This window comes from Carassius auratus, unplaced genomic scaffold (assembly GCF_003368295.1).
Source record: "Carassius auratus strain Wakin unplaced genomic scaffold, ASM336829v1 scaf_tig00216437, whole genome shotgun sequence".
Classification (NCBI taxonomy): domain Eukaryota; kingdom Metazoa; phylum Chordata; class Actinopteri; order Cypriniformes; family Cyprinidae; genus Carassius; species Carassius auratus.
Genome location: NW_020528572.1, coordinates 250,932 through 539,289, shown reverse-complemented (window position 1 = coordinate 539,289; position 288,358 = coordinate 250,932). Strand labels below are relative to the sequence as shown.

Genomic DNA, 288,358 nt, shown 5'->3' with positions numbered 1-288,358 from the left:
ATAGCTGCATCATTTGGAATTCGACCTCTGTTATTAAGATATGGACTGTAAATGATGTCAAATGAGAGCCGTTAGGAGATGAAAGTGATGGTAGACTGAGCGAGAGAGGGAGGGGAAGAGAGAGAGAGAGTATCCAGGGCAGTTGGACGTTTGTGCAGTCAGCAGTGTCAGTAACATCAAAGGATTACGCACTTCACACTCTTCATGTGCTGGTAATTTGGGTAATTCTATTGCAGGGTTTGTCGATCCTGAAATTATGGGCGCTACTGTCCTCGTGTGCCATATAATTTAGTTGTTTCCTACTTGTTTGACTGAAACGAATGGGAAGCGGCAACCAGGCTCGATATACTCCGAGGAGAATTGCTGCTATTGTTCCCCTATATTTTGGTCTTATGTAAAAGTGACATAGCCAGAGAGAGAAGCCTTCCCCTTTATTTCAACAGCAATTTATGCGCTGCTCATTCCAGAAGCCACAACTTTGCTTTTCTTTCATTCTCGCATTTTAATTGATCAATTCAAGCTGTTTTTAGTATGTTTTTTTTTTTTTTAAATGCTGCATGAAGAAAACAAAATGCATTTCTATAGTGTTCAGTGGTTTTGGTGAGTTTGGTATCATTGTTGCTGTTGATAACTTTACACATTTTAAACAGTGAATAAATGATCCATGATTTCAACGTTTATAAAAAACCTCTGAAAACATAAGCGTTCGGTCATGTGTTGTCTTTTCCATGTTTACTAAAACTGTAAAAGTCTGTTATGGGTTGTAAAGAGGTTGCACTCATCTTCCCTGTTTTTCCATGGTGTGTTTTTGGTGTCTTCAGGAACCAAAACAAGGCTTCTTCTGTATCGTAACAGCTATTGAGCTTCCTTCAGTGTTGTAGGGTTTACTTTAAAGTAACTGGCACTCAGAAATTGCTGGTACATTTCTGGGCGAACTTTTTAACACCCCAAATTTGCCTGAATAATGTACATTTTAATGCCTTCCTGAACAAGCGTTTTCATCAGTAGGCAAAACTCCACATGGACCTGGAGCTTACCTTGTCTGTTTGTGCCACTGGGGGGCAGAACTCCTCTTGGAAGAAAAGGCTGGAGGATTTCACTTCACACTAATTTAAGTCTTATTTAATTTATTTAAATGTATGGATATTTTTAACAGTAGTTTATTACAGGTAATGCCATCTCAGTGACACAGACACAGATCCATGTGAAACTGACATGTTAAATGACTAATTTAGACTCGCTCACTTTGCAGGTGACGGTGGTATTTTACAGTATTTTGAGATATTTAGATTTTTTTTGGTCAGAAATTTACTGTAGAAAAAACCCTATGTGGTTTATTTATTAACATATGGACAGACCCTACTGTTTTGTCCATGATGAAAATTTATTTGAATCAAAATTAAGCTTTATAAGAATTTTATTTGATTGTTTTTTTTTTTATTGGTTTGACAAAATAGAAAATAACTTCACTATATGATTTGAATATACCGTGACAGTATCAAATGTTTTGGAACTGAAGTGTGAAATGGCTGCTTTTATTGTTGGAAACAGGTAAAAAAAAAAAAGTCAGGTTCAAACTCGGTGAGGATTGATCCACGAGCCATTACAATTATACTTGCATATTGGCTTTTATCAAATCAAATTTATCCCCACATGTGACCAGATATGTGTATGTGTGTAAGTGTGTGTTCTAAGGTCTAAGTATATGAAAGGTGTGAACATGAACTTTTGTACAATTTGTATTTTATTTATTTTTTTGGCAAGTGTAAATCTTATTGCTCATGTATGTTTATATATTGTAGCTTAACATCAGCCTGCCCATGGACTAGGGGTGAAAATTAGCTCTTGAGCTAAAACCTGGTACTATGCATCTCTCCCTTTGATGTTAATGTTTATTGTACCCTGTTTCTTTAAATAAATAAATAAAATAAAAAATCAGTTCTATGACGAGTTGCTCAAATAGTAAGTATAAATTTGAGCATGGTATTTAACAATGAATGTATTTAATTACATATACATATAGATAACTGATGAAAAATATATGAAAACTAGAGTATTAATCCTTTTAATACAGAAGTTCACATGATCAAAGGCACCTTCATTGACGCATTCCAAGAGTGTCAGACGAAAAGAAAAGTTCATGTGAAAAATGTAGTCTAGAACAATGTATGTATGAATTCTGTGCTTTTAATTATGCTGATTAAATTCTATGGCATTTAATCGTAAAAATTGAAATTCTGTGTCATAAAAGAATGTTTTTACTTTCTTAATGATTATGTAATGTGAGATGTCTCCTTGGAATCAAGAAATTCTGTGCATAAACTCACTTTCATGTTTCCTCCACACACACACACACACACACACACGGGCAATCACTCTCCTTACCTCTATGAGCACATGTAGATTGTCCCCTCTCATGTAGGTGCATTTACGTCTCGCAAATCAGGTTTTTTTCCAGGGTAAATTGAGACACACTGCAACAACCATTCAAGTGAGTGATGTGAAATAAATGAAAGAAGCAGGACACACACAAACACACATACTTTATAAATCAGCCCTGACAGCAGCAATAGAGCAGAAGTGACAGTGGCCAGTTATCCCAACCACATCCACCACCGTTATTGATCCATAATCCGCCTTCACATAAAACACCCAATTTCATATAATGCCTATAATAACAGTGCATTCAGACTCAAGTAGCCGTCAAAAAAGAGGGCCGTCGGGCCTGATGCCGAGGGAGAGAGAAAGAATACCTCACATCTCAGAAAAGGGAAAATGGCACATGCATTTCATTATATTTCATATGTATATATATTTTTTATTTACTTTTTTAAAATTAGATTTCATTTTCTGGAGCACTAAGGAGTCAAGAAGACTGGACATTTTTGTTTTATGCTTAAGATGAAAGCATATTTTCTCAGTAATTGCACAATAACCACCCATAGTGTACCTGTATCTCCAGACTGACCACTTATGGAAAAATGTTCTCAATTATATGTATTATTATTGTTTTTGAAGTAAGCCAAAGTTGCATTAATTTAAGCAAAAATTCAATAAATAAAAAATGCTGTATTCATTAAAAGAAACAGAACAAGCTGAGACTAAATCCAGAAGAACTGAGGCAACGTCTCCAAGAAGCTTGAAGAAACCTCACTGCAAAGCCTCCTGAAAACTATGTGCAAGTGCAACAAGAGCAAATGCTGATTTAAACACAAAGGATGGTCACACAAAATGTTGATTTCATGTAGTTAATAGAATTTAATTTTTTGCAGCATCCTCATCTTACAGCATTTTTCAACAAGTGCCTACATCTTTTAACAGTACTGAGGCTTTGCAGGTGGGTTTCTTCAAGCGTTTTGGAGACGTTGCCACAGTTCTTCTGGATTGAGTCTGTCTCAGTTTCTTCATGTTATTCCAGACAGACTGTATGATGATTAGATCAGGTCTCTGTGTGTAGCACTGGCTATTGTCCGACAAAAACCTCAGTTGATTATTACAATTAATGGCTAAATTAATCTTTGGAAATTTAAACAGATATTTCCTACAGACATACTAGTATAGCAAAAGATAACTAGTTTTTAACTGACTTAAAAACATTTTAGCTGCTGAAAATACTAGTGTTTTAATCATTATGGCCACCACTGTATATACATACATACATGTAACCCTAGAAAATACTTGGAACATAGTCTCTGCTTAGGGGTATTTTGGGATATCTTCATTTTGAAAAAAATGACTGATAAAATATTTTTCCTGAATTCTATAAATATCTAATGGTTTTCTATTAAGTTTTTTTTAATGGTAGTCTATAGTCATTACAATTAGCTACCTAGATGAGGACATAGATTTGTAATGTTTTTATATAAAGATCCATAAGTCTTTTTGTGTGTGCATCTGTGTATATTTAATAGGAATAACATGCAGTTTGCTTTACCTTGCATGGGAGGCATGAGCTCATGTTCCTTTGACACACACAGATACAAACATACACTGCTGATCCCACTAGATCACAGCCTGCTCTTATCATAGCCAAGCAAGTGTGCTCATTAACAGGGAGTCCTGACTGCAAGTGGATAATACATATTAGCTAGAAGGAAGGCTTATTACTCAAGCACTGTGAAAGCCAAAGCACGCCATACACATCAAAGAGTTACAGTATGTGATATTGGATGGGGTTAAATTCTGTTGACAATTGCCATACAGGGGACTCAGCTATAATCTAGATAAAGATGGATCGGTGACTGTTGTGATGGAGATATCCTCTCGAGATACATCTGATTACAGCATCTGACTGTCATCTTGAGAACCAAAATTAATATTCCTATAATCTTAATTATTGAATTTGGCTGTCAATTGCTAAAATGTCCTGAAATTAATGACAAAACTTTCTGGCATGTCTTGACTGGTAATGTATTGCCTTTTAATTGTTGCATACAAAATTCCAGGAAAGAATTAGCACAAAAAACATGAGTAGTATCTGCAGGTGCAGATGTCAGCGCAAACACCGCTGATTTATACTAAATACTATGATCTATCAGAAAACTCCATTTTGACTGGCTGGAAGGTGTACTTTAAAACTGTTTAATGCACAGGTAGTTCCAGTCAGTTTAATCACTGATATTAAAGGGGTCCTTTCATGCTCTTTTACAAAGTCTTGATTTTGTTTTGGGGGTGTACTAGAACAGGCTTTCTACTAGGTTGTTCGAAAAACACATTATTTTGCACATATTTTACATTATAACAACACCTCTCTCTCCAGTCTGGCATTAACGGCTCAAATAGTTCCTGTATCAAATGAAGGCCCGCCTTCTGGAATATGAAACGTGCTGTGATTGGTTAGCTGGGCCATGTCATGTCCCTTCCCATAGCTCCCTGCAGATGATCGTAACCACTCTAAGTTTGTCTGCTTTGGGAAAGCTAGCATGTCTCTTGCCTTCTCTAGTGCAGCTCAACCAGGTCTCGTCCCATTCCTCCATATTTGTGATATCACAAATCCCAGAAAATATCGACATACAGTATTGTTCAAAATAATAGCAGTACAATGTGACTAACCAGAATAATCAAGGTTTTTCGTATATTTTTTTATTGCTACGTGGCAAACAAGTTACCAGTAGGTTCAGTAGATTCTCAGAAAACAAATGAGACCCAGCATTCATGATATGCATGCTCTTAAGGCTGTGCAATTGGGCAATTAGTTGAATTAGTTGAAAGGGGTGTGTTCAAAAAAATAGCAGTGTGGCATTCAATCACTGAGGTCATCAATTTTGTGAAGAAACAGGTGTGAATCAGGTGGCCCCTATTTAAGGATGAAGCCAACACTTGTTGAACATGCATTTGAAAGCTGAGGAAAATGGGTCGTTCAAGACATTGTTCAGAAGAACAGCGTACTTTGATTAAAAAGTTGATTAGAGAGGGGAAAACCTATAAAGAGGTGCAAAAATGATAGGCTGTTCAGCTAAAATGATCTCCAATGCCTTAAAATGGAGAGCAAAACCAGAGAGACGTGGAAGAAAACGGAAGACAACCATCAAAATGGATAGAAGAATAACCAGAATGGTAAAGGCTCAGCCAATGATCACCTCCAGGATGATCAAAGACAGTCTGGAGTTACCTGTAAGTACTGTGACAGTTAGAAGACGTCTGTGTGAAGCTAATCTATTTTCAAGAATCCCCCGCAAAGTCCCTCTGTTAAAAAAAAGGCATGTGCAGAAGAGGTTACAATTTGCCAAAGAACACATCAACTGGCCTAAAGAGAAATGGAGGAACATTTTGTGGACTGATGAGAGTAAAATTGTTCTTTTTGGGTCCAAGGGCCACAGGCAGTTTGTGAGACGACCCCCAAACTCTGAATTCAAGCCACAGTACACAGTGAAGACAGTGAAGCATGGAGGTGCAAGCATCATGATATGGGCATGTTTCTCCTACTATGGTGTTGGGCCTATTTATCGCATACCAGGGATCATGGATCAGTTTGCATATGTTAAAATACTTGAAGAGGTCATGTTGCCCTATGCTGAAGAGGACATGCCCTTGAAATTGTTGTTTCAACAAGACCATGACCCAAAACACACTAGTAAACGGGCAAAGTCTTGGTTCCAAACCAACAAAATTAATGTTATGGAGTGGCCAGCCCAATCTCCAGACCTTAATCCAATTGAGAACTTGTGGGGTGATATCAAAAATGCTGTTTCTGAAGCAAAACCAAGAAATGTGAATGAATTGTGGAATGTTGTTAAAGAACCATGGAGTGGAATAACAGCTGAGAGGTGCCACAAGTTGGTTGACTCCATGCCACACAGATGTCAAGCAGTTTTAAAAAACTGTGGTCATACAACTAAATATTAGTTTAGTGATTCACAGGATTGCTAAATCCCAGAAAAAAAAAATGTTTGTACAAAATAGTTTTGAGTTTGTACAGTCAAAGGTAGACACTGCTATTTTTTTGAACACACCCCTTTCAACTAATTGCCCAATTGCACAGCCTTAAGAGCGTGCATATCATGAATGCTGGGTCTCATTTGTTTTCTGACAATCTACTGAACCTACTGGTAACTTGTTTGCCACGTAGCAATAAAAAATATACAAAAAACCTTGATTATTCTGGTTAGTCACATTGTACTGCTATTATTTTGAACAATACTGTATGCATATGCCGTTTTTTAAAAAGTGATTTTTGTTCAATAAAATATCTCATTTTGAAGTGGACTTTGAGCTTTGTAACTTTGCAGAACTTTTTTATGCTTAAACAGCAACATTACAGACTAACTAAAGTTGAAAAAGTGAAAAAAGCATAATAGGACCCCTTTAATGTGCTGCTTTAATTGAAGCACACACACATACAAAGAAAAATATTCAGGAGCACAGAAACATTGTATTTCTCTGCAACGAGGGGAAATGTCACTGTTTTCGAGGTAATTAAACTCACAGCTTCACTGGGAGAGAGACACTGCACAGGTCATTCACACACGCACAATCTCTCTTTCTCTCTCTATATTACTTCAAATGCATCCATCCGTCCATCCAATTAGCTGTGGATTATCCCTTACATATGACTCATTATTCATTATTTTTATATTATATATATACAGTGGGGATCGAAAGTTTGGGCACCCCTTGCAGAATCTGTGAAAATATGAGTAATTTTCAAAAAATAAGAGAGATCATACTAAATGCATGTTATTTTTTATTTAGTACTGTCCTGAGTAGGATATTGTACATAAAAGATATTAACATTTAATCCACAAGACAAAAAATTGCTGAAATTATTAAAATAACCCCACTCAAAAGTTTGGGAACCCTTGGTTCTTAATACTGTGTTCTGTTACCTGATAATCCACGACTGTCTTTCTGTTTTGTGATGGTTGTGCATGAGTCCCTTGTTTGTTCTGAACAGTTAAACTGAGCAGCGTTCTTCAGAAAAATCTTTAAGGTCCTGCAGATTCTTCTGTTTTCCAGCATCTTTGCATATTTGAACCCTTTCCAGCAGTGACTGTATGATTTTGAGATACATCTTTTCAGACTGAGGACATTTGAGGGACTCAAACACAACTATTTAAAAAGATTCAAACATTTACTGATGCTCCAGAAGGAAACAAGATGCATTAAGAGCTGGGGGGTGAAAACTTTTGGAATTGATACTTAATTTGTGTACCGGGAAACATACAAGTATCTTCTGTTGCTTACGAAGGGCAGAACTAAATGGAAAAAAAAAATATTTCAACAAAATAAGACAAATTTGGCCATCTTCATCGTGTTCAAAAGTTTTCACCCCCCAGCTCTTAATGCATCTTGTTTCCTTCTGGAGCATCAGTAAATGTTTGAATCTTTTTAAATAGTTGTGTTTGAGTCCCTCAAATGTCCTCAGTGTGATAAGGTGCATCTCAAAATCATACAGTCACTGCTGGAAAGGGTTCAAATATGCAAAGATGCTGGAAAACTGAAGAATCTGCAGGAGCTTAAAGATTTTTCTGAAGAACGCTGCTCAGTTTAACTGTTCAGAATTTTCACAGAACCTGCAAAGGGTGCCCAAACTTTCGATCCCCACTGTATACTAACATTTTAAAGTTTAGAGTGTTAGAGTTTCTAAAAGAAGTTTCTTGTGCATCATTTATTTGAGCAAAAATACAGTTAAAAAACTGAACAATTATTTACAATTTAATAACCGTTTTCTGAAGCTTAATTTTCAGCATCATTACCCCAGTCTTCAGTGTTGCATGATCCTTCAGACATCATTATAATATGCTGATTCACTGCTCAGGAAACATTTCTTATTATTATAACTAAAGTTGATCTGCTTAATATTTTCTTTGATTACAGTTCAAAAGAACAGCATTTATATGAAATTGTGATCCTTTGTAACATAATTTAATGCCACTTTTGATCAATTTAATGCATCCTTGCAGAAAGAATTAAAAAAAAGTTACTCAATCCAATTGTATATTTAGAATAGTGCAAATATGTGTTAATATAGTGTGTGTGTATATGTATACATATATATATATATATATATATATATTCTCTCAAGGTTTTTTCCACAAGTCTGAATATTCATTGGCCAAAAATTTAGCTAAAAGCTGTCAATGAGGCGTTATCTTTGCAAATGGTGTACCTTTGTACCCTTAAAAGGTACACATCAGTGTCTTAAGAGTACATATTAGTATCAGAATGCTACATATTCTAATCTTTTGAAAGGTTACGGCCCAGCGATCACATTTGTATTTTTTCTGAGGGTGTACTAAACAAAGGCTAGTTTTACAAAAGGCAAAGAAACAGAGAGTTAGTGCATGTTCTTGGCATTGATGTTTGAGGTGTCAGCGTGTTGTCATAAGGAAGTCTCTGTCTCAATCCCTTTTTTAAAAACACAGAATGCCAGAGAGGCTGTCTTCCGCACTGCTGCTTGCTCGGCTTACTGCGCCTGACGCCAGCCTCCGGTGTCCTAACACAGCACTGGCAGAATCATCCAAGACAGCGCTCATTATTCTTTAAAAGTGGGTATTACATGCAAAATTAGTTGGTAGTACAGTGGAGTTTTATTTTTCAAGAAACATTTAATGACACTTATGTAGTAAAAATGTAAAAGGGTGTTTTAAAGACGCTTAAAACTCTAGATTTGTAATAAACATGATTTTAGTTTAGATGAATGGATTCTGTGAGGTGTTAAGTCAGAGTTTAGTGTAAGTAGTTCACCCAGATATTGAAAATTCAGTCCTCATTTACTCACCGAATAATACGATTCGTAGAAAGGTTTTGAGCAAACATTTACGCCTCTGTAGGGATTTTAACTTACATTTCAGTTGTTTTTTTCTTGTAATAAATAACCATGTGGTTTCAGAATATGTGGAACAAATCTCTTTTTTAGTCATTTTTTTGTCTCCTGTAGAAGAAAGGAACATACTATTGTTCATTATATGCCTTTACTTTCATCTGGCTTTTTCCCCCTCCATCTTTATAACATTTGTGAGTTTTGTGACTCAAGTGTGAGCTGGCATAATATAATCATAGTGCAGATAGTTTGTTCAGAAGAACTGTCTGATAACATGGGACATGCCTTCCCCATGTAATCATCCTCTCAGAAAGAGAAAAACCAGCACTCAGAGAAATACAGCTACTGCCTGCCATACAATTACTGGATTAATCATGTTATTCTATCGCTGAACCCCCTGAGAGAGATGGGGGGAGAGATATTTTGTTAAAGATCTGCTTTTTCAGAGCATTTTCCAAATGGCTTGTTAAAACCAGGAGGTCACGGGGTCAGGACTCTTAATTACACTCCAACAGGGTAGAAATGGCCAGAAGAGAAGCGGTGGAAAAAGACTAGAAAAGAGGACGAATGTGAAATGATATTGCAGGAAATTACAGCTTTGGTAATATTGCAGAATCCCCCCTATTTCTCTATACAATGCAGATGAGCCCCACAATCAGGCCTGGCGAAGGTGTCAGTGCAGGTCCTTATTAATAACAATACGAGAGAAATGGCCTCTCATACAAAATCACTCCGGTTCCTCTCTCCCAATGTGAGGGGGCAGAGGATTAGTAGCAGAATTTATCTTTTTTTTTTCCTTCTCGAATATTAAAAGCATATAGCTTGCAGTTCAGATTTGGGAACACACACAGACACACACACACACACACACACAAACAAACATATATTGTTTAATGTTATTTAAATGAAATACTGCACAATTTGTGCTAACAGAAAAGCTCAAATTTGGAATTTTGCAATACCTCAAACATTGTGTATGAACAGCATTTGTATTTCTTTGACTGAAAGAATCAATATTGACCCTTATTGCATATCACAAAAAAAATAAAATAAATTCTCCATGCTTAGGCAGATCTGTTTATTGTGGTCCAACGTGTTTATAGAAAAGTGAAGGGGCGTTTAAGTTACCATGTTGATTCATAGAAAAACTATAAAACTGCATAACATGCTGAAAGGTCTAAGTAATGGCCTTTATTGGTCAATTTTAGTAAATGTTATTGTAATAAAACATGTTGGTAACACTTAACAAAGGTCCATTTGTTAATATTGGTTAACTAGATTTGTTAACATTAAGTAACAATGAAAAACATTTGAAGCATTTATTAATCTCAGTTCATGTTAATTTGAACATTTTCTAATAGATTTTTTAAATCAAAAGTTGTCTATTAATATTATCCAATGAACCTTAATCTAGCATAAACCTATATTTTTAATGCTAACAAAGTTAATGCATTACTTATGTTAACTAACGGCTCTTTATTCTAAAGTGTTACCAACTTAAAGTTTGGTTTTACTGTGTTTGTTTAGATTTTTACACAATGTCACAAAGCCTGGTTCCAAACACCAAAACTGTGGTATTAAGAGCTCGGGTCGAAACTGACCTGAAGACAATAGAGGGGTTAAATCATCTCACCATGACCCCCGTCATCTTAAAACAAGCAAACAAGGCTCTTTTAATCACCCCCCGTGTGCCCTTTTAAAAGGCAATATTTTAGCTTCTTCATCTAAATCAGCATGTGAGTGCGGCCATAGTGGTGACATTTTAATGCTCCCACCACCCCCCAACAACATGAGACATGCTGTCTCATTTCGTATTCATACCGCGCATATTAATCAAGTCGCCCTGGCGTTGGCCAGTTTCGTCCCTCCATTCCGCCTGCCAATCTGCATATCCGCATATTACAGACGGAGGGCCCCGTATTTAATTTCCTACAGGAGCAGATAATGATCGGCTTGTTCATGCAGAGGGGGGCCTTTGTCAGGAGAGGTCTGATATTTCACATGGAGTAGGAAAGCTCTGATTAATGCCGTGCTGAGCGGATTCCATCAGCCCGTCGTTTCATTACAGGCGAGGTGATGAAACGACTCGTGGTGTCGGCAGGATCGAGGGTGGCCGTTCGGCAGATTTACTGATGCTGTTTTAATATGTCTGAAAACATCTGCGAGGATGAGGAGAGCGAGCAACAGTGGGAATGCATGGAGAGGCGTATTAGAGGGCCAAGAGGACACCCGCCCCGCTGGCCCTGTCAGACACTGATACGACTCATTTATCATTTGTTTTGTTTTTTACATCAAACATCAGCCGAATGTCTCATTGATTAACCCTTGATGTGTTAGAGCCAGAAGTAAAAGAGTTTTCGACTGGGTCTCTTCTGAAATGAAGCAACCTGAAGATTTGCATGACTTACACTCTAAAGAAAAAAGGTTATTTTATTGACATCGATGCTTCCATTAAGAAGCTTTAACTTCCATTGAAACTTTCCATTCTACAAAAGGTTCTTTATAGTGGAGAAAGATTCTTTAGATTCTTCTTCTGTGGCATTGCTGTGTACTCAACCAGTGGCATAAATCCTAGCAAACTGAACGAAACAGTATTTTATATGTTAAAGTTGCTGTTTTTTCATTATTATTATTATTTTTTTTTTTTTTTATAAAACTGAGAGGAGAGCAATTATTTTCTGCAGTTCAAGTTGAGATGCTTTAGGACTGCATGTGATTGCATTTGGCCCTCCGAGGCCACAGTGTTTTTTCAGTCCCGCACAGTGGTAGATCAGGCAGGACCGCAGAGGTACCGCTGCTGTGCCACTGTTTAATGAAATGAAATTGATTTAAAAGCATTGCCGTCGTTCTGGATTTACATAACCCTCTCTTTACATCCAGAGAGCCCTTGTCTAATTAAAATGTTCTGCAAAATCAGAGAGTTGTTTGTCAGCAGATTGCACTCCGGGGAGGCAAAGTTGTGATGTTTCTCGGGCAGCCGAAATATTTGTTTACCCGTGTTTTTTTACCAGCATCTTATATTTCTGCATTTAATGAAGGTCAAATCAGAGGTGGAGTTTTTGGGTGAAAGTGTATGTTTTTAATATTTAATATAGCTATAATATACACATCTTTTAAAATATTATTTAATATCAATATTTAGTATAGTGATATTTTATTATATATACAATATAGTTCAAAAGGTTGAGATCAGTAAAAAAAAAAATTCCCCAAAAAGAATACTGCAATGCTCACCAAGGTTGATCATTTGATAAAATTGTAATATTGTGAAATATTATTACAATTCAATATAAAGATGAATTTGATAATTACTCCAGTCTTAAGTGTCACACGATTCCTCAGAAATCATTCTGATATTCTTATTTGCTGCTCAAGAAACATTTCTTATTATCGGTGTTAAAATTTTAACTCTGCTTAATGTTTTTGTGGAAACTGTGATACTTTGTTTTCAGGATTCTTATATGAATAAATGATTCAAATGAACAGCATTTATGTAAAAATAGGAATCTTTAGTAATCTTTAGGTACTCACTTTTGATTGATTCAGTGTATCCTCACTTAATAAAAGTGTTAATTTCTTTATATATGTATATTTAAGGACAATGAAAAATATGATTAAAGTCATATAGCTACATTATAAAACACATTGAAACCATACAAACAAATGTTAGTTCATTGTCAAATCTTGTCTACCATGGCTTAAACATAGTCATAGAAGTGAACTAAACAACTGTCTAACTGAATTTTACAGAGAACAGCTGTTATTGGGGCAGCTCTATTGAATTTACGTGAATGCATTACTGGCTCTTGCTATAAAACGGAGTTATGGCCTCAGCAGCTGACAAAAATATTGTTAACAGCAGCCTTAAAAAGACTGAAATATACAACACAGTATTCTGAAAAGCCGTTTTCCCAAATTAAATAATTTGTAATATAGGTGACCACATAGCACTCAACTACTTTTGTCTCTGGATAAGAGTGTTCAGCTGGAGGAGGGTTAACTGAATCAGTTTCACACAGATTAGCCCGTAGGGAGCAAGACATAACTTGGTTGGCCCATCAATCCTCCATCTGTCATAGTTTAGGTCACAACTGTCATCCAGCTGGTAATGCCATTGTCAAAGCTGGTCCCATTTAGGAGTGTGATGTGCGTGTGTGCTATCTCTCCTCACAAAAGGAAGCCCAATTTTTCCTTCTGCGTTGCTTATCTGATGGTCCCAGAAATTTCATTTGATTGTCATTTTGATATGTGGAGTGCTTTTTCATGGCTTTTTGCAGAATTTGGAGACAGACCAAGACTGGTGGGCCTACACTAGCATACTTGGCAAGCCTGCTTGACCAGGTTACCAAATCCCTTTTACATCAAATTCCGCATAAATCAAAGCTCATTAACTTCGAATGGCTTGAACGGATAATATGGGATAATGCACTGGCTCAAAAGCGGTTAGCCGCAAGGCCAGGACTTTATCAAAGGTGAATGACATTCATGCTGCGACTAGCATTGGCGTGCTAATTGTGAAGACTATAATTAGCCTTGCATAGCAAGGTTAGTGGCCTAGAGAAGCGCCGCTCATTCTCTCGCACAATGTCAAACGCACGTCGGGGAGAAAATGCTAATCTGTTGTTTGGCTATTGTGCTTGCAGACCTTGGAAAAGATGAGAGTGAACCTGGAGTGGCAGAGGGGCTAAGAGAGAAAGAATACTGGAGAGACTGAACTGTGTAAGACACAGCGGAGGGAGGAGAAGGTGAGCGTGGCAGATAAAAGAGGATGAAAGAAGAGATGGTGGAGTTTATGACACGAATTCAGAGAACTGAATGTCAATGAAAATTTCCTGGAAGTCCTGTATTTTCTTGATTGAACTTATGGGAAAAGAGGGGTTTTTTTGGAACACAACTGCTAAAAAAGATTTTTTTAAACAACATGTTACAGTAACCACACCTGTCAGCACCAAAAAGAACCAAAAAACACTTAAAAAATATTAGGGGTGGAACAGTACATGAAGCGCACTCATCCCTTCCACTTTACTACTAGTTTCAATAAGAAATAAACATTAATAAACATCTAAAGCCTCTTGTAATCACTCAACCAGTGTTTCATCCATGCAAAGACATTAAAACAAAAATGTCATGTAGCATTTCATTGACCTTAGGCAAGCAAGTCATCAATGTCCACAGCTCGTGGACAAATAAAAAATGAAATTTAGAGAAGAGCATTTCACTTAATAATAATAAAAAAATATATATTTTACCTATTAGTTGTTTCTTAATTATTTAATGTATGTTAAAATAAATCTGTTATGAAACAGGTTATAACAGAAACTGTTTAATTTAAAAACTTTATAATGTGCAATCGGTCTGTTGTTAACTGTAACTTTATAACAATGTAAAATGCCTCTCTTTCGTTTTGAGCATACGCTGAGGTATGATTTAATTTATTTTAAGAAAGCAATTTGTTCAGTAAACCACTGTTTAATAAAAATAAAGCAATTTTATTTGTAGTTTCTTCCTCTGCTGTACCAAACCATAATGTGTATATGGAAAAGTTATTCATTTTTTTGTAATTTAATTCAAAAAAGCATACTTTCTTATATTCTAGATTCATTTTACACTAACAGAAATATTTCAAGAGTTTTTTGTTTTAATTCTGATGGCTATGACTTACAGTTTAGGAAATTTTAAAATTCAGTATCTTACATTTTTTTTTATATTTTCTCAAAGATCAATCAAAAAAAGATTTACAAAACAGAAATGTTCAAGATCTCCAAAGCAGGTTTAATTATGCACTCAATACTTGGTTTGGGCTCCTTTTACATAAATTACTGCTTCAATGCGGCATGACTTTGAGGCGATCAGCCTGTGGCACTGCTGAAGCGTTACTGAAGCCCAGGTTGCTTTGATAGTTGACTTCAGCTCCACTGTATTGTTTGCCAGATGTTACTTATCTCCCTCTTCACAATACTCCTTAGATTCTTTGTGAGGTTCAGGTCAGGCATGTTGGCTGGCCAATCAAGCTCAGTAATATCATGGTCATCAAACCACTTGGAAGTGGTTTTGGCACTGTGGGCAGGTGCTAAAGTCCTGCTGAAAAAGGAAATCAGCATCTCCATAACACTTGTCAGCAGATGGAAGAATAAAGTGTTCCAAAATCTTCTGGTAGATGGCTGCATTGACATTGGACTTGATAAAACACAATGGACCAACACCAGCAGACGTCACGGCACCCGTGACATTGGGTGAAATCATCACTGACTTCAGAAACTTCACACTGGGCTTCAAGGGAAGGCTCTTAAGCCTAAGGTTGTGATTTGGATCTTGGGCCTGCAATACCACGACTGAGGTGCACTGAACCCCCAACTGCTCCCCAGGCACTGTTCACTACTGTGTGTGTGCACTTTGGATGGGTTAAATGCAGAGCATGGATTCTGAGTATGGGTCACCATACTTGGCTGAATGTCACTTTCACTCTCAAGCAGCCTGGATTTTGTGCCTCTCAAGTCTTCCTCCAGACCTTGATTTCCAAATGAAATGCTAAATTTACTTTCATCTGAAAAGAGGACTGTGGACCACTGAGCAACAGTCCAGTTCTTTTTCTCCTTACCCCAGACGTTTTTTTTTCTTGATACACTGACTCCGGCTTCAGTCCACTCCTTGTGAACCTCTCCCAAGTTCTTGAATCAAATTTTACAGACAATCTTCCCAAGGTTGTGGTCATCCTTGTTGCTTGTGCAACTTTTCCTACCACACTTTTACCTTCCAGTCAACTTTCTATAAATATATTTTGATACAGCACTCTGTGAACAGCCAGCCCTTTCATCAATGACCTTATGTGACTTATCCTCCTTGTGGAGGGTGCTGATGATTGTCTACTGTCAAGTCAGTAATCTTTCCCATAATTGTGGTTGCATGCTCTAAACTAGCCCAAAAGTGAACCCAGTATTTATACTCCAAATTAATCAAACTAATCAAGCTCAAAATGTAATATTCAAATTTTTTGAGATACTGAATTTTTTATTTTCCTAAGCTGTAAATCGTAATCATCAGAATTAAAACAAAAAACTCTTTAAATATTTCAGTTTGTGTGCAATGAATCTTTTTTAATTAAATTAAAAAAATAAAGACCTTTTCCATGACATTAAATTTTTTTAGATGCACCTATATATAGTACATATAAATCATGTGCAATATTTTAAGTCTTCTGCACTGTACGATAGCTTTATATTATTGAACAAATATTAATTATTGACTCATAGTCGTCCTGTCCCCTTGCGTCTAACCTACGTTAGATAATTCAAAAACAGTTTAAAAACATCAAGATCATTATAGATTTTCCCTAAAATACAGTAAAATGTAAGAATATGAACAAAAACACACACAATGTGTGTTGAATGTGAATGTGATTAAGTGCTGGATGCGGCACAATGAAATACATCTCCTTCCAATGTCACAGACTGTGAAAGAATGCTCTGTTTCCTGTGTTCCCTCTTCAACAGATTATAACAGGGTTTTATGAGATATTATATTGTGAGAGATACTATGCCTTTTTCTGTGTCCCATGTTTTCCTTGACAGTACTGTAGATGAAAAAAAAGTGTATGAAACTGCACCCAAGTGTTAAGAAAAACAGCATATGATTTATATTTACTGTAGAAGTACTAAATTGTGTGTAATTGTGTGTAATTTATGCATTTAGCAGATGCTTTTATCCAAAGCGACTTACATTGCATTCAGGCTAACAATTTTCTCCTAACATGTGTTCCATGGGATTCAAACCCCAAACATGGCGCTTGCTATCGCAATGCTCTACCACTTGAGCTACAAAAATGTAAATTGCCAACAAGTTAAAGATTAAGGGGGACATGTTTGACTGTATTAGTAATTAGAAATAATTTGCGTACCTTAATTGAAATATTAATTCCAAAATATGTTTACTTTGTTTAACACAATAGAACACCTTCTATTGCTCCTGTAGAACTTCACCAGAGCTCATGTGATACAGTCATTTCTATACTGCACACAACCACCCCCATGAAAACATGTCAAACTCAATCCAAACCTCATCTGTCATTTACCCATCAAACTGTCTGCTTTCCCTCCAGATGCGATGAAATCTTCCAGAAATACCAGTAGACTGAAGATCGATGCTACTGTCTGCTCAAGTCATCACCGTCTGTGTGTTTTCAGATTGTAACTCTCCTTCTGTGTCTGCATGTGTCTGCTTCATCAGATGAAGAATAAAAGCTTATCTATTTGATGTAACTCTATAATTTAAATGTAATTTAAATGTATGAGTTCCCATTCTAGCCTCATTCTTTACCTGATTCCTGTCCCATATTTACTTAAAGAGTTGGAGTGTAAATAAACTGTTTTTTATAGGCGTATAATTGAAATTGGCTGTGAGTGAAACTGTTGTTACCTTCCTGGACCTTCAAGGACGCATTTACTGATCCACAGGTTCAGTATGGTTAGAGGCACAGTGTTATGGATAAGGTTCCAATATGACAGCATTCATTTACGGTATGATTTTGATAATTATTATCATCTACACTGAGTATTATTGCTGTTGTATATATGTATATATATATATTTTTGCAGTTAACTCTTAGTTTTCAATAGCATCTCACACTGTGTGTTACATCTGTCTTTTTTGAGACACGGCTTCCAGAGAGATGTTATGGTGCAGCAAGTCTTTTTTTTTTCTATATCAGCTCCCTATTATCAATTTCTGCCGGTCGTTTTAAGCGAGACAACCTCGCTTTTGCTAAATGCCAGTTTCACAAGATTTGAACTAGCGAAACTGGTACCTTTTAATTCAAAATTGTGAGTAAAGAGTGTTTTAGAATGACGAGACAGACAGGGTGAGTGAGTGACTGTATTTAAGAGAGAGCTGAGGAGTGCTGGTCTGGGTGAGAGCGATGGGTAATTGTAGTGATTATAGTCTTTGCTTCCTCTTCACCCTCTGATGCCATAACAGCACAGTTTTACCTTCAAAGACTGCGAATAGAGAGCCCATTACAACCCTATTCTCTCAGCATTATCTCTCTTACACACAAACAGTGTCTGTCTCACACATACTCTATATCCCTGCGCTGCAAGTTGAACATACAGTATATGTTTATACCAATAAAACTACTTGCCATTTGTTAGACAGAAAAATATACGGATATGCTACTCTTTCACATACTGTTTTTTTCCACCTACAAGTATGCATATTCAGATACGGGACTGTCAGTGGGACTTAAACAGGTCATACAAATTAGCCACCAATTCGCCAATGCATGAAATAGTTACAAGTGTGTCATACAAGTTTGAGTGAAACATTTTCATGTCTTGTGTGATAGTGTCACAAGTTTATTGTGGCAAATTCTGTTATTGTCCTCTATCACATGAGTCTGATTGTACATCTCGCGCTGTAGTCTGTCACACGTGAGGCTCGCATGCTGCTCTCACGAGGAGTTTAATCGGAGGGACAGCGCGTGAATCACTCAGCGTCTCCAGCTAATTACTCGCGCCTTCAAGTTAATTAACTGCGAGCAAGGAGCAGCAGGGAGGGAGGACTAATTAAGCAGTGCTTAAAAACTCACAAATTGAAACAGCATTATTCTGACCCAACTTAAAAAAAAAAGAAATTGTTTTGTTGCAGGCGAGGCACTGAGAATCGTAGAAATTCAATGGCGACGGACAATATTTGTGGCAGTCGCCAGATATGAATGCAGGATTCTGTTTGGTAATACAAATAATTTTTGTGAAGAAAAAAAAGAAAGAAAAGTAGACACATCCTTGGCAGGGTTGCGGTTGTAAGCCTAATGTCTGTGACATTTTTTGTTGACTTACAATAATCTATAAAACTGAACAAACATCTTTGGCTTGACAGTTGTCTAGTATAATCCAGCATGTACGTATGTATGAGAGAGAGAGACTTGACCCACAGGTTTTTTGTTTGTAACTCACCAGTATTTCAGTAATTCTCTATTCTGATGAGTGGCAAAGAACTTTCTCTGTGTCTGTTTGTCTTTCTGTCTGCTGCGGCAGCACTGTGACACACGCTATGTTTTGTTCTCTTTATTAGAGAGCAGGCTCTGGTTCTAATGCCTGCTGGAAACCTGTATAGAACTGCCTGCGTAATCCATTCTGCAGCAGGAAAACATCCTGGCTATTCTCTGGCTCTGTTCAGTCCTTTTTCAGCAGAATGAGTACCTATTTGTTAGCAATGCATAGAAACAAGATTAGTTAACGAGCTCTCTGTTCAAATATGTTATTATTTATAAGTTATTATATACACTATACTGCTGTTCAAACGTTTGTGGCATATGTAAGATTTTTGAATATTTCTTTAGCTCACCTAGACTGCATTTATTTGATCAAAAATACAGTAAAACAGTGATATTATGAAATATAATTACAAATAAAAAAATAACTTTTCTATTTAAATATATTTAAAATTAGTATTTATTCCTGTGATGGCAAAGCTGAATTGTCAGCATCATTACTCTTCAGTGTCACATGATCCTTCAGAAATCATTTTAATATACTGGTTTGATGCTCAAGAAACACATAAAAACATCACTAATATAACAAACAGTTGTGGTGCTAATAGTTGTGTGGAAACCAATCTTCTTTTTAGGATTCTCTGATGAATATGAAGTTACAAAAGATTTATTTAAAATAGAATTCTTATCTATATTATGAATATTTAATTAAATTTACTGATTAGTTGTTGCATAAAAGTATTCAAGTATTTATTTATTTTTTATTGCTACAAAAATATTTTGAATGGCAGTGTATCAGAGTTTTCACCAAAAACATTAAGCAGCAAAAACTGTATTTTCAACAATGATATTAATAGGAAATAATTCGTGAGTACCAAATAAGCTAATTAGAATATAGAAGTGAAAGTCCAGATAATTTCCTCTATAATTTGTCTTATATTTCACTATGTTTTGAAAATGCAGAAATGTTCTTGACACTAGTATTTATTATTGCACTTAATTTAGCAATTTCTTAAAAACTTTTTTCTTTGTGGTCAGCATTTGAACCTTTTTATGTATAATTCCTTATATAAATCTAATATGTATTTAGATATAAATATGTGTATTTAGACATATACTTGCCTCTCTCTTAACAGAAGCTTACAAGAGTGCCTGTAAACCTTCAGCTCTCGTGTAAATAGTTTTGATTGACATCCCAGACTCATGAAACAGACAGACTTCTGATATTCAAGGCCCATCTCTATTATGTGGCATGATGATATGTCTGCTCCTCTATGTGCATTGGGGCTGTTTGTTTAGCCCTCGAATTGGCTGCCGTGTGTGTGTGTGTGTTTGTATATGTGTTGAGCATGGGGAATATAATCTTGTGTAAACACAGAGCGTGTCTCTCAGGTGGAGTCGTATGAATGAGACACACAGTCTCAGTGAGGTCTCCGAGAGCCGTGTGTGTCAGTCCACGTGAATGGGAGAAGAGTCTATCTGTGGAAACAGGCTGTAATCAGGAGCTCCAGCCTTTCAGGCTGCACAAAAAAAGCAACAGTCTGTAACAATTATGAATCTTCCTTTGACTTCTTTTGAACTTTAGTCAATCCTCTGCATTTGATTTAGGTTGGTAACACTTCATAATAAAGCCCCATTAGTTATTGTTAATTAATCCACCAACTAAAATCAAGCAATGTATTTGTTACGTTTATTAATATTTGTTATTAAAGGTTCCATGACTCAGAAAATACTGTCGAAAGTCCAAACCAGGAGGATGATGTAAGAACAAACTCCTTCAGAATATAGTTAGGAATACAACTGGAAAGTTAAGTACTGTATGTAACTGCTACTGAAGTAGAGATTTCTGGCTCAGTACATGAGGAAAAAAAAGTACTTTCTTTACTTTAAAAAAAACATTTCTTTACATTCTTGTTATTAACAAACCATTACTTTTGCCTTCTTAAACTCCATATTTGCTGGTTATTAATAGTTGGTAGTTATTAAGTTTAGTTATTGTGTAGGGATATAGAATTTGGTCATGCAAAATATGTGCTTTATAAGTACTAATAAAACCAATGTGTTAATAATAGGCATGCTAATAAGCAACTGTTTAATAGAGAGACTTGGTCTCTAAGATGAACATTTTCATTTCTTGAGGGGTGAAATATCTCTTTAAATGTATTTTTTCCGACGTTTATTCTAAAAACAATTTATAATAATGTTAATAAGGTCAGCTCTATGAAATATTATTAATAGACACCACTTGTGATTCAAAAAATGTATCAGTAATTGTTATAATTAACATGAACTAAGATTAATAAATAAATCATAAATATTTTCACCCTTAGTTTATTATGTTAGCAAATGGATCCTATCTGTTACAGGTTGTTTTCCTTTAAATGTTTCATAAATCCATTTATCTGTTCAGATTTCACCATGAACAGATGTGGAGTTGAGAAGCCCAAACCCTCTGAAGGTTTTCCCTCCTGTGACTCAGTTTAAATACTCTTGCAGTCCGATGCTGCTGTGACTGCAAGGGGTCGGACCTACACTAGACAAAACCAACACGTTCTAACCCCATAATAATGCAGGACCTCTGGGGAATAAAGCTGCTCTCTTTTTCCCACATCCCACCGTGCTCTGGGGCGCCTTTTTGTTTACACTGCCCTCACAAAGAGCGCTATAGTGCCCGCCGAACGAGCTTGTATGGGAGTGTTCTGGGCCTGAATGTACAGCCAGCCACCGGCCCTGCACTGAATAAGCCCCTTTGAATATTGCCAAGACCCCCGCTTGCATTGTTCCGCATTATTCCCCGTACAATAGATATCACACTTTGGAAGTAATTTTTTAAAAAAAAGGGATGGGTGAATCAAAATAGTGGTAGCTTTCAGCTTTTGTTTTCTCTCTCTCTCTCTCTCTTTCTCTTCTTTCACTCGTCTAGATCTCTTTCTTTCTTTTTTTCTTTTGCTTCGCGCCCGCCCCGCATTCTCTCTTCTCTCTCGCCGGTTTTTCCCCAGCCGCTCATTCAGAGTCCTCCATTATAGCGGCAAATTAAATAAACCACTCCATTGCCTAAAGAGGCTGGGGCCCGGACTGAAGCAGCCTAGTTTGCGTGGACCAGGGGAGCGAGGCAGGCGTGCACGCTGGGAGAGAGCACACCTCGCCGGGCTTTAGTCCACCCCGCTTGAGGCTCTTCAGGCTGAAATGGTTTGAGACGAAGCGGAGGATGAGGAGTGGATGGGGGGGAGCAAAGGGTCCCCACCCACCCCTCTGTCTCTAGTGGAGATGGGGAGAAGGACAAAGGAGCGCTCTCCTTCCTCCGGTCCCCCTCCTCAAAAGGGCAGCAGGTACGGGGCATGGATTTCTTTCCCCCGAGGTGGGTCATGGGATGCTGGGGTGGTTGTAGAGGGGACAAAAGGGGTTTATCTGAAGACCTTTCTGGGGATAGGTTAATTGTGAACCAGCTTCTCAGAAGGAAGGAGAAATGTCAGGAGAAAAGTGCACGGCAGCCATGACAGAGGAAGAAGGAGAGTTACTGTCAAACTCGTTTTTATGCAAATGTTATGAAATACAGGAAGTGTTTAGTCTATGGTGATGTTTTTGTGAGAGATATGCTGGAAATTTCTTTGTGTTTGTTAAGATTTCAGTCTTCAAGGTGTATGTGATTTTGTTTCTAGGAGCTGTTCACCAGTTTATAGCGGGATCAAACTTTTTTATTTTAATACTTCTATGGTTTCTCTTTTTTGAATACAGGTGTAGAAGCAACAGGTGCAAGTGGAGCTTAGACGTGACCCTTTACACACGACCTTCTGAATTATGAATGAATGTTTGCTTTTTGATGTCATGTAACTTGAGCTGTACAGATACAGAGTATCATGTGGTTTTAGCTGTTGCTGTACTCTCTTAAATATGAAAGTTTGATGCCACTGAAGAACCATTTTTGGTTCCCTTTCAGTGACGATTAAAAAAAAACTTTTACTACAGACTTTCAGAAAAAGGGCTTTGAGGCAGTACCTTTTCATAAGATAGACCTGTTTTTTTATTATCTCCAAAGGGTACCTATTAGTACCTTTTGTCCCAGTGACAACTTATTTCTGACAGTGTATGGAACTTTTTTTTTTTTTAAATGGAAAGGTTCCATGGATTATCCATTGAACCTTTGATAATGAAGAATCTTTATTTTCAAATGTGCATTCAGCATTCAGTTATTTTCTGTAATTAGACTGGAACTGTATTTACAGTTTTAAATATTATTACATTTAGTAATTTGATATGATCAAAGCCTATTTTTTTTATATCTCTTGTTATTCAAATGCAAGTGGACTGTTAAAATCTACTGGTCGTTTCCTACATTTGATTCTACACCTTGTTGTGGTAAAATAGGAAATAATTTATGAAGAGAGAGAGAGAGAGAGAGAGAGACTAATGGACGGCCTCTGAGAGAGTCAAAACAAAGGGAAGGAAAGGCCAGGTAGTGAGAGGTTGGCTTTGAGCACCGTTGGGCTTCAGCCTGGATGGACCAGTCCAGGAGAGATGACCTCATTTACGATGTCTGGAGACTAAAAAGAGGAAAAGGAAGAGGTGGAGAGTTTGAAGAGGGGACGTCCTGCTGAGTGCCTCACACTTAGCCCCGCTGGGATCTTATCAGGGCCCAAACTAGCATCAGACGGGGGGTCTAGTTGTCTCCTCCCTGCCCTTTCTGCCAACAGAGAAAAGAAAGAGGTCCACTGAAAGTTCCACTCCTGCCAATAGAGATGTAGGAAGAGGTGGTTGAGATTTTGAGCGAGAGAGACTTTGGGGAAAAAAAAGTGTATGAAGTGCTTGAAAGATCCAGAGAATGAGCAGAAGAGAAAATAAGTAAGAGAGAGTAACAGAGAGAGACAGAGCTGAGGTCAGGGGCTCCCTCTGAGGTCTGACATTTGAGGTTAAGGATTGTTTCACGAGTGTTGTTAGCGTGTCAGGTCCAATTTGCAGGGCTTACAAGCCAGAGTTAAATAAGATTAGCAGCTTTACACATGTTTACCAGATTCCACTGCCGCTGCCGCCCGCGTTTCATCATAGTTTAATAGTCCAGCTGCGTTTTCTTCTCAGCAGGATTCTCTCAAAAAACAAGTTTAGCTTTGATTGTTTTTTTGTTTTGTTTTTTGCTTTCATTGTGTCTAATGATTTTATATGCATTGCTTATTTTTAAGAGAGCTTTTAATTTATGGGATGGTTTTGGTTAAAACTGAAATTAAGAATATATTAATATGAAGATGAAATTGTAAGATTTTTTGGTCTTGTTTTATTGTCACTTTAGCATTTGACAAATAATTCACCTACAAAATATAATAATAATAATGATAGAAATACACAGCCGCTAAAAAGTTTGGGGTTTTGCAAGTCTCTTATGTTCATCAAGGCTGCATTTATGTGAACAAAAATACAAATAATAATATTGTGAAATATTACTATTTCAAATAATCTAGAGTGTAATTTATTCCTGTAATGCAAAGCTAAATTTTCAGCATTATTATTCCTGTCTTCAGAAATTATTCAAGAAAAATGTATCATCAATATAAATGTTAAAAACATTCGTGCTGCTTAATATTTCTACAGTGATCCTTTTTTAGGTTTCTTTGATGAATAGAAAGTAAAAAAATATACATTCATTTGAAAAAGAAATGTATAAATATCATTTTATAAATTAATTTATAAAAGAAAGAAAGAAAAAACTTAATTCCCCCAAACTTCTGAGCTTTGTTAGTGAATATTATATTAAATTATATTAAAGTAATAATATATCATTGTAGTATTTGTTAAACTGCTATTAATTTTTGCAGACTGAAATAAAAAGTTACTCTTTCATAGTAATGAAAATCCAATAGGTGTCACCATTAAGACAAATGGGAATTGGATAATGGCAGGAAATCTCTCTCTCTCTCTCTCTCTGTATATATAGACATGCACTATGCATATTACTAAGGTACTTTACCCAGCACATCTCAAAATCACTGCAAGTGTCCGGTCTCCAGTACAATATCTCCCTCCTCCCTGCTCGGCTACAGTACTCATTATTGCTCTGGCTCATTTCTCTCTCACTGAGCAGCGCAGTGGCAAGGCAGCATCACATTTAATTTAATTAGTCCAGCTGCACTGGCACTTGTGCCATTGGCTGGTATTGTCAGCACGTTTCGTACCGTGGCACACACAATCACTGATTGCTTTCAGATAGGGAGAAATATAATTAGGGTTTTGGAATGGCAGAGAGAGAGGAGAGAGAAGGAGGGGGTGTGAGGGGTATATTAGAGCCTTATTAGTTTCATTTGAAATCTGTAGATAAATAGGAAAGTTTTATTTGAGGCTTAATGAGATTGTAGCTATTTGGACAAGGATGGGTGACCCTTGTACATGGATTACAGAGGGATTATGGGTAATAACACACTATGGCTGTGAGGAGTGGGGTATTGATCTGAGGCGTCTTTGATGTTTGCTACTGAAGAAACACTGCTACTTCTCACCTCCAGATACATTTCAATTCAAATGCGTGTATATTCAGACCACTGTAAGAAAGAAAGCTGTAAAAAAAAACTGAAGGTAATTTTATTTTCTGACAGGACATTATCTGTTAAGTTAACAGACGTTTAAGACAATGCAGTTCTTATTTCATTTCTAATCCACCTTTGGAACCGCATCCAGTGGCAAAAACGTACAAAAGTGCATCAGCTAACAAGGCCCAGCTGCAAAGTGGTTAACCAGAGATACCTTTCTTTCTCTTTTACTGGTGCATGGCAACCACTGTGCAGAGCAAAAAGCCTGATCTTTTCTTTATTTTACTACGTGAGCCACAAAACTCCTGTATGAAGACACTTGTGCTTTGTCAAACACCCATCGGAATGACACCATCATAACCCTCTAATGACCCGTGTGTGGCCTGAGCATAATTGGGTGCCAGCTGACATTGTTGAAAATTGTAAGCGGAGACATTAACACGGTAACCTGAGTGAAACCTGCTGACTGCTCATTATGCTCATTGGCTATCAATAATAGTGGTGAGTGAAGAAGAATAGAAAACTGTTTAAACAGATTTACAAATTTGATTTCTTGGTGGATATTGAATGGCTTTTTGTGCTGGATTATTGTAGAAATTTGGTCCCAGAAAAGTTAGAATCTTTCCAATTAATAATGACATGACCAATTAAAAAAAATTGTTCTTAGGTTACTGAACATAGATGTGATATAACAACAGATAAAAACTGTCTATTGTACATATTTCAGTTATTGTAGATTTTGAAATGCTTCTAATGGGTCAACTCAAGGCCTACAAACTAATGTTACACAATGTAAAGCAAAAACTATATATGTCGTTCTACACTCTTAGATTTATGTATGTATTGATATTATACATTTTACTGTTAACATACTGTAGCTAGTATGAGATGTTATTTTAACTATGCACAATTTATCCAAATCTATTCTGATGAAGAAAAGAACTCATCTAACATCTCTTCAGTTTTCATTTTTGGGCGAATTATTCCTTTAATGCTCTATTCATCACATTCATCATACTGAATGATTCCTTTTACCAGATCAGTCTTAAAACACACCTGATTTTACTCAAACAACATATCTTAAGGATTCAAAGGAGTGCTGCTACTGAATATGAACCTATTCTTTCCATGTGTACACATTATATTCTCATAGAGGCCACTGAAAATTATCTTACGATGTTATATTATTTTTCTTTATGGTTTTCAAAGATCCTTAAAGTGCTCATGCAGCTATACCATGGCATGTATCCAACACCATGCAGAGAACTATTAACTATAGTAGAGGCGTTGGATTTTACCTTCCGCCCATACAGTAGAGCTGACAGCAGCTGTGACGGGTAGCTTAAGCAAGCCATCTGCTGTAAAAAGAATGCCTTTGATACCATTAGCCCCCGTGGCGCGCTAACATGTTGTTTCTAGAAGCTTCAGCTGATCCTGTGAAGCTGGCTGTGGTGGGAGACGACTGTGGGCTTAGAGATTCCTGTGCTAACAGCAGGGAGATATGCGCATGCAAGCAGAAAACCATACAGTGATCATAGTCGGTGTGTGTGTGTGTTCATCTGCACAACCTTTGATCTTCTGATGAGCTGCTAATTTGGTCTCAAGGCCAGTCCATAAGCAACACTGACTATGTGTGTGTGTGTGTGTGTTAGCGTGTTTCCATCTTTTCCCTTGATTTGTTTATCCTGTTGTACCTCCTGAGAGTCACTCTCTATGACACATTTAGCATATGTATGTCTTATGATAACTAATTAATTACATTTTTTAAATGGACAGTTCACCCAATATGAAAATTCTGTCATCATTTAATAACACTCATGTTTGTACCAAAACTGTATGCGTTTATTTACTCTGTTTTGGACCCCACTGACTATCATTTTATCGACAAAAATGGTTAAAACATTCTTTTTTTTTTTTCACCAGATGAAGTCATGATATGAATAAGTCATATGTCATGAATGTGTATGAAGGATGAAAGAACTTTCATTTTAAGTGTTTAGTTTTTTTGTGAGAATCAAATAGTAAGAATATGAAAAAGTATGCAGTTTCTGATAGTCATACAGCCTAAAAGCACAATTAAATTCTGATAGTTTGTAATATAAATAAATTAAATCTGTATTTATTTATAACAGTAGCAGATTACTTTCAGTAGAGTGAGTGATATAAGAACACAAAAAGTGCAAGTAAGCTGAAATAAAGAATAATGGAAATCATATTTTAAGTTGAGTAAACTATAAGTTGTGAGCAGGTATCCTTATACCTGGTGCAATGTTGAAACTATTAAAGTAGCATAGAGGAGAATCTCACAGTATATGCAAGAATGAAACCTAACTTTCAAGGCATTAATTTGGCACATTTAAGCTCATGTACTATTGCTGAAAACACAAAATTAGCCATTAGCACTAATTTGCTCCAGTCCTATTTCCTCTATATGAAATAATCTTATAAACATGGAGTATTCCAGTGTCTACCTCAAGAGTATTTGGCTTCTTTCACTGCAGTTTTTAGATATACAAGAGATTACTACACATTTACTTAATGCTTTATTATGGACTCCGGTAGTTTTGTACTAGGATAGTGCCTCATGCATTTAAGAAATCTTCATAAACTGAGATTATACTGAGATATTGTGTAAAATAGATGTCACATACTTGTGTGATTGTTGATTCAGTGAAGGTCATAGATGTGCAAATTTGCTTCTTTTCCGGAGCACAACCCTATCATCCCCCCATACCTTTATCCTTCTCTTCCACTCAGAGTGTCAGTGTCAACATGGAAATCATACGGAAATAAGTCTGAAAATTGAAAATGAAGCTGGAAATATGTGCATGAGACAGCCCCTTCTCCCCCCATGAGCCCTTACTTGAGTTCCCCCTCCCTTCCTGTCCAATTATGTTTAAAGCGCGGTGGAGAGCAAGAACAGGCGCACCTGACAGATGTTGACCATTTTTAAACCCTGCTCGCTCTCACAAGTTCAAGAGACTCTCTAATTCACTTTGCAGTCGGGACATAACGGAGCAACGCCACTTACTGAGTTTTTGGAGCACAGACCAACACACAAGGATTTTAGTTATGTGAAGCTCAGATCAGGGTAGAGGCATCTTGCAGTTCACTAAGCTTATAGTGTGATTTACATTATATATATATATATATTTTTAGCATTGATCTATTTTTACATAGGTTTTCTCTTCACACGTTTTGTTCTTCCTATATCAGTTATGCTTTATCCTGATTCCAAATAAATCATTACCCAGGAACTCTGATGTGCATTGCTATTATCATTATTAAATTAATAATCAATAATAATAATAATAATTTATGTTGTTAAACTGTTTTCCTTTATCTATCAATCTATCTACTACTACTACTACTACTACTATTACACACACATACACACACACACACACACACACACATATGTATATATATATATATATATATATATATATATATATATATATATATATATATATATGAGCCTACATAGAATTGTTCTATGTTAGATCGATATTTTTTATTATATTGTGACTGCTGGATGAAAAATACACACACACAAAAAAAGAGTATTTTTCCGAAGTCTAATTTATGTTTTCATTTTATCTGGACCAGAGTCACACGTTTTTTTTCTTCGATGGACACTTATAGTTAGTTCTTCATTTATTGATGTAAATGGTCAGTATCCGGAGACCATCATTAAACCTGCCGTGTAATCCTACAAATATTGCATAATTGACTAATGGCAATGCCTTTTGCCCTTTCTGTGATGGGTATGATGATTAACACTTTAAGTCCGCGATATTTATTTTTCGCCTCAGTTCACAATTAATGGAGATATTCTGAGCAACTCTTCTGTGAAATCTGAGCGAAGCGCCTGCAACTCCCTCAACGCCTCGCTTCAACACCATGCACCTTTTCATGTTCTTCGGGGGTTTCCGAAGAACCTCACTACATTTTCCAAGTTTCTCTGTGATCCTTTGATTTTTCAGAACTACTGTATAAATTATCTATGAAAACACGCACATATAAATATGTGATTAAACTGTAAAATCAGTACAAAGAAAAGAGAACTTGTTGGGGGTTTCGTATGTTTGCGTCCAGTAGACGGCGATCACAGTCTGTAAATTAATGTAGAGAACGATGTGAATATATTTTGCCTTTTTATCTGCACCTTTTGTTTGTCAAAATTAAAGACAGTCAAGTCCAAACGAGCACAGTTCACGTATTAGTACGTGTTATGATCATATAATGGCCTTCATAAATGTAGGCGATCTTGTCACCTTGTTTTCCAGTGATGTCGAATTGAATAGAGGATTTGTGTATTGTTTAATTAATTGGGATGCATTTAGACTTCGTACTTGTGATATTGCATTAAGTCAACGTTTTAGAGACCAATGAAAAAAAAAAGCATTTTAGGAAATGACTCCAGTGTTAGAAAAGAATATGGCAGGATACACCAATTACCTGTTTGTTTGTTTTTTTTTTGCACACTAATAATTTTTTCGCACTTGATGACAAAAGGGCACACATGGTACATGCACTGGGTGTGAGGCACCTGTTTCTTAGCAACCGTCACAACAGGAAAACACATGGCATCAATTTATTCTAAGGGACTTGTGATAAATACTGGAAAACTGTGATAAATACTGGAATAGACAGCCTACATAGAAACTGTGCGTGAGGACAAATTTATATAGGCCCATATATTTATATAAATATTTATTTATAAAAGACGTCTGTTTACGGAGGCATTTATCTCTTTCCTATTTGGGACTCTAATGAATAAAAAAACGTTTATGTATCGTTATGGTTAAAATGACTGAACATTTTAAGGTTAATCAATATAATTATTCTGGCTTAACGAGATTTTTTTTTCTGATAAAAAAAAACAAAACAAAACAAAAAAACATATAGGCTAGGCTATGCTACTTGACAATAAAAATAATTGATATTTAAAGTTCATACTCCGGCGTTTCAAAAGGGCAAACTTATAATTTGGAGATCATTTACCCCAAATAACATTTGTCAGCAGTGGTTTGTAGCCAACTGTTTACCTTCCGCGCGCCGCAGAAAGACCCTTCAGCTGCGCCTGTGGCGCGCGCGCTGCGTCACCCACCTGACCGCGAGCCATATGCAAATCTGCCTCGTCCTCGAACGCCATTGGCTCTCTCTCACTCATTTATTCCCTGTCAACGCGCATCACATGGCCGCTCTCCCACTAACTTTTCAAGCCCACCGCCTAAAGTAGCTCAAAGACAATTCTGCACTGGATGTGAAAATCACCCCGAGAGGAAGTTAGAAAAAAACAAAGGGAGACGAGAAGCCGCAAAGTTACTCTCTGTCCTCAGTCTGGATTGTACCGATCCTGTTCCAGTGACCTCTTTTGTTATTAAGAGGTTCTGCACGTGTGTGCCTGCCAGGGAACGGGGACGCGTGAATGTTTCTGTGTGTGTGTTGAGTTAGTTAAAGCCAGGTGAATGTATAGCATGATGATGGAAACGGACTTGCATTCCCCAGGACCCCAGACTAACACAAACACGGGCCACACGGGCCCCAACGGAGGCAGCAAAGTTAACCAAGACCGCGTCAAGAGACCCATGAACGCGTTTATGGTGTGGTCTCGGGGTCAGCGCAGAAAAATGGCTCAGGAGAACCCAAAGATGCACAACTCGGAGATCAGCAAGCGCCTCGGAGCGGAGTGGAAAGTCATGTCCGAGGCGGAAAAACGACCCTTCATTGACGAGGCGAAAAGACTGCGCGCCATGCACATGAAGGAGCATCCGGATTACAAGTACCGGCCCCGGAGGAAGACTAAGACGCTGCTCAAGAAGGACAAGTATTCTTTGGCCGGTGGCCTGCTCGCCGGATCCGGTGGCGGAGGCGGCGTGGGTCTGGGAATGGGTGCGTCGGGGGTCGGCCAAAGGTTGGAGAGTCCGGTGGGTCACGGCGGAGGCACCGCGGCGAGCTACGCGCACATGAACGGCTGGACCAACGGTGCGTACTCGGCCGCGGCTGCAGCCGCGATGATGCAGGAGGCTCAGCTCGCCTACAGCCAGCACCCAGGCTCCGGAGCGCATCACCACCACAGCCACCACCACCATCCACACAATCCCCAGCCTATGCACCGCTACGAAATGACGGCTCTCCAGTACAGCCCCATCTCAAACTCTCAGAGCTACATGAGCGCCTCGCCGTCAGGCTATGGGGGAATATCCTACGCGCAACACCAAAACTCCAGCGTGGCTTCTTCTGGGGCCATCGGCGCGCTGGGCTCGCTGGTGAAATCGGAGCCGAGCGTAAGTCCTCCCGTTACAGCTCACTCTCGAGCCCCTTGTCCCGGAGACTTGCGAGAGATGATAAGCATGTATTTACCGGCGGCGGAGGCAGGGGACCCGTCAGTTCAGAGCAGACTTCACGCTGTACCGCAGCACTATCAAAGTTCCGCGACGAGCGTAAACGGAACCGTTCCACTGACACACATATGAACAGATTTCGTATTCAGACTCAAATAACCAAATATTTACCTCTTTTAGAGCATAACTACCTTTTTTTTTGTCCAGAATGTCAGTTCTTGTAATTTTTGAAGGTGATATTATTTAAATATAATACTTAAACTAAAGGGATGTTGTCTGAATAATTTGTCCGAAATGACACAATATGCGTGAGCTTTACACATTTGCGAGGGATTCATTCTTCTTTTGTGTGTGTTTGTGTGTGAGAGAGAGAAAGAGAGAGAAAGCGAGTGAGAGAGACTGTGTTTAAGACATGAAAAAGAGTGGGTGCTTCAGTGTAAAATATAGTCAAATGACAATGTTTTTAAAGTTTTCTACGATTTTTTCTCGATCCCACTTTAATTTGACAACACGTGAGTTACTGTATTTGATATATTCCTTATTTGTTTGTTGTATTTTTCCTTGTACATTGTGAATATATTACAGAGAAAGATTGATACACATTTGTAAATATAATTCGGATTTGCCGGATAAGAAGAAAACGTTTTTGTGTTGATGTGAGAAGAATAAATTTCACTGCTTTCGCTCTGATTCTGGAAAGTTAGTTTGCTGTGTTGTTGTTGTTTTTATCCCACGGGACTCACGATTAAGCAGATAGAAACAGAGTTAATGTTTCACTGTGAAAACGTTTATATAAACAACGAAACAAATGTTTAAATAGGAAACATGTTGAGCGGATGGTTATTTTAATTTTATAGGTGTATTTTAGCATGTAGGCAGTCAGAATTAAAATATAAAAATATAACCAAATACAGAAACTGAAATATCTATGTCAGATCTGCTGAAAATCCTATCAGTCGAGTTAACACTTATTGTTATATTATATATTGTTATTATTATTATTATAAATCACGTTTTATTTGTAAATAATTTCCCATTATTACGTTGCAAAAACATTTACGTTAGCAAATGATTTAGATTATACATTTAACGTTTTTAAAAAACATTTATAGTAATCGGGTAGAAAGCCTAATGTATAAAATACTTTATTTGATTGATGGTCTCTTTAAATGAGTTTTAGACACTTAAGAGCTCTCCACTCAGGCTTGAAGCTCGTGGTTGTGTCTGTCTAAATGAAACTACTTCAGATCGCTGGATAATTACTGTTTATTTGATGCCACTGTTTTTGTTAAGCATGATCAGCTGCTTTAATCGCAGTAAATCTTACAAAGCTATTTTACAGTAATGAATCCTTCTGTATTTTTCTCAAATTAGGAAACCTTCCGTGACGTTGCTGTGTCTTGATGCATATGACGGAGGTCAAAGTTCAAGACCTCTCAAAATAAAGAGTGTCCAATGAAAAACGACAAACAGCAAATAAAGAGCGAACAACATTATTCATTGTTCAATGGACCAACCCTAGTTTTTTTCCCCGTGAGCCCCGGATTGTGCAGACATATGCTTTAAATCCGCTCCACTTCAACTAAATCCGCCTGGGTATCCCGCGAGCCACTCATGACTATATTTACCGGATATAGAATAATTGCGTTCTAAACCCATTAATGGGATTAAAAATGTTTCTATTTCCACTTTTGATATGCAGTTTAAGCAGAATTATATTTCTTCGCCTTCTGGCTTATAATTTATTATTATCTTTTTTTTTACTAAAATAGACAACATAGCCTAATTTTCTTATAATTGAATCACTGGAGGGTCATAAAGCAATGTTGCTCGTATCCTCCGTGGGGTGTCAGTGGGATTAAGATGAACGCAGAGTGCGTGGCAGAGAGTGCTTTGTGTCAGAGAGAGGGGAGGATTAAACAACCCTAAAAGCTGAACCCCCGGGTCAGCGACAAGTCTCTTTCTTATTACAATGACACCCGGAAGAGTGACGTGACGCGGGAGCTTTCTCGCAACAAGTAGCAGGATTCAGGGAGGTCTTTGAGGTTTCTTTTTTTCTTTTTCTTTTTTCACTTCGCTGATGACCGTGAGAATGTCGACGAAGTTTCACATGCATGTTTTTTTTTCTTTTTTCTTTTTTAATCAAAAACAGGTTCGTTTAAGAACAAATAACGCAACTGGCTATATTTGACTATTTGCGCACTATTTGCTTGTTTTTAGCTTTTTAAGTTACGGTTAAGGCGACACATTACATAATTTTATACACATTTTCCCCTATATGCAAACAAATTGTTTTAAAATAAATGCTATCACATTATATATACTAAACCCTATTTTCGCAACACAAGGATAGGGCAATAGCCTACACAACATTGCTGTTCATAGCAACGCGGATTTGCATTCAGAAACAAAAAGAGTGAGCCCAGCATGGGCACCCGTCCAGCAGCAGACTGGCAAACCTCAACCTATTCACCTCCACCGTCTCCTGGCAGAAGAAAAAGAAAACATCCGTAAATCTCACCAATAAATCTATAACAGCCAGACAGACCTTTATCACATTTACACCACGATGTTCTAAAGTAAAATTGTCTAAATGGGCTTGTATTTTGTAATTTGTAAAACTGGCGATCCTTTGCACTCACTGTCCTAAATGTTCCTAATTAGCATCAGGTTTATCATACCCCTGCATATTTTCTTGCCTCCTCAGAAAAAAAGCTGTTTGCCGTTCTGCTACGGAAGATTACGGAGACAGATTGCAGAGGACGAATGTGCGGCGCCAGATTAGCGGGGAATAGAAAAAGCAGCTGGGCCAATAAATTCCTTGCGCGGGCCTTATCGTGCAATTACACGTTGACATGTTTAACAATCTCGTGTTTTTTTCCCTAATCCACAAACCCTCCAAGAGACACGAGACGTTATGCGCTACAGTCGTTTCAGACGTGGTTAAATGTTTACTGAATAAAACCTGAAAACTGTGCTAACACGTTCCATAAAATATTATATTTTAGCGGACCGTTTTATTTTCAACATTCTTCTCTCACGTAAAATGTATTATTTTTCGTCTGCTTTATCACAACATCTTCGTGTTTGTCAAAGCGTGTATGTGTACAGTTGAAATTGATGCTTTTTAAGATAATCTTTCGCAGATCATTGAAAAAATGAGATTGTCGTGATCTAAACCTGACATCGGGGAGAAAGATGATGATGACATTAACACACTCTCGCTCAAATGTCCTTTATGTAACATAGGCCTATCCCAATTTAGCCTATTAAGCCGGTCTACATAATACTTTCGTTTGTCATGTTTCTAAAAGCTGTTTTTACCAACTCCTAAATTGGCTTTGCAATTTGTAATGACTGAAAAATGAGCTAAATGCATAATTTATTAAGTGTGTCTTTGTTTCTGACAAATTGAACGCAAGGCGAAGGAACTCTTTAAGTACGTAATGGGTTTACGAGTGGTCCGAGGCCCTGGTCAATTTACAAACGCATTTACGTGCTATGACGCTCGTAAAGGAAACGTGCAGAAGAGATTGAGTGGGATACTATACGTCTGACTAAAGTTCTGCTCTGCGCATTTGGGAAGCCCGTGCATTGGTAGTTAACGAGTTATCTCTTTCTCTCGGTCTCTTTTCCCGCATGCACACACTCTTTCTTTCCCCTGTTACCAGTGTCCGCCTGTGCGGGGGCATGCGGCGAAGTGATTGTGAGAGACTCTGTTGGAATTTGGCAGCGTGGCGGCTTTGGAACGGCGCCCCACACTGACTGTCATTCAGCGGGCCTGCGCGACTCACTGTGCCGCTGGGAAGTGTCGCTCATCCGTGCACTCATTGGCCTTACAAAGCTGATTACAAGCATCAGCGAATTCCTGAAGGCAATGAGAGGCGATGCAGGTGCACGAGAGGGTAAGTTCCTGGTTGGAAAATTCGCAGATGAAGCTGAAAGTTGTGAATACCCAAAACAGCCTCACCCAGTAAGACTTTGATAAGTAGTCCATAAGAGGCGCTAAAATACTAAACATTTAGACTACCATTTCTGAAAAGAACTTTTTTATCTCTCTCTTTATTAGGAGACTTACAATAGCCTACTACTGGAGAAAGAGCACTGTAGCATCGACAGTCTGAGTTTTGTTATATGTTATATTGAATTAGGAATATTTAGTTCAACCTCGGTTTCAAAATGCTTTGAATAGCCTACACATCCGAATTAAAATAAGTTTTTTTTTGTATGAATAGTTTTCATGAGATAAAAATCTCAATAAAATGCTTGAAATTTTGAAATAAATAATAGTTTCAGAAATATAAAATAAACATGTTTGAAAAACGTTTGTACGTGTGGTGTACATGTAGAAAACTATTTTAATATTACTTGACAACCGAAAATAAATAAATAAATATAATCAAAAGTCTTAATTATTTTGTGAAGGTCATGTATTTTTACTTTATAAGAAAAAGCGGACTACGTTTTGATCAGATCACATCGAGTGACCCAAGAAAACCTTCGGTTATTGTGACTCAAAAATATTTGACCTTGAACAATATGTTTGGAAAGTTTGAGAAAGATAACATTTTTAGAACTTGTTACACGAGTTTTATACAACTATTTTTAATAGGCTATGTCTCTTTTTTATTATTATATCAGACATCCTTAGTTCAAAACATGGATTTCTCAAACCGCAAGCCAAGGTCTAAATAGCCTCACGTCTTTAGCAGGCTAATTATTTCCTACTTTTCAAGAGCTGACAGCAGTGTTGTACTGCTACTTATGTCCACAATTAAGTGCGTGTGGGTTAAAATATCGATTGATTTCAAAACGTTTTCAGAACAGAATTAGATAAACCGAGAGCGATCACTATGTCACTGAAATCTCTCGACGTCTCCACTACATCACGTTCCTTAAAAGGAGATCCGTCACCTGAGAGTTGTCACCCAACTGTCACTTGCTGATTAACGGACAAAAGAGGTCTCCCTGACGGTCTATGGCAGCTAGTCAACCTGAACGGACTATGCAAATAGCCCGGGGAAGGCGAGAAGATGGCGAACAGTGCTCTCAATTGTTCTTTGGATTTCACCGCTTTCCGCGCGCAGCTGCATCTCTGTAGTTACCCAGGATACTATTTTGCATTCGCGAGCTGAAGCCTCAAAGGTCTCAACTAAACAGGCATCTGAAACAGTTGAGCTTAATAAAGTGGAAAGCTTTAAATATACATAAACGTGAAAAGTGCAAGAGATTAAAGCAACACGAAACTTTACCACGTCATACCGACCAATAATCAGTAAGTGCGCCCCTGGAGCTGTCCAGGTGCTGAAATCCATCATGCTGAAAGGTGTGGCTTACAAATATGTCAACTTCAAGGCATTTCTAATATGCTTTTAGTCTAGCTGCAGAATATTACATAGAGTGACCAGAATATACATATTTCAAATATCAGCTGAAATGGTGATTTAGGACAGGCAGCCCCTGTCTCAACTCTTTCCACCTGTCAGGGTCCACCTTATTTTCAACGTTAGAGCGGGCACGGGCCATTTGTGTCATTCTCTTCTACTTATATTAAATGTACCAACCTGATCTCATGAATGCGCGTTTAAATATCACGATTTTCTGTTTTTATTTGGCTTATTATGTAAACTAAGAAGTGGACTCCGGCGTGGTAGGCTTAGGGGTCTGGGAGAGAAGCTTATAATATGCACGTCAAACACGTGCGTATCTCATGCCTAAGTCAGTTTCTGCATATTCTTACAAAATAGCTTACTTCAATGTTGTGAAATGGAAACCGGAAACAATAAGTATTTTATAGCCTATATTTTTGTTCTGAATTCAATCAATCCATTTTTTGTGTAAGGGTTAGGGCTTAAATCAAGTAATTCTGTTCACACAATATGCAATTAAAGGATGTCAGCCTTTTTCTTTGGTGCTAAACAAAGGGCAACCTGAAGTTATATTTGTTTGAAGTTTTCCATTCACCACTTATTTTTATTTTTTTCTAAGTGCTAACCTTTCCTACCTTTTACAATTGACTGCAATTTGCTGTTGGCCAGTGGCTAAAACCTCACCTCTTCTAGCTCTTTGCTTTGGTTGGTCAAAGCTGCCAAAAAATAAAAGGCTGTAAATGAGGCCAATTGTATGATGTCTAGCGTAATTCTGTGGTGCTTCTCATGAAGTGCCAGCGGGTGAGGGTACAAAAAAACAGCCAGAACATTCTGTTGCCTTGTGGGGCAGTTCATTAGCACATAACAACCTCTTAATCATCAGGTGAAGTCAAAGTCTTCCTCTTATGTAGTGCCATTTGGTGCTTTCTTGGTTGGGATGGAGTTTAGGGTGGCACACACCCCACTGTGGCCAATGGGTATTACGCCCATGAGAATTTGTGTGGGTGTAGTTGTGTGCATGTTTCTTGAATTTTTCATGGGGTTTCGACAGTATATGTAAATTTTCAGCTTGGATTTACTTAACCACATGCATGTTATTGACACTGCCAATATTGGGCAAAGTGAAATGAATCTAAACTGATGTTACAGATTCAAACCTGCAAGTTGATTAAGATTTTTGGATAAAAAAACAGATTCAAGCCAAATTAGAAATATTTAGTGAATTAGTTAACTGGTTCAATCTACCAATTCATAGTATTAAACATAATTTAAGGAAAATAAAAGAAGATGTGCTAGTTAAATCTAGATGCTGCTATAGTTCTTATCACTAATGTTTAAGCAGTGAAAAATGTTTAAGACCTACAGTAACTAAAATGAACCAACATTCATATTGTAAAACACTCAAAACATACTGACTGAACTGATGAAAAATATGTTGTTTTAAATGTGTTTCTTCATCTAATTAAAAGTTAATGTTTTTTCATCCAATTGGTAAGCATTGCTATGGTTTGTGTGGGGATTAAGCAGAACTGGAGGAGATGAGAGAAGCTTGATGAATTTTCAAGACCATCCAATTTTTTTTCAACAAAGGCAAATGGAGGAGAGAAAAAGGGAAGAGTGTTAAAAGAGTGTACATGACCTAGGAATAGTAAAGGTAAATAGCAAAAATAAATAAACACTAATTGTCAAACATGCGTAATAATAATTTTTTTTTAGGGTTTTGACAGAAGTCTCATATTCTCTCCAAGGCTGCATTTATTTAATAAAAAATGCAGTGGAAACAGTAATATTGTGAAATATTATTACAATTTAAATGATCATTTTGAATTTGAATATATCTTTGAATATATCCCATGATGGCAAAGCTACATTTTGTGGAAATCATGAAACACAAGTTTGAAGTCATTAAAAAGTTCATTATAATAATACTTTTATTTAGCAAGGACACAATAAACTGAATAAAAGACAGTAAATGCATTTATAATGCTACAAAGAATGCTTCAAATAAATGCTGTTCTTTTGAACATTGTGTTCATCAAAGAATGTCACCCTTTCTACAAAAAAATATGAAGCAGTAAAAACATTTTTTAACAGGGATGATAAAACAACCTTTGTTAATATTTGAGCACCAATAATAAGTGATAACAATTGAGCACCAAATCAGCATATTAGGATTATTTTTGAAGAGTCATGACACCGAAGACTGGATGTAAATATTTCACAATATTACTGTATAACTTCATTACTGTAAATGCATCCACCCTTGAAAAGCTTAAGAAATGTCTTTTAAAAAATTAAAAGAATTATAGTTATTCCAAAATTGTCACTGTAAGTGTATATGCATACAAAAAATGTATGATGTAAATAACGTTCTACATGCATGGCACTGACTTTCTGACCCTCATACACAGCATTTAGAGGCATTTGCAATCATGAAGCTTTAAAGGGATGTTCAGGCCACACACACATACAAGTGACAGTTTATCCCTGATCTGGGGTCAAGTCTCAATCTGGAAGCTCTTTGATTCTTTAAACCCCAAACCTGGGGTCTTGTTTCAGACTAGTGGAACCATATCTGTGCTGCTTGACACAATGAACTTGACAGACAACCAGATTTCCCTACCAAGGGTCTGGTTAGGGTTACTCTATTCTTATTATGCTGTCTGAAAGAGAACAGGTAATGGAGTCTGATGCAAGGTGGAGGACCGCAGACTGTGCCTTTTATTCAGCACTACCTTGATTACCTGAAACTCAGGTAATTGCAGCGGCTCTATTTCAGACGCTGTTTACCCCTTCAGAAATAATCATCTGATCAGTCTGCCCTCACCTGGGGCAGAAAGAGCACTGAGCCGGCACAACCCCACTCCCCTATCATTGTCACTGCTCCACTGACTGTTTCACCACACATGAACTACTGCAATACTAATATACGTCCATACACCTGCCTCAGTATAACGCCAAGTTTCCTCTTCAAAACAATGACTGACATCTCTAAAATCTGCAGCAATCTGCAATTTGCCAAAGACTAAGTGCTGTTACAGTATGTTTTATCTGATCAGGGGGCCGGGGGAGAGAGGGAAGGAGGGATGAGGAAAGCAAAAGAATACCCTCTTCTAGCCCGTGGGGATAGCAGACCTCTTGTATTCTTGATCAGTATGCCATATTTGACTGTAACTATTTCCAGACCTCCTGCCTGCTTGGTTTGCCTATAGTGCAGGCCGAGCCACAATAGCGTCCCGCCGTGCTGCTCTGGCTGCCTCCATGCTTTCAGGCAGAGCAGAGCCTCGCTGCCGTGGTGATTCATTATTCTGTTGCCCCCAGTGACCGGGAGCAGGCCAAGCCCCCTCCTGCCAAACAGCCCACTAAGTGGCAAGAAATGAAATGAGTGACATTTCCTAAAAGTTCTGACCTTTGTTTTCCCATTGAGCCAGCTGCCATGTTGGAGAAAAAGTAGTGCACTTTGAAAGTAGAGTGCGCACACACGTTTTAAAGCCGTTTGTTTTGCTACTGTTTTTTTTTTAGTTAAAACACCTGTTAGCCTGGAAAAATATATTGATATTTAAGGTAGTGAAGGCTTGAATCTAATGAAACAAATGAAAAAAAGTAATGTCATAAAATGAAAGAAATAAATATATTAAATATTTATTTAAAAAAAGTATTTCAAGACAATAATTTTTATGTGTTCTACAGTACATTATTAAATAGAAAAACATAATAATAATTAAAATAATATTTATGGCACTAATAGTCTTAATTTGTTTTCAGTATTTCAGTATTAATAAACATTATTTTTAATTTTTTTGAAGCCATGATTCCATAAAGAACCATTATTGGAACCTCTCCATTGAATAAAAGAGGTTATTTTTGTGAAAATGTGGAATGTGGAAAATGTTTCTTCAGATTATGAAATCTTCACTTTGAAAAATATATATATTTTAAGAACCGTTCAATGAAAGGTTTTGGGGGGGACCAAAAATGGCTAATTACTGCCAAAACTTCCTTTTGGAACCTTTTTGATTTTTTTTTGGAATTGGACCTGCGTGCGCGAGAGCCCACATTTGTCGCACGTTATAAGTGGCGTTGATCTCGTGTTCATCGCACCGCTGCGCTGTGTGCGTCTCGAATCTAAACCAGGTCGCCACTTAAGCTGCTGACTCCAGACCTCGATAATAACATCCTGACTGCCCACCGGAACCCCAGAAATCAAGCTGGCTACGGACGCTAGCGCTGTAACGGCTGCTCGGCGAGACCTGTCGGTCACACAGAGGCGCGCTCCCGCCGCGCTCGGACCAGCGCTAATTGGTTGACTAATTGAACCCTGCGTGCGGCTGCCCTCCGTTCTCGGTAATCAACTTGTGTTTCAGGGGGTGGAAGATTTCTCAAACTTCGGCTATTATTTTTTAAGGCCATTTCATATTCTTGACTTTTAATGTTCAGACACTAATAGGCTATTCATATTCATATTATTTAAATATATATACTTGAAAAGACTTTTACAGCCTGTTGATTGTTTTCTGCTTGATTATTGGTTTACTGGTCAGCTCTAATGCATCAAAATATACCTTATCACCTTCAGCAAATACATGCAAACAGCATTTTTTTCTTAAGCGATGTTAAGTAGAAAAAAAAGACAAAATTAAGGTCTAGATTTATTCTAACTGTAAACTCTATTAAGTGAGCCATTTAGAGACCCAAACACACACAGTCTCTGTCTCTCTTCACTCCTCACCTGTCTCTATTTTTCTCTTTCAGCTCTTTCTTTCTCTTCTTCTTGGCTTCCCTTATTCTCTCTTCTGTGGTTTGGCATCTCTCCATAGAAGAGGATTCGGGAAGTTTGGCTGGCTGCGAAACCATTTCATATGCCTGTTTTACAGGGAAAACAGTATTTGTCTTTGTGTGACAGACAGTCACCGTAGTCTCCGCACAAAATCCTCTGTCTACATACGACCCTGACCTCTCTGTCACCCATGTGATTCACAGGTGCTGTACTGCATGAGTGGAGGAATCCAACCACTGTGCTCAAACTAGAAAGATGGATGTTGTAGCAAATATCATTATTCTTGTGGTTAGACATGTTTACCATCTTCACAATGTAATTTGTCCTGTACTGTTTATGATAAGAAACTAATGGCTTTGACTTAAGGAGAAATGGGTTTTAAATCATGTGACACTGGAAAAAATCTGGAATAAAAATATATATAAATATATTAAAATAGAAATGAGTTATTTTAATCTGTATATTCCACAATACTACTGTTTTACTTTTAAAATTAATTTAAGGACACTGGTGCAGTCAAGTTGAATCTTTAACATCAAGGTCTTTTGAAAAGCACTGTTGAGAGCAAAGTACTGCTGTATTGATGTTACAAGAGGAAATTGCTCTTGGTTGTTGAAAGAATCGACATACAGTTCTCCATCTTTCAAAAACTAAATTAATAAAAAACAAAACATTCTCAGCCTACTTTCTGTCTTTTTGCTCTGACCAGTGGATATGTTGAAGCAGAAGAAGGACTTGATTTTGTACTACATGCACGTTCATCACTAACACTCAAATCAACATCTTCTCATATCAGGATTTCTGTCTGTTTAATATGTTTCATATCTGAAAAGTCCTTTTATTAGGTGTGAATGTCCATTAGTCTAATAAAGAAAGCAGGGCTTAAAATTTCCCTACACTGATTTTTTCACCTAAAAAAAAGAAGCAGGTTTGAGACATTGATGGGGTTTTTTTTCTTTAGTTGTAGCAGTCAGGTACACTGAGGGAGGCTAATTACCTCTATAACAATAGGAAATAACTAAATGGACTCATAATGACTTACATTCAGAGTAAAGACAATGACCTGAACCTAATTATCCAATCTAACCATATACTGTAGAGCAAGATGAGAGATACCACAATTCAACCATCTGCCCAATCGGATCAGAGCAATCAGCTTCCTAAACCACTCGCTCATTTGGCTGAGGCACATTTCTTACCTTTTAACCTCTCCTTGCTCCCCAGGCTTGGCTTTTAGTATGACCGACAAAGTGTGCATGGAGTATATAATGGAATGGACCCAGCGGGGTGCAGGCTGCTTTTGGGACTGAGCCGGGGCCTAATGTCAGGTGAACAGGAATATGCAGTACGGTAGAGATTGAACGACCTGGGGTACTCTGCTCTTAGTGAGGAAAAAAACATCTGAGGGAGACAAAAAAACAAATAAAATATAATTTAAAAAGTGCTACAACGTCAATTTCTTTGCAACTTCTCATGCTTTTCTTCCTTTTTTTAATCTACCATCTTCATTCCTTCCTTCCATCTGCTCTGCTCTCTCTCTCTTTATGTATCATTCAAATATTAGGGGTCAAGATTTCTTAATGCTTTTGAAAATAGTCTCTTATGTTCACAAAGGCTGCATGTATTTGATCTAGGGCTGGGATAAACGATTACTTTTTTAAACGATTAATCTAGCGATTATTTTTTCGATGCATCGATGAATCTAACGATTAATTTTTTCAGACCGATTAAATTTCGATTATCTCCCCATTAATTGACTACTAACAATTTATACTTTGATTTACATATCTGAATGAAAAAAACATGAATTCCTTAACATTGCGATATATGTTTATTGCTCTCAAAATTACAAAATAAAAGACTGACTAAGAATGCATTACTTTGCACTTGTATAGAGATAGCATTCAATAAAACCTTGAAGCCTTGAAAACGAGGGAGAGAGAGAGAGAGAGAGAGCGCAAGACAGCACTCGTGTTGTTTGAAGACTGTGAGTGCGCAAGCGTGCGTGAAACTTTGGTGTTTCTATCGTGTTTAATGATTTTGATTAATATGCACAAGGGAGAGAGAGAGCAAGAAGCGCTCGTGTTGTTTGAAGACTATGGGAGGCCATTTGAGGCGAAACCCATTGAAAACTTGTGATACACACTGAAAAACTTGTGCGTTCAAGTGAATCACTTGCGATACACACTGAAACGCTTGCGATACACACTGAAACGCTTGCGATACACACTGAAACGCTTGCGATACACACTGAAACACTTGCGATACACACTGCAACACTTGCGATACACACTGAAACACTTGCGATACACACTGAAACACTTGTGCGTACAAGTGAATCACTTGCGATACACACTGAAACACTTGCGATACACACTGAAACACTTGCGATACACACTGAAACACTTGCGATACATACTGAAACACTTGCGATACACACTGAAACACTTGCGATACACACTGAAACACTTGTGCGTACAAGTGAATCACTTGCACATAATATTTGAAACACTATATATCTTTGCAAATATGAAAGACATGTGGTTACATAGAAACTTTTGCATATACCCTGTAATCGCCCACGTACTGTTGTGCCTGCACAAAGACTGCACTTTCAAACATTCTCGCATGTGAGAGGGCATAAACATTTTCAGTGTGTCCGGAAGTCATTCATTGCAACAGGAAGTTATAGCTCAAATATTCTCCACGTATAAGGCTCCTTCAAAACTTGTTTAAAAAATGAGGTATTTGTTGTTATTCTTTACACTAGGCTTTTTCATATGTGTGTTATTGACAAATCGGATTTATTTTTTAATTTTTTATATTTTCTTTCCCGTGTCCTTCGGTTCATTTATTCAGAATATATGAGGAGAATATTTGAGCTATAACTTCCGGTTAATGGGTTTAATTGTACTTATGTAAAAAAAAAAATATATATATATATTTTTTAGATTTTTTTTTCTCATATTTTGAAAGGGTAAATGCTGGTTCACACTCCAATACAGTAGGTGGCGATAATGCACCTAACTTTGGTGCTACCTGCCATAAAACCGAAGAAGAAGAAGAATTATTATAACTTCCGGTTGCAGTGAAACGACTTCCGGACACGCTGAAAATGTTAATGCTGTCTCACATGCGAGAATGTTTCAAAGTTTTTATATATTTGCACAGATATATAGTGTTTCACTTATACGCACAAGTGTTTCAGTGTGTATCGCAAGCGTTTCAGTGTGTATCGCAAGCGTTTCAGTGTGTATCGCAAGTGTTTCAGTGAGTATCGCAAGTGTTTCAGTGAGTATCGCAAGTGATCCAGTGTGTATCGCAAGTGTTTCAGTGTGTATCACAAGTGATTCAGTCTGTATCGCAAGAGATTCAGTCTGTATCGCAAGTGTTTCAGTGTGTATCGCAATCGTTTCAGTGTGTATCGCAAGTGTTTCAGTGTTAATCACAAGTTTTCAATGGGTTTCGCCTCAAACGGCCTCCCATAGAAGACTGTCTCTCGTACGCGCCCTGTCAGACGCAGCAGTCATTCTATTCTACATCACTCACTGATCAAATAAGGCTTTGACAGCCGCCAAAAAAAGATAAATGCAGAAAAACCCCTGGACTGGTTATATAACGTTGGACAGAATGTTGATCCGGCCATCGCGTATATTCAGCGCACATAAGGTAAACGTTTTGAAAAGGTTTTTTAGAGAAATAAAAACAGGTCGACGAATCAATGAGCATATTTTGCGTCAACATATTTTTTGCATCAACGTCATCGATGACCTTGACGCGTTGTCCCAGCCCTAATTTGATCAAAATGTCATAAAAACAGTAATATTGTTAAATATTATTACAGTTTAAAATAACTTATTTGTACATATTTTAAAATGTAATTTATTCCTGTGATGTAAAGCTGAATTTTCAGCATCATTGCTCCCGTCTTGAGTGTCACATGATTCTTCAGAAATCATTCTAATATGCTGATTTGCTGCTTAAGAAACATTTCTTATTCTTATTATAAATAATGTTGAAAACAGTTGTACTGGATAATATTTTTGTGGGAACTCAACGGTGAAGTTTTATTTATCTATTTTTTATGAATATTTACAGGTGAATCTCAATAAATCTCAGTAAATCTCAATGTCATCTAAAAGTTCATTTATTCAGGCAGCCATATCACCCTGGAGCCCAAGACTGGTTGGCCAATGAAGCTAAGCAGGGCTGAGCCTCGTCAGTACCTGGATGGGAGACCTGAGAAAACTAGGTTGCTGCTGGACGAGGTGCTAGTGAGGCTCACCCTGTGGTCTGTGGGGGTCCTAGCACCCCAGTGTCGTGATGGGGACACTATACTGTCAACAAGCACCGTCCTTCAGATGAGACGTCAAACCGAGGTCCTGACTCTCTGTGGTCATTAAAAATCCCAGGATGTCTTTCGAAAAGAGTAGAGGTGTGACCTCTGCATCCTGGCTAAATTCGCCCATTGGCCTCTGACCATCTTGGCCTCCTAACCAGAGTATGTGAGCGGAGCGGAGTGGGAGCGGTGTGATTTTGAAAGGAGCGAGGAGTGGATTTTTTTAAAAGTCGGAGTGTTGTGGTTTTCACTCTCTCCAAGAGCGCTCCACCACCGCTCCATCACGAGTACAATTCATGCCAACAGCCCGTAATATAACTGCATATTTAGCAAGTATTCACGTTAAACATATTTAACTATAGCTTGATACAGATGGATCTCTCAAATCAGAAGGTTACAATGACGACAATAGCCGAGCGGGAAGTTATAGGTTAGTTCTCAAGGAGTTTGTCTGTTCCTTTTACTGAATATTTTCGGGTCGAAGCATGATTTAAACAGTTACAGCACATTCACACGCAATCGCTTTCGCAATAATGCATTCAAACAAATGTAATCTTACAGTGTTACTTCATCTGTATCTGATTTTGAATGAGCAGAAATCTGTAAGAAATGCATTGATCTGTAGATAAAATAAAAATGTACTGTTATTTTCATCACAAACAAAATTTTCACAGCAGAATACAGTAATTATATTAATGCTGACATCCATGTTATTAGTTTGGCATGTGGTAGGAAAAAAAAGTTTGCACACAATAGCCTAAGCCACTTTGAAACTCTCCTGTTATTATTATTATTTTTTTTATTTTAATATAGGCTACGTTATGAATATAACATTTCAAACATACTGAAATACTTTAGCCACGGAGTGAAGGCGGAGCGGTGTTTCTGGTATCACTGAAGGAGCGGGAAAGTGTGAACCCGGAGCGGAGCTGGAGCGGAGTGATTATTAAATGCTCTGAGCGCGGAGGGGAAATTGTTGCCACTCCACTCCGCTCACATACTCTGCTCCTAACAATCCCCATATCCGTTGATTGGATTCATCACTCGGTCTCCTCTCCACCAGTAAGCTGATGTGTGGTGGGCGTTCTGGCACACTATGGCTGCCGTCGCATCATCCAGGTGGATGCTACACACTGGTGGTGGATGAGGAGATACCCGTGGCATGGAGGTGATCAGTGTGTGGCACTGCTGAGGTGGTGGAAGCTCAGGTTTCTTTGACAGTTGCCTTCAGCTCATCTGCATTTTTTTGGTCTCTTGTTTCTCATTTTCCTCTTGACAATAGCCCACAGATTCTCTATAGGGTTCAGGTCTGGTAAGTTTGCTGGCCAGTCAAGCACACCAAAACCATGGTCATTTAACCAACTTTTGGTGCTTTTGGCAGTGTGGGCAGGTGCCAAATCCTGCTGGAAAATTAAATCAGCATCTTCAAAAAGCTGGTCAGCAGAGGAAGTGCTCCAAGATTTCTTGATAAACGGGTGCAGTGACTTTGGTTTTCAAAAAACATAGTGGACACCAGCAGATAACTGCACCCCAAATCATCACAGACAAACTTAACACTGGACTTCAAGCAACTTGGGCTATGAGGTTCTCCACCCTTCCTCCAGACTCTAGGACCTTGGTTTCCAAATGAAATACAAAACTTGCTCTCATCTGAAAAAGAGGACTTTGGACCACTGGGCAACACTCCAGTTCTTCTTCTCCTTAGCCCAGGCAAGGGCATTGTCTGTGGTTCAGCAAATTCCTAGACACTTCTGTGTGTGGTGGTTCCAGCCTCAGTTCATTCCTTGTGAAGGTCTCTCAAATTCTTGAATCAATTTTGTTTGACAATCCTCACAAGGCTGCGGTTCTCTCGGTTGGTTGTGGATCTTTTTCTTCCAGACTTCTTCCTTCCACTCAACTTTCTGTTAACATGCTTGGATACAGCACTCTGTGAACAGCCAGCTTCTTTGGTAATTAATGTCTGTGGCGTACCCTCCTTATGAAGGGGGTCAATGATTGTCTTCTGGACAATTGTCAGATCAGCAGTCTTTCCCATGATTGTGTAGCCTCGTGAACCAAACTGAGAGACCATTTTGAAGGCTCAGGAAACCTTTGCAGGTGTTTTGACTTGATTAGCATGTCACCATATTCTAATTTGTTGAGATTGTTTTTGTTAAATGTGAGCCAAAATCATCACAATTAAAAGAACAAAAGTCTTAAACTACTTCAGTCTGTGTGCACTGAATTTATTTTATACATGAGTTTCATAATTTGAGTTGAATTACTGAAATAAATGAACTATATAATTCCACATGTGTTAATTCATAGTTTTGATGCCTTAAATGTGAATCTACAATTTTCATAGTCATGAAAATAAAGAAAACTCTTTAAATGAGGTGTGTCCAAACTTTTGGTCTGTACAGTATCTATAATGTCACTTTTGATCAATTTAATTTCAATGCTTAATAAAAGTATTAATTTAATTTCAGTTCATGAAATAATCTATTTTGAATAATGTAAATTAAAATGTGATAATCATAATTTAAAAGGAAGCATTTTTTCAAGCATTTTTAAGCAATCAAGTGTAGTTCAGGCCTGTTTTCATTATACACTTTTTATTCTTTCAGATCATTATTTTCAGAACTGTCCGATCCTCCAGTTTAAAAATGAAGCTGAACATTGATTTCAAATATTCTAAAGCAATGGTTTTTTTCCTCCATGGAGTCTTTTTGTAGACTATCAATGTGCATAGCTGTTACCTGAGAAGTGCTAAATGAACGATTCCTCTCTTAAATTTTTATTCTCAGCATGACTAAAATGATAACAATCTAAAACTAGAGGATGGAACCAGCCGTTCTCATTTTGTTAACAAAATGTACTTAACAGCTGTTGTGGAATCATATTTCAATAGCTGAAGTGATTGGCCTGATATTAGAAACCATTTTATTACATGAATGTTTATACAAGTGATGTTAATTTGTAATTCAGAAAGCTCCCTGATAATTCTCTGTAATCTGGAATGCAGTAACAGTGCCCCCTTTTGAGTGGAGAGGCCCTTGATCTGTAACCTTAAAATAGACCATGAGTCTGTGGGTGAGTGTGTGTGTGTGCTCCTATAGTTTCTGTAAGGTTTTTTTTTTTATGAATATCAACCAGTGAGGAATGCTTGAACCAGCTCACTTTTCTTTCACTGTATAAACTGCTACATTCAAAATCATTACAAAATGAAAATATTATTTGAAGTGAAATGCACATCCACATCAACAGGTGATACTAACAGTGGCACTAAAAAAATAAAAACATCACATATACCTGAGATATGTGACAAGTCACTAGCCAAAGCATCCCAGAATTCTTAGGATTTTGGGAGCCTGCCAAAAGATGTCAATCATCTGTAAACCAATCCAAAACGAGAGTAGGAGGGCTCCAGGGATCATGTTCTGGTTGGTATAGGATCTATGGATCTGCACAGCACCTAGCGTCAGTGATTACTGAAGTCAAACATCAACCATCTCACGTTAACTTACCTCTGATGAAACCGATAAAACCTTTCAGGAAGGCAATAACGAGAAAATGCAACCAGGAGAGCCACTTTTTTATATAATTCCATCTGTGTTGATGGGTCTGACTAATTTAAAGTGCTGGATTGTCTTTATGAAGTCTCACAATGTTTATTTGTTTTTATAAACCCTCAGACTCACTTGAAATGTAATGGCTTCGAACATGTCTTTGACAAACTGTAATACGCATCGAATCACAATCACAGGTTTCAATTACGACAGCAATGGAAATGTTCTGTCTGGAGGTGACCTAATTGAAATCTCTTGAGTCGATGTGTATCTGATGCGATATGATGTACCTCAGGGAGGGTACTTGAAGAGAGAAGAGTATCTCATAGATCAGAGATACCACTGATCCCATAATAATCCCATGATAATCCAACTGTGAGACAGCACTTAATCATCCTGTTTGTAATGTGATATGGATTAGGCCATTAGCTATCAGCATGGACACTAGACTCACACGCCTTAGGCTTTAATACAGCCATGGCTTGAGCCACTGACACAAAACTGAGCTCAGTCAAACCACCTTTCTCAATGTACTGTACAGTAAGTCAGTACTGTACTGTTAACATGCCTCTCTAAAAACATTCTCTAAATGTTAATACAGATTAGGTTAACGAAAGTACTCAAACTGGAGGTGAGATCAAATACTGCTGATTTTATAGTTTGTTAGTATTTTATGTTCACCAAGGCTGCATTTATTTGATCAGCAATTCAGTGTAAACAGTAAGATTGCAAAATATTTTTACAACTGAAAGCAAATGGTTTTCTATTTTAATATGTTTTTTGAATATAGTGCGTTTTGAGAAAAGTAATTTATTCCTGTGATGGCAAAGCAGAATTTTCAGTATCACTGCTGTAGTTTTCAGTGTCACATGACCCTTCAGAAATATGCTGAATTTGGTTAATCATAAATGTTATGTTAATAACAGATGTGCGGTTTACATTTTCAGAACGTGATACACTTTTGAGATGCATTGAATGGAAAGTTTAAAAAGAAGCATTATTTTGTAACATAAGTGGTTTTTCTGTCTCTTTCGATCCGTTTAATGCACACTTGCTGATTTCTGTAAAAACTTGATGTTCATTTCTTTAAAACATCTTGCTGATCCTGAGCTTTTGAACAGTAGTGTAAATAATACAATGTAGCCACAGTGAATGAGCTATACAAATAAATTCTTAAATGATTACTGTTTTCACAAAATATCAATTCAAAATTTACTTAAAATGCAATTATCTATTCACACGACTTGTCAATAAACCATAACTTAAAAAAAAAAATTGAATTAAAATATTATTTAATAATTTCTACCAGTTGGTGATACTCTCAAAATAGCCAAATAGTGTCTGATTAATCAGCCTGGCCAACATATCAGTCCATCTTTATTAACTGATTCCGTAAATGATATTTTTCTGGCATGTACTACGCTTTGTCTATGAATACGCACTCCAGATATCCCTAAACAGGTTTGTGTGTGCATATCAGTGACCCTCTGCAGTAAAAGCCTTGTATTGTTTCTTTAATTCACTATACCTTCACACTAGCCTGAGCGTCCCTTTCTTCCTGTCTGTCACACAGCCAAAGGGCAACTTTCACCCCGGATCCAGTGACGGAGTAAAGCCTCATCATCATTAATGATCTCTGCAGCAGAGGAAGCCATGAGATGATCCTGCACAAACAAACACACACATTTAAACTCAATAACATACGATTCATATGTTTTTCCCCTGCACATATAGAGAAAATTGGAGAAAAAAAAAAGAAATCATGGTGCAATCACAATATAATGCAAGGACACTGGTTTCCACAGATATCGTCCCATGTTTGTGGAAATCCATTCTTCTGCTCACCTTTAAACACCTGACCCACAGCTGTATTCACTGGACTGATACAAAAGACTCCCTCAGGTTCTTCAGAATAGTTCTTATTATGAGATACAGTGAGATCAGAGAGACGTCTGTGAGAAAAGGAGAGTTTGTATCCTAATGACTTTGCACTGTGGTGATCTCTGGCAGCGGAGCTCAAATACATAAATTCAACATATTGTGTTAATGAATTGAGTTTGTCTTTAAAGAGCAAACCCGGTCGATAGTAGTCATCCGCACCATGGCCTGAATGGCTCTCAAGGCTACGTTCCCGCTCCAAATGAGAACAAGAAGTTGATAGGGTCAATGCGCAAACATATTTCTTTATGTATGTGGTGTGAAATATGTGTGTGTCGCTGTGAGACTATACTTCTTTTCACCTAAAGAGGAACCTCAGCCTTGTGCAATCTTCACTCTTTTGATTTGAGAGCAAGATATTCCCGAACAAAGAAAACTGTCACCCATTTTCTCTATTAGAAACTTGCAGTGAAAATGAGGCTTTGACTGAGAAGACATCATTCAAACTAAAAACAAACGGCAGGATTTGCAAGGTTAACAGACCTGGAGAGGAAAAGAGACGCTTTATACCGAAAGCCCAATTTACTTGGATGTGTCTCTTTTTCTGAAAGGAGCGCATGCATCGGTTTGATTTCAAGGCGATGACACTAACAATAAGCTTTGGGACTGTAAACAAAAAAAAGGTTACGTCCTGAGGAATTGTAACAGAGTATTAATTTTCCCAGTAAATGGGAATATGTTCCTCTATTTTTCAAGTCAAGACACACACACACACACACACAGCATCAGATGGTCATGTGGGATATTCAAGAAGCTCTGAGTGCTATCCTGTTTACACTTTTTTCAGATGGGACCCCGAGCACCTGGTAATTAAAATTGCTAATCATGCACAATTACCCATCCAAGCTCCCCACTCTGAAAGTGGCCTCCTCTGCAAGTGTGGGGTAAAGGGGAAGAATGTTAGTCATCTTTTGATTAGCGTTCTGTGGCAGGAGCACCTCTCACCGCAGTTTTGTCTTGCAGAGCAGCCACCGCGAAGTCATCGACAAAAGAGAGGAGAACATCTGCTAGAGGTTGTCCGATGTTGCCAAGACCACCAGGCCAGGTGCAGATTTTACTGGGAGAGCTCGTTCCAGGGGAAAGAAGCACGTGGCGGCACCCTTGCAGGGCAAACATCCCGTCGCCGTCACCTGTTTCTTTGTGCGTCACCAGCTGAGCGTGCAGGATCCACAGCTGCCTCCAGCCCAAATCCCCTTCTTGTGTTTGTTTTGCTTCCAAAACGAGTCACCTGTTTTAAGTTGGTCACCTCAGGGCCTGTTTGTTATAGAAACCATTATTTGAACACAAAACATATAAGCAAACATCACTTCTGCTCATCATTTTGTAGTTAATAAAATCAGTAAATATATTTTAATGGGGGAAATAGTTAATAAATTATCTAACTATCTGAGAAAGAGTTTTTGCAGTAATTTTCAGGGTGCACTTGTTAGCAGTTAACTAACATTAAATACATCATTTTTTTATTCAAATTATTAATTTGGGATAAATAATGACAGTTCTTATATTTTATATTTTTTATCTAAGCATCTATTTTACATCTGAGTTTTATGGTTACGCTTTTATGAATGTATACAGTCCTGTCTAGTAACTGATTACATGTAATCTGGATTAAAAAAAGTACTTGTAATTGGATTATACAACGTTTAGAAATGCACACAATCAGATTACAGTTACTTTGTATGAATTCTATGATTACATTTTATTCAGAAAATGCAAGTAAATAATTAATAAATTATTCCAAAAATCCTCATACCATTTCGTTTACTATATTTACATGCAAATGATTTTGAAATCCATGCTTCTGAATATGGATGAAAAAGCAATGGTGGATTTAAAACAAGTTAGGTAAAAAAAGAAAAAGTAATCTAAATACATTGGTTTAAATGGATAACCTACATCATGTCACTAACTGCAGTTTTCATAATGTAATCTGTATGTGTGTATATATATATATGTGTGTGTGTGTGTGTGTGTGATTTACCATATATAGCATCTATTTTGCACATTTTAGTTTTGTTGTTATGCTTTTATGAATAAATTTGTATTATTGCACAAAACATATTTCAAATAAATATTTATACACACACACACCCACACCCACACAGATATGAATGCATACTTAATGTAAAAATAAATGTATAGTTTAAAGACTCCTAACCTTTCTTGCTGACTTCCTTTTGGGGAGGTTCAAGCTTTAATTACGGGGTCAGCTGAGCCCTTCAGAATGCATCCAGGTTAGGGGCAGTCCACGGAGTAATTAGCAAGCTAGTTGGGGAGGGCAGCGGAAAACAATCGCCCCTGCTGTTTGCTCGAGCTCGCGCCCGTTGAACCGACTTAATTAACCGTGTAATAATGTCGACCTGAGGAGGGCTTTCGTGAAAGGGCTGTCCCGGTTCCCACAAACCCCGGGGCCAGCGCCAATCTTAGCCCCGTGCTGAAACACCGACGGGGAGAAGAGAAGTGAAGGCTTCCGCCGTTAATTAGGCGCGCCCTGTTGCCATGGCCACACACGGCCCAGCAGGCCCGCTGCGCGCGTTCACGCGGAGCACCGAGGGGAGTCAAACTCAGACCGGCCGCTGATTAGAGTATTGTTCCCGTGTTTATCATCGGGGATGTTAATTACTTCGATGAATGATCGTTTTTAATGAATGAATGAATTTCAATTGGACTTTGTTTCGCTCATATTAGGCTTAAATGCGTAACATCGAAGGTGCAGCCCTACAGTTCTGTCAGTAATTAGAGGACTGGTTTATATGCGCACAAGAAACACAATTAGCTCAGTTAATTTGGGTGAACAAAACCGGATACAATTAGAAGACGTTGTATTTAATTTTATGTTTAATAAATATTTTTACTGTAAATGTGTCCACTCCATCTGCTATCATGCAAGTCTGCATGATTCAAAAACACACTCAATTCAGACGTGATGTTGGCTGGATGATAAATGATCAAAAAAAAAAGAAAAAAGATTACTTTAAATTGTATATATATATAAAAAAATCATTATCTGAAATGATGACATCAGTTTCTGTCCTCGTGTGATAGCGTTATAATAGTGGCCATCAATATTGTGAGCAATCGGTATTTCTATCTTTCTTTCTTTGCTAAAATAAACATTTTACTAAGAAATCACAACAAACAAAGGTTTCCCGTCTTTCTGTTCATATGTAGCACACTGCATGTCTCTTAGGCTGGAGTGGTTGTCAGGAGCAGAGCGTCCTCCTCTGGCAATGAAGGAAAACATTTGACTGAAGAGAGAAACCGGCTGTTAGTTCAATAGTTTCACAGATCAATAACAGGTAATTATGCTTTATATAAAGCAGCCTGTAGCTCATGTAGGCCTGTGTCTCTCGCGAGTGCATATTCATTCAGAACACTGTCAACACAGATTGTTATTGACAAAGCCAGCAGATTTAAATACAGTCATCTGTCAAAAATAAAATCCATTTTATTAGGACTTTGAAAGAGTAATGTTATATCATAGTGTCTGTGTCAAGTAAAAGAGCCAGAACAACCAGTTTTAGCACACAGACTTGTTCTTTTTATTTGCAGGCCTATAATATTTATCCAGCTTGATTTAATTTTCTATATTGGTCTTTAAAAACACCTACATGTTTTGGCCCTTTAATATGATTGATATAATAAAGAATGTTTTTCTTTTGATATTAAATCTTCTGAAGTCTGCTTATGTAAATAGTGGCTTTCAAATCAAGATGGTTTCAGCTTGATCCATCCTTGCTTTTGAAAGTGATGTCTGTAATCCTGTCATTTAATTTATTGCAACATTGTCTCTCTTTTCATCAAAAGAGAACCTTGTGGACACTCTTTAGAGACACACCAAATGAACGTCTCTGATAAAGCAGTTTAAAGGTGGTTTATATAGAAAACTTTGCATAAATCAGTAGTGCATGTGCGCATGTATTTTACAGTTCTTTAGATGACCAAGTCCAGTTTTACCAGTATTCTAGATAGGCTGGATGTAATCATGAATGATTCATATGAAGAAGCCAATTAATGTGGAAAGATTATATGTGAAAAAAGTATTTTTAAATCCTAAAGTTTATTGATCCAAACCTGAGGAAATTGACATTTTGTTGATATAACATCTCATAAACATGTTACTCTTAAATGGCTCACAAGCATAAATATTTACATGAATATGAAATTTGGATAGGCCAGCAGTGGATTTGTTTTACTGGAGTTATGTGCAATATATATATATATATATATATATATATATATATATATATATATATATATATATATATATATATATATATATATAATTTTTTTTTTAATTAATTAGAGCACCTTTAACATGATCTACCAGACTGTAGCGTTGTGGTCATGAATTATCTTGAGCTTTAAGAGTATAACAAGTATCAATGAGCTCATTCAGCATCTCCATCAGCGAACTTCAAAAGTAACGAGAGAAATTTAGGAACGCTATCAAATGAAATTTCAGAGCAATTTGTTCTTTTATAATAAGGGGTTAAGAGGGGACCGTTTGACGACTCACTTGCCCTTTCTCTCTTTTTTTCTCGCTCCTTCGCTTTGCTCTCTGCTGCATTCATTGCTCAAGGTCAGTGCTGGAGGCAACTGTGAGGTTACGACTGTGACGGCAAGGTCAAAATCTTCACTGTCGTTTGACATGCTTTCCACCACGGAAATGTAGAGGTGAAGATGGGGCGAGAGGAATGAGCCTGCTGCATGTAACCTGACATTTTTAAATAGGTATGAAGAATACTTTCACAGTCCTTGACTTTCTTTGCATTCAAAGCATTCTTACCAATGGCCTCATTCTGTACCATATATGCTATGTACACACATATATACATACAGTGTATGTGTGTGTGTGTGCATACACACACACACACACACACAGTATATGGTGTTGTCCTCCGAAGGGAGATTGTAAATCAACAGAGAAAAAGCTTTGTTTAAAATCAATTCACCAATAAATTGGATGAAAGTTTTTGCAAATTGTAAACCTTTACCAAAATTCCCTTCCAGGAGCCATGGTGGTCTCCAGTCAAATCGAACAGAAGTGTCATCACATCATAGACATCCAACTCGAATCAAGTAAGAGGTCTTTAGCAGCACCTCAATGTGTTCTGGACCGTTGAAAGACATTTTAAATCAATAATGAACCAAACCATCTAGCGTTGCCAGAGAGAGAGAGAGAGCACGCAGAAAGTTAAATGACTCATAAATAATCTTTGCAAATAACAGCAATTTCAGATCTAATAGAGCGATTTCACAAGTCGATGAGCATGGCCACACACACATGTAAGAACACATAATTGTACACTCCATTAAACATTTTAAATAAGACTTAGAGGGTTGAAACTTCAAGATATCTCCAGCAGTGTCTGAGGGCCACAGTCTTTATTTATCCTGATTGATTTTAATTTAATGAAATGGTCAGTTATGCTATTTTGACACTTACCTGTTGAGTGTTGACTAGACTATATATCAGCATGATACACGAAAATATTATTATAACCTGGTTTTCAGCAATGCTTGTTAAAGTAATTACATTCTTATGTGGGTCTGTTTAAAAGCAGTATCACACGGCTCTATAAGGTAACGTTTTCAATTTTAATATTCAAGACTGCAGCATGATTGCAAGTGCTTTTACACAACAGTTAATACTTAAAATTTCATACAATTCATATAAAGAGTATAGTCTTCTCCCCCAAAGTAAATGAAGTTAAACTACCATTAGCCAAATGATCAAATTTGTGTACTGCCATGTAATGCAGTGTAAATTCTTACATTTGCTTAAAGTTTGTGCCAGAAAACGCATATACTTCTACTTTTTTTCGACATCATTATGACTTAAAGGGGGTATTGGTATATATACATTTCTTACGTTTAATTTATAATGATAATCTGAAAAGAGCTGGTTGTATTTAGAGAATGAATTGTTGAAGCAACCGTAATGCTACACTTTGCTGCCATCTTGAGGTCATATACACACTTTGTGCCATTGGGTTTTCTTCATTATTATTCCAAGGTGAGCAAACACTTTAGCACCAGAAGAATTTGCCTCTTAATGTGAGGTACAAATCTAGTTGCTGTGATATTTCATCGACAATCTCTTCTGTCACAAGGAAAGAGAAAAGTCCTAAGGCTTTCAAACATTTAAATCTCTTTCTTTATTACAAGCATGTTTACTTTTTCTTGCCGTTAATAGCTACAGAAAAAAAAAAAACGGGCAAAAATTCACATATCTACAGATACTTTATCAACCTTTTAAAAACTTTATACAAAAGGAGCCCAAACTGTACATGAATATTACTACATACGTATATGCTGTAAAGTGTACAGTAGTATACATATATACTGTTTATATAATAAATTTATGAGCAACATCACACTTTGTGCAGATAAAACAATAAAAGCTTTAGATATTTAGTTAATCTGAATAGGCTGGCACAGATGAAGCCCCACTACAGGCAATAAAGCCTTCAGTTATAGCAGTAGACATCTAATCAGATATTTGGTCACACCTGCTTTAAAACCAAGTGAGCGTATTTCCTTCAGTCAGTGTGAGCAATGACCATGCATCATTTTAAAAACTAACTCAAACATATTTAAAATCATCAAAAAAACAAACAAACAAAAAAACAGTCTGTTAAAGCAATTTTTTTTACATTTTCATCTTTACTGAAGTGGACTTCTCCCATGACCTTACATTTGGTTGTTTTAGAACTGAACAGTAACATTCTAACTCTGTAACTGTAAGTAGATCTCTTCATCCTCTAGATACAAAAGTAGCAAAAAAGATTTTTTTTTTCACAAGATATACAAAATACCTATTTCATATAGCCTTTTTAGACAGACAGAATACAGTGTTTGCCAGTGCCTGAACGCACCCCTGAGGCAGATAGCGTTCAGTTATCAAATTATTCCTACATTACAAAAACAATAGTTCTGATTTAAAACAACAGTTTGTTAGAAACAAGAAGAAAACACATTTGTGAAGGGACATTTGTTCTAGAACCACCTTATTTTAGCTATGGTAGTTTGTACTTGTCATTCACGGCTATCCAATTAACGCTATGCGATTTTTGTCTAGTGCACAATAGCGCCTTTTTTCTTTTTCGTTACATTCAGGAAGCCAGAAAGAACTGTAAAAGTTAACAAAAACAGGAAATACAGTAGAATGCAAAACAAAAATAAAAATAACAGTAAAAAAAACATGAAATGAACTAGTTTACTCCTATTATATTCATCTAGGCTACTTAAAAATCATAATTTGAGAATCTACGTATAAGCACATTCTTGTTTTGTTTCAGATTTGCCAGCATTGATTAGTACTCGTCATCGTAGATGTGAATCACTTGGGACTAGACTGAAAATGTGAACCAAAATTATTAAAGTGTTTTTCATAAATGAAAATATGACTCAAATGCTTGATAAAGCTCAGTGGTTGGTCCTACGGCATCACACGGCATGCAAAGTTCAGACCTCGATAAACAATAAAATAGACAGTATTTGACAGATTTGACATTCATACAAATAAAATAATACACTTTTGGACCAGAAACAAAGTTATTCAGTCGACATGTTAGGTAATTATGTCATTCATTCATCCACTCAGCCTTTGTAAACCTTGACATCAATATACTCATCAATATATTCTCTATATAGATATAATGTGTGCATGAAAAAGGACATTCTGTTTTTACTATTCTGTGACATTTCATCAACATTAACCCCCCAAAATCACCTTAAACCTTTTAACAAACTATCTATACCCATAAAGCCATTTTTCAATCTGACATTCTCCGTTGCAGGCCGACTGACGGGCAATGAAAACACATGTATGTGTGCGCTTCACTGAACTGAACGCATGAACATACATTGAGGTTAAAAAGCACCAGAAGGCACCTACCCACAAGAAGCTTGGATAACCATCAAAACAGTGGTCTTGATAGTCTTTGACATCACCTGCTTTCTCTCTCTGTCATGGATGATGGTTAAAATGGTGAAATGGGTGACTGGCCTCATCACGAGAACTGAATGACAGGGTGAGCGAAGGACACACATGCAAGGAAAGAAGTGGAGATGAAGAGACGATGCTACAGGAAAGCAACCCGAATGAATGTGAGAAGAAACAAAATGAGAAAAAAAAAAATGCCATGGAATGTGAAGGACAGTTGAAAAAGAGTCATGCAGACAAACGGATGTAGTTTTGATGATCAAATGGTCTGATTTTTAGTTTAGTTTAGTTCCATATCTGTTCCAATGTTATAAACTTAAATGCATTCACACTCAATTCAAATCAGTGTGAATTTGAATTCATTCCGTGGACATAGATAGAAATTAACGTATTTCTATTTGTTTATAAGAATGCTACATTAAAAAGATAAGTCATCGGGTGTTAATTTAATTTGTAATAGTTTTTTTTGGAATTTAAATTGAATTGTATTCACATTCAGTTCACTCAAAATTTGAATCAAATCGATGTGAATTTGAATTCTCTGACAGAACGGAGATGGAATTGAATGCACTTCACAATGTTTATGAGAATGACATTTTTAACAGGTGTGAGGCACATTTCCTGTGAATCATTTTTTAAAAGCTAGAAAAGAGCCATTTCTGTGAATAGTGGTCAAAATAGGACGTCTGTGATGCTGACTTTGATTGGGCTGTTGGTTTAATGAGTTGTTCGTGAACGGTATCACAGGCTAATTTAATCTGATTTATGTCAGATCATAAATTAGTAATTTGCAGCAAAGAAATGATAGCAACCCAGCACAGGGCTCCAACAGTTACATTTATACAGACAAATGGCTTTGGGAACAGTCAAATAGGACATTACAATCATGAAAGTATGCAGATGAGAAAGTTATTTGTACTTTTTGTTAACTGCACAAAGATTTTTATACCAACTGAACTGTTACATTTCATTGGTTTATCTTCAGGAACCCTGGGCTGTGTTGGTGGCACTAGACAATGTTGAATACTACTTTTATCAGCCTCCACTCTCAGCTGGTGCAATGTCAACTTAAGGCAGTGTGGTGGGGTTCTTCTAATGCCATCAAACACTTTCCCTCTATTTCTTTTTGAGCATAAGGCAACTAACACACATTAAAATACTCCGTATTTCATAACCTTTGGCTCCAAACTGTGGTGTAAAAGATGGGAAATGTTTGCATTAAGGCAGAACAGTGTAGCTAAGTTGGCTAGCTTAGCCTTTAGCATTCTGTATCTGGTTCTACACTAAAAAACTAAAGGACTGATTATACATAAGGAACTACAGAATTTTAAAGCAAACCGTCAAGCAGCTAAGAAAGAGTAACTGGTTGTCATAATGACACAAGTCAATGGTTTTACAAACTTTGGAACAAGTAGAACATGAGTGAATTCCCACCTTTTAGAAAATTAAAGGGTGAAACATAATGACAGTCCAGTTACAATTTGTCTTCTCGTAGTTGTTCTAACAAAGGCCTACTTTCACACTCGCTCGCACACACACGTGCACATACACACCGAGTTCGCTCTAGTACAGTGCAGCAACAAAAATGGCCAAATTTAGCCACTTACAATGCAATCGGACAAAGACAATTGCAGGCTATGGAGTGTTCCTCGATAACAGGTTTGCACAAAAGCAACACCAGTTTGTTCTATAATAAAGAAGCACAAGAAAAGAGAAGGAGCACAGAACAAAAAAAAGGGAAAGGGAGACAGTAGAGAACACAGAAAAGAAGAAGAAAAAAAACAGGAACTGTCAGTTTTGAGAGCATCCAAGACCATTTTAACTGTCATCCACATTTACATATAGTGGTAGGGGTTGTGTTTGAGATGGAAAGGTTTGTGCTAACTACTGCCCAGTGTAGGTTTCAACTCACTTTTCACATGAAGGATTTACAAGGGTAGGTCAGCGAACACATAAACCCACAGTGTAAAGGGAACACACTCTCACATTTAAATGTACACACAAAGAAAACAAGGTAAATAGGTCCCAAGGCCGCTAAGCACAGTACGCCACACTCGCAAATGGTGCAGCCAATTCAGTTTGGCCTTCCTCCAGCTTCTAAATTAACACACAGCATCCTCAGCCCATTAGCGTATAGCATAAGAACGCCTTTCAGTGCTTTTGTTTCAGATAAAGGGTAACAAGCCAAGATTGTGTCCCAATCTGGACTCTGGAATAATTGAGGGCTAATTTGATTGGATAAGTAGACTATTTCTTTCATACGGCCCCAGACTGTCATACGGACGTCTCGGGTCCCGGTGTGCTGTAGGCGTAAGCTGCCCCAGAAAATCTTGTGTTTTCTCGGAGGAAGGAGCTGAAGGTGCAGTAGTCAGACCTGCCCCCCCAGTAGGTACACATCAGTTTTTTGGGAGGGGAGGAGTCAGACCTGCGATGGGTGTGGTTCGGGTTTTCGTTGCCTTGTCTGTCGTGTTTCCGCACAGGTGGAGCATGGTGGGAGGACAGGGGGGTGAACTCGGACAGGTGGCCCTTATACAACTTATCGGCATTCTGGAGAAAACAATGAGGAAACAGTGAGAAAGAGAGTGAATTAGCAGACTGCATTGTATACTGGCATGTAAATGCAAGCACTGGTCACATCACAAGCTAAAACAACACAAATCCAAAGCCCCAGCAAAGCAGCAATGAAAAAAACTAAATGTTGCATACAAAATCACATATCCAGTGTTTACCACATGCACAAGTCCAGTCCCAGAAGATGCTAAATTCATTGATTGAGATAAACAGAATAAACAGAATGCAGGGTAAACAGAATGAAAGGTCATTCACCCCAAAATCAAAAGAAACAAAGTTATTGTTTAAATAAAAATTTGGGGTTGGGGAAATTTGTAATGTTTCTGAAAGAAGTCTAACGGGCTCTGCAAAGTTCATATTTATTTGACAGAAATACAGTAAAAACTGTAATATTGTGTTAAAATTTAAAAGAACTGTTCTCTTTTTTCATATATTGTCAAATGTAATTTATTAATGTGATGCAAAGCTGAATTTTCAGCAGGCGTTACAAGCAAATGTACTGTGAAAAATTTAACAAGTAAATTTTTACTTAATTTCCTTAAATAAAGCATAAATACAGTTCCTTGTTTTTGTCTTTTAAGTTTGCAGTGAAACATCAGGACAAGCTCACAAAATTTGTGAGATTCACCAATAATAAGCACATTCTAGGAATGGACATTAAAAGGTGGACACAATCATTTGTAATATATGACAATCTTTTCACTGATTTAGACACAATGTGAAAAAAAAGATTTAAGAACAGACAAAATACCCATGCATGTCAAAGTGTTAGATGTTAAACTGTATGTCAAGCCTGCTGTGTGCATTTGTGTATGTGTCAGAAGAACCCATAGCTGCATATACTGCACACCCCAAACCACAATCCATTCACGTCATTCTGAAGCTTTAAAACCAAACCAGTCTGTACAGTAGGTTCACACCAAACAACAGACCCACACAGGTGCACCAAAGGCATTTTTATCCAGTTCAGCTTTCACTGGAAAGAGCCAATTAGCAGGATTCTGGAATTCTCAGATTGATTCTAGAACTGCACACATCATCTGAGAACTCTAGAGCTCCTCTTGTGTTAAGTGTGGATTAGTTTTATTCTGGCTTTAGTCTTCAACTTCACATTCTCGTTACCATAGAGCTGCTAGGCCTCAGTGGTGTTCTGAACGCCATCTAGCAGTGAATCATGAATGTTTGTCTCAACCCTTTCAAAGATCCTGTCAGCCCTCATTCTCTGTGAAACATCACACACACAAACAGACCCGTGACTCAAATGTGGCATAACAGACCCATCTGCACAATATTTTCTAGACTTTGTCTCGACTTTGAAGTCTCTTGCTGAAACTGAAAGTATGGCAGCAGAAAATGCATTAAACAACTTCATATGGGCAACATAAAATTCACATGTACAAACATAAACATGCACACTTCATGCATGCATGCAGACATGTAAAGTGACGTAATACAAGGCTTAGAATGTAAAGAGAGACACCACAGGGTTCTGCAACACTTGTTATTGGCATGTGAGCCTCATTAATGTTCAGTAGGCCTGTCATACTCGTGACCCTGTTGTGTCCTCACTCGCTGATACACATACACACACACACACACAGACATGCAGAGAGAGTGTGTAGGTTCACCTCCGGCTCAGTTCAGAAACTGACACTGCTGGAGGTCTGGGAGAGCATAAAGATGGTGGACTGCTCAGCAGTGAGACACTGCCGCTTTGTCTGCCATTACCACAGGTCAAGGGTTAAACACACAGGGGAAGGGGAAGGTCAAGCATCAGAGAGGAAGAGAGAAAGAGGGATGGAAGAGGAATAAAAAAAGAAAGGCTTTAGAAAGGTGAACAACCTGTCTAATCCTCGGAGATTAATAAAGGAACTTCAGCAGCTTTCAAAGCATTCAAAGTTTCTGGAAGTGCAAGTGTTAAGTGTTAGATTTAGCATTTTCAAGGTTCTCTTTAAGAATTATTAGTAAAACTTAACAATAATGTTTCACTCCTTTACCATGTTATCCTGATTTGTTATTAACTAAAACACAAACTGTAAAAAATAACTGAAATATAGATGAAATTAAGATGTAAAAAGTATTAAAACCTTCCCAAAAATGAGAAATTTTTAAGTACTAAAATTACTAGAACTAAAACTCAAACACAAGTGCACAAAACAAAATGACTAAAACAAGCTAAAATTAAAATGTAAACAGAAAAATAAATGGTAATTATAAATATTAATATGTACAATAAGAGTATCTTAATAAAACTAAATTAACACTATCAATAACAATCATTGTGCTATTGACAGTTTTTACGGCATTTATTATTCTAGTTTAACGATAATTTATAAAGTAACAATTTATTAATTCATGTTCATTCATAATACATTAATATTAATTTATTCAAGATAACATTATTAAAAAATATATAGAAACATATTTGAAAAATATAGAGTTACTGTACATTAACCAAGATAAATTCTGTATTTTTTTAAATCTACATTTAATGACATTTCAGAACATCAGCATTCTAGAGTTTAATAGGGAAGATGAGTGAAAGGAAAAGCAGCACACGGGTTAAACCAGTGGTAAGGCAGTTTACACACGCACACACTCTAAATTTCCTCCTGAAATGTTTCGTAAAACATAGTATGATAACATACTATGCGTGCACACATGGTGAAATTCCTCAGTATTCATTGTGTCATATACTGTTTGACAAAGAGTCGACAGGTCAAATAAAAGCATTGCATGTCTCAAAGAGTCATCCAACGCAAAGCAAAATCTACAGACGAAGAGAATGGTGAACAGCATCCAGAATCCACTTACGTCAAGCACACTGGGAACCAGTCCGACGCAAGTGTAAATCTGAAGACCAGTTAGTAGCAATGATCAAACTGGAGCACTATTGAGCTGCTTCACCTCAACAATTATTTGATAGAAAATAACACTACTATTTCTTTTAAATTGCTCTATTCTTGCAGAAGGAATGAATCTTAGTTAGGTTAGACAACATTTTAGGTTGATTCAGAAGTTGATGAGAATTAAAAACAAGGCTGCAGTCAATTAGAAAATATCCTGAATCATAGATTGTCTTTAAATTACATGTATATTAATTTATTTTTTCAAATGGCTGTCTATTACTGCAATGAAATACAGACACATTTATATAGATATGACATGTCTACTATCTTTTCATCTCTATGCATATGTAGATAGTGAGTGCTGTGCAGACGTACCTGTATTCTCTCTGTGGTGGTTGGCCATAGAGCTCTACACAACACTTTCTTCACCACATCAGGCAGAAGACTGACTATAATCAGCAGAATGATACTGAGCCATGCAGGACCGCTGGACAACATCTGCATGAACACATAGTACATCCTCTGATAGTTCAGGAAAGGCCTGTAAAAGAACAGAAGGAATCATGTCAGATTCAAATGTATTTGGATTAGTGATATTAAGTGTGTAACGGGGCAGGCCGTACCAAATGATGCCTCCCCACAGGAGGGAGAAGATGACATAGAAAAGCAGTGACCCCCATATGACAAAGTGGTTGATCCACGTCCAGTAATGTGTGTCCAGGGCAAGCTAAAGCATGTAGACACAGTGAGAAACAGGAAGATACAGTTGGTGAAGTTTACAACACCAGTTGGCAACATAACACGCATGTGTCGGATGCATTACCTTTAGTGTGACCGTGAACACCAGGACGGTGAATACCAGTGTTCCAAAGGTCCAGTTTCCAAACATCTGGAACAGAGAAATATTGAAAAAGGCAAAAAAGAGATTGACGCTAATGTATAAACAACCACTGGAATGAGTGCACAGCTCACACTCTCATCAAGTTAATGCATGTTAAAAACTTATGTGCCTTTATTTGTACAATTCAGTAGCACTTGGTAGATTTGCTTGAATTACCTGGTAAAGGAATATAATATAATAATAACAAAACTAATTATTTTGTATTTTTTTTTCATGATACAGAAAATATTTGACAAGAAATGCAAGAAATAATCTATCTATATATATATATATATATATATAAAACATTTAGAATTTCCAGATTTCATTATTTTATGTAGGAATTTATATATATATACATGTATATGTATATACATTTATAATACATCATGACCCTGTACAATGTAATAAAAGAACCTAATAAATTATTAATATACTGTAATTATTTATAATTATATAGTATAATTATATTATATAGTCTATATATATAGACTGTTATCAGATATAATTTACATTTAACATTTTATATTTATATAATAAATCAATACACAAAACATATTTTAGTATCTGCATTTTTATACTAATGGTTGATTACCAATTTTAATTTGACATATGATAGCAGTTTTCCGTATCGGTGCATCTTATTGTATGGACTGCATGAAATAAAACTTGTTAATCATTGCAGAAGTCAAAGAAGCATGTAAAAACCCATCAAAAGTTCCTTTAAAAATATTGCGAATAATTTCCAAGAAATAGTAGCATTATATTATTTTAACGGTGCTGTAAATGAAAGCACTTTTATGTCATCCTACTTGTTTTAAAGAGATTATTAATGATGTCTGGAGCATGGTGATGTCATGTGCATTTTAGATTTTGTCCATAAAAGCCTCATAAATAAAAAGTGAGCTTAGATTGTGCCTTAAAATGTAATAATGGATTCAGTTTTGCAGATTGGCTCGATAAACCTTGGGTGCTGGAAGCTTCTCTGTGTGATAGTGTTTGTATCTTTTGGAAGGATTTGTTCCCTCATTGTTTACGGTCTTGGCAAAGGGCTGAATTTAGACACAATGGATTCTCTTCTAGAACCTTCCCCTGTCTGTGGACCGGCCACACTGTTGATGGCACAATGCAAAACAACATCAACACTATAAAAAGAGCTCTTTATTAAATCACTGCATGTTTACCTTTAAAAATGAATCACAATCAAAGTCAACAAGCCACAGCAAAACACAAGCAGGTCAAAGACTTAGTGACCAGTATAATGTTGATGAGTTGCCAGTTTAAAAAACAAGGACACACAATACAGTAAATGTCAACGAGTTTGAGGAAAATGCATTAACTTACCTTAATGAGCAATCAAAATGAAGTTTAGTGTTAAAAAACAAAAACATGTCAAGGGCAAATGATGTTTAAAGAAGCTGAAAGATTTTTCAAAATGATGAATCTGATATTTCAGCAGTTTTGCAATCGATGATTCTTCTGTTAATGATAGTTTTCCCACTTTCCACAAATAGAGAAAAAACAGTTTGAAGTTCTTTTATTTCTTTATTATTATTATTCAACAAATGGTCAGCTTAAGCCTGTTAATCGCCAATATCAGAGGCTCAAACTAAATGCTACATGCTGTTTTATTTTAAATGTATACAAGTTTGGTAATTTGACAAATCTATAGTTTTTAAAACTATGATTTGTGTGATTTTACTATTTCTCTGGAAATTAATAAATATTAAAACTAAATAGATAAAATGTATAATAATAGAATAACAATAACAATAAAATAATAATAATTTAGATTCAGTGTTTTTTTATAAAATATTTAATTTATTTTTTGTTACTTGCAATAAAGACATTATTAAATGCTATGCATTATTTGTATATAAAATGTACTACAAGAAGAAAGAGACCCTGGGCAATGCAATAAATTTACTTAATAGATAATTAATATATTTAATCAATATATTAATACAATTGTTAATAAAATATATACTCAAAACATAATTTTTTGGTATCTTTTTTAGCAGTAAATAAATAACGAACTAAGTATGATCAAAATGATAACAACCATGATATAATAATAATTTATATTAAATATAAAAACATTAGTTTATCCTTTTTTTATACAAATACTTACAATAAAAGACATTAAGGGCCAGATTTACTATCAGCTTGCATTAGTGCAAACCCTCATTTGGTGTTAAAAAAACTACTGTCAGGACTTACTAAAGACACGCAGTAGGAAATAAGCGCTGAAAAGGCCACCTCACTGAATATGCATTTGTAGGATCTTTACATTTATGATAGGAGAATATTTAAATGATAGCTATAGATAGAATATCACCAATGTGATACTAAGATTTGCTCTAGTCAAGTCACTGGTATTTGCGGCATTATTTAATGTTTCAAAAAAAGCAGGCGGAAGTAATTGCGCTGCTCTTGGTAGATTGCGCTGGTCTTTATGGAAATTAGATGTTACGTCTGTGTGCATCTTGTCATTAAATCACCTGCAAAATGTTTTCCTCCCATCTGTGCTTTAATGAAATTTACCCTGTTTAGTAAATCTGCCCCTAAATGTTAAACGCATTAAATCTTATACATCATCTTATATACTTTTCACAAATAAAGTAAAATATTGAAATGTTAATGAGCCACTAATTTATACCCTATTTGTGGAAAAAGCCTCCAGCATCCCTTCGAATTAAACGTTTCTGAATAGATTCTCTTCCATGCAACACGTACTGCACCAAACAAAGTGAACTGTTGAATCCTCTTGCTCATTCATTTGCCCTTGCAGTGAGTCATGAGAGGATGCATGTGTATCCTACAGGCCGATGAGGATGAGTATGACGACAACATCCCTCCAAATTGGGGGTTTGCAAAAAACACAGTCGCAAGGTGACACACGGGACGGACACAAACTCCTACTCGAACACAAGATGACAGACAGAGGAAGATGAACGGGGGGCTTGCTACTCTATACCTACAGTGGCTGGTCCTCGGTACAGGGGACACTGGGATGCCGTACGGTACTGTTGGAGAGCTACGATGGCAGTGAACGGTTAGTGTTAGTAGACACTATGTGAGTGGGAGTGGCTTTAGGGTGAGGGGAGGGGCTGAGGAAGGGTACAGTAAAACTAGAACTAAAAATAGGATGAGAAACAGATAGGGACAGGCTTACCATCTGTGTGTTGGTGGCCATTAGCTGAAGGAAAGGAAGAGAAGCAGAAAAGAAAAGAAAGGCAAAAGGGGGGCAGGTAAAAGGAGGAAAAGATAGAGGGAGATAGAGAAAGAGAGAAAGAGAAGAAAACGAAAGGGGACAGGGAGCAAGAAAGTAAAGAAAAAATTAGGATGTTATAACTGAAAGTAAATCAAACAGGTAAAAAAGCAATCCAAAAAGGTTACTATGATTTAACTTAATGGTACAGAGAAAGATGTCTGGTCTGACTGATTAACCAGCATGCTTTGTGTCGCATAAATGAATGGAGAAGCACCTGTAATGACTTCAAACATACGCAAAGGAGGTTGGATCAAGACCGCAGTTAAACCACAAGTACTGTATGTACATTACAAACCACTTTTAACCACAAGATAACTCACTCAACAAGCATTGGCCCCCCAATCAATCTGTATGCGACTGCTTTATTTGACTGAGAAAAACAATGAGCTCAAGAAATGAAAACGGCTGGTTAAGTTGATCAAATAAAACACACACAGAAAACTTGAAAAGGAAATCCTGGTTTAGACCGTGACTGCATTACCTGTCCGTTGCTGGTGAAGGTTGTGTTGTCGAAAAGGAAGAAAGCACCAAAGAAGAAGACCAAGGCATCAAAAACCCCCAGAAATGTCCAGTAGATGAAGGTGGGCCATCTCAGGAGGGAATTCTTGGCAATATCTCTGTAAAAAAGAGAGATATTAAAAATGAACATATAAAGATAAACCGCATATTGTTAGCAAAATCACACGGTATAATGTAACTGTTACACTTTACAGACCTTTAACAGATGTACATTTAACATTCAAGTGCATTTCAAAATCATGTATAAGGATATATCAATAATTCAACTGACTAAAACTAAAACTGTTAAAAAATATTGTTTGTTGAAATAAAGCTAAAATGAAAACTCAGTTTAGTCTCGAGCCACACTTGAGTTTGGAAAGATCATTTCAAATGACAGTGAAATTGGGGTCAAAAAAAATATATCAGATCAGCACTTTTTCTAGTGAGAATGTCCTTGATAGCTACAAGTGGCACACTGTGTCAGTAATGAACACTATATATTGAACAAGCAATGCAGAAAGAAAAAATGCAGTGTCAGGACATTTGGTGATTAAATGTAGAGCTTTTCTAACGGTATTTCTGCAAAGTGTAGTGCGTAAACTGAGTTTAGTGCAAGGGTCTGTGCAGCTATGTGTTGCCAAAGGCTGATGGAACAATTATAGCAGCTTCATATTTGGAAGCAGCATGTTCATGTGATTAAGTGAGAAAACCTGGAGGCTCACAATCAGAACGAACATTTTATTCAAGGGGAAAATATAGAGGGTTAGACTGGGCTACATGAATGGGCTTTTGTTGTTTGAATGGGCCAGTGCTGTGCTGTCACTATGACCGGCATTGGTTGAATATATATATATATGCGTTTTAGTTTAATGAAGTCGGAAAAGCAAATAAAAATAAAAACACTTTCACTTAAGTATTTCAAAAGTGCTTTATGAATATGCTATGAAGTCTCAGGGACAACAAATCTTAGGATAAGAAATAATGAGTGTTTTGAGTCTTAGCGAACCAACAGTCATGCAAAATCAAGGCCAAGGTGAGTATAAATAGCCAGTGTTGACAGGGATTTATCAGTAGGTCTCACAGAGGGACCCAGAAATAGAATAGTCAACAGCACCAAAATACCTCCCCTGTACACGTGATGACACGTACCACATATCATGTATCAGTCAATAAAACAACTCAAACCTAACTCCATTCTGGCTTTCCATTTTGGGTGAATTGTTTCTCATTGTTCAAACACATGCTTTACATGTATGCATTTAGCAGTGCATTCTGGCTATACATTTTTTTTTTACCAGTATGTGTGTTACCTGGGAATCGAACCCACAAACCTTTGCGCTGCTAATGCAATGATCTACCACTGAGTCACATGAACTCAATTAAGCTTTAAGTTTAAAGTATAATTATCGCATCACATTCAGACCATAGGTGTAGATAAAGGTGAAACCCGAACGTTCCTCGCACCTATAGAGAGTAGGGTCCCGTTTGAGGATGTCCATGTTGATGTGCTGCTCCATCAGACTGTAGAGGAGGATGGGTAATGAGGTGAAGCTGATATTGTACAGGGTCAGATATGCCGTGTCATAGAGTGGCTGCAGAGGGACAAAAACAATTACACCAGTGTGCTATAGTGGAGTCAAATCAACCATTAGGTTCAGTGTAAGCACAGAAGAGAAATCGTTTTGTCTTTTAACTACATACACTTTCATATTCCATCTCTTTCAAATGTAGTGTAATAGTGATAGACCTTTAAGACACTTAGAGGTATGCGTTTACCTGCTGAGAGAAGCCACAGAAGAACTGATAGAGAAACTGAGGGAAGATGAAGCACACATTCTGTGGAGAGAAAAATGCAACGGCATTAGAATTGCATTTTCAACACGATAGTTCAGTGGTTTAGTCAGAACTCCTGGGAAAAAGTAGCACCCACACATATTAAGCAACTTTTTTCCCTGTGTTTAAAACTGCAGGCAATGTTGTTTGTGTTGTGTCAGCCAGCATTCAGCTATTTTGCTTGAGATTATCTTTTTTATTTTGAGTGTCTGCACATTTTGTTTGTTTGAGTATACCTTATAGAAGAAGTACTGGACCAGCTCAGCGATCCTGATGTAGTAGTAGTGTCCGTGTACCAGCAGCATCTTCTTCAGGTGTTTGAATTTGGTAATTGCATAGTCGCTGTTACGGGCCGCCTGACGCCCCTCTTTACCCATGATCCCTAGCGGCAGATTAACCAGTCAACAGGCATGCAAGGGATTGCTGATAGTTGTTAAACGGAAGCCTATCAGAGATTTTGTATGCAAGCATGAAATCACCTATGCCCACGTGCGCTTCCAGAATCATGCTGACGTCATTGGCTCCGTCCCCGATGGCCAGTGTGATGGGGCGTTCTTTTGATGCTTTTATCATCTTAACAATCTGAAAGAATGGTTTATTTTCCACAGTTCTGAGAGATTAGATTTTTAATCAGGGTTTTGGGCTGCACATGTGACTGAGGCGATGGGACAATATGATCCTATCTGACACGAAATGACTATTTAATTTAGCTTTTGGTACACATGAATTGCATGTGATTTTACTGTTCGTTTCACATCGATAACTGTCTTGTAATGCTTTGACTTCTCTCACTTTCTGACTTTACAGGCTCTGGCTTTCCCAGCAGCCAAAGAGAATGAGTGACAGGTTTAGAGTGCAGTAAATGACCAGAGCCTCTTTAGATTGCGCTGTGTAACTCACAAGCTGAGAGATTACAATAAGGGAATGAGGACAACCTTTCTCTGGCAGGTAGCTGTTTTTGTGTGAGTCAGGTTTTATCATCATTGTGGGGACTAAATGTCCGCAAATAGACACGAATGCCTTTAGTCCCTCTTAGCCAATGGAAACCACAAGGAAAATGGCTTAAACTACAAAATATATAAGAAACATTTTTATTCAGCAAGGATGCATTTAAGTGATGCATCAAAAGTGACAGTAAAGCCTTTTCCATTGCAACAAAAATACATAAAAAATATATGCTGCTCTTTTAAATTCTTAAAAAAAATAAATAGAACTGTGATTATACGAAATGTTTCTTTAACACCAAATCACTGTTGTTAAGTGATTACTAATCGACTAATCGCTGCTGAAATTTCAGCTTTGCCATCACAGGAATAAATAAATGAAATTGAAAACGTCTTTAAAAACATTTAAATATAATACAATCCCAAAAACTTTTTTTTTTGAATGATTTCAAATTATATACTGTTTCACAATATTACTCTTTTTACAGTTTTTCAAAACAGTTCATTCAAAACCCTTACATCTTACCCCACTCATGTTAGTGTATACTCTTTGAGAATGAAGTGTTGTAGTACCTGTGCTTTTTGTAAGGGTGCCATGCGGCAGCAGAGAACAGCACTGCAGTTCCTGCAGATTTCCAGGAAAATCTCCTTATAGTTCCCTCCGCTGCTGGTTCCTTCCTGTGGTGGCTTCAGAACAGCTGAGAGTGTCGCCCCATCGATTATCAGACCATAGTCTTGGTAATCACCTGAGAGCCTGTGGGGATCATTGTATGTGTGAAGGTGTGTGAGAATCAATGTGTGCATGTAAATGTATTGTACTGTACCTACCCTGAGAAAGTGTCCCTGGTCATGCTGCCATGCTGTCTCAGGACCGTTCTGCTCAGATCGAACAGGACGTCATGGAGAGTCTGCTCCTCTGTCCGCTTGGTTGTCAGTTCCAGGATTTGTGTATTGCGATGGAACAACTTGCTAGCATAGCATGTGGCTGCTGCCGTCTCCATTTTGTCCCCTGTGAGGACCCAAACCTTCATACCAGCCTTGTGCAGGGACTCAATGGTGTCGGCCGCTTTATCCTGCAGCCTGAAACATCAAATGACAACCAAGATTATTTTAAAAGCAGTTCATGCACACAGTCCTGAGTCTTTGGATAGTTTTAAATGCAATTTTAAAGAAACTTACAGTTTGAAAAGTTTTTAAAACACATTTGTAATTTAATGTTTACACGATCTTTAAAAAGTCTGAAGTTAATATGTCACACTCTGACAAAACAGTAGCCAAAGAACAAGATCAAATATACAAAGTGACAATTACACAGTTGTTGCTTTGACAGCCCAATCGTCTCAATTGCATAGTAGAAGCAGAAAGATTTGGCATAGTATATAGCAATCCTGTGTACTTGATTCTTTGCGCAGTGCTGGAGTGAAAGTTAATGGACAGTGCTCTGCATGGCTCGGTGGCGGGGAGGTCTTTTACTGCAGTGTGATGTCTCAGCCCACTTAGCTCAGTAATTAAGCAGCCCAGCAGTCAGGATTCACAGTGCCACCATTGCCAGATAATTAAGACTCCACCCCCCACTGCACCTCACTCACATCCCAGCGACGCAGGAAGTGACATTCTCACAAAGACTCCCGGGAAGAAACCACAAGACGTTCTACTACACTACCTATTAAACACTCTAATAACATGAATCGCATTTCACCTAACAACATTTTATTGAAGCTAAACAAATTCCCCAAGTTAAGCAACATCCTAGTTGAGTCATAACATTCTTTCTGACTTCCCCAACATCCTATTTGGCTTTGTATTTTTTAAATTCTTGGCTTAAAGTTGACAGACAATCTGATTTTATGTTATATGCTTCCTTAAATACACTTTGCTGGGTTTCTTGGTGCACAATTAATCCACTGTCTTCATGATAACATGTGCTGTCTCTAAAATGGCTTTTCTTTGCAAATGATGTCACCTAGGCCAAGGGGGCGGGAAAACTAATGTTACCCAATAGACAAATAGCTATTTAAGGCATTGTATTAGGCTGCTGTTAGTAAATGCAGTTAACACTAGTGTAACAGTAATTTAATGCTGAATAACTTTATTGTAACATTGATTATATCCTCTCTGCATTCCACAGCAGTCAAGTCAGGCTCTATTCTGCTATAGAGCAAAAACTTTTCTCTATAAAAATCAGATTCCCAATAGATAAAAATAAAGTCTCACCCTTCTTTTTTGCTTGTTGAATAACCCTTAAGGGCGCAATAAAATTTACAGAATTTTTTCTGTATGGACAATGGACCTTTTAACCAACAAAAACTTAACTACATTTATACAAGTAAAATCTGTTGACACTGCCATGTCGACTTGAGTGTTTCAGGGATTATTAGCTTCCTGTATATTTGACTATAACACGATCTTGAGGGGCTGATGCCTGCAGGGCACTGATTGTATCTAATCAACACAGCCCGACAAAATAATTTCCCGTCCAGTAATCACTATTTGTTTGCTCTGTCATATTCATTAAGACGGCCAACATGGATTGATGTATTTATTTATAACGTTGGGTTAGATGGCATCCATAAGTGCATAAGCCAAAACAGTAGTTTATCAAAACTGTGTCTGCCAGCCCCTGATTGATTCAAGAGGGGGTCTAATTATGTTAGCTGCTCATTACCAGGACACTGGAGCCTAACGGATGGACACTATTGATTGCCTGTGCAATTAACGTTAACTCACACTGGTTCTGTCAGGGCCGGGGGTGCTCATGTGAGCTTCAAATAGACGCTGGGCCTGTAACTCTTCCATTCAGTTGTTGGGCCGATCGGAACATTGGCATTCAGCCAGTTAACAATCTAATATTGCTAATGCACATCCATCCTCCATTTCAGTTCAGGGAAATGCACCTTGTTTATTGAGGCAAATGCATAATGCACTTCATGGAACATAAGCTATTATTAACATGCTGATTTTTTTAGAGCAACATGCAACTTGGAAAGCAATATCGGACCAGCTCAGAAATGCAATGGACGTCCTGGTTCCATATTTCAACACTATGGATTTTATGATGGCATATTTGGCAGGAGCGAGAGGGAATGAGGCCCCTAGAACTGAATAGTAATCTACATAAAGATGAAAGACTTAAAGTGACACTACCATAAAAAATTAAAAAAACTGAAAAAATGAACAGTGTTTCACTGATTCTCTATAGTCACTCCTGTGTAGCCACAAACTTGTAAACTGCTGGGAATGTCCAAATGTTTTAACTGTAATAAAACATTCAAATTAAACAACTCTTTGATGTTTTAGGAACATACTCAAATCACACTGCATAACAATAGTTAAGTTATTAAATTTAAAAAAAAAAAAAAAATTATCTGGATAACAATTACATTTTCCCTATTTCCCATGTTGATCCCACTGTCTCTAGTGTACCTTTAAGCGACAGAGTTATTTGCATTTTTGAATTTGACAAAGGAATACTGAATATGAAATAGTTTGGATTCCACTCTGTTCTTCCAAGTTAAAATCAAAAGTTTGATTCATTTCAGAACAGGAGTTTTTAAACGCTTCAATCAAACCTATATGGTATTTGAAGTATTTGGTAAATGTTAATCAGGGTGACTGTGAGTCAGAAGGCAGTGATTCACCTATCTTCCACAGCCGTGGCTCCAAGCAGGATGAAATCCTTTTCAATGACATCATAAGCTTCAGCCAGTTTCTTGTCGCGATCCTGCAAAGCTAGTTTAGCTCTGTTGAGGAGATGGCACGTTTCCACATACTCCTCATGAGTCAGCTTCTTATAAGCAACACAAAGAGTCCGTAAGCCCTCCTACAGAAGAAAGATTTGAAACAAATGTGTCAGCTCCACCAACCTTCATTTACAAAGAGTCCAAATTTTTCTAAAAACAGCATTAATCTTGGACATAAATATTTTAACTAAGAATAAACATAATATAAAGGAAAGAACAATACCTTTGCTAAGAAAAATGAAAATCTTAGCATTATTTATATTTACACACCCTTGTATTGTTACAAACCAGTGACTTTATTCTGTGGTACAACAAACGGAGATATTTAAAAAAATGCTCACACTGCTCTTTTCAATAGAATGAATCATGTGGTGACCACAGGCTGCCAAGATCCTAAAAAGTATGGAAGCTTATTTCCACCGCCACAACGGAATAAAAAAATAAATAAAAATAGGTAACTGCGACTCAAAATCTCACAATTCTTAAAAAAACAAACAAAAAAAACTGAATTGTGAGAGAAAAAGTTTTTCACATTTCTTTTTATTCTGTGGTGGAAATAGGCTTCCATAAAATCCACATTAAAAATACCTTTATGACTTAAAACATCCCATGTTACGTTTTATGCACACAATGTTATTTTTATTGTGACATTTTTGTCTTATTTGATCTGATTTTGCTGTATGCAAAAGAGCAGTATGAACATTTAGCAAAACATTTAATTTTGTGTTCCATGTAAAAAACGAACACATACTGGTTTAGAACGGCATGGGGGTGAGTAAATAACAACACAATTATCATTTGTTGGTGAGCTATCCCTTTAAAATGTAGATTCTTAAATAACAAAAATGCTCTAGTGGAAATGTTCCCATTATCCCTATTAATAAAACACTACTGTCCTGCAGACAGTCTAGAAAACAAAGATTCAATTCTGTCTGGCTCTACAGAAACCATTTCACTATGGCTACCGAAATCATGAATCAGCATAGACACCAGTGCAACCAAAACCCTTCAAAAGTGAGGTCATTCATTCCTGACCTAGATCTGTGAGTAACACAATGTGTTAGGATCCATTCCTCCTGCCTGGGACCATAATTATATTATTTTTTCTGCAAATGACTCCATATATTTGTCAAGTTAAAGATCATTTTATTCATTAGATTATCAAGAGCAAAAAGTTCAAATGACTTCTGGGTGCTACAGAGACATTAAACTAAGAACTCTTATGAAAGCGATCAGAGCTGGGCCATAGAGTGAAAACACATCAATATAAAGACAACAGACACATTGTCTTCACTCGGTTTCATTTTGAGTGATGTTATGTTTTAGTGATGTAGCTACGTTCCTCTTTCAGCTCTCTTTGAGGATGAGGTTCATGCTAAACAGAAGCTGCATAAGCAAACACATTTGAGAGGAGCTTTTTCCGTCAAGATCTAGGAAGGTGCTTTTGTGGCTTATAAATAGCTCTGCTAAAATAAGAAAGAAGAGGAAGATGTTTCCGATTTCTGCTCACCACAGCGTTGTGCTCTACTCGCGCTCTGACCTGCTCCACCTTTCCAGAAACCACCCGTGGGAAAACAGAAGAATCCGCACCTTTACAGAACAAATAGTACTCTCCTAGAACAAAACAAACATCAACACAAATAACGTGTTAAAAGCTACAAGAAAGAAACTGCACAACCACCAGTATGTCATGCTTTCAATGCATTAATAATAGGTAAAGCGATATTTTTCTGTAATTCGTGGAATCAAATTAACCAAACTAATTTGTCTCTGAGATTTTTTTTTTCTCTGTTCCCCTCTGAAATGCATCATAATATTATAGTAAAATAGGCCACAAATATTGTTACATGTTGACTTTAAATTAGCACATTAGTTATGCTGCCAGGCTTTTAATGCATTTAAGAATATCCTAATTGCTTTTTATATTAGAAGATAAGTTATCAGTATGTTACTAAATGTATTCAGGAATCATACAGATGTGTAAATCTTGCTCTCATTTGTATGCTAGTAGCACATTGACCCACTTGCATTAACTGGTCCCTTCATTCGGGCACACACAGTGACTCAGAGACTTTCAGTATAATGTGTAACAGTCAAAGTGCATGTGTGTGTTTACTCAGCTATGCTTTGAGGACAAAATTATCCCCACACATTAGCTAAATCCCTTTGGGGATGTTCTCAGACGGGAAAATCATTCATAAAAAATAAAGTGAATAATTAGGGCTGCCAATCTCTATAACTGTAATCAGTTGAGTACATGACATGCAGATTAATCCAATCAAAATCACAAAATCCAGAGATCATTCAAAAACATATTATTGTGGCAAAATAAAACATTGAGCAGACTTGAAAGTTGACTTATTAGTCATATATTTGTATTATTTCTATTTCGTTAAACATAACTCAACATCACTAACCTCAATAAATGAATGAATTAATGTTAATTCAAATTAATTAATTAATTAAAAAATGTAATTATCATACTGTTCAAAAGGCATGATTAACTATAATTTTTTTAGCACATTTTAAATACTTAAATCAAACAAAATTGGACATGTTATAATGACAAAAGTTTTCTTTAGGCCAGGAATTAATTATACAGTACATAATTACACATATTAATGTAATAATTATAATCAGCTTTATATGTCCTCATTTAGATTGCTAAATAAATATATGTGTGTATGTGTATGTGTGTGTGCCTACTTAATTTTGAGGATACATTTGTACCCAGAAGTCAGCTGAATCTAACAACGTGAAGTAAAAAAAAAAAAAAAAACCTGTTAAATTATCGAATGTCTCCATTTAGAAAAAGTAGAGCAAGTAAAAATTGTGTGTGTTCATCATACCCGAGCTTGATCTTACGATAACACTCATTCTCCTCCTCACTGAATCAAAGTTCAACACTTCCAACAGCTCAAATCTGGGTAGAATAAACACAAAAAGACAATGTTTAGAAAGTGTTTAAATTCAAAAGGTTAACAGATCTACTATTACTAACTACATTTTGATATACATAAATCAGTGGAATATGTAACATTGACTGAGTCCTTTGGGATATAGCTTTATCACAGACGGACAGAGTTTTTATGTGACTGCGCTCCGTGCTGACCCTCGTGTTCTCATCTGTAGGACAGTGTGTAGCTGCACTAATTATGGCTGGTCCTTGTTCTTCAAGGACAAACACACACACACACACACTCAATCTCACAAACAGCGGCCCTTTTACAACACTTCCTAAACAGGGAAACTTTGCTTCCCACAACATACTGTATAATGGTGTTATCTTAATAAACACACAATGACATTTATATGACAACCTGCTGAGTAAATACACAGATGATTACAGATTAGGCTGCGCAAACTGTTCCTTTGCTGAGGTTTCTTTCTCACACAGCATGTGGCAAAATACATAGCATGACAAGAAAATTAAAGCTGCAGTCACCACAGGGGGTGTAAGCAGCCCTGCTCGTGGTACGGTATGAAGCTAAGTGCTTGTTTAGTGGATAAAAGTACTGTAAAATGCATAAACGTTTATATATCTTGCATAAACGTTTTTTTTACTTTTACATTATTGCTGATTTATTTTACGATTATTTAAGATTTAATTTAAAATGATTTATGGCAATAAACTGTATTTAACATATTACGTAAGATTGTGGGTAAAACCGCTTTCTCAGACTGATAGACTGTCCAGAAGCATCCAAATGCTGCTAGTTTCCTGTTGGTCACTGTGCTCATGCTGTTTTCCAGATGGCTCACCTCTCCATCTCATCCTCTCTGTTGAGGATCTCCATGTGACTGTCCTTCAGACGGAGATAGGTGAAGCCCAACCTGAACACGTGAGAGAAAAGGAAGGCAAATTTAGTGTCTTATTGTATTGTAGAGTTACGGTTAGACGTAAGCGTATGCAGAGCACATGTAGGCTTGAAGAAAAAGACAAAAAATGGTCATAAAAATGTTTGGACTGTTTAGGGTTATGCAATCATGTAGTGAGACAGTATGTCAAAACCTGGAGACTAGAGTATAAATTAGCGTGGGTCCGTGTGAGTGCATGTTTGTACAGTATGCATCTTGCCTTTTCATGCCCTCCACCAGTGCAACCTCGTCTGGAGAGGAGGAGATGTAGAAGGAGGTGGATTTGCCCTGATGGATTCCTCTCTTAATGCCATCCACCGTCTCCTCCTCCTTCACCTGGACTGTGTGACAGAGGCACAGTGCACGGAAAAACAGCTCCTCTCGCTCCTGATGAGACATACACATACACATGTTTGCATTGAAATACTGCACACCAAACTGCTGCTTCATTCTTAAACAAAAAAAAATGGTAAAACATGTCTTTTAATATTAGTGTGTAATGGCATGAGGCAATTCAGGCATCACACACACTATTTCCCTTTACTTAAGAGTGATCATCTCAGTGGAACAGAATCATTCATTTGTTTCCCCACATACTGTACCAGATGAAAGGAAGACAGAGGGACTAACAAAAAGGGATTAAGTGACAGAGAAAGAGAGATAAAAGGAGAGAGAGAGGCTATCTGTGTCTAACTCTGAACAAACTGCAGCCAATACTCATGTATCCAGTAAATATTTGGATACATTTGATACCAGACATTCAAAATCTCAACAACAGTGAACTCTGATATTTCATTTTATTATGCACATGCACACAATATCATTCTAACAGAAACTATTTTGAGTTTATCCAAACCGTTATTCATAAAAACCACATTCAAAAACACAACTGACAAGTGATGTGATGGGAAATTTAACAAGTTAACAAATTCGATGGTTTAGCTAATCTACTGAATTAATGTCACGTTGCTCTAAGCTTATTTATCAAAAATAAAATAAGAATCCATTCATCTTTCCACTCATCCACGGTTAAAATATTCATGCATTACGATAATACGGATTGATCTGTGCAATGAAACATAACTCGCCGCTCACAATAATACGTTCATTCTCTCATTTTACAGAAGTTTTTAGAGCTTCCTTATCAAATGTCTACAGCGGTCCAAAATGTATCTGCATAATTAAGTCACACTCAACAAAAATAATGAAATGTCATGGTATTAGATTAAAAAATACATAATACACTTATTTTGAGTAAAGATGGGGAAACTTGAAGTAATCTGACTTTATATGTTCACTAAGAATCACGTCAGGTTTATTAGATATGATTTGTTTTATTACTTTACTTATGTATCTACTGCAAAAATCTAAATATTAAATTTATGTTTTCTATTTCAATATATTTTAAAAAGCAATTTTTTTGCTGCTCAAGAAACATTTCTTCTTATCATAGTTGTGCTACTAAAAATTTTTTTGAAACCATGACACATTGTACATTTATTTTATTTTGTAACAGTGTTTCCTTTCACTTTTTCTTGAAAAATAAACACACACACACACACACACACACACACACACACACACACACACACACACACACATATATATATATATATATATATATATACACACTTTAAAGTTATGGAAACCCAGAAACACAGAAGACAAGCTCACCTTTCCATCTACGCCTGGAGAGGAGTCGATCATATCCATTTCGGCAGCTCCAGGTAAGATCTGCCCGTTACAGATGGCATGTGGCACATAAACATGCCCGTCCACACAACACTCCCTCAACTCCATGTTATTTTCTGTCAAAGTGCCAGTCTTGTCTGTGAAGACATATTCTACCTGTGATGAAGAGAGAACAGAAACAGTGAACCAATCATGACCCAGGGAGCAGTTTTGGAGTGCTTGGAGGGGTTTCCTACCTGTCCAAGTTCCTCATTAAGATCTGAGGTATTGACGAGCGGTCCCTCTCCGAGCTCCTCGTCAAACATGTCATCGTCCCACAGGATGAAGTACGAGCCAAGGAACTTCTGCATCTCCACAGTCACGTACATGGACACGGGAATGATGTAGTTGAACAGAACCATGAAGGCGAGGAAATCTGTGAATGCCCGGATTAACTGAAGGGACAAAATACAGGGGATTAAATAAGCGCGAGTTTGCGCAATTGTTTTGCTTTGATTGTGTTAATGACGTGAAAGCATAAAATATAGTTAGAATATAAACAACGGAGGCCATAATTTGGAATAATTAAGATTTTTAATGTTTTTGAAAGAAGAAAAAAGATAAAAAATAATAATAAACTGTAATAAATGAATAAAAATAAACATTATTTTATAGCACGTACTACATGCCGTTGCCTCTCAGTCTCAGTTTTCTGGTTGTACCAGGGCTCATCTCGGTTTGGGTTGGCCTGCCAGGCATACTTCAGGACAGTATTGATCAGAGCTTTACTGATCAGAATGCAGAGGTACACAATCAGGTAGGCGTTCATAGACCTGCAGGAAAAAAGTGATGAGATGATCCAAGACACACAGTATGAGCATAATCCGTTTTGGACCTAATGGCAAAGAAGCATATCATACATCAGGGTGACAAGATCTAACTGCAGGAACTTTCCCTGAGGGTCTCGGAGTTTAATATCACTCTTTTTTTCATAAAAATTTAATTTGAAAAAATGTCTCGTCCGAATGACATCTACAATATCAAATTAAGTCAAAAAAAAAAAAAAAAAGTACATTTATTTTATTGAAAAAGTCAATGTTATCCAAAATCTGAAAGGAGATCTCTGAAGGTACACCTGCTTATTCAATAAAAACAAATTTGATGTGTTTTCCTAATGGCTGCATCTATCTGTCTGACAAAAATTGTCAGCGAGACACATGTGAGTGCAACTTGATACAAATTGTGACATCAAATACAGAAGCCAGCAATTTGCTTTACAAACAGCTCACTAAATGCATTACCCTGTACATGCTGACAGCGAGATAAACTGATCGAAAGCCTATCACCGTGTCTTACTTTTCAACAGCGGAGCGTTTCTGAGACTTGGACTGGTAGTTGAGGGCCATCTTGGTTTCCATGCCCGTATAGATGGCCACAGCTAGAGAAACAAGAGAGGATGAAGAGCATTATGAGATCATAATTCCCCACTGTGACTGTCTCTGTACAGCCTCCTTGATGCTATGATAAAGTAAAAGCCATTGTTACATAACTGAGCTCTTTTTGTCCTACCGTATGGTGCCATTACGTCATAATGGCTCGGCTGGAACAAAGTTAAACATTTTGAGCGCTTGCCCTGCTCTTAGAATCCTCACGTGTATAATTTGACATTCATCTCCCTCTCTCGCCCTTTCTCTCTCTCTCTAGCAATTAAGAACTTCTTTCTGATCTCACAAGCCTCAGTGACTCATTTAATTACAGTGGGAATGAAGTGACAGAACGACTCAATCAGCAACTCTCCTCTCTTGTTCTCCTGCCCTTCCTATTGCCTAAAAGAAATCCCATTAGCATTGTGCCAGATTATAGTGATGGATCTTAGCATAGACATCAATACAATTAGACGGAGTGCAAACAGTGTTCCTAAGGAACACACAAACTAATGCATACAGTATATACCTTGAATGGACTGCAAATATAATAAATGTGTATGTGCACAAATTAAACAAATATGTAGTGTTGTTTTTAATACCATGTACGTATTCTGTGTTTTTCAGTGTGGCTCCACGTAGCAGCACGTTCTCAGAACCCAGGGGTCTAAAATAATTAAACAGATCAAATGCAGCATTACAAACATGATTATTCAACAAAATTATGCACACATCTTTTTACAGTGTGTATGTGTTGTACTGCAAATTCATTTGTCACATTGCAGGACTATTTTTAATGTTAAATGGAAACGGTAAATTAAAAGAAATGGTGACCAGTTTAAACAATGAAAATATGAATTGCATATACATTCATTAAAAACAGTCATGCCATGTATAAACTATCCTAATATTAGTTAATTAAATGTACAAAATATGAAAATAAATTTTTGTGAATCACCCTAAATGAACCTTGTTGATATTACTACTACTACTTATATTATATTATAAATTAACTAATTTTATCATCTTATTCATTTTAAATACTCTATTTATTCAGATTTATTAACATATTTGCATATGTGAAATTTACTAATATTTCAATATTTGCTGTATTTTATTATAAGAAATGCAGTATTTATATTACATATACTATTATATAATATTAAATAATTGTTATTTATTTAATTTCAATACTGTATGCGTTCATATTCATTTCCATAATTGTACCAAATACAACATAGAATATTCTTAATTAAACTTAGAGTGGATTGCAGGGAAAAATAAAGAGGAGCAGAATTCTTTATTAAGAATCAGGACTGTTCTATAAAAATGATAAAGTGTCCCGCTAGAATTCAATCATTCACACACTGGCCCTTTAATTAAGAGTCAATTTCCTGAGTATAGATTTACCTTGCGATGGGCTCTTCTCGATCCAAATAAATATTGATGCGTCCCACAAATCTACAGAAGCAGAAGAAGAAAAGACAGAAATAATTATAGTCTGGGCTCTGTGTCAACGTGTGTGTGTGTGTGTGTGTGTGTGTGTGTGTGTGTGTGTGTGTGTGGATATTTGCGTGGGGTATCTGGAGTGTGTGGCATGCTGTTGTGCCAGTCCAACAGTAGTTCTATGCACAGTCAGTGTCTGTAAGAGAAAGCGAGGGTTTGTTTATGTGTTTTCTGCTGATATACGTGTGTATCACTCACTTGTACAGGTCTGGCTGGGGTTGTTCACATTCTATCGTAGCGTGTAGTGTGTCCACCTCCTCCGCTGTGTTGAATGCCTTTGTGTCCTGAACTGCATAATAGGTCTTTGTATAGAGAGGAGAGCACGAGAGAAACCAGTTGGCATTCCAAGGTCAAAAACTCTCACACACATTTCTACCATCTCCCATCTGATATGAATTACTGCCAGTGTGCTTTATAGTGCAGGCAAAACATTTCAGTCACAATGTATACAATGATGTTTAAAAGAAAACCCTAATGATTAATAACAGTAACATGTTTGCCTTAAATAAAATGACCAATCACCTTATGGCTGGACTCTCCATCTAAGCTGGCTGTGGTGACGAAACATGTTCCATCTTCTCTGCTGGTGGAGAGCAGTATGAGGTCACATGGAAATGTCTCATTCTCTTTAACCTGGACAATATCACCCACCTGAAAGGTCAAAGAGCAAAAAAAAAGACAAATTCAACATTTACAGTAATGGTCTTAATCAAATAACAACCTGAAGATAAGTGAGAATATTTTACATTGTGTTGGACTTTTAGGAGTAGGAAAAAGTAATCGAAAGAGTGTAATTTTTATGCCAATGGCAACATTATAACTGACTGAAAAAATGATGTTATTCCAAACAGTCTCCAGTAACCATTATTTGGACAAAACCAGTAATCCAAGATCAAACTCACACCATTTGTTGATATATATGAAGACACCAAAACACACTGTGACTTTAAGAACAGGTCATCCAGTGTTCATTTCTTGGTCATTTTATCATCTAAATATACTTTGTGAGTGACCTAAATACTATTATAATTTTTTCAGTATGTTCCGTGACAGAATGCTTGAATAAAGTAAGATATGCTAAAGCTGTGCCACATCAATAACAACGAATCAACTATAGAAAATGAGTTGCCACTTACATAACAGTGGAATAATAAAAAATCATACTCATGGATCTACATAAATGAAAATCCTGATCCTGGTTGTTGTTCCCACTGGCCGGTCCGCATGTGTTGCGTAATGGATTACAGATGCTGACCGGATTATCAGTAGGCAACGCTGTAATGTAAGTTTTCAAGCACATTCTCTCTTTATCATCACAGCTTCCAGTGCCTGTGCCTTTCAAGTTTTATATACAATTTTATATTCTATACTGAAAGAGAGAGAGTGAGCAATAGTTTCAAAATTAAATAACAAAGGATTCCCACTGCATTGTGGGTAATGTGGGCACACTGTCATTCTGTTTGTTGACAGGCCAACATTCTGTTTCCAAACAGCAAGCTGGCTGTGAAATCAGAAAGCTGCTTAGTAGAGCGAAACTTTGTAGATTTATTTCTCTAAAGTGAAAAAAAAAACATTTTCAGAGCTGAATTGTGCAATTTTCTTTTTTTTACCTATGCCATCTTAATTTGCATACACGCTAATCCATTTACAAGTTTATTTCCCGAAAAATGCAAACACCATGGGACTTTCCAAAAACTGCTGTCCTGAGCAGCCCAAACAATGGTATGAGTTTGTTTCACCAATGGACTGTTCAGGGAAACCTGTCTGAAAACAGTCATGTTTTTCAAATCCATGTGGTGGCACTAACGGCACAATTCACTAATCTATATGTTGTCAGCTCCAGATTTTATACTCCTTCTACGTGATTACGCACCCGTAGCTTTTGACTCTGTTTGCGTACGACTTTGCCATGCTGGATGACGTGGACTGGACATTGGTTTATAGCATTGTCCGCTTTGTGCCTGATCCAGTCCTCATAGCCCTGCAGAGAGTTCGAGGGGCAAAAGAGACCAGTGAAGGAGTGACGTTACAATTATGACACCTATTTTAGAGGAAAGTTAAGGGTCTTTTCTCACCTGTTTAATGGCTGTGACAGTGATGACAAAGAAAAGAGGCAGACCGCTGGTCGTAGGACTGGTAGGTGTGTCAATGATCAGCTATAGAGAGATGGTGAGAGGGGAAATATCACACATCACGCTGTCACAGAAAGGTCAGCTCATGCTAATAGGACAATTTCCATAAGCGACACCATCACAAACCTGCACTAGAAAGATGATCAGAAAATAGAAATTGGCGATTCTTCTGAACTGCTCAAAGAGATTCTTCGGTATAAAATTCCAGAAAGTATACTGTGGAGAAAATGAGATATTTTTAACAAAACAAAAACAAAACACACAAAAAAACTAAATAAGAAACAAAACAAGAAACAAAACAGCTTTATGCTCAAAACAAGCAAAAACCAACACTGTACATTTTTTTAAATGTAATATATAGCTGTTAGGCCGTGAAGCACATCTGACCTTTGAGGATACAATTCTGTTGTCAGGAAATCTCTGTGGAATGTATGCTTCTGTTCCTGGTGGAGGCTCTTTCTGTCCAATATAAACTGTCCTGCTGTCCACCCAGCTCTCCTCCCCTGTACACTAAAACAAAGAGAAAGAGAGAGTGGATTATTCATTTATACATAGATATGCATGCATCATCCATCCAGTGAGACTGCTTCCTGCTGGAAAACACACTCTTTAAATCAGTATTGACACGGCTGGCTGGCCTGATTTGAGTGCACAGGTCAGATCCACCCATTGGAGAAAACAGCTGCACAAATGAGGAACCAACTTTGAGCTTCAACTATAGAGTTTTGCTCTGATGAGAAAGAGAACAGATACAGAACGTATGGGTCCTGTCATGCTTGATTTGACTCTCAAAGGCAGGGGAACACAGTTTCATAACAAAGAACAAGATAGAGAGAGAGAGAGAGAGAGATGAGTGGCTTCTAGTGTAAGCTATTTTATCACCCACCTGGCAAAAATTACAAAACTGCATAATTTAAGATATTATTCATCTACATTTAATGTTACACCGAAGTTGAAAGAAAATGTTGACCCAAAAATGAAATTGCAGTCATCATTTACTCATGTTGTTCCAAACCGAGGTTTTCTTTAACTAAAACTATTTAAAAACTAAAATTTTGTAATACAGCTGAAATAAAAAAATAATATAAATATTAAATGAAAAACTTAAAATCAACATGAATTAACAACTAACTGAAATGAGTTGAATCACTAAAAATTACTAAACAAAAATAAATAGAAAATCAAAAAAAAAAAAATTAACCTAAATTGTAATATGAAAAAAATTACAAAAGCACATTAATACATTTTCTAAAAGTTAAACTAAAATGAAACCTGAAAACATAAAAACAAAGGCTATTTCTACTAATAAATATTATATTTAAATAATATTATAAATAACACTTAAATAACACTATTTCAAACCTGTATGACATTTTGAAAATATATAAACAACACTGGACTGTATAACAGGTCTGAAACAACATAAGGCTGAGAAAAAGATGGCATACAAATTAACTATCCCTTTAATACATACCGTACAATAGGGGTTAATATGAGAAATACTGTAATAGTGATGAAAGTAAGCAGCAATAATAACAATATGACTGACAGAAAATAGTACAGGAGGATGCCCACTGTTACTGTCTTTTGCATTCATTTCCCATACTACGTTAAGTAAAAACAAAAAGCGTAAAACTATGTGACAATAAAACCAACAGCGTGAGATATTAATCCTAGCAGGTTTGCACACATCTTAACTTCTCTCTTCATTTTCCGTTACTCATACTTCACTCAACATGTGCTACTCTGAAGCATCTGCTCTTGCTACTGCTGCTGACTTCACGGCAGCTTTAATAGGTTTGGATTATGCAAGGAAAGCTGATCTTAGATCGGGGTGAATGGAGTCACCTAATATCGTGTGTCTTTACATTGCAGGACAACAAGTAACCAGTCTGCAACAGCATCAAGTGTCAACGACCGTGACGCCATTGGCTGCTACTATATGTGGCTCCGCCTTTCTTTCTCCGTCAGGGCGGGGTGGATTAAATCTGGCCGAGCTTCTTAAGCGCTTACGTAAATTGAGAAATATGAGCCATTACCACTTCAAAGAATGCCTTATCCAGCACTACATGCAACAGGACATGCATGAGGATTTCTGTCACATAAAAGACACTGAGAACATGCTGAATGTTCTTGTGTTTGGCTTTAAGCATTTAGGTTTTGGCAGGGATTTAAACACATATGAGGTCATGGTCAGCTGTTGACAACATCAATTATACAAATGAAATCCTTTAGCATTCTGACTGACGTCACGGTTTTACCGCAATGTCAAATTCTTCACATCACCTTGTTCATCATGGAAAATCCTAAGAGACCCACAGGAAGTCAGTCTGAAGTTTCTCTATGTGACTCATGCATCTTGATGCCTCTGTGTATTTGTGTGTGTGTGTTTGACCTTGCAGAGTAAGCTCAGACACCATCCACCCTACACAAATTACTCCAAATGTGTTTCAGCTCCACTAAAATGACAACACACACTCAAAAGAAAACAAATTCAAGGATAAATTGCACAAAAAAAAAAACAACAACAATATATTATGTTTAGATTCAAGATGAATTTGTCCATTTAGGACATGTCATTTTTGCAATAAAGACATTTTAATTGAGTGCCTCAGCTATCAGAGATTTCTTTTTCTCTACACTGCCTCTTAACAATATATTATGATTTTAACAGAAAAGGAAGCATAGCTAGAGAATAATTCATAATTCAGTGACATTATTTTATGAACAAATAAGCATTTTTCTTATAACAGTAATAATAAAATCTCTACTGTAATGTGAAGTGTTATATTATTATTATTTATATAATACTATTTAAAAGTATTTTAAAGTTCATCTATTTCTTACTTAGTGTACTTCAAATGACATCACTTAAGACTTACTAGATAAAATGAACATCATTAAACTTTATTTGGAGCATTTCTTTATTGCACAATGCACATTTCTTAATATTATGCCTAAAAAGTGTTTAAATATATTGATTAATAAGGATTGTATTGCATTATCCCTTTATATCAGTCTTTAAATGCAAGATACATAAAGAGTACTTTTTACTAGGGTACTTGCACTGGAAATATTGGGAATAACAAAAGAAAAAACTGTAAAAAAAAATATATGGTAGTTGTCATAGTTATGGTCATGCTAATTCAGAAAGTTTACTTAATTTTCAAGAAAAAATACATTGCAAAATAAAAAAAATAAAAACATTTTTAAATGCAAAACAATGTATGTCTATAAAATAATGTATTTTATTTTATTTTAATTGTAGGGTAAATGTCCCCTGGGCTTATTTTTGATTAAATTCACCCTCAAATCTGATGCTGCTTCACAGAATGTGCTAGAAGTGAGGTCAGAGAGAAAATTTCACTATAAACTGGCTTAAACATAAATAATTCTTCTGATTTTCTCTCACTCTGTATTTTCTCTGTGTTAGAGAGGTGGCTTTAAGCAGACGGCACTGAGCAGCTGGTCAAAGGCTCAGTGAACCCTGAGCCTCATAATCACACCTAATCCACTGCCCTAACACACACACACACACACACACACACACACACACACACACACACACTGAATGAGCCTGTTCTGTGTTCTTCCAGGCACCTGATGGGTCTGGGATGACCTATATAAACTCAACATCCACCAAACTAGCAGGCTAACACTAGCTAGCTAACACAAAAAACAAACAGTTTAATCAGGGATGAACTGTATTATATTTAATGTTAACAGTTTACCCTTTATCTAGTGCTCATCGTGCTGGAATTTTTTTTTTTTCATTAAAAATTTCAGGCTACTATTACATAGAAAAAATAACATAATGTAATGATGGTAAATGTTATTTTGGGGTCAACTATTAGCTTGTTCTGAATAATAAGAGAAATCCGACCAAAATCACTTCTTAAGCCCCTATGAAATCCAAGTACACAAGCCCATAACTGAGAAGCAAACAGTGACACAGGAATGAGAGGTGGCAGTAGTCTGGTCACTAGTCAAAGGGATTAGATCACGCTCGACTCGTGCTTGAGCTCCCAAGGAACAGCTCAAGTTACCCTACCGCACACACACACACACACACACACACACAAAATCACCAACTGTCCATGAAAACAATGGTTGAAATTCCTCCAGCCAATGCTGATCAGTGCTGATCCAGGAATAGCTATCCCCATTCCCCACCCATGAAAACAAATATATTTTGATGACATACTTCAGGATATACCGTAAGTGACAAAAACTGATCCTAGATCAGCACTTGCCATGCCACCACAGGTCACACCGACTGAAATGTAATGCTCTCCATGACGACATTTTCCAGTTGTGACCTTACTAGCTATTGACAGTTATAGATACTTATATAACTGTTAACATTATTTTTATATTCATTATTTTATGTGGCATATATAAAAATAAGTGAATTTATTAGTATAATCCAATTGAGGTAAACAGTGTCAAAAGTTTTCTCCAAATTCTTATTATAATAATATGAAAAATCTCAATCTTATTACAGTAACGCAAAAAAATATATATATTTATTTTATAGTGTACATCATATTATATGGCGTTCATTTATTTAAAAACATTTTATTATTTTAAAGAATTTGCACATTAAAAAAAAAATTCCAGAGTGAGTTTATCATAACAATAAGATCCATATAGTTAATGTGAGTTTGTGTAAGATAAAAAGGCAAGAAGAACTGGGTTTTCTGTCAAATATGAACTTATGACTACAACCGCTACTTTTACAACTACCAAACTGATCTCAACACACACACTCTCAAAGTGCTTCAGGGCATCACTGAAGTTACATGGCTAAAAATAGCACTGCATGATTCCTGTAACTTAATGCAGTGCTGCCTGACAGACTGTCGTATCTGAAACACGATACAAACAATTAAATAGAAGACAGGAACTCAAAACACTGATGGATCTCACAAACTGACTTAGGAAATGATTTTGTAGCAAAATGTATCTATAAACAAGTTAAGTAGTTATAATCGAATAGAGGCATATTCAGCGATAACTCAAGCTGTCATCACTTTACATCTAGGTCAGGGTTTTAATGACTCTTGTTTAGTGTGACATTAGGGTCACATGCCTGAGAAGAGGAAGATAAGAAGGGAAATGCAGGAACGCAGAAGCACATGTGAGTGTGTACTTGTTTTCTATATATCAAAATTTGTTTTATCAAAGTTATTAACTGAACACATTATTTGATCAGAACAAGAAAAGTAATGTCATTGACCACTTATTTTCAGAAGAATACATCTTATTTTAATACAAAATCATCCCGAGCAATCTATTGTAACAAAAAATAGAATGCGATTACCATGTTAATCACAGAACAGGCTTTACTAATGAAATGTGTATGACAATCGCATTCGTGAAGTGAAGTGGAGCCGAATCTGATCAGGCAGGTGTCCGTTCAGCTGACGATCTCGAAGTTCTGATCATTCGGCATTCCTTGCCTCGAAGCCTCTTTTAATTTATTTTAAATCTCACGTCAGGTTCTTTCGCAATCATTTTTTAATGTGACACATTGCGTTTACGTCACCCACAAAGTGGAAGGAGACGCAAGCGCTGCATCCGAGATACTGCAAGGAGTCAGCAGTGTTTTGATTAGAGCGCGCGGGCAAACGTGAAGAGAACGTCGTGGCGTGTGTCCATTGCAAGATAGAGCTGGCATACAACAACTAGGGCCATATGATTTCCGCGATGCAGAAAACGCGGAGGGAATCGCGGAATCCAGTCATAAAAACGGAGTTTAACAGTTTAATGCGGAATGGCACGAAATTTGACAAATTGTGAATGAATTAATCAAAAATAGGTCATTGCACTTACATCAAATCAAATATGGACTAATATCTGTAAATATTAAGCCGGAACAGTCTATTTAAATATGAATCATGCATGTTCTGCGTGTCTCTGTTAATGAATGGAGCAGAAGCGCGAGTTCCTTTATCACACACACTGAAGCGCGCGTACTGTCTCACTAAATAAGGATGTGAACACATGAACAACATCTCCAGAACTGCACTGACAGTCACTTCATGAGCATTTGACCGTTGTCACATCACAATACAAAGAACTGTAAAGGTACGCCGACCCGTCAAAATAAAAGTCCGTTTTTTTAAGGTTTAATCACACAACATTTCTTCCATGTTTTATTTTTAATAGTAAATCCCCTTTGTTTACCAAAAAGTTAAGTTTGCTTAATTTTTAATAATTAAAAGATAAATTAAATTAATGTTTTATGTGTTTAATGTTTAATGTGCATCTCAGAAAATGCTTTATTTTAAATCCCAACTGAATGGCACTTAAATGAACTTAATTCATCTGTCAACTTTATTGTCATTGTTCACATTACGAGTACAGACAGAGAAACAATGGGTAATAATTAAATGTTTATTTTTGATGTATGCAATGCATTTTATGCATTTAAAAAGTAAAAAAAAAAAATTATAAAAAAGGAAACTTATTTGTTCATTTTAAGAGCCCCAGGAGTCTTATTTTCTCTCGCATAATTAATATTGCACTTTAATTAAGCAAAAACACATTTTATCCGATTACTCGATTAATCGATGGAATTTTTGGTAGAATACTCGATTACTAAAATATTCGATAGCTACAGCCCTAGTCCGTTCACACCTCTCTGATCTGGATCTGGATTGTTTGAGCTCATTTTTCGCCCTCGTTCTCTTGCTCTCTCCGTACTAGCGTTTCCATGACCCCAGCTCAACCTGGGTAATGATGAAACCAGTAAACCCTGGCCTACTGCCCAAGTATCTCTGTCCTATTGTTTGGTCACATGGGTGTCGGCTTCCCATCCAAAAGTCCTGTTGTTTCTGTACAACTCATGAACAAAAAAAACTGAAGAAACAAAAGGAGAACAGAGAGGGGGGGAATTAAGCAAAAATAAACAACTTCTGTATATAAAAAGGAAATGTACTACCAACAGAGGAAAAACATTAAGTGTTTAAGGATGTTTTCTATTTTTCAGAAATAATTGGAGCCTTGAGAGTTTTAAAAGGAGAAACATCCACTGATTTCTCCTCCAAACAAAGTCGGACAACATTTGTTTGCATTTCAAATAATCTGTTGGAGGACTCTCATTTTGCCTCCTCCTCGCTCCCTCTTCCGGTCTTACTCATTCTACATGAAGGCAACCTGTTGTCTTAACTGAAAGCCAGAAATAAACCCACACAAATATTGTGCCTGGTAAGAAGGAAGAAAACATGTTTAACTTAGAGTGGTAAATGACTATAATTGCATGTTTAATGCTGTGCTGACTTTGAACTCAAAACAAGATCGTCAGAACCAACAAAAATCAAATATTATGCAAAGCCAGGTTAGCCTCGCAGAGACTGACTTTTGAAAATCCAGTCAATTTTGCATCTTATTTGATTTACAAACCATTTTAAAGGGATAATTCAGCCCAAAATAAAGCTTCTGTCATATTAATCCAAACTTGTATGACTTTTCTTTCTTTAGTGGAATACAAAAAAGACAGATTTCTGTTTGGGATCGGTAAGATTTATTTACGTTTATGCAAAAAAAATCCCTTATGCTCGTCATAGCGGCATTTTTTTGATCAGAAGTAAAGCAAAGTCAGTAAAAATGTCAAATAAACAGTGAAATATTATTACAAATTGAAATAACTGCTTTATATTTTAAAATATTTTAAAATGCAATTTATTCCTGTGATGCAATGCTGAATTTTCTAAAAAACTACTAAAAAAGTAGCTCATTCAAAATCGACTGAATTGTCATCCTCAGACTGAAAGGAAACACAATATTTGCATAGTTCAATATATATGTGAATGATTCATGGGGGGGGGGGGTCCATCTGGAGCCAAGAACAATACTGAAGAAAAGAATCAGAAATTAAGCATGATAAAAATGTAGACATTTCATATTCAGGATGCTTTAAGGCTTTGAGAGCAGGTGGTTCAGATAGATGTTTAATTTGAAGAGTAGCAAACAGCTGGTGAATCATCTTATCTATAACAGATTAACTGTAAGGTTAAGATGCATGCTGATGCTAAGGGTAAGCCACTTATGGAAACTAGTAGTCCAACAAAACCAAGCAGGCAGGAAGAGTGAGAGTGGGAAAATGCTTTCTCTGTGTGAAAGTGGGAGACTGAAAGAATGACAGACGGCTGAAATAGTAGCACAGTTGATTGATGCTATTCTGTTTCCACAGAGAAATCACTAGGAGAATCAGAAAGAGTAAAAAAAATAAAGAAAACAGCAGAAGAAAAAGATTTTACCAATACCAGAAGATTCTGTACAGACTGTGTGTAACCCAAAGCACATCATTGTAAACACAGAGATCTGTCATTCAAAGCATCTGCTGTGTCTTGTTTTGATGATGTAACCTGTCCTTCACATCAGCTATTTTAAAACAAAACAGAGATTAAACTGCCCCAGCACTTCATACCAAACCTCAACCTTCAGCATGGCTTCTTTTTTCCTGGATAAACTACAAATAATGCAAATTTGGGTCAGTATGTCTGTGCAAGTCTTAAAGGAACACTCCACTTTTTTGGAAAATAGGCTCATTTTCCAACTCCCCTAGAGTTAAACAGTTTTACCTTTTTCGAGCCGATCTCTGGGTCTGGCATTAGCACTTTTTGCTTACCATGGTAACATACTATGTGTGCAGCAGGCCCACATAATGAAATTACGCAGTGCCTGAAAATAGTCCCCCTGCACACATGGGCAACAAAGTTCCTTGATTATTAGGCCAGAATGAGAGTCTAATACCTATAACATACTGGCCTAGAAAATCTTTTCATTTTTCATCGGTCTTACACGATGTAACTACAGAAGATTCAAGTTTTAAATAGGACAAATATAGAAACTCTTTGGTCACTTTTGTGCGAGATGCTAACTGTCTAATCAAATTCAATGTTGTATGCTAAGCTAAGCTAAAAGTGCTACCGCCAGACCCTGAGATCAACTGAATGGATTAGAAAATGGTAAAACTCAACTGTTTAACTCTAGGGTAGTCATAAAATATTTTGTTTAGTTCAGAATTGTGAATTCTCAAAAAAAATCTGCCCTGTGGACACGGATTCTTCAACCTAATGAATTTACTCACAATTTTAAAGTGACAGTACATCAAAAAAATAAAACTTTATTTTCCCCTCCCTTTGTTCCAAAGCTGTTTGACTTAATTTTTTTTTTTGTGCAACACAAAATCAGATAAATTACCTTTCAAAAGTTTGGGGTCGGTAAGATGTTCTTGAAAGGAGTCACTTATGTTTAGCAAAGTGGCATTTATTTGATAAAAAATACAGTAAAACTAATAATTGTGTAAAATACTAGAATTTATTATTAGAATTATTACAATTTCCTCTTAGAATTTCTATTAGAAAAGACACGATGAATGCATCCTTGAATAGTAAAAGTATTAAATTCTTTCAAATAAATAAATAAATAAATTTACATTTGAACTCAGGCCGCCATAGTATAATGATTCTATATGTTAGCGTGCTACCCACAAGGCTATAGATTGCCTGCCGACTGAATTTTCTTTTTCAATTTATATCCTTTCAATAGGAAAAAGGATATTATTTGTCTCTTCAGTTTATAACAACAAAAAAAAAAAACATAAAACAAATGCAAATTCTTGATGTTAAATGATTAATCCATAAAAAGCACTGAGCTGTTGCAGTGCATTACTGGTTAAAAGTTAACTGCTTAAAAGAGAGCAGCTTCTGTCATTTTAATGTTTATGTGGCATGGCAACAATATTTTATGAGTGGAATAAAAGCAGGTATCCACAGTGCAATTTGGTGTGGATTTTAACAACTTGATTAAATATTACATGCTACTATGACCAGTGGAGCACACAGCAAATTATATAATCTGGAATATCTGTCAGATTATATTACATGATCAGTTAATCAGAAAGACACTATACCAACAGACAGTGTTTTATCAATGCATAAAACACTATTAATATAGCATAGCATACCATATAAAAAAACAAGACATGCATTAATTGAGACTAAAAGCTTAATATTCCTCAAGCATTTACAGACAGTGAAACCAATGTAGTTCATTGCAACTAAGTACTGATAAAGAGTAGACCACTGAATGTAGTTCTGCCATTTGATCAGATTTTAGCTTTTAAATATGTCTGGACTGAAGAGTGCATTACAGAGTTGTCTGTGTGTGATCACATTAAACCCATTTCTAATCCTGATCTGTTTTATAAAATCAGTTATTGGATTGTACAACAAGGATGTGATTGGTTTTTATTGTGGTAAAGCGTAGGGTTGGTTTCCAGAGGGTGTCTGGTTTGAATCCTTTGAGGACTGAACTATTAACCCCAGATTGCACCAGTAGGACTGGCACTTGGAAAGACAGCAACAATGTCTCCTAAATTAATTCTCACTGGAAAGTAATTAGATAAAGAAAATCATGTGCTTTTTTTGCATTGGGCTCATTATTATTGTCTAAACAAAGAATTATAAGCACATCATTTATGCCTGAATCATGGGAAACTATTATATTACTGTATGTGTGGACAAATGACACCTTCATAGTAACACTTGTGTATTAATGTGCCTTATCTATCCAATGGATACTGCATAAGAAATACACAATACATTTTTTATATAAATAGAGCTTGTGTGAGAGATGCCCATGTGAGTGAAAAAAAGCCAATATATCCTCTCTTATCTTTTATTATCATTGTCTTTGCCAACTGAAAGAACCAGTAATATAGTGTTTGTATCCATCTGTCCACATTTGTACATTCTCTGCATGTAAGAGTGCACAGAGAGAATCCAGATAGCTTCACCAGTTATATAAGAAAGAGATGCTTTTAGCCTCTGTAAAGTAAAGTAAAATAATATAAAGACAGAAGGATAGATGACACGATACATTATTTAATGATTGATATGAGTCGGTAGACTGCACTATGGCAGATGTTCCCATCCTCCTGGTCACCAGAGACAAAGACGGGGGGGGTCATGGAGGATTTCGATGAATTTTATGGCAGAAATTTTAATTGTGGCCTATTCAGTTAAAGTTCCTTGATTATTAGGCCAGAATGAGAGTCTAATACCTATAACATACTGGCCGGTAAAATACTTAATAAAATATGTAATAATAATACAATATAACAGCCTACAATTAAATGTCCAATATCATTTAATAATTATAAATAGTGCGTCAAATAGTAACATTTACATAAGATTAACAAAGGTCAAAGTCATTTGTTTAATTCTCAAAATCCATCTACAGAGTGAAGGGCTTTTCATCTGGAATTTCAGCATGAATACAGTAAACAAACTCAAAATGAAAGTGAAATGCTTTTTTTGTGGTTGTGTTGATGGTGTAGGGAAGGATTCAGGTATAAGAGTATGTTCTTGAATCAGCTCTTAACCGCACCACAAAAAACCAGAGCTGCACGTATTTTATCTCACCCACTGATAAGCAAAGCGAGGATGACTGAAATACAGCCGTTCTAACACAACCCACACACATCCTGGCTATTGATGCAGTGGTAGCTCTGGTAACATTTGCTAAACACTTGTGTATAATTCCTGGATTGTCCACATTGTAGCTAGCGATAAGAGCTATCACGCTTGTCCAGTCAACTTGTCCTTAAGGTTAACAACATTTTACATCACAAAAGGCGTTTTAAAAATAGTTTGTTGGGGGAGGCGGACAGGCCTGTACAGGACTGAGATTAATAGGGTTGTCAACAGGCCAAACAATCAGCCCCTAGCCAAGAAACAGGGCAACAGGGAGAGAATGTGTGCGGTAAACAACTCCAGGTTGCTGTAAGATGCTATAGAAAAATGCTAGCCAAATTGTTATAGCTTCTCAGTCTGTTGCTGAATTTTCTGCTTCTGATTACTCATAACACTTTTTAAATCATTTTTTTTCCCTGGCAACATAATGTAGTTTGTATGTAACTATTTTCTCTGACCTTTAAAATGAAGGGCTGTTTGATGTACCTTTAAGACACTCCCGCTGTATTTCTATGATTTTGCCAGTCTTTTGGATAAGCACTTTTTTATGCAAATCAGTTTGCTAATGAATCATACACCATTTTCCAAACCAATTTGACTGATTCATTGGGTGTGGGGGTATTCATAAGTATAAATGTTTCTTTAGGAAATATACAAGAAAGACTGGCAAGCCGATGTATAAAAATCTGCAAAAAACAACAACACTGGCCATCTGTGGCGATCATGCTACGTTCACTCGCTGACCGGGGTTCTTGCTGTTGCTGGTGGAGGTGTATCTATGGTAAACGCTACACTTGCTCTCAAATACGCTCCATCTGTTAGCTACTTCCGCCCCCGAAAGAGAGCAGAGAGGTCTGGAAGCTTCTAGACTCGAATGCCGTAATGTTTTTCTCTCATCAAGCTTAATCTCAACTGTCTTTGCTAGACCACCATTGCCATTTAAACATTAGGACTCCTTCGCTGGTCTATGCTATCTCAGGTGGGAACCCCAGGCCAATGTGCTACATGTGCACATAAAATATTTAGAGGCCTGGAGTTAGTATCCATTAGTGTAAAGTGTACTTGTCCTTGTGCATCACCATATTTTACAGTAAATGGAAAGCAGAAAATGACCCAAAAAAAGTATAATTGTGTTAGTCTAAGGTACTTTAATAACAACAATTATTATTGTTGTTGTTGTTGGAAACTTGCAATAGGATAATCAAATAAATACAACAATAAATAACAATAACAAAAATTGAATTAATTATATATATACAGTACATCATAATTCTAGTTGACAATGATAGTTATTATCCTGAACAAACTATTATTCGGACACAAAAAATGTATGAATAAATAAATAAAATGTTGCTGTTAGATGATGGACTGTTTAATTATTATTGGAAGAAAACTCTAATTCTAATATATATATATATATATATATATATATATATATATATATATATATATATATATAATAATAATAATAAACAATAATAATTTTCAAAAACAGTATGTCACTCCTTACATATTCCATTAGAAATATTGAACAAACACATTACGAGACCATACACAAGAGAATTAAAGACTGAAGCCCATGTCCAAGGCCTTCTATTTGACATGCATTGGTCACAACCCATGATCCATCAATGGCCAAGCATGAAAAATCACAGAGGGAGTGGGTCATCTTTGTGTCAACAGATGTTTAGAGCCCTTACAGCAGCCAGCAGCTTAGACCAGATGTGCGGCACTCACGAGGAGTCAGCAGTATAAGAACCGGTGAGAATAAACATCTAGCGCCATCCAGAATTATATAAGAATGATCACTTAAACACTCAAACCACCGCCCCTCTCTCAACCCCACACAATAACCAATCTTACTGGCATGTCACCAGCCTCAGGACGCGAGCCACGTGAACTCAAACTCACTCCAATCTGTCACGTTTGTATAATGTGACCAGGAGGTGTGGCTGCAACACACATATGATCACATGATGGTTTTTATTATTGTACCCAGGATCTATAAACTGATGTCATAGTACTTGCCAAAACAAATCAATAAACGTTAATGCATTGTCTGTCGGGCAATTTCATTTAAAACACAATGAAGCATAAAGCCATATAGATTTCAAGGATGTGTCGTGAAATAAAATGAAAATCACTCTTGTAAATATAGATAATGTAGATTGACTTATTGTATATATCATATTGTTTTGATGACCAGAAATACATTTTTCTTTCACAAATAAACTCAAGAGTGTATTATAAGGACGGGAGGGACCCTTTCTTGAGGAATTGAATGTATAGGATATACAGTCTCTCAGGGTGTTCACAAGCTCTCGGTGGTCCTGACAAGCACTTTTATCATTAACCTCACATAAAAACACATGTTTGCTCTTTTTTAGTGGGTCACTCTAATTAACCCACTTACCAAATGAGTCACATAGAAGCTCTGCTAAGCTTCACTTCTTTGCCGTATAATGACTTTATACACACTAATTCACACAATCACAAAGTTCTACAGCCAATAGAGCCTTAAAGATCATAGTGTGTATTTTCTGTGTACTGTATACTACAACTAATGGGTTCTGATGGAAGAGAGAAGATGGGAAATGAACAGAATATAACTAACTATTTTATACATTTTTTTTAATGAATTTCAGTCATCCACCTGTCATCTTCACTTATACAAGCTTCATGAGAATTCAAGCAATTCCAACTAACAAATAGACATGAATAAATGTATTTACTTATTAAATAATACATTTAAGTGAGGGTGTGTTGGACCAAAAGGTTACTTTGGCTACGTTCACACTGCAGGGCTTAATGCTCAATTCCGATTTTTTGCAAGGCCGTTCACATTTCCAATTAAATGCGACCTTTTGTGATCTCCTGTGTGAACGTGAAATGACCCAGAAGTGACCCGCATGCGCAGAAGAGTACTCAACGGTGAACGACGTCACTCGTCGTTTGCGGAAGTAGCTAACGTTAAACATGGATGTCAAAAACAGTGTAGTCAACAGCGGAGCTCTTTTTGCAATATTAATGTTATTTTCCCAACAGAGCCAGCACAATTATAATCTTCTCGTTTTAAGAAGAAAATTAAAAAGAAGGAGGAGAGCTAGGTTTTTGGCCATGGCGTTTTGTGGAGAAGTGTTAGCAACGTCGCTACGGAGAAACGTGTGGGTGCGGAGTCGCAGCCAAGAATGGTGGGATATTGATGTGAGTGGCTCTTCTCGTTCCCGCCTACTTCAACGCAGAATTATGACGTTTGTAGCATATCAATAATGACGTACGGGTCGTTCAGACGGAGGTCGCATTTCAAAAGATCGGATATGTATCGGATTCAGGACCACATCCCCAACTGGCCTGGGTCACATTTGAAAAGATCGGATCTGTGTCGTTCAGACTGTCATGAAAAAATCAGATACAGGTCGCATGGGTCAAAAAAATCGGAACTGGGCCGTTTCAGCCTGCAGTGTGAACGTAGCCTTTGTTTAACGTGTAACTAAAGCATAAAGAACATACTGATGGTTTTTTTAGATGCAAACAAGATTCAGACAAGGATCAATGTTCAGCTCATCTCAGCCGGGGATCCAGCCTTCCAGCTAATTGAAAAATGGAGCCATAGGTTTGTAATTGACAGCACACTGCAGAGGAATAATTCACTCTTGACCCCACTGTGAACCCAGTGGAAGAACAGATGAAAGGAAGGTTGAGAGAGTAAACTGGATTTGTCGATTCGCTGGTTGAGAAATCTATTCACCAGTGCATACTGAGACTTCTACACAAATCTACTTCTACACAAATCTACACAGTTACATCTGTAATAAAAAAAATATATTCTTCAACAATTAAATCACTTAACACTGCAAATAACACATATTTTAGAATATTCACTTGTTATTACTTTGTCTTATTTTTGATGCAACTAATAATTGAGGCATTAAATCCTCATTCCAAGAAGAATATTGTAGTTTCAAACTTTAAACTCTAAATTGTCAACCCTGACATTTATTTCAAGTCACATTAATTATATTCCTTGAAATGATCTTGAAATGAAATGGAAAGAGCAACTTAGTAATACTTTAAAAACAAATGATATGTCTGACAATAAAATAAATTGCTTTAAAAATCTCCTTTTCAAAAGGTGTGAGTTTCATAGAATGATCCTATTGTAAACAGGACAGAGCAGTTGACTACCATACCACCACAAATCTGATTATCAGTTCTTCCTGTTTATTCACATATTATGCACTCTAATGGTGTTTTCATGAACATTTGATGAAGATGCTCCCTTAGACCTCAGCATAAACACTTCCTGCATAAATATAAAATGAGCTGTTGCATAAAGTTATATTTTCACATCACTGCCTACAGTCAGGTAACATCACAATTGAGCTTGCTCAGCTTCATCCCATTCAATTCCCATGCAATCAGTGATATAGCTTCAGCTTTTATCTTCCTGCAAAAATGAGTGTTATATAATCTGTCTCCTTCCTCCACCTGTCAGTGACTTTCAGTGAACTCAGCATATGGCAGAAATCGACCAGTGTTTAACATGGACTGCCGCAGAATGTTCTCATGTGTCCATATGCTGATAACAGATATATAATTTACGGAATGTAAGAATGGTCAGTGCATCGGCACCAGGCCACTGAATAAAACATAAGATGTCCAATTTAAGACTCTGTGTAAAAAAAAAAAACAGTTCTGAAAGTCACAGGAAGACATTACATAAGCAGAACACGCACCTTTATAGAAGAGTAAAGGAAAAGTAAAGGAAAGCTGAGAAGACTTGAAGATATCAGTTATGCACCCTCAAGTCATCTGATTCCTAAAGTCAGAGCTCTTGTATCTGATCTGTTGTACAAACTCCTACTCGTCCTGATGGTCAGCAGTCTAGCTCGTGAGTATACCATTTTTAGCTCATAAATGTTCCAGTGGTTGTTAATGAATTTATATATGGCAAGTTACAACATTTTAAACTGTAAACAAATAAAGTCTATACTGCTTTACTTTACTTCCAACTTTAGACTTGCTTGTCAGTCACATATTAACTTATTTGAAGCAGTTTGTCTCTAAAACAGCTGCATCAATATAAATACACTCTTAAAAATAAAGGACTTGTATATAGCTCTTGACAAAGATGCCATAGAGGAACCATTTTTGGTTCCACAAAGAATCAATCAGTCATTCACTCTTCCTTACTTTTTTTTTTTTACATTGTGAAGCACCTTTATTTTTAAGATCATACTGTACAATAGGAGTAGTACTCCTCTAAGAGAATCTCTACTGTTATTATGTAGACTTTTATACTGTTATAGTTTCCCATTATTCTCATTAAACTACAGAGCCTTCGATGGAACTCACCCGTACTATGTGACACAATGAAGGGCAATTTCTACTCTCAGACTAACATTAATAAAGTGGCTTAATCCTCCACATCACAATGAAACCACTATAAATTCTCTAAACTGTTTGTCATTTCGAAAAAAATGTCTTCATTCACATGCTTTATCATCCAGAGACTCAAAGCTTGTGGGGTCTTATGAGGTCCTGGCTGTGCCTATTAATGGCTTTTCCCTGTGTGATTTTAATGTTACACAACGTTTGATTCGGCTGTCGCTTCAACCGGCCTATTTGCTCGTCTTCAGCTCACACAGTTCAGTAAATTCAGCCTAAGATGAGATACAGAGTGAAAGAGTTGAGACGTTCCTGTGCACGATACAAGAGCGCTTGATTATCCACTAGAAGATGTGCAAGCAAATATCCAACAGTGTTAACATCTCTATCTATCTTTTAGCCTTAAAAGGAACTGGTTTATTCAGCTAACTACTATAAAAGCCTTAAGATGTACAGCCTTTAGTGTTGTCTATATGTCTAGAGTCTTAATTGGGTCAGATGGGTCCAGGATAGTAAATGTGATGATCATGACCCTGTACACATGTCTACCCACCAGCATTAGTATTTAGACACAGAACAAAGCATTTTCCAAATTAAACTGGCCACAGGCACTTTCTGGTAATGGATCCCCTTAATATTCTCATCCATTAAAACTTATGATAGTCAAAACAATAAATGGCCACTCAAAACAATGGATTGTGTTCTTAAGGAACTGCAACATGGTATCAAATAATCCATGGAGGTATAAGACAGACGCCATCATCATATGCAGCACCACCAGTTAATCATGAGTAATTCTGGAGTCTAAAACAGCACATTCTCTTGGCGTCACTGAGAGTCACAGACGGCGTCGACTATTATCCCTGTATTCATTAATGTGCCATGCTGGCAAATGAAGCAGCCGAAAAAAGCCAGGTGCTCTCATGAGGTTTGGTTTAATTGGCCAACTCTTAATAAAGCAATGCTCCTGTTTCCTGTGAGCTCCTTTGAATAAATGGCCCACTGTCACAGCGTGTACTCTAATGAGGTGAATTAAAAGTAAATGGAAGGAAAGGATGGAAGCATTTTCCTTCAGACCTTCTTATCCAGCAGGCTTTATAGTTTAAGGTGCTCCTACAAGTACAAATATGTCTTTACAAGACTTGATTCATAATGAAAGATCTGGCAACAGTGGTTGCCTTTAGTAAAGTATCTCTGCTTGAGTACGAAAATATAAATCTTATTTTTCATGCCACTTTCTAAACAGCTGCTGGTCCAGCAACTGTTTGGTTTGGTTTTATGATCAACATAAGAAAGTAAGTCAGATAGAAAGTCATACAGGTTTGGAACAAGGGTGTGTAAATTATGACAGAAATGTTCATTTTTGGGTGAACTATACAGCAGGTAACCGCCCTTATTTTCAACTTCAACCGCAATCTTTATAATTCTATAATCTGATTTACTATGCAAATTGCAACAAGTGAGGCTCTGCGATCACTAAATCAACTTTTCCTGGTTGTAGAGAGCTCATAGCCAGCATGGCGCACAGCTAATTAGGCTGTGCTCATGAAGTAGCCCCCTCACAGGGAGTACTAATCTTGCGATCATCATGAGTCCTGGGCATATTAATAACATGACTTCATCTGTGACTTTGATCTCATACATAATTAAACAAACCAGCAGGAGGACAGACAAACACGTTAGTCTTCATAATCCACCCAGATAGGTAGGTAATGAAATTTACAGGGACTGTCATGTTTATATGTAACACTGCTTCTAAAACAACAAATGCAGTGGGTTGGATTGGCATAGTGGTAAAAATCTAGAACTGTTTACACTGAAAACATAAAATAGCAATGCATCCATGCATTCATGTATAAAAAACCTATCATCTATCTACAGTAACTGTCTATCTATCTGTCTGTCTGTCTGTCTATCTACTGCATCTGTAATAGGGCTGCACGATAAATCGGATGCGATATTTAATGTGCATCGTCAAAAGCCATTTCTGTAATCGGCGGCAATAACAAGCAGCTTATCATATATATATATATATATATATATATTAGAAATATATTTACATACATACAATAAATAAATATATAAATACAAACATATGATACATCTGTATAGTGATTGGGTAAATCTTTAAGTTCCCTGGTTAGCCAAACCAGAAAAGCCACTGCCTTGAATTTTTAAATCACAAGACTAAAAATTGCTCTCTGACAATATAGCACTTTAAATGTCACTCTGACGTAAAGAAAGAACATATTACTGTAGCTTACAACAGATGCAGTCCGTGAGTGTGTTGACATGTGATAGTCTTTGCATGAGTGATTGAGCACAGTTGGCCTGTTTGGCTGTGGTGTTACTGTTATCTACTTTCCTATTTTTCTTGCACCTGGCCTGCATAAAGCAGGCAGTGCATCATCAGAACATGTGGAGAGTCACTTGGGAATATTGTGTGACAAAGTGTGACGTTTTGTTTCCTTTCTCATTAACGGAAGATATAGCACAGGTCTATGGGGAACTGGAAGTCACTGGGACACACTGATATTGACCGTCCACAGGCCTGTCGCAATAATCAATATTTCGAGTTATCGCACAATATATGTACATGACGCAATATATCGTCCATTATATTCACTTAAAAATTAATGTCACCTTGTTTTTTACATTCCACTGCTGCCTGTGTCTTTTGCAGCTTCTCATACATATTGTGTAGTCATGAGGTACTAGCCTAGTTCAAATGTAAAAAAAATGGTTCTACAAAAAAAAAAAACTACAATGCCATGTTGTGGAGATGCTGTGTGTTTTGTTTGGCCTACCAAAAGAGAACACGACTAGAAATCAGTGGTAAAGTTGTATTTACAACACTGTTTCGGAACAGTTCAACCCAAATATTCAGATGTGTGCTGCACATTTTGTGGAGGACAAGGACTGTTTCCAGTGAGAGCAGCCTACAATGCCTGTGTCTGGTGCTTCTGACACACAGTCTGTAAGTATGTTTTCATACTGTATGTAAAGGATTTGCCACTGATGATTCAAACACAAGTTTTGAGAAGTGTAGAGTAACTGTTAGAGCTTGTTGTTTGTCGTTTCTCCGATTACAAATGCAGACATGGTTTTATGTTTACGCAGCACGATATGCAATACATAAAAATAACAAGTCATTATAATCAGTAATTATGCCCCCACTGGATTCAACTGGTTTTGTTTCATCGTGCCGGGACACAGCATCACAGTGTTAAGGGTTGTACCATTTCCGTCACACACTTGGTTAGCTGGCCAATCACAACACACTGGATAGCTGGCCAATTGCTTTTCAGAACGATGAGTAAAATGCTTTGTATAAATTAACACATTTCAGAAAGGCGGGGCATAGAGGAGAAACAATAATGTACAGTATGTGGAAAGTAACGTTTTTTTTTTTTTTTTTTTTTACCTTAAACCACCTAAAAACATTGCACAAAATAATGTTCTCTTTAGCAACGTCATATGACCTCATAAATATAACTATCCAAAATTCCTATTCCAATAAATAGGCCTTCCTGGCCTGGTTTTTACCACCTGGGGCCTTATGGGATCAGACAGGGATGAGGTCACATGACCAGAACTTTTGGCAGCTCACTCCACTGAACTCTCCTGTTAATCTCATTTAGAGCATTCAATGTTTTTAGTGATGGTTCCATGGGATGAAAAGAAAAAGTGAACGAGGACTGGTGAAGGTTAGAAAGTATTTGATAGATAAAGGTATGTATTAAAACACTCTTTAATGCTTTATGTTCATGAAACTTCCATCTGGGCATCTGTGAAAAGCCAAATGCCCATTATATGCAAAAAATAGCTCTTTTAATATAGGCTAAGTTCATTTCAGCAAAAAATCATTATTGTTAATTCCAGGCTATTGGTTTAAAAATGGACCTTTAAAGATTATAAATGTAAAGTCAGCCCTAAAAATAAATTATTACTATTGTCTCAAAAAAATAAAATAAAAAAATTAATAAAGCCCCAAAAACCATGGCCTATAGAAATGCTGTAATCAGTACTCTATAACCAAAATATTTCCTTTCACATTGATCTGGGAGTAGTTTGTCCATCCTCTACTTTAAACTGTTATCAGACAGACTGTTAAACTCATCTCAGGTCAGCAAAGAAACAAGTGCAACGTGAATTTCCATTCCCAGAAGGCAGGGACACCTGGATTTAAGCAGCTGAGCTCCTGTAAATGCTTCCATCGATCTGTGGGTAGTACACTGCTTAAACTCAACGACCCTTTCATACAAAGACAATCTGACTCAGCAAAGAAAATGTTTGTGGAATAACTTAAACCAAACATCATTATATTTCTACATCTTCTGATGGAGCATGCAGGATGTCTTGAGAAGCGCTGGCAGATTTCAAAACCATCCTTTCTTACCTACTCCACTCCCCCATCTTAAAGCTAAATGTAATGCCCAAAGTCCTCTTTCAAATAAATACCTGCCCATTCAATGGCATTCAGACTTCCCTATTTCTATTGAGTGTTCTTTTAACAAGCACAATTCAATTTCACAGCCATCAAAAGGCCATTATTCCAGTGGCTCTTTCCTCTGACTGTTGCATTAAGAGTGTGGTAAGCCCTCAAGAGCTACAGTACTTTATATGAAAGCAGAAGGTCTACAACATGTTCTTATCATAAAGGGCATTTGCAGTGGCTTCGAACAGCGGTACGATTAGCCTGTCCTTATCCTGATTTACAGTAGACATCGACATGCATGAAGAAAGCTTCAAGAATCTCAGTGAACATAAAAAGTACTTTGAAAATTCATCAGCAAATATTACTACATAAATCTAATATTACTTAGGAAAATCATTAAAATCCTCCCTAGAAAAAAGGAAAAATTCTTATACTAATGAATGAACAACATTATCTGCTTTTCGCAGCATGTTGGTTCTTCTAAAGGCCAGCTGAAGTGAGCCTAAACAGGGTTACACCCAAAAACTCCAAACTCAAGGCTTTCTCTCACAAATATAATTGTCTCTCCACTATAGTTTTGGGCTGAAATGTTTAACTTTTAAGACATGTCCATGGTATATTTCACCATATATATTAGGGCTGCACGATGGGTTGTGTAAGCATCGACATCACGATGTACGAATCCAAGATAGTCACATCGCAGGATGTGCGATGTAGGCTGACATAGTTGATCCGTTATTCAATAACTGTACGGGCTAGCTGCTCCCCCGGCCCTTGACAAATGTGATTCGCCGATTAATTGCAAAGCTTAACCATTATAGAGTAAAAGTTTATCATTTGCATGTGTTTTTAAATCCTGTCAATTTAACATGGCAGAGAGAGAGAGAGAGAGAGAGGGAGATACAGAGGGAGAGAGAGAGGGAGAGAGCACGTGCGAGAGAAAGAGTGTGCGAGAGAGAGAGAGAGAGAGAGCACGAGCGAACCCCGATTTGAGCGAGTCTTTCTTTCTCTCCCTCGCGCATATTAATCAATTGACACAATGGTGTCGATGTTTAAATCATTTAAAATGAGAATGTAAGTGTGCTCACCACCTTTTTGTTTGTAAAAAAAAATTAGATTAGATTTCATATCGCAATATATATCGCAGAAAATTAAAATATCGCAATGTCATTTTTTCCCAATATCGTGCAGCCCTAACTGTTACAGCTTGTTGTTTGTCGTTTGTTTTGGGCAGAATATGCTGTAGGATTTTTTTACAAAAAATTGTGAAGTTGTGCCAGACAGAGAAAAAACTAAACAAAAGTGTGTCTGTTATGTTGTGCTAAATGCATCACTGTGAATCGCACTATTTTCTGCTTGAGAGAGGAGAGATAAGTTGATATTTTATATTTTTATGGAAGGCGACAACGTTGTCAAAACATTAACCATGCCTTTCTGACCTTTAAGTTTTCTTAAAAGGGGTAAAAATTAAACTGTCACTCTCACACACAGTCATGTTTCTATCCCGAAGCTATGTCTACAATTACTTCCCCTCCCCTCAGTTTTTTTTTTTCATTTTCTTTCCCTTACTAAACCCAAATCCAGTAAAAATACACTTGGGAACAAACATCAGCATTATTACATCAGGTCTGACCAAAGCACCAGTCATTAGATCATTCTACTTAGAAAAGAAACACATGGTGCTGCTGTTTGACAGACCCTGAGGGACCAGGATTCGGCTGACAGTGTGCTGTCACTTATCAGCTGCTCAGAATGGAATGCAGCAGGCCGCTCGAATGGAAAGTCTAAATAAGTTTGTGAGAACACATTTAGCTTTGTATGGGAAAATTCTTCTAGTCTTTTCTAACACAGCTCTCAACTCTGTAAATTCAGGCGCAGACCAAACCATGAACTTCAGTTGAACTATGGTGAACATGTCAAGCGTGAGGGTAATGATTAGCATTTCATCACCCATATTGATTACCAACAAATCTTTGTAGGATATGGTTCACGGGTCAGCGTCTGCTGTCTATGGGATGAATGGTGAACATGCGTATGTGCCTGCACGAGTATGCTGCAGTCCACACAAAAATTCTGCCACTATGGAAGCAAAAAAGTAATACTGGTTCGATATAAAGGGAAGTAAGTGATGACAGAATGTTCATTTGCATGAACTGTTTCTTTAGCAACATCACCCTGATCTGCTGCTGTTAGCTTTATTAAACCAACATGATCCATCATAAGAGACACATACAGTAAATATATCCACATATGGTCTGCTCAGATTTGGTGTGGGTGTTACTATCCAGCCAAAGGCACAGACAATTACATAAGCTAAGACTATTTAAGTAAAACTGATGGTTGCCTTAATGATATAGTTTTATATCTCGTTGCTTGGTCAGCGAGTTGCTGGCACTTAATGTGTTGGATGATGTGCTCTAAAGTGTTGCATTAGGTGAGATTTATTGATAAAATATGTGTTGCTTGTACCATTAAACTCCATTAATGCTAATCATGTAAACATGTTTTAAATCAATGCAATATGTTATTATGGTTGACATAATTGGCAAGCTTACTGCATAGTTTTAAAATATTATGGGAAACGAAACATTATGCAGCAACAGTATGTTTACACTGTTGTCACATGGCCTCATTATAATTTTGATATTGTGATTTATTTACTGTCATCTTAGTAGATAAAAACTTAGGTAAACATATCTTAGTTTACACTTTAAGTAAAGTTCATTAAAGGGTTTCAAAGGTGTTCCCCATGTATTTTGAATTACAAATTGCATTGTGCTATGTTTTAGGGTTAAAGTATCATAAAGTATGATCAGCACTTTATGCATTTTCTACAGTCTTTTTTTTTTTCTTACAATGCACATCGGATCAATTTATACGTTCAGAAAGATTTTCAAAAGAAAAGAGAAAATCACAACAAATAATACCTCTGGTTTCTTTGTGCATAGAAATTACACACACATCAGAAATAAGAATTGTATGGTAGTATGTTATTCCTATTTTATAGGGATGCACCGAAATTTCGGCCACCGAAAATTTTGGGCCGAAAATGGCCCTTTCGGTTTTCGGCCGATAGACTTTTATCACCGAAACAACACGGCCGAAATGTTGTGATGACGCAAACAGAAACCGCGACCTGCACGTGCACCTGCATAGCAAAGACCACTTAACTTAACACCAGTGAGAACATTCCCTCTCTTCGTTTTCCTTTATTCGCAGCACTAAAACGTCTCCTAACAAAGAGATTAAGACGGAACACGAAGTGAAAACAAAGAAAAGTACAGTCTTATAGAGTCTGTTAGCACACATCTCACTGAGATCTTGTCGGATCCTCTGCACTTCATCGCGAATGTGCTTGATCCGCGTTATAAAGACCATTACTTGTATGCGGAAATAAGGCAGCGCGCACGAGAAATGATCCAGGCTGCGCTGTATGCGGAGAACCCGCGTGGAGACGGAAAAGCGCCAAGCGCAGGAGACGGATCAGAGCGCAGAAAAAAAGACTGGTCTCTGCACCAGATGAGTGGCATGCACCATCGTTGTCTGATATGGTCAGTGGAATTCTGCAAGAAAGTGCCTCAAATAATAAGAATACGTTGGCTATTTTGTTCTTTAGGCTACTATATATATATATATATATATATATATATATATATATATATATATATATATATATATATATATATATATATATATATATATACTTTATATATACACACACACATACATAATATCAGATTGTAGCCATATTTATGCTAGATTTTCTGCTAGATTTCTGCTTTAATTTGAAAAAAAAATGTTTATTTATGCCCTGGCCCTATTTAAATACACTCTCTCAAATATGTCTCAAATGTCAGGCAGATGACAAGCTCAACTGCTCAACAGCTAGATGGTTATCTGTCTGAAGTCCCCATCCCCAGAAGTGATAACAGTCTTACCAACTGGAGAAGTAATGCACTTTCTAGTCCTACATAGAACATTTCAAATGCACTTCACCTAAATGCACTTTGTTTTTATGAGAGAACTGTTCATTTTAAAACCTTTCTGCAGGCCAGTAGGCCTGTACATTATTATTAAATATACACATGAGTGGGATACATTTTTAGTTTGAATTTTATTTTATACTGTGCATTGTTGCAATGTGCTTAATAAATATTTGCATCATTTGTAATTATGTATTTTTATGTATTTTTTTTTAATAAGTTATGTAATTGTAATTATCTTTGAAACTTTAATATTAATGTATGCAATTGCAATGTCTTAATTTTAGTAAAGTTAGTACACGGTCATAGCAATAAATGCAATGGTACTAATAATTGGCATAATTTCTTTCGGTGTTTCGGTTTCGGTTTTCGGCCTTGGTTTTCTCTTTTTCGGTTTTCGGTTTCGGCCAAGAATTTTCATTTCGGTGCATCCCTACTATTTTATTATTACATATTCCTAATAATAGTTCTACTCCTAGACTTGACTTCATGCTAGTTAGTCTACAGCTGATTATGGTTGGACAGAGAAACATTTATGTACAGTATGAACTCGCTTGGCGTGACTTTCCATGTTGTTTTACTGTCTGACCAGCTGGATCATATTCCTGCTTATGTAGGATGATTTCCGATAAGTCTTTCCTGATACTTACCACAGACAATGAGATTACCTCTGTACACAGAACTCAAATTACCTCAGAGCCTCCTGGGACAGGAAATGGGCAGTCGTGCTACTTCCTGTCCAAATCTGGAAATTATTCAGAAGGCGGTGATGGCTGGGAATTGCGTTTTTTTTATAATTTTTCTGCATTATGAAATTTAAAAATCAGTTAAAAACTGTACATTTGCTATATTCGGATTAGTATAATATGCATACAATATACTGCAGTAATATTACAATTTTTTTTTTCAAAATCGCAGTATGATTTTTTATAATTTTTTATATTTCTTTCTTGATAACTGCCAAAATTCTATTGAAAACATATATGTGAACTTTTTTGTAGAATAATGCATAATATTAATTAAATAGTAAGACATTACTTAATTCAATGATTGTTTAAACACGATCTCTGTCTGTGATTGGTTGATCTAAAAGAAAACCCCGCCCCAAACCACTGGTTAATAATGTTGCTATGTTCTACGTATTTTATGTATGAAGTATATTAAGAATTTGAATACTGAATAACAATAACACACACCTCACCTTAAAATAAAACCTTAAATAAGAATGCGCACATTGGGATTGCAACCAATATTTTTTTACATGCTTACTATGAATTCTAAAATAATCTATTATCTATTAAACAGGAAACATTCCTCCAGACTTCAAAGCAGACAATAGTTTCCATATTTCCAACTAATTCGAGCTGAACTAAAAATGATGAGCTTTGCATATTAAAAGAGGTTTCAGATTTCCATTTCATATTTATCTTCCTGCAGTGGAAATGCCAATTCAGCAGACAGACAGACTCTGGAAGTGAGCGCTACTACAGGTGGAAGCAAATCGTTCCACTGTCACTTCCTTTGTTGCCTGAGCCAGTCAAATCCGCACAGGGACTTATTTCTCATCTCTTCCGACCCATCTCATTCTCCATCCTTCTCTCGCTCCATCTCTCTTCCTCTTTCGTCTACCCGGTACTCTCATTTGCCTTTCTTCTCTCACTCTGCCAACCTGCATTACCACGCATTAGATCAAAGAGCAGTGGGGTGGACTGTGCTTTACACACACACACACACACACACACACACACACACACACATTCATGTGACTAACACACTCACTGGTCTCATGACACAGCTCTCTCTATAATATTCAGTTAGGGTGGGATAAACAAACTGCCTGTTTCCCAGCAAAACTGACATGCATTTAACTTTCATAAAAGTTTAAACCTTTCCTCGGGATAAATTCATTTCAAAGTTTAGAAAGATTGATTTTCTTGCTTTGCATTTCAAACGAAGCATTGCTCTCAAACCTGAATGATGCAAATATGATTTTGAAGGTTTAACGTGTATGGTTGCTATAATGTGTGCAGAGCTCAACAATAAAATGTTTATTTTAATAGTCACATTATTTTTAACTGGTCAAAATATCTCTGTAAGACATGAAAACCCATAGTTATGATCAACAACTGAAATATTAGTGACACAAGCAGCCCAGTTGTTTACTAAAAATAAAATTAAAACCTTAATTTAATTTAGCTTGTTGACAAGGCAACATTTCTATTTTTTAATTTGGCCTACTTTATGTACTACAATAACCACAAGTAAAACTGTTATAAAAATGAATAATAACTACATAGACATATTTAATAAAAATTACAAAAACAACTACTACATTACTAACTCAGAACTCATTCAAATCTAAATTCAAATCTACAAACTAATTCAAAGTGATTCTAGTTTCTCAGTGATAATAAAATAACACTGAAGCAATCGTTCATCAGGGCGCCCTTATTGTTGAGCCCTTTGTGTTACATGGTTTACCGTAAAACCTGAGCAAACAAAACACAAACCTACTAACAGACAGGTGAGAGGTGTTTGCGACATGACACAACCACTACTACTCACGTCATGTTTATCACACACTTTTCATCAGGTTTTCTACAGACTGTCTAGACAGCGCAAGAGATTTTGCTCATCTGTTCGCATGTCAGCTTTAAACAGTGACAGACTACAGAATAACAGATTCATATGGCATTAAGTGATGAGAACTAAATACTCATGCAGATTTTTCAAAGGCTTTTTCAGCTACCAACCAACAAACAGAACATAAACATCTGAAATATCGTTCAAACTTTTGACTAACATATTTATTATAACATTTAGTATTGTTTTGCATCGTTTTCTCTTGTAAAATCTCCTTAACCTTACATGCCCGGCTGTTTAACCCACTAAGGAATCCTGAAGACACTATTTGATTCATTTAAGGAGTAAATCTCTTTCTCCAACCCCCAACAGCTTGGACAGTAGTTTTATCATGTACTCTTGCCTACTGTACACTGAATGCTAAGTGGCTTAAAAGCAGGTCTAATCTGTGTAGTAATGACATACAGTAACCTATCGACTGAACACGTCTATGAAAACGATTGGATTATATAATAAAACCATGTAGAGCAACAATGTTTCTTTGTTTCTAATGGAATTGGATTTTTTTTTTAAATGACACACAAAACAACATGCATTTCAGCCTTTAAGCCACTTTCAGTTAATAGAGTAGAAAATCATTTTTTTACTTTTGAATGATTTTTCCTTTAGTAAACTAATAATAAAAGAAGTCAAACTAAATTATATAATCACAGAAAACAAATAAATAAATAAAACTTTTATTCAAAAATTCTGCTCGATAAGCAAGTATGGGAGAAAACACTGGTTAGTGGTTCATGATACAGTTATATTTCCCAAAATAACAGCAAATAAGTATGAGATCGTAGTTTTACAGTAACCTAACTAGCAAGGTTATTACTACCAGCTGATCTTGACTAAAATATTATAAATTGCCAAAAAACTTGATTTTTATACAAAAATATTAATAAATAATGTCTGGTTTTATATTAAGATAATTTATCTATATTCTATAACAGTTCTTAATAACCAAAACATGGTTTTTGGGGATTCGATGGGGTGCTTCTAATGCTTAAAACGAAGAAGAAGGAAAAAAAACACTTATACTGAAGAGTGTGCAATAGCTACTAAACTATTCACATTTTTTGTATTCATTTATCCACCTGCCATCCGCGCGTGCGCATTACCTTTTAATTCATTGAGGCTTATCCCCAGTTTTGATATTAAATAACACACTCGGTGAATCTCAGTCATGAGCTCATCCGGCGTCATCATCATTAGGCATGAAAAAACACAACATCAGTGAGTTCATTTTGAGAATCAGGCCACAGTCAAACGGAACGGAAACGCTGTGATAACTTCTTTACAAACGCCTGAGATTAGTAACAGTTGGGTTGTTGTCTATGTTTCAATCTCCAAAGCCTTACAAACGGTCAAACGATTATAAAACGTGTCATTTTAGCTTTAAAGTACAAACGTGAATCGGAAACAGCGCAGCTCCTCGGAACCAGACCAACAAGTTGAGAGAGAGAGAGAGAGATCGCGTCTGTAACGTTACTCACGTATCGAGTGATGAGCTTCCTGATGCTGCTCAAATCCATCCTGCTCCAGGTGCGCTGTCTTCGCTTTCTCCTCTGATCTTGAAGAATGTGTGCACAAGACGCTAGCTGATCACTGTATCAAGTCTCTGATCCATGACGGTCTTCTACGGCTTCTGTTTCTTCAAGGCTTGACGACTGACAGTCCTACGCGACTGCTGGGGCTATGATATCTAACGTTACCGAGCAGCGCCTGTTACTGAGATGAAGAAGAAGAAGGCTTCTGTGTGAAATCCAAACGTTGTCATAGTGACATGTTTCAAATACAAACACATTCACCGACTGAGGAGAAAAACAAGCAGCTCTCGTTTTCCCAGGTTTTGTCTTAATATATTAAGGGACTGGCCACTTCTTCCTCGTCCAGCGTCCCTCTGGTGTTCTGCCGCACTCGCTCTACTTCTTCTCGGTGTGTAGTAGAGCACTCCGTCGGTCAGCACCGGGACGTCACGAGAACCGTGAGCGCACGCGCACTCCTCGGCTACACCCACCCGCCCACGGGGATCGTTCAGCCCGCCCTCCGGTGTCCGTTAACTCCCCGTCCAGTTACTGCCAATCAATCCCCAGAAATAAACCGGTGTAAGGTGATATGGCCTCTTGAGACTTGAAGAAATACTATTAGAACAAATAACTAACAACAACAGTAATAAAACAAACATTTACCTTGACATTTGGACATTCAGCAGACGCTTTTATGCAAAGAGACTTACAAATGAGGACAATAGGAAAGCAATCAAAATCAACAAAAGAGAGGAAAAAAGAAGAAAAAAGAGCAACAAAAAGCAAGTTCTGTAACAAGTCTAACGCAGTACACGTAGCAAGGTTTTAGTTTAGTTTAGTTTAACTTTTTTTTTGTTATATAATAGATAAAAAGAAAACAGATCTATAGGATAGAATAGAGAAAGCTAGTGTTAGAGGAGTCTTTTTTTAATAAAAAAGAAATAAAATAGTTGAAACAGAATTAGAATAAATAAATAAGCATAATAAGTAAATTATAATCATCATTCTAAATATTTCCTTAGTTAACAATAAATATAATGAATTGATATTAATATTAAGAAAATATAAAATAAGTTAAATTATTGAAATTGTTAACTAATTACTATTCATAAAAACTATGTTTTTGTTATTAATACACTCAAACATATGTCTCAGTGCAAATATTTCAGGAAACCTCATTCTATTTGACACTTATGTAGTAGTAAGAGTAATCATAATAATCATAATCATCATTAATACATAGAATAAAAAAAAGTAATAATATAACATAATGTATAGCCTAATTATTCAGATAACTTATTGTGCAGTTTTTTGATTCTGGTTATTTCATTATATATATATATATATATATATATATATATATATATATATATATATATATATATATAAATATAAATTATTTTCATTGATGGACTCGTTTATAATATTGTGCACAATTATACACGTTTCAAAGCTGATTAGTAACCCCTTTACAGTTTTTAGTAAAATACTATTTTTTATTAATAATAGATTTAATCAATCAATTATTATTATTATTATTATTATTATTATTATTATTATTATTATTGTTATTATTATTATTATTATTATTATTATTATTATTATTATTATTATTATTATTATTATTATTATTCAACTAATTTAATTATGCTTTGCATAACGTTTGTCAGAAGGAACGATTTCCCGGGTCTCATTTCCCAGCCGGCTGTTTTCCCGCTGCGCACCGCTGCTGTGTTTTCCATGAACAGTCCGACTTTTGAGCGCTTTTCGGCGGGTTCCGTTAAAATGGCGCTGCTGTTGCCAGGAGCTGAACCCCAGCAGACGAAGTGACAGCGGTTAAAAACACACCGTGGACCGTTTCTGCACGCACGGAAGGTACTATGTACGAGAACAATGGCGACGCTAGATCAGAAATCCCCCAACGTGCTTCTGCAGAATCTGTGCTGTAAGATCACGGGCAAGAGTGAAGGTAAACACACACATTTCATCTGCCACACAGCTGCTAAAACATGATTAGTGTTGCAGTGGTGGACTAGGCTGTGTGTTTCAATGAAAACAGACAATGTGATGTCATATGTTAATGTTTGTGACTGCTGCTGTCATACTTCAAATGATAGACAGATATTTCACTTTACTGTTGAACAAGACACTTTAGAAACAACAGACATACCAGAATATGATCCCTGCTTTCAGTTTCCTGAAAAGGAGTTAATGTCTTATGTATGTGTAATCAGATACCAATTTCACTCTATGGATTCTGACATTAATAGCAAGTAGATGGACTGAAATGTGTCTTAATTTTTTCAGCTCCAGCTCTTTAGATTGTTTATATTGTGGTATCTGCTCATGAAATCCATCTGTTGTTTGTGTATCCTCCGTCAGCTGATGTAGCTCTTCAGTTCCAGTATGCCGTGAGGGTCATCGGAAGTAATTACGCACCCACAATTGAACGGGATGAGTTTTTGGTGTCTGAGAAGATTAAAAAAGAATGTGAGTAATCTGAAACCCTGTCCTTACTTTATTCAAGTGCAATTATACATGCAGGGCTTAACACTAAGGATTTTTATTTTAAGACTGTTTGGTGGATCAGTGTAAGTGCATGTCATTTGCTGTCAGATTGTAGCAGACGTGCTGTCAGCAGGCATTTCATAATCTTGACTGACAAAAATATTCATAATTTTAATGACCTCATTTGAAATGGAATATCATGTTTATTTACTGTTTTGTTTTATTTCTGAAATGTAGAATTATTCCAGTGAACTTCTTGTCTTTACTCTTTAGCCTAATAAACAATGCTTAAAGCTTAATAAACTGTAGTTTAAAATGAATTATTAAATTTTTGTGAAGTTGGTAGACCTACTTTATCATTTATGTTTTCTATTTGAAGACATAAGAATTTGTCAGTTTATTTTGCCTGTTGTTGGTTTAGTTGCTGCTGCTATTAAATCAATTTAATAACTAGGAAATGTTTTTGATCAAATGACAGTAATGGACATGTTTTAAAACATTTTTCCTGGGAAAATTGTGAATATTGTGTTAATATTATTGTATATTTTTAAATTGTTGTATACAATTCATTTAAGTTTTGTTATTGAGACCATTTTAAATCGTATTATTCCTGAGTTTGCTGACATGGCATAAAATGGTAAATAAATAAATAGCAGTTCTATAACAAAAACAGAAATAAAACGTTGCATGTCTGTTATTGGACATATAAGCAAACAAAAAATCGAGTTTAAAAAAATGAGTACTGGTTAATCTGTATTACAATACTGGCCCAGTAGTGCTAGTGACTGTTCTATCAACAGCACCTAATCTCATTAGGCTATCCTTCAATATTTCTGGTTTATTCAAATAAGATGCAAAAATAAAAAATGTATTTCTTTTCTTATTTAATGTAGTGCTGAAACAAAGACGGGAAGCAGATGCTGCCCTTTTCTCCGAGTTGCACAGAAAGCTTCAGACCCAGGTCTGTATTCAGCTCAGTTATGCATGATGCATATAGATTAAATATAATGGATGGCACGTGATATGGTTAAATATGCTGATTGATTTGTTTCTGGTGAACAGGGTGTACTGAAACATAGATGGTCAATCTTATACCTCCTGCTCAGCCTTTGTGAGGACCCAAGGAAGCCGTCTAACCGTGTTCCTGTATGTTCCTGAGATGTTTTTCCAAGTTTTTCTACAGATACTACACAATAATGTGGTAAAAAGTATGTTACATTGTTCTTCTTTCCCCTTCACAGGTGTGTAGTTATGGAGCTCTGCTTGCCCAGGGTTTGCCTCGTGATGTCCACTCCACCACGTTTTACTACGCCCGTCCCCAGAGCCTCCCGCTCAGCTACCCAGAGCGCTCAGCCACTGCCCATAACTCCAGCATGGCTACCAGTGGCATCGGCAGTATGGGAGCATTCACGATCAATGGGCCTGGGCCGACCCCTCCGTCTCTGCTCACTGGGTGAGTGACCGTGATGGACTGACTAGTGAAGATTGTTTTCCATACAGTGACCATGGGCTCTCAAGCTCAAAAAGGACAAAATAAGAGCCATAAAAGTCACATGTTGCACCAACTTAGGTGTCAGTAATGCCAGACAACACTGATACATTTGTCATGTGATTATGTGAAAATAAACTTAAATTTTTCAGTTTTAGTGAAAAAACGTTGTGCTATGTGATAACTAAATTATTCTTCAGATTTTCCCTTTTTAAGGTTTAAGGAAGAAGGTCGGTCATACAAGTAAGAGCATTATTTAAAATGATGACAGAATTTTCATTATTGAGGTGAACTATCATCTTTTTGAACATTCTCTTTATGAAGTTTTTCTTTTTACATTGGCACAAGAACAAAACACATTCCAATACAAATTTTAACACCTTTAAACAAATCCTAATTTAACAATGGATTTTAACATGGTAATGATATATGGAAAAAGAAAAGAAGGGGGGGGGCGGTTGCATATAAAATAAAACATATTATTTTTTTGTTTTCTTTTTAAGGGAAACTGATCTTTTCAAGTTGTAGGTAGGACATAACATTTTTAATCACTGACAAGCAGTGGAGTGGATCTTTCTGTTTCCAGTTGAGGAAAAACAGTCTACGTGTTAAGAATGAGTCTAAATATTATATGCCGTTTTTTAGAATATTGTAAAAAATTACAATTTTAAATGGAAACAGTTTTCTGATTTAATGTTTTGAATATAATGTGTTCCTGTGATGGAAAATCAGAATTTTCAGCAGCCATTACTCCAATCTTCAGTGATGTGATCAGAAATCATGGTAACATTTCTGAACACAGAGAGGTTTTGCAGATGTAGCATTTTGAGGTCGATGTCTGTTTATAGGTAGTATTTTATTGCAGTCTGTTAAAAATGGTTCCATTTATTTGTTTCTCTAGTCTACTTTTTTTTTCAGTAATTGTGTTTTGTCTACAGGGAAAATAATCATGTCTCATGTAAAGAGGTTTTCACTTTGTGTGCTTACTAAACATTCGCAAAAAATGTCTTTAAAAAGTGAAGCTGTTTCTATGAATAAAATAAAATAAATCTAGCAAAATTTGTTTGCATGTGCTATTGGTTTGACATTTTGTTTTAGCACAATGTCTACACCCAACATGACTAATATTGCTCGCATTATATTCATTGAATTGCATATATGAATCACATTGAAATGCACGCGATGTTTCGTAAGTGTTATTTATTTTCGATTGCTTTGTGTTTCATATAGTGCTTTATCCCAGCAACAGCCTATGACAAATAATATGGGTTTTTTCTTCTCTCCTTCTTTTTTTTTTGTTCAGTAATGCAGCTGTTGTATTTGTAGCATGTTTAATTAAACTGCTGTACACTCATCTATTATTAAAGCAGCTGTCTAGCACCTGCAGCACTTAAGATATTTTAAATACGACAATGTACTCCAAACCCTGAATTAATTGATTAATGGATTCATTTCGCAGTAAATCTGTTGAACCAACAGCCGCAGTAAAATCTCTGATCATCAGTGTCATCATCTATTTGAAGCTCACCATTACAGTTCCCACAGGTTTTGCTAATGGGTGTACGAGTTTCAAGAAAATGGGGTTTGAGACGAAAATCCATGTAGCAAAAAGGCAATGCAAACATTTTAGTATTTTATTTATTTTTTTTATTATTATTTTTGACCCCCTGTAGTAGAGTTTGGCTATGAAATGATGAAATGCACAGGTTTTCAAATTAACTTGAGTGTATTTATAGGAAACTTCTGCCACTTTTGTAATTTTCAGACCTGGACCACAAGCTGTCGGTGAGTCTATGAGAGGGTCTCATCTAGCCTGGACTCTCCCGGTCTCCAGTTCACCCTCTGGGGCAGCTGCTGCCCCTCGTCCCCCAAGTGGACCCTCTTCCAGTCCGGCACCCAGACTCCCGCAGAGACCGAGACGGGATGGAGATGGCAGTGGTGAGTGTCTAAAGGGAATAGTCAGGATGTGTCTGTAGACAACTGGGTGATTATGTTCTAAAATAAAGATGGTATTTTAAAACTACAAATATAAATCACTGTTTAAGATATGTGCAGAACACCAGTGACGGGTGTCTGGGAGTTTTATGCTGTAAATGCCATAAATGTTTCACTCTGAATACAAACTCTAGACTAGTTAATTACATTTGATTCTTATCCTTTAGGTGAAAAGATATTCCCTCCGTAAAAGAGAGCTATTTCAGAGGTGTTAAAGATGCACTCGGCCACATGGCATCTTTCTCTGTCACAGATATATATGAGTGTGACCTTTACAGCACTTTAATTAAAATTCTCCCCTTCCACTGTATTTTTCTATCTCCTCTGGCCCAGCTGAGATCGGGGAGGCTGCTCTCGTCCGAGACATTCTTTATGTTTTCCAGGGAATAGATGGAAAGTTCATCAAGATGTGCAGCCCAGAAAACTGCTACAAAATTGATTCAAAGGTGATTCTTTATTAGCTGTATTTTCCTTTCATTCTGGTTTTGTCTTTCTCTTGATTTTTGTTCATTCGCTCACATGCAGACTATTTAACTATAGTAATTAGGCTGTATATGATTGCTGTGAAGCATAAAGGATTTTTTGAAAGGTGCTTGTCACATTTCAATATAACGGTTGGAATATAGGTATATGTACAGTTCTGTTCAAAGTAGTGAATCCTTTCAAGAGATGCATTAAATTGATAAAGTGAAAGGAAAGACCTTTTATATGTTACAAAAGGTTTCTTTTTCAAATCAATTCTATTTTAGAAAGTTGAAATTGGTTGATTAAAGAATCCTAAAAAATACTGCATTTCCCACTTTCCGCACCACAACTGTTTGTAACATTGATAACAAGAAATGAAAATCAGCATATTAATAATAATTTCTGGAGGATCATGTGACACTGAAGACTGGTTTATTGATGCTAAACATTCAGCTTTGCATCACAGGAATAAATTACATTTTAAAATCTCTTAAATTAGAAAATATGTTTGATCAAATAAAAGCATTCTTGGTGAGCTTCATAGACTTCAAAAACGTTTTTAAACAAAAAGTATACCAACTTCCAAGCTTTCAAAAGTAGTGTACATTAGCATAAAATTTTAAATGAAGCAATAATGTTTCAAGGTTATTAAATATGAATGTAGTTACAAGATTATAATCAAACATTAGCTTGCTCTGTTATAGTAAAGCAGATTTTTAATGACCACTCTTTTAAATGGGACCGCAAATAAAATGCTTCTGAAAGTTTATTTAATCGTAATGTACAGCCAGTCGAAATCACTCAGCCATTCATAATGACTGTATTGTGAAGAAAATTAACAAAGGGCTCTTTACTAGCTTTCTTTAAGTTCTTCCTTTATTTACTCCTCACTTCTGCTATGGTACAAACACTTCAGATGTCAGACTGAGATTCTGGGAAGTAATTATGAGCAGAATGTTCTAGTGTGGCACTTCTTATAAAAGTACTTGTAACATGAGTTCTTATTAAACAAACTTAAGTAGGAGCACCTGTAGACACTTATGTAAGTGCATAATGGGAAATATAGAAGCATTGATCTCAGCTGCTTCTGTCTGGCTACAACTCACGTGGCCTCTTCCTTTTTCTTTTCTTTTTTTTTTAATTCCTGGCATACGTTGACCGTGAATCAGTTAATCGATCAGGTGTCTTTTTTAAGTGACACTTTTACAATGGTGCATCTATTTGTTTGAAAAAGAACAATGTGTTTTTTATGTCCAGTGAGGTTGGCTGGGTAAATAGACACTTTGATGGGCCAGAGCTGTTTGTGTTCGTTCTGAACGTGACACACATATAGTAATCAAACCATTAGACCACAGAAAATCTCAAAATCAAACCATTTCAATGTCACTTTTTATGCATTATATGATTATATTTAGCATAGAATCGATATTAATGTGAGGGTATTTCTTGACATTTACCCAGAAGTCATTAGTTTCCAGTAATCTATGGATTACTGTTTTTGCATGTTTCCTTTTAGTTCTGTGAGAATCTGTAAGAAATGAACTCTTCCTTATGGTATTCAGTCTGAGATTTGCTGTAGCTGCTTTGTCTTCGTCTCTGTCTTGGGGGGAAAAGTAAAAGAACTGGTTGTCTGTTTGGTAACCGGTGACCTTTACAAGTGAAAACTTAATCAAAGACTTAAATGAGCCTTTTATTAAAAGTTATTAAAGAGCTTTTGTGTTGAATGGAACAGATGTTGCTCACGAAGTCTCAAAATAAGTGAAAGTCAAGAGATTAGCTAAAGCCGTTTCTTCAAACTGATGAGATGTCTTTGCTACTGTGTCCAAAGGGCAGATTACATCCTGGCCAGTTCACAGGCAGCCTACACTAAAGCTCACTTTCATTTTCCACACTTTCCCACTCCTTTTCTTACAGCAGATGTTTCAGTTTAATATTTAAAAACAAATACATTCTAGTCATTTTACCTATAGTCTGTTATTATGGGATCTGAAACTCCTGGTCTGCATGTTGTGAGACACTAAATAACTGTATGTTTTCTCTATAGGTGCCACTGTGTAAGTCTCTAAGAGACACTAGCAGCAGGCTAGCTGAGCTCGGCTGGCTCCACAATAAGATTAGAAAATATACAGATTCCCACAGCCTGGATCGAGCCTTTGGCCTAGTCGGGCAGGTAGGAAATGTGACATGACGGGAAATGAACATATCTATCATATGTAACCCTAACCCCTAATGCAAAGTTATACTTTTTAATTTATTTTTTTATTTTTTTGACGAAATTATTTACTTTTATTCAGAAAAGATGCATTAAGATGATCAAAAGTAAGAGTAAGGATGACTACATTTTAACCATATATTTCTATTTTAAATAAATTCTGTTGTTTTGATTTTTTTTTTTTGTATCAAACAATGACAATAAACAATGTCAATAAAATGTTTTGATAACACTTTCATATCTTGACATTCACTGTATCATATCTTGACATTGTTTAAGATCTGTACAGTATCTTACTATAGCTTGTTAGTGGTTAGATGTTGAGTGTTATTTTAGTGTTTCCTATGCAGCCAATGTTAATTAATGTGAGTTTAATACTCCAACTGAAAAAAATGCAATGTTTTATATGGTTACATTTGACTTTGGTCCACTTAATCAATCGACTATACGCAACTTTGCAACTACATGCCAACTAACTCTCATTAGAGTATTAGTATGCTTAAGAATGGTTGAATTTAGTATTGTAGAATTAGTCGACGTACTTGCAAATAGCTGGACTTATAGCTGGTTGATCATCATATTAAAGTGTTAGCATATATTTACAGTAGCACACATACTAATACTCCAATACCCGCTAGTTGACATGTGGTTGCACAGTTACTTTATCAACAGCTGTCTAACGGATACCATCAAAATAATCAAACTGATATTACAATAAAAATAGTTCAAAGCAAACGTGTCATATTACACCTTTATCTGATCTTATGGCTGTTTGAGAGATTATTTTTATTATTATTACTACTACTTATTACTGGTCTTTGACCGCTTTAAGTAAAGTAGCATCAGAAAAATGGCAAGATATGAGACTTATAATATATTATAACTATGAGAAATATAATCCATTCTAAAAGTGGATGCAATGTGTTCATTGTGTTATAAATCATCATACTCTTAAAAGCTATAACCACAAATAAGTAAATATTATAATATATTAGAACTGTTCTTATGAATATTCATGAGATGATACAATGTTATAAGGTTTTTTATAATGCATTATGCATTCATTATAATGTCTTAAGAATACACTTAAAATGTATTATAAATACGGGCTTCATAGAAAGTGTTACCAATTGTTTTTTTAACAGCAATTCAGCACATTAGAATGATTTCTGTAGAATCAGACACTGAAGACTGGAGTAATGGTGCTAAAAATTCAGCTTTGCATCACAAGAATAAATTATATATTTAAAATGTATTAAATTAGAAAGTAGTTATTTTAAATTTGAATAATATTTTACAATATTATTGATTTTATTGTATATTTAAATAAATAAATAAAAATATATAAAAAAAAAAACAGTTGATTGTAGTCAGGAATAATTCAGGAATTTCACACACTAATTTCAGTAACCCTTTTGCTTCCTGTTTTCATCCCTAGAGTTTTTGTGCTGCATTGCATCAAGAGCTGAAGGAGTACTACAGATTGTTGTCTGTACTTCATGCACAGGTGAGTCTGGGACACCACTTAATGCGCAGGGGAAAATGTGTGTTTGACCCCGAAACATTCGTTTGCTCATGCCTGAATTTTCCGCCGCTGGTTCCTACCTGGAACAATCTGCTGGATAATATATAATAAAGTAGAGCCTTGTCCAATTTATGTACTCTGTCTTAAATAACCCTGTCAAAACATCTTGTGAAAAGCACAATAAAACCACCAAGCATGAGAACCAGCACCATTTCAGTGGAAAGCTGTAACTGACGTGTATGTGTTTAGCTCCAGGTGGAAGACGATCAGGGTGTAAACATGAGCGTGGATAACAGTCTGACTCTAAAGAGACTGCTGGTGTGGACCTACGACCCCAAGATTCGGCTGAAAACACTAGCCGCACTGGTGGACTACTGCCAAGGTTAGTGGTGGTACATTTCATTGAAAAGATACAATCTGCAGCACAATACATTTAAAATGTAGTCAGCATTAAAAGAGTAGTTAACTTCCAGAACAAAATATCTAAGAAAGCAGCAGGGTCGATATAATTATTATTATTACTATTTTTTTATATTTAAGAAATTTGAAATAATTTGACAATCGATTACTGATACATGTGTAATATAAACATTTACTTTAGATGACAAAGTGTTTTTCACCAATAAATATTTAACAAAAAATATAATTAAAAAGTAAACACTGTAACCAACAGGGCATTCAGTATTCTGGGAAGTTTGTGTGCACTGGGAATCATATTTTTCAAATAAAGCAAGGGTACCACTCATTTTACATACAGCACACAATGAAAATGATATGAATATGACAGTGGGCAAATGCATAAAGAATTTTCATAATTTGAAATCACGAGTTTAAAGTTTAAAGCATTCACTTCACACGGACCGACTGTCACACAGAGAACACACGATAATGCTGGATAAAAATGCACAATTCACAAGATTTCACAGCTAAGTTTGCAAGGTTTTTGAAATTAAATGTTTATTAGTCATTAAAAGATTTGTTTAAATGATATAAATGCATATTTGCTTAATGCTGACGGCAAAAGAGAAAGTATTATAATCTTTACCTTTCTATTACTAATAATATAAAAGCAGTCGTTATAATACTTTTTGTATACATTATTTCCTTTGTTTAACCATTCTATCCGATTATTAGACAGACTTCTATCCATATTAGACAGAACTGTTAACGACGACAGTGAACAAGATTGAGAATGTGAGCTGTGTGTGCTCAGGCAACGTCAAAATAAAAGTCCCGCCTTAAACACATCGGTCAAGCAGAAAAGCGTATCGGCTAATGCTGATATTTGAAAAATGCCAAATATCGGCCGATATATCGGTCGATCACTAGTACTCACCCCCTTGTCATCTAAGATGTTCATGTCTTTCTTTCGAACATACCATTTCAGGAATTTTCCCCATATAGTGGACCTATATGGTGCCCACAAGTCTTAAAATGCAGTTTAAATGCAGAATCAAAGGGCTCTTAACAATCCCAGCCAAAGGAAGAAGTGTCTTATCTAGCGAAACAATCAATTATTTTCAAAAAATTTTTTTTACAATTTATGTACTTTATAACCTCAAATGCTCATCTTGTCTAGCTCTGTGTGAACTTTGTTTTTTCCGGTTCATGACAGTTGAGGGTATGTCGAAAAACTACCATTTCATTGTCTCGTCCAACTTCAAAATCGTCCTATAATTTTTTATTTTTTTTTTTTTGCTAGATAAGACACTTCTTCCTTGGCTGGGATTGGTAAGAGCCCTTTGATGCTGCATTTAAACTGCATTTTGGAAGTTTAAACTCGTGGGCACCATAGAAGTCCACTATATGGAGAAAATTCCTGAAATGTTTTGCTCAAAAACTATTTCTTTACAACTGAAGAAAGAAAGACATGAACATCTTGGTTGAAGTTTTTGTTCTGGATGTGAACTACTCCTTTAATGTCAAACTCCTGATTATATTTCACAGTAATAAGGTGCATTTAGGTCAAAGATTTGATTTCACATAACTCTCTCAGGGCGTAAAGGAGGAGAGTTGGCCTCAGCTGTACATGCTTATGAAAAGACGGGTGACCCTCACATGAGAGCGTTGATCCAGCACATCCTTGGTCTGGTGTCCAACCCCATTCTTAACTTCCTGTATCGCTGGATCTACGACGGGGAGCTGGAGGATACGTACCATGAGGTCAGGACTCATGACACACTGCTTGTTTTTGCAAATTCACTTCCAGCTATCCTTGTTAGAACTTTCTGTTTTCGTCCAGACTGTAATTCATTACTTGAGCATTTACTTTAAAGTCAGCACACTGCAAAAATATGTACTCAACTGCATGGTATGAGGGTCCATGCCAAAGTTGGTAACAGTGCCACCTATGGATCGTGAGATATGAAAAATTGCTATTTTGGCGCTTAACTTTTGAACTAGTGTTCCAGAGATATAATGACTTTTGCAAAAATGCTTATAACTTTTGAAAATATTATTTTTTTTACATCCTTTCATTCCCCGCGTAATGCCAATTCTGACAATGTCTCATTTGTCATTTTCTATCAGTGTATCTGTCCACCATATTGAAGTAAATGATAAACAGTTTTTTTGCTACTCCTCCTTCAAATTTTGCCCAGTTTTGTCCAAAATCTGGTCATATGATCTTTGGACCAAGCCGCACAGAAATTACTGGAAAATTACTTTATTATCCAGATCCGCACTGAGCAAATCTTTATTTTCGGCGTGTCTATTTCCACTAAGTGCAAATAGCCCACCTTGTTGACTAAAGCTATGTACACTAACTCTGCCCACCAACATGTGATTTTGATAGACAACACAGCAAAAGACAGCCAAAAGTCGTCCGCTCCAGTGGCGCAGATGGTAAAACGTGTGATGCATTCATTTTGACGTGATCGACCTGGGTTAGAATCCGTCTTTTGGCGAACTTTTTTTCTCCCTTTTCAAATTTCACATAACATCAGAAAAGCATTTTTTATTTATTTATTTATTTATTTTTTCAATGAAAATGAAAATGAAGAATATAATAAAAAGTTGAAAATAAAGTATCGGGTAGAGTTACGGTAGGGGTAGGGCGTGCTTTATTGTCCCAATAAGGTGGCATCCATTAATTTAAATTTAAATTTACACTCAATAAGTTAATATTGCCTACCAAAGTGCAGATAATTGCCACTATTTGCAATAAGTAGTAAAATTCTAACATAGTGTAAATATAATCTATAGCTATTTGCACTTAGTGTACATAGCATACATTGCCATTTACACTTAGTGCATATAACCGCTGCCTTAATTTGCTGACTCCATCGACTTCAAACAGCTGTAGCTCAGTCATTTTTCATTTGATTCCAGCAAATCATACATTATTTTGAATAAATAGAGAAATAAAATGTAAAAAGATTTACTCATTTTTGAAAATTTGTTCATCGGGACTCATTTTGCCAAAACAGGTCACATATATTGTTCCTTTAGTTAATTTAGTGTAAAAAACAAAAACAAAACATGCCGTTTAATATTTTTACCTTCATTTTTACACTTTTTTTTTTTTTCCTCCTCCTTGTTCTTAAATTATTTATTTGGTAACTACTTGGTTGAGTTGTAAATACCACTTAAAGGGGGGGTGAAATGCTCGTTTTCACTCAATATCCTGTTAATCTTGAGTACCTATAGAGTAGTACTGCATCCTTCATAACTCCAAAAAGTCTTTAGTTTTATTATATTCATAAGAGAAAGGTAGTCTGTACCGATTTTTCCCGGAAAAACACGACCGGCTGGAGGCGCGACGTGTGGGCGGAGCTAAAGAATCACGAGCGCCAGTAGGCTTTTGCGTTGAGAGCATGTGGAAGCTGTGACATTACCATGATGAAAAACCATCATCCAAAACAAACCATGGATTGCAGTCAGATTCAGCCGTTTATTTATGATCCAGCATCAGATCCCGAGGCTGAAACTGAACGAGAGCAGCAGCAGCAACGACTCGCTCCGAGCGGGGCTCGAACCCGGGTCTCCGGCATGGGAGGGGACGCACTAACAAGGAGGCAGAGATATTTGAAGCAGTTTTACTCACCGCCTGCGGTTCCAACACACGATCGTGACCCTTTTTCCTTGGGACTGCATCATCCTTAAGAAATAAACGATAGGAAAATCCGGCGTCAAACTGGGCCATGTTTGTAAAACAAGCATCTTCGAAATGCAGGAAACAAACAAAAACACTTGCACAACTCCGTTGAGGCTCTGTAAAAATAAACTACATCCACTGGTCCCTTAATGCTGTTTTTTTTTTTTGTGCAGGGTTGTCTTGACCTGGCAACCAAAAACACACTTCTTTTGTGACATTTCGCGACGCTCTCGCTCTGATCAGTGAATCGCTCTGATCAGTGAAATGTCTGTGCTCAGCCTCGCTGTACGGGAGCGCGCGCTCTTCCGGCAGACGTGTCCTTAGGACCCATATAAGGAAATTCCGCTCCATCTAACGTCACACAGAGCCATACTCGAAAAAAACTTTCCGAAACTTGTGATAAACCAGGAAGGAGTATTTTGGGAACAAAAATACTCCTTCAAACATACAACTTAATTTTTGAAACTTTGTCCATGTTTAGCATGGGAATCCAACTCTTTAACAGTGTAAAAAACTCAGTATGCATGAAATAGCATTTCACCCCTCCTTTAATACAAAGTTAATACATAAAAAAATATATATATATATTTGTTCCACCATATAATGGAAGCCAAGCTCGGGCCAGTGTCCTCCAATTGACTCCGTTGACTTGTGCACTGTTGTGTGTCTGAGAAAACCGCTGCACTTGAGTGTGATTTAGTGTTCCAGACACAGTGAACCACCGTCTCCTACACATAGATGAGGGTGCGCTAATGGGCTCGTCTCCTTCCACTGCCTCTATGGCCTTCTGTCTCTCTTTCCCTCCACTATCACTCTCACATCTACTTCTCCTTGTCCTCCACCATTACCAAATAGTGTCAATGAATCTTTCGCTACTTAGTCTATGCCCATTCAACTAAGTTTGAATTCATCGGGCGTAGAAGAGTTATCAACTCTCAGCTTCCCCTCTGCACGGGAACCAATCAGAGGCTCCTGCCTATAATCACAGGATTTAATCTCGCCCTCGCTGAAGTGTAACAGGCTTTTTCACAGTGTAAGCAGTGTTGAGGGTGGAGGTGATGGAGAGGGTTATATACTAATGTACCCATCGAAGCTGTACTCCTCCTGGGCCAAGGGTTTATGAGCTCCTCGTTTCGCTCGCCATCGTTATTCATGGCAATAGTCATTTTAATAGTTGCCGTGATGAAAGTACTGATGAGCTCTTCTACGTTCGTTCCTTCCATCTGTGTAATTACAACAGAAGGTCATTTGTAGTGTTACAGCAATAGATGACCTGTCCATGGAAGTCATTTATTTGTCTTTGAGCTGCAGTGATGTGTGTGTGTGTGTGTGTGTGTGTGTGTTTGTTACAGGTCATAGCATTATAACTTTCCTAAAAAAAATAAAAATAATTAAGATCTCTATCTGACTATGGAAACCTGTGTTCAGTTCTTTGTAGCCTCAGACCCAGCGGTGAAGACAGACAGACTGTGGCATGACAAGTACTCTCTGAGGAAGAGTATGATCCCCTCCTTCATCACCATGGATCAAGCCAGGAAGGTACAGCACTGACATCATGAGAGTGCGTCATGTACTTTCATTCCATATTACATCGTGTACTTTACATTGGATTACTTTGAGTTAAAATCTGTCATGGCATATTGTAGATGTTATTGATCTATGAACAAGACCTACACTAATCAGTGGCTTCATAGTTGCTTATCAGGACCAGTCAAAAGAGTCTATAAAATGTTATCTAGAAGATTCTGATCCTTAAAAATGGCTTGGGACCTCCATCAATATAGGTCTTAGGGACATACATGGAACATATAATGAGCATACACAAAAAAAAGGTGAGTGGGTGAATGAGAACACAAATAAAACAATTAATACACTAAAACTCTTTTATATGTCAAATATGATCTATATTACCTTTATTATTTATGTAAAATAGGCATTATTTTGATCTATTTTTACAGTACCTCAAGCCTGTGGTCAAAATATATTTATGAGTACAGAAAATATTATAATATAACTATATTATATAATACAATAGTGTAACCAAAAAAAAAAAATTTATAAAAAGCACAGTAAATAATACACTTATAATACAAATATACAATATGATGTATAATATTTTTTATATGTATAAATATAAATAAATATACATTATATTATATTTATCCATTGTAATTATTATACCACATTTACAAAAAACACAATGTAAAAGTGTACAAATGTACCGTATTTTTCGGCCTATAAGTCGCACCTGAGTATAAGTCGCATCAGTCCAAGTCCAAAAATATGTCATTATGAGGAAAAAAAAAACATGTAAGTCGCATTTATTTAGAACCAAGAGAAACCATTACCGTCTACAGCCACGAGAGGGCACTCTATGTTTTCAGTGTAGACTACAGGAGCAATGAGCAGCATGGAGCGCCCTCTCACTGCTGTAGATGGTAATGTTTTCTCTTGGTCTAATCTTAGTTCATTTCTCTTGGTTCATGTCAAATTAATTTTGATAAATAAGTCGCACATGACTATAAGTCGCAGGACCAGCCAAACTATGAAAAAAAGTGTGACTTATAGTCCGGAAAATAAAGTATTTATTTTTATAAATATATTATTAGTAGTAAAAGTATTATTATTATAATTCTCAGTTTGTTGCTCTTCAGGTAAAATCTGTGGAATAAATTATATAATATCACACGTATATAATATTGACCTAATTTATTATCAGCCACCCAGTACAGACTAGGAAGGATGTGTGTTTCGTGCAGCCAAGCAGTTCTCATACTTTCTTCTGATTTGATTGTTTAATGCAAGACAATAACTAATAGTGAGTCATTTTCAGACCGAAATAAGCCTATAATGATGTGTTTTCTTCCCTTCTGTCCTTCTCCAGGTTCTACTCATTGGCAAATCCATCAACTTCCTGCATCAGGTATGCCACGACAGGACGCCGCCGGGAAAGATCATGCCTGCCTCCAAATCCACCGACTCTCCCAAAGATGGTGAGCTAGCGCTAATGCAGTCACTTAAAATAGCTGCGTTTATGCTAGCTAATGCAATATCTGTGGCTATAATGCCAGCTAATAGTTAAATAACCTGCTGAAAGCGAGGGATGGAGAAAGAGGAGAGAAAAGGATTGATCTGTTGTGGTGGAAAGTGCCGTTTTTGACCGCCTGTCTGTGGTGGTATTGTCAATATCGATGCGGGCTCTATTTAACATCTTTTCTAACATGGCTAATCAATGCTCTTAGCCTCCAGCGTACATCTCTGTCCTTCAATGTGATTCCAGAAGGTTCTATATTTTCTTCTTTCTTTTGTCTGCATTGACTTTGTGATTTACTTTTTCTGGCCTTAAAGCCATATAACCTTGCAAAAACGTAATGTTTTTTGGTAATAATCTTTCATGTTTACCATCATTCTGTAATACTTTTATAACACAGTCATGGTGATTATAGTTTCTAACTTATTTTTATTGTTTTTCAAATTTACTTTAAATCTAAGCTTGGTTTTAGTTGGTTTCAGAGGTTTTAGTAGTTAAAAAAGTTTTTTCTTTCAGTTTTGAGTGTGTCAGTTAGGGGTGGGCGATATACCGGTAGACACGATTAACTAGTAGACATTTGTCAACCGTTAGAGATTTTGTACTATTTTCTCTATCGTGGTTACTCATGTGACATTGCTTTGCTACATGGTCACAAAAACGTATTATTTGCACGCATTTTTGAGCATTGCAGTTTAAAAACAAGTCATTTTAAACCACTGAAAAGCAATCGGCAGTGCAAGAGAACTCATTTTGTATTATGCACGTGCTGTCTGAGCATATAGTGATGATGGTGCTTGTAGAGCATGGAAGAATTGAACGGAGTTGTTTTTTCCACTTTATAGGCCTTGAACAGTTAAATACACACACCTGAATGGGTCAAAATGGAAGTCTTTGCAAGTATCTTCATAAACACAGTAATTAAGGTCTTAAGTGAAGGCAAAATTCACAAAAAAAAAAAAAAATGCATGTGTAACAATATTGGATCTGGGCAGCTCTTAAAGTGACAGCAGTATTAATATTCCTGTCATTCATGATAATCAAACAACAAAAGAGAGAAAATGTCTCACTGCTCTTGACTAAATCACCTTTGTAACTGTTGTAAATATATATTTAATTTACACAGTAAAGAATATGGAGACATTATTTAAAGCAAAAATAACTATATTTTGACATTGTTACCCTTGGAATAAAATTTATTTTATCTTACATACTTAATTTCTTAAATAATAAAATTTTGGTTATTATCTCCCACCCCTACTGTCAATTAAGTGATTCTTTAACTATTGTGTTATTCACACATAAAATTAGAAATCTTTTTAATTTATGTATACAAAAATCACACATATTCCTTTGAATACATTGCTGCTTGGTGGACAGAAAAACAAGATGCTGAATGCGTGTTAACTACAAAAAGATTTCAGTTTCACAATTTGTGTTGCTTATTTTATGTGTTAGTGTTTCAACCCATCTTTTTAGTTTGATTTAATTTCCCCCCATTATTTGTTTATGAGTTTTGTCTTTGTTCTACTTTTTAGTTTATCGTAACCCTGGTCACTGCTTATTTGTGTGTGAAAAGTCAGCTTGCAGTAAATTTCTGGCAATGTTTGCCATAAGGATTTACTAGGATAGTTTATTTTAATTTTTTCCTTTTTTTTTCTTCCTTTGCCTCACTTTTCCTCTTCGCTTTTTCTTCATTTACCACTTTTCTTTCCACTTGTCGTATTTTCTCTCTCTCTATCTCTCTCTCGTCTTCGTTTTTGCTTTTATTGAGCACCCTGTGTATCTTGTTTTCAGCGGCAGTGTTGTTCACTGATCTGGAAGGGGCCTTTCAGAGTAAGATTGATGCTGCATATTTTGAGACCAGTAAGTATCTGCTGGATGTGTTGAATAAAAACTACCAGCTGCTGGAGCATCTTCAGGCCATGAGGAGATACCTGCTGCTGGGCCAGGGAGACTTCATCCGACACCTCATGGACCTCCTCAAGTAAGTTTGTGTGTGTGCTCCGGGGTGATCTCTCTGTTTCAGCTTGATTCTATTGCTGATTTATAACAGAACCCTTTTCTTTCTTGGAGTCATCAGTCTCCCTTTATCTCTCGCTCTCTCTCAGGCCAGAGTTGGTGAGGGCTGCCACCACTCTTTACCAACATAATCTAACCGGTATCCTGGAGACTGCTGTCAGAGCAACCAATGCCCAGTTTGACAGTCCGGAGATACTGAAGAGGCTTGATGTCCGGCTACTAGAGGTATTTAGAAAAATAAAATGCAGGCTGATGGTAAATTTAAGTGCATAATTGTGCATCACTGAATGTGGATCTTGTGTCCTGTTTTGTCCAGGTTTCTCCTGGGGACACTGGTTGGGATGTCTTCAGTTTGGATTATCATGTAGAGGGGCCCATTGCCACGGTAAATAAACTCTTTTGGCATAAGCCTAAAGTTAACTTAGTTTATCCAAGTTCTGTCCTTTAACTCTGAAATTGTTCATGATGTATTTTTCCTCACCAGCAGAATGACGAAGTCCACACACAGTCCTGAATGCAAAATGATTTTTCTGTTCACTTAAGGTTGATCCTTACTGTTAACCCTTAACACATTTGGGTTTTTTGACCTGGGAGAGATTTAAAACATTATGCAAATACATTTTTAAAAATGCATAGTTTTTAGCGGTTTAGTCGGATGGAGTCTAAGTCTGAGACTAGATCACTTGAGACTTGGATCGAGACCAAGGAGTGTCAGAGTGTCAGTCCAAGAACCAAGCAGTAAATTTCAGTGAGCCAAGGTGCTGGATTAACTGCAGCATTCATCTTTAATGTTGAACACCTATTAATGTGAAGTTATTCATCATAAACAATTTATTTTGTTGAAAAAAATCAAGTTATAACTATTTTATAAGCTTATTTTCCACCGGGTCAAAAATGACCCAGAATGCGAAAATAGTTAGCAGTTGTTGTTTTTTTGTTGTTGTTCTTGTTTTTGTAATGTAATCTGTGAATTATGCATACATTGTTAGGTTGGGATGCCTAAATTCACTTGTAGTTTTTAAAATGACTGATTTTAGTTTTTAGTGTTTATTTCTAATTTAGGTTGCACTTTATTTTACAGTACGTGTACTAACTTGTACTTATAGTGTACTTACAGTGTATTTATCTAAGAAAGTTCTGGTAATACAAGGTATCTACATGGGGTAGGGTTGGGTTTAGGGGTAGGTTCAGGGTTAGAACCTAGTTATTACATAGTTATTGTAATTACTATAATAAGTACATAGTATGTACATGAGGAACAGGACTGTAAAATAAAGTGCTACCCTAATTTTAGTCTGTGAAAAAAAAAAAAAAAAAAAGTGACATTTAAGGTAAAATACATGCAGCTGTGGTTTGCCGGGACTTTGCCATAAAAATGGTAGCAATATGGAAGCAACATTAAGGTTTTACATACTTAACTTAAGTCACAGTAAAAAAAAAATTATTTCATTTACTGATACAATGTAAACAGTTATTTCAATGAAAAACCATCAAATATGAGGTGTCATGCAGGGAATATTTCACTGTACAGTTAATTTTAAGTCATTTTCCTGTAAATTATACAATGACTTGTTTCTTTTTCATTTTCAAAAACCCCACCTAATTTTATCTTTTTCTTACTGTATACAATCTGTATACTCTCACTGTATATAGTACTGGAACTTACTGTTAACTAATTAACAGCTTTTGCATCCCTAACCACATGTCATACCTGTGTCAGGTGTTCACCCGTGAGTGCATGAGCCACTACCTGCGAGTGTTTAACTTCCTGTGGAGGGCTAAAAGAATGGAGTACATCCTCACAGATATATGGAAAGGTCAAATGTGTAACTCCAAACTGTTGAAGAGCATGCCTGGTGAGTGCAGCATTCATTGTGTTCGATGAACATAAACCTTTGTGAGATTTAGCTTTCTCTGCAGACTGATAAGGTGTGTGATGTGTATTTGCACAGAGCTCTCCGGTGTGCTGCACCAATGTCACCTTCTCGCTTCCGAGATGGTTCACTTCATCCATCAGATGCAGTATTACGTCACATTTGAGGTACGTCCCTCTGTATGTATTGCCACCTGTTTCTCCTTCTATTATTTATCGTATTGTGTTTGTCACACTAGGTGTTGGAGTGCTCTTGGGATGAGCTGTGGAATAAGGTCCTGCAGGCTCAGGATCTGGACCACATTATAGCAGCTCATGACGTTTTCCTGGACACCATCATTTCTCGCTGCCTGCTGGATGTGAACAACAGGGTACGATGCATTTACACAGGGTAGTTGTGTACTGGTGCTGATCCCTCATGCTTGTCCTCCTGGTGTGTTTGCAGTCTCTGTTGAATCAGTTGCGTGCGGTGTTTGATCAGATCATTGAGTTCCAGAATGCTCAGGACACACTGTACCGCTCTGCTCTAGAAGAGCTGCAACTGCGCATCCAATTCGAGGACAAGAAGAGACAGAGGGAAGAAATGGTATGTATAGACAGTAAATCAAATCAGTGCTTTTCCACACATCTAGTGTAAGTATAAAATGAATAGGTAATAATATTACAGTCATTATGTTTTCATCCTGCAGTCCAAAAAATATTTTAGCATATCTGACAGGTGAAATGATTTATCAGCTATAGATATTTTATTGGCCATCTCCACATGAGAATTTGATTTATAAAAAATTGTGTGGCGAGTGGGGCGGGGCCGAGAGGCGTGGGAACGAGGAGTGAGGCCAGGTGTAGTGATTGGAGATGAGCTGCACCTGCGCCCCACCGCCAGTATCGAGTCCCACGTAGGAGATGGAAGGATATAAAACTGGAGCGACTATAGTGAAGGACGAGAGAGGACCAGGCCTGGGACATATTTTATGTTTTGGTTTTTATTTGCGCGCACCAGTCGTCCGCGAGGGGCTGGTGCGCCGTTTTGTATTTATTTTGAATATTAAAGTGTTTTGATTGTGCGCCGGTTCCCGCCTCCTCCTTCCCGATGAGTATGGAGATTTTATCGTTACAAATTGGTACTGTTTATTCCTTGCATACTTGTGCCAGACAATCACAGCATCACTTTACTTGCAGCATCATGAGATGAACTAGTCTGTCTCCAGTCCAGTATAACTGCATTATGTTAACTTTACAGCTCAAATAATGCACATCTTTAATGGAAAAATAAATTGCTTGACCAAAAATATGACCTTCATATACTTTTAAAATCTCCACAATGTCTTGGCCCATAGATTTAGAAAAATATTGCTTATAACTGTGGGAGGATTTCTTTCTTTTTTTTTTTTTTTTTTAAGAAAATTTCTAAATGCATCACTGTTTCCACAAAAAAATTAAGCAGCACAACAGTTTTTACTGATAATAATGACACTGATAAAGATTAGAAATTAGCCGCATATCAGAATGATTTCTGAAGGATCATGTGACACTAAAGACTGGAGGAATGATGCTGAAAATTCAGCTTTGCATCACAGGAATACATTACATTTTAAAATATATTAAAATAGTAAAGTTAATTTAATTGCAATAATATTAAAAATATTAATAAATGCAGCTTGGTGAGCTTAAGAGACCTAAAAAATCTCTAAAGATCTTACCAAATTAATTGCTATAACCTGAAGTTCAAAGATAGCGAGACTTCTTATAGGCCAGAACATTACTAATGGTTAAGTCACATGTTCAGAGGGTCCATCGCTGTAAAGGTGTCTGATTATCTCCACACAAAGAGAATTATGTTCCACTCCTTTATTTGACTCTGGAAAGTGGCCATTAGCAAATTTATAGGCCAAAAATGGAAGCGGCTGCTCTTTTTATGGGGATGGTATTGGTTTTCTATTGCCATCGATTTTTTTTCTCTCTCTCTTCTTCCCTCATGTCAGCTAAATTGCTGTAAACAAATGTGTGTTAGTGTGTATCTTTTTGTTTGTGTTTGTTTATAGCTCTGCTTCTGTGTTTCAGGGCGAGTGGGGTGTAACAGCAGAGCAGGAGGCCGAGGAGAACAGACGTGTGCAGGAGTTTAAAGACACAATACCAAAAATGTGCTCTCAGCTCAGATTACTCACACACTTCTATCAGGTACCCTACACACCCTTTCATACACTTTAATATGCTCACCCAATAAAACTGAATTTATTTCAGGCATGCATAAAAAAAGTGCTGAACCAAGCAGCTGAAGCTCATGTAACCCTGAGATGGTAGCATTTATCATATTTTTATGTACAATTTTCTGATTAAAGCCCATATTATCGTTAACTCTTTATTCTGGGAAGACGTTTATGTTTTAGAGCTAACTGAATATTCTTGTCATATAAATGTATTCAGTATATTTGTAAAAAGTGAAGACGTGAAAATACTGGCGATTATTAAATGCATAATTGGAATGTGTCCAAATTTCATTATGAATCAGAACTCAGTGCTAGAGTCTAGTTAGCTCAAGCAGCTGAAGCTCATCTAACCCTGAGATGGTTGTTTCTGTTTAGGGCATAGTGCAGGAGTTCCTGCGGCTGCTAATGACCTGCTCTGATGAGAGTCTTCAGTTCCTCAGTTTCCGTCTGGACTTCAACGAGCATTATAAGGCCCGTGATCCTCGCCTCCGGCCCTCGCTAGGGGCCACTAGAGGGAGACGAAGCTCCAACATCTGACCTTGCAGACTTTGGGAAAGTTGATGTTATGTGGTTGCTGTCAAGAGACTGTTTATTAATAGAGCTACTCAGAACTTTTCTGGTGTGCTGTAAGAAACTCATATAACAGGGAAACCGTATAGAAAATCCTATTCTAGTGTCATAACCCCAATAATTTCAGTCACACACAACCGACTGTCTAGTGGGTTTACTTGAGTTAATGTGTGAATATTAGTTTCAGTTTCGTTAAGATTTGTGTTTGTTTACATTTTTGGTAATATTTAAGTCTATTTGTTATTTACGATTCTTGATTTTCTTCTAATGCCCTTTCTTTTTTCACTTCAAAGTGAGTTTGCTTGTCTTAAAGTCTCCTGATGTGGGAAAACAAAATGGACAAATCTGATTGGCTGTGAAGTGGTGCTTTTGTGGCACCCTCTGGTTCTGGATCAGTTCTGAAGGAGCCTTTTTCCTCTTTCAAGTCCATTTTCATGATATATATATATATTAGGGGTGTAACGATACGCGTATTCGTATTGAACCGTTCGGTACGACGCTTTCGGTTCGGTACGCGGTACGCATTATGCATACCGAACGGTTCGTTGGACTAATTAATTATATTTGGAAAAAAAAAGAGAAATATAATGATATGCGTTCAACAAGGTAGCCCAATAACCCAAACGACGTAACAGGCAACGCCCCTGACACTCCCGAAGAAGAAAAAAACACCAACTTATGTTTATGTTATGTTATGACTCAGTCAGGCGCTCGCTCACTCAGTACGCGCTGAAGGCTCGTTGCAAAATGGCCAATGCGTTTAACAGACTAGAAAAAGAAGATGACTCTCAAACATATTGTTTGAGATGCATGATTCCATCTATGAGCTGCTCGATCAGAGTGACATGAGAGCCCCTCCTTAGAACATTATTTGTAAATCCATGTTATGGTAAGTGTGCACGTGAAGTCTTTGCACACTTTCTGAAATCCACACTGTGGTAAGTTTGCACACTACACTAGTGCTCTGCATTCTTTCTAAAATCCTATATAGTGAGGGCTTCGCGCGGTTGCTTCATTGCTTTAAAAAAAAAAAAAACACCAGCGTGAATACTTGAAACATGTCAACTCATTTACGCCGACATCACCTTATTGTGTCAGTATCTGGGAAAAGACGAAAAAAAGGAGAAACATGCACGCAACAAACTATGCCCGCAGCATTTAGACACCAGTATTATAGCTTACAGGGAATCCAAAGTGCACCCAAACACCAGACCTGTTGGTTATTTTAGGATCTTATATTTCTGGTCTGTTAAATGCATTAGACATTTTGCAATGAGCCTTCAGCGCGTGCTGAGTGAGCGAGCGCCTTAGGGTCCGTTCACATATCGCTCCTAAAAACGCATGGAAAACGCTAAGCACGTCTTTCTCCTCCTTTCCAAAGCGCTCGGGCAGAAGCGCTCATGAGGCGTCTGTCTTTGCTAAGCAACAATGACGTGCTCTCTCCATGAGATGCGGAAATTTCAGCGAAGGATAAATGGATTTGCAGCTCTAAAAATCGCTTGCAGTAGCTCTGCTACTAAATTTATTTCAAAATTGCAATCCATATACAACTATGATCAGCTGTTCCTTCATCTTGGCTGAGTTTTCAACGTTGTTATGGGAAAGGATGAAGCTGATTGGTTAGTTCTTGTCACATGACCCGCGGTGCGCTTGCGGCATTCTGAAAAGTTGAGATGTTTTTGCATTTTGCTGTATCTAAAACGTACCGAACCGAACCGAACCGAACCGTGACATCAGTGTATCGTATCGAACCGAACCGTGAATTTTGTGAACCGTTACACCCCTAATATATATATATATATATATATATATATATATATATATATATATATATATATATATATATATATATATATATATATATAAAAAATGTCAATCAGTTCTTTAATTTATATGGATGGACCTGTTAAAATGACATGCACTACAATGAACTACATGACCTCTGTAAGATCCTGTAAACTCACCTCATTTCATACATGCAAAATCAATTACCCACAATGCTGTGTGATCTTATCGAGCCTCAGGTTGATACTGTGAGGACAAAGATACTATTCTGCAGAATTGGATCATTATGGACAAGATTATAGATTACTGTTGTAGTGTTTACCCCCCCCCCCCCCCCCCTGTCTTTCCCATGTTCATGAAATGTATTGATGGAAGTGGTCTGGTAAAGCTGGTGAAAATGCATCTCGCCCTCCTCTCCTGTAGTGCGCACTTCTGTAGGGAAGATGAAAACTGACTGAAGAATTCCTTTTGCCCTTGGGTTCAGTGGAAAAGAAGTGTCTCTGTAAGTGTTTTATAGGTCTTTTAATGTGCCGCAGGGATTTGAGAGTGAAGCAAAGTAAAATGATTGTTCATTAAAACTCCATTAAATTGAAACTCTTTCTGCACTGTATAGCACATGTGTGACAAAGCAGAATTCAAAATGAGCAAACATCCTGTCATTCTTTTCTCAAACAAATAAACCTTTTTATATAAAATAAAAATGAGGTCACTTTCCTTTTTGGTTTTAAAGGCAAAGTCAAAGTGCTAGTATCAATAAAGATGTGGTTTATAATTAAACCAGATTTTATCACTTCAAAAAGTTTTTAGATTTTAATATTGAAGATCGTTAACCATTGAACAACAGAATTGTGATATTTCACTGAAAGCTTTTGTGAGGTCGCTTCTGTTTTTATTGCCTTGTAATTATAGCTACAATGAAGCGTTCTGCTACACAAACTATACAGCTGAAAAGATAATTGTAATGATAAGCTTGGTTAGTTGTAATGGATTTTAAATTTTATGTCGTATTTTGCATATATTACAGTGTGAGTGAGTGAGAACCCTGTGTTATGGGGTTACAATATCCCCACAAAGATGGTAATATCTGAAGTCCTTCTAGGGACCTATTTTGATCCCCATGAAGAAAGTTTCTAAATCATATAGAATTAAGTTTTTTGGAAAATGTAACTATATATACCTGAACACACACACACACACACACACTGCATTGTTTATGAGGACAAAAATATGTATAATGACATGGGTACTACACCGTAGTACAAAAGGCTTAAAAAACATACTAAATGGATTTATGAAAATTAAAAAACTGACAGTGGTTTTATGTAATGGGTTGTTGTAGGACGATAGAAAATACAGTTTGTACAGCATAAAAAACATTACACTCCCTGTAAATCACCAATGCACATGTGTGTGTGACCTTTATCTATCATAAAAACTGCTCCATTATGTAAAAATATTTTTGGCCAGTCCCAAATTGGCCTCATCCTTGGCATTGTCTTAACTTGCCTTTTTTTTTTTTTTGCAGGAAAATGTTTATTTTCTTTTAGCCTATTAGGCTATGTACTGCACAAAATAAACGGTGCTTAATTTATAAGGTTTTTAACCCTGCTATGCGTAGTCAGATATTTTTGGATGAATTTTGGACTTTTCATAGCAAAATCTACTCTTCAAGCTGTAACGCAAGTTAATGGGGGGGGTGAAATGCTCATTTTCACTCAATATCCTGTTAATCTTGAGTACCTATAGAGTAGTACTGCATCCTTCATAACTCCAAAAAGTCTTTATTTTTATTATATTTATAAGAGAAAGATAGTCTGTACCGATTTTTCCCGGAAAAACACGACCGGCTGGAGGCGTGACATGTGTGCGGAGCTAAAGAATCACAAGCGCCAGTAGGCTTTTGCGTTGAGAGCACATGGAAGCTGTGACATTACCATGAGGAAAAACCATCATCCAAAACAAACCATGGCTTACAGTCAGATTCAGCCGTTTATTTATGATCCAGAATCAGATCCCGAGGTTGAAACTGAACGAGAGCAGCAGCAGCAACGACTCGCTCCGAGCGGGGCTCGAACCCGGGTCTCCGGCATGGGAGGGGACGCACTAACAAGGAGGCAGAGATATTTGAAGCAGTTTTACTCACCGCCTGCGGTTCCAACACACGATCGTGACCCTTTTTCGTTGGGACTGCATCATCCTTAAGAAATAAATGATACGCAAATCCGGCGTCAAACTGGGCCTTTTTTGTAAAACAAGCATCTTCGAAATGCAGGGAACAAACACAAACACTTGCACAACTCCGTTGATGCTCTGTAAAAATAAACTCCATCCACTGGTCCCTTAATGCTGTTTTTTTTTTTTTTTTTTTTTGGTAATCTGTGCAGGGTTGTCTTGCCCTGGCAACCAAAAACACACTTCTTTTGTGACATTTCGCGACTATCTCGCTCTGATCAGTGAATGCCTCTGCTCTCTCTGTCTCTGCTCTGCTCTACGGGAGCGCGCGCTCTTCCAGCAGACCTACGTGAATGAAAACACCCGGCAAAGTTTTAAATATGAAAGTGCACACTGTATAAACTTATTCCCTCAAAAGAAAGAGTCGACTCTGAATCATTTTTAATATGAATCCCAAGCCATTTCATGTTGACTTCAATATGAAACATGCTAACGTATTGGCCATGTCGAGGAGCCTGAATGAAAATGCTAAAAAAAAAAAAAGAAAATTATTTTTTGCAACTAGATGCTGCTTTTGGAGCGGTAAAAATATATGTTTTCCCGGTAACAGCTGTAAACAAAACAGCATTTGCTGCTTTATCAGGAATTACAGGCAAAATTAAATTAAAATGAGACCACTTGGGCCAATCACCGCAGATTAGCGTCATGCAAATGAGGAGTTTGGAAAAATTTATCATTGAGCAAATTGTCTGGTAGTCATTGAGCAAGTAAGGTATAAAAAAATGCATAAAATAAGACAATGAAAATGTTTTTGGACCTTGCATGCATGTCAGCCTGTTAGGGAGTGGGACACCCAAAAACAAAATATGAACCTTTCATTACCCATAATACGGGCACCGTGTGGCGCCATCTTCATGTGTAAAGAGTTAAGATTACTGGCTTTTAGTGAAAGACAATTGTTAAGCTAAAGATATTATTTATACCACCTCTTATTAACGTGGATTGTTGATTAGTTGTACTATTTTAATCAATATTGTTGCAGCTAGTCATGATGCTAGTTAATGTTATATCTTGAAGCAGAATATTTTCTAATCGGAAACTGTTGACCTCAAGCAGTTTATATATAGAGTAAGTGGCCGCATCATAAACGGCGAATGATCTGTTGCGGTTTATTATACAATAATGGCTTTACTGTCAGTTGTTTTGTTTAGTTTTTTCTCCTCGTAACACAAAGTCATGGCATCTTGTATTTCTGCTTCCTTACCACAAGGTGTCGCCATGTTGCACAAACACAGAGGATCTCTGGGCTCGCTCCTCTCGAGAACATAATACAGGTAATGCAGCACTACACCCATCCATGGTACACGTATACAGTTATTAGCTTTAACAGTAGGGAAAACATTTAGCTATATAATATTTATGAAAACATACTCACAACATACCAGAATCAAAAATATCAGAATTTACACCTGCACGAATCTAAATGTCCTTTCTTGACCTTGATGGTAATTTCTAAACCAGTTGCAGTTGTATATCAGATGTAATTTCAGTGCAGTTATTTTCTCAGGCCCTGTTGTAGCAGTTAGAGAGGATAATAAATGGATAGGACATATCACACTCTGTTATGCATGAATGCTGATGAGTACTTGCATGTTTTTAGGTCACAGACTGTTTATGTGCAGCATGCATTGCTGTCATTGGTGAGAATACAATATAGTGTCCTTAACGTCACTCATAAGTGCATTCTTAGTGTGTGTGTGTGTGTGTGTGTGTGTGTGTGCTGACTCTGCCTGACTGATGCAGAGCATGAGAGTATGTGTGTCAATGTGTTGCTGTCTCATCCTTGCTGCTTTGCTGAGGCACCCCTCTCTCTCTCTCTCTCTCTCTCTCTCTCTCTCTCTCTCTCTCTCTCTCTCTCTCTCTCTCTCTCTCTCTCCAGCATCTCTTGCAGCAGCAGCAGCAGCAGCGCTGGTTTGAGCAGCGAGACGGCTTCCTCTCTTCCCTCAGCAGATTCCCTTTCTTCTGAGCAGCAGCACAGCGTGTCTCCGCTGCTCCTGGCTCTCTGCGTCCTGCTCATCATGATCCTGTGGGTGAAGATGGGAGAGGACTCTCTGGAAGAGCTCGTCAGACGACTTACTGTTATCATACAGAAAATCGGTAGGAGGAGCTATGACTGTGTGTGTGTGAATCAGTAGTGTTGGGAGAAATATATGGGAACTGTAGCTCAGGGTTGTTTGCAGCTTCTGTTTGTCTTTGCTATAGTAAATATTTGAGAATGTGTTGTGCTGATTTTACCTCTGAATAAATTAATCATTCCGACCCATGAAACCACAACGGATGTTACATTTAGATCTTTAAATTTAGTTGCTCAAAATTGTTGCTGTTGATGACATCACTTATAAGCCTGAAACTGAATTCCATCTGAATTAGAACTTTTTTTTTTTCAAATGATCAGTTAAAACTAAAAATTTGAATTTGAAACTGGTATTTTGGGAAAGTTTTCTAATTACATATAAAAACAAATTTCAAAACAAAAACTGAAGTTCAAATTTTAAAATACAAATTCTAATGTTGAAATTTGAACTTCAATTAGAATTTGAAATGGGTATTTTGAATGCAATTAAATATATATATATATATATATATTAATTCTAATTAAATAATTGTGATAAAAATGCCACCCTCAAAATCTAATTATATTTTGAAACTAGAATTTAACATTCCAAATGGTATTTTGAAGGTAAATTGAAGGAGAATTTTATTTGAAATGTGAAATTCACTTAAAATTTAAATAGTTTGAATGTGATTTTTTAAATTAGAAATATAATTTAATTATAGAATTGAATTTAACTTAAGAAATTCTTAAAATACCATTTTAAAATTCTAATTCTACATATAAGGAACTCCCGCACACTATCTTAACTTGCAAATTAAAATTTTAATCACACCAACGTTTCGGTCACACGACCTTCATCAGGAGTATAAAAATGTTCAAATTCATCTCTTTTAAAATAAACACATTACCAATTAACAGAGCTCCATCTGCACAGAATTAAGCTCATTCGGAATACATAATTAGCACCACATCATAAACAATTACAACAATCAAGATCCCCCATAGGTTAACAAAATCATCCAAAAAACACAATCAACACATCGTCATCAAACAGCATCAAATTGTAATTCTAAACCGGTAGTCAGGCTCCATAGTCTCTCAAACTCATCGTGAATACACAGTAAAAACAACACCTCATTCAAAACAATTGCATGACTATAACATTACATTAAATAATGCTTCATCGTTCATACCCATAGGTGATAAAGTTTGAAGGGTGTAAATCCAAAACAGTTCGCGTCTCTGTAGAAGTAATTCAATGTCTCCACCTCTAGGTGGCAAAGTTACTTTCTCAATCCAACAAAAGCGTAAAGAGGTTACATCGTGATTCAAAGTTAAAAAGTGTGCCGCAACTGGATAATTTAGATCTTTTCTTCTGATCAAACTCTTATGTTCACTAATTCTTTGTTTCAATTGACGTGACGTTTTACAGGTGTGCGATGGAGTTCGTTCACTAAAATTCCAATTCTAAATTTGAAATTTTAACTTCAATTAGAATTTAAAATTGTTATTTTGAATGTGATTTAAAAAATATAAACCAGAGTCTAAAAATCTAAGTACCAAATTCTAAATTCTAATTAAGCCTGGCCGCAAACTAGATGATTTTAATCCCGATTTGGGGGTGTGGTCCATTTCACGGCTTTTCACAAGCAATTTTTTTGTCTTAAAAATCCTCATTACATTTATTTAACTGCTTTCGGTAGAGACGGAGCGTCCCCAAACTCAACTCAACTCAACTCATGATTGGACTGCCTCTGACGTGATACTGTGCGGCCAGCCTAAAATGAAATTAAAGTAAATTAGAACTTTTGAACTAGACATTGGATTTTGAATTTGAATTAAATTTAAAATTTGAATTAAGAAGTTATTTTTGAATTGCACTTTTGATCTGTAGATCCTCTTCTCTTGCTCTTTCTCACTGTGGGTAACCCTAGCTGTGTTGTTATTCTTCCTCCTCTCATTCTCTGAGGTGTTCAGTTTGTCCTATTTCCCTACATCAGAGCAGTCTGCCACTGGCAATGAGCTAAAAACACACACCAGCACAATGAAACCGCAAACAGGCAAAGTGTAGTAACATCCTTTCTCACATTCAGTCTTTCAAAAACATTATATGTCTGTAAATGGGTCATCCTTTAGTCTGGAGGTTTTGGCCTTTAGCGTTCTGGTGTATAAAGATACATGTTACTGTTTACACTGTGGTGAACTCACGCTCAACCTGCTCATGTTCCCACACCCCCTTATTTGCTGAAGCGTTACTAAATGAGATATCATTTCAGTAGTTTATTCTCATGATATGATTTCCAGATGATCATGATTTTAAGCACAAAATCAGCACATTAAAATGATTTATAAAAGATCATGTGACACTGAAGATTGGACTAATGACAGTTTAAAATATTTGTTATATTTAAAAATATTCTTTTTTATCAAATAAATGCTACCTTTGTGAACATGAGAGACCTTAAAAGCATAAAAAAAATTATACTGACCTCAAACTTTTGAATAATAGTGTTTGAGTCTAATCAGACCCAAATATTAATGTATAAATATTAGGGGTGTAAATCGGAAGGTTAATCACGATATGATACGATATCGATTCTCATACCCAGCGATACAATATTTTCGATACCTCAAAAAAATTCTACAATACGATTACAATTCGATTTGATACAGGAGTATATTGATTAATATATCAATATTTTGATAATATATATCTATTTTAAACAACCATCTACATTTTCATTAACTCACAAAAGCAAACAAAATATAAAACAAGAACATTTAGATGAAATGTTTACAGTCTGTACCCCAGTTGGGACATTCACAACAAAAAAAAAGATGAGCCTACATATTTTTTTCCCAACGCGTTTTTTATGCTCACCTTGTGCCTTCGGGCAGTCCTTATATTGAGTCCTGATACGTGAGTTTAAGCGAGAATGCACACGTTCACGGTAATGCATCGACGGACATGTGCACAGTGCCAAATAAGATGCCTATTTATACTACTGATATCTATATTTTATGTGTGACATCGATGCATCAGACATTGTATCGATGTATCGATCCATACCGGTGAATCGTCATACTCCTAATAAATATACATTTTTATCAGCTGGAAAAGAGCATCAGAAGACCTGTTGTGTTAATAACCAGATTTTAGCCATGTTGTGGGGACTAATTGAAAACATCTAAATTGTGCATTTATGAGAATCTATAAATTCAGAAAGGTTCATGTGAAGTTCAATGTAATGTTCCCACCATCACAGAAAAAGAAGCCAGCTGGTTTGTGACGACCTTCACTGTTGAAATGTGGTTAAAATTGTAATTATGTAAGCTGTTGTTTCAGTGTCTAAAAAAAAAAAAGTTATGTACAAAATGGAAGATGTTGAAACAATGCTGCATTGTTAATGCAATGCTAATGCAATGCTAATGTTGATTAAATGCAGATTGGGAATATGTGTGTGAGTTTTAATGTGACCATGCTAGCAATTTTGTCCTCTATGTTGACCTGAGGCTGTGTCTCTCATGTAGTATGCTGCATTATGTCTCTTAAAAACTTCAAGCAGAACGTGCAGGTGTTTATTGGGTGTTAAAAACTCTGTCTAGGCAAATAGCTAATGCTGGCCTACAGCTGTCTGCTCATGTTCACAATCTCTCTCTCACACACTCACACATGACATAACGTCTGCACCTTTTGTGCAGAAGATGTCACCTTTTGTGCAAACCTGGCTTATCGCATCTCCCATATAGTTAGATGTGATAATAATAAAGATAAATCTTTGATAAATGATAAATCCTCATAAATCCTCATGACTGGTCTCATAAAAACTGCAGCGATCTGATCTTTAAAGGGATAGTTTCTCTAAAAATGAAAATTCTGAAATTGGACCAAATCAACCTTCAAATCTCAAGCGTTTAAAACTATATCAGGACAGGCTTTGTCAGGTATGTCAACTTTATCTCACTGGTTGTATGATTTTTACCAGTGACATTACTTTTGGAAAGCTCAAAAAAATCCCAAAAATCCCAGCTCAGGATATCCAGTAGCAGAAGAGTATGTACAATAGTGATACAAATAGCTAATTTGTTATGCGTTTTATGATAGTTTTATACACTTTCACCTCTGTTTCGCACCGATTATTATAATACGACTCTAAATACCGTACAGTGTCTGTGGGTTGCTGTGGTAATGAGTTCTGCGATCTTTCAAGACGAGGCTGTTGTCTTCTGTAGGGTTATTTCCACCGTGGAAATAGGATGAGAACTAGAGGGCTAAATTACATGCTGTGAAGGCCTTTGCCCAAACCCTGGCAGGCAGTTTCTCTCTTTCTCCTCTTTTATCTGTGTTCTCTGAAGACGACAGTGCCAAGGGTGAAACAGGGAGAGACTCAGAGCAAAGAGTGTGAAACAGAGAGCGACTGTGTGTGTGAGAGAACGAGAGAGACAGAACTTCTGTCAGATAGCGAATAACTGTGACCTGTCATATATGGTAGTTATGGACTGTATGTGTGTGTGTAAACTTCATTTGAAAATATAAGCACTGCTTAACTTGTGTTGTATTAGCTAGGGCATTGCAAGGTCTAACCAGGACAATTAGGTCTCTGTGGAGCCATCCATGCAAATATTTTTTTCAAGTGCATGATAAAATAGACCTAGTTAATGAAAGGGTGTATTTTATATATGGTCATTTAATTGCATACACTGTAATTATACAAACCCACTTAAAGAAGCATGCTAGTTGTAATCCCATGCATTATTTAGTGTGTGTATCTCTGCAGTCAGTGCTCTGGTGTGTTTGGGTGAATATAAGTGACTGCAAGAGGTGTGCAGGTGCTCCATACTAACCTTAAGATGGCTTATCCTGTTCTTCATCATCTCCTCATCTGACTCCTCATCACACACACGCACATACATTGTTTTAAAAGACTTTGCACGGACTTCTATTTGAGGTTGTTTATTCCCTAACTCTATTCCTTTATACATTTTTATATTTCCATTCTAAATATTAAGTATGTATTTTAATCTTTCTTAGAATGTTTTGTGTGTGTGTGTGTTGAGCATGTTTTGTTTTAGGAAATTTAATCATTTAAAAGGATATTGTAAAATTTATCATCGAATGATTCCTAAAAAAAGGTTAAAATTAATGCAAGCTTTTGTTTCGGTTTAGAGAAAGTTAGTCAGTTTGGCCCCTAAGTGGCGCACAAGAATGCTGGAGATTAGTGTCTGTGATTGTGTGTGTGTGTGTGTGTGTGTGTGTGTGTGTGTGTGTGTGTGTGTGTGTGTGTGTGTGTGTGTGTGTGTGTAATTAGCAGAGCAGAAGGGGATTTGTGCTAAAACTCTCCCTCCCCTCTCCTCCACTCTTCTTCTCCCCTCTGCAAGAATGCGTGTGTTTATAGCGACAGCATGCTTGAATGCCGGGGTTGTTTCCTTACAAACAGGAGGTTCGAGATGCGTCTGCATGCAGCCTTTCTCTGCAAGTCGCATCTGACAGCGGAAGCCCTCTGAGACCAGGACTGGGCTGCTGTAGTCTTCCCAGCGTTCTCTTGGATCAGATCATCCTGGCTTGGGATTTCATTGGTTTTGCTTGGTTCAGATTGCCCTGGTGCGGTCAGGACCGCTTTAGCATCGGACTGGACTGAATGTGGATTAATCCGGATTGGTTTTGGGCTGGTTCCGAGACATCAGGTCAAGCCGAGGCCAGTCAAGACTGGTTTAGGTACATGTGGGAACCAGTTTAAATGTCTCTGCATGAGTTTCTACAGGAGGGCCAGGACGCCCCACAGCGGATCCTGTCCCGACTGACCCAGCTCCTCTACAACCTATCAGCTACGGTCTTACAGGGAGTCCCCTTCTCTCCTTTCACAACCTTCAACCGCAAGAGCTCCTGGAGGGACTGGAACGGTGAGAGACCAGTGTGTGTGTGGTGGAGTTGCTTTGAGATGGTTTTGCTGAGGAAACAGGATGGACATTGCTGACCGCCTCTGTTAGATTCTGAGTCATTCAATTTTAGGGTACTATGTGAGCGGTTAAAGGAATAGTTCAACTAAAAATTTAACTTCTGGCAACATTTACTTACCCTCAAGTTATCCCAAACTCATATAACTTTCCTTCTTCTGAGGAACTGCAACATTTTGAAGAATGTAGTACCAGTTGATCTTGTTCATGCAGTTTCAAAGAATAAGAACTGAAACTTTCAAGCTTCAAAAAGGATGTAAAAGTACCAATAAATATACACAATTGCTTAAATTTGGTTTTTCTTGAAGGACAATAAATTTAGTCATGTAATACTTTCATGGTGACTTTGTGTATGTTTGAAGTCTAAAAACTCCAGTCTCAATCTTACATTTTTGTATTTTGTAAATGCATAGAAAAGAATGACCTACACATTCTTCAAAATATCTCCTTTTGAAGGAAAAGTATCTAGAGGTATGAAGTGACATTAGAGTAAAGCCCGTTCACACCAAGCCAGACAACTATAACTATAAAGATAAAGTTTTAATATGGTTATTATTCTGTGGAATTAAAATTGGAATCACTTGGTGTGGACGCTAATATAGTTATCTTTATAGTTATTGGCCTTAAATAAAGAATGGAATGGATGGAACTATTCCTTGAACATGCTGTGGCCCCAAAAAGTTATCTGTTGAAATTAAATTCTTACATTTTGGGTCTTCAGATAATTTTTCGGGCCAATTTAAGTAAATGTTTATGCATTTGTGTGTGTGTGTTTGTGGTTGAGAGGTGGTTTCCTCAAGGGATTTCTCTCACATCACTGAGATGCATGTGGGTGGCCCATTGCCCGGATCGCACTGACATACATCCTCTCTCTCTCTCTCTCTCTCTCTTTCTTTCTCTCTCTCAGACACTTTGTGCTAGAAGTTTGGTTTCACAGTAAACCAGTGCACCTCAGCACAGAGCTAGACTGGTATATTTAGGGAACACACATGGCATGTGAGACTGATAGACATGGGCAAGTAGCGTATCATCTCTCAAAAAAGATATTCACACACACATAGCTCGTAACAAACTGAACAATTGCTTTGCTTAGCATAGTACACAGCAGACAAACTAGGGAATAAACGCACACAAAAACAAGGCACTGCGAGGACAGCTTGTGGCAGTATCTGTACTGGAGAGCAGATGTCAGACGTCCTGAAATGTGAGTAAATCTCTGATCTTAAGCCGCTCTGTGTCTGTTTCTCGCTTGTAACAGGATGCCGCTTAAGTCAGAGTGTGCTTGTGTGTATTTGCTCTTTGATGTTTGACTTTCTGTGTTTAATTTGAGACGACTCCCAGCATCCTTGTGATGTTGTCACACTCTTTGTTCTGAATCTGCGCTATGCAGACAAGCTATTTTGGACTTCATTATCTGTCATATGCAGACTATCTTTTTAGATGATCTCGGCCCAGCTTTGGCATGAAGTCTTTAAAGTCTTTTACTATTAGAATATGATGTGTGTAAGCCACTCCTAGCCAAATTGTTCCTTGACTGCATGTAGCATTTTTTAAGACAAGCATCACTGTTACTGTTGCTCATCAGTGTTAGTTTTTAATAAATTTTATGAATTTTCTTTTAGTTGTATATTTCCTGTTTTTAGTACTGTTTTTGTTTTTGTCTTTGACTTAGCCTATTTTAGTCAAAAAATCAAGTTATACTAAATAAAATTGAGAAATATTGCCTTGGAAACTAGCTGAAATAAAATTACTTTTTATATTTGATTTTATTTTAGTTAACGTTTATTTCATTTGAGGTAAAACAAAAATGTTTTATAGTTTGAGTGAAAAATGATAACGCTGTTGCTCATGCTTAGAGTGTGATATATTCTGAGTTGAAATCTAGATTAGCTGTAAATCATGGCCACGTGGGGTTCTCCAGCCTGCTGTTTGTTGTAATGGTGTCTGGTAATGGTTAACTACACCTGCAGCGGTTTACGTGAGGTCAAAGTATAATGGACAGCGGTTAGAGTGGTGAAGCGGTGCTAGATCCATTCACGTCTGTGTTTGTGTTTGCTGTGAGAAGTAAATCCTGATAATCAGAAATGGAAACAGTGTGCCGTTTCATCCGTAAGCCTGGGAAGACACAAACCAGGTCCACGCAGACTCTGCAACAAGGTAAATGTGTTTGGATAACCTTTGAGATCTTTAACTGAGCTTTGAGACTATATGCAGAAACTCCAGTGCAACTCCATATGCAAAAAATGTTAAATATATTATGTAAAATAACTATAACAATTAACAATATAAAATTAAATTGTAAATATGACATTGGATCATTCTTTTTTTTTTATTTATAGGAAAAAAGCAGCCGTGTTTGTCAGATTCTTATCATAAAAATATACTTGCATCATTTAAAACTTTACAAATATGTTTTTAACTCTACATTTAATTTCAGTGTTTTAGGAACTTAAATAATATTAATATACAAAATTATAAAATATATATATATATTTTACACTTTATAACATACTGACAACCACCTTAAAGGGTTAATTCACCGAAAAATGAAAATTATGTCATTAATAACTCCAAACCAGTGAGACCTCCGTTTATCTTTGGGACACAGTTTAAGATATTTTAGATTTACATCAGAGGGTCAGTTTTGGTCCAAAAATAGCAAAAACTACGACTTTATTCAGCATTGTCTTCTCTTCCATGTCTGTTGTGAGAGAGTTCAAAACAGGCGAATGAATCATTCGCTGTAACCGGATCTTCTTGAAACAGTTCACCAAATCGAACTGAATCGTATGAAACTGTTCGCATCTCCAATACGCATTAATCCAAAAATGACTTAAGCTGTTAACTTTTTAAATGTCAACGAGTCAATGTTTTGTTGATTATCTGGCTCGGCTCGGTGTTCATCTTCAGTTCTCTCTTCACAGCAGTTCAGTCAGTGTACTGTTTGAGTGCATGAATTACTCCGGGATATTGGTTTGTTTGAACTCAGAGGAAGTGTCAGCAACATTGAAAAAGTTAACAACTTAAGTCATTTGTGGATTAATGCGTATTGGAGACACGAACTGTTTAAAACGATTCAGTTCAATTTGGTGAACTGGTTCAAGAAGATCCGGTTACATCTAATGATTCGTTCACGAACCGGATATTACTATAAGGTTGTGTTTTGAAATCTCTCTCACAACAGACACCGAAGAGAGGACAATGCTGAATAAAGTCTTAGTTTTTGCTATTTTTGGACCAAAATGTATTTTCGATGCTTCAACAAATTCCAACTGACCCTCTGATGTCACATGGACTACTTTGATGATGTTTTTCTTACCTTTCTGGACATGGACAGTATACCGTACACACAGTTTCAATGGAGGGACAAAAAGCTCTTGGACTAAATCTAAAATATCTTAAACTGTGTTCCAAAGATACACGCAGGTCTTACTGGTTTGGAACGACATGAGTTTTAATGACATAATTTTGACTATTGGGTGAACTAACCCTTTAAAACACAAAGAGAAAAGAGAAAGAGAAAGTCACTTAATGAATCACGAAGTTCATCAGAAGCTCAGATTAATAGATTAATTAATAAACACTAAAACAATGCAATAAATATTAATTTAACAACATAAGAAAAAAAATACGATGTCTATAATATCTTAATTGTTTAATCATTTGATTTGTTAATATTTTAATAATATTAAATTAAGAGTCTTAGTGTTTCTCAGATATTATGAATTACCCTTATAATACATTCTCAAATTTTGCAAATCTTTTCAAAGTAACAATCCACATTTTTAATTTTTGCGAAATGTTCTTTGTAGTTTATTTTTATTTTACAATTGAGAACTCCATTACGTCTACTGAAAGAATGACATAAACTATTCTTCTTTTGTGCATGTATTTGAAAATCTGATGAAAATGCATGTGAAAGTGCCTGAAATCACAGGTGAGATAAGAGACAGATGTGTAATGTGCTTGTGTTCGCGTGAGCAGCTTTGTTGTGGGGCGTTACCTGCATCTCAGATGGGTGTGACTGAGAAACAGCGTCACGTTTCTGACTGCAGCCCTCACACCTGAGAGAGAAAGATACAGCATCAGAGAGCGAGAGACAGACCGTGATCATTCAGGGAGTGAATATTTGCAATGCGAGGACAGACAGGATGTGACAGTAAAAGGGAGAATGACTGAGGAAGGTAAGAACAGCAGTGCAGATTGAGACCGAGTGAAGGAGGTGAAATGATCCTGACGGAGGAGACTGAGACGCACATCTGGCCCCCGGAGAACTGCAGGAGCTGGATGAAGATCCCTTTAGAGGAAATGGAAAGTTTCTACAGGTTCACTGTTTGCTGTGAAGGGCTAAATTGTAAGTTCCTCTTGTGTCATGTGCTGAGAAGAGGAGAAGTGTTTGTGTGGCACTTTGTTGTTTTTCCTAATACACTTGTATCAGGATGTTGTTGGCAGTGATGCATCATGGGATTGTTTTCAGGGTGATAATACATCTGATGTTTGAATACACGTTGTTAGTATCTGATTGTGTGACTCTATTGCTGTCCGATTTAAAAAGCTGAATGTATTTTAAATTCCCTGCATTTCACTAAAGTAAGTTAAAATTAAACAATTAAATGTAATTTTAAATTAAACATTTTTTAACAATATTTATTATTTACTCATCTTCATGAATTTCCACACCAGTATTCTTCTGTTTTTTTCTTTGACACAACAGTACATTTTGAATTATATTACATATCTTACCATGATGCTCCATAATAACCAGCAATTATAATTTAGTATTATATATATATATATATATATATATATATATATATATATATATACTTTTTTACTGCTTTTGTCATTATTATTATTTTGTTAATCATTTAGCTTTATCTTATTGGAGTTTTAGTTTCTGTAATTTTACTACTTTAAAATTCCAGTTAGTTGTCAAGGTTTTCATCTAATATAAAAAAAAAATAAAAAAAATCAGATTTATTTGAACTAACAAAAATGATTTTTAATAGTTTAAATTTAGTTTCAGTTAACAATAACATGGTAACCAGGGGCGGTCAGCTCCATAAAGACCAAAAACAACAAAACGGCATCATAATATATTATAAATGTAGTTAATGAAATTTAAAACATTGCATTTGTAATAAGACTGTCAAACGTATGTTGTAATTAGATGCACCTGCTGGCATGTTCCTCTGTGGGTGTGGTTCTTCAGCATGGCTTCTCTCTGTCTGTCTGTCTCTGTGCTGCTTGAGTATTTTGCATAACCTTCGCAGTGGGAACATCACAACAGATATCAAACAAGAAAAGACTAAGCTGTCCTCTAACACACATGCGCCTGTGAAGTGGTAAGAGAACACAAGAGCATGTCTTTATTTGCCTATGGGGTTGGTGAGGTTAGCTTATAGTGTTATTATGAGAACACGGTTGATCTTAAAGTGCTGTGGTTGTTTACACTGGATGAGCTCGCCTGGTTCACAGAGCCCAACCTTATGTTGATGAAACAGGCAGCCATTTTGGCTCTGAGCAGCGAGCATCCACCATGTGGCTGTAGAGATCTGCTGTTTAAGCCACTCAGATGAGCTGTATGCTTGTGCGTTCATGTGCTGATCACCAGAGACTGAAGTTATGGTGTCATCTCTCATGGGAGCAGAGGCAGCGCAGTAACAAACACCCAATGAACACACTTTGTTGAGAGCTGCAGTTATACATATACAAGGCCATACTGTTAAATAAACCCTTGTGTTGATTTTGTATATGTATATTGCATCAGCCTTCTTCTCATATTTGTTTGCTCGGAGTAAACGTCTGCTCTCAGTAGTACTTTGTATTGTAGAAACTGCCCATGTTGTAGTGTAGGTTTACTCTAGCAAATCTCTTATTGCAAGGGTTTTACTATTTGCAGAGACCTGCACTGACAGTCCAAAAGCAGACTTAACTATGAGCATTAGAGGTATTGACTATTTAGACTAGAGCTTTAAGAGGATTTTTTTTTTGAATATTGAAATTAACTTAAAAACACTCTTTGTATAAAAGATTGTCACATATTTTGAATTATATATGAGAACATGTATACACGAAAATGTATAGAAAGTGTGGCATATGCTGAATGGCAAGGTTTTTTTTATTTCTGCAGGACTCTATTCTTGCAGATTCTTCATGATCTCCTCACATCATCATTTTTCATTGACTTTATGAGCGTCTCCCCCTTTGGCTTCACTGTCAGTGTGTGTTAGAGCCACTGGCCTCCATGTCCTCATCATGGTTGCTACTCTTGCTGAGTTCGTCCTTGTTTTGGCAGCCCCTGCAGTAGTATGTATTTGCTGCTGGGGAAATCTCTTGTTTTGTGGATTATTTTTGAGGATGCAAATATTAGAGACATAAATGTCATTCTAGAGGAAATCTTGAGGGGATGTTTCCTCTCACTATTGTTGTATTGCATGGTGATTTTATGCAGAGCTGCACGTGGTCGATGAACCAACATTTTGCCATAATCAGCTGCATAATCAGCTGCCGTGATTCTGCATTTGCACTTCGTTTGTGGTTTTATAGTAAATTAATTATATTATTTTTGTGTCTCTTGTGGTTACTCTTTATCATGTGTAGTTTAAACAAAGAAGTTGATATTCTATCTCATCTGAATAGCTTTGAGTATTTTTGCACTTGTTTACACAAAATGAATAATTTGCCATGGAGCTTTGACTTTCGTTCTCGTGTATGAATTTAGGACAGTTATATAAAAAAAAAAACAACCTTTGTAATACTTTAATGCTGATTGATCTTTATATCTATATTTCCTCTGCTGTTATTTTTTTCTTCCTGTTCAGCCGTCCAATCTTAAACTTTTACCCATTTCTCACCTGTGATGTCTTATTCTTTATGAGATTTTTTTATGCAGGGACTGTTTGGAACGGCATGAGAGTAAGTTACAAATGTAATGTCTACATGACACTGAATTGTCCTTAACGGGACTTAATTTTGTTAATCAGGAATTGATCGGTTCATTGGCTCGTCATTGTTTGCTAAATTAAATCTCACGTGCCCTCGATATTTAGATTTAAAAAAAAAAAGAAGACACTTTTTCACTTTTAAATAAATATAAATATATGTGTGTGTATGTGTGTATATAAATATATATAAATATATATATATATATATATATATATATATATATATATATATATATATATATATATATATATATATATTAGGGGTGTCACGATTCTCCAAATCTTCGATTGCATTTTCGATTCTAAGGTCACGCTTCGATTCGATTCTCGATTTTTACATTTATTCTTTATTCTATTTAAAGCACAGATTGTCATTTTTCAAACTAGACTTTTATGTAATATAATATCTGACCTTTGTTTGCAATGTACCACACTACACTGTCAAATTTAAAACTTTTATTAACAACATAATGTAACAATAACTTATATCTTTAGTCAATTGAAAACTTAAAATAAACTGCCATCCAGTTTCTCTTTTGTAAGTGCAGTCTTCTTCACAAAAGATGACATTCAAGTTCATAACAAAACAAACAAAAACAATAAAAAATGACTAAACTAACCTTCAAATATTAAAATGTATCCATTTAAGAGATTAAAGATAAAACACTTGTTAAACACTTCACTGACATTCATTTAGATTTATATATATATATATATATATATATATATATATAGTATGTATGTACAGTGTGTGTGTGTGTGTACATCATTACAGTCTGTAAAATATGTGTATCTCTTATTACAAGACTGCAATCACTAGCAATCAGAAGAATTCCAGTTAATCAAGTATCTACAAAAGATCTACTCTATAAACAATGCATTAAATTACATTAAAGAAAAAAAAAATTAAACAAGCAAAAGAAATGATTACTCGCATGTATCTGGTCCACTGATGAAGTCATGGGTCAAGTCAAGTTAATTATTACTCATTTTCTAACAGGCGTCGAATACTGACTTTAGGAAAAGGGGAATAACCAATGACATTTGAGATAACAACTAAAACAGCAAACCCCGCCCCACGACTGACAAAAATAAAATTGTTCGCGCGAGCAGAGGTGAGATGATCGAGCGCGAGAATGTGGGGAATGAGCATGCGCGCGCGAGGGCTTTTATTGCGCGCAGAGTACATGTCGCCATATAGCGCGCGCGCCAGCATCAGTTGAATGCTCGGTTATTTTTGTCATTGATTTGCCGTCATACAACATGGGGGCGTGGCAGCATCGACGATTCCATTTTTTAATTCGAAGTTTGAGACTGTGACTTAATTTCGATCGATTTCGATTTAAAATCGAAATCGTGACACCCCTTATATATATATATAATATATATATATATAATATATAATATATATAATATATGCATCTAAGTGTGTGTGTGTTTTGATAGACATTTTTTGTCTGATTGTATTTTTCCAGTGTGTGGACAATTTCAGCTACTTTTTTGTTCTTCGCACCTGAGAATTAATTGGCATGCACTTCTTGTTTGATGAAAAAAAATAAAATTAATGTTGCAAAATTCCATGGAAAAATAATTCCATTTTGATGTCATGGATTCCTGAAGTTTCCCTGGTTTAGAAAACGAAGAGCACATAAACACAAGTCTAACTGTTTGGCGAAACTGCATCAATTGAAAGCGTATATTCTGCCAGCAGTAAGCGTGGATGATTAAGAGAGGGGTAAAGCTGAGGCCTAAACAGCCTGTGACTCCATAACAGTGCCCGTTCTGATTTAATCTGGATGATAAAGGGGGTGTGGGACATGAACGTCCCTCGAGAACAGCTAAGCGTTACTGCTGTCCAGACGGCCATCATCCCCCCGCAGGCCAGAGGACGTGACGACTGGCAACACTGATGTAGGTCAATGATGGGACATTCTCCCACTGGCATGACCGAATTTCTGGAGCTGGAAAGAATCAAGAAAAATGTAGACTCAAAAAGTGAGAGCACAATCTGATTGGTAAACAGTTTAGTGTGTTATTCAAAGGAAATGCCTGATCTTATGACAGTATTTCATTGCTTTTCTCCTCATCTTATGGATTTAACTTTAATTATATAAAGAGGAAGTTTCCCTCCTCTCCTTGTAGCTTCAGCGCCCGCAGAGGAAGTTCTTGCATCCTTGTTGTTGTTTGTTGTTTTGTAATAAACCAGACATGCTGTCATAGTAATATCCTGTGGATATATTCATGTCTCTGTGTGTTCCTGAGACTACTTTGCAGGTGCCTGTCTGAAAACTACCTTTTGTCTCAAGCTTTTTTCCTGTTTCATTATGAAGAGCAACCACAAAATAACTTGTTTATGAGAACTGTTCACACCATTTATGCATAATTTTTTAATTAATGTGTATTCTTTTTCATTTGCTATGCACATTTTATTTACTTGCAGTCCCTAAGCTAACATCTTAATGATGTGTATTTCTGCAAACAGGCACATGAGTCCAATGGTTATTTGGGATTTGTAATTCGTTTGTCTCATGAATCCGATCTTTGATGTATTTTTGGAGGACTGAGGGTTTAATTGGTTGCTGTGTGATCTGTGTGATTTGCTGCTGTGACCAAACCCATGCAAATACCCACCAGTGACTGCATCAGACTGATCACATGACTAGCCAGTGTGTATGTGTGTGTGTGTGTGTGTGTGTGACATTTGCCACTGGCATCATCTGAAAAGGATGTGTTGATGGGTCATATTATCATTGTTTTGAGCTGACATGAGTTGCACAATCATTCTCAAGTGATCTGAAAATCACCGCTTTCTGGTAAATTTGTGGTCATATGCTCACTTTAGCAGTTGGTTCCCTCGAATCTGCTGACTGACTGTATTCAAGGTTCTTCCCTTGAAACTGATGATGAAATACAACACAGGTTGTTTAAAAATGTAATGCTTCAGATTCAGGTTGTGTTGAGGATCTGTGAAAAAAAAAAAATTCTACAGTACAAGAATTACAGGAAAACATCTATTATGAAAGACAATTTCCTCCTGAGATACAAATAATCATGTGCTTTCCTAAAAGCGTCTCTCAGTAAAAATTCATCCTTGTGACTCCAAATGAGCACAAGACTTTGCTTGAAAGAAGTTCTTAAACGCATACACCTGAAATTACACCATATAAAGACCTAATAATAGTCCTAATAATTAGGTTACATATCTAGAAATGTATATATAAAATGTATTATTATTATTATTATTATTATATTTTGCAGAGAGATAGTTGTTGCTATTTTTTAGTTGGCCCAAACTTGACTTCAATGTTAAGTTCAACTAAAATGTTTTATTTAGAATTTATTACCCATCATCACAAAAAATTGCTGTGAAACTAGTTACTAAATTTAATACTGAGAGAAATTTATTATTATAATTATATTAATTATAATTCTTAACTATTGTCTATTAAAACACCAATGAAAATGCAGGCTTTATTGTATAATCTGCATTCATGTCACATTCATTCATGAATGCATTCATTTTACACAGAATGACCGAACAAGCCCTTGAAACTGTTAGACCTATAGTTCAAACTATTTAAATGAACATTTATAGATCAATATGTTTATATTGACAAGAACTTCAAATGTGAGTTCACTTTTGTGCATTGAATTTTCATGTTATGTTTCTAATTAATATTTACAGATATTAGCAGGGGCTTGGCCCCCAAAGCACCCCCATACACACATGCCTGATAATATTAAATATTTTTTATATATTATAATAATTATATATTATTTTTATAATTATAATAATATAATAAGGTGAAATAAACCAAAGTTTTAAATATGGATAATAATATTGTTAGCATGGCATCATGCTGATAATGTCACTTAGCTTGAAATACTTTCTTGAAATACCAGTTCACAGTATAAGGTGATTCTTGAATTTATTTTTACAATTACTGAAAAAGTCATGAGTTTCAAAGAATTCAGCATTTTTAAAATATAAACTACTAGGTAGATATCTGAGGCTGTATTTGTTTTGCTGTATGTTTATTAAAGTGGCTGGTCACCTCTACAAGAGAAAATATGATGTTAGTTATTCCATCAAATGCTTCACTTATCCTGATCACTGGATTTGTTGGATACACAGTATGTTTCATGATTTACACACAATCCTGTTACTGTTGCATATGAAGTATCAGGGAAGTATCGGAAAACTGCCAGAAACAGGATCGACCGAAGTTTCAGAAACACACTCCTGCTTTTCTCATCACAGCTGCTGCAGCGCTGTAGTATTATGAAAGACGGCCACATGTATCCTGTCCCTCTAGACTACATTTATCTGAATCAATCGGCCTGGAGTCTATTTTTACTCTCCTCTGCCGGTATATGTTCAGCAGACCGTACATATGAAATCAGCTTTACAGTTTTATCACAGTTCAGTTTGAACTGCTTCTGCATTATTTCTCATAAGGAATGATTCCCCCTGCTAATAAAGCAAGCATAGAGCTTGACTTCAGAAATTGCAGTTATTGCAAATAAAACTGATTATACTCCAGTTCATTAAGTTGATAGCTTGTACAGATTGATATCATCTTATTTTGAGATTTTGATTCTAGCCCAGCATGGAAAAGGCCTTTTAGAAATGCAGATCACAGTTCATTAAGTTAAATATATCCTACATAGAATTAACAATTTTACATAATTGCATAGTTACTATTTTGACTACACTGATGCTACTTGGGCTATGAAGTTTACAGAATGAAGTTTAATAAAATAATGGTTTATACTTGGTTATTTAACCGCATGTATGTTATGTAACGGTGTACATTAAGAGCTGTTAAACCGTTGAGCCCAGAGGATCTAGCTTAGTGGCATAGTGTTACTGATCATCAGGCACAGAAAGAGGCATTGTGTTTGTCTTTCTAAAAGTGAAGCCCTGTCTCTCTTAAATAATCTGTAGTGTGTGAGTGTCTCAGACGAGCGTGGAGTGGGTATATATAGCCGGACACAAGATCTAAGAGAAGAGAGCCAGGGGATTTCCAGCGAGGGTGTCTAGAACTTAACCTGCATTTTAAAGTCCTCCTGTTGTATGTGGCCTGTGGCCTTCAGGCTGTGAGAGAGCCTTGAGCTGAAGATTGTGTATCACTAAAGTCACAATGAACGTATAATTTCTCAGACAGCACCGGCCCAGATATACCTTTCTGTAAACTTATCTGTGATATTGTCTCAAATAGTGTGTAGTGCATTAAAATGCTTGACAATTGTATTATTTTGTAAGTAACCGTGGTGCTCTAAGAATGGAGTACTCACTCACTCACACACACACACAAAAACTTAAATTGGAGAACATATTTAGACATGTTATCTAACTTTGGCAGTCTTTGCTGCTGTTCTACTATTTTATAAGCATAAAAAGGCTGATGCGTCTAAATCTGTTTTGTTTCCATTGATATCTCTCTCTCTCTCTCTCTCTCTCTCTCTCTCTCTCTCTCTCTCTCTCTCTCTCTCTCTCTCTCTCTCTCTCTCTCTCAAGCTGAAGCGTTTTGAGTTTCATCAAAGGCTTTGCAGAACTATAGTTATATAGAGCTGTTTAATTCACAGCAGCAGACTCTCTCTCTGTGCAGACTCCAGCCACAAACAGGTGGTGTGTGTGTGTGTGTGTGTGTGTGTGTGTGTCTTTTTCCCAGGCTCTTTGTGAATACAGACGCACAGCGCCTTTCACTCTGCTCTTATGGGTTGCTTGAACTGGGTGTGTGTGGCATCCATGCAGCTCTGTATGACTTTACACAGTGCAGGGTAAAAAATATAATAAAATATATATCTGTTAAATTAACTAACAAGTACTTCAAAAGCATTTCTTAATCTTTGTAATTAATTTCAATATGTACTCACACATTATTAATTCGATATTATTCAATGGGTGTGAGCTGACAAGAACTATCAATAAACCATTATATTTCATTAATTAAAGATGACAAAGATCCATAAATACTGTAACAATTGTAATGCTCAGTGTTAGTAAATGTTGGTGCATTAACTAATGGTTTCTTATTGTAAAGTGTTACTAAAAAAGGTAAGTTATTAAAAAGTTTCATGTTAAATTGTATCAATGACCATACACTGTCACTTTTTCATATAATTTAGTTTTTATGCACATTTGCTAAATTTTAAAATAACAATAGTGAACATTAAAAAAGAGTTGTAAAAAAAAAATTTACAAAATAATTTTTTACGCTGTCTTCGTAATTTTTTTGTCATAAATATTGATGAAATTCTATTTTTTAAAAAACGAACTAAAAAGAGCTATTAAAAGCTGTGAATTTCAAGATGACAATTTTTGGAATAATTAGAACAATGAATATTATTATCGGAATTTTGTTGCATTGTTATTATAATGTATTTATTTAATTGAACTATTTGTCTTATTGGCATGGAAGGCCAAAGCTATGCATTTGTATTTTCCCAGTATAGTGTCAAACAAGGTGAAATAAAAATAGGTGAAACAAATACATCACACCATTAAAGCAATTATTAAAAGGGAAAAAGTACTGCTAAATAAATATCCCAATTATTGAAAAAATTAACATATTTTATGTGCAGTAAACTATAATATATTTGAGTATCATGATAGATGGAGTATAATGTAGTTGATGTGCTCCACCTCTCAGTCCGGCCCCAGTATTTTGATTGGCTGTCTATTATTAATCCACAGGGCCCTGGCAGAGTGACAAACAGAGAAAACTGCTGTCATCCCCCCATCCCTCCCTCTCTCTCTCTCTCTCAAACCTGTTAGAGGCAGGACGATTAGAGAGTGTGTGCGTATGTCAGAGCTTATCCACTCACTCACGCACGCACACACAGGTTGCTACAGAATTGCATTCTGGTTTGTTAAAGCGGCTGCCCCGGGGCTTTTCCTCCCTTTGACTCCACCGTCTGTTCCTTGCACCTTTATGTATGTGTGTGTGTGGCAGAGTAACCTGATGCCGGTAGAGTTTGTGTGTGTTGGAGATGAGGATATGTGAAGTGCGCTGACGGACAGTTATGCGTGGCTGCTTACGTAAGTCCTGCAGGAGGATGAAGCCCCAGAGATAGAGGCACCTGAAACAGGAGGGTGGCCGGGAAAGGTGCGCTCTGAGCAGGATGGAGCTCAACCGAGTGTCCTTGCTCTGCCAGGACATTACCAGACTATGGCTGCAACTGAAAATGGTGACAGGTAGGAGACTAAAGTAGTCTTTATAGCTTAATAAACTCAGGAAATGAACTTCACATCGATTCTCAGAAAGTAAGGTTCTTTATTGACATTGGTGGTTCCAAGAAGAACCTTTAACATCCGTGGAACCTTTCCATTCCACAAAGTTCTTCATAATGGAAAAAGCTTCTTTAGGTTTTTTTGTTCTTCACACTAAAAATATATTTTTTGAAGAACAGTTTTTTTAAAGGAAACCCAAAATGGGGGTTCTATGGCAGAAGGGCACTTTTAATTGTGTAGGAAAAAAGATTTGTAACCTTTTGGGTTAAAACATTCCTGTTCTGATTATGCTTTCTATGTGGATTTCAGCTTTTTAAATGGTATGCTTTTGTGGTCTTGATATTTCAATTCAGGAGTAGATTTCCATTCATCATACGTTTCTTATTGTAAAAGTGTGTCCTTCTCTTTCATACAGTGCTGTGATCTGAAATCTGTGTTTGGTCAGATGTTAAACTTTCCCACAGTTCATTGATTTTCAAGTTCAAATGCGACCCTGAATTTGAATGTAAACTCCCCCCTCCTTTCTGCCACTGTCTGATCGTGAGAAGCGTATTGTTTGTTGGTCAACGGTTTGTAACAGTTTCACCCATGCTCATATGGGCCACTTTTGGCACCAGTCTGGTTTTATGCCAACTTCCAAGGTGTTGTTACACATTGAAGCTTTTCTTCAAGTCTGTCAATGTGCGCAGTGATCGCGGTTCTGTCTTAGCTGTGAAAGCTCATCATGGACACAAAGTTTCACTGTGTATGCAAGTAATGGCACATCAGAAGATATTTGCTTATTAAATCTAGACAGGCGTGCTGTAACTATGACCTCGGGCTATACTGCAGAAGAGACTCTGAGTTGAATGGAAAATGTTAGGTGCTGAATCAGATGCTGAAATATGAGCTTTATTTAGCTGAGCTTTTCTTTTCTGTTGCTGAAAGAACTGAAAGCAGCTTTAATAAGGGTCGAACTACAACAGATACTGTGTACCTGAGTGCTACAAAGTGTAGGCTGCTTACTTTACTATTTGAAGAGTGGCATCCAAGAACACACTGTCTGTCTGCTGTTAAGAGTAAGTGGGGTGTCTTTCTATAATGCCTCATCTATGTGCATAAAGCTATATCTTCTGACAGAGTGTGAATAATGAGTTGATGTATGGTAAGTGTGTTCTTTTATTATTATTATTTTTAAACTATATTTTGAACTTTTTCTGGATGAAATTTGAATGGTGCTTGCCCAAGCTAATGTTGCTGTCACAATGTCAGGCTGTTGTGAATCGAAGCCAGAGCATTCCTATGCAGTTGCTATGGTGAGAGGTTTTTAGCATGTTGTTCTGCAGTTGCTAGGGTGTTCTGGCTGGTTGCCCAAATCAAAAGACCTCACCCTGGTACCTACATATGGCTTGGGTCATTCTTCCTAAATTTTTTTTTAAGTAACAGCTCACCTCTTTTAAACAAGTCGCGCAATATGAAACATCATTACAAAATTGGTGGTTACACAAATGGTTACGCCATTTTTATAACTGTTAGTGTTTGAAAATATTATAAAATGTAATTTATTCCTGTGTCACATGATCCTTCAGAAATCATTTTGATATGCTGCTTAAGAAGCATTTATCATCAATGTTGAAAACCGTTTTTGTGCTTAAGAATTTGGTGAAATTCTTTAATGGATAGGTCATTCAAAAGAACAGCATTTGCTTTATCCATGTCAGTCTTTACTATCACTTTTGATTAAATTGAATGTATCCATGCTAAATATTAATAACAACTTTTGTAGTGTATTTACAGTAGGGTTAACTATGAGCAGCTCTAATAGTTTTGCTTGCAAACACTTCTAAAATGTGTGACATCTTTGCAGTGTTTTGCCGTGTTATATTTTTTTCTCACTCTTCTGGTTGACTTCGCAGGGTTTGTCATAACAATTTTACTCACTATGATTATTTAGTAACCATCTGTCTTTAAACGTCTGGTGTGTTTTTTGTCTTGTGTGTCCAACTACTGTGGTTTTGCTGGGCACCAAGTCCAGAAACGGTTTACTCTTCAATATCACCGCTGAGAGCGAAAATAGAAGATTGTAAAATCATACCCCATAATCAGTTACGAACTGAATTTATACAATTCAGAGGCTCTGATCAGCGTGTTTTTTAAAGACTCTTTTAAAGAAAGTCTCTGAACTTTAGTGGCCTCGTTTTATTTTTGTTCCGTTTCAGAACACAATGATCTGATATACATTCAATTAAACTGTTAAAAAGATGGGCACGGAATGTAGAGAATTTGACCCACTTGTTGCCCATTTGTTGCTGTTGTGTGTGGGGCTGTGTGTGTGTGTGTGTGTGTGTGTTTCTCATTTGTATTCTTCCAGCCTAACAGATGGAGACTCTGTAAAGCGCAGATAAGATATCAAATGTAAGTGCATGAACACACACCCTAGTTTATTCTGATAGCGCGCGTGCACACTGACCTTTAAGTTAGCAGTTGGTGTGATTGTATAATTGATATGGCACTGTTCACATTTGTCCATATAGCTGGAGCCAGACCACATGTCTGAATACATCACACACACACACAGTTACAGTGCACTCATGACACTCAACCATGTGCACGGTTAATAAGCCATTTGGGACTTTATTTGTTAAGTTGTTTGTGTGTGTTGTGTGTAAATAATGAGCTGGTGCATAGTTTTGTGTAATGAAGATCAGAGAAGCAATCCACGTGTATGTGTGTAATGGTGTGTAATGTTGTGGCTTAATGCTATTATTGTGTTATGTGGAACTGCTTTATAGCTAAATTGAATGTTTTGTAACTCATTAACTTTGCAACACTGTTATCCTGGTATTGAACTAATTTAAATAACATTGAGCTAAATAATGGATAGTCATCCTTAGAGTTGCTTTATAGTTGAAATTAAAGTCATTTTATAACTGATGTATTTTGCAACATTGTTATTTGTTGAGGGTCTGTAAATAACAGAATTTTCATTTTTTGTCCAACTATCCTTTTATAATTTGGTGTATTGTATGACTTGAAGACAAATGCAAAAGTAATATGGATAATGGATGAATTGACTAATAGCATGTGGCTTAGTTCTATGTTTTTAACTGTTGTTCTGGAACATTCATTGTATATTAGCCTTGTTTAATGAATTATATGAGCTTCTTTTTGTTTAGAGTGCATAAAGGATGTAGTTATTATGGAAATCACAATGAGATAAGGGTGTGATTCCTGTGTAAAGAAAGATGTCATGCTTTACAGTGTGTAGCAGTAATGGTTTATATTGCACTCCTGTGCGTTTTAACCTGGACTGGTTCTTTGTAGTTCAGACAGGCTCGGACTTGACACAGCCGAAGAGGTCTTTAACAAAAACTGCAGCATGCGTTTAACTTGTGCTGCTTGCACAGACACGAAGAACAAAGAGGATGTTTTCCTTGCATGTTAACATTGAGTGTGTATGTGTCTGTGCATTGGTATGTATCTTGTTTTTCCATCTGAGCTGTTAGTGCAGTGCTGAGGTTTTAAGCCACTGTATCCAACACTCTCCTGTAAATAATGCAAAGAGTGGACACAACCGCAGAGACGCGGAAAACATGTTGTCCTTGTTCTCCTGCATCAGGAAACACAGTTCCAAGAGAGGTGAGATCTTCAGGCTCACAATTGCAGTTTTTATTTTAATAGCTGAAACTTACGAAATAGCGAAGAATTTGGATCCTGCTCATCATAAACTACAATATATAAGAGCATCAGGGTGTTAGTGAGATAAGACCAGTGTTGCATGTAACGTTACATAATTATTTTTTTAATTAAATAATTTGTTAAATATAAAAGATTACTTTATATGATTTATTTTTTTTATGTAAAAAAAAAATTTAATAGTTACTTAGTCTTGTTTTGAAGTTGGGCACATGGTGTGTTTTTTTTATTTTATTTCTGCAACTGTGATTCTGGTATAAATACACTTTTGCCCCATTAAAGTCATAGTACAGCTTAAATATCATTACAACAAGGCAATCTGTTATACTTTTGTGAACTAACAAAATAACTGAACAAAAGACAGCTAGCAGTTTCCTGAAATGAAGATGAGTTTTGCATTACTGGGATCTTTTAGGCTATAGTCCAAACTCAGATCTTCAATCACATTGAGGTAGCGATCACTGCTCAACCCATCCGAGTGGCATTAAAAATGTAGGCCTTGTAAAGAATACTCGTCTATCCGTTGAATGGCATTAAAATGAGAGCGTCTGCCCTTCCCCCGGTTCTTCTGTATACCAGCTCCCTGCGCTCCGATGCCGAATCACTTTGTCAATGTGTAGTTGGCATTCTTGGCGACCGTGCAGGGCCCTGGGTCGTTTCTATAGCCCTGTTATTGCTGCTTTGGTTTTGCGGATGTGTGAGAGGATGTTTTGTATTGAGTGGAGGCTCAGTGCCGTAGCTTTGTTGATTAAACACCAAGAGATGAGATGGTGAATGAAAACGTTGGACGCTGCTCAAGCCTCTTTCTCATGAGCCCAGCTGAGGCGACAGGGACAAGACTAAACGCGTCCCCCTCGATCTCAGCGGCCTGGTATTGTCTAACAGGAGTGATGGGATCAATGTAAATGAGAAACCTTCCGGTGATTGGATATAGAGGATAAAATCATAAAATTACTTCTTTATTATTTTGTTGTTTTTGTTGTAGGCTGTTTTGGGTTGTGTACAAGAACATTCTGATCTTTTAAAATCTGTAATTCTCAGAGTAGGAAGAGTCCTGGTTGTTCTAAACATCTTTCATTGTGGATAGTGGAGGCTACATGCTTCTGTGAAACTTCATTGCAGCAGAATTTTTTCTGAACTCTTCCTGACTTTACGGGCATTTTTTTTTTTTTTTTTACCTCAGGGATTGGTTTATGCTCTAATATGAATTTTAAGCTGTTAGACCTTTTATTAAGATGTCTCCCTTTCCAAATCATACCCATTTGATTGAATTTGCAACAGGTTAGCTTCCCTAAAATTTACATGCAATATGAATGGCTCTGATAGGGGTGCTCCGATCACGATCGGCCGATCGTTATGTGCATCTCGTCAGTAAAGCCGGTTCTCTAATCAGCAGTTAATTCCATCAGGTGCGTGATTTCACATAGAGCAGCCGTTACTACACAGAGCCGTTGTTAACTGAGAAGATGCGCCAAAAAATGCTGAAAATGAAGTGGATTTGCGCATCTTCTCTATTAACAATGACTCTGTGTAGTAACAGCTGATCTGTGAAATCACGCACCTGATGGAATTAACGGCTCATTAGAAAACCGGCTTTACTGACGAGATGCACATAACGATCGGCCGATCGTGATCGGAGCACCCCTAGCCTCTGAGCTAAGTTTCAAATTTGCAAAGATGTTAAAAACCTGTTATTTGCTTTTTTCATTTGGTGTATGGACTGTAGACTGATGGGAAAAAATTATTTAAAGCAGTTTAACATAAGGCTACAATATAACAAAAAGAGGAAAAAAATGAATACTTAGGCAAGGCACTGTTTGTGTGTGTGTGTGTGTGTATGTGTGTGTGTGTGTGTGTGTGTGTGTGTGTGTATATATGCATGCATGTGTACAAATCTGGGTAGTAACATAGTAACAAATTACAATTAATCTGGTTTACATAATCCAATTCCAAAAATGTAATTACATTTTAAAATATTTGTAATCTGACTACAGTTAATTTGTATTGATTACCTGATTACATATTGATTCTCCTCTTTTTTTTTAACCTTTAAGTGTTGCTTTCTGAAATGGCCTAACACTTAAAATATATGGCAATGGCTATTTGCACTAAGTTCAAATAGCAATAAATGCTATTTACACTGTGTAAATAGCAATTAGATGTTATTTACACTAAATTAATATAGCAGTATTTTTTAAGTGCAAATATCTATAGTTTCTATTTACACTTAAAATAACAGGATTTTCTGCTATTTGTGTTACTTAATTTAAATAGTGGCAATTATCTGCACCTCATTGTGATTCATTATAAAACAGTATGCAATAATAATGTATTGCGTAAAATTATAATTTTTATTCACATTATTAAATGGATGCCACCTTATTGGGACAAAGCGCTCCCTTCACCTACCCTAACCCTCCCCGATACTTTATAACTTCATTTTTATTGAAAATAAATGCCTTTCCGATGTGATATGAGATTTGTAAAGGCAGTAAAACAATTTTGACATAAGATGGTTTTGAACCCAGGTTTGTCACATCAAAAAGACTGTGAGATGCACTTTATCATCTACACCCCTGGAGCTGACGTTTGACAGCTGTCTTTTAGTGTTGACTGCCCCAATCAGTTTTGTGGACATTGACACAAAGACCAGTCTTTAGTCAGGCAGGGACACACAGCATTAGACCACTGGATTTACAAAAATCATTTCAGGTTTGAGAAGTGTTTCAACATTGCATCAACTACTGATGGACACATTCATTTTTATTTAAATTATTTAACCATATATTCTTAATTCCAGGTAATGCAAGCGCTCCAAGACTTATTGTCATCTGAATCTTTTTCACCTAATAATAGATTCACTTTAAGTACCACTGAGATTTTAAAATAAATATTTTAATAATGATCAAATTTGCATGTTCACGGCTCTCTGATGTTCTTTAATGGTTAAAAAGTAATCTAAAAGTGATCAAAGTATTCTGATTATATTACCTGAAATCTTTAATGGATTGATACTAACTATAATTCTTGTCATGTAATTTGAAATCAATAATTGACTGCAATTAGTAAGTAATCTAGCCTCTTGCTGCGTACTTGCTAGTTTTAAAACTGTAGAAAATCTGTAAGGCGTTTGAGTTTGTTCTTTACTGTGAATATTTTCCCAGATGAAGGGGTTTCTGGCATTGCTCTGTGTCTGTGTCATGTGCCCTGTAGCCGTGACTACATTCACAATGTAACAGCCTCTCATACCTAATTGCTTAAATGCATAATAGTGTTTGGAATACAATCCAATTTGGAACACAGAAGAACTTGTCATGGAATGCCTGGACATAAAATCCCTTGACCAGTTTTTTTTTAAGTCATTCTATTTTTATCATTTAACTCTTATCAAATGGTATCTTTGTGAGGTTGAAGAACTGTAGAATGAACACTTTTATAGCCTGAAGCAACAAATGATGAATATATGAGATTAACTTTAGTAGTACAAATATCCTTTTACCTGAATGTCTCTAATGCTTGTTCTAAATAACAAAGAAAAGCAAAGCATTGGTGTGTTTGTTGGTCACAACTTCTCTTCGGCATAACTGGCAATCTTTCAGTGCCAGAAACTTCTCTTAACCTCACAAGCTCAGTTTTTACCTGGGCTGTGGCAGCTGTCTCTGAAGTCACGCGACATTATTACTGAAGGTCACGGAGATCAGAAATCCTACCGTGATCTTAATCTGAATGTGGTCTGCGATCAGCTTTTACCAGCTCACTGTCTGTGTAACCAGGGTAGATAAAGGATTAACAGCTCTCGCTTTATCTGCAAGCATCTGTCTTTACTAATCATGGCCGTGGCATGGTGCTGGGAACGGTGAAAACAGGTGCTCGTCTGTGATCAGTGACGTCGGGAGTGGAGCGGTGGGAAAGGAAGAGGACTGTTTTGATCGGTTGATCGGTAGAGCTGACCTTTTGGGGGCTGAACTTTGAAGTTCATGGTAGTGTGCTTATATTGGCCAAATGAAGGCACTGAGGAATGCTGAACCTTTATTTAAAAAAAACATGCACAATGTCATTGAACTTTACAGAAACTTAATAACAGGGTGAGCAGCCAGAGTGTTTTTCTGTGATGTTGTAATGGGTCTTACGTCACTGTCCTTCTGATTTCAAAGAGGCCTTATCTTCTCCTGAAGGCTTCTCCACTGTACTCCATAGCTTTCAAAGAAGGCCATTTCCTGTGTGAGGAGATTAGATTAACAGATCACTTTGTCAGATGTGCTGTTTCTTACAGACAATGTAATATATCACATTATAATCAAAAGAAACTTGTAATAGAAATCACAGTAAAGATAAGCGTGTTGATGGGTAGAGTGCATCACAGTGTCAGATGTGAGTAAAAATGGGTTTTGGGAAGTAAATAAAACATTTGTTACTTTCATTTGGAATTGCTATGTTAGATTTAAGATGAATTATAGTAGCATTGAATCATTTAGTGAAAATTAATGCTTTAAATACTTAGTTATGCTTTTATAATGTTTTTTTAATTCATTTTATGTTTTGATACCATGATGATATTTTTTCAAAATCATTTGTTTGCCATATTTTGTTTTATTCTGTTTGTTTTGAGTTGATTTGCTTTTTAGTTATTATTTTATTTAATTTGTTTTGCTTGATATTGTTTGTTGTAATTGCATTTGTTTTGTTTTGTTCATTTTATTAGTTTTATTTGCTTTTTTTTTTTTGGTTTTGTTGTTTGTTTGTTCTGCATGTTTCATTTGTTTTGTTGCGTTGCTTTATTTGCTTTTGGTTGGGTCTTTGTTTTTAGTTGGTTTAAATAGTTTTGTTTCTTATTTCATTTCATCTGTTTTGATTTCGAATTGAATTGAATTGCAGGCATGGCGTGGCATGGCAAAAGCCACAGGTGTGACCAGAGCAGCAAAAGCTATCCTAACCTGCATGTTTTCGACCCAGATGGTCTTTTGCACAGATGAATGTGGTCTTCTGGAAGGATTTTATCAGTATTTGTCTTGAGTTAACACTTGTACATTACAAACCTACAGTCCAATGATGTTCAATAAAAGCCTCTGTAGCAAAACTAATGGAAAAAGAAATTAATAATGAAATCCGTAAGCCCACTCACAGTACTGTGAGTTGAATGTTTATCTGTGACCTACTTAAATACTCAGCCCTTGCCGAGTTCAAGAGCTGTAATTCAGATTCCTTAAAGTCTCAAGCATCTAAGTAACAGCAGCAAAGACAGATGAAAGTGTGTATGGCTGTTTCCAACTGTTGTCCAGTGACTCAGTCCTTGCTGATTGGCACGGTGCCAGAGATCATGGTTGATCATGTGTTCTTGGTTTGTTTTGGATTCATCTGTTCACAGCGGGCTGATTTCACCTTTATTCAGACCAACATGTTCAGATTCTGACCTACAACATGAGAACATATCTAAAAGTCATACAGTCTGACTCTGAGCGTGAGAAACATGTGGTGCAGTGACTCAAAGACACACTGCAGCGGCTGAAGACTCACAAAAGCTGCTTACAATAATTCCGGATGCACTGAGAAAATACTCTCTCTTCCTCTTTTCTGTGTTTTCAACTTCCCGTCTTCGTCCAACCATCCATTCATCCAACTTTTCTTCCATCTTTAAATGCATTCAAATGCTTTTCCATCCAATATCTACTATATCCATTCATCCAGCTGCTCTTCTCAGACTCTAATCAGAAATCGATTTATGGTCCTATGTGTCATCACTGTGTGTCAATGAAATTGTGTGTTATAACCATAATAATTAACATGAGAAATAACAATTTATTGCCTTATTTATGGTAAAATGTTTACTAATGAAATCTGTTTCTCACACAGATGAGATTATGCAGCAGGAGAGCAGTCTTCTGTGTGCTGCAGACATCAGCCCAGACCTCAGGAAACAATTTGCCTTCCTGTCAGGTGAGTCTCCTACACAATCAGTCCCAGAATGCTTTGCCAATAAAGACTGTGTGCTCACTATGAGAGATTCTGAAAGCTTCATCAAAAAGATCATCATTAAATAAGTATACATGTACAACAAAACATTGATAACTAAAAAAAAAAATCACATTATCATGCACGTCATTGTCACATTTACCTAAAGAACTGTATGTTTTTTTTCCTGTGTTGGAAAGAAGTCTCATATCTTTACCAAGGTTGCATTTATTTGAACAATAAACACAGTAAAAAAAAAAAAATTTGATATTGTGTAATGTTATTACAATTCAAAACGCTTGGCTTCTAATTTAATATATTTTAAAATCTAATTTATTCCTGTGATGCAAAGCTGAATTTTTTTAGCCTCATTGCTGCAGTTTTCAGTGTCACATGATTCTTTCAGAAATCAGTCTAATATACTGATCTGCTGCTTAATATCAATGTTGAAAACAGTTGTGCTGCTTTGTGTTTTTGTGGAAACTGTGCAGCTTTTGGTCAATTTATCGCATCCTTGCAGAATAAATGTATTAATTTAAAATCATACTTATCCTAAATTTTTTTAAACCGTTTGCATCTTCCATGTTAAAATGTATTCATTTCCTGTAGTTCCACGTTATTAAGCATAACTGTAAAATGTGCATGTAAAAACCCAGTGCTGACATTCTCATTCACTCGGATGTTTATAGTGCAAATGTGTCTAGGAAGTGAATACGTCACTTAATCACTGATCTAATGAGCTATATTTAGTGTTTGGACAGCATCATGAGTATGATTTGTCCTGTTTCACATGTGCCATTTCACAGAGCAGATTAATTCAGAACGTGCACAGATTCCACATAAACACACAGTCACATAACACTCCAGAAACTCTCTCCAGTCTCCCTAAATAACCCAGTAAGGCCTCTGCTCAGGTTGCCCATGATGACACCTGACTGCAGGAAGCCTCTTAATTATTTAGTTTTGCCATGACGATGTGCTTGACAAAGTTCAGAGCTGATGTGCTTTGCGAGGATGTTTGATTGACAGTTAGGCTGTGTGTGAGATCTATAGAAGAGTTTTATAGTGAATAAGAGGATTAGATTGGCATTCAGGTTTTCTATAAAAAACAACAACTCATGCCTTCATTGCATTAGAGTCTGAACTCTGAACTCATGCATTATACATGCCATGAAACATTTACAACAATACTGCTAGAAGAGTGAACAGCCAAGCTGCATCATTGAAGAAACAAGGATATTCCAATAAAAAGAAAAAAAAAGATCGGTGTTTATTGCTCTTCTGGTTTCTGTTAACTGATGACCTTGTGACTTCAGAAACGGCTTCCTATTCCCAAATTTGTATGACAGCCATTTTATTGTGCTGTCTGAATTTTAAGTGGACAGTTTGTTTCCCTCTATTGTGTGCACATTCTAAAGCATTTATAGAGTATAGCTGAAGCACTTATTGCAATATGGAAATCTGCAAATACTTTCCAAATAGCTTCCTCATTTTTGTTAACTTCATCCCAGTATAGAGCATTCACTATATAATGCCACATGAATAATTGAGCGATTGCTTATGTATTTTGTGTGTGTGTGTGTGTGTGTGTGTGTGTGTCCATGTAGCATATGCACTGATTTTATATCTGTGTTTATGTTGCTATGTTGAATATGTTTCTCTGGTCTCATGCCTCAGTTCTCCACCTAGATTTAATGACAGACCTCCACTGCTAGACGCTCCTTCTGTTTTTTCCCTGTTTTCATTTCCTTTTTAGCTCTTTTCATCTATTTTCTTTTCTGGTCCTACTTCTTCCCTCCCAGACGGTTGCAGAGGCCTGTGTCTGATATTATCATTATCATACAGGGTGTGTGTGTGTGTGTATCTGATGGAAACACCGGACACTAAAGTCACCCAGTTGGTGAGATTGGGATGAAAGCCCTTTCTGTTAATATTGTCCATGTTCTAGATTTCTTAGGTCTGTATTTGTGTTCTGATGGTACTTTTTTCTACTACAATCTTTTCTATTTTCCGTCTATTAATTTAGTTTCACCTCTATCCTTCTGTATTTAACATTGTTCTGCTTCATTCTACTATTCTTCTGCTGTTTTCACTCTTCAACTCTAAATTTCTCCATTATTCTGTGTTCTACTACATTCTGCTACATACAGCTGTTCTACCCATATACTGCTATTCTACTCTATTTTGCTATATTGGTATATTCCATTCCACTCAACTGTATTTCTGTTCTGTTTACACTCCATTGTGCTCTATTTTTCTGTTCTTCTCTTATACTACATTCTTCTCTGTTTAACTCCAATTATATTCATATTCTATCCTTTTATTATAAATTGTACTGTAATGTACTAAATTTGACTATATTCTAATTTATTTCAATTAGTTTCTTTTGTATGGTTATTGTCTGTTTGTTGAAGATGATGAATGACTCTTTGTCTTCGTCTGGGTTCCATGTTGTAGTATAATGTTGTGGAGTGACCCTCTCTCTCTCTCACCTGGTCCAGATGGACTGAAGCTCTTTGGGTTTGCTCTACTGATGGTAACAAATGCAACAGCAGTGTCCTTTTCACCTCGTGTTTGTTTGCGCACCTGTGTGTGTTAATGTGTGTGAGCTCTGCAGTGGATCCATCCTGCTCTATTAATCACAGTGTTGTAGCATCCAAATACACACACATGGTCACATGACCTCTGTCACTGCACCAAACATGTCCTTCTTCCTCTTTCTCTTTCTCACTCGCACATAGACTATATCTATAGCCCCACTAATGATTAATATGATGGTTATCTCTATTTTCGAATGGCCTCATCTGTATTTGCAAGGCAAAGCTCAATGACAGGAAAAGAGGTTGTTAGAAGGTTTTGTCCTAATGCTGTTGCATTGTGCCCTTGACAATGCTTCATGTCCTTGATGCATCTATGCAGTTCATAACAGATACAATCATTCTTCTGTTAATGTACGCAGTCGCTATCTTTCTCTGTGTGAGCTGTACATGGGAAGCTGTAGAAGTGCCCCCTTGTGGGTAGAAGACTTTTTACATGCAGAAGTGCTGCTGGATTGTTATATTTCCTGATCAGTCTGACTGTAAACTAATTGCAGCTTCAAGGTCACTGGTTATAGACATTTCTCCCTCTAAATAAGCAGGTTTCCTTAACTTATATGCATCACAGGGCAGTATAAAACAGTGATTAGTTTTCATGCTGCATCTTAAACAGAATCGCTAACAGCTGCCTTTTCCACATCTGCATTTCCAGGTGGCCGAGGACAGAATGGCAGCCCCATCATTATATTCCCAGAGTACCCGGCATTTGGTGAGCTGGAGGAACAGGAGTTTCACAACGTGCTGACATACCTGACTAGCGTTCCCAGGTGAGAAAACAGGAGGTGGAAGGACCAGTCATTACCAGCACTTAAAAAAAAAAGAGGCATTTGAAAAATATTTTCTCCCAGACCAGGAAAAGTGCTTATTTATTGGCTGGTGCTTACAAAGTAGATGTGCATGCAAACCGCTGTGATAACATCAGTCTGTCCAATGATGCTGCTATTGGAAACGTGTGGACTTCAATCTATTAATTCACAAAAAATGCATCCTGACTAGTGCTGACAAACGATTAATCAAATCCAAAATAAAAGTTTTTGTTTGCATAATTCATACAGTATGTGTACTTTGTATATTTATTATGTGTGTGTGTGTGTGTGTGTGTGTGTGTGTGTGTGTGTGTGTGTGTGTGTGTGTGTGTGTATATATATATATATATATATATATATATATATATATATATATATATATATATATATATATATATATATATATATAATAAATACACACACATTAATGTTTACATTTAGAAAAATGTTGTTTATGTGTTAAATATATTTATATATGATAAAATGCATGTAAATATTTTCAATCTATATACTGTAAGTGTGCGTAATTATATATACATAATAAATAAACACACCCATATTATGTAAACAAAAACTTTTATTTTGGATGCGATTAATTGTTTGACAGCACTAATCCTGACATATAAAAACACTCCCATCTCTGTAACATGATTTAAAATCCAGCATTGATGAATGACTGGAAATGTCAGGAAAGTTTATTGGTCAAAAAAATGTGTTATCACTTAATAAAGCCTATCTGAATCTAGTTTTGTTTAACAAAAGAAAACATTGTATGTATTCGATTTATGATGACATTATCTTGATTTTATCACTGCACTGTTGATGGTAAACTGAGTGCCAATAGAGGGCACTCTAATCCTTTCCCATTGCAGCACATCATGCTGTTATGACTGCCTGCTTGTGTGTGAGTGTGTATGACTGCTACCTCATTAATATTCATCATACATATTAAATTAGAATGTGTAATTATGTACATGATTAACAAGGTGATCCTAATGCCCCTTGTTTTACATATGCATTCTTAGTTTGTGAGTAATTTGAATATATGATTTTCTCAGGCAAGTACATTATTATTGACCTGAAAATGCCTTCATATCAATAAGTAACCTAGAGATGTTCTTTGTATCTATATATAATTTTTTTTTCTGTTAATCCCTGTGAAAGTTCACTGGTGCATTGGTGTGTTTGCTGATCCTGAGAAATCCTCTTTAATTTAACAGCCCTTGTTAATATTCTAATGAAAGCATGATTCTGGTCCTTTGCTTCCCCACCCCCCTCCCCCCACTCTCTCTCTCTCTCTCTCCACCTCTTGTTTCCCCATTATTCCCATGAGAAACACAGAGAGAGGGGGTGATTGAGTAATTAGATGGATTTCTTCATGCTGAAAATGGCTGATGGGGTTTTAATTTAGTTCTGATTCTGAGTTCAGGAGCGAATGTCATGAAACCCCCTTGTGTCCTTGTCATATTTTAACACAAAATAAATAATAATAGGAGAATAATTACTATACTACTTTGGTTAAAACCATAAACATTCTTGTAGTTCTTGTAGATAGAAGTAAATTTAGCCGTAAAGTTCTAATTCTTATAATGAAATCTAATTCAAATTTTGTTTTTTTATACTGTCTGGACACACAAAAATATTAAATAGTAATAATAACAATTAAGTAATTAATTGATTCCTAAATTAATATATTAATGCACAAATAGATATTGAGTGAAATATGACCTCGATATGTGTTTGTACATTTTGAAATTATTATTATTCAAAGATTCATATGTAAGCAAGACATGGTCCTGAATCTGTTCTGTGGTTTCTGATAAAACATGTCATGTAATATTATAACATTTAACATATTATGATAGTATACAATATTATAAAGTATTATATTTATACATATTATAAAATATTTTAAATTTACAGTCAACCCCAATTTTTTTAACATTGAAAATGCAAATGTGCTATATTTAATCTTCATCTCATTGTTTAAAGCATTCAGCTATATAGTATATGAAAAAAAAAAAAAAAAAAAAAAAAAATATATATATATATATATATATATATATATATATATATATATATATATATATATATATATATATATATATATATATATATAAAACTTTGCAGTCTTAACACAATGTGCTAACCACACAGAACAATGATTAAAAACATTATTAGGCTAAGCACCAGTATGACCATAAATCATGTGTAGTGAGCACCCGATGGCTTTCGAACCCCCAGCAGCCTTTGAATGGAAGGATATAATTGCAGTGATGATTGCAATCAGATTTTTGATCTTTATTACAGATGAACTTTCAAGGTCATTAGTCAGTGTGTTAGTGCAGATCTGCACCGGGGCTTTGTCAGCTGATAAGACCCCTGCATCTCTCTCCTTTGCTTCCTCCTCCTGCCCTCCACTGTGAAAGGAGCAGAGAACAAACGTTCCTGAGAAAAACAGCCGGAGGCTGAGAGGGGGGACTAGGAGGTGGGATTGAGGGGACAGAAAGGGGACGGGAGTGTGAAATTTGGTGGAAAAGGCGGGAGCCAGAAAAAGAGACACACAATCTGTGTCACTGTAATGGCGGCAGATTTAATACACAAGTATCTGCAGTGCCAGTTTTCTTGTAGGAGGAGCTTTCATTATCAATCAGCACGTATCTCCCGCCCACATTCCATATTAGCAATTCAATAGACTGGCTGTCCATCAGCTCTCTCCTGAGCTCTGATTGGTTGAGAGGGAGCACCTGATGCCACACGATTGGTCGCTGTAGACGGGGAGGCAAAATGTAGCTGCTCTCCCGGTCTGTGCCTACGGTGGCACTCATTCAAATGGAACCATAAACAGAGGAGCTGCAAGCAAAGGTGCACTGAAGGGAAGAAAGAAACGGAGGGGAAGCCATCCGTGTACACTGAAATCTGCTGAAGGACACCTGGAATATCAGCGTTAGGGTGGATTCTGCACATTCATGCTGTTTGTTTTTATTAATATCAGGAGTGTGTAACTGGATTTTTCTGTTGCCTCGGTCATCATAAAACAGCTTGATACTGCTGGTGCAGAGAGCTGCCGTTCTGTATGGTGATGGACATAGCAACCAGCTCAGCATCTCTGCGCTACGTTACCACGATTGCATTCTGGGCTAGTGCATTTCAACATACGTCTGTGGGTTTTCATTTGCATTCGGACACGGTATGCATTCATCTTGTTTGTCAGGGGGCAAATGCAGATGTGTACGTGTGGATAATGTAATGGTTTGCAATGCACTGAATGCTAGTTACTTTGTCAGTCTGATGTTGGTTGATTAGTACAGAACTGTATAATGATGACTTTAGGGTATGTGACATCTGCAGTATCTCAATGTTTATGATTTGTGTGTGTGTGTGCGCTTGCTGCCATAGTGATGGTGATGGTGTCTCTCTGATTTTCAGTCTCAGCTTGACGGGGGTCGGCTTCATCCTGGTCATTGACCGGCGGCAAGACAGATGGGCATCAGTGAAGGGGACGCTGCTGCGGATCGCGGTGAGCCCTCAGTGTGTGTGTGTGTGTGTTTGAAAGAGAGCGAGACAAGGAAATTCTTAGAAAATGGTTAAATGTGTATATTGTTTTGAACCTGTTTGAAATAAGTATATATTATGCAGAACAAAAAAACTTCATTCTTTGTTTGTTTTTCAATACAATGAAAGTCAAGGGGGTCTAGTGTTGTTCGGCTACCAGTTGGCAATTAATGAGGGAAAAAGTGCTTCTGATATATTGTTTTGTGTTGCACAGAAGTCATATTCTTAAGATAAAGATAAAGGATCTTTATTGGCATATATGGTGTGTGTGTGTATGTGTGTCAGAACAAAAATAGTGTGTGCATGTCCTTACCCAAAAAATGAAAATTGTCATTATTAACTATCCTTGATGTACTGCTTATTATGTGGAACAAAAACTTAAAAAGTATCTCTCCTTTTGGAACCTTGGTTTTGTTTTTGGAAAGACGTAAGAGTAGGTGAATGATATCAGAATCTTCATTTTGGGGTGAACTTTCCCTTTAAGAGAACATTTTAAGATGAAATCTCTTTATGTATTTGAATGAATGAAGAAATGTTTGCATGTGCATCTGTGTATTAGTTTTTTTCCGTGCATGCTGTAAGCAGAATAGGAGCTGACAGGCAGGTGCCTTTGGCTATATGAGTGGATTAGACCGAATTTCTGCATTGTTCCAAGTCAGTGAGCATCTAAAACAAGGCCCTCAGTTCTTTTCATAGAAACCCTTAATATTTAATCCACTTCAGAGACGTCTAGTGAACCACAGCACGTCCACATGAGTATAAACCCAGCACACTGAAAGCACAAATGTTGTTGAGGTTATGTTTAATGGACAATAGCAGCAACGACAGCTGTAATGTTTGTCCGTTCTTGTCTTCAGCTTGTTTTGAGTGTGGCTTGTAGTGATCATCAGTGCGTTTCTGCTTGTGGTAAACTCTTCAGACTGTCAACAAGTGTGGTGGCCACAGGGGGTTTGTTAAAGCTGTGAGTGTGTATGATAGTCAGTAGGGGAGAGGTCACTGGGCTAATCAGATTAAACACTGTTCAATTAGGTCAGCACTCAAAAACACCACTGGACTCAAACCAGTGATCAAGATGATGGCTAACTTGAACTTCACTGCTTTACCAATGAGGACCAAAAAAAAAAAAAAAATGTATTGAGTTTTTGATCATTTTCACATTTTTTCTCAAACTGAGCAAAGCGAGTACTGATATTGGTCTTAACTGTGTAGTTGTCTTCGCTTAGCAGAAATTATAAAAAGAACAGACGTTTGTAGTTTCATTATTGTTAGTGTCATTATTGGCACTATTTATTAACTTGTATTGTGTTTAATACAGCAGTTGGAGACAGTTGATGCCCAAAATGTGCCCAAATTTAGTGTGTGCAGTGTTGTGAGGATTGTAGGCTTTGAGGACTTCGAGGTGGACATAAGATGATATTTAATGGCTCTTTCCCTGATAATGTGTCATTTCATACTGCACTTTCATAGTGTACGTTTCACTAGTATAAATGCTGTAAATTGGGGTTGAAAAGATGTTACTTTGACTTTTGATCAATTTAATGCATCCTTGTTGGATTAAAGTATTAATTTCTTTAAGTGTTTCTAAAGTGTGTCTGACACCAGTTGTTTTATTTTTTAATAAACTTAACGTTAAATAAAATTGTTCATATGAAACTTAGTTTTGTTTGGTAAACACAGCCCACTAAACTGATAAGTTGGGTTGCAGCAGTTGGACTGCTTGTTTATTGTCTCATGTAATAACTGCTTTTATCTGTGCATGACAGTTAGACATATGAGATCTGGTCTAATGTAAAGTGGCTTTAGGGACTAAATGAATTATTCACTTAATTCAGGTCACTCTTACATTAGTGTCCATTTAATAGTGTAATAATTACTGTAAGTAATAGTAATGAGTAACATGCACTTTATATTTAATAATGTCATTGAATAGTCTGTAGATGCTCACTTTAATATGATGACTGTATGTTAAAGTGCTCTAACACGTGTCAGCCCATTATCTTTCCGAATGACAGACTTTGGTGTTTTAGTGACATCAGATCTGTTACAGACTGTACATGATTCTGTTGTACAGACTGTTTTACTGTTTTGTGTGTTGATGATGGAGAGGTTTATTCTGCTACCCCACAAACCTACTTTAGTTTCGAAAAATGACACACGCCAGGATTTTCTTGCACCTGAAGAAGAGAAGGGAATTTTTCTTTGTTTTGTAGCCATAATGAGATGGAGGTTTGACAGTAATGAAATAACAGGGTTATCATTCTTCCTTTGCCTCGTGTCTTTCTCGCTTCCTCTTCATTTTACTTTCAACCGTCCAGCCAACTGCATTTTATATTACCACAATGTTTGCAGGTAAACAGTAAGAGTACAGCATGGCAAGAATATCCACAAAAAAGATCTAGATTTGAGGAATCATGTGACACTGAAGACTGGAGCACTGAAAATTCAGCTTTGCATCACAGTAGTAAATTATATTTTAAATAGAAAAGTTATTTGAAGTTATTTTAAAAGTTATATAAATTGTAATAATATTTCACAGTGTTACTCCTTTATTGTAATGCAGCCTTGGAAACCTTTCAAAAACATTTGTAAAAAAAAAAACATTAAAATTTTGAACTGTAATGTAAATCAATAGTCAATTGTAACTGTAAATCACATGACCAGAAAAAATAAAATATTAGTTTAAGTAAACTTTTACCCTGCTGTACCTTATTGTTTTCTGTGTAGACAATAGTTTCTCTCTCACTCCTCTTTTTCCCTTTCTTCTCATTCTCTCTTTCTCTCTCTGCTCACACACACACACACACACTGGCACACACAAGCATGTAATCTACTCTTTCTTCCTCTATCCTCCGTCAGAGCACATATGGCTGATTGGTTATGGTTATCAGCAGTGCAGCTGGTGTGGAACGGCTGGAGGAGATTTTCCTACACGTGTCTGAAATCAAAACAAAAATACAAAGTCCCATTAACATACACATTAACCATTGCGTGCTGTGGTCTTTATAGGTCATATAAAAAAAAAGAAAAAAAAGTTGCTTCACAAATTTAAGATTTCTATCTCATGGAGGAAATGTTGATTTCTGTGTGTGCTTGTGCTCTGTGTTAGATTGGTTAATGATGTCTTTAATGTATTTCATTTAGGGCATAATTACAAGTGTGTTCATCAGTTTCTTCATTTCTGTTTAACATGGACATCCCTTGTGCACACACTCAATTATTGTTTTTGTTATTAGAAATGGAACTATTAATTGATTTGCATTTAGATTTGTGCGTTCTACAACATGCACCAGTGAACAAAGAAGTCTGACGGAACTAGTCTCCGCCTGGCCCAATCTAATTCACTTTAGGAAATTTTAATGTGTGCTAATGCATGCTAATGTATGATAATTGGGCACAGATAAACATCTTCCCCAATGTAGCTAAATTGAAATATTGCACTATCCTTGTAATATTTGCGATGGATGACCAGTGATCCTCCCATCACACACATACAAATAAATATTTATCTTTTTTGCATATAAGTCCATGTGAGTATCTCATGATCATTGTCATACACTTCTCAAAACTCACATTTTATGTAATTTTTATTTTATTATTATTAAATGTAAATGTGATTTGGTTTTACTCAGAAGCATATCTACAGCATAAATCATCTAATTATTGTTTCCAAAATGATTCATAAATGATGAGTCAACAGAACAGGTTTAATATGCTCCTCCCTCTCATTTCATCTCGCCCTTCAGCCTGCAGACCAGCTGTGTTTAAATGTATTTTATTACGGTGCCGTTATTTTTACTGCCGCTAAATATTTCCTTTATTTGACCTGAAAGCATTGATGGCTATCTCCCTTCTGCTCTCTGAGACGTCTCGAGGGAGGTTGTTAAGAGGCTCGTATGTTGAAAGACAGGATAGTGTCTGCCCAATGACATCTGCTGTGAAAGGATAGAAAGCATCCATAGTTTTTCATGTGTCCTTCTCCTAGACTTTATGGTGAAACTGTGTATATATGGATCAGTTTTTATGGACACTCAGAAGCATCTGAAAATAAAGGTTCCATAAAAGAACCATTTTTGGTTCCTCAAAGAACCTTTTAGTGATTAAAGAACTGCTTTATTCCACCTGTGTTTTCCCTTGGCGCTCACTCTCTCAGTGATCAGTGTCTGGGACACACTTCATTGGGTTATTAAGAGTGAAGCGTGCTGATGAGGAGGCGTTTCACCTGTGACTCTGAGCTGTACATAACGCTGATGTTCACACAGGGCATGAGGGTAGTCCTGAGGTGACAAATGAAAGGTGAAAGGTCACCAAGATGAGCATCAGGGACACTGGGATTCAAATCCCTTGCTTTTTATTAGAAATAATACGCCTTGATGAGTTAGCGTTGTGTTTCTCTGCTGTGTGGCTCATTTTACTATCCAATTTAACCCAAAAATGTATTGCATTGTGTGTATTGAATTAGAAAATGCATTGAGTGTATGGACTGGAGATGTGCGTGTGTGTGTGTATTAATTGAATTCCTCGTGCCACGTGTCTGATTAGTCTGTGGTATATCAGTGCCGTGGCAGCTGTTCCCTAGAGACACAGTCTCTCTACCTCCTTACACACACACACACACACACACGCACACACACACACACACACGGCTTTCCCAGGAGAACACAGAGTTACAACCCCCATAAATGCACATAGTAATTCCTTTCTTCGTCTCACACTTGTTCTCACTCTCCATATCTTGTAATATCCCTGTTCCATTTTTGGAAAGTGTAACGAGTTTGTTTGTCTATTACTGATGTTATTCTTGATATTTTGGCTTATATATATATATATATATATATATATTTGAGTCTACATTTGAATGTATTACAATATACATTTGTTTTACATTTATATTTTAAATATTTTAAATGAATAGAAATCATAATTGATATATTGGCAGCGGCTATTATTATAAGTGTAAATAACGATAGATGCTATTTACACTGTGAAAGCATATTTTCATAGTGATGGATGTATTGTCGGCTATTTATACTACTTAATGCAATACTACTTAATGCAAATAGTGCCAATTATCTGCACCTCAGTCTTGTAATACATTATAAAACAGTATGCATTAATTATAATGTATTGAGTGTAAATTATAATTTTAACTCCTATTAAATGGATGCCTCCTTACTGGGACAAGAAAGCCCTCCCTCGCCGGTACTTTATTTTCAACTTTTTGATTTTTCCTTCATTTTTATTGAAAGTAAATGCCTTTCCGATGTGATATGGGATTTGTAAAGGGAGGAAAAATGTTTGGCAAAAGGCAGATTTGAACCCGGGTTGATCGCATAAAAAAAAAACAGGAGAATGGTTTTAATTATATAATATATATATATATATATATATATATATATATATATATATATAATATATTATATTATTTTTTTTTTTTTTTTTTTTTTTTTTTAAAGCATAATAAATCAGAATTGATAAGTTAAATACAATTTGCAATCATAAAATATTTATCACATTTTTTTTTTATTAATTTTTTTGCCATTATGAGCCATCAGCATGCTCTCTAGATATTACCCTCATTATGAGCTACAAAAAAAAAACAATGTTTTGCAATCTGTGGGCAGACAAACCCACTGCAGTCTTTATATACACAAACACACACACACACACATAATAAAGGCGTGAGTAAGTGAGAATGGGGGAAGGGAGGATGACCACATTCACTGCAACATCAACGTCATCGTATTAATGAGCAGGACAGATTTCTGTGTAAATGTTTTTCATATTGAGGAAAACATAGGGTGTGTGTCTGCATTGTCTATATCAATGAGTACAATTCATTTCTGAACTAAAGGAGACCACTGGTATGTTATCTTATAATTGTAGTCTTTATGAGCGACCCAAGGCAATCGTGTAATACAATCACAGCCACACAGCGTTTTACTAAAGCTTCCTAAAAGAGGAGCTGTGTTGGACACATCTTCTTGAATGAGCTTTAATGGAGGACTCAATAATGGGGCGTGTTTCTCTGACTTCCTGTTGTGTGCGGAGCCGACCCCTGCGACTCTTCGGTTATTGCCTGCTTGTTGGGGACAAGCATGGCCAATCTGCATCAGAGGAACGGGATATTGTCATGGTAATATAAAGGCAGAATTCAATTTGAGGAGTCCCCTTTGTCAAATATGAGTGTGTCTGTATGGACATTATTTATGGAGAATCTTTTGCTCATTTGAATTTGACAGTTGCTTTGGACATTGAATGCAAAGAATACAAAGAAATAATATTTTTACACGTGTGATGAGTTATGTGCCAAATATTTTACATTTCAGGTCTGAGGTTAATTAATCATATCTCTTATGTGTGTTGAGGTCTTCAAACAAATGTCCAATTGGCATGCTAATTATTCTTGTTAGCCCTTGAATCTCACTTTTCGCTAATTGTTAAACGCAAATGAAAACAAACAACAGCAGAGTCCAAGAAAAAAAGGGGGGCAGGGTAACATTTTCCTAAACCCAGATCTGGAGGCGTTTCAGCATGGCAGACTGTGAGATCAGCTCACTGGAGGACTATCTCATGTTGGCAGATTCTGTAAGGACGTGATTTTGATTCTTGGGACGGCTCAAGTGTTTGTGACAAATCTCAGCACTGTAAATCTGTGGTCAGAGTGACTGGCAGCTGGCTGTGTTTGGATGCAGTGACGATGCACTTGAAACATAAATTGAATGAAATTCAGTTTAAATGAATTTTAATGCATCACATACTGGGCCTTGGATTAAAAGCACTGTTTTTGCTACACTGGCTTGTTGAGGAGAACTGTGTTATTAATGTATATAATTATGGAATAATCATTTATTTTTGTGTATGTTTGTTTTTGACAGCTCCTCTAAATGTATGTTGGTAACACTTTTAATTTTAAGGTGTCCTTGTTACATGTACTTGCTATTATAATGCAATAAAGTATGCATAATTACATGCAAGTAACCCTAAGCCAAACCCTAATAGTACCATAATATAATATTATTGAATACTTAAGACTAAATGTATCATTACATTGTAACAAGGTACCATTAAAATAAACCATATCAAATTTTCTTTAAAGAAATTAATAATTTTATTCAGCAAGGATACATTAATTTGAAAAGACTTTAATAAATACAAAATGAAATTCAAATAAATTATATAATAAATTCAATTGTTTGTTGGTTTAAACCGTTTTCAACATTAATAATAAAAAGTCGAATCAACATTTGTTTCTATAGCACATTTAAAAACAACACAGATGATGAATAAATCACATTTTAAAATATAGTTGAATAAAAAATATTTTAAATTGTAGTAATATTTCACAATATTATACTTTCTACTGTATTTTTGATCAAATAAATGTATCCTTGCTGAGCAAAAAAAAAAAAAAAAAATATTCAAAAATATGAAAGATTTGACTGAATAACCCTGACTTAAATGTGTTTCACCGGTCATTATTAATGAATAGATGAATATTAATGCAGCATCAGTGGTTTTTAAATCAGCTCTCGGTGTCACATTGTAAAGCCTCTTGTTTCTGCTTCACTGCTCGCTGACCAGCACACCGTCAGTCACGCTGAGACAGAGCTGCTGTCAGGAGAACATCACTGCTCCGGATTGATTTTCATTTTAATGAAGAGACTGTAAACATAAGAAGTCCACGAGAGGCGTGTGTGTGTGTGTGTTCATGCATTCACTTGAGAAAGAAAGGGAGCTCAGGGAGGCATATGTGAGACCATTGTTAGCCTTTCTAGTCTCTCAAGGAAGGGAGTTGTCATGGCAACAGAATCTAGATGCTGTGTGTGGATGCAGACAGGGAGAGGGAGGCTGTACCAGTCAAATGCGATGGCTCACTAACATACGCTAGATATTAACCCTATAAAGCCTGCTGCATCATATTTGATACACACATTTTTAAGGCCTCTGAATTATCAAAATTATCACAAATTGCAGGAAAACCTGTTGTGCACAATCTGCTACATGCATTCTGTCGTCTGATTGATAGTTTCTAGAAAGTAAAAGACCTTTTATTATAAATCTAAAAACATTCTATTTCAGGTTGTGGAATATGTGTCTTTTTTTGCTGTGAAATGTTTTTAGCCTGCTGGATGTGCGCACTTTGATTGTGATCTTTGTGAAATGTTTAAAAAAAATGAGGAAATGTAAGAGTGACTTCTAAATAGTTTGTAATGTTTCAAAATAAACACTTGCTGGACTGAAGCAACTCTTGTTTATTTGATTATAAAGCATAATTTTTTGAAAAATCATGTCAAAATGTGAGTATCCTATATGACACATCAGGTTTTTAAGGTACATTTATCTCAGTCTTTCAGTCATCATTGTACTGCATTGTATTATGTTTCCCCCTCAATAAAAAAACATGATGAAAAATATATTTGATCATAAAACTAACCATTCAAACAACATCTTATTATCTTACTGAGACACATTCTCGGGAGATATAGAGCGACAACTGATATTTATATATTATGTAAGTATTATGCAAGTCATTTTATGTAAGTAGTCTGCTATACTGTTATAAAGATCTCATTGATTTACATTACAAGCTATCAGAATTTCTTCTCACTTTTCTGACACATAAACAACAACATCTGCAATGAATTTCATATTTTGGTATAATTTTCTGAATAAAACGTGTTTTTCCTCCAAGTATGAGTTCCATATTCTCAGTATATCATGCTAAAGGAGCCATAAAAGCCTTATTTGTTTTATTATCGTATCGTATCATATCATATCGCATTGTATTGTATTCCATTTCACTTTCCTTTTTCCTTTTTTCTTTTTCTTTCCCCTTTTCTTTCCCTTATTCAAGAAGCAGGGTTAGATTTAATTTGGCTTGACAGTTGGATGTTTTTCTTAGTGTCCTGTGTTTGTGTGTTTTGTAGGGCTCTTTCCCAGGCAACCTGCAGCTGGTGCTGGTACTGAGACCCACAGCACTCTTTCAGCGGACAATCTCCGACATCTTTTTTAAGTTAAACAAGGATGAGTTTAAAATGAAGGTGCCGGTAAGCACTCACACAAGGCATGTGGTTAATGAAGAGCGTAATGAGATGCATAATACACTCACATAAGTGAAGTGCTCTACATTATGTACTGTGTGTGTGTGTGTAGGTGATCATGCTCAGCTCTGTGACTGAGCTCCACAGTTACATCGACCGCACACAGCTCACTCAGGAACTGGGCGGCACACAGGAGTACTGCCATGAGAAATGGATTTCACACCGCACCGTGAGTACACTCCTGTTTTAATCCTGGTAGTGATGGGTGGACCACAGTAATGAAAAGTGTGCACAGGATTGGTTTGATGTATAAAGCACGCAGCGAATGAATAAACATGCTGAGATACTGAGTGATATATGGTTACTATTTGAATTTAATGCAGCCTAAGTCTAGGCTTAGGATTAGGTTTAGTGTCAATACCCAGTAATTATAATAAATTAAATACAAATTGTACAGACCAGGAGTTTGGCATTATTTAGACTTAGTTTTTTTATGTTTTTGAAAGGTCACCAAGTTTGCATAAAAAAACAGACAGACAAAAAAAAATACAGTAATGTTGTGAGACATTAAATTTCTAATCCGTTTTAAAATGTAATTTGTTCCTGTGACGCAGCGCTGAATTTTCAGCATCATTAGTTCAGTCTTCAGTGTCACATGATCCTTCAGAAATCATTCTTGTATGCTATATTGCCTCTCAGGAAACATTTATTATTATTAAGTGTTGAAAACAGTTGTGCTGCTCAAAAGTATTTTGTAACATTCTAAAAAACATTTGGTAACACTCTCAAACAAGGTTCCATTAGTTAATATTAGTTAACTACTTTAGTTAACATGAACTGAGCAAGAACAATCCTTCTACAGCATTTATTAATCCTAGTTAATGTTAATTTCAACATTTACTAATGCATTACTCAAAACAAAAGTTGTGCTTGTTAACATTATTTAATGCAGTGTGAATTAGCATGAACTAACAATGAATAACTGTATTTTCATTAACTAACATGAACGAAGATGAATAAATACAGTAATACATTTATTGTTCATTGTTTGGTTAAGTTAATTAATACATTAACTAATGGAACCTTATTCTAAAGTGTAACCACTCATTTTAAAAGATTTTAATTGATCTAATTGATAAATTGCTTTATTCATTTTTCAAATATTATTGACCCCAAACTTTTGAATGGTAGTGCAAATATGGCTTCAATTCATTAAATATATTTTGAATGGATCATATAATTAAACGTTTTGTCCGATTCATCACTCACAGAATCGAAGGAGAAGTTGCATTATGGGATATACTTATATGCAGTATGCCACCGGTGAATTCTGTTCATTTTTAAAATGTAGTTATTTAGTGAAAGTGGAAATGTTAATAAGACTATATTCATACTGCATACTTAATATAGTATGATAGAATGCTATAACATATAAATGCCAAACATATCTTAAATGCTTCATCATTATAATGTGGTATTAAACAAGCAAGCCTTCCAGGAAGATGATAGTCTTCACCTCAAGCAAATGAATTGGCGTTCTTCTCGTTCCATTTGTGGACTTGCTTTCAAGTAATCAGTAATTGATTTGTATTGATCTGTGGCGGCTGTGTTTTAAGTACAGCACACTTGTTAGCAGTGCATGTGGATGTTTTTTATTTGTTGCACACTCGGTCATTAGTGTGATTGTGTTATTGGTGTGGTGTCTCTTGGTTTGTGTTGTGCCTGTAGGCCATTGAAGGTTTTGCTCTGATGGTGAAGAAAACGGCACAGACTCTCCAGTCTTTTGGGACTGAGCTGGCGGAGACAGAGCTGCCCAATGATGTTGAGGCCACGTCCAACCTTCTAAGCCTCCACACGGATAAGAAGGACAAAATGAAGGTCAGGGAACCATGTAAAACTTCATAAAACTGCATACTAGATTGTACATTATCCTGCTAAAATACAACTACTTCACAAATAAGTATATAAATGGACATAAAATACTGATTTAAATGATTTAAATTATTATAACTATTATTGTTGGTGTATTTATTGTTACCATGCTGAATGAATTTTCAGCAGCCATTAATTTTAAGTGTCACGTGATCCTTCAGAAATAAGTTAATGCACAATTATAAAAAAATTGTTCTTATTTTCAGTTATGAAAAGTATTTGCTGTTTAATACTATTTGTGGAAACCATAATTTAGTTTCAGAATCTTTGAAAAATAAAAAAGGCCTAAAGAGCTACTTTTTTTTATTAGAAATATTTCTTAACATTATAAATCTCTTTACTGTCACTTTTAATCAACTGAATTTAAAGGAGTGAAATATGTTTTAAAATAAGAGAAAATCTTTTAAATTGTAATATTTCACAGTATTACTGTTTTCCCTGTAAAAACAATTGCAATTATATACAATTAAAAAAAAATCAAAATAATTATATACAATATAGATACATTTTACACCATTTAGATGATAAAAAATTATATAATGTACTGTTCCAGTATAGTGCATAGTCCTTAATAAGGGATCCAGCAAGATCATAAATAATTTCACACGGATTATTCAGATGGCTGTAAGCTATAAACAAACCTAAAGTTTACATAAATAATTCATGTTCATCATTCACACTGAATAGCATGTTTATTTAATGTCACTGTGTGTGTGTGTGTGTGTGTGTTTGCGCATGCAGGAGGACTTGAGGATCGCTCTCTGTCAGGGATCACGTTTGCTGGAGAGCATCAATGAGCCGCTGTTGAAAGATCCAGATTACACCATGAACCAGGATGAACTGGAGAACCTGGCTACTGTTCAGAGGTGTGTGTGTGTGTGTGTGTGTGAGACTATCTCATCTACCGTGCTGGAATGCAAAAATGAGAGACCAGAAGGCTACAGTACATCAGCAGACTGTTGCGTGTCCTTGTTTGGTTTCTGCCCTTTATTAAGCTGTTCAAGGCAGTGTTTTTGCGTGCACAACAAGAGGACTCACCTGGTCAAGATTATACAGCAAATCTACACACACACACACACACACATAAAAAGAGCATTAACCAACAAGAACATATTGAAATCCAGTTCTACTCGCATGACCTTTCAGTGAAGCAGCGTTCTGGGGTCTGGATACGTGCCTGTGTGTTAATGTCCACAGGCGCCTGCTGTCAGCCTTTATTATGTAGATGCTGCTATATTTGTTTGAGGTTTTTATTTATGGGTACTGTCAAACACACAGCATGAGATTTCAGAGCTGTAACAGCAGCCAGGATTTTTACTTCAGAAGCCATCTTTCATTTCAGATGACTAAATAAGACATTTGTACTTCATTTGTGATATGTCATACAGTTTGCAAGCTTTCACTGTATGGTAAAGAGCAGCTTGGACATTCTTCTAAACTTCTCTTTTTTTGTGTTCCACAGAAGAAAGTAGATGAGTTGGGTGAAGTATTCCTTCACTCAAGAAGTGTTTTCATCTCTGTTTCTAGGTTGCTTGGTCAGTTAGATGAGACTGAAACAGCATTTGATGATTTTTGGGATAAGCACCAAACCAAGCTAGAGCAATGTCTAGATCTGCGGCATTTTGAGCAGAACTTCAGGGAGGTGAGACACCGACTGGTGCATCTTAAATATCTGCTAAATAATGTTTTCAGTAGTGATGTATTGATAAACCAGTGTTTTATTAGTATTATTCATGTACATTTATAGATATTATCAATATGCTGAACTGGCTTTATATTTTTATTTTTCATTTTAAAGGCAGTTTAAGTTTTTAATGATTTTGAAATGTGCTTTTTTTGTCTTATTCGTTTTTTTATATTAATGTATAATTTATATTTCTGTTTTAGTAATTTTAGTACTTTCACTTAAACTCAGTTACTGTAGTTGCCAAGATAACTTCAATTTTTTTTTGATTAATTAATGGTTAAAAGTCAATTAAAAATAATTTGTATTTCATTAATGTTTTTACTTGTAGTTAACAATATTGGATGAACAGATTATTATAAAAGTATTAAAATTATTCATTTTAATTATTCAATTAAATACCTATACAATTCAGAATAGTAAAAAATGGTTTTCATGTTCTATTTAAAACCAGGTGTAATTCTAAATTATAATTTGTTTTCCTCTATGTTGTAGGTCAGAGCTCATTTAGACATGGTGTATGACAGACTATCAGGCTTCTCAGAGGTTGGAATTAGCCCTGCCCATGTTGAACATATCTTGAAAGAGCTGACCAATCATGAAGAGAGAGCATGTGTAAGTATTAACTTGATGCCATATGAATTTATGGTTTAAATTACATTTTATCATTCAGATACAAAATGAAATAAAGAATAGTACTGCTGAAAGCCCATCAATACTTACCTCTAGAAGGGATCCAGTTTACATCCAGCAAACATTCATTTGCCCTTATAATGTTCTAGCGTGTGCAGATATAGACATATGGCTTACAAAGCATGTAAATATCACACACCGTAATTAAATTGCTGAGCACAGCAGTCTGAGGCCCTTACAGAAATCACCCTTATGTCCTCATTCTGCGGGGAGAAGTGGGTGGGGGGTTTACCCAATGTGATAAATCACCCATCCCAAGGAGTCATTCTGCTGACACCAGACTGTGGGAATTCTGGGTGGCAAACTTGAATTTTTTTCTAGAAATTTTTCATATCCAGTATGTAAATATAGAAATCTAATATAATGTGTGTGTGTGTGTGTGTGTGTGTGTGTGTGTGTGTGTGTATGCATGCATGTATATATATATATATATATATATATATATATATATATATATATATATATATATATATATATATATATATATATATATATGGGTCAGTAAGATGTTTTTATGCCTTACGAAGAAGTCTCTTAAGTTCCCCAATATGGCATTTATTTGAGCAAAAATACAGTACAAAAAAAGTAAATACTAAATAAGTACCACTGTGAAAAGTTAGAAAATTAAATGAATAGTTATAAATATATTTTAATGTGATTTATCCAGCAAATCTGAATTTTTCAATCAGTTTTCAAGTCTTCAGTGTCACCATTCTTCACAAATCGGTCTAATTTGCTGATTTGATACTTAAGAAACATTATTAGCATCAATGTTCAAAACAGTTGAGTTGCTTCATAATTGTGGAAATCATGATACATTTGTATTTATTTGAAATGGAACAGCATTTATTTGAAATAAAAAAGATTAACATTATAACTATACTGTCAATATAAATTGTATTTAGTGTAATATTTTTTTTCAATTGAATGTATCCTTGCTAAATAAAAGTTCCTAAAATGTTCTTTAAAACTTTTTGAAGTGTGCATAATAGTACTGAATGATGAAATCTTTCCCTCTCTCTCTGTCTGTAGGAGGTGTTGGACCGAGCGCTGACTCTAGCATGTGATGCTGACCAGCTGATTGAAGCGTCTCATTACGCTGTGGACTCCATCCTGCCCAAATGCTCTGAGCTGCGGGCTGTGTGCGACGAGATCAACAGCATCCTCAAGGCCAAGAAAGCCTATCTGCTCAAAGCCATGGAGCTACACCAGTGTTTAGAGAAGGTACAGCAGGCCCAGCCATTGATTCCTTCATCAGCACTGTTCAGGTTCCCTCAAAAACGCTCAACAAAAGACACTTTCTTTTCTGTGTTGACATTTTTCTGAAGTTGCACGATGTATCATCAAATGGATTGGTAACACTTTAGTACAGGGACCAATTCTAACTGTTAACTAGTTACTTATTAGCATGTAACTAGTTAAAAATAGCCAATCTCGTTTTCTTTCAGTAGCGGAAATAGAAATGTGAGATTCTGGAAACGAGATCTAAATTTAATGGAAATGGTTGGGTCGAGGAGAAATGTATTCTTAGCAGACAGTGGGTGAACAAAGAGTGAATACATAATGCAAGCGAGTGGGTGCGGGATATAACCTTGCGGGAGTAGGACTAAAAAAATAAAAATCCATGCAGACCTCTGTCACATCCTTTGCTTTCCAGGCATGGACTACAAGCCATCTTTACTGATGATCATTGACTCTTTTTCTTTTTCTTCCAGGCCACTAAATGGTGTGACGATGGGATCTACCTGCTGGCCTCTCAGCCTGTGGATAAGTGTCAGTCACAGGATGGGGCGGAGTCAGCACTGCAGGAGATTGAGAATTTCCTGGAAACACCCGACCAACACAAGCTGACAGATTTGAGTGGAATTTGGAGGGACTATGAGTCGGTGCTCACACAAGACTTCAGGGTAAAATACTGAAAAACCATTAAAAAACAAAAGCTGACATGCTGAGCCATGATATGTTTATAGATTTTTATTTATACACACATATTTACTGTTCATATGCATGGAGTTTTTGGTCATTTAAAGGGGTCATGAACTGCCTTTTTTATTGTTTTGTACTGTTCCTTTTCTGTCATTCACTGTGACATTGTTGAGTGTACAACACTAGGGTTTGCACTTGGGAGCCCGAACACCTCTGCTGACATCTTTGAGAAAAAGCCACTTGTTCACTCATTCTGTTTTTTCTGATACGAATGCTGCGTCTCTTATGGAGAAGTTGCAATCTTTCATCTATCACTTCCTCGTTGTTGAATCTAAGGCACGGTCAGCGGTCTCTCCCTACTCATACACAGATAAGTGTTGTCTAGAAGAGCTAATTTCCTCTAAAAGAGCAATTTCTCTGAAACAGTTACACGGTGTAATTGTGTGTTCATCATGCCTTTCCATCGTTGTGTTTCTGGTTGCGATTGGCATTTCTAGACCTAATGACATGAGTGCTGTATTCAGTGTTCAGGGCCATGCTCTCACTGAAGCAGCACTTGTGGTTGGTTCGTGCCTCACTTATGATGCACTTCCCATGTTGTGCTCATGGCTCGGGTTCTTCGACAAAATACCCTGAGTCACCACGGCTGACTCGGCTCTGGTCCTTCTAACTCTAGGTATGGGGCCACAGCTATGTGTGCCACGGAAGAGCATCGGGAGGAGGGATTAGTTTTGCCAGGGACACTAAGCCTATCCTTGATGCCTTTCACAAGGAATTGACAAAATCGTGGAAGGCCCCTCTTTATAGCCAGAGCACAATAAACCGGTTCCTCTGCCCTATTGGGTTTCCCAGGTAGAGAGAGCGATTGTGGTGCATCTTTGCCCTGCAAAACGCCACCCCAGACTCCCATTCAGGGCCTGTAAGTTCTCTTCGTCCCTGGTGGTGAAGGCTAATGCGGCCTCTGGACAAGCTATGTCCGCCCTACACGCTATGGTCATCCTGCAGGTCAAGCAGGTAAAGGTGTTGAAAGAACTGCACAGGTGGTCCTAACCCAGAGGTAGTGCGCAGGCTCTGTGTAGGGTGATGTCCACACTAGCAGTGCAGGAACGCCACCTGTGGCTCAACCCAGCTAAGTTGTGGGAAGCCAAGAAATTACACTTTTCTTGAAGCCCCCATTTCACATGTTGGTCTCTTTGGTAAGACTGAGGGAGGATTTTTCCAGCATTTCTCAATGGTACAGAAGCAGACGGAGGCCATCAAACACATCCTCTGGGACTGGGAGTGTGAAGGCTCATTCTACCAGGGGCATGGTTGTATCAGCAGCCCTGGTGAACAGGGACTCTCTAGCAGATATCTGTGGAGTTGCAGGTTGGGCTACACCTAATACATTTGTTAGATTTCATAATCTATGAATGAAATCAGTTTCTACTAGTGTTCTGAATGTGGTTACCTCTGCCTCAATGGTGGCTCTCCTGGATGTTGGAGAGTGAGGTCTTAAGTCTTGGACATGGAAGGTTACGAGGAGGAGAGATGCATTTGGTTGTGACACGCTGGCTTGTCAACATCTGTGCTCCCTTGGACTCATGACAGAGTTCAGCAGTTGTGGCATTTAGTATAGTATACGACACAACGTCGAAGTGAACAACAGAAAGGGAACATCTCGATTACGTATGGTAACCCTCGTTCCCTGATGGAGGGAATGGAGACATTGTGTCCTTCATGCCACAACTCAGAATTGATTCTGAGTAGATTGAGCTCCCAAGAGCGACCCCTAGTGTCATACACTCGACACAACGTCTCCGTTCCCTCCATCAGGGAACAAGGGGTTACCATACGTAACCAAGACGTTCTCTTATCTTCAAATAAAGTTTAGAATTTGATTTCTGCATAAACCTGCAGCTGTTGGCGGGGCTTAACAGGCAATGATGTAGAAGCAGGCTCTGATCATTTTCTGCAGAGGTGGTGCTTATCCACACTATTACATCATAAAGTTTCACGTTCCACAAGCTGACGTTTTGGCAGATTGGCTTCAATATAAGCTGTTTTTTATCTTTTTGAGAAAGTTTTTATAGCACAATGACCGCTTATCATAAGATCAAGGGAATTTTGTTTTCTCAGTTCATGACCCCTTTAATTAAAGTGTTATTGAGAATGTGAATATCTTATATGATGTCTTCTCCGTCCTCTAACAGGATCAGGTGGACAAAGTGTTTCAGAAGCAGCTGTCCATACAGGAAATGTTTGAGAAGAGAAGGGTCAGTCTGAAGAAGTTAGCAGCCAAACAGACACGACCCGTGCAGCCCGTCGCCCCACGTCCTGAAGCCATCATCAAATCACCCATTTGTCCTGAAGGTTAACCACCTAAATGTGACTTTTTATATGTTGTGTTGGGACTCTGGATTAGTGGTGATTCTACTGAAAACAAACATTTTGAGTCAAGTTTATTCATCTCAAATGTTCACATTTGCATATGTTTACACATGTTAAGGACTATTGTGTTCTCAGCTTGAATATCTAAATATCTAAAGTATTCAGCAGTTTAATTCTGAATTAACTCCTAATAAAATGAATATCACATGACTTGTGCGTTTTATGCAGAGGCAAACACATTTCTAAGGAGCAGTTTAGCAATGGCCTCTCTCCTCCGCAGTGCAGTAGTGTCTGTGTCCCCTCAATGTCGTCCCCTAACCCCCTTCACACTCATACACACACTAGCCATTAGCTACTTATGGTCACTCATGCACAGCAGACATGGCGGACCCTTTCACCCACTGTACTCTCCTGCCTTCTAGTGTTCACAATGGACATGACACAAAAAGCAATGTATATAACATAAAATATATATTTTTTATAAGTTTATTAATATAAGTGTGCTTTTATCCCAGCTCATAGGGAGAAGACGATAGAGGGTGATATCATCAATGGAAACTGCAGAAAAGTAGGTATCTCATTACTAAACAGTGCTTTCTTGAATGGATAAGCAATCATATTTATATGACTGCTATGATATTGATAATTAATGCAACATTGGTCACATTGTACCCTCAACATATGCATTTCTTTACACTTAAGCTTGTTAACTGATCATAACATGATGAAGGAATTTTTATTCTATTATATGGGTCTCGTGATCGGAGAGTGTGGAAATTAAACTCTTAACTCATAAACTTAAGTGGAATGTTTTTTTAATTGTTTAATTTTAATTGTACAGATTATCTTCATATTGACAACCTTAGTGGTTATTATTTAAACAGTTAATTTGAGAGAATGTTGAGCTAATAATTTTCTGCCAAACCAACTTCTCCATGGTATTTGTGATTTTATTAAAGTGACAGAGTTAATCTAAACACATTTTGAAGACACTAATGCAGGGTTGTGTATATTTGCAGGGAGAGATAAATTTACAGAATGATGGCAGCAGACACCCGTCTGTCTCTGATGAAGAGGAGAACTTTGCTGTGCTTAGACGGTCAGTCGGGAGCTTATTACAAATGGAGGAACATCAGCTCTAATTGTGTCTCTCTGTATGGATTATGTGTTTCATGTCTGTCCACTACAGGCATGTGATGAACGAGCTGTTGGAGACGGAGCGAGCGTATGTTGAGGAGCTGCTGTGTGTGCTGGAGGTGAGCTGCACTGATATTTTCAACCTCTAGAGGTCAGATTAGTTCTGATTTTTTTAATACATTAGACTTGACAGATTAATTTGTGTTTAGGGTTATGGAGCAGAAATGGACAATCCTGCTATGGCTCACCTCATCCCCAATACACTGCTTCACAAGAAGGACGTCCTGTTTGGGAATATGCCTGAGATATACCAGTTCCACAAGAAGTGAGTGAACCATCAGTGTCTGTTTTAGCTTCCGCTTGTGTGGTTTTATAACGATAAAGCACTTCTTATTCTCTCTGTTCGCTCTCTGTATATTTCAGGACTTTTCTTCGTGAACTAGAGGCGTACACAGACTATCCTGAGCTTGTGGGCCGGTGTTTCTTGGAGCGAGTGAGTTGGAAGTTACATCCTGTGCTGTTCTGAGTGAATACATTATTGAATAGATTATGCAAAGCTAATTTTCATGTTTCTTAGATGACGGATCTGCAGATCTATGAGAAGTACTGTCAGAACAAGCCTCGCTCCGAATCTCTTTGGAGACAGTGCTCTGACTGCGCTTTCTTCCAGGTCATCTCACTTTACAAAGACACTAAAGATGCTGTTAGACATTAACGCTATACATTGCACATAAGCACATATATCTTTCTGTAATTTAAACGGGTCATATTATAGAGAACCGCATGTAATATATTAGGAATACAGCATATAGGACCCAATAAACATTACTGTTCAAAAATTTGGATTCGGTATAATTGAATTTTTTTTTTTTTTTTTTTTTTGTGCACTGTATGTGTGTTTATGAAAAAAGTCTCTTTACTCACTAAGGCTGCATTTATTTGATCTAATATAGAGTTGAAACAGTAATTTGGGAAATACTGTATTATTACCATTTAAAACAACTTTTTTCTATTTTAATATATTTAATTATGTATTTTTCTCATGTGACGCAAAGCTGAAATTACATTATCATTTACTCCAGTCTTCAGCGTCATATGATCCTTCAGAAATCATTCTAATGTGCTGATTTGGTGCTTAAAATATTGAAATAGTTGTTGAAATAGACTTTGAATTTAATGTATTTACTTGAACTTTTACGTCACAATCAACACATTAATTTATTTAAAAAAATGTTTTACAGACACCAAAGTTCTGAACATTATTATTATTATTTTTATTATTAAGTATAAGTAAAATAAAAACAATTATTAGAAAATTATTAGGAAAAATTAAAAAACATTTTTATTATTATTTCATAAATATTAACAATAAAAAATTTAATTAAATTTAGAATTTAATAAATATGAATTATAATAGTTAAATAATAGTTTAATAATAATATTATTTCAATAATAATAATCATTATTATAATAAGAAAAGAATCATAGTAAAAAAATTTAATTAATAAATAGAGAATTTGTGTGTATTGTTTTCAGGAGTGTCAAAAGAAACTGGAACATAAGCTTGGTTTGGACTCGTACCTGCTCAAACCAGTGCAGAGAATAACCAAATACCAGCTCTTACTGAAGGTAAATAGACCCAGAGTACATGTGCAGATATAAAACTCATGTTTGCACCTCTCACTGATGTAAGAGCTCTGTGTTCATGTGTGTTTCTGTCAGGAACTGCTGAAGTACAGTAAAGGCTGTGAGGGTGAGGATGACCTGCAGGAGGCGCTCTCATCTATTCTGGGCATCCTGAAAGCTGTGAATGACTCCATGCACCTTATCGCCATCACTGGATATGAAGTAAGGATGTCATTTACACACATTGTGAAATTTAATGTTCACTTAATGGTTTCCAATAATGTAAGTCGCCTTTGAAGTAGCTGTTGACCTCTGACCTGTGCTTCCAGGGCAACCTCAGTGACCTGGGGCGTCTGATGATGCAGGGGTCGTTCAGCGTGTGGACGGAGCATAAGAAGGGTCACGCGAAGGTGAAAGACCTGGCTCGCTTCAAGCCCATGCAGAGACACCTGTTCCTGCACGAGAAAGCTCTGCTCTTCTGTAAGAAACGAGAGGAGAACGGAGAGGGTTATGAGAAAGCGCCTTCATACAGCTTCAAACACTCGCTCAGTGTAAGCACCAAATATTTAAAGTAGTATTTAAAATGCAGGCTGGTAACTAAAAATGTAATCCCCCAAATCACTTTATATTCTATTACAAATATTAACAAGGAATAATTGATCATTTTTAGTGTAGTATAACCCAGAAAAATGTAAATGAAATCTGAATGTTTAATTTGTGTTTTCATTTGAGTAAATTCCATTCCATTCCAGGTAAATTAGATATATTTTTGCATGACAGGGAATATCAGTTTCCTGTCTGAGTCAGATTATTTTTAATCATATTTTCCTCTGACAGATGACTGCTGTAGGTATTACTGAAAATGCAAAAGGAGACAACAAAAAGTTTGAGGTCTGGTGTAATTCTCGAGAGGAGGTGTTCATTGTACAGGTACACTTCAAAATTGTGCTTATTAAAAATATCCTATATTTAAATGGCATTGAATGTTCATAACTTAAAGCAACGCTCTGTGATCCTGTCACTTACCTTTCTGATCATTTTATTGGTTATCTTCAGGCGCCGACACCAGAGATCAAAACGTCATGGGTGAACGAGATCCGGAAGGTTCTAACGGGGCAGCTAAAGGCCTGCAGGGGTGAAATAAATAGATTTTGTTTCTTTATTGAGTGAAATCATTACTTTGATTTAGCAAGGATGCATTAAATTGATCAGTAGTAACAATAAATGCATTTCTAATTTTATTTTAAAAAATCTGTTTTTATAAATGCTGTTCTTAATCAAAGAATCCTTTGTGATAGTATCATGGTTTCCCCCCAAAAAAGCTGTTTTCAATATTGATGCATACTGATTTTCTCAATATTTTGATTTTTTTTGCACCCTCAGATTCCAGATTTTCAAATAGTTGTATCTTGGCCAAATATTGTCGGATCCTAACAAAAACATTTGTTCAGCTTTCAGATGATGTATAAATCTCAAATTCTTAAAATTGGCCCTTATGACTGGTCTTGTGGTCCAGTGTCTCATATTAGAATTACTCTTAAGGATCACGTGACTCTGAAAACTGGAGTTATGCTGATAATTCAGCTTTCCCAGGGGAAAAAAATCTAAATATATTAAAATTTAAAAAAACGTGCAGCCTTACTGAGCAAAAGACGCTTTCAAAAACAACAACGACAAAAAGATCCCTCTCAATCCTTTGAACAGTAGTGCATATAAAAAGACCCCTTCACCTCATCAGTTTTATTGTGTGTTGTTATCTCAGAAGCACGCCAGCAGAAGAGCTCAGATCAGATCTCACAGTTAACTCCCTCCAGCACCAGCCTAACCCTGAGCCCCTTCAAGACCACCCCAAGGACCCTCAAGAAAGGAGAGGAGAAGAAAACTGAACCCACAGCAGCAGATCCCAGTACAGCCATCTTACTTAAAAATAATGACAAGGTCAAAGGTCAGTCAGCCCTGCTCAACATACACATATATGGTCTCACTACACACTCGATGGTCAAAACATCTTCGAAAAGCCATCATTCCGATATTACCCAGGAAATATAAGACATCAGTCAGTCTAACGAGTCCCACAGTTCAGAATGCTGCGATCTTTCCTCTTGCTGCTTAGACTGTGAATTTCTCTGATGCTCTTTGTAACCCCTGTGTTTCTTTTTCTTGACTAAACCTGTAACGTCCTTCATTATTTCCCCTTCCTCTCTGATCTGTCTCTCTGTCTCTGTGGAGAATAGACGAGACTGTCACCAGTCCCAACACTGAGAGAGCTGCAGTGGCTAAAAAGCGCTTTACACTGCAGGGCTTCAGTAACCTCAAGAGTCAAAAAGGTACAACAGGAGGACTCCCAGCTTTATACAAGAATAATGTGTCATACTTTTAGACAGGGTGTACTCTACACTTCTATAAAGGAAAGCTTAACACAGCTTTAACAGTTGAAATGTTTAGTTAAAAATACTTGGTTAACACAAATTTCAGTGGCATTGGATAAATTGGGAATATTCACTAATATTTGGCTTGCAGAACCGATAGTGCCCCCTGGTGGCAAAAGCCTAACACTACCCATGGTCTCTGTCTGCCCTCCAGGTATACTGTAGTTTCAGAAAACACTAGACTCTAGTGTAGATCAGAAAATCTAGATTAGCAGCAGTTTAACATCATAGTGTAATCTTGGTAGTATTACAATTTAGATCAATCACCACTTAAGAGCTATTCACTGTGCCTTAACCAGATGTGATATAACTTGTTTCCAGAAACAATAATGTGTCGACACCAAAGCTGAAAATGCTAGCCATTTATTTACATTCTTGCTTACTCCCATAACCACACATTTCTTTAATATATTGTTATAAGAGTGGGGTTTTGGATCAGGTCAGTTTCTGAAAACTATTTCCACGTTTTATGGCATTGCAGATAGTTGAGGCACAGTGTAAGCCACTTTTTTCTTTCTAATATTTAAGAATCTTTCCTTTAACCCTGTTATAGACTTTCTCTTTCTTCCCTCCTGATTTTTTTTGTCCTCTTTTCCCTTTCTTTCTCGCTCCTTGCTTTGGCTGCAGGATCATCCCCCCCTAGTCCTGACCACAAAACTAAAAGACATGAGATTAAGAGTGATCCTACACCGTTTGGCTTCAGAGGTACACTGTCCCCTGAAAACTCCCTCCAACATCAGCCAGTGTTGACAGTGACAGTGTTCCCAAATATTCATTTTATCATATTGTGTGGTTGCCGAGTTTTATTTCACCATCTTTCATTCATCAGCCTAAAGTAATCAAAGCAATATTAGGTGTTAAAGGGTAGTTCACCCAAAAATATGATCATTCTGTCATTGTTTATTCATCTTATGTCGTCCCAAACCTGAGAGGAGTTTGTTTATTTCTGCTGAACACAAAAAATGATATTTCGAAGAATGTTGATAACCTCTTTTGTGTTCCACAGAAAAAAAAGAAAGTCATACAGGTTTAGAACAACATGAAGGTGAATAAATGATGATATAAAATTTTCATTTTTGGGTGGACTGTCCTTTTAAGCATTTACAATCCGAACAAAATGACTTGTGCTGTACACCCAACCAAAAACTGTGGAGTGGTTGGTAAATCGGTGGAGTCTTTGACATCTTATCAGCTGCCTCTTCCTTAGACGCAGGTCCTCACATCACTCTTACCCGAGTGAGATGGATGAGCACTTCTAGTCTGTTGCAGACTAAAAGGAGAGGTAACTAGATGCCTGGTGTGGGAATGAACTTTGTCTCTATTGCTCTCTCACAGAGAACTTCCAAACAGACTGGCAAACACTAACCACAGGGTTTGATATTATTGCACTGTAATTGGAGGTTTGCAGAATAAATCACGGCGCTAGAAGGGCATCTCTTTGACAGAAGTGCTCAATAAATGACTATTGTGGATCTGGGAGAATGTGAAACCAGCCCAGTTCATATCTTATAATTGCTACAGCAGAGAGAATGATCAGATAATCTCTTAAAGGAAAAGTTCACTAAAAAAATAAATCCTCTTTATTTACTCACACTCGTGTTGTTCCAAACCTGTATGACTTTCTTCTGTGGAACACAAAAGGAGATATTTTTCACAATTTACTGGTGGCTGTTTTCCATGCATTTGCAATAGATTGGAGACTAAAGGATTTTCCTTAAAAAAAAAAAAAAAAACAAGTAGTAGTAAAACACCATAAAGTATCACAGGAGTGTTATTATTGACTGACTGTTATGAGGTTTTAATTCGATGATCATTGCAATGAGATCCTGATTCAGTGAAATGAACTTGAGTCATGAATGAGTCAGACTGGTTCAGTCACTTCATTTGAATCGATCCAACTCAAAAGAACGATTCATTTATAAATTGGACTAATAACTGTAATATTTCTAAGAGATTTTCATTGAATATGAAGTTTCGACCTGTTAACTCACACATAACTCTTGAAGAGATTTTTGCATTTACGTTATACTTTTTCACCCCTTTTGAAATTTGAAAGCTTCACTTCCCGTTTGTATTTACTGCATGCAAAAGTATTTTGTTTCCACAAAACAAAAAGTCATACAGGTTTGGAGCAACATGAGGGCGAGTAAATACAGACAGAATTTTCATTTCCTTTAAATACAGTATATTTACAGTCAATTCATGTTAATACCTTAAATCTGTACATTTACAACCCAAAATCTGTCAAATTGTGTAAGAATTTCTACTTGCACTTCCCTTGGTGTGGAAACACTTGCGTTTAACGCTGCATGAGCGTCTGGTTTGGGTTCCTGTCTGCTGGTTTGCGGTGCTAGTTCTAGATTCACTTTTACGATTCTGAAACCACAGATCCCTTTCTACCAAACACTCTTCCAGGCTCCATAACTATCCACTGATTCAGACCTAAAAAGCTTTATGGATCTCTCCATAAACATGTTTTGTATGAGTTGAGAATGTGTCATATTCACAAAGTGTCATCAAAATCATTGGTGCCATGGCTGCCTGAACATAAAACACAAACAGCTCATCCTGTTATATCAGTGCCTGGAGCAGTTCCTCTTTTCAAATAGATACGAGAGAAAGAGACACTGGATTTGGTTCAAAACTTAGTGTGCTGCCTACATAGGCATCATGTGCACACTCCCAATGCAAAGTCTCAATGAAAACATCTTAGATGGTGATTTAGGTCGAAAGTAAGGTTGACTTAACTGTAAAAAAAAAAAATACTATTTCACTCTTTCTGCTACAAAGTTTTACATTTATTTCAGTGTAACTTCCTATTTCTTTCCATTTGATTTCAAAATCTACTAGCAATTTTTTGAGCAAAATTGTAGTGTTAGCTTAGCAACATGTTAACGCCAGACTCTTTTGAAATCCAAGAAAAACTTTATATTGAGCATGCTGCCTTAGAAGACAGATGACTTTGTAGGCTGTAGACAGCAAATTAGCTCACTAAGTTTTGAAACAGAGCCTGTCTCTTCTTCACCTTTCCATCTTTGTGGAGCACCACTTCTTTCTCTCTATCATTGTCACTCCATGAGCCACATGTCACAATTGTGTTTCACTCATCCTCTCTTCCACAAGGCTTCTCCAAGGCATCGCTGTCTGTGGACGCGTCTGAGGAGAACGACGGTTACTCGAGTGCCGAGGATCCCATGAACTCTGATCCTGAGGATGAGGGAGGGAAAAAGCTGGTGAGTCATTGTGGCTCAGCGACACGTTTTCTTGAGTCTCATCCATGTTTGTTTGCAGGTATCTTTAGTTTGGCCACTGATGGTGTTTGTGTGTGCACGCAGTCTCCAGGCAGGTACGTGGTAGTTGCCGACCATGACAAAAACGGACCACAGGAGCTGACGGTCAAGAGCGGAGACTCAGTTCAGCTGGTGAGAGAGGGAGACGATGGACGCTGGTAAGATTCACACATTCAGGTGTATGGAAATACTGTGACAATTCTGTCATTGTTTACTCATCCTGGATGTTACACATTGCAAACCACTATGACGCACAAGCTGATCATTCAATGAATCAACAATTATCTAAATCTAAACCATTATGACTGTCCTGAATCAGTGTTTTGATATTATTTATATACTATAGATTTCATTATTATTTTTAATTTGATTTATTTCTCTATTTTTTCTTTTTTTTTTCTTTTTTATATTACTATTAAGGTTTAATTTAATTATATTTCAGTCTTACCCTATTTTCTGCACTATAAGGCGCACTTAAAAGCCTTTAATTTTCTCAAAAAACAACAGTGCGCCTTATAATCCGGAGCGCCTTATATATGGATCAAGGTTTTGTTGACATTCCCTTTAGCACATATGTATGCATAACGCAAACCCAGTCAAACAATTGACTGCAGAATCTTCTATTCTATGCGCCTTATTATCCGGTGCGCCCTATATTTGAAAACAGTTCTAAAATAGGCCAATCATTGAAGGTGTGCCTTATAATCCGGTGCACCTTATAGTGCGGAAAATACGGTAGTTTTGTGTGTGTGTGTGCGCGTGCGTGTTAGAAATTTTAGTGCTTTAAGTTAAACTTATTTTAGTAAGCTGCCAAAGCTACATTTCAAATTTTATTTTAATAAAAAGGTTGATCTGATATTTATAATTATTTTTATTTTATTTTACTATAATTACTATTTTTTATTATTAAGGACAGTGCACCCCCATGCATACTAAAATATTTCTGCCTTAATTTTTGACAAAACAGCTTATTTATCTTATGTATGTATTTAACATTATAAATATTTAATTCACATGGTTGGTTTATTAATATACTGAATGAATTGAGCACGATCCATCTTGTGATTCCAGATATGTTCTGCATTCCAGAACTTCAGTTTTCTGTAACATCATTAGTTATTGAAGTTAGTTATATTACATTAGAAAAATCTTGATTTTTTTTTTTTTTTTTTTTTTAGCATTTAGCTTATATAGGTTTTTATTTTATTTTTTTATTTTTTTTTGTGGTGTTGGTGTTGTTTTTTTGCCACACATTTTACATCAATGTGTTTGTGCTGATTCAGGTTTGTACGTAATCTGCGATCCAATAAGGAGGGCTGGGTCCCTGCTGCAAACCTGCTGACTCTCATCGGAGAATCCAAATCTTCTCAATCCCTCTCCAGCTCAGGTAACACTACTTCCCGCTTTTCTTTCACCACACTACAAATCCCTGTCATGAAATCTTCATTTTACGAATGTGTGTTTTTTCCACAGAAGGCAGTGGGTCTGGAAACCTCAGCACATCCTCCAGCTGCAGTGAAACCTACACAAGCTTCTCAGACATCAAACCCTGAAGCTGCTGCTCCACCGCCTTGTGGCAGCTCAGACACAGTGCACTTTCTACTGAAGCTCCTCCAGTCTCTGTACTGTATTTAACCTCGTCACCCGAGAAAGGAATTGCCCTCTGCGGTCAATATACGCTATTCAAGATATTTTATATAGAGTGTCACACTTTCTCAACCTTCTCTCCTTCATAAGAGAGAGAAAAAAGGTCATTCAGTGTCTGCTGTTCCCCCGTGGAAATTCTTCGTCACTTTGAAAGTATCAGCGTGATGCTGTTTGTTTCACGTCTGCATGAGTTTCCTCAAAGATTAAAAAAGAAAAGGGCTCTTGGTCGAGTCGGCATTAACATCAGAGCAGCCTGCGGTTTTAAAAGTCTTTATAACAAGGACTCTCGTTGGATTTTAATGTATGACCACATGAGCTTCCACTGGTTTTATTGATCTTGCGTTGAGAATATCAGTGTCTTTTTGAAATGTCTGATTTTTTTGGCGTCTAAAGCTCCTGTCTGATTTGCTGTAGCAGCAAGACAATGAAATTATGTTTTATACGATAAAGATTCTTGAGGTTATGCCTGCTGAAAAGTCCTGTTATTCACTGTATGTATTAATCTAAAACAGCTGTATAGTTTAAATTATTTCCTGTAAAAGATTTGTACAGATATTAACTTTTATCTCATGTTTTCCATTAAAACAGTGTGTGTGTGTGTCTGTGTGTGTGTGTGTGTGTGTGTGTGTGTATATGTATTTATACATACACACACACACACACACACACACATATTTTATATTATGACCACTATTGTTGTGTGTCAATGAAATGTATTTCATTGTATTTTGTTGTATTTGTCCATCTATTTGCACCATTCATGTATAATTATTGCAATTTTTCAAATTGCGTTCACGTCATTTATTTTGTCACCACAGGTTGATTTGATTTCTTTCAAAATGTCATGTCTGGAAAGTGATAATTGGCATGTTGTAACTATCATTCAGCTTTTGTAAGACTCATTTTAATGCTGAATAAGTATTTCCCACAGCTTAAAGTTCATGAATATCTGTATTCTTCAAATCAGCTGATTCAATCAAGCCATAATGATGACCACAGCCTTACTGTGCTTAAATGTTCATGTCCCCATGTTGTCTTTTTAACATGTTCAGTGATACAAAAATCATTGTTCATTTCTATTTAAATTTTATGTGGCACATTGCTGCATGTTCGTTTTGCCTCTCAATGTTTTCATGTATCAGACGCGTATCTGTGTACATGTGTAAATATGTATCTAAGAGGATGTATGAGATGAATGAATTTAAAATGCTTAGGCTTAAATAAACTTCACTGAAACATTCTGCCCTCCTTTGTCTGCTCAGGAAATGTCTACTTTTTTTTCCATTCCTGCTTTATAGATGACCTTTGAATTAAATGTGGTAAATTCGATCTTGCATGCATCAGCTCTTTTCATTGTGCATCACAAAAAAAAAACAATAATTTCATAATATTTCTGGTTTATACATTTTTCATTACATGTGTTGATGATAAAAGACAATTAGGGGAAACTTTTGTGTAAGAATGTAATTTTGATTTTATATATATATATATATATATATATATATATATATATATATATACATAGAGCGAGAGAGAGAGAAATATTATGGGATGATATTAAAACTATACAAGACACAAAACCATAGTGCTGCCAAAAAAAAGTATTTGTTTACATAATGTGTGTGCGGTTTATTTTTATGTATATATAAATGCACGCACACGCATGCATATATTTAGCCTATTGGAAAAATGTATGTTCATATGTATATATATATATATATATATATGGACATTTTCTAAATATATAAACTGTATATTTGTGTATTTATGCATAATGTACACAGCACACACATATTATGTAAACAAACACTATTATTTTGTGTGCAATTAATCATTATTATTATTATTATTTTGACAGCACTACAAAACAATTTTCCTTAATTTACTATTTTATCATATTTTTATTAGCTATGATAATGAAAGATAAATGGGGAAACTTTTATGGCAGAATTTAATTCAAACTTGATTTGAAAAAATATATCCTAATGGTAGTGGTGACACAACACAGATAGCCTACAGTACAACCTTATAGCTAAATTTAGTCAAACGATCGGAAAAAAAGTAATATCAAACACTGTTTTGTCAACAAACACTGCAATAAGGAAATATGATTTTTTTAAATGACAGAAAATTATACAAGACGAACTGAAAATTTGAGCATAGGCTATATTTATACTGTACTCCAAGAAATATATACTGTGTATTTAAAAAAAAAAAACAAAGTAGTATATATTTTCCCCAGTTTAAGCAGATGTCGTGCAACAGAACAGCCACTGATCGGTGACTCAGTCTCAGCGCCTCCGCGACACACTGCGCACTTCGGCTCTGACAGCGGCGCTCAGTCGTTCAGGCAGGTATGTGACGCGACACTTTAAACGTCGTGATTCAAAATCATGAGTCATGCACTTATTTTAGCCCGCATCTCTTCATAATACAGTCTGAACACAACCACATCCGGGTAACACGACGCCTCGCCTCAGTGAGGGAGGAAGCGCCAGTCTGCATCTGACCTGAGATCAGCTCGCGCAGCACAGACCGACCCGCCACCGACGGACACGGGACCGATCCCAGATCATCAACCTTCAACCGCGGAGAGACACCCGACAGCGAGTTTGTGATACAAATCCATCATGTCTTTTTCAGATATACGCGTTTGAGTCAGTCAGTGTTTAATTCGCTTATGTACACATTCCGCTGACGTTCAGCCCAGCGCGAGAGCACACACACAAAGAGTCCGCTGCTCGCTAACACACACAGAGCCACAGCAGCCGCGGAAGACAATTACATCGCATCACTGTAAGTATAAAGCATTTCACACTTTACTGAAACGTTTGGTGGATCTCAAAGCTCAACATTGAGCTGCGTGTCTTTTATTTTGGTGTCGCACGCCACGAGAATAAGCTGAACGTACGCCCAGTTTTCCGCATGTCGGGCTTGTGTTTGGTAACTGGGCGGATAGGCTGAGTGTTTGAGTCGCGAGCGTCTGAACTGTTCCATTGTTCCGTTCTGCGTCGTTCTGTTCGCGTGCTACATTGAGAGCGGCTCGCGCGCTGTCACGCTGTAATTCTGCAGTTCTGCTGCTGCTGCTGTTTTGTGTTGAATTAAGTGAACAGGCCTGAAACCGATCACACCACTGCAAGGCCCCTTCTCTCAGTTCAACACAAACACACGACATGCGGTTCATGCACCGGAGGGCCTGTTCACTCTATTCAACATGCATTTCAGCACGATTCTACACAACACCAACTCTGTTAGATGGTTCCCTATAAGGCCTGATGGAACCTCGGTCACACAAAGCTGACATTATAGTGTATTACATAATTTACTGATTACATGTTTATTAAGAGATATGAAATTAATTGTAATTGTTAAGATCATTGCGCTATTAAGCGCAAGGTTGGGGGTTCGATTCCCCGGGAACCCATGATAGGTGAAAATTGATAGCCTGAATGCACTGTAAGTTACTTTGGATAAAAGCGTCTGCTAAATGCATACATTTAATTTTTATTTTAAGTAGCATGGGTATATTTGTAGCAATAGTCAAAAATACAATGCATGGGTCAAAATTGTAAAAAAAAAAAAAAAAAAAAAATTGATGATTTTGTGGTCAAGGGTCACACACACACACACACACACTATATATTATATATATATATATATATATATATATATATATATATATATATATATATATATATATATATATATACACATTACAAAAAAATATATATATATATATATCCATGAAGGGACGCACAGATCTCTGCAGACTAGACAATGGCATGCTGAATGCCATTAGGTATTGGGATGAAATCCTTGGACCCATTGTCAGACCTTACACTGGGTCCTGGGTTCCTCCTTGGGCACAACAGTCCCCAGCCTCATGTGGCGAGAGCATGCAGGCAGTTACTGGAGGAGGAAGGAATTGATAGCACTGAATGGCCCCCACGCTCGCCTGACCTAAATCCATTAGAACACCTCTTGGACATTGTTTCGGTCCATCCGATGCCGCCAGGTTGCACCTCTGACTGTCCAGGAGCTCAGTGATGCCCTGGTCGAGATCTGGGAGGAAATACCCCAGGACATATATAATATTAGTACAGTAGTAGTGTATATTAAGCATTGACCTTAGAATTAGTTTTCAATCATTCAACTCTGTCATCAAATATATTTATCAAAAAGCACAACCCTATTTCCGTCAATCAAATTCAAATAGGCTGACAGCTTACTTTTGACAAAATTTGCATCCCTGTTGTTAGTCCTCCTGCCACATTTATTATACTCTTTCATAATTGTGGCCGCTTTCTGTGTACTGTTTTAATTACCAGTAATATCACTACCTTTGTGTTGTATAGTAATTGTCTTGACAAATAGATGAATGATTGTGTATTGTTTGGAGTAATTCTCACTGGTTTCTTACAGCTGTCTCTCTGTTGAATGAATTATGTGGTCTACGTGCCACAAAGGGAATTCTTCCATGTTGAAGGTGATATTTACAGATAGTAAACACAGGTGTAGCTACTTATTTTCTTTGTCTCGAGAACTATTTGAAATTCCTAACACTGTCACACAGCAAATAGAAGACCTGTTCACTCACTGCTAAATAAATGTGGTCATGTGACATTCCTCAGAAGCGGGCCTTTTGATGGTTAAGAATAAGATGATATTGTGATGGTAAACGCGGGTGAGGTGAGGGTGGCATTTGATGCAGTTATGACTTTGTCATGATTGAGGGGGGGTCAGGTCTTGATTTTATTGCTGGCAGTGTTTGCATAGTGAATTAAAACACATCTAGATTGCAGAGTGGACCAAGTCTAGTATGATCAGTCAATTAAAAAATGTTTAGAATAGTTTCTCAAAAGCACTCTTTACAGAAGGTGCTATCAAACTAGATAGGCTATGCTTTATGTAGTCTGATCAAAGAGCAGCTAATGATAGGTGGAGGAGCAGGACATTTCCAACACGAACAGTGTACTCTAGCTCTCTCTCTGTCTCTCTCTCTCTCACACACACACACACACAAGGCTGGAACAAATGAATGAGTTGTTTCAAGTGGAAGTAAAAACTAAAAATCTTGAAACTGCATAATTTAAGCCACTTGGAGCCTGAGGTGGAATTTCAGATCATTATTGATGATATGTAATTAGTTTTAATCAGTGTTTTTATTAAGTAAACTTGAAACTATTACAGATTGTTTTCATTATTTGAAATAAAGCGTGAACTAAAATATAAATATAAATGATGACTTCACAGTTAACGGAAGTAAAAACAAGCAAAAACAAGTTACATTTCTATAATTACTACAACTAAAACTGAAATAAAGCTATATAATGGAACAGAATAGAATAGAAATATTTAGAGAAAAAAGAACTGAATAAAATAAAGGTACAATAAAATTACTGAAACTTCTAAATTTAAAATCAAAGCTGAAAAAATGTTCAATATATTATTATAATAATAGGCCTATATAAGTAATACTAAAATAACAACTAGTTTTAATGGTACATTTCTGCTATTGCTTTAAATTACTTGTTCTTTGTGACTAGAACACATTTTTAGAAAGATATTCAGGTAATAAAATAAATTCATAAGTAGGCAGTAGGCACTGTTTGTATTTGTCTAATTTAAAGTATTTAAACACTTTATTTCAAAAGGTTTTTAAGATCACTAGAAACTTATATTAAGTAACTTGTGTATTTGTGCTGTGTTTGATTCAATTAATATTTCCCAGTTAAATATTTATTTAAACTGTAGAAGATTTTGTCTTTTGTCTCAAAACTTTGCTGTCAGAATTGAAGAGGGCAGTCAAAACCAGAGACCTGTGTCCTTCTCTTTTCTTGTTTCATTTTAATTTACATTTTATTTACTACAGATTCTAAAGCGAGAAGTCTACAGCTGCAACCATGCCACTGTTTGGTAAATCTCACAAGAACCCCACAGAAATTGTGAAGACCCTGAAGGACAACCTCTCAATCCTGGTCAAGCAGGACAAGAAGACAGAGAAGGTACGAGTTTGAGAGCAGTCCCTGTGGGTATTATGATTGAATTATCCCTCCAGATAATTATTTTAGGTAACAGTGCAAACTCAGCAGAAAAAAAGTGTGCTGAGCACTATTGGTGAGGAGTTATGCCCATCTTGCAGGCAGGTTCAGATATAGCTTTTTAAAGGATGCAGCAGATTGCTGCAATCTGGCGTACTTTAGAGGACTGTACAGCATCACTCTTACGCTAATAAGCTTAATTTGCCACTAATGAGGCGTGTTTACACAGAAAAAATTGACAAGAGTTTAGCACAGGGCCATTCCAGTGCATTTAGCCCTTGCTTAAGATGGATTACAGGTGTTTTTACACTGAAATACATTGTGCAAATGTTGCACAAAAGTTTAATGAAGTTGTCCCTCTGTTTACCTTGGTCCGCTGGTCAGATTTTTTCTCCCTTATTTTTCCACTCTCATCCCAGGATTTTATTCCATTTCATTCTGGTATTAATCCCAGTTGTTACAAAAAACCCTGAGATGATTGCATAATGAATTCGACTATTGAGTGATGATGCTCAAGTTTCCTAAGTCTCTCTACAGCTTTACCCTGAGACACATTATAGCTCTTTTTTTACCACAACAACGGCATTGTTCTCTGAATTGCCCTGCTTTCCACTGCTGATATTTCCAGTGTGCTTTTGCATTTTCCATTTGCTTTTTCAGAGACGTAGGCCAGGCCAAATGCAAATAAGTGTTTTAAACCAGTGCAGCAGGTCAGATGATTGACATGATTCAACTTATCCTACAAGAAACTGTGCTTAAAATGTAGATATGCATTTTTATAAGATGGTAATTGCGCTTCACCACAATTTTTAAGTGTTCTCTTAAATCCAGTCAACTTTTTTTTTTGTATATAATCTGCTGCTAAGGGTAGAGATATGTCTGAGAGTGACCCTGGGCAGTTCTGTGAGCAGTGCACACCAGACTAACGGAGACATGCAGTCTGAAATTGATCTACATTTTATTTAATCAGAATTCCTCTTGACTTTCAGATAAATTATCACTCTGACTGATTTTTTTTTTTGTCCATGTCAGTTATTTCAGTGTCATTTATACACTATTGCTAATATAGTTTCATAACATGAGTTAGATTGTATTTAGACATTTTCTGTTTTCACATTGATTTAATTTTGTTGTAATTTTGTGTTTTTGTCTGTCCTGTAGTGAATGTATCTGCAGTTTCAATTGATTAATTTTACATTGGTTTAGATTTTTTAAACTACACGAAATTGTGAAATGTTGTATTGGCACATATTGAGATAATAATTGTAATTTATTCTGTGTGTGTGTGTGTGTATGATATATATAATTATATAATATAATTATTATAATAATAATAATATATAATTTTATTTTACAGTTTTGTATTTTATATTTAGTTAATGTTTGTTTTATTTCAAGTAAATAATTTGTGCTTTTAGTTAACTATAACCCTGGTGGAAGAAGTAACTTTTTTTTAGTTTTAGCTCACTTTAAATCTCATTGTCAATAAGTGGCTCAATTCACTGAATATGAACCCCATTTTCAGTACATCCTTACTAGACCCAAGTGAGCAGGAGTTGGGGTTTTTGGAAGTGCTCATGTCTGTGCTGAGAGTACAAAGATGTCGGAGAGGTGGGAATATCACTTCAGCGCCCTACCTCATGCTCATTTTCATCTGCCCGCTAAGGCTCTTTTCAGCAGCCCAGTGTTAAAGTCAAGCGTTAGAAGTTCCTGGGACTCTTCCAGCTTGAGGGAAATCCATATGCTTCACGATACCTCCACACTTTCAAACCGAGCTGCTTCAGCAGCTGATAAATAGCTAATGATCTTATTTGTAGAATGAGCTTACGTGTGAAATTACCCAGAATCCTTTTAACTGTTCAGAGCAATATGCAGCATTGATGCCATATGCTCTAAACACCCCTGTTAAAATGTATCGAGTTATCACCATGTTTTATAGTGATTAACTGATTTCTGTGTGTTTGTCAGGCTTCAGAGGAGGTATCGAAATGTTTAGTGGCGATGAAGGAGATCCTGTACGGCACTAATGACAAGGAGCCACACACAGAAACGGTGGCCCAACTGGCCCAAGAGCTCTACAACAGCGGCCTGCTCATCACACTGGTGGAAAACCTGCAGGTCATCGATTTTGAGGTGAGGATACTGCTAGTTCTTTTTTATCTTTTTATTTAGAATTGTAATTAGTATAATTGCATTGTCTATGGTGTGTTCACAGGGTAAAAAGGACGTTTGTCAGATCTTCAACAACATCCTGCGCAGGCAGATCGGGACCCGCAGCCCAACGGTGGAATATTTCTGCTCTCATCAGGAAGTTCTTTTCATCTTACTCAAAGGGTGAGAGACGATAGGTATTTCTGAAATGCAGCACGCAAGCATGTTACTTTGAAATGTCTACGGCGCTGTTTCCATTCCATCAGTCCATCAGAAAGCATCTGTTCATTTTAGCAAGTTTAGATCTAAAATCAAGATCAGAAGGCCAAACGCGGAATAGATCTGTTAGGTTTCTGTTAAGCAATAATGTGAACTTGACATTTCTGTTTTGGTGCTGTGGCAGGTATGAGACTCCTCAGGTAGCATTGAATTGTGGGATTATGCTGCGTGAGTGCATCCGGCATGAACCTCTCGCCAAAATTGTCCTCCACTCTGAACACTTTAAAGATTTTTTCGGCTATGTGGAGATGTCCACGTTTGACATTGCCTCTGACGCATTTGCCACCTTCAAGGCAAGTGCTGTATATATTTTTTTAACATCATCACGTTAATTGTTACATAAATGATTTGTTAAATGGTACTCATTGAACTTTTTTTTTTTTTTAGGACCTGCTCACAAGACACAAGGTTCTGGTGGCGGAATTTTTAGAACAGAACTACGACGCGGTAATATATGCATTTTTGGGGTTGTTAATTTTGATCATAGAATATAGGAAAACTAATGTTTTTAAATTGCTGTCCTTGATCTTCCAGGTTTTTGATAACTATGAGAAACTGCTTCACTCTGAGAACTACGTGACCAAGAGACAGTCGTTGAAGGTGTGTGTTGTGACATAGATTTTTGTCTTCTCTAGCCTGTCTTGTCATTTAACATCATGTGTTTGTTTGTTATGTGACAGCTGCTGGGTGAACTGCTCCTGGACAGACACAACTTCACAGTCATGACTCGGTACATCAGTAAACCAGAGAACCTGAAGCTCATGATGAACCTCCTGAGAGACAAGAGCCCCAACATTCAGTTTGAGGCTTTCCATGTCTTCAAGGTACACAAACATGCTGGCTTTTTTTCTACGTCTTTTTTTCTAATGTCGGTTGCACCACGCTCTTCCATCACTTAATCTTTTTATGTTTGTGTGTAAATCTGTTTAATTAGTTTAGGAGATCATGATCTGCATTTACCAAACACAACAGAGCTGAAAAGTGTTTTTTCCATCAATGATGAATGTAAAACAATAAAAAAAAAAAAAATTGCGTGACAAATGTCTCACTGTCAACTCCAAAATGAGGGGAAAACACCATAAAATTATCAAAATAATGGTTTATATGAGACATGCATTATGTCCAAAACTTCTAAAGGCCATGGTAGATCGGTGTGAGGAACAAATTGAATATAAGAGGAAGAATGTACAGGTGCTGGTCATATAATTAGAATATCATCAAAAAGTTTATTTATTTCCCTAATTCCATTTAAATAGTGAAACTTGTATATTATATTCATTCATTACAAACAGACTGATATATTTCAAATGTTTATTTCTTTTAATTTTGATGATTATAACTGACAACTAAGGAAAATCCCAAATTGAGTATCTCAGAATATTAGAATATTGTGAAAAGGTTCAATATTGAAGACACCTGGTGCCACACTCTAATCAGCTAATTAACTCAAAACCTTTAAATGGTCTCTCAGTCTAGTTCTGTAGGCTACACAATCACGGGGAAGACTGCTGACTTGTCAGTTGTCCAAAAGACTACCATTGACACCTTGCACAAGGAGGGCAAGACACAAAAGGCCATTCCAAAAGAGGCTGGCTGTTCACAGAGCTCTGTGTCCAAGCACATTAATATAGAGGCGAAGGGAAGGAAAAGATGTGGAAAAAAAGTGTACAAGAATTAGGGATAACCACACCCTGGAGAGGATTGTGAAACAAAACCCATTCAAAAATGTGGGGGAGATTCACAAAGAGTGGACTGCAGCTGGAGTCAGTGCTTCAAGAGCCAATACACACAGATGTATGCAAGACATGGGTTTCAGCTGTCGCATTCCAAACTCACCTGACCTTAACCCCGTAGAAAATCTATGGGGTATTGTGAAGAGGAAGATGCGATATGCCAGACCCAAGAATCCAGAAGAGCTGAAGGCCACTATCAGAGCAACCTGGGCTCTCATAACACCTGAGCAGTGCCACAGACTGATCAACTCCATGCCACGCCGCATTGCTGCAGTCATTCAGGCAAACGGAGCCCCAACTAAGTATTGAGTGCTGTACATGCTCATACTTTTCATGTTCATACTTTTCAGTTGGCCAAGATTTAAAAAAAATAATTTCTTTGCATTGGTCTTAAGTAATATTCAAATTTTCTGAGATACTGAATTTGGGATTTTCCTTAGTTGTCAGTTATAATCATCAAAATTTAAAGAAACATTTGAAATAATATATCAGTCCGTGTGTAATGAACGAATATAATATACAAGATTCACTTTTTGAATGGAATTAGTGAAAATAATCATCTTTTTGATGATATTCTAATTATATGACCAGCACCTACATTTTTATGAATTTAACAAATTTATTGAAACTTATTTTGAACTTTAATTTTTTTTTTTCTTAATCATAATTAGTTTTTTGTTTCTGTGCATTTCTTCAGGTGTTTGTGGCCAATCCAAATAAAACTCAGCCCATCGTAGACATTCTATTGAAGAACCAAACGAAACTCATCGACTTCCTTAGCAACTTTCAGAAGGACCGCACCGACGACGAGCAGTTTAACGACGAGAAGACGTACCTCGTCAAACAAATACGAGACCTAAAGAAGCCAGCCTCCTAAACTCTAGCTGTTGCAGTATTAGAAAAAAAAGAGAAAAAAACACAAAAAAATATATTAACAATAATAATTCTATTTAAAATCTTGAACAACTTGTCTTTTCTTAGTTCTGAGGCTTACAAAAGAAGGTTCCTGATCGTTGATGTTCTCTGTTCTTATTTGCTTTCCTTTTTCCTTCTTTCATGTTTTATTGCAATCTCTTGTGCCATGATAGGATGTTTTAAAAGTAGGAATCAGCTAGTTTGAGCTATGGGAAGAACCGTCTAAGAACATCAAGACACCGTGCGAATGAGGAAGCACAGGTAAACTTTCATTTTCCATTTCTGGATGTTTTTCACGAGACTGGACGCAACGTTCTCCATGACACCAACAGCACCCCAACACGGCAGTTTCGCTATGCTAGAAGAGTTTGTGTTATTTGGATATTGCTGGAAAAGAGGGAAAATTCCCAAAAGATTAATTATTGATTTTCTCTTGATGACTTGTAACTGCACTAATCTTCGTTCTTGCATTCTTCCTTTGTTGACTTTTCATGGCTTTTCTCTGGCATCAGCATCCGCTTTTATTTCATTCGCCCGAACACTACAAACCTGATGCTTTCCTCCCTGTCCTCCTTTATTTCTGTTTGTGTTTTATAAGAAATATGTCGAAGGATGAATTCATTTATCAGTATTTTAATTATTGTTTATCTGAGCTGAACCAGAAAGAGCATCTGTGGGTCTTCTTTATGTACATTTTGAGTTGCTGCCAGGCCGTTCCTCTGATCAGAAAGCATTGCTTTTTTTGTTATATATGTTTTTATTTGATGTTTACCTATGTTTAAAAGAAGACAAACGCTGATTTTACTCTTAAGGTGGTTGCCGTTTTAGAAGAATCTTGAAAAGATCAACTTTGGCACTAAGTGAGCCGGTGTATATTCCAACTGGTAGATTTCCTGTAGCTCAGTGAGGTATAGCTATAGTGCTGTGGTATTACTATTGTATGCTCTATATTATAGTAACCCTAGTGCTATAGTATTTCTTAACTTTAGTACATCATACTAAAGTACTTCTTATACTGTAGTGCAGCTGTAGTGTAATATTCATTTCTATACTATAGTATACCTTTTACTGTAGTATGTATTTCGTGCTATAACCCATGATTCATCTGTCTTTGATTTTGACAGAAGTAGATTGTTGCATAGCTGAAAAACAAGCTGAATTGAGGACACAAACAGGTGCCTTTTGTTCTTGAGTTGTTAATTTACCATTTTGCTCTTTTTTTTTTTTTTGAGAAAGATTTTTGGAAGGGGGAGCTTAATTTCTTTTTATTGTTTTTAATATGTTCTCATTGAGCATATTTAGCTTGATTAAGCAATGAACCTCTTTAACTCACTATATTTGAGTTATGCTGTTGAAGAACATTCATTAAATTTCATTCTTTTTTCCTCTGCAGTTGAGTGATTGTTTTATTACGATCGCCTTTAGGTTTACGGGATGAAATATGCTTTGGTGGTTAAGACCCATCACTCACAGTGTGAAACAAATTCATTTGTACTCTAAAGCGACTATTATCAAATTATTTGCATGAAGCCAAATTTATTAAATATAATTGTCAGCAGTTACATTGAAGATGCCAAAATATGTTCTTCCTTCTACACATACAGGTTCAGTTTCCATCTGAAATGCTAACAGTACCGTTTCAATAAAGACCAACTGAAGCATTAGCAACATTGACTCCTTTATTTTATTTTATTTTTTTTTAAGGAAAAAGGACATCGGGTACTGTATATATATTGCACTGTATATGTCACTGTAAGAACATAGTAATATATTGTGTGAACACATGATGGACAGTTCTGCCATATTCCATCTAAATATTCATGCAGCTTTTAAGAAAGTCAGACTTATTGTTTGAATGTTTAGTATATAGTTGAGTACTCAATATTTTAATATACTTTAGAAATTTCCTGTGTCATACCATGGATCCTTTAAATCCAATTATCATATAAAAATGAGCAACTGAATGAAAAATGGAGAAAACATGGTGAGCAGACACTGGACCTTACATTTTATTCTTTCACTTATACATTTGAACCAAAAATGTATTATAAAAGTATAATAAATACACACAAATCTGAACTACTCTGAACACTAATTAAACCGTTCACTAAAGAACAAAAAATAGCTGCGTTTTCCTCATCCAGTTGGTGAGAAACTTTGATAATGGTGGGAGTTTTAGATTTTATTTGTTTTCAATGGAGACAAACACTTGCTGTGGGCCGCGCAGCTTGTTCTGATATATGTCATAGCAGATGATTTCTGCTGCCACTGGGAAATAAAAAACATTTATACGTATTAAAGTTTTATTTTTTATCATAAATGTAAAGCAAAAAGAAAATATTCAAATACATCAATACAACAGTGATGTGGTATTTTTCCAAGTTCATCATTTATAATGATTTACTTTGTCCTTACAATGAGCTTCTGGATGCTGTTGAGTTTGTTGAACCTGAGGTAGGAGTTGTCATGTTTGACTGTTGCTGTCCAGGTCTGTGGTGTAGATCTGCTTTATTCTAGCACAGCTGTCATCACATGGCCGTTTGGTCACAAACATCATTGTGTTGTCCTCTTCTTTTATCTCTGTGCTCCTGCAGATTGGAGGGAAACAAACGGAGGAAGTGGGAAGCAGAATTAATTCATTTACATGAACAATCGAACTGTCTGATATTCAGTTCTTCACAAATACATTCAGTGCATATAAAACATTTCACCTGCTCACGCTGGAGATGTGCTCAGTTGTTGTCAACTGTTCTTCTGACAGCTGCAACTAAATGTAGTTTAAAACAGAAGATAATACATAAAGAGACAGCACACACACAAAATAAGAAAACATTTGAACTGCAACTCAATTTAACTTTGCACCCTTACATCATCCTACAGGAAATGATATCATTTTGGCAGGAAAACATCAACAGCATTAGCAATGGAATAGTTGGGCTGTCTCACTTTATGATATTACATGCTGTTAGATAAAGTACTCATAATGATGTTATTAGATTTCGAAATATGATTAACTCTTTCCCTACCACTGATAGAATGTGCTGTTATTTACTATATGCGTCCCCACCATTGAGAGTTTTCCGAGTTTTCACTGTTATACGGTAGGAGGAGCTATGAAGCATCTGAAGAGCACTGATCGGGGGGCCTGAAATTTTTGTGAAAATGGTCAAAGATGGCAACCAATTAAAAACAATTACTGAAAAAATTAACTGAATTTAATTTACTGTAAAGTTGCTTTGCAACAGTTTGTATCATAAAAAGCACTATACAAATAAACTTGAATTGAAACTTGAAAAATACTACTAACCATCAATTCCTTGCTGAGCATTGACAAACTTTAGCATTTATAACCAATCGGTTGGCAATTGTGTTGCTATTTTGTCATATTTAAATTTGTTTCAAAGTTTCCGTTTACATCACAAATTACAAAAGTAGAGATCAAATTAACAAAGTAGAGATCACATTCCTTCAGTCTGGGTCCGTGTTTGACCACAGCCACCTGTCTTGCATGTAACTGCACACTGGAGCAATGCAGACCCACAGCCCTGCGCTCGTGGACCACCACAAGACCACTGTCTCCAGCCTGGATCCAAATATAATACCTCTGATTATTTATACATCCATACAGCCGAGTCATAGGATGTAGCAGCCCTTCCAGTTCATACACTACAAACTCATTAGCATCTTCAGAGCACAAGAGGAGCTCTGTCATGTGGGAAACTGTTTTCTAATAATAATTCTGCTGTAGACTAATGTTTTTTTTTGTCTGTTTGTTTTTGTCCCCCACAGGAATAAATACAAATCAGGAGATTTTACATGGGAAGATACCATTTGTAACACATTTTTGTTAATAATATATCTTCATCTGCATTTTAAATGGCTTTTAATGTAAACTCTGTCCTTAAAACCTACACAATTGCTTTAGAGGAAATTCAGATATGCCCACTGCGTCAGTCTCTCACTACTGTGGTGCTTTTTTTGGGGAAAAGTTCCATCCATAGACTCAACAATGTGAAGAGGTTGGCTTTGACAGTCGAGGTCCATGACCTGAAACAAACAGACAGACCAGTGACAAAAAAAATAAATAAATAAATCATTTTTATTGTTATGAGATAATCAAACAATACAGATATACCAATAATTGATTATACCATGGTGTTCAATGTGTTGCATTTTAAATTGAGCTCATTTGCTAATTTTTTGTTACCATCATTTTTACACAATAATTACATAACACATTCATTATGTTTATTTTATTGCTGTAATATTTGTAGCTAGTTGTAGTTATATTTATATCCACTTGTTATTCTGCGTTTTTTTCTTTCTACGTTATCTGAAGGTTTTTCCCCACTATTTTAATTTTAGTATAACATTATAATACCATTCATATTTGTACTTTTATAATTTAAAGAAACTACGTGACGTGAGGCTTAATACAAACCACTAGAAGTTTTTCAGTTCAGCTTATTTTCATAAACAAATACGACATGCAGTTGCATCAAACAATGGTATAAACATCATGTATATTCATAATCGTAATTTATAATGATTAATTATTTTTTTTCATAATCGTGCAGCCCTTTTATGAAATCAGATTGCTCTTTGCTGACATAGAGATTAAATGAGAATATATATGAAATGCATGTAAATAATAATAATAATAACCTGCTAGTAAATAATTTAACGACCAAAACATCACACTGTAAAGTTGAGCTGTCCTGGGGTCTGGTCACCATGAGCAGACACTGACAAACTCACCTTGTACTTTGGCATCCGTCTGTCATTCATTAAACAGCCCCAAACAACAACATTCGCGCTGACGTCATCTGGGGGCGGGGCGTCTGTTTTTAAAGTCTCGCGTGCTTCGATTCCACAGAAATCTGATTACAGCATACAGACGAAAAGCATGCGGAGACCCAAACAAACCACACCCGGAGCTGCCCGATGGACATTTTACATTCAGTAGCATTAACAGACCACTGATCTCGTCTAGCAGCTTACAACATACTTGATATTAGATGCAGGGATTTTCTCTCATGTAGTCAGAGGAGCATCGGTGATGTTGGGAGACTGGGGTCTGGCTCACAAAAGCTTTCAGATCTGACAGACCAGTTAAATTCTTCCACTAATCTACTTCACTGATGACATAGCAGTGGCTCACTCAGTCACTGTACATTCCATTCTATCAAAAATATTTGTCTAAGAAGATTGCATGAATGTTTAATGATTTCAGTGTTTACACACCAGCTAATGGGTTTAGCTGAAAGAGCCAAACCTCAGTTAGGTGGGTCATTTCTGGACATTTACTCAAATCATAGACTTCACTCACTGCTGTCTTCTTTATCCGAAACAAGGTTTTAACAATTCCGATAATTAACGTTTGTTTCATTTAAAGATAAAATGAGTAGCTTTTATGAGAATTAATGCTAATGCTCAAAGCAATAATTTATCAAATGATTAAATAATAATGTAAAATAGATGAAATAATGAAATCATTTTAATAAATAAAGGTGTAATGAAATTTGATTCATGATTCAGGTGTGGCATTTTGGCATACATTTTACAACATTTCATTGAAAAAATACACAGTGCAACAAAGAAAAGCTTTATTTGTTTTTATAATATCTTGTTTTTTTTTTACCATACAAGACACACTGTGGCACGCATAATGTGCACAGATGAATTTAGAAAGCTAATGCAAAAACTGTACAGTATATACACATTTGAAAAACAAATACAGTTGGTTAATATGTAACAAAAAAAACTTACCATAGGCATTAGTATTACTTAATCCAAGTGTTTCACACCTATTAAAAAGGTGCAACTGTAAAAATTCATATACACTCTCTAGTGATCTTATATGAGCAGTTCATGCACAGGAAACAACTAGTGCAACTATAATACTCTTTATATTTGAGCAAACTTAAACATCAGACTGGTTAACTGCAACAGCAGATCCTGAACTAAGCAATAACAGACAGTGGTCTCCCTAATCTGTTAAAGAAAAAAAAGGCCTACATTTAAAGCCTCAAAACAACCAAAAAAAAAAAAAAAAAAAACGTAAACATCATATAGTAGAAATTATTTTGGTCAATAACATTTAGAAAACAATAACCAAACAACATAAGGGGCCACATCAATACGCTCTGCTGACTGTATCTGATATAATGCACATTAACAGATCCCAGCCAATACAATACAATGCAATAAAAAAAGAGCAACTTGTAATGCACAGCATCACTGCAAGAACAGAAATATCTAATTAGTGACCTCTATTCAATATTACCCATGCAATATATTGTAAGGGACAAACAAAAAGATACAATTAGTCTCTGTCTGCTTTTCAGTGGTGCATGTTTAAGTAATACAGGCCCAAACGCACTTCTATTTTATTGCAACACTCTTCCCATCTGCAGCACAATAATTTGTTATTAGCACTAAGCAATATGTCTACAACATGAATGGGAGTGTCCCAGCTGGCTGACTATCTCCGGCAACAGATGAGTACGAAATGGTTGTGCATGAGAGAGACATTGACCCTTCTTTATGAATGTTATCTTTTATGAAATAGTTCCTCTCCTGCTCAACAGGGGGCACTGTGTGTTAATGACTGTCTGGGGCCACAGCGCCCACTAGCTGTGAGGAGGACTGGCTGCTGTAACAGATGCGTTCCTCTGACTAATACACTGAGCGGAGCGCAGAGTCAGTTTTTGAAGGCTCCACAGTGGCTGGCCCTGCAGATAAACTCCTTCAGCATGTTGCCGTCGATCTGCCAGAACGCAGCTGTCTGTGTGACCTCAGTCAAGTGGTTCACACAGAATTTAAAACAGAACTCCTCTAGATCCTTCACATGGAAGAAAGCATGAACGTGCATTTATGAGTGACTGAACAAGTGAGCAAGAGCAATCAATATTATCATCTATGATTAACGTTACAAGCTTACGGTTTTGAGTTTGTGTATTTCCTTTCAAAACTATTTTATTAGTTGATTAATTGCAAAGAGCAAACAAACAAACTGAGACTGAAAGGAGCTAACGGGTAAACAGGTGTCTGCTTAAGTGCTCTGGTAAGCCAGGCCTCCAGGGTGGTTTAGTGTTACCTCGGCATCATATCTGATGGCAGCAGACAGAAGAGAGAAAGCGTTCTCCACCGTGATTCCTCTCTTTATGATATGCTGGCACAACTTCTTCAGCCTGTTTTCACAGTATGAGGTTGCCAGATCCAGTAAACCTGTGAGAGATATCCAAATCTAATCCATACCCATTTTTTTGATGGGTTCAACAAAAATGTTCTGAGCATCGTGAATGTTCTTTTGTTTTATAACACGCATTATTTACAATGTTTTATTGTAAATAATAGTAACAACAAATCATCAGTATTGATGTTCTATTATTGATGTTAGAGTAAATAATTATATCACTGCAAATAATAACAACAATAACTCATTATTGGTGTATTGTTGTTGTTGTAGTAATAAAGGTTACTGTTAATAATAATTAATAATTTTCAATGTTTTATTGACAACCATTATTGACTGTTTTTATTGTAAATAATAACTATTCCATTGTTACTAATAACAACAACTAATCTTTACTGTTGTATCATCATTATTGTTGCGGTTAAAAATAATGTTACAGTAAATAATTATAATAAATAACCATTAATGGTGTATTATTGTTGATAATGCAAACAATACATATTCTATTGTTAATAATAACTACAAGAAAGTATTACTAATGTATTACTTTTATTATTATTGGTGTTGTAAATAAAAAATATTATATTATTGTAAATAATAGTAATAATAATAATAATAATAATTTATAGATTGTTATTATTTATAAGAATAATACGAAAAAATAAAATTTTACTTTATATATTATTTTATAGACATGTAGTCCAAAAAAAACATAATAATGGAAAATTAACTGCAACCTGGCAACAAAAATGGACAAAAATCACATAGGAATCCATTATTAATGTCGGTAAGAGTACTTTTTTCTACTTGGTATATTTTTGGTCCATTTTAAATGGTTTCTTATTCTCATTATCTAGAAGTTTGCTGGAATATTTTTCTGTAAAACCAAGTCTCAAAATGAACCCACCAATGGCGTCTTCAGGAGGAAGATCCACACTGTCGGTGTAGAGGAACTCCAGAAAAGAGCGGTACACCGGGTACGAGAACTGGTCGATCTCAATCACTTCCTTCATATCCTCATTCCAGTGTGACTGAAACATTGATCTGAAGTGCTCACACCTGAAAAGAGGAGAGGAGAAATTAGTAATTGGCAGTAAACAACTGAGCATTAAGCACTTTAATGCACAAATTATTAATGATGAAACCGGAGGGAGGTCATCACCTGATTTTTAGAACAGCTTTATGGACATGGATGTACTTCCCATCAACGCTGAATTTGAGGTCTGAGGTCTCAGGATTGTCAAACTCTTTTTTAAGAGACTGGGCCACAGTCAGGAAGTCATCATGCTCTGATGAAAAATACAGCACAGTTATGCAAGACCCGTGACTGCATCAGTTTCTGCAGAGTTTATTTCTATTAAATGCAGATTAGTAATACAGCAACTGCATTAAAATTAAAATAAAAGAGCAGCAAACGAAAGCTCAAAACACCAGCACAAACTCACCCATGGAAAGCAGCCGCCACATCACAGACGGCGTGGCGAAGCAGGCGAAGACGTCGTCTGTGCTGCTGAAGTGTGTGAGGTGTGGCAGCACGATGGGCTGGCCGCGGCACTGCCCCCACATGTACACCTGACCGCTCTGGGTCTTCGCCGCAGAGGTGTGTGTGGAGTGACAGGCGGCGATCTCCACGATCCTGGTGAAGGCAGAGTAAAAATATCAAGAAGAGGAGGAGGAGGAGCAGGGGCATGAGGAAGGATACATGCAGGAGGAGAGGGCACAAACGAGAAAGGAACAAGAGAAGGGGAGGGATACATACTGTAAGTCAGATCCTTATGTAAATTAGTATTTTTCCATTAGAGATTACGGAGTTGTTTGTTGTAGTTGTTTTCTTAATTTTTATGCATTTCCTCATATGTAAACCAATCTAATAATAGCAGCGATAACTGTAGTGACCTATAGAGTTAGCAGAAGTGAGGTACTACCCAAAACAGGATGACTTACAGGAAGCTCCCACTGGACCAACAGGAAATCTCCCTGGGTTGCAACAATTCACACTAATAATGGAACTGACAAAATGCAAACAGCAACATCATGCATTCCTTAATTTGAGCCGCCAAAGTAGACAGGATCATTTCAAGTTGTCGAACAAAGGCTGTTTGATTTTCTATATTTCTAGTGTGGCATCTTGTTTGCAAATAATCAGTGAGAGAAAAAATAACAAAATAACACAAAATGTAAGAAGAGATATGTCGATTACAAATCTGATAAAGTATCGAAAAGTAAAAAAAGTACTCATAAAAAATTTTGCGCTTAAGGGTATCATTGTAAGCTTGATTTTAAAAGATTTCAAATTTGATTTCAGAGTTTGCATTAGCATGCTGAAGGTTAGAACACTATACAATATAACAAGGCAGTTCAGTGGCTTTTGGAACAGTGTTATTTATATACTTTTGTGGAAAATTAATATTTTTTTTATGTTCAGTTTTTTAAGTGAAATATTGTAATGTGCTTTTGACATTTTTATTAGTTAATTTATATTTAGTTTTATTTTATTTTTCAGTTTTAGTCATTTTAATACTTCAAATGAAACTTATTTCATTTGAGTTATTTGCCAAGGCAACAATTCTCAATATATTTTCCATCAGCTTCATTGCAATAAATGAATTTTTTAATACTTTTAGTTAGCAAAACAGCTGTTTTAGAACAAAGTCAGTGAGTGAATGAGTAGGCAAGTAATAAAACAGGAAAAGACATATTCTAACCCCCCCTTACCTTTCTTTCTCAGTCATGACCTGTACAGGGCTGAGCTGGTTGCTCTTGTTGCCGGTGCCCAGCTGGCCGTAAGTGTTGGCCCCCCATGCGTACAGTAGACCCTCATCGGTCAGTGCTAGAGAATGAGCGTAACCTGATGCAATCTGTGATACAGTGACATGTTTGACAATTTTTCCACCGACTTAAATTTGTTTTGTTCAATCTGCATGGTCACAGTTTGGAAAAACTCCTTGTTAATTCTTTGTCAAATCTTGTTGCTTTTTTTTTTAATACACTACTGTTCAAAGGTTTGGGGTAAGTAACATTTTTGAAGGATCTTATGTTCACAAAGACTGCATTCATTTACAATACAGCAGAAACAGTACTATTGTTAAATAATATTACAAATGAAAATCATATTCCGGTCACATGATCCTTCGGAGATCATTCTAATATGCTGATTTGGTGTTCAATAAACATTTCTTGTTATTACCTGTGTTAAAGACAGTTGTGCTGCATAATAGTTTCCAGGATTCTTTGATAAACAGTTAATTTGAAGAACAGCATTCATTTAAAAATTACAAATGTCCTGGCACTTTTGATCAAAAACTGATGCTAAATAGAAGTATTAATTTCTTTCAAATAATAATCTTACGGACCTCAAACTTTTGAATGGTAGTGTATATTAGTATGCTACATGCACAGCTAACAATCTATCTGAGAACATGTCAGATCTTGTATTTCGTACCTGCAGCACACAGAGGCCCTGAAGTGCAATCAAACGACACGGCGTCAGCTGGTTCCCATTGTTGCCTAACCCTAGCTGGCCGTTTCCATTGTAACCCCAACCATAAACCTGAAACATACACACATTTCACCACTAACAAACATGCAACACAGCTACAGTGAGAAATACAGCAAGATGACTTGCATGCTGAACAGTCAATAGTCAACAACGCATAGCACTTTTATAATGCATGTTGCATATTTCCATAAACGGGAAGGTTATAAATGATTTGTTTCATCCCTTACCTCGCCATTATCTGCCACAGCCATGGATGAAGTCTGTCCACAAGCTATACTGACCATCACTTTATTCTGCAGAGAGTTGGACACCTTGCGAGGGGTTGGCTGGTTGGCGGTGGACCCTGAACCCACCTGACCACAGTTGTTATAGCCCCATGCAAACACCTAGGGGGAAATACAATTAGCTACTAAGTTAATTAGCAGGAGCTTTAGGATAAAAAATAGTAATTTATCAAAAACAACTGACTGGAAGTCTGCAAATGTTTTTTGCGTGAGCTATGAAAACACACTTGCACTACACAGCTAGAACATTTAACAAAGCTCAATCAGACAAAGACAAACACAGAGTGTTACACCCATGCTGATCTTGCTAGTCACAGAGAACAAAAGCCCTCACAGCTTAGCAAAAAAAGGTCACATGCTCCTTATTACAGCGAGCATGATGAGGCTAAGCGGCTAACTATACTTGCTAAACAGATGAGGATAGAGAGGAGGGTTTTGTCAAAGCAAAATCCACCTAATACCTATTAAAATGTAACCTACATATTTAACCTACTACTGGAGTGTTTCTAAAGAGACTGATACAAGGGAAACTGTTATATGCAAAAGAAATAGAAAAGATTTTGCTTGGATTATGGGATTAGCATGTGGCGTGGAGCAATGTTAACATAGAAACTATCAGATTTGCAGTATCTCAGTATTTTGTCTCAAATTAATGGACATATCTGTGCATCAATAGGTTTTTTAACCAACAGGCAGTGTTTTAAATGAACCTAAATGTGAGAAACCCAGCTAAATCAGTCTGTGGTCCACTAAAGCCTAAAAGTCTCATACCCCAAATAAAAAAGGACATCTCTGAGAAATGCTTCTTTAAAAGAGAGATCATAGGATAAATAAAGTTTAATAGGGTTTCTGTGTTGTCCCTTTTTGTCTGTCTTATTGTAAAGCAAATCATTCAGCAACCATGGCATTGCTAGTCTAGCAGCTGAAGATCACATTAAATCACATATTGTTTCTTTTACCTATGATCTTTCAGCGCCTTTTATATATTCTGCTGTTTTTAATCCATTTGAACCAGTTTATGTCTCTTTTGGACTGATACTGTAGGCGGAATATTTCTAAATGTAACAATAAAATGTGACATATTAATGCAATGCAACTCATCTGCGACTTTTATATTTGTACTGTTGAGAGAAAACTAATCAATATTAGGTTAAATGTGCAATCTCTTATGTATGGAAGCCCATTTCCATCACATATGAAAATATATATATATATATATCTATTAGCATTTACCAAAGCATGATTTGGTATATGAAGTCAATAATTATTACAAACATTTACGAGATAATAACTCATGCTTATGATATAACAGGTCAAACTGATGGGATTAAAAATCTAAATTAGGAGATTTAGCATTTACTAAGGTTTTTTTTTTTCTTATGTGGTAAAAATGGTCTCTATCCTCAATTAAGTGTGACGAAAAACAGTTCCAAGCCTCACCTCACCCTCATGGGTCAGAGCCAAAGAGTGGTGAGAACCACAGGCCACCTCAGTCACCTTCTTGTTCTGCAGGTTAGTGGTCACCAAAATAGGAGACACACCTTGATTGGTCGTCCCATTGCCCAACTGACTGTATCCATTATGACCCCATGCATACAACTCCCCCTCTGGAAGAGGAAAAAGAGCTTACAAAAATACATATCCATTACTGTATTTAGGCATTTAGATACGATGTATCCAGACAGGCAAGTGATTTCACATTATGCCTTTACTTTAACTAGAGGTGAGGCCACAAAATACTTTCAATTTACATAGAATATAGAGATTTAAGCTTGTAGAGTACTTACCTTCTGTAGCCAGCAGAACATGAGGGCCACTGCCATAGCTCAAACTGACCAGCTTCTTCCCAGTCAGACAGTCCAGCTTTTTAGGAACAATTGTGCTCTGACTGTCTCCAGTGCCCAGACAATTACTGCAGTTCAGACCCAACACATACACCTGTGCCAGGACATCCAGATTAGTTTTCATATGAAGGCACAGAAGCGCGTTCGTGCAAACTACAAGATACAAACTACTAAAACAGGTCATGTAAGCTTACACCACCAAGAGCCACACAAGACCAAGCAGATACTTGATTTTCAGATACTGTACGTTTCTTGATCCGCTTACTTCGTCATCGTGGGTGATGTAGATGGCCTCATTCGCAGATGCTCCAAAGATGCATGCCTGTCGTATGGAGGCGAGCTCCTGTCCACTCAAAAGGGTGAAGAGAGGCCACTTACTCACATCCACCATGGCAACACTCCTTTATAAGATCAGGGGATGGGGTTTGGAGACGAGAAGATAACTGCTGTGCGTGCCTTTGAAACTGGACACATACACGACTACGATTTTAAAATGTGTTTAAAAGAGGTCTCTCATGCTAAATACATCAAAAACAGTAATATTCTAAAATAAGGTTACACTTTATTTTGAAAGTCTACTTTAGACATTCTACTAACTATACTAACTATGCAACTATGTCAACTGATTCTCATTAATTTGTGACTATATGTCTACTAACTCTCAGAGCAGACGGTTAGGTTAGGTTTAGGGTTACTAGAAAAAGTTGACATATACTTGCAAAGTTTCTTATAATCAGTATGTTGTATGTTGTGGACCCATCAAAATAAAGTGTTAGAAGATATTAAGCAGACAGTCTGCTAATACACTGATGACTGCTAGTTGACATGTAGTTGCACAGTTACTTACTGTTAGTAGAATGTCTTAAGTGAACCATCAAAACAAAGTGTTACCTAAAATAAAATATTACAATTTTTAAAATTACATTTTACAATATAACTTATTCCTGTGATGACAAAGCTGAATTTCCAGCATCATTACTCCAGTCTTCAGTGTAGCATGATTATTCAGAAATCATTCTGATATGCTGATTTGCTTCTCAGCTCAATTATTATTTCAAGATCAAGCTGGGATTAACTGCCCTAACAAGGGTGACAGGTTTGAGATTGAGACTGCACTTGGTTTGAGATTATACCCTATGGTACCACAGCTCACATAAATTCACACTTGAATCATATACAAAAAAAAGTTTTTTTTTTTTTTTGGAACAGCACTGAACTGATGGATGTTAAAACATATTTGTGTTATTTTATTGTTAATTCTTTATAAAGAAACAACAGCTAAAGCTCACTGGTTATAGATTGTATTGTCTCTGTATCACTTTTACAGCTGATCAGGGACCAGTCGCGACCGTGCTAAAAAATCCAAAGTAAAACCAAAGAGTAAACAAAAGCACTGTCTGCTAGAGAGTAATGTGCATGCGAAAGAAATCGCTAAATCAGCAGGGTTAGTTTAAACGTATCTTCTTGCAGGCTCGCGTTACTGTGTGTTCAGGCAAAGCTCAGTTAGCCTGACAGCTACTGCATCGCTGCATCAGGGCACGAGATAGACTGAGAATACAGAAACAACGGTTTTCACCAAGACAACGCCACAAAACCTACCTAGTGACTACAAGAGTTTGAGACCATGCAGTTAGCGAGTTATCCAGTCCCTTTAGGAGCCTGTAGCGCCAGCAGGATGACCACGGAAACGCGTTCAGGCAAGAGAGAAAGCCAACTAGCTTGTTTCCTGATCACTGTTGCTACGGCTCCATGATTGACTGCTTAACTGTCCAATCACAGGCTGCTTGTACGTCACTCCTATTTCATGGATTGGTTTTGCGCGACTTGACAAAATGAGGACGTTAAAGTAAAATTATTATTATTATTATTATTATTATTATTATTATTATTATTATTATTATTATTGTATTATTACTATTTTTGTATTATTATTATTATTGTATTATTATTATTTTTGTATTATTATTATTAAACTTTATTTTAAGTGGGTTTAACTACTATGTACTTGAGTTAAAAAATAAAAATAAAAAAAACAAGTAAATTGTAGGCCTATTTATTGTGTTTATGTTGAATTGCAAGACACTTTTGTTGCTACTGAACTATGAAATGGTTAAGGTTAGGCCAGGAGTAGTAGTTAGGGTAGGTTTAGATTAGTATAAAAAATGGGTTAAGGGTCTATTATGTAATTACAGATGTAACTGCAGAAATTCATTACGAGTAACTAGGCTACACGCCTGATTAAAAAAAAAAGTTAGTACAATGTAAAATAATGTGTAGCTGCACAAACCAATGGCGCTCAGTACAATGTAAAATAATGTGTAGCTGCACAAACCAATGGCGCTCAGTACAATGTAAAATAATGTGTAGCTACACAAACCAATGGCGCTCCAGCCCGCCAGAAAGAGTGGAGCCGACCGCAATATAAGTTGGCTCGGAGTGTCATCTCATCAGAATCATACAACTGAAGCCACAAGCATCGATTCGTGTGCAGCTATAGAATGGCCAGTAAAGCAACACTCTTTCTTATCTCAGGCAACCGAGGTTAAGTGAGTAAACGGATCATTCCCTATCGAAAGGTAACACCCATTGCGTCGTCTGATGACAACTGCTCAGAGAAGGTATCCAGTCATCCCGTGCTATAAGCAGATGCAGAACTCAGCCTGCTCCGCGAGCTCAGCCCAGGAGCACTCAGCGAGGTCTCCATAAGCCTGAGCCACAAAGAGACTCGCCCCACCCAATGAGTGGAGTAAGCATTAGGCATATAAGACCCGCGCCTTGGCCACGTCCCAATTATAGAATCTATTAAAGGTAGATGGCGATGACCAGCCAGCGGCTGAACAAATCTCCCCAATGGAGATTCTACTGGACCAGGCCCAAGAGGACGCCATTCCTCTGGTGGAATAGTTGGGAACTTGTTTGCATGCGTTCCAGGGAGGGCTAAAAGTAAAATGACCTGGGCTCTAAACGGAGTTGAGAGCACTTTCCGTACATAACAGATGTTGGATCCAAACTCAAGACAGAAAGCACTGACAGACATGGCTTGCTGGTCCATTACTCGCTTGACTGACACCAGGCCCAATAGCAGAGCAGTTTTGAGTGTCATCAAAGTGCATCTGAGAAACTTAAAGGGGGGTGAAATGCTCATTTTCACTCAATCTCCTGTTAATCTTGTAGAGTAGTACTGCATCCTTCATATCTCCAAAAAGTCTTTAGTTTTATTATATTTATAAGAGAAAAATAGTCTGTGCAGATTTTTTTTGAAAAAACACGAGCCGCTGGAGGCGAGACATGTGGGCGGAGCTAAAGAATCACGAGCGCCAGTAGGCTTTTGCGTTGAGAGCGTTTGGAAGTTGTGACATTACCGTGAGGAAAAAAAAACATCATCCAAAACAAGCCATGGCTAACAGTCAGATTCAGCCGTTTATTTATGATCCAGAATCAGATCCTGAGGCTGAAATTTAACAAGAGCAGCATCAGCAACAACGTCTCTATGTGGTATGTACTGAAACTGTATATATTTGCTTAGCGGTTTTGGAAAATGACTAAGTTCCACTTTATGTCGTCTTTTTTTTTCTTTAAAGGTGTACAAGGTTTACTTGATGTGCTTACGCGCCAATAGCTAAGTTAACAACACAGAGATATTTGAAGCAGTTTTACTCACCGCCTGCGGTTCCAACACACGATCGTGACCCTTTTTCGTTGGGATTGCGTCATCCTTAAGAAATAAATGATACGCAAATCCGGCGTCAAACTGGGCCTTGTTTGTAAAACAAGCATCTTCAAAATGCAGGGGAGCAAACACAAACACTTGCACAACTCCGTTGATGCTCTGTAAAAATAAACTCCGTCCACTGATCCCTTAATGTTTCTTTTTTTGGTAGTCTGTGCAGGGTTGTCTTGCCCTCGCAACCAAAAACACACTTCTTTTGTGACATTTCGGTCTCTTGCTCTGATCAGTGAATGTCTCTGCTCTGCTATACGGGCGTGCAAGTCCAACACGCTAACCGTTAGGCCACGACTGCCCCTCAGGACACATCACATGATACCGGATCCTGGTTCCATGCTGAACACCATTCACTGAAGACTGACCACTTGAGGGCATAGAGTCTCTAAAATGGTATTCGTGACCCTCACTGGGAGGGAAGGGAATCAGAGGGGAAGGGAATAGGAAGGGATCGGAGAGAAATCAAATGTGGACAGTTCCAGCGAAGGAACACATACAAACAAGAATATTTGCAGTGTCAGCAGTTAAGGTAGGAGAGTGCTGGACTTTCGACATCAACTTTCGGTTTCCCCTGCCGCCCACCTGAAGATGTTCAGGCAAAAGGAAACACCCATACTAGCAATCATCCTTAATTGCAGAAATGTTGCAAAACATCTCTGGAGAGAATCTCAAATTATTAAATTCAAAGGTGCTTTCCATATTTGGATCATCATAGGCTACATTTGTGAACACATATTCGCTGCAATGTTGCGCATTAAAGGGTTACTCCACCCCAAAATGATAATTTTGTCATTAATCACCCCCATGTCGTTCCAAACTCATAAAAGCTCTGTTCATCTTCAGAACACAATTTAAGATATTTTGAATGAAAACCTGGAGGCCTCCAGATGGAGTATTCTGATGACAAATTTTAATTCCTTTTATGGACCTTGACACTTATTTACTTGGCAGTCTATGGGACAGTTTAAAGCCTCCAGGTTTTCATCCAAAATATCTTAAATTGTGTTCCGAAGATGAACGGAGCTTTTACGGGTTTGAACCAACATGGGGCTAAGTAATTAATGACAAAAAAAATTATTTTATGGTGGAGTATCCCTTTAAGTCACTCTTCCGTGTGTGTCTTTAGAGTCCCACTTACAATCGCAAAATACAATATGAATTCCTTTTAAACCAAATTTCACAAAATTGGGCAGCTCCCGACAGCTTCAGGTGTTTTATTAATGGTGAGTAGAGTGATTTATTTCAGTGAATGTAATCAATTATAACTCATAATATTTAGGCCAAAGAGTATATACTCTTTGTTTAGGCAATAATATTATAAATCTGGTTGGTTTGTACTGTGACGTAAAAGGCAAATGATATACGTGCGGCACGTGAGACTTGCATTTGGACCATTGTGACCCATTAAACTTAGCAGTAAACATTCAAATATATTGAAATGTTTATTTTCATATCTTATACACATTACATATTACCAAGTCATAGCGACAGGATCGTTTGCATTATTTACAGTTCAGTTCAGTTTCTGGGATGATGGGATCCCGGAATAGGTTGGCCCACATACAAAGTTGCCAAACCTGTTTAAAAATGTGGATAAACTAGTCGAGCTGACACACCACGATCAGTGTAGTTTCAGATACACATAGCCATTCACAAAGCGTCGCTACTGCTTTGCATACGATTTCGAAAAAAGAACTCAAGTCGCTGAGTGAAATCAAGGATTCGGCCAGATGCCAGTCTAAACCTGTCGAGATATAGACAACAAGAGTCCGTGAGTTCAATCAGAAACGCGTCTATCACATCAGGATGGGTGCCTTCAAGTCTAAACAGTTTAAAAAGACTCCCCAGGTTCTCCTTATGGGCTTGGATTCGGCTGGGAAATCTACTTTGCTGTACAGACAGCAGCGTGGTGTGGTGATGGAGACCTCGCCTACTGTGGGCTTCAATGTTGCGACTGTACAGCTGGACAAGAAGACCTCACTGTCCGTGTGGGACGTTGGGGGACAAGGAACCATGAGGCCCAATTGGAAATACTACCTAGAGGGATGTAAGGTCCTGGTTTTCGTGGTGGACAGCAGTGATCGCTCCAGGATGGGAGAAGCTCAGAAAGCCCTGAAGAAGATTCTGAGTGATGAGCATTTGAAAGGAGTTCCCCTGATGGTGCTGGCGAACAAAAAAGATCTGCCAAACTCTCTGACTATTAGAGATGTGTCTATATTGCTGGAGCTGGAAAGCTGCACAGATCGGGAGTGGGAGATCCAAGCTTGCAGCGCCTTGAAGGGACTTGGTCTCCAACAAGCCTTTCTCTCTATAGCTAAACTAATGCAAAAAGCATAAGTAAGATACTATCTAGGAAACTAGACAATACATTGAATGCAGTTATAACTTGACAGTCTCCTTTTATCTAAGCATAAACTTAATAACAAGCAAAATGAAGGATTGATCATGGTACTATCATAGAAGAATGTTGGAAAATAATTGACTGATTGAACTACTGCACTTGTTTATTGTTGTTATATGTGCTGTAAATATCATGTTTATGATTTATTTGTCTTCATGTGCTGCACTTCTAGCATGGGCACTGTAATTGCTGCAAACATCTTTTACCTTGTAAATGAATGCCATGTTTCTGTGTGAAGGTTAATTTGGCAACCAAAGTGATTTTGATGAGAATCCTGTGATGCATACATTTTTGATATTGGAAACTTTATTAAAGAAAATTTATGGAAATCAGGTGCTTTTAAATGCAATTTCAGTTTTAGGTAACATTTTACAATTGGATTCAGTTTGTCAACTTTAGATAAACACATTAGTTAACACGAACTAACGTTTATAACATTTACATCAATGTTAATGCCACTTTGACAAAATCAGGTTATTCATATACATCATGTAGGCTATTGGAGTTTAAAAAAGTTATAAAATTTAGGGAGAAAATATAGCATTATCACAAATGAGTAAATTCATGAAATTAGCTGATTTTAAAATGAATAGGTAACACTTCACAGGTTTTATTAGTTAACGCTAGTTAACTACTTTAGTTAACTTTTAATGGAAATGTCTAAAACAGTTATTTTTATTAGCAAACATGGATTAATAAATACTCTTAACAAATGTATAGCTCATTGTTAATTAATGCATGCAATGCATTAACTATTATTAACTAATGTGACCTTATTGTAAAGTGTTACCCTTTTATATTATTTACACATGAAGCTGTAGTGAAATTATAATGCCTAAATTGTGCAATAAATTAATCTTTGAAATTGCAATGATAAAGTTATACCTTAAACACCTTGATCAGACCTGCATATAAAAGTGACTATGACCAAAATATTTCAGGCTAGCCTGTTATGCTGTCATAACTTGGCATGTCACTTCACTTTGAAAATAGCCTACTCAGTAGCACAGTCTGTGTAAAAAGAATCTTGATTCTTCATTATTTTAAGGATAAGCAAACAGATGTGATGAAACATGAATTGAACCAATTTTAACCAATTCGTACTGGATAAGGTAGTTTGACAAGAGGAAATAGTGAGAAACTGGTCCTAGATCAGTGTATAAAAGCTAAATAAGGATTCACTAGGATTCACTGTGTCAAAGGGCAGGAATGCAGACAGTATGTTGCTATGAGTCAGTATTTGGTGTGAACTTCCTTTGTGTCTTTACCACTCCAATTATGAAAAGATACGCCTTAACAACTGTTCCTCTAATATTCTTTGTACACAATAAATGTGTATAATACATCAACTGCAGTACATCCTCTCCAAATCTTATTCTGTTCACTTTGAAAAGGTTATTATAACACTGATAATTTTATGGTTGATTACTAGCGACCAGACATCCTTTGATTTTATTTATTCTTCTTCTTTGGATACTGATGAATTCTTCTTAAATCCCTCCATGACTGCCAGAGGAGGAGTCCAGGCACCACCACCCAGATCCCATTGAAGAACACCAGGTAGATCCACAGGTACAGCCAGTTGCTGGTGTTCAGGTTAGGGCTTCCCATTAACCAGTCTGGACAGAAGGTCATCCAACCCCCATACAACTCACACACACAGAGTGAGATCTGAACAAAGTGCCTGGTTCAGACAAAAAAGTGAGACATTCACACAAATGTACCCCTTACAACCCCTTAATAATCACTTTAATAGCAGATTGTGGGATGGAGTTTGAATGGGAAATTAAAGCTGGATTGAGTTTGGCAAAAGTGGACATAATCTAAAATGGACTGTATTTACATTAGAACAGATCTTTCTTCAGTTATTTTGAAATCTGCTGTTTGATTCACCTGTAGTGTTTGTCTTTGACGATGGCGTAGACTAGAAGCAGGGCCAAAGAACCATCTAAAACCACTGTAAGAAGCTCCAGAGATACTATTGTTGGGTCTGAGTACAACCAGCGCTCATCTGCCTTGCCATATTCTTTCCCTGTTGAGGATTTTAATATTAAATATTAAATGTACTGCATTGAAGATACACATACATTGCTTGAGAAGACAGATCCCAATCTTTTTGGAGCAAAAAAAAACATAAATAATGCAAACTTATTTCTAGCCTGAACTACTCTATTATTATTATTGTATTTTTTATTTTATTGAATACTCAAAAATTCAGTGAATGGACCTTGAACTTTGTACACCATACCAACAAACACCACTAGATGTCATCCTACACTCAGTCTTCTTTATTTTAACAAAATCATTTAATTAATGCAAAAAAATAACTTTACTGTGTTTGTTGTAACACCGTATACTCACATAGCTCAGCCAATAGACCGTCAGAAGTGGCCACATTTCCAACAAGCGACATGTAGACGAAGGGTCCCTCCTGCGCGGTCAAGCAGCCAGAGGTGAGCAGACAGTTACAAACAGGTAAAAAGTGAACGTTCCTGCATGCACCTTTGTACCTACCAGAGTAAAATGAACAATTGCGTCGTAAAACAACCACACGAGGACCCACCGATCAACAGCTGAACATTTACTCCCCCATTTTTGCGCAAAAACAAACCCGACAGCAAACTGTGCCACACACGCCAGTAGAGAATAAACAGTTACTTTAGTGAAAAGTGCAGGTTCTTCGCCTTCAGCCATTATTAAGTGCACGTTTGCATAAGTTCTTCTCTCTCTCTCTGGTTGAATGACAGCCCCAGGCCCCGCCCATCGTTCTAAAGGTGGCGCTTTGCAGCCATAGGCTCGCGCAGAACTCTCTCCACTTTCATCCGACCACGTCACAGAGCAGAGTACGTTTTGGCGGCTATTTGTTTTAAAGTCCGCGTGAACAGTAAGTTGCTGCCGACTTTAAGTGCGGTATTTTCAGAGATGGTCCTCACTGCAGAACACAAGAGCGTGGTTGGATCCAGATCGAACTTCTCCAACCGTACATACACCTAAACCTACCAGTCTCCACCCCATAGATAGATGTGATTCAACCACGTCCCCTGGATCTTGTGTTCTGCAGTGATGGGCTACTGCAGGGTTAGGCAAGTCATTCCTGGAGTGGCGATGTCCTGCAGAGTTTAGATCCAATCCTGAAAAAAAAATAACCTCACTTGTCTTTAGCCTTAGTAATCCTGAATACCTTGATTAGCTTGTTCAGGAGTGTTTGATAGTAAAGTAAATAGTCAATTTTGATTTCAGGCAGACTGAATGCAACTGAAATGTTCCCAGGCCCAGAATCGTAGTAAGGTCATCGGTAAAAAAAAAAGTTAATATGGCATCAGTGGCTCAACTTCAATTTTGCAAAGCTATGAGACTTCTTGTGCATTGAAAACAAAAATAATTTATTCAACAATTCTTCTGCCCTAGCTACCTTCTGCCATTTTGTTCAGGGGAAAGCGCAAGGCTGCGTCGTGGTACTCCAGCTCTCAAAAAAACAAAAAACTATTTGTGTTCCGAAGATGAACGAAGGTCTTACGGGATTGAAACGACATGAGGGTGAGTAGCTAATGACAGAATTTAAATTTTTTGGCTGAACTAACCCTTCACAGTACTGTTTTAACATTTTCTGCCATAATTTAATAGGGTAAGTATATTCTATGCCATAATACATGTAGGCATCACAGAACTAATAGTCAAACGTACAAATATTTATTTTAAGATTATTAAATGACATTTTGTTCTTCGATATGAATTGCTTTTTTTAAAACCACCTTTTTCTAAAAATGTTGGAGAAAGCTCATCCCTCATGCACGTAAACTCTCGTGGTAATTGTAGTCCTTATGTAGCACGTTGGGTGACTGGTGTGGTTCTGATTCAGCCTAGCACCAATCTAAGCTCACTTGAGAAACAACTTTGAGCACGGCACTTCTTAGAATGAGCAAAAAAGAGACTTCTGAATAGATAAAAGGTCAATTAAATGCCAGAACAGGAAAAAGATTAAAGGCAACAGGTCAAAGACACACCAAAAGCATTAGAAGGTCAATCATAAGAAAGCAATAAAAAGGATGGCTAACAGCAAGTTTATTTTGGTTAGGTTCATTGATACATAAAGCACGTCCTGAGGGAGTGATGAGCGAAAGATGTGTTGCCATAGAAAGGTGGAGGTGGGAAAGGGGAAGTGGATAGGTTGAGAATTGTGGGTAATTGTGATCCACATGAAAAGAATGAGAAGGGAGCAAAATGGAAGTTAAGGGGATCAATTACAAGTCAGCCAGCAGACTAGAGAAGAATTTAATAAGAATTATACTCTACTCCAGTGAACGTCTCATTGTAAAGTCCAGAGATAGGCAGACATAACACCCAAAAGACCCCATATTAGAAGCAGCTCCAATGCAACGTAGTAGGCATTATGAACCTTTTTTTAGTTACTTTGAAATGAAAAACAAAAGGCACAATGAATTTCAACTCATTCTTTATCTTTAATATGCACAAGAGTTGAAAAAAAAAATACTGATGAGCCACCTTAAAGAGAAATTCAGTTCTAAAATTTATAAAAACATACAAACAATCAGAGGCCAAAATGCGATCTGTCGCTTTTTAGATAATGTTTTTTTCTTTAGCAAGTAAAAATCTTGCAACAAGCAATAAGCTTGTATCCATTTCTGATACAAGACAAAACTTCTTTAAAGTGGCTCGTTTTCTAGTTGCCTAGATAAGTTCATGAATTTCAAACCTGTTTTTTCTTTTTGTTCAACAACTATAGCTAATTCAAAAATGATCAGGGCTGCCTTCAGCTTTCTTACTGTCTTTTTCAGCAGTTTGCTGCCCAAACATAACTACTTTAGTTCAAATGCAGTTTTGTCCCCCATACATCCCTTTACAAGTTAATGCACAGGGGGAAAAAAGAAGAAAAAAAAAAACATCCAGTCATAACAGCAAGAAAGCCCATTTTCCAAATAATGGCAATAATTTGCCATTACAAAATGAAAGTTAAACCAAAAATGAACAAAGAAAAAATAATAATAATTACCCCTATTGGCTGTAAATCAATAATCACAATGTTATTATTGTTCTGTAGCGTCCCAACAATGTCTAGTGGACCTAAGTGTGGTAGCTTCGCATTATATACCTAAACAAGAAATATACTTTCATTTTAGTACAATTAAGTTGTGTAGCAAGTGAAATAAGATTAAAAACCAAAAAAAAAAGAACCACAATGTCATGGATCTTCTTTCCCCATTGCTTGTATAGTCAAAATTAAGCGAACATCGCTCTACACTTACATTAAGCAATAAAACGGGAAAACTTAAAGTGTGCGTGTAAGACTGGAAAAACTGCAAAAGCGGAAGCTTCGCTGATCAAAACAAAAAAAGAATTCACTATCCAATCACTGTTGCAAAGTTTCTTGTGGTTTTGACTACCAAGTGATGAAATGCACTGATTTAGTGAAAATATCCTCCAAACGGTTACAACTGGACTTATCCCGATGAACTTATTACTATGCTTACAGACAAGAAGTAGAGAAGATGAATCCAGAAAATAAGAAGCGCTGCCAGAGCACCCTTGTTAAGCAGAAAGACCTGTTAAGGTTATCTCAAAGAACTTCCAAAGGCTGGGGCGGTCCTTTAAAAGTCCTGGCCAAATTGACAAATCATATAGGATCCTCCTTTGACATGTCCGACAGTCCCACTGCAAACCAAAAAAAGATCGGCACAATGAATGTCCACTACACTATCGCTGAGGAACTTCGAAAATGAGGGCGCTTGAATGTCTTAAATGAAATTTTCTCCATTCGAGTTTGTGTGATGATCTGACCAGATTCTTTTTCCTTCTTCATTATCTTCAGTGTTTCGTAAATATCCATAATTTCAGGATGAAGAAAAAGCAAAAATGGGTGGCGATAATTAAAGTTTTGTTTGCACACCACATATTTAGAGTCACTCCCTTCCCACATTTGAATAATATTCCATGGAATAACCCATTGCAGGCTAGTTCACAGATTTCGGATGAATGAGGGAGGGGGTCCAAATGGCTTAACACAGTCGAGGCTGGACGTATCGTGTTGGGTGTCTGGCTGAGACTCTAAGATCATTACCAGAAACGCAACATTTTGAGGGAAGGGATTTCTTGGAAACAAAAGAAAATCCCTGCCTTTTTATTTCAGGAATAACTCTTTCTTTCATCTTCCTTGGCTGATATGATGGCTGGTACAACAACAGAAGTTTCTATAATTGTTCATGCTCACCTATGTGTGTGAGTGAGTGAAAAAGAGCAAAATATATATCCTTGTTTTGTTTTTTTTTTTGTCTCGTTTTGTTTTTTGGCAACTGCATTATAATGATTCTTGTTCTTTTTTTTTTTCCTTCAACGTCTTGAGATTGTTGAGAACCATCTGTATTTTGAGTGGCGTTGAGACTCAGATCCTTCAGTGCTAGTTTCTTCTGTGTGAGTGAGTGTCATTTCGGAGCATGGTGATTGGTTGGTTTTTCTGGTTAGTGAGTGGTTGGTAGATGATGGGTCAGTAGGTGGGAGGGGTTGAGGAGCAGCTGGGAAACCCACCATTCCTAAGTTCAAATCTCTGGTTGTCTAGAACTTGAACTCCTTGGTTTGTAGGTTGGAGGATGGATCAAAGTTAAATGTGCCTCCCTGGGTGGCCTCAGGAATCAGGCTGGGGTCCTCATCAATCTAGAAACAGAACCAGACATTACTAACCAGGCATCTACTTATAATTCAAATCTAGAGAGAACCACCAACAAATGGGGCTTTCACACCACGTCATTATAGGAAATAGCCAGCATGGTGGTTCTTAGAGAATCAATTTCCCCCTTGGGCCATTTTTCTGGTTGCATTCGCAGTGGCAGCAGGAACTCTGAATTTGCAACTCACATTTACAAAGAAAACAACCAGTAAATGGAGAACGCCATGATCAGAATTGTTTTTGTTTTGTGTTGTGGGATTCGTGATAATGACGAATGTAAGCACACAATTTACGCTTGAAAGAGCACAAAAATCTGACCAAATCTCCTATGACAACTTGTGTTGTTACAAATCATTTAGGCTACTCTGACGTAAAATGATTTTATTTCCCCCAAACAGAGTTCCTAGAACTGAGACCATTCTTAGTTCCTGTGGTTACTTACGCCAGTACTTCTAGGAATTATGAAATGGTTCCTTGGGTGTGAAAGCCCCAATAATGTCCACAAGCAACATTAATGCATCAAGTACTATACAGAGAAACATGCCAAGAACCAAGAGATCGTGACTCACATCGTCTCCTGAAAAGTACTGATCGATGATCTCAAATGCAAGTTTATAGATGTCCTCATTTTCATGCTGCTGTAGGTTCTCGATTTTTTCCAATCCTGAAATACAGAAGCAAGATTATTACTGCTAATCTTGTTTTATTATTCTAGAAAACAAGTTGTGAAATGTGAATGTGCATTTGTGATAATTTTGACCTAATCTACGGGTCTAAATATGAAGGACTACCCATTTCTATACTTAATGCATTACCTCCACACTCTTCAATGATCTCAGCAATTGTGCTGGCTTCCTCCCCAGCCATGATGAGGATGTTTTTCAGTCCATCGAGAACCACCTGGACCACCTGAGAGTCTTTCACTGACAGCAGGTTGCAGAAGGGTGGGATCACGTTTTGCTGCACTAAGTACTCCACCTGCCAATTACATCAGGGTAACCAATGAACAAGCTTGAAAAGAAAAGTAGCTCGGAATCAGAGATTCATCTGAAATGGTTCATACCTGATCCTTTCTTCCACTTATTGTCAAGTTGCTAATGGCCCATGCTGCCTCCTTCTGTGTTCCAAAATCACCCTGTTTAGAAAAACACATTAAAGATCAAGCACTGTTTATTGGAGCATCTTATACGGACTCTTCAAAGAGTACAGATGCAAGCTCCTGAATTTTCTCCTTCTGAACAGATTATTAATATGAAAATTATTTTAAAAATTTCCAAAAGAAAATAGGAGTGTTTTATTTCAATTCTAGGGAATTTCTTTCGGAAATGCGTCACAACACTGGAGAAAAGTCGTTAGCAACTTCCGGTTCACGCAGATTTTAAATACCTATGATATTCCAATCACCAGGCATTGCTTCAATTTAATAGAATTTCAACTTGAAAATTTAAAGCAATATTTAAATAAGATTAATAACATAAATAAATTAAAACACAGCATAGGAGCATGTTCACTATTGGTCTCAGACTTTGGACATCATATTATATATACTGTGACAAGTACTGCAAATCAGTAATTAAAAACTATAATGAATGCTAATATAAAAGCGAAAAAAAATAGGAAAAGTGGATGTACAGGAGGCTACACAGGTAACATCTTACCTTGGCAAGCTGGTGAATGATCATGGGTATGAGCCCAGCATCTATTACAGCCTGTACCTGCTGCTGGTTACCTGCTGTTATATTGGACAGGAACCACACTGCCTCCTGCAGGGAACAACAGACACATCACAGATGAGTGAGATTCCTGGAGTCATTTATGAAATTAGACAAGTAAATGTTTGGGTTTCATCATCATGTCTGTCTCACCTTGTTGATCTTCTCTTTGGGGTGTGTGAGCAGGTTGGGAAAGTGAGAGAGGACATCACAGTTGAGCACCACCTGAGTCTGCTCATCCGTCCCGGTTACGATGTTCCCCACCGCTCTCAGCGCCGCAGTCTGAGCAGAGGATACACAAACACTTACAGAAAATGGCTTTGTGTTGTTTTTAATGTATAGAAATGGTATTAATTTTTACCTGAACTTTGACCTCTTGGTGGCTGAGCAGTGGAACAAGGAAGGGGACGACACCTGAGTCTATTACCATCTGAATCTGCTCGTTACCTCCATCTGTCAGATACGACAGAGCCCACACTGTGTCTACCAGAATCTAAAGGAAGGAAGAGATCTTAGTGTTTAAAATGTGAACACAGACATTTAATTTTTAGAGGATATAATTCAAAGAAAAGAAATACAAATAAAACGAATATTTTATGTTAATGCTTAAAGGTTAAGGCAATAGAATACCCTTTTGTGTGCAATAACAACTAAAGAATAATGTGAATCAGCCTAAATCCAAATTTACCACACTATGTAAATAAGAGCAAACACAAAATGTTTATATCTTGTACTTACATTTATATCTGTATGATATATGAGTACACAAAGGGCAGGAAGAATCTGTGAGCGAAAAAGAGAGTTTTAAAAATTAATATTTTAGTTTAAACCACCAGACAGAGAATAAGCAAACGGCACGTAAACATGAAATCAGCTGTAGGACAACAGAATATTCATTAGGCCTGCCATCTATCAAACAGTTGCTACACACAAACACACACACACACAAACAGAGTGAGAACACAGTCTAATGATTTCTTAGCAGCAGGAGGTACAATATGTTTCTTTCAGCTCAAAGCTACACCTCCACATTACAGACAAAACGAGAAAAGAAGAATGAGAGAAAATATTGGCATGTCGATTACACAGCATAACACCTGCACAGACTGGACAGATACTACGTTTAAAAGGAGAGACACTTCAGATAATTGAGAGAGCGAGTCTAAAGAAGAAAAATTTCTTGACACATAATATCTTGCACACTCTCAGATATTGTGACATGACTCGGCAGGGGAGCCACAGCTTCCCCAAAATTTTTAGGTGACTAAAAGCAACCAAAAAGCAATTTCAAAGAAGTTAAGGATATAATAATATTATCGGTAGGGATCCCTAGACCAATACAATTAGTGTGCCGCCTCTATTTTAAAACCTACGAGCCGCCACTGTCCTTAATAGTGATACTTTACTGGATTAAATGCCAGTTTATAAAATCCTTTATACATATACACATACAAAAATCACTCAAACAACCAGAGCAAGCATTATATTTAGGTTACTAAAAAATCCCTTAAGTTGTTCTGTGTGTTAATATTTAACTGAACAATTCCTAGATTAATTTTAGTATACGCACATACAACACACACGCACATGCTCACCTCTTGCACTGTTTCCATTGGTGGGGGTGGGTCTTTGTTTCGGCACAGGTTGACAATGACCCAGGTAACGTTTCTCAAGAAGGTTATGGGGATGGAAGGATTAATAAACGACAAGAGAGGTTTGACCACGCCGAGCGAGATAACGTAATCTCGACACTGAGGCCCATCACCTGCACAGAGCCCATAAAACAAACATGTGGGTTAAGTTCTGATGATCCTCCCAGCTATGGAACAGCATTTTGGGGACAAATGTAAAGTTTACATTTTAGAGACAAATTCTTAAAGAAGAAAATCAAATCAAATCAAGAATATGGTAATGACTATTTGTGCCAAAAGCAAAAAAAAAAAAAAAAAAAAAAAAAAAAGACCTATTCACATCAAGAGCAAACCAAAAACAGAATATACTCCAGTACTATAGGTGGCGCAATGCAAGTGCAGCAAACAGCTTGCAATGTGTAAATGTCACCAATGTATGCATGTATCAGCTGCTCAAGGCATGACATCCAAAAGTTCACCTTACTGTCAAGTGAGTTTTAGTTTTTTTGAAAAAAAAGGTCAGACTTACCCCTTCACTGGTTTCATTTTAATTTCTTGTTCTCATTTTTCTCACTTTAAGTTACAAAATTCAGAGACAGTAACAGTGTGAGGACATTTCACAGTTACTCACCAATGATGTTTCCCAGCGCCCACACGGCCTGCTCACACACATTCTGATGAGGAGAGTGGAGAAGTCTCAAAAACAATGGGACAGCATCTACACAGACAGAGAGAGAGAGGAGAACATACAGTGATCAGCTTTACACAGGATGGATGGATGAAGTCAAAACATGCTGATCCAAAATAGCAAAGCCCGTCCAAACAACGTACTGGATTTGACCACTGCCTGAGTCTGCGCAGACGTCCCTGATGCAATGTTGGTCAAAGCCCAGGCAGCTTCAAACTGCAATGAAGGACTGATGAAGAAAGAGAGAGACGAGCAAGTTTAGATGATTTTGAGCTGGTGGGTAAACAACACTTTGCTTCAGACCACTCTGAATTTAGAGTGACCTTCTGTGATGCTCTGAATTGGGCTCTGCAGGACTTTCCCACAGGATTCTGTGTTTGTAGCCAGAACTGACCTTTAAAAGCATTTTTTTTATTAAAGTACACAAGCACAGTACTTGGCTGATTTCGAATCAGACATGAGCAAAAGTAATGAGTCATACACAGAGTGTATCCACACCTATTGTCCAATGCATTATAATTACTTTTCCATTAATTTGTGAAAAGGATTAGTTTTAACATTATGTAGATGTTGAAAAGGTGGATTTTAATTTGTGTATCAGGTACCAATCTTTATTTATCCTCATAGTTATGCATTAAAAAAGATGCTGCTTGTTTAACACACACACACACACACCCTTGTGACAATGTTTTTGAAAGAAGTCCCTTTTGCTCTCCAATGCTACATTTATTTGATCAAAATACTGCAAAACATTACAATTATGTAACATTATTATAATTTAAAATATCAGATTTTTGTATTATTATTATACTTTTAAAATGTATTTTATTCCTGTGATATCAAAGCTTTTAGCATAATTCGAATATTCTGAATCGTAAAAATTTCCTATTATCAACGTTGAAAAGATTTGATAATATAATGCTTAATACTTTTGTTGAAACAACAAAATCATGTATTGCAACCTTTTACATTTTGATCAATATAATGCATCTGTATATAATTAATTTCTTTCAAAAATTAAATAAATCTCACTGAGCCCAAATTTTTGAAAGGTAGTGCATGAAGGATCACAGTCCACTCTGACCATCTCACCTGAGGAACTCTGTCCATCTAACATGCTCTACCAGATGACATTCGTACACAAACAGCACAATTAAAATGATCCATTAATTAAGTTTAGAATAATTCCACTCAGTGCCATGTAGTCACTCACTTGTCATCCCTCTCCAGGCATTTGACTAAGATTGGAAGGATTCCACATTTTATCAAGTCGTCTATGGGGGGATTTCTGTCACTTGAGAGTAATTTTCTGTAAGGACAGAAACGAGAAAAACAAGCATCTTTCAGCACTCCAAATACATGCCAGCAGTGTTAATGCAATTTATTTCAAAGAGACCAATCCAGCCAAAAATATTTAATTAGATTTAATTACAAGCATAATTAAAAGAGTATGCCAATTTTCTGTTTTGTGTTCGGCTTTTCACATTCAGCTGATTAACTATTTCAGCGCCATCTAAAATATTTTACATCAAAATGTAACATTTATTAATGACATTCAGTAAGGAATGAAATCAGTGCAGGTCTTAAAGTTTGCTTCTTTAAATTCACATTTACTGATAAATCATGTACATAAACACCAGGAATGTGTATTAAGGTATAAGCTGTTTCAAGGTTATGAAAGATGTCTTTACAAGGCATTGTGTAACATGCAAATCCTTTCATATACATAACATTTTACCTGGCTGCTTGCACTGCACTGAGCTGCACCACTGCATTGTCACTGGTGGCATTCTGTAATGAAAAAAAAAAAAAGAGAAATGGAGGATGAGAGGAGGAAGGGGCCGCTCACACCCACACACACTTTGTGAAGTGTAGAGCTGATGTGTGCTCTGACCGTCTGAATCGGTTATTTATCAGAGTCTTACCACCACCATTCAACATCAACACATGCTAGAATCTTACCTGTAAGATGGCATCAAGCGTTACATTTTGCTGAAGAGAAAATAGAGAGGAAAGTTTAGACAAACTATATGAAAATGGAAGATATGGAGTGAGATGAAATGAGAAGAAAGCCTCTTACCCCTTTGAAATCAGAGTCCACATCCGAGTCTTCCAGACTCTCTTCCTGTGGAACATTTCGTTTCTTCAGGAGATGCTCGTCTCTTTTGTTCTGTATGGGTTGAGAAATCAAATAAATGCCAGGTTCTCTGTGATAACTTGTTGCACTTAATATATGCATCATGAGATCATGCTGATCTAAAAATACAAACAATGCATTTGAGGAAATCAGAAAACACCATTTCATGTGTTGATTTATGTCATGTAGGCCTATATTTAACAAAAGTGTATTTATATTAAGTGACCATAAAATCAAACAGGCAGCTTTCAAACAGACATCAGACCTTTTCCTCAATACAGTGGATAAGAATTAAATGATTTTATATTTTAACTTTTTTTTTTTTTTTTTTTTTTTTTTAAATACAAACATCAGCTGCTCATTTTTAACACCAAAAAGAAACTGCAGAGAGGAAGGTGCAACACACATTATTATTAAAAAATTTTTTTGTTGGATTTCAAAATCTAACATTTTTAGTCACTCTAGCAGTCTAAATAACTGGTTTTTAATCACAGAGGAAATATTTCATGTTTTACTCTTTTACTTTATCTTCTATTTTCTCATGATATTGCCTCTTAATGGAATATTTTGCTGCTGATGTCAATGTAATAGAATTCAACAGCACAATAACAAACCCTTGAACAAGGCAACTGACGAAATGGAACACAAAAGTAACTTCTGGTTCTACGCAGTGTGAGAAAAATAATGTTAGTGAGCGGTCTGTGACTCCAGTGTTGGAGCAAACAGGAATGCAAAGAGGAATGTCTCGCTCACAACATACGCACACAGAGCAGTACAGCAGAAATCGGTCCAATTCCTCCGGGGTGACAGTGTAACTGCCTAATATGGACAGGACTTGCTGTTTCACCCAATCCAGCAACAAATGAATCAACTACATCAAGGCTGTAGGACTAAACTTCTGCTCCACATCAACTCTGGCTTAGTAGATCAACAACAGGGGATTTCTACCCACTCAGACGCAACACAAAGCATTCTGGTATCCATTTGTACTAATGGACTTTGTCAGAGGCTCCAGGCAACTTTGCTTCTGGTGATGACATGCTACATTTTCAAGTAGGCATCTGTTAAAGTTTTTTAATTGATGTAGAAACCCACAAAAGCACAGATAGTTCTAGAGTGGTTCTGAGTTCCTTGCCAACAGGAAGAGAGATGTGTGTGACAAGGGAAGCCCCTCATGACAACCATTCTTCTTGGGATGCAGCAAGCCAGGGGCCCCGTGACCATGGATGGCGTGACCCAAATACTGCAAGCGCAAACAGATCTCCAACAGAAACAGCTCACCAGTCAAGAGAACAAAGCCATGAGAAGGCCTCAGCAGAAAGACATTACGTTGTTGTTTTACAAATCGCATATTTATGTCTATTTCTGTTGTATAGTCAACTAGTCAATCTCTTTAATTAGTTTGAAATAAACCCTGCATGCAATCACCACCTGCTTAAGTCTACTGTAATGCATGAAGAGACCCCAGAGAGCTCCATGGCCAGGTCATATTTAAACTACAGATGCTCCTCTATTGCAGCGGTGTATCCACACAATCGCATCATCTCACCCACAACAACACTGCAACTGCAAGTCAATTCTCAGAGTGATGTCAAGAGATTATCACAAGGTGGGTCAGTTAGCAGGATTGCAAGTCACATCTTCAAAATTATACTGGGTGAATGATATTAACTGGGTGGTCGAATATGTACTGAAGAGTTCACTGGTATATAAATGTACAAACTACATTGCAAAAACACTTTATTTAGGCATTATTAGGCTAGTTCAGGAGAACTGAAACAGTAAAAAAAGAATGCTATATTTTTGTTGCTAAATCAGAGATGGAACTAGTACATCTGTGAGTCATTTTGATCAATACATTTAAAAATGATGCGTCAGTGACAGTTCACAGATCATTTCATAACAAATACATAAATAACACTAGTATATATATTGCCAAAAAAGAAGACAAATATCAAGATGTAATTGTTTTAGCTTTACAGCCCAGCCCTAAATGAGACTGAAACTATTCAGCACTATTAAGGCAGTAAACACAAATCTCAAGTACGCACTGAATCACCACAATAAACAGCTTAATGTTGTCGCTGAGAGTGCACACAGTTATTTAGGAATGAAAAAAAAGGGGGTTGAGAATCCAATGTTCTATGTCTAGTTTATTTCATCCGGCATTCTCTGATGAGTCACATGTATTGTATCAGAATGCAATGTTAAGCTGCACAGTGTAGCATTAATACCTCCATCTGGAGGAAACCTGCAAATGAACAGTGAATACATGCATATACACCTGTAACTATGACAGACCTCACATTTATTGTGAACTTACCTTTCTCAGTTCTACCGTCACTTCATTGCGATGTCTTCGCATTGTCTGAAAAAGGAAGAAAGAAACAGATGAGCTACCTACAGTACAACATATGGGTGGTTGCCAGATTAATACTTTGGTTTAGCTGTTTGCTCAAATCCACAAGTGATTCGTTCACACACTGTTATATTGAATGGGCTGTAACGACAACCAAAACAAAATGCAACATTAATGGCAACTAAATTCTGGCCACCCCAAAGGAACAAAGAGGCAACGATCTGTGGTAACCACGGTGACAGCAGAACCCAGCTGTCACTCACTCCTCCATTCAGACAATCACATTTTGTGGCCATTCTATTAGAACTGCTGCTCAAAACCCAATAGAACACACATCTGCACCAGACATGTCTGGAGCAACGAACACATCAAAGCCACCCATTTTTCTTCAAAATTGTTATATAGCTACATCCAACTGTGACTATATCACTTTTTCAAAATAGGTTATCGAAAAAGAAAAAAAAAAACTTGATTTTATAGGGCACTGATTATGCAAAATTTACTTTTACAAGTTGTTTGAACATTAATGTGTGTTGCCAGTGTGTATACACAACGACCCTATAATGATAAAAATACAGCAGTCCCTTTTTTTATCCCCAAAAAATCTTTGTGACGCCACATTTTACAAGCCCCGCCCACAACTGCTGACAAACACTGCTCTATTAGCAGAGACCCCGCCCTGAGTGAGCCACACACAATCCGCCATGTTTACCTTCACACTAGAGCATTTAAAAGAAGCACTCAAGAAAGCAATTTATTTTTTGACAGCTATAGATGTTTCAGTCAAGAGCAGTGAGTGATTTTGTTTTTTATTTATTCGATCATATTATAAGCATAGCCGGTAGTATAGGTATTGTATATAATGCTGCTGTCATTTAATACACAGATCTACTATAAACATGTGATTTCTTTCCCAGCTGTTTAACTTCACAGATATAACAGACTACATGTTTGTAACTAATGTATGTTTTTAACATAAACTAAAAGTTTGTGCAATAAAACATAATAGAGAACTTAGTTTAGTAGCTACTCCCAAAATGAATGACAGCCGCTTTCTGTTTAATGGGTTAGTTCACCCAAAAATGCAAATTAGCCCATAAATTACTCACCCTTATATTAAGGGTGACAGTTATATTAAAAATTGTCTTTGATCTTTTAAGCCGTTTAATGCCACTCAGCAGATGTTGCAGTGCATCTGTTCAAAAGAAGTTAAATAAAAAGCGCCCACCCATAAATAAATAAGTGTCTCACACGGCTCCAGGGTCTAAACAAAGTCCTCCTGTAGTGAATCGATGCGTTTTGTAAGAAAAATATCCATATTCAAAACTGCATATGTAGCATGTGCCAACAGTTGTACACAGAAAAAGCTTTAGGCTGATGACGTATGAGGTCTACGTTGTGCAATGCGCTGGTGAGTCTTGAACACCCGCTGAGTGCCAATTAACAGCTTGAAAGATCAAATAATTTACATAACTCCGACTGGATTTATCTGAAAGAAGAGAGTCATATAAATCTAGGATCACTTGAGGGCGAGTAATTTATGGGTTAATTTTCATTTTTTGGGTTAACTAACATTGCAAGATTCATATATTTTAAAGAAACAAATAGTAGTAACTAAATGATTGAAGTACTCCCTACATACATTAGAAGGCTGTTTTCACTGGAAGACCCAGTAATGACAATATGATTAAACATTACAAAATCTAACTCATAAAACAAAATGAAATATGCATGGACATGCATATTACATGCATTTAGGTGAATTTTCATTTTATGCTGACTTTATTGCAAAAACATGGACAGACCATCCATCACAAGTAGTTCTACACTATTATTTAAATAATATTTTTGAAATATAGCTTCAAAAGGACATAGAAGGAAAAAGAAAAACATCATCAGCCAACAATGTAGAGACTGCATTTGCTGTGTGGTGGGGATGGTGGGACGGATCGGATTTGATCTTGTGACTGGGCATCCTAGTTCATGTTACAGCAAACCCATACTGTGCCTTATGAAATCCAAAAGCCATGGTGGGGGGGGGGCAAGATGATGTTAAAGGGAAACCAACAAACAAGAAAGGGAAACAGAAAAGGTTTATTTCCTTATGATGTATTAAATATATAAGGACGTCAGAGTATGATTAGATATGCAAAGAGAGATTAATTTTATTTTAATTTAATCATGCACTGTCACAGAAACAAGAATGAGATGCATTCTAACATAACTGTGGCATTAAACTCAACTAGTGAGGGCTCGTTTAAAATATTGCACATATATAGGCCGTTCAGATTACTTGTTAAAGTGCAATTAAATACCTTCTATCTGCAGACGACCTTATATCTGCGCCTGTTTGTGGATGGAGACTTTTAACGGCCAAAACTATGTATTTTGCACACATCACATTATAGTGTGGTGTGCATGAAAATAATAACAAGGCAGCAGAGCTAACTTATCCATAGTGGTTCTCAAATAGTCCTAAGTCACACCACATAGGGCATTTTGAGAGCCACCTTATAAAAGGCCGCCTAATAAAAAAAAACATAATAATAGTTATTATTATTACTATTAATACATTTATAGGAGAATGAGCCTAATATCGTCTTGACTATCGACAGATAAATTTGCTTCCGTGGGTATCTCTGATTATCTTCGATACACAATACTATCATCTATCAACACAACACTACTAGGTCACAACTCAGCCCATTTCAGGAAACAAAATAAAATCAAGAAATTCTCAGCACAAAGTGGATTCCAGGAGTTTCAACATAAATGGTATTTTAGCGGCACATGCAATATGTGTGAGTCACAGCAGAATGACAGGAGGGCAGAGCTGAGAGGAAGCACTCCAGGAGTCAGCGGAGCAGTGCATCGCCGGTGACATGACAGCTTGGCACTCTAGAGACCAGCATAATGACACAGTATGTGTGCATGTGCTTGTCTGGTTGCCAGCGTGGTCTGAAGACATGCTGTCTCACTGCTGTTAGGTCCACGACATACTAATAAATAGGCTGACCGCATAATAGCCACAAACATCAGGCTTGACTCATTTTTAGAGCATGCAGCTTGCAACAACAAGTCTATGTGTTCAAATCCAAAACACATACTGATAAAATGTTTCTTGAATGCAACTAAGTTGCTTTAAGATAAATGTGTAAATATTATACAAATACCTGCTGATTTAGCTAAAGCATCTGGAAAATGCAAAACAGCAGGATGTAGGCTTCCTGAGGGAAGGACTTCAAGTAATTCAGTTAGGCTGGGTTGACAATCTTTATTTTAATGATCTCAATATTCAGTCTTTAATCCCAAGATCAATCTTTACTCTAGGCTGTTCAATGTTGATGCATGAACAAAACTTTTATTTGTAACACACCTGCAATCCTGTTATCCCAGTAAGCTTTATGTTTGTTAGTTTTGATAAGAAAAAAGTCTCAGCTTTCAAATTCTGTCACTTTCAATCACAAAAATCACCAAATTATGTAGCGGTGGATGATCATCTCTTTTCCTCTTTACTATTAGCTGTAGCATGAAATAAACATGAATAAACATCAGAAGGCATGCTGAAACAAAACAACTTACATGTAATTTCAACTGTGTAAATATGTTTAAGCAACAGCTTTAAAAAAACGTTACATAAAAAATAACTATAGAGGCTCATTTTTCTAAATATATGTACTATATTCCATATTAACCTATTAGTCATGTCTTAATGTTTGTTTGAACAATGGACTGGAGAAGAAACAATTACATCAATAAATATAAAAATTGCCTTATGTATAACTCAAATATTTGCATACAACAACTATCATTGAATTTAATAGTTTGGACTCTTTTGCAAATGTAAAACTTTAATATCACAATAATGTACCAACTGACAGGGTACTGTGTAGTTTACATCTTTAAATAAATTGACATGTACTGCATCGAAAATATATCTGAATTAATTAACAATGAATTTTTGAAGTTTGAATCCAGAGCTCATGAATGCAAATCGAATTGTGAAATCTGTCAACACTCAGCCTTTATAATCCAATCACAAAGGTTTTTGAATGTTGCAAATTTGAACATGAACTCTTTGATCTTTGTATAAAGTGAATGTGTGACATGTCAACTAATCAAACGTCGTCTTTGTTTCTTTTCCCACAGCCACTTAGCAAATACAAAAACACAGGAGCACTTGTTACTCTCTTGGTTAGCCACAATTACATCCTCGTTATGGGCTAAATCTAGCAGCCACGAGTCAAAGTATCCACAGTTCCACAATCCGTTACTGGCCATATCAAACAGGTCAGCTGAGCCACTGTGCATGAGCCCTTCGCTCTTATAGGAACACAAGATGAGAAATCTGAATCTGGTTTGCAAATTCCGGGAATAGCTGCAAAAGTGCAACAGCTTTGCCGGCCTCCAAAGCGGTGTGTGTCTTACGGCTGAGTCGCACCAGCACCCTACAGTACAGTCAATTCACACCGTAAATCTTGAAGGAGGCCTCTGGGGTTACTTGCATGAGCCCACAGCAGATGATGATAATCATGTCTAGTATCTATCAACAGGGTATGAGAGTAAATTAGTTCATTATAAATGTGATCGCAGCACTTTAATTTTTATAATACTCATTTGAAAGTGACTTTAAATGCTCATTACGGTGGTCCTTGGTTTAGAACTGGAGGCAAGCAGGCGTTTTATTCCCTCTTTTATTTTTCTTTGCCATAACTCCACAAGTTATACCTCCATCACTTCAATCCACACTACACGGCGTGTCATCATGGTTTCATTTATGGTTTCGCGCACACGCAGTGAGGGAAACGCGGAAAATCAGTTCGTAGCCCTGCTTCAATAGTGCGATACCTCACGAGAGGTGACCAAAATTTCTGACAGTTCAGAAATCCATCCGACCAACTGATTGCCAGTCGGGAGAGGTTAATCGACTCTCGTTTCCCCTTGTACACTGCATGAACACTGCACGACAAACGACGCACGAAAATGCTGAAAATCGGCCCGATACAAAAAGAGTCGCTCAAAATCGGATGAAAATCGCACAGTGTATGCCCAGCCTTAGGGGTGCTCCGATCACGATCGGCCGATCGTTATGCGCATCTCGTCAGTAAAGCCAATTCTCTAATCTATGTGAAATCATGCACCTGATGGAATTTACCGCTGATTAGAGAACCGACTTAACTGAAGAGATGTGCCTAACGATCGGCCGATCGTGATCGGAGCCCCCCCAATATGTATACAGTTAAAGTTGGATGTACTAGCCTATATATCCAACTTTATATATAGAGCTGGCTGTTAATATAGTTAAATATTCAGTAAGCAGTTGATATTTGCTATATATTTCGTCTTACGCGAGTCTACTTCATGTTTCCAGATAAAATTTGATTATTTCACTTTATCCGAGTATGTACATGGATAAATCTGGATTTAATATTTTTCATTTCACTCAACTTCAAATAGTTGGAAGATAATATAGAGATTTGCTATATAGTATATATTGCTTTCATGAGTGTATTGTTTGTATGTGGAAAAGGTCAGCATCACTTTGTTCTCTTGAAATGCATTGCTGGCGGATTATAAATGTGTTGTAGTCACAAGCCTATTTTGTGATGTCGGTTACTGCCATAGTAAGTGATGAATATAAATGACCTGGTTTAAAATTTCAATGTGACATCCCCCACCCCTGAGAAGTTAACCGAAAGGCATGTCATAAAACTTAAAGATAACAGTATAAAAATTACATTATATCTTTAGTCACCTAGTGTTCAAGTCAACACTGGCAAAAAAAAAAAAAAATCCAGAGCTGCATTATATAATCTACCATCTTACAGCACAACCTGGCGTGCTAGCATTTCTAGGTCGCCTTGTTACAGCCTACACTGGGGTATGCAGTCTGGAGGTCTCCCTTCAAGTTTGTAGGCAATAAAATAATGTTTATTTAGCTCTGCTGTTTCTACAGCTGATGCCTAGTTGCTAACTGCCACACCAAAGAGCAATCTGACTGCAGATGAAAAGATGTGAAGCATCTGTCTTTTCAAAATGATATCTTTATTAAAACACCACACACAGCTCTGACCAATGAACACATCCACTAAAATAAACTACAACAGTCTTGTCAATCTGGCGTGACTAAACGACCATTAAAAAGAGGTCAGATGTTGAGGTATGACTGGCCATTAGTTCAGTTCTGGAGAGAATGCTAAAGCCGGTGTTAACACACCTGTCTCTGTCGCATATATCTGGTTCGCAAGTTATTAATTTAATTATGTGATAATATTTAGGGTGTTTATCTTCTACACATGAATGTTAAAAGTCTGGGGTACGAAAAAACACGAATAAACGGGCTGCTAGGCGATTAATCTGCCGCCTGTTAACCAGTTAGCCGTTAGCACACATGCTAACACGATAAATCTGCGTGCTTTGGCTGTAAATTAACTTCTGAACCACTAAATCAGCCCTGTCTTTATGTCAATCGACTAAATAATGCGCTATAACAACACAAACCCATATATAACCCGCGATGAGCTGGGCAAATGTGTTTAAAGAGGCCTCTATCTAGGCCGCGCCCGCTCCGCATGATGTTGGGTCCACAAACAGCCGCTCCGATCCGACAGTATAAAACCAGAACCACGGAGACTCGGGAGGAGGAAACCGAACTAAAATAAAACCCAGAGTCCAGGGTCTCTGGTGGACTTACCTCCACATCTCGCCCCTTGTTTTTAAAGCTCTTAATGCGATGGTTTTCCAAGCCGGCGTTCTCGGCCATGGCTCTGTGTGTATGTGTGTGTCTGTAGTCCCGAGTCGACCGACGGGTGGAGCGGGGGGTGAAGTGCTGTCCGATTCGTCATTGAATCGTTCTTCCGAGTCGGATCTTTTAATGAACCGAGTCACGACTCACTGAACCTTAAAGGGTCATATGATGCGATTTCATGTTTTCCTTTCTCTCTGGTGTGTTACAAGCTGTTAGTGAATATATATACGATCCCTAATATTGCAAAGACTAAAGCCTTTAAACCAAAGAGATATTCTCTATCAAAGTTAAGACTCGTCCAAGCCAAGTATACATCTCTGCAGAAAAGTAATGGGAGTTATCAGATCAGGGTGTTTTTACACCATGATACCTCATTTGTTGACGTAATAGTGACGTTAGGTTTAGGGGTGGGGTTGGGTAAGGGGGATCATTTATATTGCATGATTTAGAAACACCCAGCAGTTTGAAAACAACCACATGGTGATAAACGCCCACTTTTGCTCTGCAGAGACCTAAGCCTCCAAGTCCAAGTCCTCCTAAAACAACTTGTTTAAACACGCCCCCACATGTCTATGTCACAACGTAGGAAGATTTGCATAACACCGAACAAATGTTCAAACAAAGAAAGAAGGTGTAACTTTATTGTTGCTGCCACAGCTGCCGCCATATTGTAAAGATGCTGTGTATTTAGTTGCGAAAGCAACAGGGGTAGCTGCAGCCTGGAGCAATGGGCATGCCAAAAGGTTTCTCATTGGTGAAAGGAGTTTTACAGTGTTGGCCAATCAGCGGTAAATATATATTTACATAACTTTCCAAGAGAAGATGGCAGCGATAAGACGTGAGGTAATTATTCAACATAAGTTTATCTATACTTTATATACCACAAATATGTATATTAAAATAAGTTTGTTACAGTACGATCATCATTTTCATTTGCGTTATATCTTCCAGCTTTAGTAATTGGTTTATTGTAGTTTATAGATGAGTGCTGGTAAACTTTTTTGTGATTCGATTCTTTTAGAAACCATGCACAGGAAGCATATGTACTTCACAGCTTTCTATTCAGACAAAGAGTTTGCTGGATTCTGTTCTATGGACTGCTACTACAGAATGAATGAATGAGTGGTTTATCTATCTATCTATCTATCTATCTATCTATCTATCTATCTATCTATCTATCTATCTATCCATCTTTTAGTGGATACAGCTGTGTCTGTTTGCTTAATTGGTTAATGTCACTTAAAATAAGGTTACTGAGAGGGGAAAATGTCCTGAATGTATGTTTTATCAACATGCATACAAACGTTTGATTATTTTTATTTTATCTGAGTGTTTTATGAAAACCCACAAAAATCAGCCAAGTGAATTTTAGTTTTGATTATTGTATATGGAAATCATACTTCTAAATCACTTTATGCACTTTTGCGCTTAATCAAACATGCAACAAAATTGAACGGGATACGTGAAATTGCTTATTAATACATTTCTGGATAAAAAAAAAACGGTGATAACACATGCATTTACATATTGGTTTATTTTAACCTTTTTATACAGGTAATTATGCCATTGGGTTTTAAGAAATTACTGGATCGTTTTTTTGGACTGGTTCATCTTGGGAAAGGTCCGAATCGCTGAAATGAGTCGGACTTCCCAGCGCTATCATGATAAAAGGTGTATTCTGCAGTGAAACATTATTGGAGTAGAGGTGTTTCATTGGATCCGTTCTGTAGATATTACGTCATTGTGCGTAGACTACAGATTGCGCAAGCTTGCTCAGCTGACAGGATCCATACGCCACTAACTTACGTAAAGATACGTCACGGCGCAGTGCGCTCTAAAGAGCTCGTGAGATGACATTCGTTAAGTAGAAATGTATTCACATTTTAATAACAACAGGAACATGTTTTAGTCTTAAATTATGGCTAGGTAAAAACAAAGTCTTTATGAACAAATAACAAAACCAAATATGTATTACTAAAGAAGACACAAATATGACTTGTCAGATTAGAACATACAAAAATAACATCACATATTCAATACTCATTGATTTATTAAAAACAGTTTTGTGATAATTTGCAATATTTCATAATTAGAGAACACAAACAGTCAGATGTTTTTCAGATCAAATTATTACATATTTAAGGTAAATAACCTCTACACTTATTTTATTGTATGGCTTACGTTTAATATATTAGTTACACTTAACTGCAGTAAGACATAATGTATATACAACCAAAAAAATACAACCAAATATAAACTCCATGAAATTTAAATATATATTTGTGTAGAGCTTGTATAAATCCAAGTCATCATGATGAATAAGGTGTGTGCAGGTGCAGCTCATACATCAGACAGACAACAATGAAATCAAAAAGCTTTGACAGTATTTTGAATCAGTATCAGCTTTTCAGGTCAGCATCACTTTGTTCTCTTGAAATGCATAAAGTATAAAGTCATGATGGTCAGCTGTAATATGTGTCTACATTATTACCCGTTTTTGTCCTCAAACCAGCCTTTAAACAAAATGTAATGTTCACAACTGCACCCTGCTAATACTGTACATCAGTAAATGCAGTGTTTGATGAAGTTTAAATTAAAGATGTATGTTCTGAATGAACCTTTTGAGATCAGTGCCTAAATCATTAATGCACAGATGATATAACAGAAAGACATAGGATGACTTTTTAAACTGAGTAGAAATGGCCAGATGTGTGTCAGTTTACACGAGTCTAAATCACAGATGACTTAATTTCAACTCCTTTCAGTAGGCTGAGCAGCATAATCATCAAGAGTTCAGTCGTCACCATAGCACTTCAATTCCTGGCCGTAAATTGAATTTTCTTTAGTGTATATACAGCACAACATGAACTTTAGAAGATCTGCTGCTCAAACATGATCTTTTGGTAGCCTTGCGGAGGAGGATGGTAGAAGTCACTGAACTGGCAATCCAATATTGCACTATCGTCAACTGTGAGGGACGAGACGAAGGCATACAAGCTCAGATGTGTATTTACCAATACATTGTAATTAAACATGCAAGAGTTATAGAAAAAAAAAAGTATTGAAATATAAAAGTAATTCTTAAGCAACTCCATTAATTCCTGCCTCAACTGCACTGGCAAACAAAGATGTTAGAGGTTAGTAATAGTTATTTTTTTTATAATACTCCAAAATACTTACCATAAACTACAGGATAAACAGTTCCTCTAATGCCTGATGCTGGACAGTTCATATTCTTCCCATTTAGGTACAAATTCAGCTCCACGTGATCATATGCAACACCCTACACACACACACACACACACAACACACACACACACACACAAACAGCGAAAACAGAAAATTACAAACATAAAGCTAGTAAACTGAAAATGAACCACTGCTTTCAAGAAAACTATCATATAGCTCCTATTAGCATACATATTAGTGCTAAGAGGTTTCCATCTTACAGATAACCCAGTAAACGCAGTATGAAATTACAGCCAGGTGGTACATCAAAAATAAAGTTCACAACAAAACCCCAGTATTTAATGAGTCTGCAGTAATACAGTTAAGAACCCTTGATATCATAGCCGGGAAATCCCACATGGAATCCTCTCAGTCCAAAATGGAATGCTTCTCCCTTTACCAAACACAAACAAACAAGATTTATTTACCATCAAATCCCGTATTAATTCAATGCCACCAAGACTCACCACAATGTCTCCTTCCTGCGGTAAGCTGTTTGCAGGTAACCGGTTCTTCTCTTCATTGTTGTGGTACACGGTGCCATCTTGCCGGAGCACAAGGCTGTGTGGGTCTCTACCCATAGGGATCTGATTCAGATTTGCTTTCTGTGTTGCCACTCCTACTCCCCAGACACCTGCAAAGGCCAAAGTTCACAGCAGTCCCACCTAATGATGACTAAAACAAATTATTGACTAATTTGACTAACTTACATGTAAAGGCTTGCACACATCAGGTCTTACCTGTGGACTGAATCTTGAACTCAAAGTAGCTCTTGTTTTGATGGAGAGGGGCGTTTGCAATGCAACCACCAGTTCCACATATGCGTCTTCCACTCTTCACAATGACAACATCAGTACCTGAAATATCATAGGGAAATAATCCATTTAACACATACTTAACTAACTGCATGACAGAGACCAAAATATTTTACTACCGTTTTTTAGTTCTGCTTCTTGTCGTTCTTAAATTGTGCTCTTCTGTTTCATTAATCCTACATCATGCTATACATTTTGTGTAATTTTACTATTGTTTAATAAGAAACCTTCCCTCATCCCATTGAATTATAATCAATTCATTACAGATGTCAAGTTAAAATAACTGTAAATACACTTGTTGTTCCAAGTCTGACCGGAGTTAAATGATCATTACTTTATTGTATGGCGACAAAGGCACTTCTTTTTGAAGGGCAGCTCTGTTTATCATATCTCTACTCTTTTGCGTGAATATAATGTGTCTGAAATGTCAGATCGCAACACTTACCCATGTGATGAGTGTCCAGCTGAACCGTGGGCATTTCCTTCAGTGTTACGTGGCCACTGTTATTGTCTCCACAACATCCAAAACAACATGAAACCAAAGCCGCCATCACGGTGTTTCTTTCACAATAATAACATCAATAATATATGATGCGGTTACGTTCTGTTTAGTTGCTATACGATGTTATTTGTGCTACAAAATCATCGGCGGTCGTTTTCATTCTCTCTACATGCTAAGCTAACAGGAAATGACGTGAAAGGTTTTATTTTTCCCCCCACATATTATTTCCAGCAAAGCTCAATGGCGATCTCTAGTGACCAAAAGACGGGTTGCTAACAAGACTGTGACTTACTGTTGTGTTACTTATGTAGAAGAAAGTCATACGAGTTTGGAATAAGAATGAATAAATTATGACGAATGATCCCTTAAAGGGAAAGTTCATCCAAAAATGAAAATTCTGTCATCATTTACTCACCTTCAAATTGTTCCAAACCTGTATGAATTTATTTCAGTTGTTAAACACAAAAGAATATATTTTGAATAACGTGTGTAACCAAGAAGTTGACGGTAGCCATTGACGTCCATAGTATGGGAGAAAAACATTCTGGAAGTCGATGGCTTCCGTCAACTTTTTGGTTACCAACATTCTTCAAAATATCTTCTTATGTGTTCAGCAGCAGAAATAAACTCCTTTAGGTTTGTCTGTAAAAGGTGAAAGAATTTTAACTTCAGGGTGAACTATCCATAAAACTGACAACCGAATTATTTCCACACTAATAATGTCACTTAATCTGCTGGTAATTTTGGCCTTGTTGTATTCGGGAGACAACAGGAACTTGTCATCTTTTATGCCGTACAATAGGAAGAAAGTCAAAAGACTACTTGATTTAACTTTATAGCATTATGTGTACAAGTTTGGATGTGTGGCGGGATCGTGCAGAATGAGCGAGGATCGATGTGACCTTAAAAGCGTTTAACCTGCTCTATGCCACTCAACTCAGTTACAGCTGTGGAGGTTTGCATAGCAACAACCGCGCCGCTCAACGTAAGGGGACATCTTTATCTGACCAACCTCTTTCAAAAACGAAAATATATATTTACTTCTGTTCATATATATTTTTGCCATCATATCAAAGACAAGTTACAATAAACATTCTATAAGACGCCTGTTTGTTACTTGTAAATACGTAACTTCAATATTAACTTTTGTTTGCCGTTTTTGAAGTTCGCTGGTGTTGAAATCTGCACAGCAACAAGCGCCATGATTGCGTTTTCTGAGTCCCCTAGTAACTGGCGCGCGCGGTTTCTGTCCAATAAAAGAGCGCGTGATGTGTTCGCACTTACGCGGTGGAACTGTTTTACCCAACATCCCTACTTTTCATAGGATTATTTAATTATTGTTTAAAAAAAAACGTTATTTTTGACTGACATCACCTTCTTGTTCTTTTGGGGTAACTAGTAAGCAGATGTCAAGGTAAATGGACCAAGAGAAGGTAAAGTAGACACAGTGTTTCATCCTGGTCTTCAAGTCGACCTTTTTTTTTATGTTTTCTGATTTAGCTTAATAATTCGTATATAGTCGTTATCTTGTAAAGGTGAGAGAGCGTTTTGGCGTACTACTTTTGTTTACATGGTAAGTTATACTAACTTCACTGGATTCGCCACGTTTTGATTTTGAGATGCAGGTGGTGTTATATGGCGACTAAGGTCTGTTTGCTCTCGCAGTAAGGCATAAACAAGTTTAGAAACAGCGATGAGATGTGATCATGAGCGCATGTATCTGCTTGTCTTTTGCCCTTTGAATGATAACAAAACCGTTATTTTCAGAACTGCCCAATCAGATTTCACAAGAAACCTGCGCGTTGCTCAGCTGTGACACGCCAAATGATGCTTCTGTAGAAATTGCTGGCTATAATCTCGCCTTACCTGCCAAGAACAAGCGTATTCAGAAAGAAAGAAAAAAAGTTATGCAGCCCTTTTGAGTGCACTGTGAATTTCCGCTTCAGAAAGTGTTCAGTGCGATCTCATAAGTACAGTGTTTAGGCTCAGTTCAGCCCAGGGAAAGAATAACCTCAGTGACATGAGAAGGGCGTGACGTAAGAGCTACAGAAAGTGACGTGGTTTCTGCCCTATTTTCTCTAGTTTTTTTGATCAGTTCGCTACTGTGTCTGTTATGCATGTCGTTCGACAATATCATTGATTTCATACGTATCTGCTTTTTATTACGTAATACAGTGTACAATAGAGGAGGATATGACATCAAAGGGCTCATAATGTGTCGAGTCAGGGCACCTCGTTTCGACTGTAGTTAAAACGAATCCATTTACATTCAGATTCTATGGAAGACAACAAATCCAGTAATACCAGTGGTACCAAACCTAATTACACCTAAGTTTCTCGATATAATATAATATATATATATATATATATATTACATAATCGTAAGTGAACAATCAAAATGACACAAAACAAAATATTTTTTTAATAGATGTACGTTTTATGTATGTTTTACCTAGAACAGTAAGGTTTAAAGTGGATAGCTCCACACCAATATTTTTATTCTTTGTACACCTTGTATTTCATCCTACCACTGAAAATCTAAATCGTGTTTTTCACATGATGCATCTTTAAAACAATCAATAACCATTCATGACAATCGGTGCCCTTTTTCTGAGCATTTTTTAAAAATAAATTATTACGTGTAGTCCGAGTACATAAATACTATGATGTCTGTTTTAACTTTCTACAGACAGATATTCACTGTGAAAGTATCAAGCGGCTATTGAGTGAATGCTCAATTTAAATAAGCTGAAGCTCAGTTGCACATACACGTGTATTTTGTTATTCTGAGGTTTAGTTCAACCATATTTACTGTCATGTTCATTTTTTGGGAGCAGGAACAACTGCCATCATACATGTGAGGTCAAGGACCTGCCTTTCGTCATGCAAGATAATCAGGGTTTCTCTTAAATTATTATTATAAGGCAAGAAAATCTGCTTTTACCGAACTACCCCAAAATACGACACGCCGCCTTTATATCCTTCCTTCATGAGTTCTGTCATTTAATGTAAGATTCAGGTATATTCAAACAAGCGCATCTTGGTGTGGATATGTGCTGGAATTCATAGTCACTTCTGAACGAAGTCCATTAAATTTGAGTAAAAATGTAGTTTAGTCCCTGTGATTTTTGGGCATTCATATCCCTTGATTGAGGTAGCAGGGTCAATTTAAGTGTTTCGGGTTTAAGTACCCTTAAAGTTATATATAGATTCGGATTTGTATAACGCATGTTCAGCTTTCATTTGCTTATTTGATACATTTTTGTACAATTGATCCAGACGAACGCAAACTTTTCTTAATATTGGCCTGAACACGATTTTGAAGACTGGTTTCCTCAGTAACCCCTTGAGGAGACAACCGAGCGTTTCAAAAGAGTAAATAGACTTGATATTAACGACCCTTGCAGAGGGAAAGAAACGTGAGAATCAAAACAAACAGCGCAAAGTACCAAAAGGGCCAGATCTACGAAGTGATTCTGTCAGCACCCCTCCCCTAAATCTGAACTTAAAAGAAACGGGGAGCGAGCTGAAAACTTCAAACCATTTAGTTTCCCAGAAGATGGCGATGCTGCGTAATTCATAATGTTAAAATAAAGATGGAAGGTGAGGTGATGATGCTTAACACTGTAATACGACACATTTTATAACACTTTTCTGTTTTTTTTTTTCTTTAATAACGATGTGCTTCGTCCATATTAGGAAACAGGAACTGCACATTATAGTCTAGATATTTTTATTAGAACTTGGTGTGAGAAATGTGGCTGATTTATGTATTTGACATAAACTGCAGAATTGGCGCGCAACGCGACTCTGCAGAATTAATTTGCCTTGATGCAATCGTTGAGATTTTAATGTTTTTTAAATTTTATTTCCCTTTATTGCATTTTGCCATGTACATAAATTGTATCAACGAGCTCAAAGCACTTTCAGAGAAGCATCCGACTCATTTAAACTGAAATTACATAAACAATTATACAGCTTATTTGATGTTCGATCAAATTCCATCTCATCTGTTCTCAGAATAAAAGCGTTCAGAAATCCGGCATGTGCACAGCATGTTATTAGTCAGTCGTTAATCTTCTTGTGCTTTCCTGATGAGTGATCCCGAGGCAGACGGTAAACGGCCCGCCTAACTCCAGCAGCACGGTCAATACTGGAGGATTCGCTAGTGCTTTGACTCCAATATTTACGTGCTGCTACAGCCAGGCAGCCAGTCAGTCACACGGCCAAGTTCAGGAGGCTCGCCGGTACATGTAGTCGTGCTGCTGCTGCTGTCTTTTCACTCGTTTGAATGTGAAGTGCGCGTCTGTCCTGTCGTTCTTGCCGCAGCACAGTACGGCCTGCACCCCCGTTATAACTCACAAACCATTCTGTGCTGCTACAGTACCGACAGGCCCCGCGCCGAGCGCACGCGCGTCCACACCGCCGCACAGACACCCTCCGCGTTTCGCAACCTGAAAACACAAGATCAATAAAAAGAAAACGAGTTATAAGTGTCAGTATGACTGCATGCTGTAATGAAATGATGTCATATTGACTTAGAGGACAAAAAATAAAAAGGCTTGCTCAGAACATTAAAATCTAAAATCAAGAACAGAGATAAAATACCAAGCGGTAGTTCTGATTATAACGTGCGACTTCCTGAGGCTTTGTGAACTTTTTTTCCTCACCGTTTGGTTTTGCTATGCAAATGCAGCAGGACATGGATCACTAACATAATCATGTATGAAAACAAGTTAAAGTTTTCTATTCTAGAAAAGTCCATCTATTTTAGGAGTAGAGGTAAAGATAATTCTTTTGTTTTAAATGGGAACCAGAAAGAAAAAAAACTGGTAGCTGCCAATATCTAGTTTCAAGGTCAAATGCATTGCTTTCCATTTTTTAAAGTCTGTTAAATCATGAAAAGCAAGTTGATGAATGCAAAAATTTCTCTGTTTTTAAAGATATAAAATGTATAAAAAATGTATAAATATTATTTTCAGAAATGTTATATAAATGCTACATTGCTGCTCCTTACACTATTTAACTATAACTTTTCTTTTTTTTACAGCACATTTCTATTCTACGGTGGATTTTCCTGGAAAAGTACACTATGCTCAAAATCTATTTGTATACTCTTAACTCTCAGGTCAGTTGTGGTAATTTGGTCCCTGTTCTGAGAAAAACATGATATATTCACACCGTACTTACTCAACCTGCCTGCCTCTCTGATGAAATCACCATTACCAGGTAAGTGATTAAAAAGTTCACTGTATCCAAACCTTCATTTAGAGAGAATTGACAAAAGCGGATAACTTCAGAAAACCAGCAACTGTGAAAACATTTGAACCGAGTGCATTCTGAGTGTATTTATGCAAGCTGTCTAATTTAATTGTATTTCTCTAAAATTATTTTCATATTCAATATACGATTTGTAAGTAGATTCATACATGTAATTCAAATCAGTCAAGATGTGAATTTTTGAAGAACCATATGAGTAAGCTGAAGCTGAAGCTTTCATGCAGTTGAGTACAAAACTATCTTTGAAATGACTCTCATAGGGGAGTGTAAGAAATAATTTACATGACGCGTGCAAAGTGCAAAATAACGGTACTAATAATAACTATTTCAGGCATGACTAACTTTCAATATTTATCCTGCTCTTATTCTGATGTTAGTTGTTTTCGTAAACCCCCAGGTTTCTGCTCGATTCAGTAAACGCACATGTGCTATTGTACCAGGTGATCCAATACTAACAATAAACTTCTGGTGTAACACAAGCAAGAGGACAGTGAAGCATCTGCTGTCTATAAGGGTAAAATTACAGGTTGTGAAAAGAGCCCCATGGACTTCTGGGAGAAAAAAAATAGTGCTCCCTGACAAAAGCCTGTAACCTCCCACATTATAATATTTACTTATGCTGTTTGCTTTGTCTGTATGCCTTTCACTTTCTTGTTTTCTCTTTGTTAGGCACTTCATGAGGATATAGGACTTTTTTTCCTATATACTGCCAGTGTTTTATGCATTTCAGAAAATAATTCCACTAAACCATGCTTCTTATAACCAGTATTTAAAATGGTTGAACCAGTGTTGTACTCACAGTTAGTTGACTATGTCACAGCTCAGTGTCATGTGCTCTACATTCCTTTCCTGGAGAAAACAAAAATAAAGGATATTTATGAAGCACAAATTCTGACTGTTATGTTTCTTAACACATAATTACAGGTACAAAAACAAAAGTATACCATCCACATAGAATGCAGTTTTTTTATTATTATTATGGGATAGGTTTAATTATCATGTGCTTGTACATTATGCAAAATATTTAAATGAATACTGCATAATCTTGTTTGAAGATGAATTCTTATGTGTCATGGCGTGTGACTGTCTCTGTGTGTGTGTGTGTGTGTGTGTGTGTGTGTAGAAAACTCATCCCCAAAAAATAACACCGGAACGGTACCAAACATATGAAGAGGTGTTTCCTAAAAATTACAAAATGTGTGATTTAAAAATATGAAGATCAATTACTTTTAAATTTAAAAAAGTATTATATTAAGTAGTTTGAAAACACACTTGTCCATACAAAAGACAAAAAAATTAAATAAAACCAAAAAGACAAACAAAACACAATACTTAACTTTAAGGGCATACTTTGAATAAACTAACTTTTACGGGAAAGCAATGTTACAAAAAAAGATGAGTCATCATTTCAGCCTAATTACCCAGCAACATCAAACTAAAAATTAATTTACACCAACAAATAATTTTAAAATCACTATTCATTTTTAAAACTGTAACTTACTATGAAGTACTATGCTAATAGCCAATTCATAAAGGCAAATAACCCAGTGATGATTTTCATTAAAAGTATTGTCGGAGTATTTTCTAAATCACAGTGACTGAATATTATATGATAATTAAACCTAGATGGGACGATGAATTCAACAACATAAAAACTCATCAGAATAATTACGTTATTTATATATTCAAGTTATATACATTAAATGTTAGACTGCAGTGTACACGTGTACCTAAATAAAGTTTATTTGCTAACCAAACTGACACACTCTGGTGATGTGAAGGGGTTAGTCTGATTAGTGTATTTTTACGAGACTGCAGCTAGATGTGTTGTTCCCTGTAACTTCGCATGCCAGAAGTTAGCAGAGAAACATTCACTTCCTACCACAGAAAGGGGAAGCTGCTCCTATAATTTAACTTGCTTTTACAAGAGTAACAAGCAAAGGGGGCACGAGAGCACACAAGTGTGTGTAAAAGCACATTTATACACACCAGATCTCCCCAATGGGACAAAATGAAACAATGCTGGAACTGAAGAAAACAAATCTGACATTTTTAATCCCAGTCTACACACTATCAACAACTATTTTTGAGCTTTGTGCACAATTGGTGTACTCTTGGAAACATATAGACTTGGTCTGCTAGAAAATGTAATATTTAATGCAACATCATTCATAATTACATAAACACTAAATAATATTTGTAAAAAAATATTTGTTAATACATTTTAAAACAAAGAACTGGAAACTTGGAGCTACACTGTAAATATCCAAACGGGGATGCTATATTTATGAACTAAATATTTTTATTTCACAATTTACATTTAAATACACAATTTATAAGACGTTACTATTTTATTATTTTGTCATTTTTAAAAAAGGCACTGTATTTCATATTTTTAATTAGCACAACTGTATTTTTTTTATTATGTTCATTTGTATTTCTTTAAAAAGTGTGCTTTACATGCTTCAGATTAATATATTGCTTTGTACATAAAACATCACAGTAAAAACACAATATACAAGTTATTTCATATTGTATGAACTACCATCGCAAAAAACACATCAAGCACTTTAACTGCGAGGAAGGGGGGTTACACGAGCCTAATACCTTGACAACAGCACCAGTCCCATAACAAGTGCATTTGCCTTGGTAACGTCAGATAGGGGCAGCCCCTGGCAGCACAAGTTTGGCTTCAGAGAGCTCGACTGGTGCTGTGTTCCTCTTTGCAGATAGCTTTGTAATTGACACTCAGATCGAGATTTTCATTTCTGTGTTTCGCATCTAAATGATCATTTACAAAAGGACACGCACAGATACACACCCACCAAGAATCGAGTCCTCTGATCTTGCTGGGCAAACAAACATACACACACACACACACACACGCACGCGCATGCAAAACTGAGGCCTAGGTTAGGCCCGAAAATCATGTTTCATACTGATCGGTTTACTACTAGCAAGTGAAGTTATGAAATCAAAAGCCCCCGCCTCAAATGTTACTGACATTCAGGTTTCATGATAATAAACAGCCAAGTGACTCTTCTTATTTTCACTTCAAGCTGCTACTACTTGAATCTACATCAACCAAATACATTGAATCCTAGAGGCCCTTCTTTAACTTTGTGGCAAGAGGCACGCTGAAATGAGCTAACACAAAGAGGGGGGGAAATACAACAGAAACCTCACACTCATTCTGGGACCAGTTCTGCTATCGCATTTACTTCAAAAAGTCACTATACAATGTTTACAATTATGTTTAAAGCAAAGAGAAACTGATATAAAAATGAGCTAGAACAGTACAGGCCTGTTATATTATGTACAGGAGCTGCTGCTACCAAAAACAATGACAATGGGATCCCTTTGAAGTCAATATGGTACTTAAAAACCAAAGTATTAGACAATGTGAAACTCAGAATCTACATGAATAATAGAACTGGTGATAGCACCTTTCTTATACAGTATACTAAATTATATTTGAGGTGTAGAACATGGGGCATCATTTTAGAGCTAAGGTTTAAAAAACTAATGGAAATATGTACCTCCATTTGAGTGGACGCCAGCAGACAAAGCTGTTCCACATTTTTATATACATATTTTTTTTTTCAAAGCATCCAAATTAAGAGGAACAAATAATGATTAGAAATCAATCATAAAGATAAGATCTTTATAGATGCACCTACAGAGTTTTTCATATAGTGTGGGATGGGTTCTGAGTCAAATGCAATATTACATAACCATTAACATAAGGGAAAAATGGTATGAAACATTGGGCATATGACAGGGACCAAAGAATCAGTGGTCTGTGATGTACATGACACACACTACAACTGTAAAATATATATATTTGAGGAATTCTATCTATATTTGGGCCAAGAGGTTACAACGATGTTATAATTGTGAAAAAGACATTTGCAATACACATCATGAGCTCGTACAAGTCATTATGAACTTTCATGATTGTGACTAATATGTCACGGCCACAGAGACACGAGAGTACAAGCTAACGCTCACTAAGATCAAAGGTTAGAGAGATATTTAGCGAGTTTCTTCTTTGTAGCAAATTTGTTGCAAGTGGGTGAAAATAATGCAGCTGGACCTTGAAAGGGCTGATGAGCGTTTTACAAAATATAACGCTGTTAATAAAAAGTAACAACGAGCTCTTAATAAAATGACTTATAATAATATCAAATACAATCTCTAGCCTTGGGGAAATTTTTTTATACTAGTGAAGGCAAAATTCAAATTCAAATCAGGGATTCAAAGGTGCTAAAGAGATTGTGTGGAATGTTATTTTTTTTTCTTTTGAGAAATCAACTCTAATTATTGAATACCTTATTATCTAATGTCTGTAAATTTTCTAATTAAATATGAGATGGTGCCAAACTCTGTTCCGCTTGTAAAAATAAAACGAAACACACTACTATTTTAAATTGAGCGGCTGTCTGAGAATGTGCATTCATTTAGGTAATGTTGGCATGCTTTTGTCATTACCCGTCGCACTTTAACTCACATCAGCCAACGTCTTGAGTGGATCCTATCAAAGAAACACAAGCCATGGATAATGCTGTAACCTTTAGTCCTAACCTAAAGACAAACTCAATGTAAAGTGGTTTAAGTGGGTCATTGTCATAAAGTCCAGCTCATTCACAATAGACCAGTGAGGGATCACCTCATGACCACAATTACACAGTGACATGAAATTATAAATACACTCATGCACACACACACAGGGGGGAAAAAATACATTTTTAATCCTCACACGACAAGCTACAAATGTGGCAATAAAATATCTGTGCGAAATGTGTAAGTTATATTTTTTTTATTATTATTATTAATATTTATTTGTTTGTCTAAGACGTGAATGAAGAGACTGGGTGGATTCATACAGGCTCAGTATTCAGTTGTGAAAGAATAGTTGTTGTTGTTGTGGCTGGACAAGCAGTAACTGAGGCATGTCTCCATGACAATATCTGTTTTATACATTCCTGATAATCTTTTTCTAGCTGAATGGAAGCCGCATTACACTGTTAAAATATTACTATCACTTTATATTAGAAGATTATGTTCGACTGTCATTTCTAGGTTCATTTTTTATAAATTAACGTTTTGAGTGAATGTGTGTGTGTACAGTGTGTTGAATACATGAGCAGCCAACTTTACTTAGTAACTATTAACTGGTTTTACAATAAATCCACTGCAACAACATATTATAATGTTATATAGTTTTGACACAGTAATCATAATTATATAATTATGTGCAGATACTAACAGATATAAGGAATTCTAATGATTTCTGCCCACTATTTTTATTTAATACACACACACACACATATATGTTTGTGCTAGGTGATCGAGCCCTTATACTACAGTGTAATGACTAAGCCTACATTAAAACATTCATATATTAACACTGCTTTACATAAAAAAATGATAGCTAACTGCTTAAATGATCAATGTTTCTTTTTAAAACTTTTCAGAACTATTAATTATTTTCAATAATTAATGTAAATTGCAATACATTGCAACGAGTGAAGAAAAATCCACTCGAAAGACAATGTTGTCCTTCTGACACAATGTAGAGATAACCAAAAAATGTCAACTCGGACTCTGATTAAAGTCACAAATGGCCTCAAAAATAGTTACAGAGTGCTTGGACAACTTTCACTATATTCTTACACTTTTGACTAAAGTGTCTATAGCTGTTTGGTTTAAAAAAACAGCTTCAGAAAGCAATCTGTGGAACAATAATGCCAATAGTGTTTTTTGGTAAAGGCCTGTGTGATTTCAAAAATGCATTCAAAACAATTATCTCTTGTATACTTTATGTTATATTTGTTAATAATGACTTGTTTGCCTATGCCATAACTGTATCAAGATTGATCAATATCATAAAGCATGCAGGAAAAAAGTCAAGAGCATAATTTTGGCTCATTTGAATCTCCAGGTGCGGCACGCCCTCCATGAGACACCCAATACACACACAGACCGAATGTGAGGAGAGGAACACACACCTCAGCAATTTTGCAACTGACATAGGCTTTTTCTCAACAGGCCTGCATTTTCAATTCCACCCCCACAGTAGTTCAAGGCTTACTTTTCCATCCAGTTGAGTACAAAAACCGCACCAAAAGTTACTTATTGTTTCAAAAATGGAAACATGGCCTCTGACACTCATCAGAGAAGCTGAAAAAAAATTTAAGTGGTTCTACTGGAAACTAATAATAAAGGTAACAAGTAATTGACTTAAAAATACAGATATGTATTGAAGGACAGGACAGAATAAAGACTGGTCTTTATTTTGAGAATAATATAAGGAAAACTCGTGCTTAAATTCACAGAATTGCATTATAAGGTGAAACTGCCCTGCTTACAACCATAATGCTGAACTCCAATTTACACCCCCCCCAAAAAAAAAATCTAAAAAGCAAGAATGATCTCCCTTTCTCCTGCAGACCAGATGCGTCTTATGCCCTCCCTGCTCTAGATGCAGAAAAACTACTCCATTTTACTATTTTTCCAACTTACAAATACACTTGATGTCTTTTTTTCATATCCAAGTAGTTAGTAGCATAAGTCAGCACAAGACTCTACCTCATCTTGTACATTTTTAACAAGCCACATAAACACCACAGTTGTCCATTCAATCTAGTTATTATATTGTGACGTCTCAATCAAGAGCTTCACATTATAACGGCGTCAGGTCACAATAATAATAATAAATAAATAAATAAATAACTTTTTTTAAATCAGCATAGGCTTCCGTGCTTGGACTTATAAAATGGCGCAAAGTATATAACGTTACCCTAAAAAACAACACGTTTCAAGACAGTTTCACGACGATGTGGTCTTCTAAAAAATATATATATATAAATAACAAAGTCACCTTTTTATGTCACGCTCGATGAATAAACAGTTTGAAAGATCTTACCGGTTAAAAAGGCTGATGTGTCCTCTCTAATCTAGGTTCAGAGTGTGATTCGTCACAGACTCGGACTGAACTGCGTGTATCTGCGCAGCAGCTCGTCCGTTACTCCCGCTCAAAAAGCGACGTCAAAAAACACCAAAATAACACAATCTTCTCCACCGCCGAGCTGAATCCCAATCCTAAGACCCTCTGCTATTTTCCAGAATTTTTCTATATTTTTCCCATCATCGAGCGTTATTTTTATATATTATTTTTTAAAAATCGCAGGTTTTCCACATAGTACGCAGCTGAGCGATAGCCCCCTTTTCTCCTTCGACTTCACAATCGGCTCGTATTGGTCACTTCTGTGCTCGTCGACACTAGATCGCAGGCGATTTTACTCTCTAAACGCGGTCCGCTCGTGCCGTTTGTCCCGCATTCAAACAATAAGTGTTATTTTTTTTAGACGAAGCGTCGCGCGCGCTGTCCCTCTGTGCGCGCGCTCAGTGTTGATGTTATCACCGCTCACTCGAAAATGGCGCCTAAAGTGACTCTCCTCATTCAAATCTGTAAGAGCCGCCCCCAGCTCGCGTGTGCATGCCGGGAACATGGACTTGGAGAGCGGTTTTGAAGGTGGGAGATAGATAGATTTTACTGTAAGGGACATTTTATTATCATCACCGTCAAAGCAAAGCAAAACATTATTTTATTATGTGAAACTGCACTTTTAAAGACGTGCATAGAGGGGAAGAATCCTGTGCATCAGCCTATTGAGGAGAAGCACCCAAATCGAGACAGATAAGTACATAAGAAGCCTCGAAAAATAAAAAGTAGCCCTTGGCTATCTGATGCTTGTCATTTAAGCTATTTCATCGAGTACTTCCCTGCCAGCTCCCTATAGAGAAACTTATGTAAGGTGTTCCTCTGTATACGCCCTATGCAAACTGATAGTTCAGTCTCAGTGGTGTTGTTAAATATCCATTCTGCTCAGAAAGAGAGGGAGATATGACCTGGTTTTTCCTCGGCAACTGCTTTGTGACACACTTGAAAGCCCGAATCTGAATGCTGCCCACTTATCCACACACATATACTCTGTAGTAGAAGATACCAGCACAAGAGTTACCCCATTTCTTGTAGTTTGGGTGATTTATTACTAACTAACATTCACATGCAGCAGTATCAAGGCTCTAATAAGATGACTGAATATACATTACACCTATGGCACCTTGCTGCTAATAGCTAGATGTGTACTACTGATAATGTTAGCTACATGTTTTATCTGAAGTTTCACAAAAGCTTGTTTAATGATCTGAATATATTAATAATCCACATTTTACAGAGATGTCCAAATCTACCTTATCGTGGACCTCAACTGTGTTATTGCTAGATTGCATATAAATATTACTGGGCTGTGTAATAGCTATATTAAAAGATGTTACGCTAATACAGCATGAATTACAGTCAAATACATGAAGTATTCATATATGAATAGCCAAATGCACAATTTTAAAGTTCCTTAAACTGTAAGATACATAGAGCTTTTTCACTTGGAAAACATACCAGCAATAAATACAGCCATATATTTAAAGCACTTTTTTATACAGCAAGCTAAATCATTACTGACTAATTTCACATTTCTGTCATAGGTTGTGTATCACCTCATAATGCAAGTGTGACAAACAAGAGGTTGCTACAGAACTTTAACACACACTCCATTCATAGCTTGAATTGCTGAATCAAACTTTCTGCCTTCATATTTCACCCTAAACAACTCCTGAAATAGACATACTGCAGGGCTGCAAATTACATTCAATACACTCAATGAAATAATACAGAATGTTTATTTGATTAACTTGTTATTTGAGTTTCCTGTTGGTGTGAGAAGCATATATCTGTCTTCTCTTTAAACAGATGTGTGGTTCTGTTTTGCAATTTGCAATTTGATGGAGTCGAAGAGGACACCAGAGTAAAAAAAAAAAAAAAAAGGCTGAAAATTTGCTGAGTCAGCAAACAAGGTTGAGGCAGACTACAATGGCTGGATCACTGATAGTAGAAATTTTGTGTTTTATTGTATCCAGTATCTGATTATTCTGACTCTTGCATTACATTAAAACCCCTGACCCACTGGCTTACTCATACATATGTAATATTTCTGATAAATTTGAAAGAAGAAGTCAAGCTACAAAATGCAGAAAAAAATACAGAAAGGAAAACAAGCCTTTCCGTTTATTCAAATTCATGATTCTAACATTTAAGGAACTTGCTGTGTTCTAATGAGGACAAATACATTTGCTGTGCACACAGTGCACTCTGTGCACACTCCACTTTTCAAACCTTTTTTTTTTTTTTTTGGTCAGGGTGTGAAAATAGGGGCAGTTGTAAGGGGTGAACTTGAGTGTGTGTGTTTATGAAAAGGTTTTGTTCTCTCATTGAAGGGTCTCGGACCCCCACCCCACCCCACCCCAGAGCTGTCTGAAGCAGCTGCACCCCTGTGATCTCTTTAGTATGAGGGAGGGGATGGGAGCATGTGAGGGGACAGCCCCCACTTTTACAGAGGCCAGAGCACACTTAAGTAACAACATCCATCAAAAGCCAATAGATGCCTGCAAGTCAAGTCTGAGAATACAACAGCAACCTTTGACCCCTGTTAAGTGGGCCGGCCTAACAAGGCACAGCCACTGACTCATGCTGGTTTGTTTGGTTTAACTTCATTTATTAGTGACCCAAAGCGGGAGAGATCTTTAAGTGAATGGTCTCTGATCTCATGGCTTTACAATACAAAAAAATACAAAAAACTTTCTAATTAAACGTTTTATAGAATATAGAAACCACTCAAAATATGAACACAAAACAGGTTAAAATAGGTCAGTTTTTTTCCAGTAAGATCTGACATCACCTCACAGAACCTGTTAGTAAAGCAAACAAGTAATTTCACGCAAACACACTTTATCTGAAATTTCTCTTCTGGCTTTATAGCCATTACATTTTGCACCAATCATAATAGATAAATGAATTCTATTTATATATACCATACAATGGGTTGAAATGGCAATACAATTTCAGAAAACTTAACAACGTTTATTAATTATGACCTACGAATGATATTCATTCAAAGATTATATGTAGGAATTTCATGTGATAGTGAACTGTCTTGACTTTGTAGCAAGTCATTACATGGTATTTCATCAACCCTGTCTAATTTATGGCATACCACTATCTATCATTATGGGATTTTATGAAAAGCACCAGCCAAAAAACAACACGTTTTGACAGATAATGCAAAGTCCAATACAAACGCCCTCTTTGGATAGCTAAAGTCATAATATACGAGTTTATTACTTATTTTAAGCTGGCTTGGGTCATGGTAACGTTTGAATGGGGTGAGCTTGGTCCACACAATACATCCACGCCGTTATAACAAGCCATTTACAAGCACCCCGAAACATTTTCATTCGTCCAGCACAGCAACCGTTCAAAATGTTTAGCATTACTCTGCTTGTGGCAGTGAAAAAAGGGAGGCGACTGTGTAGCGACGGACAGATACAAAGGCAACAGAAAGAGCAGCCGCTTCAGCGGTACGAACTCAAATCTAACCGGAAGTCCCGCCCCCCAGCAGCTTTAACTTCGATGATGTAACCCCTGTCCAAATTTAGAATGTTGTTGATGCCTCAGAAGTTTCTGCTCTGGCTGAGAGCGCTGTCGATCATTCTACGTCACGACTATCCTGTTATTATTGTAAACACTCTACCCGTTCTTTTACTGTCGTCCTCCACCTCACGAAATTCTCCCCCGGTCCTTTGTTCGCAAAGTATCGGATCGGCATTGACAGCAATAGCGCAGGCACCGCTTGGTCGCGGAAATAAAACGCGCCTGTTCATACTCAGCAGTGAAAATGAGCAACATGTGAGAATATATTGGTTTTGAGAGACACGACATATCCTTGTATAATTTTGGAGCGGCGGAATGGAAGCGTAATGCATCTTTAGTGTAGATGAACATAATAAAACCCGGCACTTCTCTGCTTGGCATTCACTACAGCTTTTTTGTGCTCGATGATGGATACGCGCTCGAGCCGCTCTATTCAACCTTTACAATTGCACGAAATGAATTAATCGTGGGAAGTGTCATTGACGTTTGGCGACTTCTAGGCTACTTCAATTTCCCCCGCGCGAGCTAGAGCGCATCCATCGCCTTTTGTCGAAACACAAATAAACATGCATTCAAAAACTAGCCCCTTTCTTTACAGACCTAATGATAACTATGTGACTGTGGCTGTTTACCACCTCCGTTGAAACACAGCCTATGTGAATTTCAGATAAGCGCGATAATGCATCGTAAACAACACGGCAACTTTCGTCCCCAAACATTTAAATCGCACAGCCAATACTGGAAACGCGCTGTAATGGCAACTAAACAACAAAGCTTCGCTCCGTCACATTTCCTCTTGTGAAGCAGGGGAGCGCGAGCGGAGCTGGAGAGACTGGATATGGGAAAGAAAAGGCTGGTTTATGATACTTACTGGAATAACCTGGAAAGTGCAAATCCGTTTTACGTGTACGTCGAGCAAACGAAGCGCTGGGAAAGATATTCCGGGAGAATGCCGGACCTATCAGTATGTCACTAAAGCCCTTCTCTATCTCTATTATTGCAATTACGCCAAGCTTCAAGGAAGTTGTCCTTTTGTTCCAGCATTTATACATTGCGTCAATGTTGCGAAAAGAGGAGGCGGAGCGGTGGCACTTGGAGTAGCCTACGAGAGAGAGAGAGAGAGAGAGACAGAGAGAGAGAAGAAGCACACGACCTTATGTACACAAAACCCAGACCCTCCACCCTATAACAAAATCGACGGGATCAGATGAGATCACGTGTCCCCCCTCACTGTACAGCTCAAGCCATACGGGGCAGGTTGTGCGCTCGCTCGTGTATGCAGCGCGAGGAGCCAGGCAAGTCTTCCTCCACGCGCTGCAATGACAAGCTCGAGCAGCTCACACAGTGACAGCGAGAACGGATATCTTTCTCAAGTGCGTCTCTGTGTATATGCATATATGTGTTTGTATGGATATTTTTGCAGTATATTTATTCATGTTTCGTCAACGTAAGTAATTTTTGTCGTGCCTATAGAGATTTTTGAATGTTTAATCAGGACTGTCATTGCACGCTGGCGATCCAGTTGTAAACCACAAAGTTCAGGCTGAACGCCTGTATCCACAAAGATATTAAAAGAGTTTTCTTTTATATAAGTATATCCAACATGCATGAATGCATACAGTAGCTATAGTTTGCAGTGAACTGTATACTTTATCTAGTGATGTATGTGTGTCCTCCTGAATCAACCGGACCATTGCTCCAGTTACAACAGAGTTGCATCACGGAGTTTTGCTTGTCGCTTTCCTGCTTCGCTCCACGGCTAATAAAGAGTCCGGTAGATACTCAATTAGATAACCAATTGTGATATGAAATTAAGCTTAACAAAGTCAGCCGCTTGGTTCAATTGAGATATTAGCTATTTGAAATCCGTAGCCTACTTAAAAGTGTTGGCTCATATTGAACACAGACACATTTCCGCATGACAGTTTAATTATCAAGAGCTGTTGATATTCAAACAAAGCCTTTTACTGATGAGACAAATTGATTTTACCAAAATAATTTAGTCAGATTTTTGTAAAACTATTTTAAAGGTGATTAAAAAATATCTACCATCAGCCTTGACAGTGCACTGGGGCCTGTTGAGTTTACTGGAGATGACCTTGGCCCAAATTTGACCCATCAGGTCTTTAGATGATGTTAAAACTTAAACTAAGTAAGCATATAAACATTTGTGCACAGTGCTACCGAAAAAAATCGGAAAATACCATTATAAATTGAACTGCGAGTGAACTTTTTTAACCCAGAGGTCAAATTTTTAGGTAGCCTATCCTTCATGTTAATAAACCTACAGTTAGAAATGTGTAAAATGAAGTTCGGGTAACATTTTATACTGCAATGTTTATGTTCGAAACATGTTAGCCTATTTAGATAATAGTAATAACAAAGTTTTTACGCTGCGAGGTAGCCTAATTTTTTTTATTTTTTTATAGTGAGCATGTTGGTCATGTGAAATGTCCTGTTAACGTTTTCACACTGCAGAGCAAAATTAAATGTCTGCCATTTAATAAAGACTGTTCTTTGATCAATTACAGGATTCTGCTCTTGTGAAACAGGCCCACAGACGAACTTTTCTCCACACGGACCCAAAAGATCATCTGTGAACACCCGCGGAACAAACGTGCTCCTTTATAGGCTTATGCAGATCATCTGTGGTGGTTTATGACAATGTGTTTTTTTTTGGTAAAGACTTAAAAAGAATAAATTACTCGCGATCTCTCTTTGTATTAGCCTATGAAATGTAACTGACGAGAACTAAAGGATCTCTATATATTTGCATTTGCCTCACAACTGGTTCGAGGATCCCAGGAATCGTCATGTGTTCTAATAGAACAGCAGGGTATTTAAATTGCACTGCAGCAGGTTAAAGAAATAGAAAACTAAATATGATTTACGATCATCTAGTAGAATGTTTAAAAGTAGGCTTTCATTTAAGTATATTCTTCCAGATGTTTATAAGTAACCTGTAATTTCAAAAGTTTAACATAGGTTTAACATATGAACTAATAGCCTATGTGGTAATTTTTCTCCATGTTTTGAAATGAATAACAATGCTGAATATGTGTTTCTAAGGAAGTAAACTGACAACCACGACACAGAACGGATTACCTAAATGCGCATTAATGCAAAAATCAATTCTTTAAAAAGGACAACTATCGATGTAGGCTCCACAGATTCAGAAGTGCTCCAAAAGACACCAAAATGTTAATGTAAATTTCATTCAAAGAACTGGACAGTCATCTAGCCTAAGAAACCCGCAGTTCCGTGTGAACAATTCCAACATTAGCCTAATCTCTGTGAAGAAGAGCATTTTTCTTGCAATAATTGAACGAATAGATCTATATTCGTTTGATAAAGGACATTGTGACTTCTGTATTTCTATAAAACAGCAACATTTCTTTGATACACAAGGACCAGTTTTAACCACTAGGCTAGCCTTTCAGAGGATTAAAACAATAGCATGTTTTTAAGAGAATGTTTTTCTTCTAACAAAATGATTGGCTTTTTTTTTTTTTTTTGGAATCTGTTTAAAAATTAATAAGACTATGTTCACTATAAGTTATAATTTGACGTAGGCGATTAATAAGAAATGAATTGTAGCCGCTATAATAAACAGTCTGTCAACTTTATCAGTGTTACAGGGAATTGTATTAAAGATAACGCCATTAATATATATAGCTATATATACACACACACTACTTCGTTGTGCCTGTCTCTTATTTGACGCGGATTCATGAAGAAAATGTTAGCCACGTTTAAGCGAAGTAAACGTGTAGTAAAGTTGTGGATGTGTGATCTGAGCGCAATCTAAAGATATAAAGCTTGTTTGTATGCGTGTTCGTGGGATATTCGCCCAACTTTATCTCCTCGGCGATTCAGAGAGACTCAGCATAACCGCAATTATTATAAAACAGTGTCAATACTCCTGGATAATGAGATATACTTCCCGCTCTCTCTGTGTTATGTGAAATCCGTGTGATATTCTACGCGGTTTTACGTTGTTATATTCGTTATGAACACGGAAATTACTTAAAGCAGAGGTATCCAGAATCATTTACATTCAGAGTCAAATATAAAATAACAAATAATTTCTGGCATTCCCGGACCAGCGTGATTATATGTTTTGCAGCATTAAAAATATCCCCAAATCGATTTATAGTTGATTTATGGGAAGGGCATTAAAACTTATACAGACGTGACTTGAAATGAAAAAGCAGAGATGAAACAAAAGGTTAATAGCTTTCTTTTTAACCGCTTGTTAAAATGCAAGACAATAAAATGACAAAAAGCTTGAAACACTGACTGTTTTGTGTCCAGAGTGTTTTATTAGCTTTGTGATGCGCATGACTGAACGATTAAAAAACTTTAAGATGCAAATCTTAATCCAGGTTTATTAATTCAGTGTGGATCGTTTATCCAAAGTGACTTCTGCTTTGAAGCTTGATGGATGGAACTGTGATTGCTGCACTAGACCTTATCTGTGTTCAGGTCATTTTTCATCCTAGTAAACTTCAAACTATAATTAAAGCACAGGCTTGACATACCTTTTCAATGTGATGATCTAATCCAGAAAGTTTTGCACCACTCTCTCTCTCTTCAGTGTCTCACACCTGTCACAGAAGAAGTGAGGCTGTCCCTCACCCACAGATTGTCTATCTATCCTCATATCCATCCCTCATGCTCCCTGTTTCTCCTCTCTGGGTTCATCCTGGGTGTGCCTGTGTTCATGAAAGTCTGGG

At 36.8% G+C, this 288,358-nt stretch overlaps 10 protein-coding genes and 5 long non-coding RNA genes across 33 annotated transcripts; 8 read left to right on the top strand and 7 right to left on the bottom strand.

Annotated features, from left to right (window-relative positions):
• The first annotated feature begins 30,944 nt into the window (after nt 1-30,944).
• LOC113098201 (transcription factor Sox-1b) lies at nt 30,945-32,789 on the top strand. Its single transcript, XM_026263192.1, has one exon. It carries the CDS (start codon nt 31,234-31,236, stop codon nt 32,239-32,241), a length of 1,008 nt encoding a protein of 335 aa, XP_026118977.1. The 5' UTR covers nt 30,945-31,233; the 3' UTR covers nt 32,242-32,789.
• Nucleotides 32,790-51,501: 18,712 nt separating this feature from the next.
• Nucleotides 51,502-54,888, bottom strand: LOC113098202 (uncharacterized). The gene is made up of 3 exons (XR_003288961.1): nt 54,239-54,888; nt 53,026-53,334; nt 51,502-51,806 (listed from the first exon to the last, which is right to left on the bottom strand). It is a non-coding gene; the product is annotated as an uncharacterized LOC113098202 (long non-coding RNA).
• Nucleotides 54,889-55,136: 248 nt separating this feature from the next.
• Nucleotides 55,137-57,251, top strand: LOC113098184 (uncharacterized). Its single transcript, XR_003288960.1, has 3 exons — nt 55,137-55,379; nt 56,663-56,814; nt 57,094-57,251. It is a non-coding gene; the product is annotated as an uncharacterized LOC113098184 (long non-coding RNA).
• Nucleotides 57,252-58,217: 966 nt separating this feature from the next.
• On the bottom strand, nt 58,218-117,181 carry LOC113098183 (probable phospholipid-transporting ATPase IH). Of its 3 annotated transcripts, XM_026263157.1 has the most exons (30): nt 116,631-117,180; nt 87,602-87,724; nt 87,341-87,430; nt 87,158-87,238; nt 86,956-87,063; nt 85,605-85,733; nt 85,281-85,384; nt 84,987-85,037; nt 84,179-84,243; nt 83,509-83,590; nt 82,835-82,985; nt 82,410-82,607; nt 82,156-82,329; nt 80,702-80,868; nt 80,386-80,457; nt 79,473-79,546; nt 78,134-78,237; nt 76,522-76,703; nt 73,712-73,963; nt 73,457-73,637; nt 72,419-72,521; nt 72,176-72,321; nt 71,883-71,942; nt 71,571-71,698; nt 70,087-70,222; nt 69,507-69,530; nt 66,275-66,340; nt 66,075-66,178; nt 65,827-65,992; nt 58,218-62,578 (listed from the first exon to the last, which is right to left on the bottom strand). In XM_026263157.1, exons 1-30 carry the CDS (start codon nt 116,667-116,669, stop codon nt 62,306-62,308), a joined length of 3,633 nt encoding a protein of 1,210 aa, XP_026118942.1. In that variant the 5' UTR covers nt 116,670-117,180; the 3' UTR covers nt 58,218-62,305. The 3 variants fall into 3 exon arrangements, with proteins under 3 accessions (XP_026118942.1, XP_026118943.1, XP_026118945.1); XM_026263158.1 differs by lacking the exon at nt 69,507-69,530 and having other exon boundaries at nt 116,631-117,179; XM_026263160.1 differs by lacking the exons at nt 58,218-62,578; nt 69,507-69,530 and adding an exon at nt 64,243-64,320 and having other exon boundaries at nt 116,631-117,181.
• Nucleotides 117,182-118,367: 1,186 nt separating this feature from the next.
• On the top strand, nt 118,368-140,781 carry LOC113098199 (gamma-tubulin complex component 3 homolog). Of its 2 annotated transcripts, none has more exons than XM_026263185.1 (22): nt 118,368-118,632; nt 119,046-119,153; nt 120,065-120,132; nt 120,234-120,317; nt 120,413-120,624; nt 122,426-122,598; nt 122,989-123,101; nt 125,165-125,290; nt 126,771-126,839; nt 127,107-127,239; nt 128,854-129,020; nt 132,382-132,492; nt 133,838-133,946; nt 135,782-135,968; nt 136,093-136,228; nt 136,320-136,388; nt 137,724-137,859; nt 137,956-138,044; nt 138,116-138,247; nt 138,322-138,462; nt 139,938-140,054; nt 140,459-140,781. In XM_026263185.1, exons 1-22 carry the CDS (start codon nt 118,557-118,559, stop codon nt 140,618-140,620), a joined length of 2,718 nt encoding a protein of 905 aa, XP_026118970.1. In that variant the 5' UTR covers nt 118,368-118,556; the 3' UTR covers nt 140,621-140,781. The 2 variants fall into 2 exon arrangements, with proteins under 2 accessions (XP_026118970.1, XP_026118969.1); XM_026263184.1 differs by having other exon boundaries at nt 118,369-118,632; nt 135,779-135,968.
• Nucleotides 140,782-146,552: 5,771 nt separating this feature from the next.
• LOC113098180 (guanine nucleotide exchange factor DBS-like) lies at nt 146,553-212,463 on the top strand. 9 transcript variants are annotated; one of them, XM_026263148.1, is made up of 32 exons: nt 146,553-146,767; nt 176,391-176,474; nt 179,739-179,853; nt 183,322-183,412; nt 192,375-192,494; nt 192,601-192,717; nt 194,217-194,366; nt 195,162-195,286; nt 195,948-196,062; nt 196,600-196,719; nt 197,830-198,021; nt 198,513-198,704; nt 200,916-201,075; nt 201,609-201,661; nt 202,113-202,192; nt 202,283-202,349; nt 202,440-202,555; nt 202,654-202,723; nt 202,808-202,900; nt 203,767-203,859; nt 203,953-204,078; nt 204,186-204,407; nt 204,694-204,786; nt 204,913-204,991; nt 205,619-205,801; nt 206,091-206,183; nt 206,913-206,990; nt 207,493-207,567; nt 209,409-209,518; nt 209,621-209,733; nt 210,859-210,962; nt 211,049-212,463. In XM_026263148.1, exons 1-32 carry the CDS (start codon nt 146,689-146,691, stop codon nt 211,126-211,128), a joined length of 3,588 nt encoding a protein of 1,195 aa, XP_026118933.1. In that variant the 5' UTR covers nt 146,553-146,688; the 3' UTR covers nt 211,129-212,463. The 9 variants fall into 9 exon arrangements, with proteins under 9 accessions (XP_026118933.1, XP_026118938.1, XP_026118931.1 ...); XM_026263146.1 differs by lacking the exon at nt 146,553-146,767 and adding an exon at nt 152,181-152,627 and having other exon boundaries at nt 211,052-212,463; XM_026263145.1 differs by lacking the exon at nt 146,553-146,767 and adding an exon at nt 152,184-152,627.
• Nucleotides 212,464-213,661: 1,198 nt separating this feature from the next.
• LOC113098177 (calcium-binding protein 39-like) lies at nt 213,662-224,005 on the top strand. The gene is made up of 9 exons (XM_026263141.1): nt 213,662-214,018; nt 217,095-217,227; nt 219,232-219,396; nt 219,479-219,597; nt 219,818-219,986; nt 220,081-220,140; nt 220,228-220,293; nt 220,374-220,517; nt 222,124-224,005. The coding sequence occupies exons 2-9, from the start codon at nt 217,126-217,128 to the stop codon at nt 222,301-222,303; spliced, it is 1,005 nt and encodes a 334-aa protein (XP_026118926.1). The 5' UTR covers nt 213,662-214,018; nt 217,095-217,125; the 3' UTR covers nt 222,304-224,005.
• A 611-nt stretch (nt 224,006-224,616) lies between these two features.
• LOC113098178 (uncharacterized) lies at nt 224,617-227,251 on the bottom strand. Of its 4 annotated transcripts, none has more exons than XR_003288956.1 (5): nt 227,100-227,248; nt 226,254-226,388; nt 225,394-225,924; nt 225,053-225,108; nt 224,617-224,929 (listed from the first exon to the last, which is right to left on the bottom strand). It is a non-coding gene; the product is annotated as an uncharacterized LOC113098178 (long non-coding RNA). The 4 variants fall into 4 exon arrangements; XR_003288957.1 differs by having other exon boundaries at nt 227,007-227,102; XR_003288959.1 differs by lacking the exon at nt 225,394-225,924 and having other exon boundaries at nt 227,100-227,251.
• A 707-nt stretch (nt 227,252-227,958) lies between these two features.
• LOC113098200 (RCC1 and BTB domain-containing protein 1-like) lies at nt 227,959-236,909 on the bottom strand. Of its 5 annotated transcripts, none has more exons than XM_026263187.1 (13): nt 236,766-236,909; nt 236,014-236,057; nt 235,432-235,630; nt 235,110-235,260; nt 234,763-234,929; nt 233,266-233,424; nt 232,982-233,089; nt 232,255-232,397; nt 230,985-231,175; nt 230,702-230,828; nt 230,447-230,598; nt 229,441-229,571; nt 227,959-229,185 (listed from the first exon to the last, which is right to left on the bottom strand). In XM_026263187.1, exons 3-13 carry the CDS (start codon nt 235,555-235,557, stop codon nt 229,045-229,047), a joined length of 1,596 nt encoding a protein of 531 aa, XP_026118972.1. In that variant the 5' UTR covers nt 235,558-235,630; nt 236,014-236,057; nt 236,766-236,909; the 3' UTR covers nt 227,959-229,044. The 5 variants fall into 5 exon arrangements, with proteins under 5 accessions (XP_026118972.1, XP_026118976.1, XP_026118971.1 ...); XM_026263191.1 differs by having other exon boundaries at nt 235,432-235,567; XM_026263186.1 differs by lacking the exon at nt 236,014-236,057.
• A 3,324-nt stretch (nt 236,910-240,233) lies between these two features.
• LOC113098205 (ADP-ribosylation factor-like protein 11) lies at nt 240,234-241,620 on the top strand. The gene has a single exon (XM_026263195.1). It carries the CDS (start codon nt 240,697-240,699, stop codon nt 241,225-241,227), a length of 531 nt encoding a protein of 176 aa, XP_026118980.1. The 5' UTR covers nt 240,234-240,696; the 3' UTR covers nt 241,228-241,620.
• LOC113098204 (emopamil-binding protein-like) lies at nt 241,580-244,229 on the bottom strand. The gene is made up of 4 exons (XM_026263194.1): nt 243,806-244,229; nt 243,653-243,722; nt 243,185-243,323; nt 241,580-242,975 (listed from the first exon to the last, which is right to left on the bottom strand). The coding sequence occupies exons 1-4, from the start codon at nt 243,983-243,985 to the stop codon at nt 242,744-242,746; spliced, it is 621 nt and encodes a 206-aa protein (XP_026118979.1). The 5' UTR covers nt 243,986-244,229; the 3' UTR covers nt 241,580-242,743.
• Nucleotides 244,230-245,727: 1,498 nt separating this feature from the next.
• Nucleotides 245,728-263,328, bottom strand: LOC113098203 (importin subunit alpha-4). The gene is made up of 17 exons (XM_026263193.1): nt 263,192-263,328; nt 256,462-256,506; nt 254,082-254,171; nt 253,964-253,993; nt 253,740-253,792; nt 253,215-253,310; nt 252,145-252,230; nt 251,945-252,031; nt 251,278-251,447; nt 250,421-250,465; nt 250,044-250,175; nt 249,836-249,964; nt 249,629-249,733; nt 249,034-249,105; nt 248,786-248,948; nt 248,540-248,634; nt 245,728-247,957 (listed from the first exon to the last, which is right to left on the bottom strand). The coding sequence occupies exons 1-17, from the start codon at nt 263,258-263,260 to the stop codon at nt 247,859-247,861; spliced, it is 1,566 nt and encodes a 521-aa protein (XP_026118978.1). The 5' UTR covers nt 263,261-263,328; the 3' UTR covers nt 245,728-247,858.
• A 1,949-nt stretch (nt 263,329-265,277) lies between these two features.
• Nucleotides 265,278-267,991, bottom strand: LOC113098217 (SPRY domain-containing protein 7-like). The gene is made up of 5 exons (XM_026263217.1): nt 267,734-267,991; nt 267,214-267,330; nt 266,941-267,107; nt 266,426-266,528; nt 265,278-266,213 (listed from the first exon to the last, which is right to left on the bottom strand). Exons 1-5 carry the CDS (start codon nt 267,837-267,839, stop codon nt 266,116-266,118), a joined length of 591 nt encoding a protein of 196 aa, XP_026119002.1. The 5' UTR covers nt 267,840-267,991; the 3' UTR covers nt 265,278-266,115.
• Nucleotides 267,992-268,385: 394 nt separating this feature from the next.
• LOC113098218 (uncharacterized) lies at nt 268,386-274,390 on the top strand. The gene is made up of 3 exons (XR_003288966.1): nt 268,386-269,223; nt 272,841-273,019; nt 273,468-274,390. It is a non-coding gene; the product is annotated as an uncharacterized LOC113098218 (long non-coding RNA).
• Nucleotides 274,391-284,873: 10,483 nt separating this feature from the next.
• LOC113098219 (uncharacterized) lies at nt 284,874-287,919 on the top strand. Its single transcript, XR_003288967.1, has 2 exons — nt 284,874-284,995; nt 286,154-287,919. It is a non-coding gene; the product is annotated as an uncharacterized LOC113098219 (long non-coding RNA).
• Nucleotides 287,920-288,358: the final 439 nt, after the last annotated feature.

What these genes read in the sequence shown, in the direction of transcription:
- LOC113098201 (XM_026263192.1), top strand. Translation starts at nt 31,234, where the DNA reads ATGTATAGCATGATGATGGAAACGGACTTGCATTCCCCAGGACCCCAG.
- LOC113098183 (XM_026263157.1), bottom strand. Translation starts at nt 116,669, where the DNA reads ATGGATTTGAGCAGCATCAGGAAGCTCATCACTCGATAC. An exon ending in CTCCAGGCGTAGATGGAAAG is followed by an intron (nt 80,869 to 82,155) that starts GTGAGCTTGTCT and finishes ATGTCTCATCAG; the next exon opens with GAGCGAGAGGAGCTGTTTTT. An exon ending in ACCAGGGACACTTTCTCAGG is followed by an intron (nt 73,638 to 73,711) that starts GTAGGTACAGTA and finishes TGATCCCCACAG; the next exon opens with GCTCTCAGGTGATTACCAAG.
- LOC113098199 (XM_026263184.1), top strand. Translation starts at nt 118,557, where the DNA reads ATGGCGACGCTAGATCAGAAATCCCCCAACGTGCTTCTGCAGAATCTG. An exon ending in CCTTTGGCCTAGTCGGGCAG is followed by an intron (nt 125,291 to 126,770) that starts GTAGGAAATGTG and finishes TTTCATCCCTAG; the next exon opens with AGTTTTTGTGCTGCATTGCA. An exon ending in TACTCACACACTTCTATCAG is followed by an intron (nt 140,055 to 140,458) that starts GTACCCTACACA and finishes GTTTCTGTTTAG; the next exon opens with GGCATAGTGCAGGAGTTCCT.
- LOC113098180 (XM_026263145.1), top strand. Translation starts at nt 152,465, where the DNA reads ATGTCTCTGCATGAGTTTCTACAGGAGGGCCAGGACGCCCCACAGCGG. An exon ending in ATATACCAGTTCCACAAGAA is followed by an intron (nt 202,556 to 202,653) that starts GTGAGTGAACCA and finishes TGTATATTTCAG; the next exon opens with GACTTTTCTTCGTGAACTAG. An exon ending in GCTTCAAACACTCGCTCAGT is followed by an intron (nt 204,408 to 204,693) that starts GTAAGCACCAAA and finishes TTCCTCTGACAG; the next exon opens with ATGACTGCTGTAGGTATTAC.
- LOC113098177 (XM_026263141.1), top strand. Translation starts at nt 217,126, where the DNA reads ATGCCACTGTTTGGTAAATCTCACAAGAACCCCACAGAAATTGTGAAG. An exon ending in CTTTTCATCTTACTCAAAGG is followed by an intron (nt 219,598 to 219,817) that starts GTGAGAGACGAT and finishes GTGCTGTGGCAG; the next exon opens with GTATGAGACTCCTCAGGTAG. An exon ending in AGGCTTTCCATGTCTTCAAG is followed by an intron (nt 220,518 to 222,123) that starts GTACACAAACAT and finishes GCATTTCTTCAG; the next exon opens with GTGTTTGTGGCCAATCCAAA.
- LOC113098200 (XM_026263187.1), bottom strand. Translation starts at nt 235,557, where the DNA reads ATGGTGGATGTGAGTAAGTGGCCTCTCTTCACCCTTTTGAGTGGACAG. An exon ending in TGTTCTGCTGGCTACAGAAG is followed by an intron (nt 234,930 to 235,109) that starts GTAAGTACTCTA and finishes TTCCTCTTCCAG; the next exon opens with AGGGGGAGTTGTATGCATGG. An exon ending in CCATCAGATATGATGCCGAG is followed by an intron (nt 229,186 to 229,440) that starts GTAACACTAAAC and finishes TTCCATGTGAAG; the next exon opens with GATCTAGAGGAGTTCTGTTT.
- LOC113098205 (XM_026263195.1), top strand. Translation starts at nt 240,697, where the DNA reads ATGGGTGCCTTCAAGTCTAAACAGTTTAAAAAGACTCCCCAGGTTCTC.
- LOC113098204 (XM_026263194.1), bottom strand. Translation starts at nt 243,985, where the DNA reads ATGGCTGAAGGCGAAGAACCTGCACTTTTCACTAAAGTAACTGTTTAT. An exon ending in CAATTGTTCATTTTACTCTG is followed by an intron (nt 243,723 to 243,805) that starts GTAGGTACAAAG and finishes TTGACCGCGCAG; the next exon opens with GAGGGACCCTTCGTCTACAT. An exon ending in CGGTCTATTGGCTGAGCTAT is followed by an intron (nt 243,324 to 243,652) that starts GTGAGTATACGG and finishes AATCCTCAACAG; the next exon opens with GGAAAGAATATGGCAAGGCA.
- LOC113098203 (XM_026263193.1), bottom strand. Translation starts at nt 263,260, where the DNA reads ATGGCCGAGAACGCCGGCTTGGAAAACCATCGCATTAAGAGCTTTAAA. An exon ending in ACCAAGAGGTCAAAGTTCAG is followed by an intron (nt 249,965 to 250,043) that starts GTAAAAATTAAT and finishes TCCTCTGCTCAG; the next exon opens with ACTGCGGCGCTGAGAGCGGT. An exon ending in TCATTCACCAGCTTGCCAAG is followed by an intron (nt 249,106 to 249,628) that starts GTAAGATGTTAC and finishes TTTTCTAAACAG; the next exon opens with GGTGATTTTGGAACACAGAA.
- LOC113098217 (XM_026263217.1), bottom strand. Translation starts at nt 267,839, where the DNA reads ATGGCGGCTTTGGTTTCATGTTGTTTTGGATGTTGTGGAGACAATAAC. An exon ending in GCTGGACACTCATCACATGG is followed by an intron (nt 267,331 to 267,733) that starts GTAAGTGTTGCG and finishes ATGATATTTCAG; the next exon opens with GTACTGATGTTGTCATTGTG. An exon ending in GTTCAAGATTCAGTCCACAG is followed by an intron (nt 267,108 to 267,213) that starts GTAAGACCTGAT and finishes TGGCCTTTGCAG; the next exon opens with GTGTCTGGGGAGTAGGAGTG.